The sequence below is a fragment of the Perissodus microlepis genome, chromosome 10 (genome assembly GCF_051167445.1).
Source record: "Perissodus microlepis isolate ML-2025 ecotype Zambia chromosome 10, ASM5116744v1, whole genome shotgun sequence".
NCBI classification, from domain to species: Eukaryota; Metazoa; Chordata; class Actinopteri; order Cichliformes; family Cichlidae; genus Perissodus; species Perissodus microlepis.
The window spans coordinates 4,625,712-4,914,069 of NC_140470.1; the positions used below are offsets into that span (position 1 = coordinate 4,625,712).

The 288,358-nt window shown below is 40.0% G+C and overlaps 5 protein-coding genes and 1 pseudogene across 12 annotated transcripts in view; 3 read left to right on the top strand and 3 right to left on the bottom strand.

Moving 5' to 3' along the window:
* Positions 1 to 29,586: 29,586 nt before the first annotated feature.
* On the top strand, positions 29,587 to 185,854 carry robo3 (roundabout, axon guidance receptor, homolog 3 (Drosophila)). Of its 4 annotated transcripts, none has more exons than XM_084941569.1 (27): positions 29,587 to 30,125; positions 111,523 to 111,849; positions 135,893 to 136,050; positions 136,699 to 136,819; positions 138,291 to 138,429; positions 139,352 to 139,479; positions 150,720 to 150,844; positions 153,257 to 153,428; positions 157,818 to 158,023; positions 164,706 to 164,787; positions 165,669 to 165,837; positions 169,784 to 169,950; positions 171,633 to 171,754; positions 171,904 to 172,120; positions 173,890 to 174,020; positions 174,575 to 174,758; positions 175,137 to 175,388; positions 175,836 to 175,875; positions 176,138 to 176,277; positions 176,355 to 176,636; positions 178,062 to 178,203; positions 178,696 to 178,914; positions 179,320 to 179,519; positions 179,670 to 179,777; positions 180,241 to 180,408; positions 182,495 to 182,637; positions 183,841 to 184,972. In XM_084941569.1, the coding sequence occupies exons 1-27, from the start codon at positions 29,951 to 29,953 to the stop codon at positions 183,922 to 183,924; spliced, it is 4,401 nt and encodes a 1,466-aa protein (XP_084797695.1). In that variant the 5' UTR covers positions 29,587 to 29,950; the 3' UTR covers positions 183,925 to 184,972. The 4 variants fall into 4 exon arrangements, with proteins under 4 accessions (XP_084797695.1, XP_084797692.1, XP_084797693.1 ...); XM_084941566.1 differs by lacking the exon at positions 183,841 to 184,972 and adding an exon at positions 184,979 to 185,854 and having other exon boundaries at positions 29,591 to 30,125; XM_084941567.1 differs by lacking the exon at positions 183,841 to 184,972 and adding an exon at positions 184,979 to 185,854 and having other exon boundaries at positions 29,908 to 30,125; positions 179,323 to 179,519.
* Positions 47,304 to 50,074, bottom strand: LOC146378660 (uncharacterized; annotated as a pseudogene).
* Positions 185,855 to 185,938: 84 nt separating the features above from the next.
* On the top strand, positions 185,939 to 192,548 carry LOC146378661 (uncharacterized). Its single transcript, XM_084941582.1, has 4 exons — positions 185,939 to 188,978; positions 189,172 to 189,327; positions 191,030 to 191,122; positions 191,255 to 192,548. The coding sequence occupies exons 1-4, from the start codon at positions 188,922 to 188,924 to the stop codon at positions 191,567 to 191,569; spliced, it is 621 nt and encodes a 206-aa protein (XP_084797708.1). The 5' UTR covers positions 185,939 to 188,921; the 3' UTR covers positions 191,570 to 192,548.
* A 7,020-nt stretch (positions 192,549 to 199,568) lies between these two features.
* robo4 (roundabout, axon guidance receptor, homolog 4 (Drosophila)) lies at positions 199,569 to 223,783 on the bottom strand. Of its 3 annotated transcripts, none has more exons than XM_084941560.1 (19): positions 222,718 to 223,783; positions 218,136 to 218,462; positions 214,984 to 215,141; positions 213,976 to 214,096; positions 213,655 to 213,793; positions 213,206 to 213,333; positions 211,750 to 211,865; positions 211,431 to 211,662; positions 211,227 to 211,348; positions 210,589 to 210,760; positions 210,278 to 210,475; positions 210,105 to 210,147; positions 208,808 to 208,920; positions 206,754 to 207,080; positions 206,586 to 206,663; positions 206,255 to 206,402; positions 203,701 to 203,931; positions 203,187 to 203,530; positions 199,569 to 200,805 (listed from the first exon to the last, which is right to left on the bottom strand). In XM_084941560.1, the coding sequence occupies exons 1-19, from the start codon at positions 222,920 to 222,922 to the stop codon at positions 200,678 to 200,680; spliced, it is 3,330 nt and encodes a 1,109-aa protein (XP_084797686.1). In that variant the 5' UTR covers positions 222,923 to 223,783; the 3' UTR covers positions 199,569 to 200,677. The 3 variants fall into 3 exon arrangements, with proteins under 3 accessions (XP_084797686.1, XP_084797685.1, XP_084797687.1); XM_084941559.1 differs by having other exon boundaries at positions 199,569 to 200,859; positions 222,718 to 223,781; XM_084941561.1 differs by lacking the exon at positions 222,718 to 223,783 and adding an exon at positions 220,008 to 220,220 and having other exon boundaries at positions 199,569 to 200,859.
* Positions 223,784 to 227,672: 3,889 nt separating this feature from the next.
* On the bottom strand, positions 227,673 to 236,470 carry tmem218 (transmembrane protein 218). The gene is made up of 3 exons (XM_084941562.1): positions 236,041 to 236,470; positions 233,849 to 233,951; positions 227,673 to 228,119 (listed from the first exon to the last, which is right to left on the bottom strand). The coding sequence occupies exons 1-3, from the start codon at positions 236,148 to 236,150 to the stop codon at positions 227,985 to 227,987; spliced, it is 348 nt and encodes a 115-aa protein (XP_084797688.1). The 5' UTR covers positions 236,151 to 236,470; the 3' UTR covers positions 227,673 to 227,984.
* A 3,293-nt stretch (positions 236,471 to 239,763) lies between these two features.
* The window catches only part of pknox2 (pbx/knotted 1 homeobox 2), a 105,575-nt gene continuing 56,980 nt past the window's right edge, over positions 239,764 to 288,358 (top strand). For 2 of the 3 annotated variants that reach the window (XM_084941571.1, XM_084941573.1), the window contains exon 1: positions 239,764 to 239,870. The gene's annotated coding sequence lies outside the window, so the exon portion shown is untranslated. Of the gene's footprint in view, positions 239,871 to 259,110; positions 259,362 to 288,358 lie in introns of those variants that run through there. The other variant, XM_084941572.1, reaches the window with a different exon arrangement.

Genomic DNA, 288,358 nt, shown 5'->3' on the forward strand with positions numbered 1-288,358 from the left:
CGAGTAAACAAATTGGCTGTTGCGGATGACGACTGAAAGTAAGAGAGTAAGAGTAACAAGCCTTCTAGGACTTTGTGTTGGCTGTAGTGTTTAACAAAAAAACTCTGACACATGTCATCAGTGTCTGCTTTTAAATCTTTATTAAAGACTCATTCATATTATCCGCTTTTTGTTTGTTCTTTAAAAAATAATTTTTTTGACATTCTTTGGTTAACTACATTCAGTTCTTTTAGATTATTATGTTAATTTTAAGTTGTTCATCACTATAATAATCACATTGTATCTTATTTTGACATTCCACGTGTCTTTATTAGTCTTTTTTTAACTGATTTGCTGGTTTTGATAAGTACTATACAATAAACCTTATCAGTTTTAGAATTACATTAATATTTTAAGTATCTTGTGAACATGAAGTTAATAAGGTGCAGAGTCCAATTTAATCCAATGCAAAACTATATTTCCCATTCAGGAAGTGTTTGTCCCAGCATAAACTGACAATAAAACACATCACAGAGACTTTTGCTCATTTTCAGTTCAGTTTGTAAATATAGTCACCAAGGTTTGGAAAAGAGTTTAATACAGCAGACTAAAACTGTCTCAGTAGCAAAAAGTGAACACAGAAACACACCAAAATATAGATTTTATGACTCTAATAGTGATTTTTTTTTAAACTGAAATTTAAACTTTAGTTTAGCTGTTATGGTCTGTTTCTTCACATCTCCAAAGCAGGTCACATTTTTACAATATCCTTTGACTGTATTCACACAGACTTTGACACTAAACATTTTTTCCTGGGAAGTGTGTCCTGTGCAAACTGTCTTTCGAGATCTGTGCACATGGTTTGAATAATTTTGAGAAATGAAATCTCCTACAAGACTCATGTGCATGCACATCTATTTTCTGAAGGCTTGAAAGCATTTTAGATCTTGGTATGACAACAGCACACCCTGTGTTAGAGGTTTAAATTCAAACAGTCACTCTTTGAGTAAGGTTTTATATTGGCACCGGAAGTTGGAACCCTCTGATATAATTTTATGGATTTGTTGATTTGCTTAGTTTGTCTCAATGACAATCTCCTTTATATTTTATGTCACTGATGAAAATAATTAAAAAATGGTACAAATTTTATCTACACATTCTTTCTCAGTGGATCAAGTGTTAGCTAAAGTGGTTTTCCTTTATGCCAAAAAATCCCACCAGTTAGTTTCAGTAATTAATGACAGATATGTTACACAGACAGTCTATGTATCCACTGTAACAATGTTATACTTCATTATGGGCAAATGAATGTCAAAGGTAAAACTGAAGTCATTTTTAGATCTTATCCAGTATATCTACTTCAAGATTTTATATTTTATATTTGTGAAAAAACATCACAGCACCAAATAAACAGAGTAACAAACATAGGGACAGAGTGCCTTTTCTACTGTTCCTCACAACTTCACCCAGAGGGCAACGTGTAACATGACACAGCAGTTAGAGGGCAGTGAACAAGAATTTTTATTGGATTTTGAGTATATAATTGGTTATTTCATGGCCCCATTGATTGATTGTGGCATTATTTACTTCATCTTCTCTGTGACAGTGTTTGATTGGCTTTCTTCAGGGACTGCAGGTCATTCAGTCCAGCTCTGCCATCTGTCCAGTGCTTGGCTGTGAGTGTGTGTGTGTGTGTGTGTGTGTGTGTGTGTGTGGTCAACATAGTCCTAACCTGGCCAAAGAGATAGGTCAGGACCCTGTTTAATTTTCTTTGAATGAGGTCTGTGGACTGCTGTCTATTAAAGATCAGAGACAGGAAACAATCGACAGTCTAACTTTCAGTGTGAAAAAGTAGCCGCTAATAACACAACATGTCATGTTTCCTGTCAGGATAAGACGATGCGTGAAGTATTCTGGAACAATGACAGTAGGTTTAGTATTTTTACTGGTTAGACTTTCTGGGAATGTAGCTCATGTTTGAACTGAACTGAAATAATATGAATTTAATATAAAAAAAAATATACAGAATTATTATGAAGCTATTTGATCACTCAAAGCACTTTAACAACTTGCCTCATTCACCCATTTGTATTCCATTTAAATATCTAAGTGCTTTCTATCTAACATTCACACAGATGAATGCATCAGAGAGGAACTTGGGGTTTAGTATTTGTAGATGATGTCCTCTACCTCCAGAGCTACAGAAAGTCCTACCTTATCCCTGTTGTAGATTAACACAGATCCCTACACAGTCTACTTGGGTGCTGTCAGCTGTGGTAGACTCTGTTGCTTACAGTATGTTCTTATGCTGCCACAATCAGAGCCTTTGTGCTGTCCTTTTCTTAACACTGGTAGGATTACTTGATGTTAGTCACTTCTGTCGATTGTACACATCCCATTCAGGGCCTTGGTCGTTGTAACTGTTCCTCATCACCAAATGCTAAAAACAATGAAAAATGTCTATACACCATGCATACTTCTTATACTGTATGTTTTGACCCTTGAAGGCTTTTTTCATGCTTTTACTGATCCTGGTGAACTGTTGCTCCCTTTCCTTTTCTGGCTGGGCTGTCAGCCAATCAGCATTCGATCTATTCACAGTTGAGCTATGTTGGATTTTCAGAGGACTGCATAGAAGCATGTTTGTTCTGTGCAGTCATCTGTAGGCTCTCTGTAGGCAAACAAAATGGACACAAGTGCAGCATCATAAAACAAGCATAAAGCCCTTTGAGTGGTCAGTAAAACTGTCTAAATGGGAATAAATTTAAATTTCTGAAGAGTAGTAGTAGAAGTATTGGCGATGTAGTATTAAAGAGAGCACAAACATTAGTATATTTCACCTCAATATGACTCACTCATCAAGACTGTTGAAAATAGTTGGAAAATGCTGAAAATAGTCCCCAGGATATGCTAGCATTATGTAATAAACAAAAGAAAAAAAGTAACGTTGTGTGTGCTGCTCTTTAGAGGACATCTGTGAACTGCAGCTGCAGAATAAGTGAAGTGCACTTTGGAAAACTGGTTTTCCTTTTGCAACAAATTAATTCAATTCAAATGTTCAGTGACACACTCTATTGGTGTGTCATTACTAACTATTTCTCTTAGCTGAGATCTCAGTGAGAAAGCAATAATAAGAAAAGTGTGTATGCCATTGCCAGGCTGTGAAGCAGGAAGGTCAAGCCCTTTGGGGCCTCATTTGTGTTTTAATATTCCTGAAAGCACATCTGAACAAAATAGCAAGGATCTGTGTTAATTTACCATCAAGAGAGGGCCATTATATTCTGGGGACATGTACAGACATAACTTAAAGTTAATGAGATGGGACTTTATTTGCACATTTCAGGACATTGACTTCACCTTTCAGTATCACCTCCTTTGTGAATGCCTAATGAATTTAAAGTCAAAATAATTTCAAACTGTAATTGATTGCTAATTCACTGGACTTGATAGCAATAAAGGAGACTATTATGAGGAAATTATGTTTTTTCGTGCTATTTATTTTTAGAGTTGAACGAGATGTTTTTGTTTTCTGTCACTGCACATTTAAAACTAAACAATTTCTTGTCAATTCAGACGCACTGACCTGGCAGTTGGCTGTAATAAAAAAACCTGTCATCCATCTGTAATTGTTCTAAACCTGGCAATTATAAAAGGAGGTCAAAAAAATGAACTTTTATATTACTGAAGGTTGCAAGACTGATTCCCCCTTCAGTCAGGTGATGGATTTATTTTTGTCTCCATGCTCATCTTTGATTAGGCCACATCTGTTACCCATGAGCCTCAGTATTAATGACAGTGCCAGGAATGGCCTCCAGTGTTTTGATTTAAGCGTATCTGAGTGCAGCCCTACTTACCGCTCCAAACTCATCATTTTACATGTGCTAGGTGACGTAATGATTATGAAGTTAAAGTGTGACCTGTCAGCTTAAATTTGATGGCGTTTTTACCAATCACACTATCAAATTTGCACGTGCCTGCACATCTTCTTCAGTTTACTTTCATGCCTTTGACTGACACATTCAAATATTTCAGAAAGCACTCAAGCTCAAAATTCTTAATATGGGCTGATTGTGAAACTACAACTGGCCGATGTAGCCCTCTTAGCCTTCTGCAAAAATGTAATATTCATGTATTAGGAATGGCTAAACACCTACGCTCATTATATTCCATTTTCAGGTGCTCTCATCAACCTTTTTGCATTTCAATGAGGCTCTGAAAGGATTAGGTTCAAGCTGCACTTGGCAATAATCTGAAACAACATAAAACACTGAGTACGAATACTGCAATAATAATAATACATAATAACATTTCATGTTTATTAATTAGGTGGCTTGGACTGTCTCTTTTACTGCTTTAAAACTGTGATTCAATTCTGAGTGTTTGGCTTAAATACAAAATGCCGTTGTAATTGTTTCACATAACTTAATCAATTGATGGTAAAGGGGAAACATTGGGCAGTTTGATTAATGATTAAAACTAAACTAGTACCCAGTCACCAGTAAGCTCTTGCAGCACATTATGGTCTTCTATCATCACATTAGAAATTCACCCAACTTCAAAATGGTGCTAAAACTGATTTATGTTCAGTAAAATAACAAAAATGTTCCATCCCTCTTTTTCCTAAAAAGCTCTAAGAGGAAGTCTCAGAGAAGCATTTTCACCATCTTCATCCATTTCAGTGTCATCATCATCTCAGAGCTCCGATTGGATCCTTACCTGATAGGTGTGAAATGACCAGTGCACAGACTGCCTCAGTGACACTGATTGCAGTAGACTCACAGTCTGAAAGACACCAGTGAAAAGAAGTGCAGCAACAGAGGAAATCATGCCTCTGCCATCTGCTTTTCAGCTGACAGCAAAATCACTCTGAGAATCCATAAAAGAGAGAAATCTTTCTGAAATGAAATTTCAAGCCAAATGAAATTTACTTAATTGGTATACACTTTATAATGATTAATTATTCGAATAAACAAAAGTTTTATTTGGTAAAATCCTCCACTGTGATTTAGAACTGAGAGAGCAGAATAACAAAAAACTGGAATAATAGGAGCAGATAAAAATAAATCATATGGACGACTGATATATTGCATGTCATTAAATGTTTTATAGACATATAGTATTGCTACAGTGGTGTGCTGTAAGAGCGAATTCATTGTTAGAATTATTGAAAAAAAGATATAGAAATTACTTACACAAATACTTTATTTTTATTTTTATTTTTTTTTTTAATTGAAATTTTTTTTATTTCAGTCAACAACAACAACAACAACAACAACAGATTATAATTTTACATAAAAGTACTCAAACAGTAACCGAAAAAGGAATAGGCTGAAGCCTTATGGCTTATACTTATCCTATCCCTTACCCCCATAGAAATAATCAAATCCTTAACCAAGAAAATAAATAGCATTGATAAATAAGTTGTATAACAGTTTGAAAAGAAATCAATGATAAATCAAGAAATTAAATCAACACAAAAACATTTTAACAAACCAAATTTCTATAACCTTGTATAATACTAATTTTTAAAATCTTCCTGAAGAATGACAAAGAAAAACACATCTTCAGTTCATCATTAAGTCCATTCCATAATTTCACTCCCAAAACTTACTTTAAGAACACACACACACGCACACACACACACACAGTGAGATTCTGATCTGTTTAAGATGCATTTTTTTCTTTATTTTATTCCAACTCCACTAAAATGTTTGTCCAATCACCGACTTGAGCCGGGCTCTGGCATTTTCTAGATTACAATTATGTTGGATTCTCCCACATGTCCTCTAACAAAAGAACCCTCATGAGCCCCCCGCTGAGTCTCCTGATGCTGAAACTCAAAAGCCTCTCTCATCCAAGCCTCCCCATCAGCATTTAGCTCTTTACTTTCCTCCAGCTGGGTCCAGCTTTGCCCCAACCTTCCCAGTGGATTCCCCTATCCTGAGCTAACCTCCCCCGAGCGACAAGGGGGCCCAGGTGCCCTCACTGAATGAGACGTTGAGGTAATTTGGCTCGATGCACCCAAACACACACAGATCAGGGGCAGGGAGGGACTCTGGACATTAAACAATGTCTCATTAAGTTTGTTTGGATGTGACAGGAGACATAATGAAGGGTGGTGTAATGACCAGAAACATCTGATCTCCACCCGCTCCAAACAAAACATCTAGGTAGGGGCTGGGGTCAGGGCCAAAGTCATGTCATGCTTCCCTGCATCTAAAGGAAGTGTGTCCAGGTGAGGGAATCCAAGTTGAAGCACTTCAGAGGGTAAACGCTTGTTTTCTGGATGCTTCAAAGCTGCTACTGCAGCTATCGTTTTAGCTAAGTCTTTCCAGGTTTCAGTTTAAGGTTTGCACTTTCTTGTTTAACAGCAAACACGTGATTTATGCTCCTTGAGTTAGTGTTAATGGAAAAGCACCAAAAAGTATCTGCATCACCTCTTTGAAAATCAGCCTGTTCAGTCTTGTTAGTGAAGCAAATTTCCACGATGGACCTAAAAAAATATGTTCCAACCAGTGCAGCTGAAAGTTTTATGCAATCCAAAATGGTCGGCAGCTGCGTACCATTACCCAATTAACTCAAAATAGCACAGACAGCTTTTTGAATTAGGGGCATTTTTCAGTTCATTAACATCTCATGAATGGCAAATCAAGATGCAAATAATTGGTTTGTGTCTATATAGTTTGCAATGTCACCACAGAGGATATCTATAAATCACAATGCAGAAGTGACGCTTTTGTTTGACTTGTGAGGTTATTCCAGTGGTACACAGCTGAATTTTATTATAGAACAGACCAGTGGAATATTTTATGTCCAGTTAACAATGCAATTCTATAACGAGCCTTGGTTATGCATCTTTTTAAATGAGACCCCTAATGTATTTCTACAATTGGCAATATGAGAAGTTTGTGTGGGTTTTGGAATCTCCCAAATATCAGGCATGGAAAGTCAAAGGAAAAAAGTTTAAATGAATGAACAAAGGACTGCTAATGGTCAGTGCTGTCTTTTGATCCACAGCCTAATCAGTGACAGTTGTTTGGTTAGAAGTGGGGTTCATAAAAAGGCTGTGGAGATAGATCGTTGAGGTTTGAATGTATCCTTTCATGGTGAAGAGAAGCGCTTCGGTGTGGAGCGCAGGTGTGGAACAGCTGAATCACCAGGGCCTCTTGACCCAGAGCCTGTCCACTGCTCAATACACCATTAACCTCTGCAGCTGACCTGATCAGTGTGGCCACAACTCGTCGTCGGCATTGCGAGAAATGATAACTGGTGATATAGGAGGATGTAGGAGAAAGTGTATCTGTATTTACTGCATCACTGCACTTCATTTCATTATTGTGTTTTGTAATTTTAGACTGCCTTCTTAGTAATCTGCAAAAAACAAAACAAAGCTGAGTAGCAGAAATAATTTTAATTGCATTATGTGAGACTGCTAGTAACAACTAACCATGTTTGTAGATGGCATGTCAGCAGATTTATAAATGTACTTAATTGTGGAACTTAAAACATCAAAACTAAGTAGTAAAAATTAAATGACAGCAGTACCAGTGCATTTTTGTATCCATATTTGACAAGTTAGAAATGAAAGATCTGTCATGAAAATTGCATGAGCTTGTGTGCCATGGCACAAGGACACCTTAGGAATAAATAAGTAACTTTAGTTGACACCCTCAGAATGAAAACAGGCTGCCACTTCTGCAGTCAGGTCCATAAATATTTGGACAGAGGTAACATTTTTCTAGTTTGGGTCTGTACATTACCACGATAGTTTTTAAATTAAACAACTCTAGCAAGGACTAGAACCAGCAATTCAGTGTTTTATGTGAGAGCACTGTAAGCTTCATTTTGCTTTAAAATACTTTATACTTGTTTTAGTTGGCACTGACAGCTGATTATTCTGCTCTTATTTTTTTTAAACCGGCCTGGTTTTGTGAGCTATGTATGTTTTTATTTATGTATTTAAGTGTATCATAACCCACTGTGATGATTTTGTTCTTTTATTGTTTAATTCTAATTGGGTTTTACAGATAAAGGGATGTTTGTATTCATAGTTTATAATATGCTGTTTGCTCTGGGAGTGAAGTGCTCGATTTCATAATATAACAACGTAATACACAATAGTGATATAGTAATGATGTTTCCCAAGCACATACACGGATATCTGAACACACTACATTTATATCAAAGTATCTGTATCATCATACAATGTTTTCCTTCATTTTTTGATACCCTATAAAATGTAAGACATTTACTCAAACTACATTTTAACTTCCCTTCTATTTTTATTGCAGTATTTTTGGCACTATATGATGCTTTTATTTTCATTTGATAGAATGCCAGTAAAATAGCATTATTTTTATTTACTTATTTATTTCAAATTCTCGGTCCCTGGTAGGGTTGCCAACTCCCTGAAAAATAAATAAGGGACACCTCATGACCAGGGCTGGGCGACCCGATTGTCTTCACCCTTCCCAGTGTGGGGAATTTTTTAGCTCTTGTTTTTGTGTGTGAAATAATTTTTTTTAACCATTTGACAAAGTGCATCCCTTTTCAGCTCAATACTTTTGTTTCTAAATACGGAACGATTCCGTTTTTCAAGGGACGGTTGGCAACCCTAGTCCCTGGCAGTGTGCTCTCAACAGAACACAAATTTGTGCACATTATTCTTTTGTTTTGGACCTTGGACCTTCACATTGTGTAGCAGCATTTGACTCTGAAAAACTACGGTCTCATAAACATACTTGCATGAAAATACAACAGGTGCTGGACCTTTGAGGACTGTGGTTAGTAATGATGGCTGGATGTTGGGGTTTATAGCCCACTCTCAATATTGGCTAGTTTGTCTGGAGCTGCACACAAACATGGTGAGAATGCCTGTGAATTCAGGCTGCAAGCACACACACACACACACACACACACACACACACACACACACACACACACACACACACACACACACAGTAACTAAAGGGGGTAACACTGTACACAAAACTGATTCAAATTAATTTGGGGTGGAACAAACTGAGACCAAAAGCATCCCATGTTTATGAATCTACATGAACCAAGACAGAAAAAAGGAGACTGGAGGGAAAAAACTGGAATAATGAGAGACTAGAGAGTTCTGAGAACATTCAGAGTCTGAGCGACTGACAAACACACACAGGCTTTGTATCATTTGACTCGTGGCAAACCAAATGATACAAAGTCTTCATAACCGATGTTTTTCTGTCATATCTGCAAGATCAGATGTACTCAAACACAAGACCCAAATGTTCAATGCAGGTTTAAGTTCTTTATTTACACAACCAAGAATGACATCAGGGTACATGTTACCTTTGCTCTTGTGAACTATTGCAGAAAAAAATCCAAGTAGGGGGACACCAGAGGTTTGAAATGTCTTTGTGAACTTGTGAATTTGTAAGCACTGAAGATAGTTGAAGTTACCAGGTGGTAGTGACAGTGAAGGGTGGACAGGCAAAGGATTCACTTAGCGGAGTGGGGCGATTGAAGGCTAGCTTAGGTCCTTAGGTCTCAGAAAGAAGAACTTTCTTGGTTTGCAAATTTAGTTGAATGAACTTGCAACCAGTGATGGGAATAACAGTGTTACAAGTACTTTTTTCAGTAACAAGTAATCTAACTAATTACTATTCCTATCGTTACAACACCGTTACCATTACTAATAACAAGCGGCGCGGTGGCGTTACTATTTCTCAACAAACAGACGGTTGAAGCTGTGTTCAGGTTACCGCAGTTTATATCAGTTGCACGGAAGTAGCTGTAAGTAATCTGGACGCTACAGCTTTAAGCAGCTGCGCGCTCCTGTGGACGGTAATCACTTTCTTGCAGATAATCACTTTTTGGCACAACACCTGGAGCTAAGGGGCAAAACAATCACATGAGTGCTGCTGTTTGACTGAGGAAGAATAAAGTAGTTGTGGTAAGCCAATCACATGACCACGTTAAGATGACAAAGCAACAAGGAGATATATACCAGTTTTTAAATTGTGTTGATAGGCCACGTAAAACCAGAGTCATGATAAACAATATATACGCGGCGTTTTTTCCTCAATAGTTTCGTCACGTTTACTGTCTAAGGACAACGCAGCGAGCACTCTCTGCTTATGAGCAAACAAAATTCAGCCCTTTCGTGTTGGTGGAAAAATGCACCATGTCGACCAATCAAAAATGATATGGCAACATGACATTTGGTTGTTTAGGAAGAGGGGGAAGTTTCAGGAGTGATGTTCTCCTTTATAGTGGACAGAAATTGTGTTTTTGGAGTGGCACAAATAATTTGTGTGGCATCTTATTGAAGAACAGCTGATTGTTATGTAAATAGTTTGAAATGGTTATTTTTTTTAAAAAAAGGTAAAAGGTAAATGGCTGCAAGTAACTTTGTTGTTTGCAAAACTTGTGCATAGGATTTTTAAAACTGACAATTTATATTTGCATTTAAAGTTATGAAATATGATTCAATAATGTTTGTGGTTGTTACAGTAAAAAATACAACTTTTTCTACTTGGATTTTATGTTTTCTGTCTGATTTTAGATCAATTGTGTTAATACAGTATGTCAAAATGAAAACATAACTGTAAATTCAGACACGTGAGGTTGTGCTGAAAGGAATGATACCAAACAAGGCAAAGTAAATAGTTTTTAAAGGTGAAATGTAGAGGTCAAATCAGAACTGGTTAAAATGGCCAATTATACCCTGAACCCCAGAGGGTTAAACATTTTTTTTAAAGTCAAAGGAGCTTGCAAAGAAAACCGTCTGGGCTTCTTTAAGTTGCTTGAAGACGTTTCACCTCTCATCCGAGAAGCTTCTTCAGTTCTAAGGTCAAATGGTGGGGAGTCCCAGATTTAAACCTAGTGAGAGTTTCCCCCCACAGAGGGACAAAAGGACCCCCTGATGATCCTCTAATCGCCTGAGCCAAGGTGTGAAACTGGGTGTGGGTCCCAATCAGCCAGGGTTTCGGGTGAGCTCATTGTGAAACCTGGCCCCACCTTATCATGCGAATTCCTGAGGTCAGATGGCCCAGGATGTGAGTGGGCGTTAAGGCGTCTGGGGAGGGATCTCAAAACTGGATTATAGATGGCAGACAGTTGGTGTCGTAAACCACCGCCTCTGTTCAAAGATGGTCGCTCACAGTGGACATAGATGGCTTCTTTCACTCCTCTTTCAAACCATCTGTCCTCTCTGTCCAAAATGTGAACATTGGCATCCTCGAAAGAGTGACCTTTGTCCTTTAGATGCAGATGAACTGCTGAGTCTTGTCCTGTGGAGGTGGCTCTTCTGTGTTGTGCCATGCGCTTGTGAAGTGGCTGTTTGGTCTCTCCAATGTAGAGGTCTGTGCATTCCTCGCTGCACTGTACAGCATACACCACATTGTTCACAATGAGCTCACCCAAAACCCTGGCTGATTGGGACCCACACCCAGTTTCACACCTTGGCTCAGGCGATTAGAGGATCATCAGGGGGTCCTTTTGTCCCTCTGTGGGGGGAAACTCCCACTAGGTTTAAATCTGGGACTCCCCACCATTTGACCTTAGAACTGAAGAAGCTTCTCGGATGAGAGGTGAAATGTCTTCAAGCAACTTAAAGAAGTCCCGACGCTTTTCTTTGCAAGCTCCTTTGACTACGATGACCTGGATGACTGAGAACCTTCACAGACATTTTTTTTAAAGTAACGCAATAGTTACTTTTCAAGTAATTAATTACTGTTAGAATCTCGTAATTCAGTTACTAACTCAGTTACTTTTTTGAAGAAGTAAGTAGTAACTATAATTAATTACTTTTTCAAAGTAACTTGCCCAACACTGCTTGCAACACACAAAACAAAACTAGAACATCACAACGGTGACAACAGTCAGAAGAAGAGGTTAAAACAGCTGTTCTGGCTGGCTCAGGAGGTAGGAGCAACCCCATCCAAATGTGGGATAAGACCAGTACCCTGCCCAGCTCCACCTGGAAGAAAAGAGAGAATGAGGGTGAAGAAAGAAAAGAAAAAAAAAGGGCCTGTCAGAACAGTGACAATTTCAGGGGGAACTACTACGGATTGAGAATTTTTAAAATGACTTTCAGTGTGTGCTGTAAGATGTGCACTGCTGACTTTACCTGTAATTAAATCAATAATGGGGCTTGTCAGGGGCTTGAAGGTAATTAGAGAAATTAAATAACTGAAAATAAAATGTTCATTACTCTAGCAGCTTTCAGTGTGAAGGCCTTTGAGTCCAAAGTTTAGTCAACAACTGAAATGAATGCTCAGTTGGTTTAAGATCAGATGACTGAGTTGGCAATTCAAGGATCTTTCACTTCTTTGCGTTAATAAACTCCTGGGTTGCTTTGGCTGTATGTTTTGGGTTATTGTCCATCTATATTATGAAACATTGCTCAATCAGTTTGACTGCATTTAGCTGGATTTGAGACGACAGCATGTCTCAACACCTCTAAATTCATTCGGCTGCTTCTGTCCTGTGTCACATTATCAATAAACACTAGTGTCCCAGTGCCACGGGCAGCTATGTACGCCCAGGCCATCACACTGCCTCTGCTGTGTTTTACAGATGATGTGGTATGCTTTGGATCATGAACTGTTCCAGAGGTTTTAAACTTGGATATAATAAGCCAACTTCCTGGAGGTTGTTCAACTGGTTGGCTGTTGTGAAGAGGTTTCTCTTCACCATGGAAATGATTCTGCGATCATTCATCACTGTTGTCTTCTGTGGACGTCCGGGTCTTTTTGTGTTGCTGAGTTTACCAGTGCTTCCTTTTTTTCATGGTGTAACAAACAGTAGATATTGTAGCAAGAGAGCTCCTTTGACTGCATGTTGTCTGTTCACAGCAAAATCTTCCAAATGCAAGCACCACACCTCAAATGAACTCCATGTCTTTTTTCATCTTAATTGATAATGACATAATAAAGAAACTGCCCACACCTACCCATAAAGTAGTCTTTGAGTCAGTTGTCCAATTACTTTTAGTCCCTTTAAGAAGAGGGTGACACATTTTAAAGAGCTGAAACTCCTAATCCCTTCATCCAGTTTGAATGTGGATACCCTCAAATGAAAGCTGAGTCTAAACATTACGTCCAATATATGACTAAAATTGGAATATGTTTCAGTAAACAGCTAAAAAAAACATGTTTCAGTGTTCCAGTATGTATGAATATAACTGTGAATCATTCCTCTGCAGATGATCAGATAGCTGTTTTACATCTATCTTCTCTTTCAATAATATTTTAGATGAAAGGAGCATTGGAGATTGGCTCATGATTAACTAAGAAAGCTGGTTAAAGTGTTGGCTTTTTAAGTAATGGTTTAATCACTACCAGCTTAAAGGGCTGTTATAAGCAACCCATTAATAGAGATATTAATGGGTTATATTTAACCATTTAAATACACTAAGGAGCCAAACTTGTGTTGGTGGCATAATGTTTCTGTCCTGGATGCAGTTTACTGTTACCATCACACTCTTATCCTTTAATGCAATGAAAATTAATGTATCTGTCATGAACTGAAGGTTTTCCCAAGGAGTGGATGCAAATGCAGACACCAAAACACGTAGTATAACTATGTACAAGAGTGTTTATTTTGTAACAGAGAATGTTTGAAACATGTGATCCTAGTTAGATATGGCAACGGGGAAAAAGATGACTGTAGCAGGGAAGGGTGGCCCTAGGAAATTGGGACACTGAGGAGGTCATGGCAAGAGACAGAGGAACAAGAGGATTCTGTAACAGACGGAGAAGGAGTTATTGTATGGGTAAGGAGCAGGTGACTGAGAAACGTTTGGTGGTGAGTTTATTTTCCTTACTTGCAGCTCTGAGGAGGGGAGGTTCATGCCAGAGTGTCTGAATGTAATGGGCGGCAAGCAAGCAAGTAGGCAAGGAGGAGAAACAGATGTCCAGGTGAGTCCAAACTGTGAGAAACAACAACCTCTAAACACAAGGTTACACAGGGAAAAAGCAGGTAAATTTACCACCATGGAGCACATAATGAACTGGCGAGAAGTAGCAAGTTGCACTGGTTTCAGTAGCCCCCCTGCTGATTGCTTGCTGACGAGGTCCAGGTGAGATGCAGGAAGCTCCACACAAAACACCTACTGATTGATGGTGGTCAGTGCTTTTCCTTGATTTTGGCCTGTATGACTTGTACCTTTTAAATTGAGCTTCATTAACGGAGCTTAGATTAAAACTGACAGAATATGGAGGATGCAGAAGAAAACATCTAAAAAATGTATGTAATATAAATATATAAATAGACTAACCACCTCAGCTCTAACTATCCCAGCTCTGCTTGCAAGTGAAAAGAGGTCCAGTCAGTGACTAATAGACAAACCATGAATAATGCTGATTTCCTTACCATAATTATACAAATGTGCGAATGAGTTTCAGTAGTCTAAAAAAAATCCACATTCCCCATGCAGGGGTTTTTGACAGAACAGGGAAATGAAAGATTCTTAAAATACCAAACTACATCCCTCCATAATTGAACTAAATCTCAAGGATAAGAGTGTATCATTATGACCTTCATGTGTCAAAGACTCCCTTCCTTGCCTCCTGATGGATATGAATTGGTGGATGATAATGTGTGCAGCTTGAATTTAAAATCACACCACTATGCTAACTCCTGGCAATCCCAGTTGGAAACCAACAGAAAAAAAATATCTATCTGCCTGCCTCATATTCATGAGAAGACTTTTCTAGAAGAAGGTCTGGTTGAACTGTCTAGTTGAATTCTCCTGCTGGTTAAGGATTTTACCTTTACTGTTTTAGGAAGCATCAGGATGACTTTTAGTGTCATGACATGTCCCTGCAAGGTTAAGGGTCACTGACCAAACGTCAACAATCAGAAGAGTGCAGGCAGATGGTGAGCTCTGTATCAAAGAATATTGATCATGTCAGTAAATTTAATGAGCAGAAAACTTCATGCTTGAAATTATGAATCTGTAGAGGCAAAGGAAATGAAGGACAATTAAGTAGCACATAGTAGATAACAATGTCCCTTTCATAGCTTTATGCATTACAGGCATAATTTTAACATCCTTTGGTGCATGGTAAACCTTAAAGTGAGTTAATAATCAATCACTTCTCCCATTTGTCCTCTATATTTTCATTAATATGCAGAAATTAGATGCAAAGGATACATCACAAATAATACTTGTTGGACAAAAAGCCCATGCAATGGCAGGATTACCTAAAAGAAAAGGGTCACCGGACTTAAGAACACTCAGTGCTTCTTTGCTTCTCTGATGCCTAGACAGCTGACATCTGAACCCCCAATTTAACAAAAAAATGGAGATGACACATATGCCGGAATAATGAAGCAGAAAGAGGTATGTGACTGTCAGCTTATATGAGGACCATCATGCATCTGTGTGTGAGCGATGAGCAGCGTGTGTGCCGGTGTAGCGTCCCTGCTGTGAGCCTAATTAAAAGGCATCGGGTGCAGAGGGGGCTGTTCTGGCACCCAACCGAGTCTCTTTATATCCCCTCTTCCCTCCCTCTCTATCCAGAGTCTTTGATTACCATGGAGCACTAATGCCTCTCAAACACAGCCACACATGTGACCCCTCTCTGGTTAAGGAAAGAAGAGAGAGTACTCTTTCTCTTTCTTTTATAGAGAAACCTCAGGGGTGGAAAGTCCTGTTTCACTCAAATGTTTGGCAAGTGAAATGACTCATTAAACAAAATGCACAAAGCCAAATTTACTAAGTTTGTGTCCATCAAGAGTATATTTATGTGTCCTCCCTGACTGCCGCATTTCATATTGATTCTTGCTTATTCAAGTGTTCACCTTATATTCCAGTGTGAATACTTGATATGGAGCGTGTCATCGGCACTTGACCCAAGAAAACACTTGAAGGTGATGGAAACTGAATCCAAGCCTTAAAGACAAGAAAAGAACATTCACTGTGCAAAACAGTAAACACTGGGCTATGTGAGGTACATTTAGGTTACTGTAGGAATTGCATGCAAAATGCAAACTGAAATATTGCAGTATGGAGCAAAAAGAACAAGCCTATCATTTTTATTTGGACTGGTCTGGCAAAGCTCCGGCTGAACTTTATCAAATCTTCACTCAGACAGGGATTCTACATAACTTTCTATCTTTAATGTCACATTGACTCTATAGATTGGTTTTACCCAACCTATAGCACCAAGCATGGAATCTTACGGAGCCCCGCAGGGGACATGGGAGAAAAAAAAAACAAGACGGACTTTTGCGAGATCTCGCAAAACAAACTCGGGATCTCGCAAAAGAAGCCGACCGGGAGGTCGAGGCACGATGTGCCGGGAAAGCGGTGTTCCTCCCGGCTGTAGTAGGTCTCGACCTCCCGTTAGCTTCGAGATGGTGGGTGTCAGATCTCCGAAAACGTCGGAGCACTTTTGCAAATATGTGATGTCTTGTAAACCGAGCAGGTACCTGACTTTTACACAACTACATTCACGCCTCAAAATATCTTAAAAGTGTATTTTGTGACCCAGAAAGAGTAGCTGCCGCCGTGTTGGAATTCAACTTTTGCGAGATCCCGAGTTTGTTTTGCGAGATCTCGCAAAACTTTTGCGAGATCCCGAGTTTGTTTTGCGAGATCTCGCAAAAGTCCGTCTTAATTTTTTTTTCTCCCATGTCCCCTGTGGGGCTCCGTAGAATCTAACTTTATTCACAAGAAGTAAATAAAAAAATCCATCCATCCATCCATCCTGGCTGTAGCTCAGGTGGTAGAGCAGGTCACCACTCCAGCCTGCATGCCAAATATCCTTGGGCAAATACTAATCCAATGCGTCCACTTGAGTATGAATGTGTGTAAATGTCACATAGGAAGCACTTAGATTGGGTAACTGTAAAGTGCATTGAGTGCTCAGATAGAGTAGAAAAGCGCTATATAAGAACCAGTCCATTCCATCCATCCAGGCATTTTCTTCAGATTCTTCTTCTGCAGATGATGTGCTTCACTGAGCAATGATCTCCAGCTCACATTGGGGTGAATTGGGGCAAAGCAGCTGGGATGAGAATTATCTTCCCGAATGGTTTAGGAATAGCACGGTGGCACGGTGGTTAGCACTGTTGCCTCACAGCAAGAAGGTCCTGAGTTCTTTCTGTGTGGAGTTTGCATGTTCTCCCCGTGTTTGTGTGGGTTCTCCCCGGGTACTCCGGCTCCCTCACATAGTCCAAAGACATGCGCTTTGTGGGGATAGGTTAATTGAAAAATCTGAATTGCCCATATGTGAATGCGGGAGTGAATGTGAGTGCGAATGGTTGTCTGTCCCTGTGTGTTAGCCCTGCGACAGACTGGCGACCTGTCCAGGGTGTACCCCGCCTCTCGCCCTATGACAGCTGGGATAGGCTCCAGTGCCCACCGCGACCCTGATAAGAATATGGTTTAGGAATAAGTTAAGGAGTTTAAACATCTCAGGGTCTTGTTCACGAGTGAGCATAGAGGGGAGTTGGAGATAGGCACTCGGATTGGCATGGTGTCAGCAGGTGTTGCTGCTATCACATAAGGTCATGACCTTTGGGAAGTCAAAGACTGAGAATGCGATGGTGGATACAAGTGTTCTCCAAAAAGTGGCTGAATTCAGCCTTCAGGATAACGTGAAGAGATGGATGATGGACGAATAGAAAAAGGGTTATAGTTTTTAATAAAATATCTCCTCCTTTCCTGTAAATACTGACAGCACTAATGGATGCATAAAGTGTGTTGTTGTGCAGTGTTGAAGCACTGAAACCCTTATGCTCTGATTGCAAGTCACATCACAGAAATGGCCTGACTGTTATCACTTGGAATACAGCAACAAAGTGCTTTTGACAGCAGCAGATTTTCATAATCTAGAAACAGTGTTATAGTGTACACACTGTTCACCAGGCGGTTCAAGCACAAACAGGATGCCTGAAGCCCTGAGAGGGGATCAGCTGCCAATAACAACCCTTTTTCATTTCCACATGCAAAAAACATACTCTTAAACACACACTGTGGCCAATTTGAATTTGAATAAGGGACATAATCCCCTGCTGTAATTGCATTTGGGAGATTTCTGAGAGGCTGCTGAAGCCACTTTGTGAAAGATGTTTGTGAAAGATGCATGTCAGGTCCTTCCAAGGTTAGTGCTTGACAACATATGTCTCTTCATCCTTAATCTTTCTATTCCTAAACACGATGGCTAAAATACATTCATGGATGCTGGTAATTACTCAGGCCCTGTGATGTGCCTCTTCATTTGACATCATTTGAAATGAGCAGCTGAGTCAGGGAACAATGGGAGGAAAACTGACTTGAAGAGAGAGAAAAAGAAGGTAAGAGAAGTTGCTGAATGAAATATGTTCCTTTTCCACTCAGACTTTTAATTAAAGTAGGTTTCAGAGAAGTGCACTTGGGGTGAAAATGGAAGCGATCAGCTCTGTCCTTGGCAGGAATTAGTTTCTGTGCTTTGATGGATGCTGCTTTCTTTAACTTTGTTACCAGAGAAAAAGGTGACTTTGACAGGAAAGACTTTACTTTTTGAAGAAATTGTCTTCTCTTTGACAGTTTAACCTAATACCATCAGTTGTTTGTAATTTTCAGGGAGGAAAAGCCAGTGAGGAATAACTCTTCCTTAGCTCCCAGACTTTGATTCAAATCCCTGTGCTGTCAGGTATGGGTTTTGCCTAATTGCCCTTGGAAAGCAATGTGAATCTTGCTTGCAACACAGGTGAAGATGAAATCAGGAATTTTTGTGCATATATTCCTTAATATTCACATAATGGACTGGAATGTTTTCCAGTATTTTATCTTTTATCTTGCGGCATATCCACTTTATTAAGTCCTGTGGAACTTACATCCCCTTTTGTTATAGTGTGAGGGTCCCCAGATGATGCCTGACCCAGGTCGTCCATCATCCCTGTCACATGCCGTCCATACCCACGCACCTACTCCAAAACCACATGAATATTCAAGGGAGCTCGTGTCCTGTATGAGGAAACCAAATTGCCCCACCCCGTGTATCTCTTTCTTAGTCAATATTAAAATGGGATAATAAAGAGGGGCAAGATTACCCCATGGTAATGGTACCCCTGGGATCCCTGGCTAATTAAAGGGCTGCCCCTTCCAATGAACGGTAATCACTCACAGCTTTGGTAGACAAAGACATGAGCTTTGAACGGATGAACAAACAGGAGATACCGGCTCTATTGTTAAAACGTAAGAAGAGATAACACAGTTGCTGTAAGGCTGACAAGATACTTCCTCCATTACTCCTTAAATATTAAAAATCACCATGCTACATTGAACTCGGGGAAGGGGTAATTTCACCCCAATTTCACATCGGACACAAAGTTGAGACTGAACTGCATGAAAAAAAATCTATACTACAAGTATTTTTTCATGCATTTAGTGCATGTTTTTAAACAAACTTTAATTATGAATATCAGCACTGAACTTTTACAGCTTTTATTGTCTTGTTTAGAGATCATATCATGCTATCTGCTGCTAAAACATGGACCTGTCAGTATTAAAAAAAAGATTTCTGTCTGCTCAAGCTTATGTGCTACTCTTCATAAGCTTTGAATGAAAAGAACAGAAAAGAGCAGAAATCCTAACAGCATTCAGCTGAAGATCTGATAAAGAAATAGCGCTTGGCCGTGAACAAATTAAACATGTCAAAATTCTTCACAACATTTAGACTTGAGGCTAAATGTATGATTTAAGCAAATCGAGAAAGAGAGATGGACAAGTGATAATACTTTAATGCTAGGATCAAGCCTGAAATCCGATCAAGCATCAGATCTTAGCAAGACTCTCCTAATGATTTCAATGAAATGGTCGGTGCCTTAATTAGATGATATGCTGTGCATTGTCCCAGAGAGTTGGGCCTGGGAGGTTTAGAATTGTGGTGGTGAGGATGGAAGGGTGATTTTCGGATAGGCACTCCATAAGCAGTTCTATCTCTGGATTTCTTTGAATTTAATATGTGTGGCAAATGTTTTCTTTGTGGAAAATTTGAAATATGTTAAAATACTGAAGGTATTATAATTTAGATTTTGTGATGTAAAAACAAATGAGTGAAAACACAGTAATTGATGGATGTTTAATTCATCTCAACCCAAAATCATCAGAATGAACAGTGAGACAGTGCAGTCTCATACACACACATACACACGCCTATGAATTCAGGCTGCACTGAACACACACACACACACACACACACACACACACACACACACACACACACACACACACGTGCATATAAAAGTCATCCTACCTACTTGTTAAAGCAAGGCCATGGTACAACATGAATTTAGTGATGCAAACATCCTTTGATGTGAATGAATTAGAATGAAATTGACTCAGTGAAAGAGCCAAATGTCTAGGCACACCACCAGTCACTCTAAAGTTACTGTCTCTGATCTCTACACGATGGCATCACCATTAGAGCCTCTGTCATTTCCTGAGAGGCCAACAATTAGTCGTTGCCAGTGGACCTTCTGTGCTAGCTGTGCTAATGGTTTCAGTGTGCTGACACAGGCACCCACTGGCAGAGGAAAGCCAGTGGGTGCCTGGAAAGGAGCCACTCTCACTCGACCCTAATTGCCATAAAAATTTTGTCTAGTTTGGTTTCTGGAGTGGCAGGAGGGACTGGTGCCCTTTGAGAGGTTTTGTTAAGCTGGCCTTGGCTGCTCTCACCCCCCGACCACCCCTGAGGCTCAGAAGAGGTGGGCTGTAAAATGGACATCAGATGGAAGAAGCACAACAGAAAGGCAGAGCAGGAGGAAGAGGGGGCTGCATACAGAGTGGGCGACTTGGCTTGCTCCACAATCCTTGTTATTCTAATGTCAAAGTACTGTGTTAGGCATCTGCAGAAAGGACGATGAGTGAATCAAGCCACCAAGATAGTTTTCTAAAGTTTCAGGCAGAAAAAGGTTTTTTGCAACAACATGTTTATTGAGTTTTTAGAGCACACAAAATACAAGTCAAATAAATTGTATACAGAAATATGAAAGAATATTCATCAAGGAAAAAAGAACATAAAACAAAGAACAAGACAGAAATAAACTAACAAAACAAACAAACAAAAAAACCAAACAAAAAAACCAAACAAAAAAACCAAACAAAAAAACCCCAACCCCAAAACAAAAACAAAAACAAAAACAAAAAAAAACCAACGGATGGACTATACAGAGTGTCAATCCACCATATCCCTCACGGTTATGTCACTTATATCATGTTATGTCTCTCCAAATTATGTGACTCCATGTTCCCCGGATTCCACCAACACTTGTGAAAGATAGAAAAAGTTACACTTTTGCAGTAGAGATGGCTAGATTTTCCAAAATATGAAGCTTTCTGTAAAACAGTAATAAAAACAGACCTCTTCAGTTTGACTGCACCTGCTGTGTTATCCTATCCAATTTTCCGGGACCTGACCAGTGATGGCACAGTTAACCAAGCAAAGCTTATGCATTTACATCATTGAGACGGTGTTGGAAATAAATGGATAGGGACTAAATGAAGAGGGAAAGGCTAACAATGGGTCTGTCTTGTTGTTCTGTCTGTTAATCATTTCCAGAGCCCCTCTGGCCTCAATAAAGTACAATAAAAGAATATAAAAGAACAATTTGGACTGCCCCAGCTGTGAATAACCAACCCATCAAAGCACACAATAGCCCAGTCGTGCTTGCGATAATTCAGCTTGTGATTTCAGACACGCCCCCTCTCTCTTGCCACATCTTTGTTAAAGTCGTCTGTCAAGCATATCATTTTCCTCCCTACCCCGCCTGGATGGCCAGATGGCTAAAATCCATAATTCACTGCCACAAAAAAAAGAAAAAAGAAAGAGAAATAAAGGGTGATGGTTACTGGTCAGTAGCAGCCCACCTCCTAGTCAGATTATGCTCATCTTTCAAGCTTGGGAGAAATGGTATAGTGAGCTAGGAGGAGGCCTCAGCACCTGGGGAATATACCTAGATGGAGGCTAGAGAAGGCCCAGCAGGACACGTTTATTTGATAGTTTGTTTCCTATATATATATATTATTTTGTACCATTTGTCTGGCATTTAACAGTTAAAATGAGATTTTCAGGTTCATCAGATAAGAAGGAGAATGTCTGCAAAGACTCACCAGGTGAGTCGTAGTTAAAGCACTTATCAAGCGGGGACTGATACTCGCCATTGATTTTTTTCCCTCGGAATGCATGGCCTCTTTGAAGTTGGCTGTCTGCTGCTGTGGGAAAGCAATCTAGCTCAAAAGTTTACTCCTCCTTCAAATTCTGAGGCTGACAAATAAGTCATCTTTTTTAGCGCCAATCAATATAACGCAGACCTCTGCACACTGGCGCCTCAATATTTTCTCTCCCCAGCCCTGATTGGAATGAACTCCTGTGTTTTGAAGGTCCTCAGGCACTGATTGTGAGAACGCGAACCAATCTCATTGAAAGGCGCGAGGTCTTTTTCCAGGCAAGTCACATCAAAGTCTCACTGCAGCATGGTGCAAAGGGTCAGTCTCTAAGAAGCACTTGAAAAGGCAGTGGCCCATTGCAGGACTGGAGGAATATAACCTGAGGGAGCAGACATGGTTGGGGGCTTACCAAAATTACCACCTTCAGTTTAGGTGGGGCCAGTTCTAATATTAATGCATATTTAAATGAGTACTTTGCATTTATCTGCATTCATCTGAAAATAAAATAGTATGAAGGAAAGAATAGAAAACAAATGTGCAAGGGTGTGGAGGAGAATTCATGAGATGCAAATATGTGATAGGATAAATGACAGGTCCATCTTTTCCTACTTAATATCCATGAGCTTGTGGCTAATTGTGCTTTTGTTGTGCAATTATCCAGAGTTTGCTCAAGGTTTTTGCAGCTGGGGTGTGGGGTGCAGCTAGTGTTTTGTTTAACTTCCTCCATTCACAGCCCTGCATGTAACTTAGGCCCCTGGAGATCAGATAATCCCCCGACTAAAGCATATTGGCTCTGTCTCTCCCACTTATGCTTCCTGCTAACTGTCGGTGGGCAGAAATAGATGAAGAAGACACACAAAGATTTCTCTTGCTTTTAAAGGGGCTTGGTTGTCTAGGTTTCACCAATGATAGCAGGCCATCCAAAGGCTTTGAAGTTGGCTTTGAAGTTATGAGGCAATTGGAGGAAATGAGGTAATGAGCCGCAGGGTTTCCTGGAGAGCCAGTTTGTGAGAGGTGTGATTGGACACAGCACCCCAGAGGGAGACAGCGGCCATTTTGCTCTGTGGGCCTCTCCTTCTGGCCTGCCAGCTAAATGTAAAGGACAGAAGCACCAATTATGGCACTCCAGCATATGGCCAGAAGCGAATACCGAGCTCTAATGATGGACCCTGCCAACTGCATGCCTGCCCAGGTCAGAGGCACATGGTATTTACTGCCAAAAAAAAGAAAGAAAAAAATTACTGCAATTACTGCCACCTCCTTCCCTGATGGCAGTACACCTGCAGCCTGGTTGGGTTGCTGAATCTGGCTGCTTGCCTGGCTTTAGCTCACCACTCTCCAGCCAGGAGAGAGGGGTTGGGGATCCAGCTGTCTTTGCCCCAGCTCAGAGGTTCCCAAGGGGCCAACTACAGCAGCAGACCCCAGAAATGAAGACTACCAGACCTGGGCACAGATGTGACACCCTGGTAGCGTGTGATGTCTAGTGGCAGCCAGAAAGGCATCACCTTTCTGCCCGTCTGCCTAAAGGTGCTGGCAGCAAACCGCGTCTCGGCGCTCAGGACTCTTCAGACATTTACTGCACTTCATCCCAGCTGACACTCGTTTGGGGAAATTAGAATAACGCCTTGTCTTTGCACTGACAGGAAAAGCACTGATATGACTATGAGTTCCTGGAATCAGGACAGATTTTACTTTAAACTTTACATGTTTCTGCGAGGACCATTTACTATCTAGCATTTAAGGTAAATCTCCCCAGGTCAAAGTGCACAAAGCTAAATCTACTTTAAGTCTTAGAGTAAAAAAATTACAGTATTTTGAAAGAATATGTTTTTGATAAAATGTGTTTAAAAAAAAGTAAGATTAATGAAAGATGCATGGGCTGGGAAGCTTGTTGTAATTCAAGTTTAATGACTCTAAAATGGCTAATGCATTAGCGCGACATGATACAACTCCTTCATTAAATATGCAGTTTCAGAAAATTTAAGCAGCACTCTGGAATAATAATAATGTCCCTGTGTGATCATTACTTTTGTGATAAAATTTGTCTCCTGTTAAATGTGGTTATTTTGGGATGTCTCTGAGCAAGGGACTTAAGTTTGAGACATTTTCACTTGTGTCCAAAGTTAGTAGAACCAGACAAGAAAATGAAAATCTTTATGTTTTCATTTTCTAGTCCATGAAAATGAAAACGATGCAAATTTTCTACTTCTTTTTCACCTGGTTATGTATGAATGTCGTCCTAGTTCTAGAGTTTTAGTTACTGCACACTTAGAATATATGCATCTACTGGTGTGTGAGTGTGTACGACTGGTAAAAAGTACTAGGTGTAGATAACAGTGTGTGTGACTGGGGTAATGAAACTTTCAGTAGAAAGTGCTTTGAGTTGAAAGGCAATGTCAATCTCTCATTGTTTCACTGAAACAGTAAAAATGCTTATGTTAACCTGGCTAACACAAAAAGATGCTCTTACGTTTGTCTGGGAGATGTTTAGTACCTGCATGGTACTGTCAGCAGTCTGAGCTCTGTTTCAATAGTGAGTTTCAAGTGAGCAATAAGATTTCAGCTGTAATGATGACCTCAGGATAGTTTTCTCACCTCTTAGAATCACATCACTGTAACTTCCTATGCTAAGCTCAGCTTCTCAGTGAGGGATTTGCTATGTGTTTACTGTTGTTTGTTAACTAACTAACTGTAATAACTTGCCTTGTTGATTTGCCAAATTTATATCTGCTAGTCACAGAAAATAAATGTTTCCACATGTCTAGTAAAGTATCTTTGCACTGATTATATAGCTGGTCATCCAATTCTGCATAGACATGGTCAGAAGGTCATGTGTCCTAATCAGTTTGGTGATCAGAACTTTTATTTAATCAGCGTCACACTATATATAACAAAGTCCCCGTTGTGGTCAGTTTTAAACCTTTGAGATGAGAATGTTGGGTATCACCATCACCAGGAGGGTGGATCTGACTGAGAAATTGTAGGACTGCACACTCATATGATAATTCAAGAGAAAACCATTACATTCATTTTTATTTATTACTTCCAGTTCAGCAGTCATGATTAAGGGTTTGCAGCAGTGACCTGAGATGACAGTCAAAAGGTAATCCTCTTTTTTCACTCTAAATGGTTCCATATTATATTAAATAAGACTGGAGCAGTTTGGTCATTTGAAATATAATGCAGATATAAGACACTTCCACACTAGCTTCACTTTTCAAATCCAGACACTTGTCCATATTTTGCATGTAGCCTATGGCCCAAAATTCCCATTGTTAAATTCTGAATAGTAACCATGATGAAACCACCGTCCCGTGACTCTGACAATGTAACTGTGAGTCTAAAAAGTCTGCATTGTATCGATCAAAGGAATCGCACGGATAACTTCATGTTTTTCTCTTTGTAAAGCAGCGTGTGGATGCTAAAAGGCTTGTAAAGTGTGTCAAAGCGAGACAGAGCGTTCCGTCCAACAGGGCGCTGACATTAATGACCCATCTGTATCCATCTCTGCATTAACATTTGTATGAAAGGCCAAACACCCAGTGTGTCACCACTCATCCCCCTTTTGATGGATTTGCATGAAATTTGGTTTCATGCCTCAAACCGGGATCCTTATAACAAAGCAAAAGGTCACCATTGCAGATACCTGCTATTCAGCACCACGGTCACACTTGGTTAGAAAATGTCCAGCTATTAAATGAAATGGATTAAACTGAAATGAAACCTGTCTAAAAACAGGTGTTATTTTACTAAATGTTACTACAATTGTCGCAAATGCTTTTACTCTGACAGCACTATGGCTATTTAAGCTCCAGTCATGTTAATGACTATGTCTGTGAAGGTTCTCTTCTTTGCAAGCTCCTTTGACATGTTAATGACTAGTTTAACCTCAGCTTTTTTGTTTGTTTTTTTGTTTAAATAAAAGGGCAGAAATTTGCAGGTATGAATGACCAAATTTACATTTTTTTTTTACACAGGTAACCTACAGGTACAATATACTACAGGAATGTCAAATTCTTGATACCATTTTCGATTCAATGGTGGAAAAAAATAAAATAAAAATGAGATCAGAATATCAGCCAGGGCAGGGAGCCTCTCCCACACCTGCATATGTGTTCATTTACAGCCCTGTTACAGACCTGGCACTATATGTTCTGATCACATAGAGTCGGTAAGGTATCTATAATTAAATAATAATGTTTATAGGTAATTGCTATAGTTAAACAGCTACAGTTATGGTAACTGTTTAACACAGTTATCCTGTAACTCTTAAATTAAAACACCATCATCTCATATTTCATGACTTTTCCTGTTTCAGAGTGTTTATCCAAAATTCAATTATGTTGTTCAGATGTGTGATTATGTTAGCCTTTGTGTTATTTTTTGTACCACTAGTTTATTATGTTATTCTAATGTGCATTTTAACTTTATGATCTGTAATTAAATAATCTAAATCACTGATAAAACTAATAATAACAAACTAATAATTCCTGTCTTACTTAAAATTAAAAAAATTACATGCAAATTAAAAACTTAGCTTTTTCAAGAAATAACTGTTGCAGCTGTTGTTGCAGGAGAGGTCAACATGACTTGCTGTTGCTAAAACAGGGGCTTTTCTGATCTCGTGAAATTCCATAGTCATGCTTTAAAATCCTTTATCGAGTCTGTTGTGCTTCTGCTCGTGCAGCTAGTGGAGATAGGGTTATGTACCTGCCTGTCTGCCACACTGAGTGAAATTGTGTGTCAGCCAGATGAGGCAGAGGGCAAATTGTTGCAAATCAGATCTGGATCGGTGAGTGCAGTTATGCATAAATGCAATGTATTTGTAACTTTGTAACTTTTTGAAGAGCAAAAAGAACATTCCAAGCAGTAAAAGGTACTTACTTGTACCATGAGGCAATAATGATACTCTTAGATTTGAATGTTTTATTGTTTATGAAAAACATTGAATACACTCTGACAAGTTTCATTAGGTGTCTCTCTCGTACAGTACAGTGTAAAAGTCCTCATTTTCTCATTGCACTCAAAATTTGGTCATTATGAAATATGTATAAATTTAAATACACTATAAAAGACAAAAACTGAGTTTCTACAATCCTCTCAAGCTTGAATGTCAGTGTTTATAGTTCAACACAGCTTACTCACCCAAGTTGCAGGCTTAACAGCTTAGACAGTCCAGCGTAAAGTAGCAGGAACATCTGTGCCACATATGGATTAGAAGTAACCAACTCCCGATGGGACACACTGCCGAAGGTGGTTGAGAACGACAGAGCTGAGGTCCAGACAGACAAGCAGCTGCTGGCCAACCAATCAGATATAGTGGTGGTTGACATGGAGCAGAAAATTACAGTTTTTCCTGATCACTTTTAACTTTTGCAAATCAGCAGAATCGTGGTGGAGAGGTTAACAGTAATCTTTCACAGCAAGATGTTTCAGGGTTTTCACCGTCCTGTTTGCTGGGGATTCTGTTACCAAGTAGTAGATAGTAGACACAGCTTTGAGTGATCACTGTAGTGGACTTGCTCTATGAAAGAGTACAGTTAGAGGTGCCAGGGGTCAGGGGCCAAGCCACTGAACTCCTAAACATACAAAAAGCTATTTTATTCCATGTATATAATAAGTGAATTATGTGTATGATCTTAAACTCAGGATGTAGTGCATTCTTTGACATCACACAACACCATAAAGTGTGAGAATGTCTCACAATATTAGGTATTTTTACCATGAACAATCAGTAGATTCAAGAAAATAATTATCAGATGACCTGAAAGAGAATATGATGCTACTTTTATTTATTCACACAACAGAATTTTTTAAAAGCACCATCTGTACACTGCAGAAATGATATGATCATGAAAATGGCAGCTTCCATGGCCGAGGAGAGTCATTACTGAGAATTACGAGTGGCTAAGGAGAGCACCCAGGGAGCATGCAATCATAGATGTATATTTGTACTGGCACTTTGCTGCCACTTCATTAGTTTATGTTAGAAATATTAGTTTATGTTAGAAATAAAAAGTGGCAATAAAACTCAGCCTTCTTCCATAGCATGCCCATATTGAATGTCCATTAACACTGTATGTGTGGATTTAGCTGGCACACATGTCCCATGAATAGAAAACAGCCTAAAATAAAGAGGGACTGGAAAAGACACGAAAAAGAGGGCGCGGGATGGGGGTCGTCACGGCATCTTTGTTGGTTTGTTGCCTCCTTTTGTCACAGTGATGGAGCAGGAGGACAGGCCCCGGATGGTGTATGGGCATCATTAATGGGAGTCACACTGAGGCTGTCAGTGGGGTGTCCAGGAGCCACATGTGACCGTGCTGCTATGATCGCATGTGTGTATCCATGATGATATGCAGACTATGCTTTAAGAGCTATAGCATGCTTGAGCATGAAGGCATGTGATTACATTTCGTTCATCCACATAGACACAGGATAGAAACAGGATATATAGTGGTTGGCAAACAAAGCTAAAAGGAACTGTATTGTAGGGGGGCTAAAGTCACGCTATTATGAAGCAGATGCTGCTTTTTTTCAACAAAAAAACCTCAAAAAGTATCTGCATCTTTACCTAATCAATAGTTAATGTAAGCATTGCTTTGATCTGTTATTTTATAGTATATTGTAAACTGATAGTTAAAGTTTGCAATCTTGTGATTTAGACAGTTTAAAATGAAACTAAATTAAATGGCAGTAAAAAGTGCTAATAAAGTTTAATTAGCAATTCAGCATTTATTAAAGATGGCTGCTATAAAGTGTTATTGTTATGTTTGCTATGCATGTTTGAAAATTAGTTAATTGCTGAGTAAGTTTGTTTCTTTGACTTTTTAAAAATTAAATGAATTAAAGTGATTTTCTGCTGCTTAGTTTAAAACAAACACTGATGCTATAGGATAGGATGCTGTAGCCAACTTACACTTTACTGCTGAGAAAGTCATTTTAGAGTCAGAGCCACTCTGGTATTTGTTGATGTGGACAAAGGAAAAAGTCTGCATGCAATGTGCTTTGAAAATGTGGAACAGCAGGAAACAAACACTGCCAGCAGGAGTTTAGTTAGTCCCAGGTTTGTTTGTCCAACACATACCGTATGTGTTCATTTATGCATATGTGATGACCTTTTTTGGACGTATGGTTAAGATGGTGACGATGCGTCTTTTCACCTCCTTTTCTCCACCGCCCTGATTCACAGCCTCCTGGGATGATTATTAATCTAATAATTAAACATTTATTGCCAACAGCACCTGCTCTCTCTCGCTCCTCTGAAACCCTCAGGACCCCACCGCAGAGAGAGAGCGCGAGAGAGGAGGAGAGCTGGAGAGGGAGGGAGGGACACAGGAGGAGCCAGAGGGAGGGGTTGGAGAGAGGAGAGCAATTCGAAAGGGTCATCATCACATTGCTGGATTCTTTTACACCAGCGAGAAGCTGTTGTTTTGTATGGCGGCAGACAGCATGTGAAGTTATTTGATCCCAGAACAAAAGAAACAAGGAGGAAGGAACAATCCGATGCTGGGAGGGATTCACAGCGAGGGGCCCCTGACTCAGTCTGACATCTACAAGCAATTAATCTCCTAATCGTCTGACTTCTTTTCACTCACTTTTATTTTTCATTCAAGATTTCTCTGCTTTTTTTCTTCAAAATGTTTGGAAATGTCTGATTCAACTTGAGATGAAAAGAGCATCTCTTTAGCTCTTCTTAACCCCGAGTAAGGAGGAAAAGCATATTCAGCAGCAGGCAGAGTCACACTTTTAAAATTAACAGAGTGAGAGAGACAGTGAGAAGTACAGAGAGAGGGAGTGCAGGTCCCTCTGTGCACCACGATGCTGCGCTACCTGATCAAGACCTTGTTGCAGATGAATCTGTTCACAGACACCATCCGAAACCCTTCCAATGGAACTGATGTCTACTTCAACGGCTCCCTGCAATCCTTCAACGGCTCCCTGCCGTCCTTCAACAGCTCGCTGTTCGAGTGGGGAAACTTCACCGGCTTCAACGGTAAGTGCATCTTCCCCTCTTTAACCCCCCATCTTCAACCTCCTCAAAACACATATGGCATTCTTGAACAAGACACCTGGGTCTCTTTTGCAACGGGGATCTGAAACTGAAAAGGAAAATGTGACCTCGTGTGAGGTCACTGGAGATAAACAGATGTAATGTCAGGATTCATATCATTCATATACTCCTGGACACAAGAGTGTCCAGGAGTATATGACGATCAGCAAACATAAAGTGTTGTTACTAGACTATAGTAGAAGGTGTTGATCTTTAAGCGTAAACTTTATGGTCTAAACTTTCTAATCACATGTCCATCCTTCAGTTACCACCGAACCAATACTGCATCCCCACTTGCCTCATGCTTTCTTCTCACAGGGAAATTAAAAAGGGGAGTTGGGAGTCAGCAAACTGGCATCACATACTTGTCAGGGTGTTTTTGTGGGCTATGAGTGAAATGTGACAGAGACACAGTATTACCCAATAACACCGCCTATCTTGCAGAACCGTGAGTGACAGCCTGCTCACTCTGCTAAATGAAGCTGTCTGCTGTCAGGCACGATGTACCCAAACTGTCAGATCTTTTTAACTTTCGCCATCAAGCTCCTCTTTACCCAGTGATGAAGCTCAGTGTTAACAGCTGTGTTGGCTTTGTTTTTTTCCTTTTTGCTCTGGGGGGAATTTATTAATGTCTGCCTTTTTATGGTTCTGGTAGGAGTTTTGTTGTTAACATGTGACTACATGTTACATACATACATACATATATATATATATATATATATATATATATATATGTGTGTGTGTGTGTGTAGAGTGAGGCAGAGAGAGTGAGCGTGTTAGTGCAAGTGTACCAGGGTAGAGTTCTGTAGTTATGTCCAGACATTGGCATGATGTCTGATTTAATGAGTACCATAGCTTTGTCTCCATGTAATTGCATACCAATGAAAGCTGCATTCAGACACACACACACACACACACACACACACCATTGTCAGACGCATCAATCACATTCAGCATATGTTATTTACCTAAAAAGAAATGTGATCTTTCTTTTATTGCTCAGTCCCGAGTTGGTAAAACATCCAGCTGCTTCTCAGCTCGAGTCCACTGACTAACGGTAAAGAGGGAAAGCAAAGGTACACACTCTTTGTGATTGCGTGGGTGTATACTGTCACAGAGGGGAGTGATGCTTCCCTTCGATGAGTGGACATGGGTGTGAAAGGTGCATTTGCTCCTGAGCCACCCATTCCCTCCTCCCTCCTGTCCCCATAGCCAGCTTCAAACAGCCTCAATAATGCCGAGTTTATAGCTTCTTTTTCATTGCCATCACACTTCTATTTCTCTCTCTCTTGCCATCTGTAAACTCTAATGGAGTGTAGATTGGGTGTTTGTGGGGTTCACTACTAAAAATCTATAGAGAAAGTAAGCAGGAGAGGCAGCAATGAATCTATTGAGGCTGGAGCAGAGAAACACAGTCTGATAGGCTGATAGACAGACATGCCTGCTGTGCATCTCAGCCTCATATTCTTGGGAATCTTTCTCTGTAGCTCACAGAAATTGAATCCCCCCCTTCAGTCTTTAAGTGATATAGATATATTCAGGCAGCCACTTGAGGACGTGTGGGGTTAGATGTAATAGTTTGACTAATCAATGATCAATGAGGGAAGGTATAAAAGCTTTTTTCTTTTGTGAACATGTCACAGAGATGTGGATTGACTATATGAAAGGAAAGAAAACGATAACCTCCGATATCTAAATTACATTCTGCAAAAGTAATCATTGTCCAGATTTGCACTGCAACCCCACAAAGACACATACATATTTAAAAACCATAATAGAGACGTATTTTCCTGGCCCCCATGTGCTGATTCATCACTGGGGAAGGGATGGGTGGTCAAACTGTGGGTATCCAGGCGAGAAGCTCAATAGCAAGTCAGTGGGCGGACAGCTCGTGTGGGTCAACCTGGAGCTCAGAGGGAGGCTCAATGGGAAAATCAATGCAGCCCGATAACCAATTTGGGAAATAATGGACATCACAGCACTATAGTGGACTGCTGGTACATTTATCAGTTCATTCACTCTCTGCCTCTCACTCTGTCTCTGTTTCTTTCTTTATCACACCTCTTCTGTTGACTGTTTCTTTTACTCCTTTAACTGACAGTCACTAATTGGGGTTCATTCATTCGCAATTGATTGTTGGAAGCTTGTTTGTTATTATATTTACAACTTTGCTTCCTTATGTTGTTGTTCAATTTGGTTTCAGAAGAATTTATTCAAAAGATGTTGTTTGAATGTTTTTAGTCATTTAATAAAGAACGAAAAAGTGACATTTATTTTTGTCATAAATGATGAACTTTAAATAATTCTTCCCTGAATCGAAGGATTAAAACAATTCTTCTCTGCTGCTGCACTCTGGCTCCAGCACCAGACTATGGAGATACATTCATAATCCATAGGAGCCTTCTGAACCTCCACTTGGTTCAATAAGTGAGACAGGTGCTCTTTAGGGAACAGATGCTTGAATCAGAGCTGAGATATTCAGCTTGTGAATCAATATGAAGAGTGTTCAGGAGCTGTGATGCACAAGTACCGTGAACGAAATCACTTAAATTTTTCAAAGATGTAAAAGCATAATGTAATCAAGCCTTTAAAAAGAATCTTTGAATGAAAAATTAATACGATTTTCTCTTTTAAGATTGTCACTGAACGGCCACATTTAAAATCACTGTACTTCTGATATATATTTTATGTAGTTATTGAATTTTATAGACATAAAGACCTCTGAATTTGGGCTCCTGTGGGTGGAGATACCTAATGGTCCAGTTGTATGTGTGTGCTCTAATGGAACCATTTAACCATTTTATGGAGGTCAGCTTAGTCCCTCTTTGCTTTTTTCACTTCAACTCTGGAATAAACATGTGTGTGTGTGTGTGTGTGTGTGTGTGTGTGTGTGTGTGTGTTCAGTGCAGTACAGTTACTTCTAAATATGTATATTTTGCATATTTCAATATGCAAAATCCCCTAAAAAAGTACTCTCCCACACGCAACATCCAAAACTACTTTTATTTGTGCAGAAGCAGGGTCGCCTGCAGAATCTTTATCAAGGGAAATCAGCATTTAATACAATCACTTCTGTTCATTTTACACACTATTTCAACACTCTGAAATCAAAAACAGCCTATTGAAGCTCTAGAAATGTGGTGCCCTGGTGCCCACCGGGAGGAACATTAAACTTGCTCCTGCTGTGCTGGATGTTAAGTATGATGGCTGTTTGCTGTTAATGGGGCTGTCAATCCAGTAGAGAGTACATATGTGCAGAGGGCTTTGGAGCTATAACACAAAATGGATATTGAAAAAATGTTTTACCTTCTACATCCTGCATTCCTCATTTAATGGTTAGATAGTATAGATGTATTATTAATAAATGACTAGGGAGCATTTGGGAAGCCAAACATCTTTATTCATAGTATGCACAAAGGTCTGGAAACCACTAGTTGTTTCACCTCAGCTACTGTCACTGTCCCTGCCTCTTTCTCTGTCTCACATCTCATAGACTCGAGACATGGATGGTCCAATACACTGAGATGCATGCTAATTTAAAGGCACTGAAAACGCAGACACAGATACCGTTTCACCTCTTACTTACTGTCAAAGCTGGTTCCAGCTCCAGCACAACGTCTGCATCATTAGATGTGACCTTTCTCTTTGAGCTTGTGCTGATGCTGGCAGTGCGACCGCAGCTGGGACTTTGTTGCAGGTTAGAAAGAGAATGCCTGATGACCAGTGAGAGCTCAGTAGTGGCTGGCCAGGCACACTATGGTGGAGGGTGGGAGGTGCGGATATTTAGACACCACATACTGATGGCATCAATCCAAAGCGAGCTCACTATCACAATAAACCTTGCAATGCAATGTCAGATAGACCAACTTTTCTTTTAACTCACTCATTATTAAAAAAAAAACAATAGGATTCAATACTGTGTCTCTAAAAAGAATGAGGTACTTCAACAGAGCACACAATCCTTTTAAAAAGGATCTGTTTGTATCACACCTTGTCAAAATGAAGACAGCTACAGCGCACAACTGTAGTAAAAGCTATCAGCATGACATGGTCCACAATACTCAAAAAAATCAACACGTAACTTAAAGTGCTTCTCTTGTCATATAGAGATGCTTTAGTTGGGATGGTGAATGCAGGAGTATGACAAACATCTAAACAAAATGGTATTTTAAGTACAATTAAGCCTCAATCAGATGATGATTTCCGCAACTGTGAAGCTGGCATAATGGTTTTTAAAAGCAGCAATTCATGTCTGAAAACATGAAAAGACTAACAGCATCCACATAGGCAAACTGGCACATGTACACAACTTATAGGAACGGTGATATCAAGGAGTAATTAATGACTACAGAAAGTTAGGTTTCAAGTGGAGGCTATGAAATATATGATATAATCAGAGGACCAACATACTTATACAAGACTAGAGTCTCTGGTAGTTTCTTTGTAGAAATCTGCACAACCTCATTAAGTTGAATAAAACAGTGAAACCTCCAGGATGGTGCAGATGAAGATGCGTGCAAAATTGACGGTGGATGATGTTAATTTCAGTAAAAACAACACTGTCATCATCACTTGAACATTCTGCTCTGGCCATCCATCCCTTTATCTTGCTCACTCCCACGAGCTGCTGTGCCTCACTTCAATTTACGTCAGCTCACCTTGATTTATCGACATGTCTGCTGCATAAACAGTATTACACATTGTGTGAATACATAACTATAGGGAAATTTAAAAAACGCCAGCGGTTGCCTTGTGAATATATCTGTGTGTTTGTTTAGCTACTCAAGTCACTGCATATTCATCTCCTGTTCCTCTCCATCCATTCCGTGCTCCTTCACCTTATCCCTTCATCCATCCCTCCCATATTCCCCATTAAGAAACCTCCTCAGCTTCCTCCCGCAGAGGAGGCTCAACAACAGCTCGGCAGTCCGGCCAGGTAGCCCATTACTGCCAGATCATCTTCACGTATTTTCAGCTGCTGTCAGCTTGAGCCTCCTCATCGCAGTTTCCATTACCTGCTGCATCACTGATAAGCTTATCATCCACAATTTCACTTTAAAGCCCCAATTTGTCGCTACAGTAGGGGGGGCGACTGTTTGAAGAATTGTCACGTAACTGCTCGCATGATTGGTCCCATCGAGCTTTTCTTTCACAGATTTTCACAGATTTGAAAGATTGTAAAAGTTTCTTTGGCTTGGGTATATTTGCATCTGCCATTTGAGAATTGAAACACCTTTATATTTCAAGGTAAATTTTACTGTTAGACATTACGACAAGGATAAATGGCTGATTGAACGGACTGATTGCAAATCTTTCTCTCCTTTCACGCTGAGATTTTACACCAGACAGACCCTTTTGTCATGCTTTTCATGCTTATTTCCCCTGTGTCTGAGATCATATGCAGAATTATGTACATAACTGAGCTGGAATGGAAATTAGGGAGCATCTGTGGCAATGATGAACATGGAGGAGAGAGGACTAAGTAGAGACCGAGAGAGAGAGGGCAAAAGATGCTACTTTGCAAATAGAAGAGAGCTCTGCATATGCACTGTGGAAACCTTCCTCCATCACACCAAGGATTTCTCCAGGTGGTGAACGCAAGCAGATACTGATGAAGACGTACAGTTCTGTGAAAAATATTTAAATAAATATAAAATGATGATTTCATCGATTAAGGGAAAAAACTACCCAAACATACCTGGCCCTAACCTCCTAATAACGTGTTTCATAACCTGTGACTTGGGAAAATGAAGACTGACCACTATTTTAAATATGGTTCATTATGTTTTTAATTTTGTTCATAGTTTGCTTTGGCTTAGATATTAGCTTCAAAACTGAAAAGTTGGACAGAATCAGCATTTTGACCCATGGATGGCTCCTGATAAACAGTAAAGACCCTCAGAGTTATTGTAGTTCAGTTCATCCAAATGTAGTCGAGACATTTTAGTATTTTCAGTATTCTGCAGAATCACCGCTGCCCATCAGTGCCACTAAAATTCTTAAATTATATGCTCCAGTTATACTAAGATCTTAATTTGCTGACAACATCACAGATGCACACTCAATCAAATCCCTCAACACTAGAAGACAAAAAAGAGGTTTAGCTTTCATGAGGACTCCTTATAAATTATCTACACTTCCATTCTCAATGACTCCCACTTCATTGCTTTAAACAGACTGGCTGCATGATTCATTTGGGAGCTCCCAGACAAGGAGGAGGTCAATCAAAATGAGGGGTTAAGTGTGTTGACGACTCAGGGGTCAGCAAGAGAGGTTGTGGCCCTTAACCCAGCGACAAACACCCTCTAACCCTGACAACATAATAACAGAGGGAGCTTCCTGGGGATATTAAGTGTGATGACATAATTCTTTTGTTTAACACATCTGCCTTATGCCATTGTTATTCCAATCAGTGTGATTAGTTATGACAAGGTGTAAGCAATGTCCTGTCCAAACTGATCACTGAATTAAGTGAATGTAGTAAAGTGGAACATAAATGTGTCTTAAATTGAAACCATTCATGTACTTTAAATAAAACACACATCATAACGCAAACATTGCTTTCCCGAAGTCAGATCTTGCATCATCATTATGGACTAATGGAACAACCAGTATGCATGGTATTCTTCTCATCAAAGTCATTTTTTCCCTGTGTTTAACAAATGGAGTTACAACAGAAACCCAGCGTGAGTAGAGTGAAGGCGTGAAGTGCATGTTTTTAAATGCAAATTGATTGCTGGTGCAGTAAAATGACTTACACTGTCTCCTGCACACACAAGTAAATGTCAATATTCTATATTTGCTAACAATATGCAGACAGGTAAAAACACAAAAGCTATTAGCAAAGGCAGAAAACAAATCTCCCTCTCTTCTGCTCTCACAACCATACACACACAATCTAATACATATAGCCGTCTCCAAAATCCATGTCAAATCACAGCCCCATTGCCAATTATCTTCTGAATCCTTTGGAGGGAAGGAAACATGCAATGACAACCCTGTAGTGTCAACACAATTAGTTATGCATGCTTATGAATACTAAGATATAAAAACAAAGTGAAGAGTGCAGATCATGATGGGTTTGTGTAACATACCATAAGTTTTCCTTCTGCTCCTTTCTGTGTTTTCAGTATATGAATTCTAGGTGAATGTGAACAGATGTGATGGATTAAAATGTTAAACAAGGCTATAGAAGGAATTTGTTCTGCCATTGTTTTGTTTTTTTTATCTTCTGAGAGATTTCTTTTTTCAATCATTTCTATTCATTTTAATGTAACTGAGTTAAAGCAGCGGGGGACTATAAAATCATACCTCTGAATTGTAGGATTCCTGCTTCTGTTTGTAAGATTACAACAAATGGTTACACCATGGAATCGACTGCAATCACAGAGCTGCTTTGATTAAAGATTTTGATCTCTCTTTGTTCCTCTTACTTTCTTCTTTTTTGCATCTAACACTTGTAGACTCTTGTCTTAGCTAAATCTCCCTTGGAAATGAGACCTTTGATTTCGCTGGGATTAGGCTGAGTAAAAACGAAGCCTGAATTAATTAAAACCAGAAGAACGGCTGCTCATTTAGGAGTTCTTGCACTGTTAAAAAAAGAATCTTTGAATCTTTAAAGAGAAAACAGGCTGAGATAAATACAAAAATAACAGTCAGTATGCTTGAAAATACCTCATCAATGGTTTGATTTGTTCAATGTTATTTGATGCATGATCAGAATATCTGCATTGTCACATGCCAATAATGATTCATTATCTAGGCCTGAGCTTAAATCATATGAGCTGGTGGTGCAACGATCACTTGGTAATTACTGAGTAAACCCTAATTAATAAGTGCAGTCAGTCTGTGACCTGCTTGGCATCCCTGTACATGCACATATACACAAATGCAGTCACACACACGCAGGACAAACAAAAGGCCTAAACTGAATTGACTTGATCAGAAATGTTCACTTCTCCTCTATGTCCAACTCCAAATGGCTAACACATAAAGACTGAAGTTAACTCTTAATTGCTGTCATATAAATGTAACTAGGTGCTTAACGTAATGTTTGCATATCATATATATCAAATTTATATCAAATTTTGGCATTTATTTTAATTTTTGCTTGTGGCTTATGTGAAAATCAGACTTTGGACGGATTAAAATAAAAAATATGAAGTAAATCCTATTCTGATTACAGTTTATTGGATTTAACTGTGTGAAATAATAAACAGAAAATGACTCATAAACTCATAAAATCCTTTGGCTTCTCCTCCACTAAAGACTATTTGATGTCCTGCTTTGTAAATACAGAAAAAGCTAAAATATAAATAATTTGTATATTTTTGGTTTGGAATCAGATCCTCTTATGCTAATGAACTGTTGTTATTTTTCATTATGTAAGGGGTTAAACATATTTGCACCTGAGCTGCCCAGTATAACCACTCTCCCATGTGTAGGCCAAGCTGGGAGCAGATGGCAGTCTGATTCATCCACTTTCCTTGTTCTGCTGCCCCGAGTCAGGTGACTCAAAACTGCTGCCATCCAGTCACACTCTTAATGCTGATGTAAACTGATATCCTGAACCTTTTCAGTGACATTACCACTGTCGGGTAAACTTCATAAAGTGAAAGGTTGATCTAAGAAACATCGCTCAGTTCAAATCAGTTTTTCTAATGATTTCTATCCTGATGGGTCTCTTCTGGGATGCTAGTGGCTATCAATACAACTGAATGGTTTGGTCTGAGGATAAAAATGATGTGAATGATGTGCTGTGGGCTTCACCATTGCTGAATAACAAGCCCAAATTTTTGACATCCAAATTAGACAGTGCCCTTTCAAACAGTACGGGCCCACAGTAGTGGTGAATTGTGAGACTGTGGGGGCAAACCCACACTTATCCTCAAGTGGATGTGCCCACATAAAACCAACAGCAGTTTTGCCCGTTGGGGCCCTATATGGGCTTTCTTGGAGAAACTTCTCTTCGGGCCATAGAAAACCTATATTACTATATATAGTAATTTTGCCCCTAAGAAGGAATTCAGTGAGTTTTCAGTGCCCACATGTGGCCCATGTAACATGTATAATACAGTGGAGCCAGACAGCAAACTGTGGGTCTCAGTACTGGTGTGAAATGTGGGGCACGTCTGGGTCACCATGGGCGTCCTTCTGGATCCCACCAGAGCAATTAGTGTAATGCTCTGTATTGCCCCCCAGCACGTACACACAGTTTTTCTAAAATGTTGTTCAAGCAGAATGCAGAATACTAGGACACGTTAGTCATATATTAAACATTTCTGAGATGTTACCAGCCCACCCTTTTCAAATCCAACCTGCCAATGGATCCAATCGGGTATTCAAAGCCAAAGCGTACTGACCCAATTCTGAAGTGCCAAATGGAAACAATATATATGGGAAAAAATAGTAAAAAGTGACAGTCAGAAGATGTAATGAGAAAAATGGCTTCAAGTGTCAAAGACAATTTTGGATGATGGATGGGTGGAAGAAATATCTCAGACAGCGAGATTATGTTAAAGGTGAAAGGCCAGACACTTCCAGAAGAAAAGATAAAAGAGCTACGGAAGATGACAAAGCTATTGGAATTTCTTGACCAGTGATGCTGGGTTGTGTTTGACACACAAGGTCAGTAAATGCACACATGCTATGAAAACAAATGTACATGTAAGACTGGAAGGGAAGCAGCTGCTCTCCACAGTTACATTGTGGATTGATATCATGAGGCCAATTCTCTCAAGGAGCAGAAGCCATGATGACTCCAGTTTTAAACAGTGAGACTACACTTCTCTGAGGTAAGAGTGAAACACCATCTGTAGTAACCATAGCATAACATACATCCCATTATGATCACGTAAATACTTCTTAAAGTTAATACTTTTTAAAGGTTACAATCCTTTAAATCTTAGATAAACAATGAGATCATTATTATTATCATAAGTATAAAAACAATTCCTCAGTGATTGGAGAATATCATCAAAAGGCCAAATCTGAATACATTTGCAATGATAATATTATTCAGCTTTATTTTTGGAGCCCTTTTGAAACAAAGTTCTACATGCAAGTTAATTTTTTTTGCAAATGTCATATTTTAATTGCTATGAGATGTGGCTGAAAGGTCCAAACCACAGAGACCTGGGCAACCCTGGTAAGACGAACCACAGAGGAAACCTATGTGAGGACAGTATGTAACCTGACGATTTGAGACGCTGAATGTCCTCTATAAAATTATTATAAAACTAAAAGAAAAAAAATCCATCACACAGTACCACCACAGAGACATCTAGGTGGGTCCCATATTCAAATATTTTGGCATATCTATGACAACCAGCCACAGAAAAAAAGTCTCTCTGGTGTCCATCAGTTACAGATTACATAAGAAACAGAAGACACCGGAACAACATAAATCTACAAGTTCCCTACAAGTTCTGCTAAAGGTGCTCACACAAATATTTGATCTCCACTTTTCCTTGGTGCCTAAAATATTTGCTCATAACTGAATATGTCTATAATGTATATGGTTAAACAGACCAAACTATAAGGACTGTGTTTAAATTGTGTTACACACTGACAAAGCTAAAGAATTATTGCAGAGGACATGGAGTGAGGTGAACAGCAGCATGGCATATTGTGAGGGAAAGGACAGAGAAACAGTGACTCACAGTACAGTTCAAAGTAAATTGTAAAGCGTGAGTGTGCTGAGAGCCACAGGACAACAATGGAAACTGATATTTTCAGGAACTGTAATAAATGTATTAAGATGGGAGCTCTTCTTGCCGTTCACCAGCCTGATTACCATAAAGCTATTTATTAGGCTGATTTCCCGGGCTGAGAGCAACCACGACCAGGGAAAGGCGCGGAGGGGGTCGAGACCACGGGGAAAGGCTGACAGAAGGTTAAGGGCAAGTTGCCATGGAAACACACTGGGAGGATAGCAGGGAGTTATTGGAAATATTAGACATCCAGTTGCAGGTGGAGAGATGCAGAGCATGAGGTGAAGGGTCAGAGATAAGTATCAGGTCTTGTGTGCACACCATGGGGAGTTTCCGTAATGGCAGCCAGTTCAAGGTGGCATGAAAGTTAAATAAGCTGCGACTCTTACAGGTGGCTAAGCAGTTCAGTGTTCGTGCAAAAAAATCATATGCAATTAGCCTTATTATAGAAGCTTACCGTGCACACAACTCTAATCTATGTACACCCCCTCACATGCATGAACACTTCCTGCAGGTCTTCATTAGTGCTAATCAGGCGCTTGCTGCTGGCCACAGCGGGGTACACTGACACCACTTCCACTGCTGTCTCTTACTGTTCACATAATGTTCCATACAATAATATATTGTACAAATTGATGCTCAGCAAAAATTTAGAGCACTGGCTTCGGATTTGTAAAGTTGCTGGAAGTGTGTACATGTATACATTTTTCTATAAAGGTATCTGATAATGAAGGTAAAATTTCACAGCAATCAGTATATAATTTTAAATCACAGGTTTTTTTAATTTTATTTTTTATTATAAATAACAGCCCATTAGACACCATCATTGGAGCAATTTTAAGATTCAAGATTTATTTTATTTTACCCCAGATTTGGGAAAATCTTTAGTTAGCCAATGCACAGGCTTGCATGCTTGTATGGGTGTCATTGTCCACTAAATGTGTATATGCATAGGAACTGGCTGCTTCAGAGTTGGATTATGAGTAGTGCTAGTATCAGTACTCAAGAAAAGTAATGTAATATCCCCATCCTAAAGAGGACATTTTGTACCATCATTCTTCATTTTTTCAGTATGAACACAAAGCTGAGAGCGCAAAGCAAAGATGATAGCGAGCCCAGCGAGACAGACATTACTGCTGTTGTTACTTTTTGAAGATCAGGTTCTGACTGGCATGACCTCAGCCTAAAAACCACTCAGGGTCTTTGGCCAGCTTAGCGTTAGCATTCTGTCTGTGGCTTGAAAAGAAGAGACGTTCTGTTAGCAATATAGTTTTGTTTCTGTTCTGGATGCAGTTTCCACTCTTGTCTTTTTGAACAAAAAAAATAAAAATTATGTCCATGTCTCATCTGCCAGTTTCTCCCACTTGCACACAAATCAGCTGATTGAAGTGCAGGAGCAAACAGACATGTTTGTTTGATGGTTTTTAAGGAAGAGGGAGTAAGGAGGAAAAGGCAAAGTGCATGTTGAGTTGTAGTTTAAAGCAGTTTTTATCCTGCGGGTGTGTAATAAATTGCACTTTTGTTTATACACAACCTTTGAGTGGCCATATTCAGATGATGCATTGCTGGCAATTTGTTTACTTAATGTATTCTGCAAAGTGCATTGTTTTAAGTTGATGGAGTGGTTGTATTTTGTTGGGGTAATGCATTATTTTGATTCTGTAAAACAGAAATGACTGATTGTGTTTGCATTGTTTTTCTCTTTAAGTAATTAAAACTCGGCGCTGGAAGCAAGATGTCTTTTTTAGAAATCATCAAACTCCTAGATGTTTGGGTTCTCTGGAGGTAAATTATACATGTTTCTGCACCTTCAGGCTTAAGATATGAAGGACTGCACATATGATTAATACGTTGAGACAATGTAACTGGATAAAATGTCATCATCTGCCTCCTCACCTCAAGCTTGATATCCTGAACTGAGGTCAGGGCTCTAACAAACCAAAACTTGCATAAAGATGCTTATTTATTCTGGATAGTGTCACCATCACTCACTGTCAACAGATTACACACGTAGACAGCAAACTGGCTAAACAACGAGAGCTGGTTTATAGTTAACATACTAGCTAACATTGAGCACTAAACATTACGCGAGCTAGTGTTACTTTTCTGTTAGAGCCGCTTCAAAGAAAGCGTCACTAACACCGGCTAACAGCAGCCATCATCAGCAAAACCATCAGCGCTTACCAACAGTAAAGTTAAGGACATCTCCAACACCTCATCTCAGCGTCGCTGTCGTTGGACAGACATCAGCTTCACTGACTCACTGACTTGGACTACTTTCACCAGGTTTTACAGCCTCCATTAAAGTAAATAAACATGGACATTAGCTGAGGTAAACAGCAGACTAAGAGCCTGCACTTACTACAGGTGAGCCCAGAGCTGTTTGTACTAAAGTCGCCCCTGTATCTAGGATTACACACTTGAACTGGGAGAGGTAAGAAAATAAACACAATAAACTTACATCTACTGGTAAGATTTTACACTGCAACTATAAACTGTGGTTAGCTAAAAAAAATAACATTTTTTAAGTCATTAATATGCTGATTTTTGGCACAGATCCTGTGTAGAGGGATAGTTAGCTAACCAGAAATTGTCCTAATTATTGTCTTATAACTTTACTTATAACTGATTGATAGGGGCTGACATAATTATTCAACAATCAAAACATTAAAACATTTTTTAGTGATCAGGTTTTGCCTGTGTGTGTGTGTGTGTGTGTGTGTGGCTGTCATAGTAGAAACACAATGCACGTTAATCCAAAATACTGGAAATATCAGTGTCAGTATTAGCCAGATTGCTTATTGTATAGCAGTTTAGGGTTTTTGAATTGAACTGAACTGAGTATCAAGTTGCTCAAAAAGTGCATAAAAATGTAAAAGTTTATAGTAGAGCAGGGTGATATAACCAAAAATATTTAACACGATATACATTTGAAAATTTGCGATAACGATATAACTGACGATACAATTGACACTAGACAAAATACTTTACAACTCCACAACTTTATTAGTGCAAAAAAAAAAAAAAACATCAATGTATTTTCACTTAAACAAGCAGCTGTTTTTTATGTGCATTAAAGTTATATAAAGTTATATAAAATGTAATGTAAATCAAAAGGCATTTCCAGTGGAAACTGGCCGACATATCCTCAGCATAACCATGTATAATATCCACAAAACTTAAAAAGAGATTATACACACACGATACGGTAACATTATGTTGAAGCACAGTCCGTATCACTCCGCGAGGCTCCTGCCTACGATAGCCGTAATGCTCCGACAATCCATCAAGCGGTGCGGGTTCGTAGCTTAGCAAAGTATACTAAAACATTTGACAGATTTTCGAGCGCCGTGCACATAAAATCGTTTCGAGGTCAGTAAACACAACCAGAATTCATACATAAGGCACACGGGATTATAAGGGGCACTGTCGATTTTTAGAGAAATCAAAGGATTGATTTTAAGTGTGCCGTATTTTCCAAAAAACACGGTAATAACGACGGCCCGCTAGCATGCTCTACCAAAAATAGTGCTTTGTTGTGTATCTGACAGATGAAAGCCAAACCAGCTCCACACCACTGAAGTTGCAGCATTTTTACAAACCAATTCTGATTCATGTTTCATTCAACGATCTGCTTTCGCCCTTCTCATTCTCCGCCAAGCTTTTTCCGCCATGTGCGTATGAAAACAAAGGCACTGCGCATGCGTGTTTTACCCATATTCTATCGCGATATTTCATTTTCTTATCGTTGCCCAACATTATACCGGTATTACCGTGAACGGTATGATATGGCCCAGCCCTAGTTTATAGTTTAAAATTGATTAAAAACTAAGTATAAATCATAAATACAAGAACAAGAATCATTTTATGCTTTTAGAGGTCAGTCCTTCAAACATTAAGCTACTAAAGACTTTCTTTAACCTTTGATCTGCTCTTTCTTTTAATAATCTATTAAATTATTCAAGTCTTTTTTTCCCATTTGGATGTTTTAGTAAAAAAATGTCCACAGTTTTACTTGCAGTAAAGGAGGAATTAACACACTTACCTAAAACATAACTTGCAGCACCTCAGAAGGATGAAAGCTTTCACATACACCCACGCACACACCCACACTGTGTAGACAGAGAGTTAATAGGCAGGTCGTTCTGTTTATAACTCTCCTTGCCACCGGTGCTGTTAGGCTCATAAGTTATTTATACAAATCGATGCCACGAGTTCTTCCTGTTACTGTAAGTGAGCTGTGTTGGTTAAGCTGCTGGCCTTTTTGCCTCGGTTTGCATATATCTTACTTTGTAATAGTAGTTGGAATATTTAAAATGTCTATTACCATCCAACGTCACAGTCATTTACAATGGCTGACAGATTCCAGTTCTTGTTTCTGACCTCACAGCACTTACATGCAGGACCTGTCCCAGCTGACTCTGAGTTAGAGGCTTAATAGTATGAGGTGTGTCACTGATTTACCAGTCTGGTCACAGCTGGTCCATCACACTGCTGATATATAAACAGAATTTCAAATGTTTAAAAATACTTTAAAACAAAATATATATGAAGATCAATAAAATAAAACACTAAACTACTGCTAACTGTGAAAATATAAAATGCCAGCGACTAAAACAGTGAAATTCAAAAAGCAGTTTCTTTCTTTCTTTGGAGAGTTAGGAAAAGAGAGTAAAATGCATAAGCAGTAGACGTATGCTTATAAAACTGTTGTCTAAGCTTAAAATATGCAAGCAATGCTAATTCCTGACACGTTGGGCAGCACAGAGCATGACCTTATTATCTTCTCTTGAAATGAACAGGTGAGAAGTGCAGAAATGTCCAGCAGCTGTGCTGGGCTGACCTCATCACTGTGAGGATGTAATATTCTGAAAGCTTGACAGAGGTGCTGCAGTTACGTTCACCTCCACACAAAGAAAACAAACTGCTTTAGGAAGATGATTGTAGTAATATGGGTCATATATGATGCCACCTGACTGACAACCTGGGCCTTTGTTCCAGACGTATATATTTACTGAAAATAAATCCACATCTGCTTTGACTTGTCCACTGCGCTGCATATCAAGCAGTGCTGTTATTATAAGGGTGGGTTTACCTTCAAAAAATTTAAAATGATTCATCCCTCTGAAAATAACTGAAGCTGCAGAAAAGTAGCCAGTTGGGGGGAAGGGTATAAAACCACATCAGTGTGCACAAAATAATGTTCATGTGTGGCTGCCAGCGTGTTTGGATAATGAATTCAACATTTAGATGAAACAGAATAGGAAAATGGGCAAAACACAAAAGAGGAAAACAAGTGTTTTGATCCATGAATGTGGGATGAGTACAGGCTTCGTGTGACATTTTTAAAACTTATTTTAATACATATTTTATTTTCATATTTTTTGATTATTTTGTTGACTGTTTATTATTTTGTCACGTGTGAATTGATGATGTGGTGTAAGGTTCTGTTTCATTATGCTCAGTTTGTGTTGTGTTGATGTTTGTTATGCAGCACTGCTCCACCCAGATCCTGGCTGTGTAAATGTTTATCCGCATGCATTTTCTCAGTCAGTCGGATTTTTCAATTATTATAATAAAATGCACAGATTCCTGATACTTCAGCAAAAAATTATATTTTGACTTTCTCATAAGAAAATCTGATAGTTTCTTTCAGTAACTTTATCACATTGTAGTACAAAGCAGCTTTTTTTGGATAAACTTCTGGCAAATTACTGCTGTCATGAAAAAGATCACATAGAGTCATACTGAGTATAAAGCTCTGTGTGCTGCTCCCTTCCTCCCTCTGTTTTCAGTTCCTTCATGCTTTGCATTTGAAAAAGTTGAGTCAGTAAAATAAATATATAATCCCCTTCATGTCAGGGTCAAAGTCCACCTCTGACAGAACTCGATTAAAGGAAGAGGACCGCTCTGAGTTTGAGTGAAACACTTGTGGTTTAAAGTCAAACTCAGAGCAAAAGGTGGAAATCATTTGCTTTGTTTTTAGTCACTAGCCGCTGCTGGGCGCAGAGAGGAAAGTAGGAAAGGGCTTCTTGTTTCATTCTACATCAATTTATTTGGTCTCAGAACAAAACAAAAGAACAAGTATTAGTTTGTTCTGTGGTGAAAACAGAACATTGCTGGTGTTTAGTCACTTTATATGAGCTGATGCCATGCTGAACTATGTCCTTTAGCTATGGTACAAAAGCACTGGTTATAAGAACAAGTGTGTCCTCCAGTGGCTCACAGGAGCCTCTGACACGCAGTCGGTCACCCGACTCCAGAACTTGATTTTCCAAGTCTCATCTCACAAAGGTCTGTATCCAACCAGTGTCATGGCATAAACTTAAAAAAAGAAGCACAAAAGGAATAATTGTATATAACACTAGCACAGTGACACAGTCATGTCACTGTGAGGTATTCTGTACATCTGTGGTTCCCTCTAGTGGTTTGATAAGTGAAGTTCAGTCTCATCAGACCAGCAGGAAAACATCTGAGACACACTGGATGCAGATCTTTCAATCTGCAGCAGCTGCTGGACTCATCCATGAATGCAGAAGGAGCAGAGAAGGAAAGGGTCCTTTGGGAATTCCCTCGGGAATTTTTAATGTGCCGGGCTACATTATCTCTGTAATACCAGTTTTAAACACCAGATGTCAGCGATAAATCCCTGTGTGTGTATGTGTATTTCCAAATCTGAATGGGTCCAAATCCATGGCTATAGTGTTTTTTGTATACAGCCATGACAAATACCTTTATAAAATGAGCCTTTAAGAAGAATAAAAGTAAAAAGACCGGATCGGATCATTTAGCACAGTGTATCCTGAGTGATTGTGATAACTGGCCTCTACATTTATGGTATCCTCAGTTCTTAGCGCAATGGGAAAGGCACATGGCGTTTATTTTTCACACTTCTTCTCAGCAGATTTCAGTAACTCAGTACATCAGAAAGTAATAAGTAAGAAATAAGCTAACTCACAAATGCCAGGAGAGAAAGATGTAAGGTTATTTTGAAAGTGAGTGGATCAGCAAATGATGTTTGCATCAGATCTCATTTTAGTTTCTTTCTTTTTCTTTTCTGTGATCAGACATTAGATCTGTCCTTCATGTGTGTAAAATTATCTGGTTATTTCATGTTGAAACTGAACAGACTAACCTGGGTTGTTTAGCATTATGGAAGTTTACATCAGTGGACTATGTTGGAATGGTTCAGGGCCTGTTATCTGATGGTCACTGTTAGGTTAGATGGCAGGGATTATTTAGTATTTAAGCTGATGAAAAATAATAGTCCACATAATACTGAAGGGGATCATTTTTCTGAAGAAAATAAGTATTTTTATTTTGATAATTTATGTACAATTTGCTGGCAAAATGGGATGAATATAACTCAGGAGGTAGAGGAGGTCATTTACTAGTTGGAAGGAAGGTTGTTGGTTTGATTCCTGCATGCCTAAGTATCCTCGGGAAAGATAGTGAACCCCAAGTTGCCCTCTGATGTTTTCATTTGAATGTAACCGTGTGTTTGACACTAGATCAATCAATCAATCAAGGCTTTAGTCGCCACATGCAGGTTGCCCTGTAGTGAAATGGGACCCCCCCCCCCGACCATACATACACAACACAGACATCACATGGGGTTACAGGTCGGAGATCGGTAGCGTTACAGAAAAAAACACTGAAATATACACTACAATGGGAAAGTACAACAGGAACAAAAGAGACCTCTACTCATGCTGGGCTCCTGGGAGGACAGCATGAGGACAGGAAACAAAAAAAACTCCTGTGCACAAAAAGAAGCACATGAATGTCCACAGCACAACATTATGGAACACGTGACAAGCCACAGGGTTGGGCAGGGGGTGAGGAATAGTTCGAAGCAACACAGCAGCCATCCTGCCCAGCGCTACAATTCCAGCGTGGGCTCAGACCCGCCGTGTTCCCCAAGAGGGAGCAAGCATCGAAGGCGTTTGGAAAGGGAGGGGGGATGAGTGTCTGCGTATCAGTGTGTGTGTGTGTCTGCGTGTCCAGAGTTCAGCTGAGACAGTGTCCTTCGCCCTGCCAGGCTAAGTAAACAGTCTTCCAGCCAACCCAGGTGGCCTTGCATAGAATGGGAAGGAACAGACTCAACACAGTCGTTATCAGGGAGTTTTTGTTCGGCTCCGGCCTTGAGCCCACAGCTGGCGCCGAAGGGGTAGCCGCATTATGATGGTGATTTTTCTTTTACAAACAACTCATGAGAATTTCAAGCTGTTTTTAACACTCCGACACTGGTCTCTCCATCTCCCGATGGATAGCTGCCAGTTTCTCCATGATGTTATTAACTTTCAATTCCGTGGTCTTGTCAGTCTTTTGCTCACAGAGCAGATTCTGAGACCTCACGACCGCAGCCAACTGATCTGCGATGTAATCCAACTTCCGCCCCGAGGTGTTGTTCCGGGTGGATTCTTCCCTGATGTACTCCAATATACGCTCAGAGGTGTTATTCTGAGTATTTACTGCAGCCGTAAGCGCCTCCAAGCTCTTAACCATGCTGCATTCAGTGAGCCCTTTCTGAGAAGCCGCACCTCGTCCCATCGTTTCAATCCCAGCGGGCAGCCTTGTGGGGATTTGAACAACCGGTTCCGCTTTCTTAATTCTCCAATAAGCCAGGGCCAAGCCAGCTCCGATCAGCAAGAACCCTGTTATCATGGTTCCGAATAGGTAGATATCTTCAGCGTCCTCAATCGACAGTCCCGCCAGGCACACGATCCTCCATTTCTGCCACCCGTCCATCGTGTATCCGGCAGGGAAAGTCCCTCCAGGGCACTCGGGCTCTCCCGAGCCCAGACTTCTCGTTGAGAAAAAGGGTGTCAGTAGCATTCAGAGACCAGTTGATCAAATCCATAATTCTCTTTTAGGTTTTTTAGACACAGACTGTGAGAGGGTGTTCCAGGGAAGTGAAAAAAAAAGCACGAGACAAGACAAGGACATAAGAAGCTAAGCAGGGAAGATAAGGGAGAGGAGAGGAGAAAAGTGCGACCGCCTTCGCTGAGAGCCAAACGAGAAGATGGAAGATGGAAGAGCTTGTGTGAAAGCGTGAATGGAGCAGGTTGCAAAAAATGCTTTGAGTAAGATCCAGTCCAGGGTTACCAGTAATACAGTTGTATGTGTAGTTAATGGCTTCCTTTGTTGAATAAATGCTTCTAAAACAGTTACCCTTATCGTCTGCTCATAGTTCTTCAGCCAGGAATGAGCTACAGTGGACTGTGAGCATATTTAAAAGAGTAAAAGTCAGCACGACAGCATGTTTTATTGTGGCCCAATTTGTCTTTCTAAACAGTGGAAACAACCCACTGTGTGCCCAACTCACGTTTGACCACTAGGTGGTGACAGAGATCTTTTAGTGGTGTTAGAAGCTAGAACTTCAATCGTAGACTATAACCTATCGCTGTATGTTTAATAGAAAAATGAGGGGGGTTTGGTTTCTATTTTAAGAGCACTGTCTGTCATAGTAGCTTGACTATAAACCTCTGCCTTCCTCGCATTTGTTTCTGCATGTTAAAGGATCATCTCTCCTTTAGTTTGTCTGATGTTTGGTGGGTTTTGTTGGATAGCTGTGACAGGTGAGGGGGCGTCACTGATCTGAAATACCCCCTTCTTAACCCGTTCCACTCTCAGATATACCTACATCCATCACTCTCCCTGGCATGCTGACACGCCCCCTCTCCATCTATTGTGGATATGTGCATTTGTGTGGGTGGGCCCACTGTTCTTTCCTTATGGAAATTGGAAAATATACATTCATATGTATGCACTCTCTGCACCAGCACTATTAATGTTTTATGCAACGTTTAAATTAAGTGAAGGACAAGACATAATAGCAGCAGCTTGAATGGAGGAACGAGTCGCTTTTAGCCTTGAGTGACTCTTCCACTTTAGTCACTCTAACAGACTTTTAAAGCTTTTTATTCATTCTGAGAGAGCAGCTGCAATTAAAATGTAGTTAGCCACAGTATCCTGAAAAGGATGCCATGAAGTTTTGAGTTCAGTCTACTTGCCGGTCTTTGTTAAAGTCAAAGAAAATACAGTCTACATTTTGGAAGGTTCTATCTTCTCAACAATAGGATGTAGAGTTGCTGCTGCACCTGAAAGTTAAATCTCAAAGATGGAGGGTAAAAAGATACTATATGTTCACATGCCAGTACAGACTCTTCTATAGCTCAAATTAATTTAGACTTCCAGTGAGTATGCATCTTTTCCAGTAGAGGTAGAGAAACAGAGAAGAAAACAAGTGCTGTGATTCTCCACCTGTAAACACGTCCTGTCTCTGTACAGATGTGCTCATAGTGCGTCTCCCTTCAGCACGTTCTCACTAACAGTTCGGGCAACAGGAAATAGAAGACATGAGAGGAATGGCAGAATATTGCTCTTCACATTTGGCTTGTTTTTCTAATGTGCGAGATGCACATCATAACATAATTTGCTATAGGTGAGCAGCATCTGGTATCAGTGAGCACTTTTGGGAGATTGGATGTGATCCAGGAGTGTCCCTCCCCTCTTCTCGTCCGCTTTCATTTTCTCTCTTTTTGCTCTCCTCTGCAGCCGTCCCACTTGCAGGTCTTTTACCTTTCTAAATATATCTTTGCCCTGAGCATTTTGCCTTCCCACCTCCACTGTGCATTGATTCTCTTCTAGCATTGATCTGAAATCCACTATCTGTGTGTGACTGTGTGGGTTTAAGCATGAGCGCCTCTCCAATTGCGTGGAGGTGTGTGTATGCAGATCCACAAACATTATGAGAATGTGTGCTCCAGATTTAGCGAATTGATTTTTTTCCTTTTCCTTTTTTTGGGCTTTTTTTGACCTAGTGTCCCTTTAGTTCTGCTCTCGAGTTCTAAAATGTAAATGTCTCTGACAGAGTCCTTAGACTTTGACAGCTGTGCTCTTCTTTGAGCAAGACACTGCTTTGAATCAGGGCGTGCATTCTACACATGAACCTCCCAAATCACAATAGCTCCTTTGCTTAGCATATGAAAAGAGCAACTGAAACCAAAATGCCTTTTATCTCTCAGTCAAATCCTGTTTCTCCTCCTGTTTTAATTAAAATATTTGTCATTTGAAGCACAGACCGAATTTATATCCAAGTCAGTTCACCAGGATATGAAACTGTTCCACTCTAGTGTTCTTACAGCGCTAAATAATGACAGTGTGAAGGTAGCTACATCATCCTTTGCAACAACCCTTTCTCCAGGTCAGGCTGAAGTAATGAAACAGTCACAAAGCGCTCACAGTACCTGTGAATCCCACTCCAGCCAGACTTCAGTTTTATCGTGGTGTGGTGCAAAAAAAGAAAAGAAAAGAAAAGAAAAAGAGAGCCTGTCCCTGTGCGTTTGCAAGGAGGCGGCCACTGATGGATTAAAAAAGACATGGGTGGAGAAGGGGAAGGATTTGCCTGCTCACTGCTTGGCTACTTGGGGGTATCGCACCGCCAAAAGCTGAAATTCATTTTTCCCCCTCACACAGTTCCCATCACAGTTTTGTCTGAGAGGCAATCGATGCCCAGGCACTATAGTTCTGATATATGCTGCTGCCAGTGGGGCATGATGTATGCTTGCTGTCCCGTGGATGGGCTGTGTGCAATTTCTGCTACTCCCGAGTGAGTAAAGCCATTAGAGGAATCAAATTAAAATGTTTTCAATTTTAGAGTACATTTGTACTTTATTAAAGTATTTCTGGGTTTCTGTGTATATGTTATACTTTATACTTATATTTTCTAATGCAAATATTGTACTTTGTACTCAGTAGTTCTTATTGTGCTTTAGTAACTTGATGATTTGATGCAGACACTAGTCCCCCTCTTTCTGTGCCAGCCCATTTTAAAAACATCTTCAAACATCTATGTGACACACTCATGGTGGTGTTTAACATTTATCATGCGTCCTTCATCTTCAGTTCACCTGGCGGCTCAGCACAGTGTGCATATCAGCTCTCATTTATTGTGTCTGGGGAAGAAAACTCTTGCTAGCGTTCTGTTTTCTCAATGAACAACAAAGCTTCCATAGAAATACGACGCTGTGGTTATGGTTCCATCATTAGCTCCTGGTGTCTGAGCAGGAGGTAACAGTGTCAGGACATAATGGCGTCTTTGTTAACTCTGACAGCTGTTAATTTCAGGCTGGCTTTGAAACTTCAAGGGATGTATTTAAAATGTCAGATAATCAATAAAGCGTGCATAAATCACAGAACAGCACAGCATGCATCAGAACGTCTGCAGGAAACTGAACTGAAAACATTAAATTAAGCATAAAAGAAACAAGCATTCTCTTCTGAGGGTTGCTGTGCAGCAAGAACAAGGTCTGAGTGAGCAACACAAACCTTTGTGATGTGTGTCTGTGTAAGTGTGACAGAGAAATTTATATAGATATATGTTGGGTTTTCTTCCTCCTTTTTCTATTTTTAACCTTAAAATAGTGCAAAATGGAAAGACCCCTATTCTGTGTAATAACTGTCCTTTTGATAACAAATATTTATTTGCTCATTTGTAATCTGAAATCCTGTTATCTGAATTAGTAAATTCACAATCTGATAACTTCCAGTCAAAGTAAGTGATACAACGAGCAGTGAAATAATCTATTGTGAACTAATTTACAGACTGCAGTTATCATGTCCAAGCATCAACCGTTATTTGAAGGGATTCAACATACAAACTGTGAATCTCATTATCATCTAGCCAGTCATCTCTCTTCCTACACTGATGTATTTGCTGGAACTGGAATTTCCTTTTGGGTGATTGGATTATTCCAGCCGGTCAGGTACTACATCAGGCTGTTACTTGATGAACTGAGACTGCTGTTATTCCTTAGAAGTGATTGTAGAAGTTTTTACTCAGCGACTTATAGTTTCACTAATTTCTTCTGTCATCAGTAGATGCCTTTTCAGAATTAATAGTACAGAACTCAATAGAGTGTCCAAATGAAAGGTGAATGCAAGGTGATGGGCCACAGTGGATCTCCAGCGTCAGAGTGTCAGTATCTTCGGAGCTGCACACTGGAGAGGTCCCCTGATTAGTTGCTTTGGAGCGAGGCGATTAACCTGTTGCTTCAATTTGTGATAATTAAAACATTCATAATGTTTTTAATACTCCCCTAACCAGTAATTCTTTGTGATTCTTTTGCTCCTAAGAAAGCCCATTGTCATTATTAGAGATATTTTACTATTGCTAAAATTACCTTTATCAAAAAAACCTTTAAACTGGCAACATTGAACCTGTTAATTTAAATCAAAGTCTTTTGATTTGTTATTGGTCGTTGTGAGCAAAGGCTCTATAATGCTAGCTTGTGGACACTTGCAGACAGCATAGATGTGTAGCTGTTTTAATCAAAGTAATTTCAAATGTTACTGGGATCCACCAAAAGAATATTTAGTGTGTGCAGTTTGGTGTAGTTTCTGAAAGGACTGATTGAGAAGAGCAAGTGAACATCTGAAATATGGCACTCAGACTGTTTGATTGGGTCTGTACTACTGTACTACTGATACACTATACAACGGGTATAGTAGTATACCTCATATTTACTGAATTATGAACTGTGTTGCAAAATTCCAAAATTCTGCAATGTGCATGTCACTTACCTCAAAGCAACAGTCATTTTCTGCACAGCACATCAATTTGATATCCTGCAGATAAAGGTGACAGGCTGCACACCTTCAGCTTCTCACACATTACCAAGACATTTCAGTGACTCCTGATGACTTAGGCTGTATTTGCAGCCTGCAGAAGAACAACAGTTGGAAAAAAAAAGACTTTTGGTGTCATGCCATAGATACTGTTACTACCAGTAACCTAAGTTGTTTTGAGAATTTTTTTTTTTTTTTTGCTATTTGTGCAAATTTTATTATTTTAAATGTCATTTCAATTATCATCTATTTTTCTTTATTTTTATCTGTAATTTTTTTTAACTTATTCAATGTATCATTTCTGGAATGTCAGGTGTACAGCACTTTGTGTTCAGCTGGGAGTTGTTCTAAAAGTGCTATATAAATAAAAAAAAACAAAAAAAAAAACAAAAAAAAAACCAAACTCAATGTAAAATATATAATGTACCAAATCCCTGACATTTAGGTCTTCAGCCCTGAATCCATCTCTATATTTCACACAGAGAAAAGCCCAGTTATGGGAACATACTGGATTATTCTTATGACCATATTGATGGTTTTCTTTACTGTAGGCACACAATATTTTGAATGTCTTCTAAATATTGCATCCCCATAGCTGTCTCCATCTTAGTTACGATGACTAAGGATGTTATTGCGTGTGACAAGATGAAGAGACAGGAAAGGTGCACTCAACAGAAACACTTCACAGACACCATCCTTTTTTGTCTACAAACTCCCAATGTGTTTGAATTAAGCCGTCCATTCTCTGTCACTCGTGCCTTCTTTACACTGCAGCAGCTATCTGCACACTCAGCTTTAGTGCTCAGCGGCTAGTTTGCTCATATATCTACCAAAATAAAGCCCAATCTGAGCTCATTATGAGATGAGCAGTGAAAATATGCAATAATTCATTTAGGTGATGATGTGGGTGTTAATAGCCTGCCTTAGTGCTGCCCTCATTTTACCATGAAAGCAGCAGGAAAGACAGCTGACTGACAGTAATAGCTTCCTTCCAGACTGACAGGATCAGACTGTGGTTTTAGGTCACCTTTTAGTGTTTCCCCGTTGTAATGTCTGAGTGTTCTCAGAGTTTATGCTGTATCTTTTTTGCTTCTGCTTTGTTACTAAAAGTGAGATTGTGGAAATGTGTTTCTGTATGAATTGTTCTTCTTTTTTTCTCTCTCTCTTTCTGAATCAGTTACATGAAGAATGTTGTTGGTGACTTGGTACATAAAGTGTTAGCTTTGCAATTCAAGTAATCAGTTACTTACTTTTTCAAACTGTCAGCGGTATAATTTTAGCACATTTTCAGTGGCATGCATAGGCAAACGTAAATCGTGATTCTGTCAGGATGTAAGATTTTATATGTTTTATATTAAGTGATCATCGTCTGCTAAGAAGCTCTACTTCACATTTCACCTGTAGCACACCTATGCACCAGCTAGCTTTTAGCTCAAGCTGTCTCTCTGAGAGAGTTTGTTGCTGGTTGTGCAGTGGAGTAAATTCTACTAATATGAACTCACCACACAATGAGTTAAATCTATACACTCAAAGAACATCTATAGTCTATTACATCCTCTGAGTAAAACACCTAACATGCACAAGCTAAGTGCAAAGAGGGGACTATCTATTTGATACAAAGTACTATGAAAGGTACTTTTCTCAGTAGGCAATTCTTTATCATAAAAGATTACTTTGACACAGAGGTCTTTCATAATGGCTTTCAAACACCTTTAGATAGTTAGCAATTAAATCTGATAAACAGATGACTTTCAAATCAGCTTGGTGTTGCTTGGCATTACTTCCAATGACAGCATGGAGATATGAAACTAGAAAATAACAGAAGAAAATAATGGCATCCCATGGGCCCCATCCCATCATTGCATCTTTTTTTTGTATTATATTTGAGGTGATGTTGTTGATTAGATTCACTCACCAGATTCTACCATTTATTCTAACTTTATGCAGTCAAAGCCTTATAAAGTCAGCTATACATCTGCTCATATATTGCTGAATTGAAGATGCAACTCCATAACAAGTGCTTTCCCATAACATGCTCAGTCATTTAAATGTTATTTTACCACCATCACTTTTTCTCCAGAGATTCATGTCTTGCTTTTATTTAGACTTGTCTATGTCATGCTGCAGAGGGAGATATGAGAGTGCTTATTTCACACTATTGGTTTCCTTTAAATTTCCATCCTAAAAAAAAGTGTCCTAAAATCTACTGATGCATGTAGAAACACAGCGGTGCCACATCTGACATGCAGGATGCAGGAAGGATAGCAGCTGTTTGTCCCGAGTTCAGGCCTCCTTCTTCACATCTGTGCATCGTGCATCCTTGTCCAAAGTCCTACTAGTGCAGCCCTAAACTACACATGATAAGAAAAAGGACAGTTCGCCCAAGTAACCTCAGCCTATGAGGCCCATCCTGTTTGTTAGTTAAAATTAGATTTAAAAGGATGAATAAGCGACTTCAACTTCCTCACTACTCTTGTTTAGTTGGAGTGCATACACCCACTACTCCCTACACACATCATTTTCTAGGAAAAGAGAAGAAAAAATAAGAAAATGAGCTCTATGAAAGGTATTAAATTCCATAATAGATCGTCTTCCCACCACAGAGGTGGTATGTAGAGGGAAGTACAAATAAATCAATATAACAAAGTGGGCTGTGCTGGAAAGACAGACAGTGGGCTGAAATATTAACCGAGCACCACAGGAACACAAGCCAAAGCCTATGAAACAGAGTATCCATTATGGACAAGGCTGAAGCTGTCTGAGGAATTGGATTCAGTAACAGGAGGGAGGGGGTGCGATGCCCGTTCACTGGTTTTATTGAGAACTCATTGCATGGCAAAATTGAGAAGCCATTGATATCGATCAGCAACAGTGGAGAGAGGAGAAAGCGGGCTTTGAAAACCGACAATATTCACCAAAGTTTTGTTTTTCTGTTCCCCTCAGAGATTGGATAGAAAACACATTTCCTCATATTCTCCTCATATTTCTCTATTCTCTTGCATCTGTTGCTGTTTACTTTTTTCCGTCCACTTTTTTTTCTCTTCCTGTCTCACTGCATAGTTTCATGGTGTATTATTTTTACGGTGTATTGTATTGGAGGATTTATGAACATAAGTAATTTACAAAACTGTGTCAGAGGTCAGGTTGAGGGGGGGCAGGTCTCACACTCAGTAAAACCACTTTGTAGACTAATTAGTTTAACAAACAACTTCATTATTAGTGTAAAGAAAGAGAAGAACATCCAGAAAACATTGAAGTTTAGTGAACGACCCATTTCTAAAACAGGAGGAAGAACAGGATCTGATGTGATCTGATAGGACCAAATACACCCATTCCCAACATTAAATCAAATGTGTAAGGAAAACATCGACGTTCCAAGGTGAGCACCTGAACAAACATCCATACATGACAAGTCGACAATGCTTTCACTGTGGCCAGTTCATCAAGGCACTGATGCCAAAGGACACCTTGTGTGTATCACTGAGATGCCAGCAGCTTTGACAAAACATCAGTAATTGATGCCCAGGAAATTAGAACAGGCTCATACTGGACCTTTCCACCTTGTATCCATCCTCTATCCCCAGATGTATTATCTTTGCCTCTCTTGTCTCCAATATTTCGTCCCCCTTCCCCCCACCTTGATAGTAGTACCTCTGGAAATCCTCATCCACAGGTAGTGTTGACAGAGCTTTTCTGTGAGCACTCAAATGCAAGACTTGGCCTTGTAAAGTCGTGAAGGAGAGTGAAATGAAAAAAGATGGGATTGGGGTGGCCTCATTCACAGGAGAGTGATTGTAGGGTAGCATTGTTGCTGAGGTCAGGGAGAACACTCATCCCCTGGATTTACACCCAAACTACAATATACAGCAGGATTTGTGACTGCAGAAATCCAATTTCTCCTTCGGAGTCTACTCATGGGCATGGACCTTGGTTTAACATATTACTGTTAATATAGCCCTATGTTGTTACAGCTTTTTCTTGTAGTATGTACCAATGCGATTATGCATTTGTTAGTTTTTGATCCACAGACAGCATTATTGTTACAAAAAAGGGTTAGTGATTTTTCCCCAATCCACACATGGTCAAAATCATACAGGCTCAGATATATACGTTCACCTCCCCTGATATTTGGTTAAATGTCTCATTGCAAGTTGCACCTTGACGACATGTTTTTGGCAGCTGTCAACAAGATTGTGGCATAATTCTGGATGGATATTAAATAGCCATAGACCATTCCAAAACCAGTCCTGATGCATAGTTGGCATCATTTTAATAAATAAATAAATGATAACCTTTAATAAAACCCAACTGTGTGTAAGTTTCAATCATCCAGCCTGAGGTGAAATTGAAGAGTATGGAGGCAGTCCTCCTTCTTCATTATTATTCCAGCCCCGGAGCATAATGATACCACAAACATTCTTGGCAGCTGGCAGAAAGCCTCACTCCAAACACGCATCTGGTCATTGTGGCCTAATTGCCTCATCTGACCATAAAACCTTTCTCCACAAGGTTTGTCCATGTGAGCACATGCAAATTTCAGTTGATCCTGAATTCTTTGATGATGTTTCAACCCCTACTGGTCTTGACAAAAGCATCATCACTCTTCATAAAAGTCTCTTGTCTTGAAAAACTGCAATATTGAGACAGTTTGAGACAGGTCTGTGTAGACCTTGTTTGAACGGATGAGGCCTGTTAAGAAAATGATTTTTATATAATATCTAAAGCTGCTTTGCATATAGCTACAAACTGCTATGTCAACATATGTCAGTTAGATAATGAATGAACAATTAAAGCCCCATTTAGTCTTCATTAACAGTTTCCATGCAGATCCAGGAGGTTCGGTTTTGTCAGACCTTACAGGTGTCATGTCTCATCAGTACATTTCACATCTCATTTTATAAGTCAGTCAGTTTGTGCCTAATGATGTGACATAATTGTTTTCTATTTCGGTTTTGATTAGTGTTTTTAAAACTACAAACGTTTTGGTGTCAGGGGACTCTGTTCAAAAGCACTCAGTCCGTCCTACACAGTATTAATAACCTGAAACATTTGTTCACTTAATATTTGCCATGGGACCTAGAGTTAAAAAGTAAAGTAACAGAGTATACTGTGGGTAGAGGCACTCAGTCAGCGAAAATGAAAAAAACAGAATCCGGTGGATATTGATAAACAGTATACAAAAAACTGAACAGAAGGCCAAGAGCTTGTCCCCAGAAGTAACAAGGGCAAATGCTGAAGTGAGTACTTTGTGCTATTCAACGGTTCCATGACAGTACTTTGGGTACAGGATAAATAGATTAGCTTTCTGTGGTGAAATTACAGCAAAGCACTGTGTTGGATGGGTGCACAGAGGCTGTGCTGTTCACAGTCAATGTGAGGTCACATAAAGGGTAGCAGAGATGAATTAGTATTTAAGCTGATGATGCTCAGAGTCATTCACTGAGTTGCACTTCTATACTAACTTTATACTGTCCAGTATAAAGACAGTATGAGCAATATACTGTCAGCGTAGAGAAAATTGATGTTTTCATGAAAATCTGCATGTGAAATATTGGGTTACATCCTGTTGAATTCAGCTATGTAAATCCACAGAGAGCAGAAAACCTCAGAGCATCAGTAGCAGCATGAGTCAGCTGATCACAACCTGTACACACAGTACATATTCTTTTCCCCATGCTGAGCTAGTACAGCTGATTTTAGGGCTCCCCCACCTGCCAAATGCCATTTTAACCCCTACCTATACTCACTGCATTCCAAAGAAACACAGCTAACCTATTAAACTGCAGGATAATAAGTGAAGGCCAAGTAAACCAATGTTTTCTAATGTCAGTTGTCCATAACTATGAGTCTTTATTTCACAAAGACACTGAAAACACCGAAATCACCAACACAGTTGCACTTCATTTATCCAAAGAGAAGTGTTACAGTGACTAACAAAGCCTATAAAAAAGTCATTTTAACTGACTTTTTTATTTTTATTTGAATTTTATTGAATTTTATTTTATTTTATTTGTATTCTTTCACTTATTGTTGCATGTGTGTTGTTGCTGCCTGTGTTTGAGTAATTTCTGTAACTGTGAGACACCTGCTGCTGCCTATCTTGGCCAGGTCTCCCTTGAAAAAGAGGTTTTTAATCTCAATGGGATCTTCCTGGTTAAATAAAGGTTAATAATAATAATAAATAATAAAGCCTATGCCTCAACTGGATGCACTTGGATCGGGGAAAGGAAAAGTATATTGAAAGTAAACTACATACAGTGGCTTGCAAAAGTATTCGGCCCCCTTGGACTTTCCCACATTTTGTCACATTACAGCCACAAACATGAATCAATTTTATTGGAATTCCACGTGAAAGACCAACACAAAGTGGTGTACACGTGAGAAGTGGAACGAAAATCATACATGATTCCAAACATTTTTTTACAAATAAATAACTGCAAAGTGGGGTGTGCGTAATTATTCAGCCCTCTTTGGTCTGAGTGCAGTCAGTTGCCCATAGACGTTGCCTGATGAGTGCTAATGACTAAATAGAGTGCACCTGTGTGTAATCTAATGTCAGTACAAATACAGCTGCTCTGTGACGCCTCAGAGGTTGTCTAAGAGAATATTGGGAGCAACAACACCATGAAGTTCAAAGAACACACCAGACAGGTCAGGGATAAAGTTATTGAGAAATTTAAAGCAGGCTTAGGCTACAAAAAGATTTCTCAAGCCTTGAACATCCCACGGAGCACTGTTCAAGCCATCATTCAGAAATGGAAGGAGTATCCCATATGGAAAAGAAATAGTAAAAACGTATATGATTTACTCATGAAAGTGGCCACTTTCTCATTTCTTTCATATGTTGTTTTAGTAAGTATCCAAAACATACAAGTTTCATTTATATAATTTTTCAAGGGATCTTATATCTGTTTTCACTCTTGTATGCTTTTCATACAAGTTTCACACAAGAAAGGTACAAACTTTCCATATGGGATGGCACAACTGTAAACCTACCAAGACAAGGCCGTCCACCTAAACTCACAGGCCGAACAAGGAGAGCGCTGATCAGAAATGCAGCCAAGAGGCCCATGGTGACTCTGGACGAGCTGCAGAGATCTACAGCTCAGGTGGGGGAATCTGTCCATAGGACAACTATTAGTCGTGCACTGCACAAAGTTGGCCTTTATGGAAGAGTGGCAAGAAGAAAGCCATTGTTAATAGAAAACCATAAGAAGTCCCGTTTGCGGTTTGCCACAAGCCATGTGGGGGACACAGCAAACATGTGGAAGAAGGTGCTCTGGTCAGATGAGACCAAAATGGAACTTTTTGGCCAAAATGCAAAACGCTATGTGTGGCGGAAAACTGACACTGCACATCACTCTGAACACACCATCCCCACTGTCAAATATGGTGGTGGCAGCATCATGCTCTGGGGGGGCTTCTCTTCAGCAGGGACAGGGAAGCTGGTCAGAGTTGATGGGAAGATGGATGGAGCCAAATACAGGGCAATCTTGGAAGAAAACCTCTTGGAGTCTGCAAAAGACTTGAGACTGGGGCGGAGGTTCACCTTCCAGCAGGACAACGACCCTAAACATAAAGCCAGGGCAACAATGGGATGGTTTAAAACAAAACATATCCATGTGTTAGAATGGCCCAGTCAAAGTCCAGATCTAAATCCAATCGAGAATCTGTGGCAAGAAAACTGCTGTTCACAAACGCTGTCCATCTAATCTGACTGAGCTGGAGCTGTTTTGCAAAGAAGAATGGGCAAAGATTTCAGTCTCTAGATGTGCAAAGCTGGTAGAGACAGACCCTAAAAGACTGGCAGCTGTAATTGCAGCAAAAGGTGGTTCTACAAAGTATTGACTCAGGGGGCTGAATAATTACGCACACCCCACTTTTCAGTTATTTACTTGTAAAAAATGTTTGGAATCATGTATGATTTTCGTTCCACTTGTCACGTGTACACCACTTTGTATTGGTCTTTCACGTGGAATTCCAATAAAATTGATTCATGTTTGTGGCTGTAATGTGACAAAATGTGGGAAAGTCCAAGGGGGCCGAATACTTTTGCAAGCCACTGTATGTAGTTTACTTTCAATATACTTTTCCTTTCCCCGATCCAAGTGCATCCAGTTGAGGCATAGGCTTTATTATTTATTATTATTATTAACCTTTATTTGTGTGCTTTGCCAGTTTTGTTTTACAGTCTACAGTAAACCAAGTTCAGTGGGAGAGCACGATGATAACGGTTCCACCAGCTGCTTGTAGCAAACAGTGTGAGTGTGTGTGTGTGTGTGTGTGTGTGTGTGCGCGCACGCAGCTGTATGCATGCATGCGCATAGAGCTAGTGGGCAATTTAATTCAGGTTCAGTGGAAATGATAGTCAGGCAAATTGCTGTTTTTCGTCATGCTTTCACAGAGCCGTGGTTCCATTCTCAACCAGGAATGGCATAGAAGAATGTGTGCCAACAGCAGCGTGGCTTCCTCTCCTTCATTCACCTACAGTGTGTACTGGGCTTACAGCAGTGTTTGCAACAGAAACAGGGCTTCAGTGGACAGGAAGGATTACATGCTCAAAGTAAAGCCACAAAGAAATATACACAGGTACACAGGAATATGTGTGTTTCAAAATATGTTCATGTTTAAAGAAAACATTGTAAAGGAAAAGATTTTATGCAGATACAGACACATTTCAGTAAAGGTCAAGCCGACCACGATGCACATTTTTAAGCTAATGAATCAAATTAAAAGGGAAAACAATGTGATGTAAGATTTAAATGAATCTAAAAAGATTTAACTATAAATCGGAAGCTCACCTTGGCTTACTGGTCCTGTTGGCTGACTGAGCTGCAGTGGCATAGCAAGTTGTCCTCTAATTGGAGGGTTTGCAGTTCCATCACAGCCATGTGCCAAATTTGAGTTTTTCCCAACTGCAGATCAGCCTGTTGAATGACATCTATGTTGTCATTGTAATGCCCTTTGAAACCACTAGAATTAGTTTTTAAGCTCTACAGTCCATTTAACATTACTTAGCTGTTCAGCTCACATTTTGCTCTTCAGTGTCATTGCACTCGCAACATTGTTTTTGGCAGCAGCTGTTTTCTAAGGGAAAGCTCAAAAACCTCACTGTACACCATCTGCTCAGCAGCAAAGAACACACCTACACACTTAGAAACCAGTTAGACTAACTATATGAAGGAGAAAGCAGCCAAAGGACGAGATATTTGTCTTCTGAGTTTGTTAAGATGAAAAAAAAAATGATATCCCCTGTGTCCCCAACATCCCTCCTCTCTCTTCTCTCACTCTAAAGACAAGAAACTATAACTCTAATCGGCTAATCTGACAATCTGACCAAAGGAGAGAAAAAACACAGTGCCATATGAATCCTGGTGTAAACCAGATCACACATGGGACTTAAAACAAACCCTGTTATTCTCTGGTATCATAGTTCTCTGCTTTCCACAGCTACAATTGACCCAAACACAAAAATACAAGCCCCCCAGTTCTCAAAATATCTAAGGATTACATTTCCCATTTGTACTTTGTAATACAAACTAAGATACAAATACAATTTCCTTGAGGCAGGCTTGTAAATGTATAATGATAAGGGATTTTCTCTATGATAAAAATACTGGACCTGATATAAACTTGAGCAAACACATGTTCAGCTCCCAGATCACACAGTAACAGATGATACTCATTTCCTTAGTGGCCTTTAAAGCGTTTGAATTAATTTATTTGTCCTTTATTAAAAATGAAGCAGCCCACGCCACATCTGAATGACAATGCCTGCACCATGTGTTGGTCCATCTGGCCATGATCCACAGCCATACAGCACCACACTCTGACTTTCTCAAAATGTTTATAAACCATAGGCCTCATCTCACTATATAATATATATATATGCCTATGACTTTGTCTGTATAAGTTTTTCTTATGCAAACCAGTTTGACATATTAATTTAACAAATCAAGTATTGGTTTGTTGAATATGTCTTGGGCACAAATGAAATTATCTTATTACAATTTGACTGAAACGGGGGGTAAACAGCTCTCTAGTGGTTTTGGCAGTGTCACTGAGGATGGGGATTGGGGGTAATTTATTTTGTGGTCCAAGTTCTAAGTGGTCTCATTGATTTATGGCAATGCTAAACAAATCTAGGTAATATGATGGCAAATTAAAAAAAAAAACATAAACCAGACAGCATTTGTGCATGGAGTGGAGCTGTCATCAGGCTCTGTAGATATGGGGAGATTAGATAAGAAGCTAACAGTTGAATGAGCTGCGTCTCACAGCAGTTTAAACAGCAGTGCAACCAAATGTGATTTGCACATTAAATGTGCTCTCATTAATGTGAGTCTATTAGCATGTTGGCCTTTTACAAAGTTATCAGCTTATAAATGGTATGAGTTGCAGATAATAAAAGCTTATCATTGAGAAAGTGACAGTCACCCTATCAGTAGCTGGGGTCAGAGATTCTTCTTTAGTTAAGTATTTCTTTTCTCTGATGCCTTTAATTAAACACAGAAAAGAATTGTATGTCAACCACTGGAGTCTGCTAATACCTAATAAGTAACTTCTCTTATTCTAGAAGTAAATTCAGTTCTGCAACCACTTTTTCACACATGCACTTCAACCATTAACCAGGATGTCAACCAGAGCAAGTGTCTCCCATTCTAAATTAACTGGTTCTACACTTGTGACTGGACTTAAGTCAATATAATATACCACAATTTTGGATGGGTCCAAGTGATGTCAATTTTGTTGTCAGAGGGTGAACACAAGGGTCTAAACAGATGGCTGCCATTTTTTTTGTGACTGTGCAGACTCATCTGCAGCGCACTACATTGCAGTCATTAACTGCATGTACATCCTTCAGGTTGACTCCAAGTGGACTTGAAAAATAGTCTATTTGCATAATAATAGCAATGCCAAGCGGTCTCCGGTGTCCACAGGCTTATGCATCTGTTTCTGCAAGCTAGGCAGTTTTGCTCATCATTTAAGATGTCATTTAAGCTCGGGATGTGCAACACTGTCCAGATTTTTTTAAGAAACTGTTTAAAATGACTGGATGTCTTAAACTGTGACTGCGTTAAGACTGACATGTTGCCTACTTGGCTGTTTCGACTGTGATCACAGGACTTGAGAGTGGTGACTTGCAATATGATGACTTCAGCTCTTACATCTCCATGTTTACTGAAGTAATAAATCAGGTTTAGAACTGACACACAGGGAAAAGTGCACACTCAGATGAGCTTTGACACCCGTTTGTGTTTGCAGAGAGCTGATGGATTATCCAGTAGCTGATCACAGACGTTGCGTCCACTTTAAGAGACTCACAGTCTCCCACTTTCTGTGACTGGCATGCAAGACCATATATAAATGTGACTGACTTTAGACGCTTTGCGAATTTGTACATCTGATACTAACTGGGAGCAAGTCACTGGAAAATGAGAGAACATGCGAATAAGAATGAAGCACAAACAACAGAATCTATCATTTTGTCAGTGTTGAACAGTAATTACATGTATGATCTTATATTGCAATGCATGTGGTGTTTCAAATGCCAGATTCATGCTAAACATCTGGTTAGCATTATAGCATTATAAAAAGCTTTTTTAAATACACAAATGAATAAAAATAACAATAATAATAATAATAATAATAATAATTTGTCAACTACATAAAAACTTTTTTTGGATGGTTTTACAGAAGACAGTCATGCTCCATGTTTTCATATTTGTTCTCAATGATACCTGATATACAGTCATTTTTAGAAATTTTGCCACCTAGCAGTACAGATAAATAAAGTTTATTCAGCACGGTACTAAATACAATTTTAGGAAAAAAAATTATATCTCCATTTGCTTAGGAAATCAGGGAATTTAACCAATACAGAGGTTATTGAGGCACAGGCACTTGTATCCAGTACTCCAACACAAATGTACAGTAGATACTTTACAGTAGTTATGCTATTTGTAGACAGCACAGTTTACCATGGAGAGGAAAGCACAGACTGGACTTAGAACACTGGCTATTGCTTCAGTGAATAGTGTTCGTTTCTTTTAACAGTCAGTTTGTATATTATCACTAGCTCTCTGTGCAGCAGGGGTTAGGCCAAGGGACTAATAATATCACAAAGACAAAAAAGAAAGAGAATGCCACAATACAGGTCGCTTCACTCATTTTATGTATTGCCCTTTGGTGACAGTAGACAGCTACAAGGTGCACAGGATAGTCTGCACAGCTCTGCATATGGCCTACAGGCTACCGAGACTATATAACATTGAGTTGCTTTACAGCCATATTATAAGAATAGGGAGTGTTTGAGTCAAAGAACATGTGCAGAAAGATCAATGGATGAGTGTGGTGGCGTCAAAAGTTGTGAATGAAATTATTTTGAGAGCAAGTGAGAGCAGGAATGAAGGAGAAACAGAACACTAACACATTTTCACAGATAAAAGCATAAAGACAGAACAGAAGCAATCTTCTTTTGAGAATTTAAGTGGGCAAAACTGAAACCAAGAGCCAGTAAGAATAGTTGCACCCTAGGTAGATTTTGCTTGTGTTGAACGCTCCTTCCACTCCAGTATGCTTCAGGTTAAGGCATTTTTTTAAAATCAGAAAATGATAGCATGTCAACAGATTTGAAAGTGGAGGATTAGTTGTTTAATATTGATGTGCTGATATGTGAAACACGATAAAGAAGTTAACTGTGAACGAATTCATTTTAACAGCACAATCATCCAGCACATTGAAGCGATTTTCCTGTAATTATTTTTGTGTGAATCAAGACAGGTAGAGGTCACATTCTGTTATTCTTGTTATCCGCCTGCCTGATTGTCTGCCTGGGGAAAAATGGCAGGAAACGGCTATCACAAGTTGCTTATCAGAGCTGCATTGAATTGAAATAAACCACAGTGCCACAACCATGCAGACAGACACCCTGCTCCCTGCATGCTTTGATTGCGGCTTGTTTGAAGAAACCTGAAGGGTTACTGCCTTTTACACGTGGTGGCCAAAGAGGAGGTGGGAAAGGTCATTTCCTTTTGATGGCTGGCCCCTGCAGTCGTGCACTCATATGTCACACGTACACACAAACATCAGAGAGAAGCAGAATAACATGTGTTCAAACATGGTAACCTTTTGTTCACTGACTGTTAGGCTTTATTGGAGCTGATGATGTATATCAGATATGCTGGATCTGTTGGTTTTTATTGGCTTTTCATATAATTCTAGAACTGTGTTTATCTATTTATTTTTACCCAGGCTGAAACATTTGGGTTAATGCAAAAATTTCACATTTCTCATGGTTCATAGTTTTTGTTTGTTAAACGAGTTGCGAAATTGAAAAAGGAAAAGAGATTGTGCATTTGCACCAATCACAGATTTACAGGTTTTCAGGGCAGCTGCGGGTTAGGAGGCAGACCAGGTCATCTACCAATCAGAAGGCCTTTGCTCCAGTGCATCCACTGCAGTGTGTGTGCGTGTAAGTGTTAGACGCGTTAGCCACAGGAAAAGGCGCATGAATTTGTGTGTGACTGGGTGAATCAAGCATGTAGGAACACTGCTGTATGAGTACCAGTCCACTTTAGCATTAACTATAAATCATAGCTGTGAATATGTGTAGACAATTGGGGATTTTCACTCTTCACCCCTCCCGAACCACCTCCCATGTTAAGATTGGTTTGATAACTATTCTGATTTAAACCGTCAAGCTGTTCACACAACAGGACAGTTGAGATCTGGTGACACAGGATGCCAGCCGACTACACTGACTGGAGCTGTGTTGTGGATTATTATCCTGTTGTTGGAAGAAATTGGCAGCAGTTAAGCAGAAAATGAATTGATGCTGCAGACAGTTGCAGAACGCTGTGGTAACCTTTCGTGTTCAAGTCCTCTTTGATCCCATACAAACTCCCACTTTATCACCAGAAGTCCTGGATTATCTTTTTCCCTCTCCCAAATCCTTAACAAATGAATCCAACATTGTTTCTGTTCTTCCAGGTATCACAATGTTCCTCTGTCCAGTGTCTCTCGTCTTTTGTCCTTCATAATTTTTCCCTTTTATTGGACAGGCTCAGACATGGCCTTTTCTTTACGGCTCTGCTGACACTGAGAAGAGTTTTACCATTTAATGAAACTGGCAGTTGTTCCTCAAACTACACACCCTGACGTTCCTGTTGTGCACTGGGGTCTGCCGCTGTTCTTTTTCTTCTGGTTTGATCCAGTTTCTGCTGTTCTGGGTTGGAACAGTTGATACAGTTGGAAAAATGGTTTTCTAATATTGTAAATGTATGTAAAGGTAGCACAAAGTGAACAAAGAGTGAAAGAGTGAAGCCTTTGTAAGTCTGTGTAGATATTATTAAAATTCTGTCATTTTAAATAAACACAAATGTACTGGAAGTCAATAAAATAATGAAGTGTTTTAGTGACCCCCAAATTATGAACTATTGTGAAACAGAAAGAGAAAAGAACAAAGAGATTCCACTGACCACATGCAGTATCATAAGTGGAATTTCCTGTGTAGCTAAATGGCTAAATCTGTAGTACATAGAGAAAATAAACCCCCAGAAGGACAGAAAACAGAAGTAACGTGTTTAGCCTTTACTTATTTTATCTCTAAAATGTGTAATATAAATGTTATTTGACTACACACGCCTAACTACAACAATATCTACACATTAGAAAAGTTAAGCAGCAAATTTCTATTCAAAGGAAGTTGTTGATAAGTGTTTTTTCCCACTGAAGACAGACCCACTTGTTGGACCTTCAGTCACCAGGTAACGGCTAATTTGTTATTCATGAAAAGCCACTTGTATAAAGCCGCCCTCAGCTGCTGCTGCAGCAGCTAAATTGGCCAATTACATTAATGGAAGACCATCTCTTTGTTCGCAGCAGCCATATCGGCTGTGGTGGAGGTGATGGTGGTGGGACTATGTGGGAGGTATGAAAGTAAAGAAAACAAATGTGACGTCCGCACGCAGAGACACACATAGCAATTTTATTGATGTCTGTGTTGGAAGGAGGCCTCCATTATAGCTTTAGAAGGGTCTAAGATTGGACCAAATTACTGTTCGTGTGTTTGAAGTGTTCTGGTAGCGACGGTAGTTTGGGGGGACGCTGGGGCTTTGGATGAAGTGCAAAATGTCAGTGAAGCAGCTGGAGAGGGCTAATGAGGGTAGGGGTTGCTATCTCCATCAGTGCTTCTCTGGCCTGATTCGGGTAAAACTTGGAGGAAATCATCTGGAATTAAAAACCGCAGCACTCTCTGGGCCCACCCCACATCTCCCTCTGCACGTTTATTTTTCCACCTCCATTATATTTCTCCCATTTTGTTTTCCCTTTTGGTTTGAAGGAGCTATATTTCCCTCTAACCTTGTGTCCTGCTGTCCGACTATTCCCTGTTCCTGCTACCAAAGAGTATTTTGCAGTTATTAACATAGTAATGATTTCTGAGGAGCTGACCACTGAGGTGGCTGACCACTGGTTTTTAGTTATGGTCGAGGGGAAGCGAAAGCTACCTGCTGGGCCTTCGAGTGAAGAATGATGTAGTTCAGGCTCCACAATGAGACCTATAGTTCATGTGTGAGCACATGGAAGAAGAGGCTGATGAAAATGCTAATATTTTTGTTTAGGAGAGCATTTCATGTTAAAAGGTTGTTTCAGATTCTTTATGTCTTTCTACACAAATGCGGAAACAGAAAAAATGCTCAAAGGTGACACGACAGGCACTTTATAAAGCCTATATCACTTTCTCATGTATTTCTCATTTTGTTGAATCTATTTATTAGTATTCCTGAATGTGACCTTTTTGTCTTTTCTGGACAGTGGTTGCCTAATAATAATTTTAAAAAACTGACAGTAAGTTTTTCTCTATATACATGAAACCGATCAGATACTGCAACTGATGCATTTTTTAAATGTTTATAAAAAAAAGAAGCTCATATAGTGCAAAGAACAAAGCTTGTGAAAGGGTGAAAGGGGCTTAAATTATAGTCAGTGAGACTACAAACGCAATGTACTATACCATACCTGCTGTTTAGTCATAGTTGGCAGCATCAGCATGATGTTTTTACAGACTTGGTTTAGAATGAAATCTTATGTCATTTTTCTGTTCTGTGCTTTGTGGAAACAGACTGACTTGCTGATCATGCAGCCATTTAACCTCAACCACAGTACAAAGCACCTGACATTATTTGCCAATCCTCACTGCTTGACCTACAAATGTATTCTGACATTTTGATTGTGACTGCTGTGTCAGAGCTACACCCTTATTGAGCGTGTAATACATGGTACATGTGTCAGATGACAGGAAGATTTTAATTTGCTGTTGCTATCTTCCACCTGTCCTTCATTTCTAAATAAAGAGATTGCAATTCCAGTATTGCTTCCCCACACTTGTCATGATGCTCATATCAATATTCCCAGCTCATATTGTCTTAATATTATCCAAGCGCTATGGAGGTGGTGCATATCCAAGACTCTAGTTTTATAGCTATTACAGCAAAGCAGGTTAAATCCAATTAAAGCAATGAAATCAAATTTAGCTGGCTACATCTGGATATGCTAATTTCTAACTGTTTGCTGCTAAATCGAATTTTTTTCCCAAAGGCCATTTCCTTGACATGCCTGTAGCATGTTACCGTACATTTCCCCAGCAAGTCCTCAAGGATATATTTGCAGCAAGTAATTTGGCAGAGCTATGGGTTTTTATTGGCTAAATTTCAATTAAATACAATTACAACCTGTTTTTTGTAATTGAATGACACAAACAGCAGCTTTGTGAATATCACAGCGTGGACTCACATATGGCAGCAGGGTTTGTGTAATAGCTTTGTTGCATTTTCTTACATACAATACATGAAAAGAGAGTATATATGTGTTTTTTCTTAGCAAGCAGTATCACTGTGACACTTCATTTTCCACATACTTATTTTGTCAACATAGACATGCACTGCATAAACACAATTACAGGAAGCGTATAAATGTCGTTATTCATCTGAACACAACAAATCAGAAAGAAAGATGTAAGCTTGGGAAGATTTCAGCAGCCTGAGGTCTGCTGCAGGCCTCACTCACAATCCACCCGCCTTCAAGAGAGACTGACAGAAGAGGTGAAGAACAGGCCGTATAAGAATGAAATTTTAATGCTTCCTGTCTTGGTCACTGGCTCTACAAGGTCATCTGCTCGCGTTTCATTGTTGGAAACAGCCCATTGACTGGGGGCAATTGAAACTGAAGAGATTTCCACTTTGCCCTCACACAAATTAAACCAAGGAAGCCACGACTCTTTGCTGCGTGATTTTGGTACACATTGTTACCTGCAGGAATGAAAGGGAGAAAGGGATGGACACAGAAAGAGAAGGAAACATTAAAGAGCTTTAATTCTTTTTATTTGCTTCCGTGTGCCTGCAACATGGCCGACATGCACAGGTTGTGATGTGCAGGCATTCTGTGTGTGTTTGGGTGTTTTATGTGAGTGGTCTCCCCCATGTTGAAGGACAGACTGAATCAATACCAATAAGTAATCAATGATGTATGAAGGCTGGACAGAAGACAGTTCTTGAGGTCTCCCTGGTTCCGTCTGCTGTACAATGAAAACAGACACAGCAACAGAGTACACTGTATACTTTCACTAAAGCATGCAAAGCAGCATAGAGAGTGTAGCACTGTTAGACACACTTGGATAAATGCAGCACAACCTTTTCTAACAATATGTTTTATAAAACCCCCTTTTCTGTCTTGCATTTAGTTTGCAGTTACGCAAAACAATTTGTGATAGACAATTCAGTCCAGAATAAACACCAGTGGTCTGAGTTTTTAAACAAAAAAAGAGCCGAGGAGGAAGAGAGAAGTGAGCTGGTTTGGAGGACAAAAACAAAACCTGCTCTAACTCTCAGCTCTTCTTTGAGACAATGTTTTCCCTGTCGTCTAAGCCAAGGAAAGAATTACTTATCATGTAGCCTAATCCTAAAAGAAGTGACAAACATGAGATCCAGAAACAATCCACCGTACAGTGCTGCTTCAAGTCAAGTCAAGTCAAGTCAAGTTGGCTTTATTGTCACTTCAACCATATACAATTTAACAGTACACTTACAACATGTTAGGGGTCTAATGTTAGGGGTCATTGGGACATTAAAAAGAAAAAAACATGACTGTCGGTAGGAAATCCACAGCAGGTCTTTTATCATGTCTCCGGCAGATGGCCCCGCCCCTCCCTGACCCTGGTTCTGCCAGAGGTTCCTTCCTGTTAAAAGGGAGTTTTTCCTTCCCACTGTTGCCAAAGTGCTTGCTCACAGGGGGTCATATGATTTTTGGGTTTGTTGGGTTGGGCTACCTTACAATATAAAGCGCCTTGAAGCAACCGTTGTTGTGATTTGGTGCTGTATAAATAAAACTGAACTGAATAGAATTGGGGCAGTTCAAAAAACTGTTGCCATATTGTTATTCGTGCATCGACCCTGATCTACCCTGTGTCAGCTTTCATGCTCTTTAATGCTACTTGACTTGACCCCGCGAGCTGTCACTTGAATGTTAATGTAATTTTTTTTGTTTGTTTGTTTGTTTTTTGTTACGTTTTTTTTTTTTTTTGGCACTAACATTTTCACCGGTGCAGCAAACCCTCCATCTACACCTGGCTCTGAATCCATACCAAATACTAATCACTTGTTTGTAATGCTTGTTGTTTCATTTTCCACCTAATTTCACTGAAATCTGTTGATTTCTGAGGTATCACGCTGACCATCAAATAGACAGGTACCAAAATCATAATGACGCCAGCAGGGGTGACAACAATAGAGATGTGTGCTGTGCTTCTTTTCCAATAGCACTATGCTCTCCAGTTACAAAATAATAATAATTTAATATTAATTTCTGTTTGTTGTATATTAAAGAGACTGATTAGAGTCCAGCAACAAAAAGCAGCAGCCTCTCATTTTAATATTCTGAATTTGTTTTATTTGACTCTTCAGTGTAAAGCAGCCTTTCAAATGCACATCAGAGCTAGATCTGAGGTGTAGACATGAGGCAATAATAACATCCACCAACACAAAACTGGGCTGTAAACAGCAGGGGTTTGATGTGAGGAGTCAGACGAACATTTCCGATTAGAAAAATGTGTCTTAACACCAGCTTGCCTCTTTAAATGAGGATGCCCTCATCTCAGAGTGATTAAATATTTGGGGAAAAAGCAACAGACCTACAAAAGGAGGCTGAGGGTGAAGGGAGGAGGGGGGGGGGCCTTTTACCCATCATTTTTAATGACTCACAAGCTTAGACTTTGAAAGTTGTTACTGATCAAAAATTTCATTTAGATGAAAAGATGAAAGAGAGGTGCCTAACATGAAAAAAACAATGCTTTTCATTTTCATTTTCTCACTATTTACTGTCCACATTTCTACCTCATCCTCATTAAGTGAAGACTGGCTATATTTTGGTCAGCTCAGCCATTTAAAGACAAACAGTAGGAAAAATTTAGAACGTGACGAGGTAACAAATGTGAGACCTTTTTTTAAGTTTATAATCACATCTGTGCCCTTTGGTGGCTCCAAGCTCTTCAGTTTTCCACATTTCCAGACCAATGACACTCGAAAGCTTGCTTTGACTCCCACGTAATTAACACATTTTTAGCGCACCAGCCTTCAACATTCCAAACCATTTCAGGCAGTATGCCCGTGCAATTTTCGAGAGACATGAGCGGGGGAGAAGAGCTTTGTGAGACAGCTCTCTGATGTTGCTGCAGAGTGTTTTTGTGGAGCTTTATTAGATTTAGTTGGAGTGTACCGACTGTGTGAAAATGGGCTGCTTGATGAGCTTGGCACCGATGCCGCCTTCCTCAACAAGCATGACGTACGCCTCATTTTGGAACTCTGAATCTGTCTCAACTATCACCTTCTCAGACACAAATAGACACAAACGCACTTTACCTGTTTTGTCTTGTTTTGTTTGTCTGACATTTGTTTCATTAGATCTTGTGTAATCTGGATTTTTCCTCTTCTAACATTCTGAACAATTAGCAGAGAGAAAGTGAATTTGATCTGTGGCAGAAAATTGAAATTAGGAAACACAGTCCTCTGCTTTTATAATAGGACAGCCAGAACTGAGTTTCCTGATGTGATCAAAAGACAGAATTTCTTAGGCAGGATTTCACGTGTGTTGGCATGGACACACAGACATCTTGAATAGAAACCATTTTTGTTGGGTGTTTCAGTTTGAGCCCACAAGGCTTTTAAGGAAGGAAGTCCCAAAGACAGATGCACCACTTGCCATATTATGCTTTTGATATTCATTCTAGTGGTGGAGATGCATATGAAACATAACAAAATGTTCAACATAATGAGTTTGTATGAATAAGTAAACCCTCAGGATGCTTTAAAGATTTGGTATACAGTTGTCTCCATGAGCACAGCAGCCTGGCACACCTACTGCTGAAACAAAGTTTCCTCGCTGGATTCAGAGAGAGGATGAACTGAGTGTCAGTTTAAGACGAATAAAGAGTGTTTTTCAGATGTGAATGATGTAAAGCTAACCTATAAGAACAAATTAAGAATCTAAACATGGATCTGGAAATGCAAATCAACAAATCAACATTTATGCCCTACACAGAGTGTAAAAAATAGATTCAGAGTGAAGTGAAAGCATTTAGAGTGGAAAAGATTTGTCATTACAAAATGTTGATTGTTGAGTCTTTGCCTTACCTGATGCTATATACATAAAACTGATTGAATTAAAAGTTAAAATGACTATGTGGAACATTCAGTTGGAGTAAGATGAGATGCAGCAGTGCTGCTCTCTGTGGGTCACCATTGTTTTTCATTGAGGCCTGAAAAGGACTCACGTGCACTTACGGTGAGGTGTTAGCTTACGTTGTGTTCATGTTAGCAGCACGCATCGAAAAACCTGCTAATTTCACTCTTGTAAAATGACTGGTTGCAGAGGCAAAAGAAAAAGGAGCTGGGGGTGTTATGAAAAACCTAAATGCATCTTTTAATTATATCCCGGGAGTACTGAAATGCTCAGAGGGTGAGTGGAGCCTTTGTTTCCTCCCTGTTCCTAAAACTAGAGCAATGAACTCTGGGATGTGGTCATGTCAGAGTCTGTGTAGTAAATTCAGAGCCACACTTCGCAGCCCATCGTATTTCTGTCTCGCTTTGCCCTCTGCGTCGTGCTCTTCCTCTTTTACTCTTGTGTTCTCTGCTGTCATTCTCCCTCCTCCCTCCTCCTGTCGCTTCCATCCCCTGCACGTCCCCTTTGTTGTTTGCTCCTCTGCTCTGTCTCATGTCCCAATCCATTGTAGAACAACAAGTCAAAGTGCCTCTTTGCATTCTCTTCTTCTTTGTTTTTTCTTGTCTTCCTCTTTTCCTCACTGTTTCCCCTTCCCCCTCGCTTTACCCTTTCTCTTTCCTTGCCAGTTCAGGCCTAATTAGGGAGATTCCTCTCTGATCAATAAACTATTCCCATGTGAGCAAAAAAGGCAACAGCCCAGAATGACAGCATGTGTGTGTCTCAGAGGGCAAACATGCACATAGAATGATGTGTTAAAGGTTACACATCTTCTTTCTTGGCAAACAGATATTATATGCATGCACACTCACATATTTAATGACTAAAATCTTGCATTTTTGCCACACCCTCTCAGAAAATTAAGTTCGATATTGTTATATTTGAAGTAAAGTAATTTGCCACTGGGGCAGTACCTTCTGCACTACTACTTTTGTATGTATCCCATTCATTTGAGTACATTAAATACATCGAGTACACCTACACCTAGGTTGTTAATAAATTATTAAGAACACTTTTTTCCATTCAGATTTGGATTCAGATGTGGACCCTGCTAGTGAACTTGTGACTTTGCCTTTCTTATATCTACTAGGCACGGGGTCAGAAAAGGTTGGTATAATCCAGAAATATGAACCTTTTATTGCTTGGGAATATACATGTACCATGCCCTAGAAAATGGATAGTTGTTACAACATCCCATATTTAGAACTATGGGCTACATTTATTTTGATTCTACCTGTATTTTTGTTGCATGCCTAAATCTGGGTATGTAAAATTTTGTCCCGAGGCTTCAACATTTTCTGATCTTAGCCTTTGCTTATTGAACTTTATTAGAGCACCTGAGAGAGGAACAATTACCCAATAATGATGCAGCTGTGAAACTAAAGCATGGTGACATTTAGCCTAATGATCCATCTACTGGAGCAGAACTGAACTTCCTACCTTATCCTGGCTCAGAGGAATTTATGTCCAGAAGCTTGGGAGCTGAATCCTGAAAATCAATTTCACATTTTATTCAGGTATGTCCATATATGGTTCAGTCTTGTGTAGCTTCAGTTTGCGCTGTCCCAAAACAAAGCCTGCCTCTCTCATTATATCAATAATTAGCAATACATTTTTTGCTAATTTCCCCTTTTAAAGCTGACATGGGCAGAATCAGCCTCAAGGTCACCACAGAGGCAGTATATTAAAATTTAATCGCACTCATGCACTGATTTAAAACAAGCAGCGAGGGGAATTAAGCAGCTAAGGAAAATCATAAAAGCTAGGCTGTATCTAATGCATCAGGAGTGAATGATGTGAATGTGTTTACGTGCCACTGATGTGAGAGCAGAGGGCCCAGGGCCACAGAGGGCCATCTGGGACTCGTAATTTGACAGCTACACTCAGCCATGTGGCCACAGGCACGTTGCCTTTGCTGCTTTCAGTGAATGCTTATGTGTGTGTGTGAGTTATGTGCAACTCTTGTCTGTGTTCATAGAAATTCCTCATAATTTTACTGGGAAACAACAGCCAATTAAAATAACTACAATCTGTATGCATAAGCCTCAGCCAATTTATCCAGGGAACCTTGTGAAAGTACAAGGATTCAGTATGCATTGTGTCTGGGTTTGGCTGTGGGTAAGCATTAGCTTTGCATAGCATTTGGGGAGAAAGTCGAACAAAGCTGGGGAAAAAAGTAGCCACTGTACACAGACTCCAGAGATCTGCAGTCCCAAACGACTCATTAACTATTCCGGCAGTAGAATAAATTTAGCCCGTGCAATTAGTGAGCAGGGTGAAATACACATTTAGTTATTTAGCATCACATTTTACAACTAGACTCTTGAATATCATGCTTTTCTGCTTTTTTATAAATTGTATTTGATTGACTCCAGATATGGGTTCACATCACCTTATCCAATATGAGCAAGTTTTGGCTGAGCATGCATTACAGTGATTGTCACAATTATGATAATAGAAAGGATAATTGAGAATGTTTTTGTGCTTTTATCATCATCACCTGAAACACCTGCATATGTTACCTTGGTGTGTGTGTGTGTGTACTGTTACCTCTATGCCCGGGTTTCTTTAGGCTGATTACTACAGTGCCTGAAGGGTGTGAAGTATTGTTTATGTTATTTACGAGCTTCATTTAATTGGGCTGAGAGTAGTGAGGCTCAGTCAGAGGCGTGCTCCTGTTGGTTTAAGCACAGTCTGTTCTGCAGGCTATGAGCAAAGCTGTAATTAATGGAATTTATTTCAGTGTGTGTTGCATGTGGATTAGATAATAATAGTTCACAAGGACTAGATGACTGCCATCTTTCCTCCTTTCTTTGCAGCTCATTTTACACAGACACTGCACACTGCAGGAAGTTATTTACGCGCTCTTGCTTGATGATTCCATGTGTGGATATCTCTATTAAAGACAGACTCGTGCGCAAGGCCTTACCTTGGCTACATATACGTGCCCTGAATCAATAGCAATGAATGAATAAATACAAGTATCTCAGTTAATTTAGACCTTTTATCAGAGCGATGGACTCATTCCACATTCTCACCGTGGCTTGTGGCACAGGGGATATTAGTGTTATACAGCATGGAAAGTCAGAAAGTATGAATTGTTTTCTCAGGGAAATGACTTTCAGTAACCATATGCTTGCAGTGTAAGAAGTGGTCAGTTAATTGTTTAATTGACTACCATACATTAATCGTCGCTGAATCATGTTTTTTTTTTTTTTTTTTGGTAAATGCAGCTTTTCCAGAAACTGTCAGAAATTTATTGCACTATTTTAAGTCATATTAGTGTGGATAATAAGATGAATATACTGACACTAAATGGCCAAGTCCTTTGACAGGTGGTGTAATGAAGGCAATTTCTATCATTTCATCATTTTTATCATTCTGTCTGTCTCTTTAAGGATTCAACTTGGTAAATAATTCACCTCTATAGCATGTACATATAAGAAAAGGCAGGTTGGAGTGAGGTCACATTATGATAACTTTTGTTGCACTTAGTGAGGTAACTAACTGACAAGATGACCTCGTCAACGGATGATAAAACGGATGATATTTGAATTCATTAATAATATCTGAGAACTGGACCAAGAACTTCCACAACATGTCTTTTATCCTGTTTTCCTTCTCTCACCCCAACCGGTCGCAGCAGATAGCCCCGCCCCTCCCTGAGCCTGGTTCTGCTGGAGGTTTCTTCGTGTTAAAAGGGAGTTTTTCCTTCCCACTGTCACCAAAGCGCTTGCTCATAGGAGGTCATATGATTGTTGGGTTCGTCTCTGTATGTATTGTTGTAGGGTCTACCTTACAATATAAAGCACCTTGAGGTGACTGTTGTTGTGATTTGGCGCTGTAAAAAATTGAATTGAATTGAACTATTTGTGTAGGTTGTGCACCCCGACATTTAAAAGCTGCAAATGGATGCAACTCTCATTGGACTCCTTCCTAAAGACAATCACCTGCATAGGTGTTCTTTTGTGTTTGCATTGAGTATAGTGGGGACTCCTGCACCCGATGCACACATAGCAATATAACGGCCAACCAAGTATTAAACTGATTGTTAAAAAAATTTTGTTTTTGGAAAATGTAAATAGTTCTAACAAATAAACAGAATTTCACAGGCCTAGGTAAATCAGGATGTGAAGCATCCTATTATGGATCTGTACTTCAAATTAATGAATGTTAGTAGTAACGACTACTTCAACTAATTAAGTAATCTGTTATGATGCTTAATCACTAAAGCTCATTTACTACTTAATGCTCCTGTAGCTGTGTTTCCACACAAAGTCCAGATCATAACTGATCTCAGAGCGACTGCAAGACGGCAGTAATTTAAAGGATGGATGTAAACAGGCGACATGCTTCATGACAGCGCTGTCTGAGATGAAAGAGAAGCACGATGGCTTTACTTTGGTGTGTTTTAACTTATGGCTTTTTTTTTGCAAGTGCTGCTTGTCTTGTTTGTCCTGATAGAACAACACTGCTCGAAAAGCATATAATCTATATTGTAAAAAACCTTAATTCATGGAAGCTGCAGCTTTCTTGTGCTGGTTCACTCTGCTCTCTGGTGTAAATTGGTGCAGAAGGTATTTTCAGCACCAATTTACACCAATTTAGAGACTATATGTTGAGCTGAGTTCACTTAGGCCTCAGTTAGATACTTTGGTTGGAGCCAAAGAAACAATTATTGTGCTTAAAATGATGTATATGTACTATAGTCGTCCTACAGCATCAAGCTATGAAGGTTTTACATTAGTAGTCATTTTCAGCATCGCTCATCTAGCATTACATTTAATCACATGCTGTTCTTCTGACGTTTTTCTCCACCGTGTCCACAAACTGTGATCAGCTCTGTTATTCTGTAAGTGATATTTGATTAAAAAAAATGTTTGTATTTAGACTCCAGAAATAGTGAAATTGTATATAAGGACAGCATCATACAACTCTGTGAAGAGAAAAAAGCGTAACACCAATAGGTTTTCTGAGAATGTCTTCATTAATGTTGGTAACAACATCTTTGACTGAAAGGGGAGTTTCACTCGTCCAGCCCACTAAAGATCAAAGCTAGCTTCTGTGGTTTAGACCTCATGCCCTAAAACACTGCAGATTTTTGCATTGCATTCTTAGAGGGTGTTTTTATTTATAAATTATTGTTAAGAAAACAACATTTAACATCTCTCTCAAACATACCTTATATTATTTTTATTTATGCAGTGAGCCAAGCAAAGCCACTATCTATACTATATCCATCTGCTAGCAAGCCGCCCTCATCCACTGTCCTCGATTCTTCTTTTGCTTATTCAGACACACAAAGACGAATGTTTTCTGCTTTGTTTTTAAATGATTGACTATATATATAAACATTTTGTGACCTCTCACATTTATCTTGTGGCCCTTTGGTGTGTGCAAACCCCTCACTCCCCAGGTTGGATTCCTCAATCCAAACTAAATCCCATCCATTGTATTGCTGGAGCTTTATCACTTGTAACTTAACAGAGGAATGAAATCATTGTTTGCAATGTGAGATGCCACATGTAACAGACTGGTGTGTTTGCTCACCCAGCCTTGTTTTGGATATCAAAATGGAGAATAGCTCCGGAGATGCAGCCAGTCATTTCCTAATGAGCTGCTGGCAGGCTGGCACTGCTTTGCCCGTCCAAAATGAAAACACTGCCAGATAATTGGCCAATTTCATAACTGGGATGCTTTTTCTGGCTTAAGCTTCTGCGAATTAACGAGCTGACCGTCACAATATCACGGGTCAGTTCAAATGAAAACAAAAAAACTGAAAGTGATGACACTACAGGAAGCTAATGATGCCTGCCATTAGCAGGGAGAACTTTTCATTGTCACAGTGAGCTCCAACATGAGCTACGCAGTCTGCTTTGATTGCATTCCATTGCAGTTAGACTGAATAATATCTGTTAAATATATTTACATTTAAATACATGCAATGCTTTAGATAAGATGGCATTGTACTGCATCTCTCCCAATTCTTCTGTAAGCAACATTTTATTTATCTAGCAACAAACAACAATTTGCTCTGTAAGGATAATATATCTTCCAATCAGACGTTTACTGTTCTGAGCACATCTACCAAAGCATAGGACTGTTGGTACATGGACTTTGGACTTCACCCATTCATGCAAGCACATTTTCTATACGTTATTTTCTACATAGGTGCTTTGATTGTGACATTCACACACATTCATACTCTGTTGGATGCATCGGAGAGAATCCTGGGGTTAGTATCTTGCCCCGGGGTATTTGGCATGCAGACTGGAGCTCAAGGCTAACAACCAGTTATAAGTTTCTCCTATTGACCCTTCTACTGCGCATAATCGACATAAACAAAAATATTAAATCGTTTGAAAAAATTAAAAAAATATGACTTGGAAAATGTTGTTGGGGCGATCGTGGCTCAAGAGTTGGCAGTTCGTCTTGTAATCGGAAGGTTGCCCGTTCGAGCCCCGGCTCAGACAGTCTTGGTAGTTGTGTCCTTGGGCAAGACACATCACCCGTTGCTTACTGGTGGTGGTCAGAGGGCCCGGTGGCGCCAGTGTCTGGCAGCCTCGCCTCTGTCAGTGTGCCCCAGGGCAGCTGTTAAAAGTTACAAATAATATGAATCCAAAGAATGAGATAAACTGTCTAGTGGTTATTTTCATACTCTCACTGTGTCAGTCGAAGCAGGTGACTAATCTTTTTTTCAAATGAGTCGTGGCTCTGACATCAATGAATGAATTGCTGCAATGAAAGAAACTGTTCAGTCTTGAGATGTGACACAATGTTTCACAGTGACACTGATCTGTAATGTTTCTCATTGCTCTGTTTGGTTAAGGAATCCATTTCTGAGTTCAGATTGGGCTTTTTTTCCCCTTCATGAGTGTGATAATCAAAGTTTGTCTGCAACTCTTAATAGGTGAACAACTTTTAGAGTTAGTCTAGGACAGGTATTAACATGTGAACTATTTTTTTACATTTGCTTTACAAGGCTGCTTCTACTATTTGGAATCAGTGCCACTGGTATGAAAAGGTAGTGGGGATATAACATCCAGTTGGTATAAAGAATTAAAGTCACTCCTAATTCAGTTACATTCAATTCAGTTGTATTTAAATTGCACCAAATCACAGCAACAGTCACCTCAAGGTGCATAATATTGTAAGGTGAAGACCCTACAATAATACAGAAAATGACCCCCTTTGAGTAAGCACTTTGGCAACAATGGGAAGGAAAAACTTCCTTTTCATAGGAAGAAATCTCCAGCAGAACCAGTTTCAGGGAGGGGTGGCCATCTGCCACAACTGGTTGGGGGTGAAGGGAGGGAGACAAGACAAAAGGCATGCTGTGGAAGAGAGCCAGAGATTAGTAATAAGTCATAATTAAATGCAGAGTGGTGTATAAACACATGGTGAGTGAACAGGGGTGAGAGAAGGAGAAATGCCCAATGCATTATGGGAATCCCCCGACAGCCTTAAGTCTATTGCAGCATAACTAAGGGTGGATTCAGGGTCACCTGACCCAGCGTTTACTATAAACTTTGTCAAAGAGGGGAAGTTTTAAGCCTAATCTTAAATGTAGAGGGTGTCTGTCTGTCTGTCCAAATCCAAGCTTAGAGCTGGTTCCACAGAAGAAGGGCCTGGAAGCTGAAGGCTCTGCCTGTCATTCTACTAGTCCAGTCTAGAAGTAATAAATGCATGAACTAGTTTTTCAGCGTCACTAGTTTTTCAGATATTGCATGGATAGAAGAACACAGTCCTACATATTTGTTTAATGCGTGCATTGAAGGACATCCTGCTCAAAAATGACTCCATTTGCATAACAGTGAAACTGTATGCTACATCTTTTAATGATACTGGCTAAAGGAAGCATGTATAATGTAAAGAGAACTGGTCCACACACTACCAGCTAACACTGTGTCTTCAAAATGCTAGAAAACTTTTAAGTACAGAAACCAATACTAATACTTTTATCTTACTCTTTTATATACATGTGACATTTCTGTCTGTTTACAAATCCAACTTTTGCCCTGAATCTTTTTGCACTCTCAGGAAGGTCATACCTAAACTAGCGACCAACTATTGTTTTGTTTGTTTGTTTTTAAAAGGAAATCAAAGGAAATTGAAAAACTTTGATCTAGCATAAAATATTCATGAAGCATATGGTGTAAATGTATACAGAGAGTGCGATGAACCCTATCTGCCCTCTTGAACACAGGCTGGATAGGTGCGTACTGTCATGACAGCATTGTCACAGAACTGAGGAAGAGGTAATGGAGTTGAAATAATGTCCAACAGCAGTTGCATGAACAGCTGTAAGGTTGATTCATATCAGCTGTTGCATTTATTGAAGAGGCCGTTCTAAGCAACTTCAAATGTGAACTCCTTCCCACAGACTGCCCACCTTTGCTCTTTGGCCTGTCCAGCTGGTCCAAAGCTCAGGCTAACAGGTGAGCAGGGCACTCACTGCTCCAACGACCCATTACATACAGTCTGTTTAACAACTGCCAATAGCTCATTACCTGCATGGGCTCTTTCACAGGCACACAGTTTTAACATAAGCTGCTGACTCAGTGCTGCTGTGCATGGTGGGCGTGAGGACAGTTGCTCACAAATGTTTAACGTTTTTTTCCTAAATAACCAAATACATTTTAAACAAAGCTGAATAGTTTGTAATCATTTTCCCAGAGGGACTCTATCAGAAGATGAAGGCAACAGTAACTGTTAAAATTAAACCTCCCCCTATTCCCTCTGAAACATTATTCCCCCTCATGGTCCAGCCTTGGATACCATCCCCCAGTGGCCCTCATTCACTCAAACTTCAAACCAACTGTCTCCCTCAGAGTGATGGGCAGGGGGGCTATTGTTTTGTGATCAGCCAGAAAGTCAACACACAAGAGGATAGTCTGCTTTTGCAAGACACAATCACCAGCACATTATGGCTGAATGTTGTTCCTGGGGTCGCTGCATGTCCCTGGTCGTGCAGGAGGTATCATAAATAAAGAGAGATCCAGGAGAGTGAAAGAAAACAATGAGCCCCCAACCCCCTCCACCACCTTCCCTTGCTTCCAGTACTGTCTCTTCTCCCTATCAGCCACAGGCACATTGTATGTCAGAGGGCAGGGTGGGGAGAAACTGAAGCCAAGAGCAAGTAAGTAAGGCTAGGAGAGGAAACCTGGATCTCTGTAAGCCTGGTGAGTCCTGTCCTGGTCATTGTTGTCATCATTAGAGACAAAGAGACAGGAGACAAAGGCAGGATGAGAGAAATGGGGTCTGGCAGTGGTATATATATAAACGTAAATAATGAAAATAAGATTTTGTGTGTAATTCTTCTTGCGCTTTCTGCGTCAATCATGAAATTTATAAATCCAGGTTGGGTTGGTTTAGCTGTGATAGCTCTGCTGCACGGGGACACAGGTAATCCAGCAATAATTTTCAGCGAACAAGGGATTGTGATTTCTCCCCCCGTCAGGGAAAGAGAAAGCCGAAATCATCTGTGAAGGGCTTTCTTCTAGTGCAGCGCTGCCTAGCCTACAGCCAAGAAATGTCCTTGCTTTCACAGGGATAAAGCTGTCTCTGACAATGATGGGAAAAAAGAATTGCTGATGGAGAAGAAAGAGGCTGAAGTGAAGCAGTGATGAAAGGGATAAGGCTGAATTCGTGTGTGTAGGTGTGTGTGTGCGACAGCTGAATAGTTGCACCTTTGTGCGCGTCTTTATATGTTGCTGTATTTCCATTGACACAGTTACATTTTTTAAATGTAATGACCTTAATTAATACTTTATATTTAAGGTTAAATTCTGAATCAGTGGAGGTTTTCTAGCACAGCACTTATGTATGTTTTTGCAGTAACTTCTAATTCATATGTCTTAATCTACCCTCTTACATATATTTCTTTTTTTCCTTTTATGAAATACTGTGAAAAACCTATTAAAAAACTTCACATAGAGACACAGCTTCCGTCCTCACACTCGTCAGCATACTAATGATGACGAATGATGAAGTGGTTCTGAACCTGAACAAACAAAAGACTTTTAAAGCATCCATGTGCTTTGGGCTGCCTCATCCCTCTCAGTCTTTTTTATTATTCCACTATTTGGCCACAGAAGCTGAAGGTCAGAATTCTTCATGGTTTAAAAAAGGTGAAATCTTTTGACTTCCCAAATTGGACTGGGAAATTACGCGTGTGCTGAGGAAGCTGCCAAATTTACAGCAGAACATTAAAGAGAGGTGAAGTCAGTAACACTGATCATCTCATTACGGTCCAGTGACTTGCTTGGAAGTCTTGGGTTCTGACGTTCATGTAAATGTGAGCTTGATATCTACCATCCATCTAAACATCATTGGAGTCCAAATACACACAATCGTTGTCCTGCCACTTCTAATTGCAACAGCCTCCCCCATGAGGACAAGGTGAAGCCACAACCAGAGCGGAGTGAGGGACAACACAATGTGACTGACAGTGAAGCACACATTACTCATTATGTTTTTTAAAGGTAGTAAATTGCATTAGAAAGTAATTTGTTGCACTGCTTAGTACATTACTGCTGCATTACACCTAACATGTACTGTCCCATAATTACCATTTAACAACATAAAGCTATAATACTACACACCATGCTGGTCCTAATGAGGACAGAAGCTTTAGTGTTTTAGTTTTGAGCCAAAGCCTGCAGCAAATGTGAAAATGAGCTCAAAGAGCACTTCAACTGCCACGCTGATTGAAAAGTTACAGGTAGAAGCTACAATGCTGTATTAAAGATCAGAGTCTGACTGTTTGCCTGGAGAGAGCACACATTCAGCTTTAACATCACTCTGGGTTTTTCCCTACTTTGCGTTAGCATGCTGTCTTTGAAGATGCACAAAAGTCAGTGTGGTGTTATCAGCAGCTATCACCAGCCTGGGCTTATTTTACCATCACATTCTTCTCCTTCTATCCAATGAATTTAAACTTAGTGCCAATTTTTCCAGCCCTCTAAAGTGTAGGTCAGCTGACTGTAAGGCAAGTAAAGAAAAAAGGTACTTTGATAATTGTTTTTCCTTATCTGCTGATCTTCAGATATGCACAACCTATGTAGCTCAAGTAGTATCTCTAACTTTATTAAGTGATTAAAAAATGTGTAACATACTCATCCCCATCTCACTGGTTATCTGCAGGAAGGATTTGAGGACTGTAGATGACCTAAGGGATCTGCTGCTAGCATCCAGGTTTCAGATACCACTGATGGGTCAGAATTGTTTTGACAGTAAGGTGGGGATTCAAGAAACACTGATCAGGTGGTTTTAATGCTTTGGTTTATATGTGTATATAAATTCCTTCATGAGATTAAGTTCTCTTGGGGAGCTAATTGGAAATATGTTAGCATAAACCTCTGGTACGTCTTCATTATTGGAGCTTTCATAATCAAGACCATCTGGTACTCACGGAAATGTTCCTGTTCTACACTTGCCAAGTCCAGTCATGTTACTGTGATAGTAAGACAGGACATATATATGTTGAATGGCCACATCTCACATCTTGGGGCTGGTCCTAGCAACAACAACAACCAATAAGATTTTATTTTTCACAAGACAAGGTAAGGACACTTAGAAGATCAGTTATACAAATAGCATAAACATAGCCAGCTACTGTATCTGTGACAAACTTTGATCATATCAGACAGAATGACTGGCCACCACAATGATCACCTTCGCCTCCAACTTGTTGAGTGACACACATCATTTGTATATTATTGCAATATTTGTATAATGCCATTTTTTGGATAGTATTTGAATAAAAAATTTTAAATGACTGACATTCTACTTTCCACCACATGGTAAATGCTAATGCAAAAACAAACTTCTTCAACATGCTAACGCCGTTAGTATTCATACTAACAGTGCTGTCATGATATGAAAATGTAAACCAGTCATTTCCAGCTGTTTTCCCTTTCAAGTGTTTGGACTAGGCTCTCACTCGTTATCTCACGTTTTCCCCCTTGAGACAGTAACGCTTAACCCTGACAGTCTATTTGGGGGTTTGAGGAGGAATGTCGGTGCCATTTTTCCCAGACTTTTTACATTTGTTCATCAGACAAGGAGAGAGGTATGGAATCGAAGAAAGCTTCTAAAGGGACCTTAAAGGCTTATTCAAACTGGAGATGAGAATAATAAGAGATTATTGCAGCATGAGTGCCTCTTAAATTCATGTATTTGTTGGTTATTTGGAGCTCAGGGTTTCATAGATCTGATTTCAGTTCTGGTAATAAAATTATCTCTCTTCATCACAATGTAGACTCCCGCTATAAGTTTCATAGAGTAAGAGAAAAAAGCTATGTAAATAAAGAGAAAAACAAATGGAGACAGAACAAACTATATGTAACTTCTGGCAGCACGTTTAAACCTTACAACAACAAAACAGCAACAAATTGACACATAATACATTTACTTCAACCCCAACATCCTGAGGGAATACTTATTTAACCCAAGTGGGAAACTACATTATGAAATTAAGTTTTACCACCCAGCTACATATATAACATACGTACAACTAGGGATGGGTATCGTTTAGGTTTTATTCGATACCGGTGCCAAACCGGTACTTTTGAAATGGTGCCGGTGCTTAAACGGTGCTCAAACTGGTGCTTAAGGAATGGAGAACACAAAATTGGTCCAAAAACCTCTCATGTTCAGCTGTTTTTTTGTAAAGAGATAACAATGTTAGCCTTTTCTGCAGCTATGGTGCATATATGGTATCACTCTTGGCTGGAAGCAGTGCTTAAAGAATGGAGAACACAAACTTTGTCCAAAAACCTCTTATGTTTTTATTTTTAGCGGTCCCTTTTTTTCTGCAAAATGATAACCAAGTTAGCCTTTTCTGTTGATACAACATGCCTCCTTTGGTTGGAACTGGTGCTTAAACAATGGAAAACACAAACTTTGTCCTAAAACCTCTCATGTTTAGCTGTTTTTTTTTGTAAAAAGATAACAATGTTAGCCTTTTCTGCAGCTATAGGGCATATATGGTATCACTCTATCAAACTAGAAGACAGCCACATGTCACTACGATGGTGTTTATTAGTTCACCTTACATGCATTAATGTAATAACGTGGTTAGCCTACTCAACGTAAATTACATGTGAACAACATTAAGCGACTCACCCAGAGAAGAACGGCTGCTGCTGCCATCATCATCCGTCATCATTTCTGCTACACTGGCAGGGCTAGGGGCCAGGACTCTCCTCTTCGGGTTCTTGGGGGATGTTGCTAACTCCGGGTCCGATAACAGGCACCACACCTGCAGTAGATGTGCTCGGTGTGAGGTCTTGCAGCAAGATATCAAATACGGTGCATTTCTCGGCTTTTAACAAAATGCTATACGTCGCCAGGTGTTTCATCAGATTCGAGGTGTTACCTCCTTTGCACAGTATCACCTTAAAGCACTTGTTGCAGGCTGCTGAGTTGCATCTTTTGCTGTGAAGTACAGCCAGACTTTTGACCACTTCGCCTTGGGCATTTTTAATCTGTAGCTCTGCTCTAAAAGAACGTATGTACCTGGGCCCGCCTACTATCCTTGGAAAGGTAAAATGATTGGCTAGAATCCAAAGTGTATGACATTTCAAGAAAAAAAAGCACCGAAATAAAGCACCGAAATGTGCGCTGCTTTTCGGTCTGGTTACTACCGGTAACTACCGGTATCCGGTGCCATTACCCATCCCTACGTACAACTGAAAGCGCTTGGTTCCACAGTTTTCAGTGCACTATTTCTACAGAACATTGCTCTTTATCTGGTTGACTCATTCCTACTGATGTGTACTAGTGACCTCTTTTTCTAGGAGATGACCTCCCAGCCATCCATGCATCCTGACAAACAGCCTGGACTGTTGTCTGATCAACTGGAAGCTGGAACTCCACCCAATATAGAAGGCAAATAGAAAAAATAGGGCAAGTAACTAGTGGTAGAATGAGGGGTGACATTATAGGTGTATACAAACTCAAGAAAATACTCTGACCCATGTGTCCTTTTTCTGGTGGGACTGTTCTCAGTAAATCCAGAAATGCTTGGTTGTACAGAATTGTCCTGTGGTCTCGAAGGAGTTGTTCCAGTCTTCTTCTAAAACAGTTTGAACAGTTCTGCTCATCTCTGACCGTAGGTAAAGCTCACGTACAGTATCTTTATAGACAGAGTATTAGATTATTTTGGATTAATTACACGTGTATGCCAAATTTTCATGGGAATGTTTCTAAATGAAATATCAGATGATGTATTTACAAAAAAGTAAAGAATCACAAACTCATGGGTCAGTAATCTCAGCAAACCACTGCAGGAGTTACAAAAACAACCAAAATGTATCCAGAGCTTTATTTGTGATGAAGAAACCTGAAGAAATGTAATCAAAGAAAGCATTAAGACCACAATCAACTGTGAGCACTGCAGTCTGAAACCAAAGTGGTCTGAATAGCATTGATCTTCCCTCCTGATTGCACATGTGCTGTCATGCTCTTTCATTTTCATTCACAGTGACCTTTGACACAATGAAGGTATACTTACAAGTCTTATTTGATCTGTCACTGGAGGCTAGGACTGGCATACAGTAAAAGGCTACACTTTTAGTGGACCACTGTGATATTGTATGCACTCAGCATTGTGCTATAGTTTGCCATCTCCCATTAAAATGAGAATGTCTGCTGTGAGTGTTATTTTGCTTTATTAGATCAATTTTCGGTTCTAACAAATGAGCTAGCTGTGTGTATTCATGGTGTAATTACTTTCCCTTTCCAATTTGCCAGACAACACAGCTCTGTCCTGGAAATATAATGGGTTACTTTGCATGAAACATAGCTAAAGTAATAACAGAATATTAGCTTACCTCTCCACAGGAGTCCAGTGAGATGGGGGGTCAAATTCAATGCAGGAGACTGGCAGTCTGTTCGTAATCACTGTGTAAAATCTAGCATTGTCTGATCTGTCTATGTGTGTGATTACTGCTCCCTGGAAGTGGATATGATGAAACAGGAGTATGAAATGGCAAATTATTTCAGGTTATAGTCTCTAATTTCAGTCTCACAGATTTTGTTTTTGGCTTCCTGGTTGCATCCTCAGAAAGATGTGATCTGCAGCTCTCTTTACAGCAAAATTGGTTTCATAAGCTTTTTTTTTTTTTAATCCTTTTTAGACTTTTAAATTAATAATATCCAATTGAAATTACTGAAATTATTACTTTGCTAGTTGGAAATACTATGCATGTTACTGAATCACTGCCTTTTCTTTCCTTCATGTAGTCCTACTGAAAATAAGGCAGCTAGCTGCTAGGCATGAATGGCTTCTGTCACACACCGTAACAGCTGGCTGGGGCTGCCTGTTAACGCCAGGTGAGAGAAGGAATGGAGTCGGAAGAGCTTGTATGTGGAGGAGAGACAATTTTATTCAGGCTCTCTAGGGTATGTGTGTTGTGGGGAGGGCCATAATTGCAGTTGCCACTTCACCAACCCATCTCCCCGCTACCCTGCCACCTCACAGCCCCAGTGCAGAATGGGAGAATTGGAGGAGTCATTTCATCTCACAGGAAAGGATTGGATGGGAGCTCTGTGGGGTGGGGAAGCAGAGGAGGCTAAATTACAGAGCAGCACAGTGCGCTAGCCGGCTGTGGGCTCTGACCCTCTGTCCTGACACCACTTGGTGCCTGAGAAAAAGACTATTTTGAACAAGGTGCGCATCTTCTCCCAGAAACTGCAGAGGTCGGGCACAGTAGCATCCTGCATAACTTCATACAATCCTATACTGCAGTCATGTGAAAATTGCATTGTTCAGTATAGAAACAGAAATGACTTTTTCACGGTTTATTTGCAAATATATTACTAAATGTATTAATAAAAGAACAGCAACAGTTTAAAGTCATGAACAACACTCGTTACTACAAGCTTTGTCTCTAAAATTGACCACATCACAGTAAGTCCAGTCTTGTCAGGTCAGGTAATGCCATTCATTACTTGCCATTATACCAATAAGCTCTCTCAGCTAAACCACAGGTGGGGGCATAGGAGGTCTCTGCTACACAGCCAATAGAGACAACAAACCAGAAATATAGACACCAGACATCTTTGACAAAGTGAGGAGCAGCGAGCTTGTTTTTGTGTAGGAGAGAGCAACAAAATGAATATCATGATGTGTCAAAGATAAGACATCTTTTAGTAACAATAGGCTGAATTTTATTCCAGACAATTTAGAAACCAAGGAAATATGTTTCAATCCTGTCAGTGAGGAAAGTGATGCATCAGAGGCAACATCAATCCTCAAAACACCTCTCCGGTGTTCTCAGGAATCAGTCGCTCAAGAAAAGAAAACCATGGTTTAAACTACAGCCACGGCTGTTCCAAAACCCAGTGGAAGAGATTAAGTAAAGAGGAGAGTGACACCAATGCTGTAATATATTTCAAGGTTTGCTGAAGCTCTTACGGCTTGGTGCCAATACAAACGCATTCAGGATTCCTCCATGTCCTCGTCATCTCACAAATTGAAAGGACAGCCAAGTCATAAAATGCAAAATTGTTGTCCGTCATTCAAAATAACCGCTTTTATTACCCATTTTGGTCCTTCATCATAACCAGTTTCTGCTGTTGGTGACCCATTCAGCTACTGTCTTCAGAGAGACATCCACACAGCTTATAGTACAAGTGCCAAACCTCATCCCCACTCATTACAGAATACAGTCAGTATATGAAACCCACTGGATGGTTAACCCCAGCAGATAAACAAGAGCTTAATGTTTGCTTTGACACCACAATCTGCCCCTCTCATCATAATGTGTGGTGGCAAACAGACGGGACGCCCAGCCCTGTCATATACCCCTATCAGTTCGTATATATGCAGAGAGCGTTGGAGAAAGCAGAAGGTGCGTCTCGCTTCACAGCCCTAAAATTAATGGTTGGGGTGAGGGGTGGGGTGGGGTGTGGGGTGTGGGGTGCTCTCAATATAGAGTGATGGCAAAGAAAGAGGTCTCTGAGAAGAAGTGGAGATAAAGAAATGGATTCTTATAGGAGCAGAGACAGTAGAGAGACAATAGAGCTCTAGTCTAAATGGCAATCCACTGGATCTCTTGCCCATATTTCCTTTTATTCACACTGTGGGACTGAATCCAAGTTGAGAAAAGCCAGCAAGAGAAACAGGAAATTAGTTGCCCACCTAATAGCTGGACTGCTTTACCACCTCCCCCTCGTATTTTTTCCTCTTTTTTCTTTTCATCCCTGAGGGAAGTTGGATAACAGCCATTCCCATTGAAAGGTGGATCAATAAAGAGATATATTGTCATCTTAGAGCGCCACCCTCCTAATCAATTAATCTATACTAGAATTCGTTCATTGGATCCTCTTGAGGGGGTTGTCCTCTTATTACCCACTATGAGTTTAAAAAAAGGTGCAGACATATGGGGGTCTCATTACTAGAAATGGAGAAGAAACCTTGAAAAGGTTCAAATGTCTCGCTATAGATGCAGATGATAAGCATTTAATGGCATTTCAAGGTAACAGTGATTTCACCACGAGTGGGTCTGCCTACCGAGATTATAAGCAATAGTCTTAATGACTTATTCTCCCTGCTCTGCTGCATCATCAGATATAGGGGCATATGCATGTGATTCAGAATGTACAGAGTGCCTCCTAGGCAGTGTGCCACTGATTCCATCTTAATAGTCTGTTATTTTCTGCTTCAAGTTTTGGCTATTTCCAACTTAAAAGTGTTCTCTCAAGGTTAGCCTTTCAGGGATTTTAAAGGTACTTTAAAAGATGAACTTGCATTGTTGAAAAAACATTTTTAGCTTTAAATCAGAGCTCAAGTTTGGGGCAGCTAAATAGCAATTATTTTAAGCATTTGCACATTTGCACTTAGCCAATGAATTCACAGAAGGCTAATCTCTGACATCAGCAGCTGTGGGCGTATATATCTGAGAGACTTTTACTTTCCCTGTAATTGTAGGCATGCAAAACTGCTCCTTGAACACTCCCAGCAATATCAGCACTGCCATCACTGTTTTTATACATTAATGGTGATTTATAGCCAGGAAGGAAGTGGTTCTGGTAAAGGATGTTGGCCATTTCTCTGTGGGAAGAACAATACATCAGTTCATATGGTCTTTTAAGCACGAAAATAAGGAAAATCTTGTTTGTCTTCCAGTAACAAACAGGAGAAAATTATGTTGGCAAATTCGAGAAAAGAAAATACCAAGGTTTGCCATGTGTAGCGCTCCATCTTTACATCAAAAGGTCATGAAATTAGATGAGACGACCCAAGACAGAGAGATGGAGGAAGGCTGTGAAATAATGTGACAAAGAACTAAAAGTACACATGTAGCTAATTTAAAAAGCAGGAAGTAAAACTAGGTTAAAAAAAAACAAAGCAAAGCAAAACTATCCTTCAAAGTTAAACAATAAAACAGTACAACAAAAACTGTAATTGGCAGCACAACTCAAAATATAATAAGAATGCTCAACTCAAAAACACAACCACACCCTGGGAATATCATATCATGTGGACTATCAGTGTCTCAATGTCTACTGTGTCTTTATTTGTTCAACTCTAAAAGTGGAAAACTGGAACACAATGCATATGATGAATATGATGCGTTCATTAAAAACACAACAATAAATCCACCTATTGTACTTCCAATGGTCCTCTACTAGCCATGTACTGGCTCCTTAAAATGACCCCCTATTTTAAAAGACACAAAGAAAGAACAAAATATGTCATTTTCCATTTAATGGACATCTCCAAGGTCACTTATTGTTCTGTCCTCAGAGTCAGTCACATCTATAGACATCCATGGACAGGAAGTAATACATTTCTACATGACACTTCATGAATCATCAGGTTTGACCTACAACAATGCTGCTTAAAGAAGAAGGATGAAGCCAAAAGAAATTGTATATTTTTTAAGAATTAATCTGTCTCCATAACTACTCGATGCCATTGGGACAGCTTCATATACTGAAAGCACTCTTTAGAAAACCCTTCATGGTGATAAGTGCAAGAGATTAATTTTCCTTAAAATGACAAAGCACTGATAGTTTGTTGTTTGCATCACACATGCATGCAAAATGAGCTCTGTCTCATCTTAAATAAACGAATAGACTTTTAAATAACAAGTCTCTTTCCTTTTGATTATTTTGGAGCTTATATGTAAATGATATGTGTGTGGTACGTTGGTCTGAAAGCCTTATTTGGTTTCCATAAATTGATGTTTGGGGGATGCTTGATATTTCTCATTCTTCTGAAAGGCATTTGAAAGCCATTCAGAGTGGAACAGTTAAACAGCCTGCAGAAACAGTGCAGCCTCGGCCAAAAGAGGGGAAAAAAAGATCCTTCATACATCATAGGCTCCTTTCACTTAAAGTCATTAGTTTATTTATAAATGTAGGCTCAGCTGCCCAGTGCATTACTGAATATGACGATACGTTTGTCTTGAAGCGTGCTTGCCATGTGCTGAATTCAACTCTTTCAGTGGATTTGTTCTAAACAACTGTGGAAACACTCTTTTTTATTTGGATTGACATTTATTGTTTGTAGATTCCAGAGACTCTGTTCAAACACTGGCTGGTCTAGAGGTAGGGCAATGAAAAGTCTCCTGCCAACCAAACCATCAATTAGCCTCCATATATTATAGAGGCCGTCTTTTCCTATGCTGCCAGGAATGCCAGGAAATGTTTTAATGCTGGCATTTCACAAAAGTTGACTCTACGTGGCCTTTACAATGCTTTCAAATGAATAGCAAAAATTATGCCCTTTCCACACGCAAATCTTTGTGCGTGGAAAGGGCAAAATTCTGTGGTCTATGGCTCAGCTGCAAATGTGTTGCACAGCACCAATCCACACTGATGGGCTGTCATTGTAATTCAGTTCCTAATGTGGATAATTAGTCTGAATTCATGGAGTGCTTGATTCCACTGACAGCTATGCCAAATGTTTGATGAAAGCACCAAAGTAGCGGCATCAGTCACAGACAAACGGAAATGCGTTTAAGTGGAGGGCCTCATCATGTTTTATTCAATCACAGAGCAATGCTCAATTAATCAGTTTCTGCAATTAAATTAAACATGTACATGCATAAAACATGAAAGAAATATCAGGGGTGTTTAAGTGGCGCTTGCTTCTCATTTTTCCTGTTAACCCAAAAAGAGAGAATTTATTTTCAGCTCTCTGCAGCAGACACTGTGACCTTACTGATGTGGAATTATTTCTGTTTCATGCAATGGTGAGAACACAGCGAGATAGAATGTGTTAAAGCTCAACTTAGTATGCGCAGCTTGATGCAAACCACCATTCAATGCATTTCTATAAATGTCAAGAGCTGTGTGTTTACCAGGTCTTTCTGACCCCTAATATTTATTCAGCTCGACAGCACTCTAGCCAATCATTCCTTATTGCAGAATTGTGGCTCTTAAGTCAAGTTTCATTGGCTGCAGTTTGCCGTATCTCCTGGCACATGTAATATTGCTTTTCGCTTTCCATCAGTTGCAGGCAGAGCCTGTGCTCAGATAAATAGTGACATTTTGCAGCAGTGTGGGGGGCTTGTTTGCATCTTTTAGTGCCTGAGTCATTTCTATCGCCTTATTTGTATACATAGCATCACAGTCAGCACAATCAAAGGTCGTACACATGTAAGAGAAATTTGCATTTGGATTCAAACTATTGCCAAAATCATTTATGCCTGTGTGTTTAGATAACAGCCATGAGATAAAAGCTGACATTTGCGCCTCATTGAGTATAATGAGTTCAGTTTAAGAAAAAAAGGTGGTTTCTGAATGAATGCAAAGATCATGAATCTTTGCAGCACTACGTTAGCATTCATGCTCTTCATAGCGTATTCAAGGATGCAAAAATATTCATATATATAACTATATAGATGTAAGATAAAGTGTCCAAGCTGTCTTTGATTGCATATTATACATCTGGACTTTTTTGAACAGCATGGTGACTTCTTCTCAATGCTGAGGAAAATTCACAGCTTGAGTGGGAAACATCTTACCAGCGCATGGAGGACACAGAAACGGAGTAACAGAGACAAAGTACAAAACTGTTTGGATTACTTGTCGGATTCTTTATTGGTTACTCGTCTCTAATCTTCATCTAAGTTACAATTATAGCCAAACGATCTGACGAAACACTAACCGTATCTACTTTTCATGTCCAGATCAAGCACACTGAGTAATCACTCACAGTAATGGCTGAAAAAAAAAAAACCAAGTAAAATCTATTTCCACTAGTAACTTTTGCTATTTTATTATTAATCCAAGCAGATGTTATGGGAGTTACGAGAAGATTCACAAACGTTTTGCTTCAACTGTAGTTGCCTCTGTTGTGTCTCTAAGACCCTGAAGTTTATTTAAATCTGAATTTAACATAAATGACTAACTGGTCATGGTCCTATCGTGTTTTGTTGGTTAGAAGGTATACGAACATTACATACGTAGCCTGACAAGGTTTCACTGTAATGGTCCCTCGGAGGCTCCCGCAACATACGCATTGAAATTGAGCGCACTGGCCCTTTAAGAGAATGGTACTGGAGTGGTAAAGTTAGTCGGAATTAAACAAGGATGAACCGGAGGCATGCTGAGTCTGCCTTCAGCATACTGTTACAGCAGGCTGGAGCTTTTGTCACAGCTGAAAGAACCGACAGCTTAACTGAGATGTGCTTTTGTTAATAGTGTAGATTCTCTCTCTCTCTCTCTCTCTCTCTCTCTCTGTAGATAGATAGATAGATAGATAGATAGATAGATAGATAGATAGATAGATAGATAGATAGATAGATAGATAGATATTCCGGAGTCAAAACTATTAGATGAGGTGCATAAAAACCCTGACAGGTTGAATGATTTCTGTAACCAATCATTCGCATTTTGTTAGGTCAGTCAAGACCTGCCGGCTCCATTAAAAACACAGCTGTTTTTTAATATTCATTTTCCAGTGATTACCCTCTTAAAGATATGCTCCTCTAACTTATCAATTTATAATATAGCCGTAGGCATTGCATCAGGTTGTTTCATCAGAATTTTATTTTGAAAGCACAAGCGGAAGCCAGTAATGCCATTGTGGCCACTGTTACCGTGGTGCGCTTTGGCTCCGGGAGCGCACTGTTTGCTGCTGAGGCTCAGTGCTGGTGGCGGAGCGACAGAGAGGGACGGAGCAGTGACACACATGGAGCTGAGCTTTTAACAAAGTGGACGTTTCCTCCTGGTACGATGACTCCGGCTACTTTGGGGCTGTTTTTCTACAGGACTAAGCCCTGATGAATGTTTCTCCTCTGTTAAAAACAAACAAAAAGAGGAAAAAACGGGACTCATTGACCGGGCGCTACCTTCCCCTCACTCTCAGCCGCCCCTCCGATCATCACCTGCAGCTTGCTTTGTACGACACTAAGCGCAGATTTTGCAGAAGCGTTGAGGGATTAAAGTTTGAACTTGTGGTTTATTTGTAGAGCGGCTGAGATGCTGCCTGCGGAGTCCGCTGCTAGTTGCTGACATTTCATACCATAGGCTGGCGCTCATTTGTGGGTCTGTGTGGAAATTATAAGTGCTGCTGCTGCTGCTTGACAGCCTAAAGACTGCCACCAACCTTATCTACCTATGTGTACATTTGTATAATGGAGTACCGTCCGGCTCTGGTTCCCTTACTGGTTGTATTTGCACTCGGAAGTTTGGCATATGGTAAGTTTTAAATTGCTTGTTTTGTGGTTATGGTTAACAAATAAACAAACAAAACACTTGTACAATGTCCGTTATAAAGTTTACAAAGTTACTATTTCACATCAGTCAGCTGATCTTGTAGGAAGCCCCCCTTTATGTCAGCATTTGTGCATAAGTGAGTAATCCTCCTAGATGATGTCACTTAAAAGGGCACTTAGGAACAACAGACAGCAGAGTAGCCCATATGCAGCTTTACTGTGTGACCTGCCCAGGGGATACTGGATTATCACCAGCATCTGCTCCCCACAGAAATCTGACTTTGCTGGCTCATTTATCTCCAGCATTGGGCCCATTAGATGAATTATGGACACAATGCAATTGTGAAACAAAAACCCTTCAGTTTCTTCTCCACTACTGTAAGTGAGTGTGGCAGGGTTGAAAGTTTGAGTCCCTCTGTGGACAGCATTGCTAAAAAATGCATGCTTTCTTGCTACTGTACAAGGTTTGGTGGAAAAAGCCTTTACCAGCTGCTGCTGTATGTAAAATGTTAAGCAGCTCCTCTATGTCCCAGTCTGTGTGGTGGAGAGTACCAAACAGTGTAGGTTTAAGTGTCACCAAATCCCTGGATATAAATGTATGATGCACAATATTGGCTTTTGTTGTTTCATGACTCTGCTTTCAGACATATGCATATGGTGCTTTTGATTTCAGCTTTCAGAAGCGAAATCTGCCACATACGCACACTACGAGTCATAGTATGGCTCTTTCTTGTAGACATCAGACACCTCTGGGATGATAGAGATATGTTTAAATGAGACTGCTGGATCCTCAGATCCTCCATCAATCACACGTGTATAACTGAAATTGCTGCCAGTTGGCTACAGGCTCTTTGTCAACATGCATTCATGTCTGTGTTCGGCACAGATGAACCTCCATGTGCGATGTACTAAAGCAATGTTTTTTGACACAAGTGGGATGATATCGTTTGTGACAGTGTGGTGTCTTTGGGCCCAGCCCCTCTGCTGAGGCTCCCTTTTACAAGCCTGTAAACATTGCCTATGAACTCAGCATCTGTGAAAGTGCTCCTTCACTGACTCCAGATGCTCCTCTGGGACTATAAAGGCTGGATTAAAGCTGCTTATTTTCATTTTAGCAAACACATGGTGAGTTAAAAAAAAAAAGAGAACTGTACTGTTTTTAGCAGCAGACTTTTTCCCCCCGTCGGTAAATTTACATTTAAATGTGTGTTCTTGTCACACTCTGATACTGTTATACGAAGTGGCATAGATTAAAAGGAAGAAGAAGCTTCAGATCAGTGCCAGCACAGATATATGTGGAGAAGAAGATGCAATGAAGAAGAGTTTAGGAATGATTCTCCATCCCTCGACTTCGTGTGAAGGGGCCGTTCATGCGGAGCCAGAGTCACAGAGTCTGGTCTCAGACTGTTTTTCCAGTAATATGACACTGGAATCTGCCAATCACCGCTGTCACTATCAGTCACCACGATGACCTCAGGAAACTCTTCTCCAATGACTGTCAGTGACTCATGTGTTTACAATGTACTTTATTGATGTGACTTCAAGGCAGGAGCTGAAAATAGCTGCTTTGTTGCGATGTGGATGTCCTCACCAGACTAGTTGCCAGATGAAATAGCCGACACCAAACCTAGATAACCACTCTGTAATTACAGTCTGAGCACACAGCTCAATTTCCTTTAGGGAGGGAAGTACCGTGGGGTGTAATGTGGCTGAAATAGCACAATTACCGAGATGGCCATTGTTTAAAACCCTTTCTTCTGTTTCTGGCAGTTGTGCATTTTGCGCACAAGGTTTTTCAGACATGCTGTCAGCCTCAATGAGTTACAGTGGAGGAGGTTTGGAGGGGTTTAATGGATTGATCAAGGACAGTTTGACAGGAGTTATAACTGCTGCTGAGATTGTATTGAGACGTCTGAGTAGTCCTCTTTAAAGTTGGGTGCACAACCACTAGATCCTGGTGGCAAAAAGACCAGTTCACTCTAAAACCAAAACCACGTGAATGACTAAAGTAAAAAGATGTGTATTTTTATTTTTCCGAATTTCTAAGATGTGTCCCACAGAGATGAATGTGCTGTTTGAAAAATGCTTTTTGCACAAATCCATGGACGTACTAATGGACACTGATACAAAACAGTTCTTGTGAATTCTGTTGGCAGTCAGTAACCAGTACAGTGTTTCAAAAATGAGATAGCACCGTTCCATTTAGGTGGCTATTCAGATGGAAGCCCAGTGCGAGACTTTTACCAGCTGCACTCCACATTGTAAACCTAGATTTACTTTGTTATTTTTTTATGTTACAGTCATCACCGCTGACTGGAATGGCTCCTAACAGCACTCCAATATGCAGTAGCTCATTTTGTTTTTGCTTTTGGAATATTGACAACATTCTTTTTTCTGCAGAAAGAAAAAAGACATGAAAAGCTTTGTAGTCATTTCCGAGAACAAACACGCACTCGCACAGTGAGTGTACCTTCCTCCTCCCCCCACCTGCCTGCCCATCTGTTCTGCACAGATCAATTAGGCTGTCAATACATTCAAGCATGATGCACTGAAATGAGGCACAGTGTAGCATTCAAGCTACAAGAAGATCCTAACTTGCGCCGGTTGAAAAATAACACTCGAAATCGGGGCAGGGAACTAAACCTCCTCCTCCTGTTACCTCAGAATCAGCAGCGTTAATCATCCATCCACTTTCTGAATCTTATTTGAGTAGTTTCGCTTTTTTTCAAGCTGCTGGTCAACCAGTTCTAGAAATGAATAATAAGTAATGCTAAAAAAAAACATGAGGTGAATTTGCGTATGCTAGTCGTTGATTATGTGTACCCATGATAATAGAATTTCACAGTCACAAATATCCATTACACATCAGATTAACTGCACCTCATGATGCATTAATAACAAGTTATTTGTGTACTGGGCTGTAGTAAATAAATAAAAGCACTTTGTAAACATGTCAGTGGGGTGTTTTTGCTCGTTCATCTGCAAACTAAGGCTTGCGCTCCCTCTCTTAATGGCACTGCTTATTATCTATGCTGCATGTTCCTACCACAGCGAGCCAAAATCAACAAACACTGAGCTCCTTCTTCATCAGGCATCAAGGGAAAGGACTTAAACTCATCTCTATTTAGCAGCGGGTGCTGACAGGCCAAGTTAGCACTCCCTACTCCTTGAAGGTCTCAAGTGCAACTGCCTTTAGGGCCCAACACAGTATACCTAAGCTTCCAGCCTTGGGCTGCAGACAGATGGATTACCCCTAACATTAGATTTCAGACAAAGATATCCCAAGTAAAGTTTTTGAATAATCATTTCACTTAATAAGGGAAATATGTTATCCAAACCTACCTGCCCTCTGTGAAAAAATAATTCTCCCTTAAATATAATAACTGTTTGTGCGAATTGCATTCAGGCTGGCAGTGAGACACGAATCTGAGCGCACAGCCCGTTGTTAGTCAGTGGTGCTGACCTTCAGTTACTTGGATGAGTGACAAAACATTTCTCCCATATGAACACATTCAACTTAATGGGATTTGCTTACCTGGATGATTACCCATATGGAAAAGATATATATAAATCTTATAAAGTTTGTATCTGTCTTGTGTGAAACTTGTATGAAAAGCATACAAGAGTGAAAACAGATATAAGATCCCTAGAAAAATTATATAAATGAAACATGTATGTTTTGGATACTTCCTAAAACAATATATGAAAGTGGCCACTTTCATGAGTAAATCATATAAGCCTTATATGATTCACTATATGAAGTAGGCCACATCTTATGCAAGTCTTTTATAAGTTTTTACTATTTCTTTTCCATATGGGTAAGCAGTGTTTGCATTGTTCTTACAAACACTTACACTCCTCATCCTTTTATCGCTTCAGTGTCTGACTATCTGTCTAATAAAGGGTGAGGTCATCATGAAATCTGACTGGTGAAGCAGCCAGTCAGATTTCATGTTTATCCTGTTTATATTATCTGCCGATGTTTGAAGCAGTGACATAACTCTGACTGCTGGAGAGTCAAAGAAAAAGCCCGTGGGTACTGCCACAGCTGTCAGAGTAGTAACTCAGTGCTGTGGATATATTTGTGAATCTGGCACTCAAAAGCTCTGCATGAGAAAAAGCCACCTGATAATGGATTATTTTCTACACGGATGTGTCAAGGTGATGCCGTAGTAGCCAGAAACTGACAACTACTGTTGATGATTTAATGGCAAGGTAAAAAACTGACAGGGACAGCTTTTTTTTCTGATGACGGTGTCGATACACACATCGAGTTGGGGATAGGAGGACTTTGAGTGCCTCTATGGCTGTTTGTTTGCCCTGGTGGGTGATTGATAGCTATGCCTAATTGACTGACTTCTTTAATAGGCACCTTACCTTCACCTCAAAAATCTTTTGAGTTTGTAGCACTTATAGAAGTGACAGCAGCTGGATGTTAATCCAGCTCTTGCTCTTTACAGCTTTTCACTTCATGACTTAATGATACATCAGGACCAGTGGAAATGTCCTCAACAGTATGTCAAGGCTGCATTTTACCACTTAAATAAAGGGTCTTGGAAATGTGTATCATATATGATTGAGCTAATTGCTATCATGGTCTCATGAGCTGTTTTTTTTTTTAATAATACAGGCACTCTCCATGTAGATTATTTCATGTTTGACTAGCAAGCTAAGAGTCAGTAGAACAAAATAAAACCACGCACCATAGGTTATTTTTGTCATGTTAGTGATGTCGTGGATCCTCTTCAGGAAGTTGTTGTCTCGACCCTTTCCTCCCTCAAAATACGATGTGGTGTGATGTGTGTTTTCAGAGAGATAGCAGCCAGCCTGCACATTTGTGTCTGTTTGTATAAGGGGACACACATCCAATAGGGGCTAATCTTGGAATATGCTGTTGTGGGACAGGAAACCAGTGGCATTTCCTCACTGATGTGTTTGGCCACCCACAACCAGCCTTGTTCCTGTCTTGGAGTCCCCTCGAGGATTTCCTCTTTGACACGACTGCGAGACTGCACCTTCGTCAGCGATCACTAATGGACAGATAATTAGAGATAATGAACAATCGTGCCATCATCATACAGCCTTTCTGGAGCCAAACCATCCACTAACTATCTCCATGCTTATATTTCCCACCCACCTACCCCCGCTCTGCGCTCATCACAAAGAGCACTTACAGTGAAATGGGATGAAGTGTGGGAGTTCAGTCACCAAATACAGTTGCTGTTCTCTTCTTCTTTCAAAGCTTGAAACCGCTTTGGTGGAGTGAGCAGAAAACAAAATCGATGCTTGTTACCATCGGGCTGCTGGAGCTCCAACTGACAAGGTCTGTGATAACTTGAAGGATGCTGGGCTGGAAAGAATAGTTTAGCTGAAACATCCCCCACATTATTATGATTATTCATACCAAAATGTCAGGTGGGGTCTTGTTGAAGTATGTTTCAAAGTAAACAGTAGAAATGTCAATTTTTAAGACATTTCACAGCCCTTCAGTCTTGTTTCTGTAGGTAGAAGTAAATCAAAGATTAATCAACTTTCTAGTCTCTCAGGCATGTTGTACCACCAGGAACATTTTTAGTGGGAAAATGCTTTCTTCCTGTTGGAGCAGAAAATGCACTTTGCTCTCTAGCTTCTGCCTGGTCAGCGTTCACGAACATCCAGCTCATACAGGTTCTTCACCAGAGGAAGAGGCTATACTCACAGGGCCATTCTCACTCATGGCCGAAGCAGCTTCGGCCCCTTTCCCACCAAACTGTTCACGGCCTCAGCAGAGACAGTATAAAAAACACAGAAGTTCCTTTTCCAAAGTTGACCCCACTCATTTAGATGCTTAGCATCAACACGGGCTCAGTTAAAGCCACTTTGTATTGTCATGCAAGTACTTCATTTTATGTTCCCCAGAGGGTTAAAGAGTACAAAGCTGGAGGAAAAAATTGCAGCTTGCCTCGTTCGCTGCTGCCAGTTTAACTTTGAATACACATTTCCAAATCACTTCCTGCAGCTTCAGTAAATAGAAGGTGGAGGAACTGTAAAACAAGAAATCTTTACAAAGAAAAATAGGAGAGGAAAAGGAATTACAGCATCTTCTTCACTCCTCTGTTCCCTCTTTAAAGATTATTACGCTCCCCCTGTTAGCCAGTCAGAGGTACTTTTATTTCAACAGAAAGAGACTTTTTCTAACCAGAAGGAGCAGACTCTGGAGGGAAGGTCGGTTATCTTGAGCGCAGTGTGAGGGTTAGCTCATCTTAGGCTTAATTTGACTTGCTAAGGCAGAGCCTGGGTTAATCTGTCTTCTTTACCACAAATCACCACAGAGCGATAAGGAATGCAGTGTTTGATGTATTGCAGTATTCTGATTTATTTTCAAGTCCTTCACATTGAAATGAAAGGCATTTCTCAGCCTGTCTGGTTTGGAAGACTCGCTGGGCTGGAGTGCCGTCCACGTTTTATGTCCTTTTCCCTCCAAGGCCATCGTCAACCAAACGTTTCTGATACATACACAGTGTTGTTATGTATTTCAATAGAACTTTTATACCTAACTTCCTTGCTGCATTTTCACAGCACTTTATAATATGAAATTTACAGATACAAGTGAGGTGATTACACAGATCGGGCCATTGGTAGAAGTTCAGTTATCACATATTTTGATCCTTTTTTAATTTATTTATTGTGTTATTTATTATACTTTTGCATATAAAAATGTTCTAAATTTCATGATTTCAGCTTGTTGCTCTAGTTTTTATTCATAGTTTAGATTCTTTTAACTTGCAAACCAGAAATAAATAAATTATTAATTGCGAAGATTCTTCTTAGTGAGAATTTTTGTTGACAAACTAAGTAAGGAGGGTTTCAGAGCTCCTTACACGGTTTTCCATAATATAATATTTGTTTTCTGTGTGTCCTATAATTTGACTAGTGGACTGGATTCACGCTCCACCAGTGCGCTGAAACCTTCTGTGAGTCGCTGTGGTTTGCTCAGGGGTGGGCTGCATGCTGGAGACAGCTTGTACTTATGGCTGCAGCACAAGATTTGTGTTGACCTCAAGATTGAGCCTTGTACAAATATCAGACAAAATGAGGACCCTTCTTGGATTTGCTGCATGAGTCTGATCATCACTGTACCATCTGTGTTTGGAAAATGCTGTCAGCAATGGGTGATGTGCCTTCAAATCAAAATCACTTTAGAGCACAATTAGAGGTTCTGAATTAGCTTTGATTCATTTTCAATTAATTGCCCAGGTGTTCTTGAAAGATACAGAATAGATATCCTTCTACTTTATGTCTTGGAAGACGCCAGTGGTGCGGTGATCAAATGCAGATCAATCATCAGCCCCAGTCTTGTACCATTTGGACAGATACCGGGTGTTCTGATTTTTTTTATCATTTAAGAAGAAGTAAATGATGAAAGGTCTCTTGTGTTTGTTGTGCAATAAGGCAGGACTGGGGCTCGGAATCAACTGTAGATATCTGTGATTTTTCTTTTGTACTTGTTTTAAAAGCACAGGACACACCAAGACATTTATTCTTGTACTAGATGAGACAAAGTTCTAGCTCGATACTTTTTCTGGCTCCATTACAGAAAGGACATTGCAGTGGTGGTTGGTGCTCCCCTCGGCTGTTTTCTTCCCAGTTTTTCATTTGTTTTGTGAACTCACTGTCCTCGCTATTTCTCCGTCACCCTCACGGGTTTAATTAACTCTCCCTGTTTGTGAAAATCATTGAAGATGTTTGAAAGTTTCTGCATTTCTACTGATGTTTCAGGATATATATATTTAAATATTCTAAATACAGAGTGCTTTCTGGGCTGAGCTCTTGGATTTTGAGTCTGGCGCTTCAGATTCATCAGGTAAGAAGTGACATTTCATGCTGAATAGGAAGAATTATTTCCTGGAATAAGCAGCTTTGTAGTTACACCAAGTAAGAATCAACTTACTGTATCATCCCACTTTACAGCTGAAGAAAGGCTGTTATGGAATGACATAAATATATACAGACTTAACTGTCTGTAAGTATATAAGCAGGGGTGGGAAGTACTGAAGTACAAATACTTTGTTACTGCACTTAAGTGTTTTATTTTTTGGTACTTGCACTTGAGGATTTATTTAAGCGCCTCGAGGCGACTGAATTCATTTGATTTTTACTTCCTACACTTTGAGAAAGTTATCCTTATTTTCTGCTCACATTTTCAAAACAGACTTGCTACTTTGTGTTTAGCACATTTGAGGAGAGTTAATATTCTACATCATTGTCCACCTTCCAGTCCGATTTGAATCCAATTTTTAAGGAACAATAACACATAAAAGAGAATCCTATAGACGTAAGGTTTAAGAAATCATTTACTGTACATTTACTTGCATATCATTTACTGTACCCACTCATCAACAATCCAGAGATGTTCTGGTTGTGGTGCTTCAGTATAGCTAGTGCTACAGAAGAGAAGCGAACGTAACGGGAGTAACATTTTTAAGTGGCAGGCAAATTCAAATGCAACAGGTTTCCTAAAATTTCAAAATACATAACATATATGTTAACATACTGACATGTAACAAAAATTAGATCTGATTTATTTATTTCCGTTTATTTACTTTTAATTTTTATGGTAAAGATGTCCAACTATCTGCTCTTTGAATTACTGTGATGTAGTAACAATGCAGATAGACAGCACACCTGTAGCACATTTGTAGTTGATTAAACCTGAAAAAGAAAAACTCCACTAGGTTTACCAGAAGCCGCTATTGATCACAGCCCTGCCAGCATTATCACTATAGGCTAATGAGTTTGTAGATGCAGTGAGGGTGGGGTGTTGGTGGGGTGTTGGTTCCCCTCATAGATGAGAGATTACAGTTCATGCATCAGAAACATTTCAATTAAAGACATTTTTCAGACATAGTCTTGAGAGATATTTGCAGAAAGTGAAGTAAAGATAACAATAATTGGAAATATTAGAAAGTCTGGTTGGTCTAGATTAGTGTCAGCTGATACAGATATAGGATCAACACTGACCCGAACATTTGGTGAGTTAAAAACTTGATCTGAATCTTTTAGACACTCAAATCATTTGTCAAGTGTAGTTATTTACAAGTCACAACAAGTGAATGAATAACTTACTGTACTTAGTTACTTTGCCCTCTGGGGAACAGACTGCAATATCAACCCTTCTAACGTGCTTATAAGGTGTTTCTCTTGTCTCTTCTTTATGTGCTGAGGCTAGTATATCAGCAAATAGCTGATATCTTATATATTGCCCCCACTAATGTATTGGTTGGGCTCAATCTGCAATTCTCAGTCTGCCAGAAATGTTACTATTGATGAACTGTTGCCCATACCTGTTTTTGGAGAGGATGACATTAAGGAGCCTGAGATTTTGCACTTAGATTATATCCACATGTTAATTTGTTGACTTTTCCTTGGTTACTCCCAAGAATTTACCCTTTGTCTAAATTTACCCTTCATTCAGCAGTGTAACAAAACAACACTGCACAGCCTTTATCCTTACATTGTACAGCGTTACATAATTCATTATTGCCAATAGTCCTGCCGTGATGAGAATGTCTTGAAGTTTCTCCTGTAGATGGGATGTGGTGACTGCAAAGCTGCAGAAAGTTTCATATTGCATTTCTTGTATTTCTTTGTCCAGTTTTTTAATTAGGAAATAAAAACAATTTTCGCAACAGGATCTAAACAGGAACTCTCACACAGTATCTGTTTTTGATTTGATAATTTAGACAGTATTGCATCTTTTCTTCACTCTCTGTTAACCAGACTGCAGTTCTCACAGGATAGACTCCTAGAGCATCCCTGTGGCTTTATTATCCCAAATGTATCATTGAGAGTTGCTGCCATCCGTATTACACGATGGACGGGAGCTAATAGGTCCTTAGAGGGCCCAGACGTTCCTATTAGAAAGTCTTCTCAAGACAAGCAGTCAGACTGTCAAGACTCCAAACTGTCCATTTAACCTGATTGGAGTTCATCTTTTCCAGCCTTGCCCTTATCCGTTACATACCGTACGTCTACGCTCACTTTGAGCTCAGTAGCTGAGCAGTGCTGCTTGCCTTAGAAATTCAAATATCCTTGTATGCATAGCAGTATAGTCATTTTCTGTTATGTTGATCTGTAACCATTTTGCCTTTCTGTAACATCATATCTACGTCAGAATCAATGTGGGTATTGTATACGCTGAGAAAATGACATTTTCCCATAATACTTGTTGAAGATTTCTCAGGTGCAGTGACAGTTTGCTGTCATCCTTTCAGTGGAGCTGTAGTTTTCTGTGTGACATGCCACATATTCCTACAGTGGGAGAGAGTTCATTTCTCCAAGCTTGCTTTGCTGTGGATAGCAGGCGTATTATCTGTCAAGAGTTGGTCTTCAGTGGTTGCAACTTGGACGTTCTCCTGATAATATTTAGCTCAGTCGCACATGATGGTCTCGTCCTCCTTAAAAGCCTTTGCTTTACATTTCCACATGACTTGTTCCAACCAGCTTTTACTGTAAAATTTATGAGTCAGCTCTTAAAGGCTGTGCCCTGCTGAGTTCTCACAACAGACACCCCCCTTCCTCTCTTCCAGATATCCCCGATCAGACAGGCTCAGCTCAGCCACGATGCTACTACCTTAAAGCTATTAGATGAACAGTCTACAGCTCAGAGGCCTTGAGGGAGGTCAGAGAGCACTTAACCAAATGACAACTGTTTTCTGTTAGCATTCGACAGAAGAGCAACCTTTTAACAATATTACTTTATTTGATTCATTTTTAGAAATCCTTCACATCAAAAGTTTTCTCTGGTAGTGCTGCAGCGTAGAATTCCATTTGGGTTTTCAAAGAAAACGACAGCGCTGATTCTAAATTTGATCAGTGCAAGTTCAGGCTTATATTTTCCATCACAAGGTGCTTTTTTGGGAATAGTTTGTATAAATTAAACTATCATGAATTCTTGAATTAAATTACAACCACTTTCAGCCCCAGTTCAAAGTCATCAAAAAACTAAAACTGTAAAAACATTTTAGTCAACTGAAATGTGAAGAAAGTGGTAATGTTTGATGCAAGATAACAAGTAACAGTGTTTTAAATGTAATTTTAGGTGTATCCTTATCTTGTGTCATGATTTCAGTGCATGCTTTCCAGCTTCTATTTGATTCTAACTAAAAGCAACTTCAAAGCTTTTGCACATTTTCCTCCTATCCTGAGCTTCCTATCTCTTTGAATGTAATTTCATCGAGAGCAAGACTGTCATATGGTACTCTATATCCCATCGGCAAGAAGCACTTAAGTGGAGTTTTTAATACCCCAAAACCTTCTTGAGGATTTGTCGCTTTGAAGGCGAGAATTTTGACTGCTTTTCTTATCAGACGTTATCAGGAAAGTCTTAACCTTTGAACTTCCTTTTATCCATGCACCTGTGGGATGAACTATTGTAGCTGTCTTTCTTTTCTGTCACCCTGCAGCACACTGTCTACAACTTTCCTATGCTGCAGGCACGTTTTAAGCTATCTCTCAATATTAGAGGATAAGCACAGGGAGCTGATCACCTCCTAGGTTATAGATTTTTCCAAATGCAACAGTGTCACTATCTGCTCACTTGTAGCTCTGTCTTCTTTTCGTTTTCAGTCTTCTTTACATGCAAATTTACACAAAAGCTTTCATGATTGAAAGCAATTTAGACAAAACCTATTTAAGTCTTATTTGAACAATCATGGCTTCAGTGGTGTGGAATAAAACTACAGTCTGGAGCTCAGCTGCAACGCTCCTAAAAAATAAACAGCAATTCATGTTTTCTGTTTTCCTGTTAAATGCACAGCGCTCGGGCTAATCTCCTGCTGTGAATGTTCTAAAAAGACAACACTGCTCAACATTAGGATATTGCTAAGCATTGCAGCACTCTTATAATTTACAAAACAGCATGGCTTGGTAGTATAGTGGTGAGGCAAGACAAATCAGAAATACACTCATGAATCCCACAAGCGTCTGAAAAACACAGACGATGATGCACCTCCTCTTCTCTTGCTTTTGTTTGCTCTCCAGGGTGATGTTTCACTTGTGCCTCGTGGTTTTTGAGTTTATGTTATTGCTTTTCTAACGTTACAGCACAACCGTCATGCTATCATTTGCAACTCTGATTCTAAAAAAAAAATAAAATCAGGCATTGTCTAAAATGTAAAAAACAAAAAACACAGAATGTAATGATTTGGATTAAATTCAAACACAAAAACATGTCAAATGTTTAAACAGAGAAAAACAATGTGACTTTGAATTTGATAGGAACAGCATCCACACTTGAACAACAGTCTGTGAAAGTCTGGGAACTGAGAAGACCAGCTGCTGGAATGTTGTCCTGTTCTTGTCTGTTATCAGATCACATCATGATGTGCTAAATGTTTTCAACTGGTGAGAGGTCTGGACTGCAGGCAGGGCAGTTCAGCACGATGCCATGGTGTTGTAATAGACACAGTATGCGGTATAGATGGGTGCATATGTTGATCCTAAACTTCCATAAACCTTTCAGCATTTATTGTGCTTTTAAAGTGTCTCGGTTTACATATTTGACGTGTTTTCTATGTTTCATTGTGAAAAAAAATATGGATTTATGACTAGTTGTCCCAACTGGTTGATTGAGGTTGATTATTGGGCGAAGGAGAGCAACATTTGGAGGTGGTAGAAGAACCTGGGGGAGTTACCCCACTTTAATCTCTCTCTGCTTCTGTCTTTCAATCCAACTTTCAGAAGAGAAAGAGAAAACTCGCAGAGCTCTTAACAAGAATTCAATACATTTGGACAGATTAGCACAAACCTGAACCCCAAACACCTGTCGAGACCATTCAGCAAAGCATTCTTTGAAAGTAAAGTACAGAGCTGATTATACGTGAGCAGTATCTTAGTATGTGCACGGTTCAGTCAGCCTACTTTCTCATCGGCTTGAGATCAGAGTGGTTCCTGAACATTTACTGCCTTCATGCTTCTCATCCACGGCTCAAGGATTTGCTTTTAGTTTTATAGATGCTGAATTTAGAGCATGTAATTTCACACGTCCTCTCGAGTTATACTTGAAATGTAACATTATGTGCTCATTTCACACAGTTGTGTTGTTGGTGATAAAATGAGTTCAGCTGCAGTCCAGCTCAAGAGGTTTGGAAATAGGCGAGCTGAGTGTGTTTTTACAAGTTTTGCTGCCCACTTGCCTTTTGTGTGTAGTGGCCAATATATAAAAAGGAAAAAAAAAGGCTGAGGACTTTTAGGCTCGTTAGGTGCGATTCTTTCCACTGGTATGCTTTTGTAACCATGTTCTTCACATCCGTAGTCTGTGAGCAATGTAGTTTTACGGTATTCCCATCGTACAAACTTTGGCTTATACTCAGTTCAGTGCCTTGAAATGAGGTTTTTGTATAATTTGGCATTAATGACTAAGCAGATGCTGTGTTCCTCATGACGTGATACATCTATCTGAACACGTATAATCAGCTCTGTACTTTACTTTCAAAGATCACAATAAAACATGCACCACAAATGTAGTCTTTAACTCGTCTCTCCTCTGTGGTGTCTTTTTCCCACCAGGATCCCGACCCAGATTAGAGGATGCCGCCCCTCGGATTGTAGAGCATCCCTCTGATTTAATTGTGTCCAAGGGGGAGCCAGCTACCCTCAACTGTAAGGCTGAGGGGCGTCCGACCCCGATGGTGGAATGGTACAAAGACGGAGAGCGGGTCGAGACGGATCGAGAGGACCCTCGGTCCCACAGGATGCTATTACCCAGTGGCTCCCTCTTCTTTCTGCGAATTGTACATGGAAGACGAAGCAAACCTGATGAGGGTGTGTATGTGTGTGTGGCGCGCAACTACTTGGGTGAAGCAGTCAGTCGCAATGCATCGCTGGAAGTGGCAAGTAAGTGTCTTTGATGTTTTTGCTATAAGGCTCAGTTGTGGAGCTTGTGTGAGTGTGTGTAGGTGTGTGTGTGTGTGTTTTAGCGTGGGTTCACAGCAACTGTGATCTCAGTGTTTTGTGCTTGTATTATAAATTAAAAAGCCTATAGCACGAGAGAAAGGATGGTTCCTTATGAGCAGCACTGGGCGATGGTGGGGAGGACAAACTCTGCATTAACAGACAAAACCAGGCTCAGGGAGGGGCAACCATCTGTTGTGATCTGTTGGCTGGGAGGTGAAGGAAGACAGAAAAAAGAGTGCCTCATGAGAAGTCACCCAGCTGCCTGAGCCTATAGCATCACAGGTTCCAGCCCTTTAAAGTCTAACTTAAAAGTAGGGAATGCCCTCTCTCTCTTGAATCCAAACTGGGAGCTGGTTCCACAGCAGAGGGGCTTTGCTGGTTCGGCAAAATACTAAGCAGCAGAGGCAACAAGAAACAAAAGAATATGGTGTATATTGAGAAAAGCAGTCCACATAACAAGTGTCAAATATCATGTAATTTCAGTAAAAATGAACTAAATCACAGATAAAACTCAACAAAAAATAACATTAGCTGCGTTTTAAAAGCAGAGGTGTGCCGAGGAAACTTCAAACACTCTGCTCTCTTATCATCGCTTTCACTTGGCTGAGTTAACTTAAGACACCACCCCTGACCTTGGTGTCAGATCTCCTGGCAGCTTTACCCGGAGCCCACCCCCCCACAAATGGCCCACTCACCCTTCTCTCCAGCCTCCACTGCCCAGGCCTCTGTGACCAGGCCTGTTAATGTAGATAGATGACAGCTAGCTCCGACAACAGAGATAACAGTTGTCGCCACTGGACAGGAAAGCTGAAAAACTGTCTCGCAGGGAGGGGACCAAAGGCCACTGTTAGTTGGCAGCTTCTCACTAGCAGATGTTCGATCCTTAAAATGCAACATTCTCCTGTCAGATGGGTTTCCAACAAACACCTCTTGATTTTTCTCCCCATAACCATGCTTCCTGTTAACAGTGAGATTGGGCAGAGCCAATTAAATCTTTGCTGCTAGAGTCTCTTATTTTCTTTAGTTTTAGAAAATCATTATAAAGTAAAAGTTTATTTTGACAGCGGCAGCAGGTAATTTCAAGAAATCCTGTCAGTTTATAATACAAACATAGTTGGGGACTAGTTAATTGCTCTCTCTGTGTAGACATATAATATGACTTGTCAGATGACATCTATAATGAGCAGAATCATTGTTGTGACAGTGATAGCCAGGCTCTACTCTGATATCTTTCTTAAGCTGCTCATTTAGACAAACCTGCCTCCAGCAGCTGTTGCAGATTCACATTTCCTCTAATCCCCCTCACTCAGGCTTCTCCTAGTATCGACCGCCCTTTAAAACTATAACCATCTCTTGTTGCACTAACGGAAAGCAGCTGAATATGGTCAAACAAACCCTGATCCCCACTAAAAACTAGCAAAGCCCTAGCTTCTTGTGCAACACTTTGCAGCCAGGTGTCATATTTTCTTGAAATGCTCTCCCCACAAAGTTAATAATAAGACTGAATTCCCCCCGTTCGCCTCAACAGAAGAACGGCCCATGAATCATTCTACATCCTCCATAAGCAGCTGGGATCTGCAGAGTGTGTCCGTCACCCCGACTAAAGCGTTCCTCAAGTAGTGTGAAGAATTACCTTTCACTTTGGTCTCGCTCTGTTTCAGTATCAACATCAGCTGCGGGGTGTTTTTTGAAGTGTAAGCTGTATGTGGAAACCTGGACAGGTAGAGTAGGTGGAGGTGTTGTGAATCACTTTTCACTTTTCAAAAAGTGGAAAGGAATGAATCAGCGACAGAGGCCTTACATTTCTCGCTCCACATGAATAATCCCCAGTGTTTTCCTCAACTCTTTCTTCGTGCTGTGCTAGTTTTAAGCTCTTCTTAAGACATGCAAAGATGCTCCTCCTGCTTTTCTTCCTTCATCACATTAGCATAGCGCTTAACCAAAAGTTTTTATGTTTTCCAGCACCCTTACCATATATCTGACAGCTGTTAAAGGTTACCAGAGAGTTTAATCTTCTTTGTAGGCCCACATCAACAAAATCTAACACTCAATCTCTGTGAGGTGGTGGAGGGTCACAAGGGTTTATCTATAACACCAGTGTGATTTCAGCCCACTAGCTGATCAGTCCTGTTTCTGTATATCCAGCTTCCTCCATTAATACTGTGGTGTCATGAGGTGACATTGTGCACAGCTGCCTGCAGACACACACATGTACATGGACATAACTTGGCACACAGAGGTTGCTTTCACAGATAAGCGTCCCTAATCCATGTTGGTAGAGGGAAAACCGATGTATTTTTACTTGTGTCTTCATGCCAGCACACAGACACACTTTTGGAGTATCGCCCCCAGAGAGAGACAGAGACTGAGGTTGTATAGAACAAACAGTTGCCAAAGCCAAAGCCAGGCCAGTGCCAGCTCCTTCCAGGCCCCTCTGCACGGCACCAATGGGGCCTGAGATGAGGCCAGAGGCACATAAGCCTGCCTGGAGCTGCCTGGGGGGCTCAGCATGGCACCAAAAAGGCGCAAGATGGCACTTGGTGGCATGGTGTCACTTTGCTCCCCAGCCGGTGACTTGGAAGCACTGAGGGCAAACTGAGAGAGAGCTGCATTGTGTATTGGTGTGTATATTTGGTACTGAGGTGAAAGCCAACACAGCGGGAAGGGTGGAAGGTTCAGGAGGTTTAACCCCTCACGGACCATCTGCTGTAAGCTGAGAAGCAGGCAGGGTGATGACAGCCAGTGTGCTGCAGTATGGATAAACTGGCTGAATTTCCCAGCGCTGACAAACATGCCTGGAACTGCTTTATTTTGAAAAGATTTATATCACATGTTAGTCCCTTAATGTTCTTTATGTATACACCAAAAGTGACAGAAGCAAAAAGTAGATATGTTTCTACCAGACGTTCTTTCATGTAGAATTGAAGCAACACTCCCTCAGCTTAGCTGTAGCTTGGAAGTTATGGATACTTCACCAGAAATCTTCTTTTGAAGATGAAAGAGCTGTTCAGGCTTAAAAAGATGGCTCTAAAATGTTTATCGGTTCCTCAGTGACAGAGAACATCTGCTGTCGTCAGCTCAGATTCAGTCTGCAATGTTTAACACATATTATTTGCACTAGCTCCCATAATTCCCACACCTCACAGCACATCCTCATGCCTAAACAGCAGAACAGGTCGATCACCAGTGACTCATGAAATATATATGAGCTGTTCCTTGCACTGCTCATAAAGACTGACAACAATGTCATATAGAGACGGAGGCTGAGATTATACCTTATAACGAGCCACAACATTTTTCAAGTAATTCCATTACAATAGCCCCAGAAAGCACCGACACCACAAGCATGCCAGAGAGGTACATACAAGTGACTCAAATTACCTAAAGTTAATCCTTCTAGACAGCTAACGACCAAAGCTCACTTTAAACTTTAAACCTTAGGAGTATCCAAATGTGTTCGTCCACTGTGTAGCTGTTATGAAAGGTGAAGATGTCTGTAGAGAGAAAAAACTTTTTTGTACCAATCCATAAAAATCTTTTTAATGCTGTGGATTTGGGCATTTTTACATGGGGGCCGATTCAGTCTGGAGCCAAGGACTACGGCTTTTGGCATTTCCATGTAGGATTATTTTTTTCCCACAGACTACCTGTTGACTATTTAAAAAAAACTGCTTGGTTAGGTTTAGGGGAAAAAAGCCTTTGGGTTAAAATAAACCCGATTACAATATAAAGTACAAGGCAAAAAAAAAATCACCACATATGTCTTATTAGTGAAGTTGTGTGAATACAAAGAGTAGTATTCCAAATAAAAAGATATCTATGTGTGCCTTAGAAAAAATTTTATGGGTCAGCATCACTCCAAGGTTTTGGAATGGAATTTTACAAATGATGATGAGAGCTAAAATTAGGAAGTTTTAGTTGAATTTATGAACCCTTAATAAACATAGTTATTCAGAAGAAGTTAAATAACTTTCTTTCTTTCTTTTCTTTTCACAAGTTTTTTGCAGGTACGATTGTGTTTAATCATTTTTTCACACCAGTAAACAGACCATTGTTCTTTTGCAAGTATTTATTCCGTGCTAATTACACACTCAATACCTCATTAAGGATGGTTCTACTTAGTTGCCTACTTAGTTTGCATTTATTAATGACACATTTGATGAATGGATGCTGGATCCAAAAACTGTTAGTCTTTTGAAGTGTCAGCAGATGTAGCTAAACCTCACAGGTGATGTTGCTAGCAGCTGAAAGTAATTCTACATTTTAAAAAAAATATTTTGCATTAGATGATGTGTTGCTACATAATACATTTGAGAGCTTTTAAAAAAATGCTGGAACAAAAGGGAGTAGTCATACCAACAGAATTACTGCACAATTTCTTTGACTTTGTGCTGTTTGTGTAGCTGTTATTTAGCAGTAGTCCCAGCCTGTGTGTAGCACTGCCCTGCTTTAAGAGCACATCCTCCATCTCTAGTATATCCGTCCAAATTGTGTTTTTCACCCCAATCCTATCCGATTTTGCAAGCTAAAAAGGATCCTTCGATCCTAAAAATGTGGCATACAAACTTGTATGGCACGTCTGTTGGAAGCTAGTCAGCACAATAGTCCTAACGGGCCAGAGACCCCTGGGTGGAGATTTGACATTCAGAATGACTTGCCCGAGCTCTTGGCGGCTTTTTACTTTGAGTGCTTTACAACTCTGACATTTTTATTATGCCTGCTACTCTGCCTGGCTTTATTGCTCATGAATATTCACACCAACCGGCGAGGGGAAATGGCGCTTTTTCCAACGTGCTTGGGGCGGAGTCAAAGGAACTTCAAATAAAGCTGACTGTGGTAAACTCTGAGACTTTTATTGCCCCCCAAACCAACTCACACCCGTTGTTCTAAGGTCATTTTGAGGTTAACCTTCACAGATTCAGGATAGCAGCTGTCTTGAGAATTTTAGGGAGTGAACAGGTGGAGACATGATAAAATTGTCTTCCTCTTTCTTTTTTGTGAATTTCATGTGTGTGTGTGTGTGTGTGTAAACATGTGTAAGTCTTTGTACCTATAGTCCAGGCCAACTTTCTCACCCTTTGTAATCCTCTACAGCAGTGTCAGTGTGGGAGAAACAGCTGAACTGCACTGTTACCAGCTGGATGCTGCTTTCCTTTTCCAGCTCTCTCTCTCTCTCTCTCTCTCTCTCTCTCACTCACACACACACACACACACACACACACACACACACACACACACACACACACACACACACACACACACACACACACACACAAAAACTGCAGTGTGTGTGTACACACACCTGTCATACTGGCTTTGATCACTGTGACCCCTGTGCAGAAAAATGAATTTCAAGGTTTATGAATCTGGAAATGAGAAAGGGTTTTGGTGGGTTTAGGGAAGTTAGGAGAGCAGGACAGAAAAGTGGTGTGGTGTGGCTTTCTTAAAAGAGCATTCGCTCTCCACGCTGCCTGTGCCGTCCTAGAACTGATCTGTATCTCTGCTGGTAACCCCGGTGGTTTGAAGCCATATGGGACGTGATAGGAGTTCTGTCGAGGCTGTGTCACAAACAGTGTAGTACAGCCGTGCTGATCCGTGGATTTATGCACTCTGTATATGTATGGCTAAGTGGCCATTGACCCGCAGTCATACCGCAGCCAGGCAAGTGTAAACAGAGGCTGAGGTCAGTGCTGTTAACACCAGAATGAAAATGGACATTTAAATAAAGCTGCTGTTGTTGCTGAATCACATGTGATTTGTGTGCTTTCCACTTAAAGAAGGTATAAAAACATAACATGACATAACATAACATAGCATAACATAACAACATAATCTTCAAGTGATTAAGGTTTTGCTGTTCAAGCTAGCATAATTTGGAAACCTACTGACTATCAGCTGATGACTCAGTATCTTTGAGTAACAGCCAATGTTTCAGGCCTTCCAGTATATCAGCAGATGTCTGGGCCAAGATCTCCTGTTCCATTGGACATCTGTTTGCAGTCCAACTATAAATACTGACAAAAAAGTCACTTTCTTGTCACATAATAGTCAATGATTTCTGAAATTGTATCTCATCCCCCATTCAGCTCTCGTCATTTGCTTGCCACATCGACCAAAGAATACTCAAATGCCTGTGTGTGGAGGCTGTATTACTAATAGACTTAAGCTTCTTTTACACTGTTAATAACCTTTCAGATTTTTCAGTTAGCCTTTTAAAGCTGTTACTCTATTTGAATCAGCTGATGTTATCATATCATTATGTCTTAGATGTCTTTCAAAGAGAGGTTATTGACATATGCTGATATCTAAAATTGAGCTGGAAATCTTCAGCACTTAAATAAGTGTGACGCTTGTAACGTCTCCATAACTGGTTGCTCATAGCATTAGTAAGCAGTCCTCTCATTAGCAAAGAATTTGCTTGCTGAGTCTCACATTCAGACCTCCCAGCATTTTTGCTTGCATCCACAGCAGCATGGTAATGTTCTCCACCAGCTGCCTGATATTGACTTCAGGGTCAATATCCTTTACTATACCTACATACTTACCATGGAAAGGTTTGTGTTTGTTTTTATTCACCGCACTAACAGAGTGACACTACCATCACCACTCCTACTAAACTCTGCAGCAGCAGAACTCTCAGTTGCTCAGAGATAACAGACCCATCCTCTTTGTGTTTGCGTGTGTGTGTATTTGTGTGACCTCAGAGGTGTGTCCATGCTTCACTAATGGGATTGTAGGTCTCGGCCTTGCGGAGCACAGAGCTGGTGGTTATTCTGATCTTAGAAAGGGGGGATCAGATGGCCGAAGTGAGGCTGTCAGCTTAACCCCCTCTGTATGATCCCACCGTCTGCTGGTCGTTGAGCCAGACCCACTAGCCAAACACTTCTCCAGAGGATAACCATGAATTAATTAGACCATTGAGTGTGTGTGTGCGCGTGTGTGTTCCGAGAGACAAAAGCCAAAGGGTGAGGGGTTAGACTGGGGGTTGGGGGTGGTTTAGGAGGGTGGGGGGGCATTGACAACAGGTGATGTAGCCTCCTCCCCCTCTTCAACAACAGTGTAACACAGAGGCCATGGGGGATGCAGACAACAATAAAGGTCCCGTGCTCCAACTGTTGTGTCCAATCACGCCCCATTGTGTCTCTGCGCTACTGATCGCAGGCACTGCACTGCCTTATACACGAGGTACTCTGCTAAATCACAGGGCTAGTTGGTAGCATGAATATGTTGCATTTGTTCTTTAAGATATTCAAGATGAACTCAAATTAACCACTTGAGCCATCAGCACAACTGAAGGGTTGTTTTCTCTGTCTGTTTTGCCTGAAAAATGTGAAAAATGTTAGGGCCAATGGACAACAATTTTACTTTGTTGTAGGGCTGCCAAAGTAAATAGGCTTCTAAGAGTTTGGCTAACAGGGCTTATGGAGGAAACCAAACATCACAGTGAACAATTTGGAATGAACACATGTACTTTTGCACCCCTAGTCTGCATATATGTATTAGTCATGTGATTTGGTTAAGAATATAATTCATTGTTGGCAGTCTTACAGGATGCATAATGACCTCCTGTTTGAGCTCATTGAGGCCAACAATAGCCCTCTGGCAGAACTACACAAGGGGTGTGTGGTGTGAATGTATTGCTCCAGGGCACAGAATAGAAAGAAAAGCAAATCTGGAAGTTGGTAGCTTAGTAGACACAAAGATTGAAAGGGTGATAAAGCACCAATCATTTACTCGGTTTCAGGTTACATGCTAAATGTATTCCTGTAATTATTGCTTGTATGTAGTTGACAGGCCATTGTTTTGCATTGCCTGATATTGCTCTGCACAGGGCAAAAGTAGAGCTAGGGTAAACCTACCCAGACTGCTCTGCTCTTTTGAGCCTGAGCCCCCTGCAGCAGCACTCCTACTGCACCAATGGAGAAGCCTCATTGAAATTAATAAAGATTATGTGTTTTTTAATGTGCTGCTAATGTCAGTCTGAGTGTCTGTAGGGGGAATCATGATAAAACACAGCTAGAGAGAAAGCAGAACAACAACTATAATGACAGCAATAATGAGATGCAACCATGGAATAGCCGGCAAGGCAAAAAACAAGACAAATACAAGAATCATGGAAAGTGGCAGTTTGGTAAGAGCTACGGAGGGGATAGCGTAAAATAAATCCATCAATTCATCAGAAACAACATGAAGCAGTGCACATCCTGGAGAGTTCCAGGCATCTTTCATGACATACAGTGAGCACGAGAGGCAAACGCAATCAATGCTTGCTTTGAAAGAAATCAATCAAATGCAATCAGAGTATTATAACAGAGCAGATAAAAAGAGCGTTTGTTAAAGCAACAGAGGCACAAGTATCCAAGTAGACATTAAGCCTCAAAATAGAGCAGTTTGCAGGACTCTTTGCTGTAACTGAACCAAGAGCTATTGGGAATGTCATTATATTATTAAACAACAGATTGTTGTCGTTTATGAGCACATCTTAATTAAAGGAAAGGTCAGTGGAGAGTATTAGCAGAAAACGGCTGTCAGAACTGAAGATTTAGTTTTGGTTGACTTTATTTAGTCGCTGGACAATGCTGTGCAGTCAGTATGTTCCATCCTATCCTGGTGACTGAAAACCCTAAAATCATTAGATCATAGATCCCAGTAGATGGGAATCTCATTTCAATTGGTGTATAGCCCATCTTAAGTAGTCTTAAGAGTCATCCTTGTTATTTGTCAGTCGATTCAGCAATCATTAGTCATCTCGCTCTAATAGTTGGACAGCTTCTCATTACTGCTCCCCTCGAGCTAAATTTAGGTTAAATATGGTAAAGTATATATATGATGATTCTAACGATTTCTCAGCAGAAAATATCTTTCTGTCCCAAATCACTACTGTTAAATGTTAAATTATCATTGCTCCCTGTCTCCATATAAATAAGGAGTTTATGTTCTTCACTTGTATCCTAAGGACTGCTGTGGTCTTATTAAGACCAATCTCTCAATTCTTTCGCAATTCAATCATGTTTTACTGTATAAATTCCTCGAGTTTTAACATCAGCCTTGCTGAATGTCCCACTTGAGTGTATCCGCCAGCATCCTGTTGCTGGTTTTGTGACTGTTTCCTTCTCTGACATCTCTTGACTAGGGATGGGTATCGTTTAGATTTTATCCGATACCAGTACCAAACTGGTACTTTTGAAACGGTGCCGGTGCTTAAACGGTGCTCGAACCGGTGCTTAAAGAATGGAGAACACACACTCCAAAAACCTCTTATGTTTAGCTGTTTTTTTGTAAAAAGATAACAATGTTAGCCTTTTCTGCAGCTATGGGGCATATATGGTATCACTCTTGGCTGGAAGCAGTGCTTAAACAATGGAAAAAACACAAACTTTATCCAAAAACCTCTCATGTTTAGCTGTTTCCCTCTTTTTCTTTGGTCATTTTAGCCTTTTTGGCCAGGGTGAAGGGAGTACCTGCCATCAAACAAGAAGACAGCCGCATGTAACTACGACGGTGTTTGCTAGTTCACCTTACATGCATTAATGTAATAACGTGGTTAGCCTACTCAACGTAAATTACACACGAACAACATTAAGCGACTCACCCAGAGAAGAACGGCTGCTGCTGCCATCATCATCCGTCATCATTTCTGCTACACTGGCAGGGCTATGGGCCAGGACTCTCCTCTTCAGGTTCTTGGGGGATGTTGCGTCCGATAACAGGCACCACACCCGCAGTAGATGTGCTCGGTGTGAGCTCTTGCAGCAAGCTATCAAATACGGTGCATTTCTCAGCTTTAAAAAAAACCCATTGCCAGGTGTTTCATCAGATTCGAGGTGTTACCTCCTTTGCACAGTATCAGCTTAAAGCACTTGTTGCAGGATGCTGAGTTTGCATTTTTTGCTGTGAAGTACAGCCAGACTTTGACCGCTTCGCCTTGGGCATTTTTAATCTGTAGCTCTGCTCTAAAAGAACGTACGTACCTGGGCCCGCCTACTATCCTTGGAAACGTAAAATGATTGGCTAGAATTCAAAGTGTATGACATCTCAGGGAAAAAAAAGCACCGAAAAAAAGCACCGAAATAACATACTCTATGGTGCTGACGAGGAGCACTCAGGTATTTGGCTGTTGTCAAAGTGACTTTGGTCTTTACTCCTACCCATTTGTCACAATTTAGTTCATTTTGGAAAGTTTCCGTAGTTTGATATGTGCCATTTTGAGATATGTGAGGTGTGTTATTCTGATCCTGCATGGTCACAGTCCTTACTGGTTTACATCTTCATTTAGCCACAAAAGTTTCCCTTTTTCTATTATTCAATGCCAGAATAATACAGATCAGCAGTTCTTTGTGGTAAAAGAGGCATTTCAGGGGGACTTAAGCATATTTGACCTATGTGCAAATGGTAGCTATGAGGGCAAACGGCTGTGGAGAATGCTTATTGATTTCTACTGGTGTGTATTTGCACAAGATTCATTTCTCCTTAGGATGCATTTGTGTTAGAAAAGGTCAGTGAACAGGGGCTTTAGTCATTCAAGCAGAGCTAAAGGGATTTCTGGTCCAAGATCCATCTGTTTTTGGAGTTTGTTGACAGGGCGGAAAATTAAAACTGTTGCTCTTCCCTCCCTCAGTCCTACCACAGCCACCCCTTCCCTGTTAGTGCAGGGTTATGATCAGGCATGGCACACAAACAGGCTAAAAAGTGTGCTGGGCACATGGCAGGATGCAAGTTTGGACCATCTGCTCCAGTTATGTGAACACATTTGAGTGTTTTCAATAGGGAGAGCTGCTGCATCAGTTGGGCAACAGCCATAAGTTGTTTAAGTGGACAGAGAGAGCTGACAAGGGGTTAGTTGACACAGACACCGGCTTGTCTCCAACAGAAAGATGCTTATGTTGCATGTGTCAATGACTGGTTTGCACCTCTCTGCTTTCGACTGTGTGGCAGGAAAGGCGACCTAACAGTGAAAGAACATGAACGCATAAAAGAGACGGGGCTGTGTGTGTACCTGTGTGTCCAGTCAACACTGCTGAGACAACTGTTGTGATTCGGCTTCTCTAGATTTTGCTTTGGTTTTTGTCAGTGTATTTCCAAGTAAACATTAAGTGAATAATTTAAAGGGATTTTAAAGCAGATGCCAAAACTTTACAAAAAAAACGAAAAGAGAAAGAGTGGTTTTTCCTTTTCAGTGACTGCAGGGTTTATGCAAGTTTTATGTTAAGGTTAGGTGCTATTGTTGGTCTGACCATAGTCTAAATTCTTCTCATAAAGTTTCACTTGAATTGCCTTATTGTTAGAGCTGAATTCAGCTCTAACAATAAGGCTCATTGCCACCATCCCACGCAATAGTCAATAATTAATAGTGTTGTGTAGGGGCATCCATTGTTCATAGTTGACTGTGCACCCCAATTCACTTAAGGTCGAGTTAAAGAGTGTTTATGGTTTTCCAGATGGATGAACTACAGTAGCCTTGATTGGACCTGAGGGTCAGTTCAGGGCATCTTGGGTTATGGGTTGATGGGGGAGCTTCAGTTGCTTTACAATGGGCGTCTCAATAGCTCTCAGGGACCCTTTTATTCTGCTGCTCTAGGTTCACGTTATGTGCCTAGAGCAGCAGGATGCTAGATTAAAGTAATCCTCTTTTCAAGGCCAGACAATTGTTTTATTAGCTGACCACACACAGGAGGTACAACCACCTCTGTATTGTCATGGGGGACCCTCTGGGAACCGTTTCGGGTGGTATTGGTGGCGGGTGGGCAGATGGAGAGAGGAGGATTGTCATTTCAGTTCTCCTTAGCAATGATATGCATACATTACCAATGCGCCAATTCTCCTTGTTTAAGCTTTTGTATGCTTTCTGAATGTAAGTGTTTGGGTAGAGGAGATTAAACGATTCGGCGATCAATGAACACACATTCCTGTACCATACCTTGGTATGTGGAACATTTTAAACGGAATAATTTCATTCATTAAATCGTAACATGACACATATACGTCTCATAAGTGGTATACAAACATTTACTTACCAAGTCTCATATTTGTCGACATATTCACTGAATTGCACATCATATCATATTAAGTGCATATTTGCATGTCCTCCTCTCCTTTCTCTTGCTTTTTGTAACTTGTGGTCCAAATGTTTTTTCTTTGAATTGTTTTTCCTATCTTGTTTTTGCCAAACAACTCTCATCAAAATGCTGTTTCATCTCCTCTTTTGCTTGCTTGCTAAAGGCATGGCACATTTCCAACTGAAGCAGAAAATGGCCTTTAAACCCTCTCCAAGATGTGTGTGTATGTTTGTGCTGGGAGATTGTTCTTGCAAGCTTTTTTTCCCCCACAACCCTGTCAGATCACGTGTGAGCTACATCGCCTGACCATTTTATTCCACTCAAGCTGAATTCAATATTGACAAATAGTTTGACTATTTCACAAATAGCTGTGGTAATTTGAGGAGACATGATATGTCTCCATATCATCATCATGTCCATGAGAGGAGCATTCTTTTTTGGGGGGGAACAAACCATTGTGTGGCTTCAGGATTCAACTTCATATGCTCCCCAGACGATGTATACCAGTTTCAAATTAACAAAAAGTCCTTTACTATCAATCCAAGATAATCAACTGCCTTCTTTTTTATCATCAAACATACACTTTTGGAAACCATGAACCACTAAATCAGTACACAACTTCATTTAGTTGATAGATCTGATATAGACTGAACATTGAACAGCCATTCACCTTGACCATACCACGTCTAGAGGGCACAATCTAGCACTGTATATCATAAATTCCTGTAAGGACAATATGGCAGTGTAGAAATAAATCTTAACTAAAGCTTTTTGATAATGTGATTGTATTGATCCACACCAGGAAATTGTTTTTTTCTTACTTCTAGCTGCAGATGAAAGGTCAGAAGTCAGGGACAGCTGGCTTCTCTGTTTAAAGAATACCTCTGTTGGTCCGTGCTATGGCTTCCTATTACTTTCATGAGCCAGGGAGCCACCGGTATTAGTTTAATTCCTAAAGCATTAAAGTGTCAGCACATAGTTTGGTCTGCACGTTGCCCAGGTCTGGGTAGTCATGTGCATCCCACCAGGAATTGCTCTGAAACACGAAGATGGAAATAAAAAGGCACAGAGACTCGTGTGCTCTCTTTCACACATACACAGACACACATGGCATGACATGCCAATGGAGTTTTGCAGTGGATTAACCTCAAGGTTGCTGGGTGGGTGAGCACAGCCAGAGATTCAGCATGCTCAGAATTGGGATGAGAACCTTCTGCTGAACCACACATAGGTGAACACGCCCCATTCTCTGATGTTGGAAGGATTTGCACTTAAATGAGAATATGTTTGTGTGTCATAGTTTACAGTAAACTGGCTTCATTTGTGTTTGTTTGCACAAACTTGGGAGATTTTTATTAGTCTTTTGTTAGTGGGAGGGGCCGGGCTAGGGTTGGGCAGGAGAGCTGTAGGGCTTCTTCAGTGTGAGAAGATTTTGCCTGCCAAGTAGTATTTTAATATGGCCCCCCACTTGACTTGAAATATGGCTATTTCAATCAAATGGACCTAGCATTGCCTCAGGCTTGTTCAGCTCTGAGTGGGTTCATGAGTGTGCGTCCAAGTGTAAGGGGGAAGAAAGGGAGGGATAGCAAAGATCCAGCAAGAGACATGCAGGGTTTGCCAAGGCCTTTGATATCATATAAGCATGATTGATATATATTGAGTCTTGGTGCTCCAGAATAACGTGCACCACAGTGTTTGTGGGGTTTTCTTTTAAACGACCATTAATCTGCTTAACATTGGCTTGATCTGACTATCACCTGGCAAATCCAGCCTTTGTTTATACAAATTATATTTACGTCCTACCATCTCCAGGATTATTTATTATTTTATTTTTATTATTTTTATTACAAAGATTATTTTGATTATTTTTTCAGTTGAATTGAATTTGTTGAATTTATAGAGTGCCACTTAATGATATTCATGAAAGAGATTCTTTATATTCTAAAATAAACACCACATTAGAGAAAGAAACCCAAAAATGAGAGAATCCTTTATCAGAATCAGAATATATATATATATATATATATATATATATATATATATATATATATATATATATATATACACACACATATACCGTGCAGGGTATGCACAGTATGTACCACCGGCAGATAGAGGAGGTGGCTGATATCCAGAAATCCTACCAGTGGCTGGACAAAGCTGGACTGAAAGACAGCACAGAGGCACTAATCATGGCAGCACAAGAACAAGCTCTGAGTACAAGATCCATAGAGGCTGGGGTCTATCACACCAGGCAAGACCCCAGGTGCAGGCTGTGTAAAGATGCCCCTGAGACAATCCAGCACATAACAGCAGGGTGTAAGATGCTAGCAGGCAAGGCATACATGGAACGCCATAACCAAGTGGCCGACATAGTGTACAGGAACATCTGTGCCGAGTATAACCTGGAAGTCCCGAGGTCAAAATGGGAGACGCCCCCAAGGGTGGTGGAGAATGACCGAGCTAAGATCCTGTGGGACTTCCAGATACAGACGGACAAAATGGTGGTGGCTAACCAACCGGACATAGTGGTGCTAGACAAACATGAGAAGACGGCCGTAGTGATTGATGTAGCGGTTCCGAATGACAGCAACATCAGAAGGAAGGAACACGAGAAGCTGGAGAAATACCAAGGGCTCAGAGAAGAGCTCGAGAAGATGTGGAGGGTGAAGGTAACGGTGGTCCCCGTGGTAATCGGAGCACTAGGTGCGGTGACTCCCAAGCTAGGCGAGTGGCTCCAGCAGATCCCGGGAACAACATCAGAGATCTCTGTCCAGAAGAGCGCAGTCCTGGGAACAGCTAAGATACTGCGCAGGACCCTCAAGCTCCCAGGCCTCTGGTAGAGGACCCGAGCTTGAAGGATAAACCGCCCACAGGGGCAAGCTGGGTGTTTTATATACATATATATATATATATACCATGACTCAACATATGAACATTACCTGATGCTGCTGAAGTGAAGCAGAGCAAAGGCTTGGCATAATTGTCAGATTGGCATAATTTTAAAAAGTTTACATTTCTTCGGTAGTAAACAACAGAAATGAGGCTTTCTTGTCTGAGGTCATTTTTGAAAAAACAAACATATAAAGCATGAACCACATCAAGTAAGGTACATGTCACGATGCAACTCCGAACTAACGTTGTGCTTCCAAGTTGGTCTGATCTTCCAACTACACACACACACACACTCACACACACTAGCGTCCCTCTAGTCTGTGTGAGATAATGAGCGCCTTTTGTGTCGTCTCGCTGATGCATGTGGGGCGAGACGATGTGGCCTCACAGTCATATTGACTCTAGACTTCACCACTGTCAAGCATTACCTCTTAACCACTACTACCTAGTACTTGCTGCTCCTCATCCATCCTTACACTATCACCTTTTCAACACGTCTGGGTTTGATAAGACACTGAGACCACTGACATTGCTGGGCATTTAGGCTGCAATAAAAGCCATGAAACATCGCACCTTGAAATGTAAAGCGCTTTGGGGTCCATAGGGACTAATTATTAGTCCTTTATTTATCCAGGTAAAAAATCTCATTGAGATTAAAAATCTCATTTTCAAGAGAGACCTGGCATCATGGCAACAAAAGTCAAAATACACATACCACATAAGTATATAACATTTAAAACAAATACAATATCCCATGCCAACACGTGTAAAATATACAATCACACTGAGTAAAAGAGTTATTCTCTCGTTCCTTTAAGACAGACTTAAACTCTCCCAAGGTAACCAATTCTGATAATTTCCCCAAAGTAAAGCGCTATACAAAAGCGCTATACAAATTTACCATTTGACAGATAACTTTATCTGTTTTCCCCCTGCCCCAAAGAGGGGAGGGGCACTCTTAATTTCTCACATTTTAGCACTTATTTCAATTTTGGGTGGTAATTTATATTAAGATAAGATAAGATAAGATAAAACTTTATTAATCCCTCGGGTGGGTTCCTCTGGGAAATTCTGTTTCCAAAAGCACAGCACCGACAGAAGTTACAGTTACAGAATATTATATATATATATATATATATATACACACACACACACACACACACACACACACACACACACACACACACACACATATATAAATACAGAGACATATATAAATAAAATATACGAAGGGGATAAATAGAATAAATAGGAATAAAAATAAAAATACAAGTGAATTGCACATTTCAAGTATTGATATTAAGTGACTGTGATAGTATATATTAAAGCATCGTAAACAGAATCAGAGCATGACATGAATATTGAATCCAATGTAATTTTCTTGGGCTCGCTTCATGATTGTGTTGTAAGAGGAGGTTTATCTATGCTAATAACAGGCTTATAATCTGCTTGTAATGCATCATGGGGACTTGTGGATGTCATTTCAGTGTTGTCTGAGCACAGTGGCTAATAATTGGTTTTCCAGGGGTTTGCTGTGAGACATGCTAGGGCTTTCGTGTGATGTAAATTTGGACTGCAGAGATTTTTCTGTCAGCTTCTGTCCAGGATTGGTAGCCACTTCAGTGCTCTATCAAATTTATTATTTGAGTTGCTTTCTTTTCAATGCACGACCCTTTTAATCACAGTGAGAAAAAAGTGACTTAGTTCTCAGGCTTTAGGACCTAATTTTTTTCATCTAAACAAGGAAATAATTTTTCGTGCTCTTATCAGCATGTCTAGTGAGAGCAGCCATTAGGTTTAGTGGTTGCATGGACAGAGTCTTGTTAAGGTTGGGTGGGTGGGTGGGGGTGGGCCAGCTGCTGTGGCTGTTAAATGGACTCAGCAGTAGCGCTCGTGCTATGGCACATTAAGGAACAAAAGAAGATGGAGGGAATACATTTGTTGGTGGAAGTGGACCTGACATCAGTGAACACGTTATCCAAGTGTGTTCTTGAAGGGGGAGGCATCAAGCAGCACTACTTGGGCTGAGAAGGTGACCCTTGTGGGCTTCTCAAAGGAATAACTGAAATATCCTCTTGATGTGATTCTCATTCATTTAACTTCAGCTCAATTTTACTACTGGCCACATGAGCATTTCCAGGAACCTAAACCACATTATGTCGTTTAGTCAAGGCCATAAAATACACAGGTCAAAAAACTAAATGGCAGCACCAGGACACAAAATGGAATTGCACTTCAAACCAAGTCATGACATTCCACATTTCAGGTCAGAGAATGTAGATAAAGAAATGGTAAGAGCTTCATCACAGTGTGTGTGTGTGTGTGTGTGTGTGCGTGCACTGCGGGGGATTTGTAATCTCCAGTCAGCCTGTAGATTGCTCTGAGCTGGTCATATTGGATGCAGACGGTGCTTTACTGTATTTGCTGCTACAGCTGCTGTGCAGCATATCTGCACAAGTGTGAGTATTTGTATTGGGTGTGGTGAGGAGGAGGATGGTGCTTACAAGGACATCTGTCTCCAACTGTGAGACCCCCACCTCCCCCACGTCCTCTAAAGGCCTTCCATCACCAGGGAAGCAACACGCATACACACCAATATCCTGCGTGGGCCGTTTCATCATGGTGTAATGGCTGATAGGGATCGGAGGGGGTCCACTCGGGGTAATGACAGTGGCTGATAGAAGGTGGCTTCTGATGAGGGCCCCTGATGGGCCTGAGGGCCTAGACTGATATTGCCTTGAGGAACAAGCAGCACCTATAGGGAACAGATAAGATGTATGTATGTGTTTTTTTGTGTGTGTGTGTCTAAGCAGGCCTGATAAAGGGATAAGAAGGATGTTGTACTTGAGCAAAGGAGCAAAAAACATCAGCATGTCTTTGCATGTGTTTACACCAAAGCAGATTGCTTCATGTCAGGAAAGGATGTAAGCTGATGGATTGACAGATGACCAGCTCAATCCCCCACAGCAGAGCTTGAACCTGAGGCTTTTTTTTCAGTTCCCCCTCCTTCCACCGTATGAATATTTATTCTTTTGTGTGTGTGTGTGTGTGTGTGTGTGTGTGTGTGTGTGTGTGTGTTTCACTCCTTGGAACATTAATGACAGTGATAAAGGCATTTAATTAAAAGTGAGCCAGAGCTAACCCCCAGAGGTGTTTTTTATGTCTAATTAAATGCTTAAATGGTGCACTGATATACAGAAGGGTCCTTATACTTTACCCACGTGGTAAATCACACTAGTCTCTTGGTCACAAATAAGTATTACTTCTGTACTTTGTTTTTTATGAAACAGATTAGCTCCTATGATGGCTTCATTTTCAGGATGAGTACTCTATAATTTTCAAATCAATCATTTTGTACACTAGAAGCAGTTGTGGAAAGGCTGACAGTGATCAAACAGATATGGTAGCACGTAAGAGAGGGTGATTCAATTCAATTCAATTCAATTTTATTTATATAGCGCCAAATCACAACAAAAGTCGCCTCAAGGCGCTTCATAGATGGGTGATGATGTGTAATTCTGTTTTCAAGAGATTAAAAGTGTGGATGCAAAAAGAAATCTCTTTAACTATTGTTTAAGTGGGTGATTATTTTCTCGTCTGGGCTTTTTGTTGATAAAATTCTTGTTAAAAATACCCAACCTGGTCTATTTGGGAACTTTGTTTGAGAGCAGTATGGTGAAAAGTTTAGGTTTTAGGGTTCTGAATGAATCCATAGAGACCATTGAGCATTGCTTAAAAATATATGAATTAAGATGTTTAAAGCTCATTCTATTAAGAAATGAACACAAAATATCTGCTGACCACTCTGCTCTTTGACAAGTCTTAAAATGAGATAAAAAGAGCAACAAACCATGACATATTGTACCATTTCAATTTTTATGTTGCAAAAATTAAGCCAAAATGCAGAAACAGTGTGTGAAGTGTGTAGGAATTAAGAGAGAAAGAAGCTGCCAGATGCTTCTTATCAGATTATTAAATGGTCAGTTAATCATCAGCAAGTGTGACTACCTCTTGTTTCTTGACCATAATGCACAGTGCCATGTTTGACAAAAAAACAAACACAGCGTATCAGAATCAACAAAACAAGAATTAAGGTGCCTAATCAAAGTCCAGACATCAACCACATTGAAATGTTGTGGCGGAACCTTAAGAGGGATGTGCATAAAGGAATTTCTGCAAATCTCAAGGAACTAAAGTAACTTTATAAAGAAATCCTTTCACAAAGATGGAAGAGACTAAGAGTTGTATAGAACATAATTACTTGGAGTGCTGAAGGTGGTTTTACAAGCTATTAAATATGGGATCACACAGTGTTTTTGGTGTTTTGGCTTCATTTTTGATAAATAAATCATGCAGTTAAATATTATGTAACAATGTAACAAGTCATGTGTTGTTGTTCATCTAATGTTTGTACTTTAAGGACTAGTAAAGCGCTATACAAATACAGGCCATTTACCATTTAATAATTTGAAATTTGGCAAGGTTCAAGAAGGAAGGAATGTGTTTTTGTAATTATTTTTTGACATATAAAACCTTAAAACTGAGAGTCTTTTTGACCATACATGGATCACACAATAATGCCTAAAACTGTACAAGATCAACAGGACCCTAAGAGTCCTTAGCAAGTGTTCAATGGGATGTGAAGAACAATACTAGGCCAACTTCAAACCAATTGCTTGAGTCAACATCAAGTATGGGAATTATCAAGGAGATGCTCTGTCCAGAACAGACAGAACTGAGGAGATTGCACTACCAGAAAGCAACATTGCAGACACTGAGGATGGTCTACAAGTACCTTGAAACCACACAAAAATAGGAACCGTGAAGAGGCCACTAGGAAAGCTGCAAACACCAAATAGCTGCAGAGAATAAGACAAGTTCTGAGGAGTCAGCTGAATGGGAAGAACAACATATTTCATTTCCTTCAAGATCTTTCTTTCATTCAGAACTTACGCCTTGGTGGTCGTCAGGTACCCTGCTGGGATAATAAGCTGGACAAATATATATCTAAAATAAAATTGAAATGTAAAATTGTTATCAAATATGAAATGATCAGTAATGCTTGGTTTAAATACCACAATGAATGAAATAGCTGACAAATAAAGAAACTTCATGGATTGATCTTATGAATCCCATTTTGCCACAACATTGTCCACAACTGTTTGAATTTGGACAAATGTGTATTGTCATAGTTGTATGTATTTGAATGGGAGAAGCTTTTCACTGTCCATTTGCAGGATTTTCACTTTAATCTTGTGTCTCGTATCTCCTTATTTTCTATGTCTGTGCTTTGATTAAAGTGCAGCATTCAAGCCCAGTGGTGGGGATTACTCTGGCTTTGTTGAAGGGGTTTAAAGAAAGGGTCAAAGTGCACCCTCTTAATTTGGGCCCCCAAGGGCCTCTAGGTAAGTGCCGGTGCCTAATTAACATCTAGAGACCCTCTTTTTGCTCAGGCTTGGTGCTTGTGGAGGGGTAGAATGGGAAGGATCAGGGGCCCCTGGAGCCATGATTTCACTGTGGTGTGTGACAGGTCATCGCTGCAGTCCTTTAACCCCACAGCATGGTAATTCAGACCTGCGGTCCAATCAGCTGTCCTATTTCATTTCTCACTTTGCGTGACAAGATGGGATCCTGAGCAATTTAGTCAGGTTTTTGTAATCTGCTATGAATAGTGGTAAGAGAAATGTTGGCAGCAGGCATAGATAAGGTCAGGGGCGTAGTTTGGCATATCAAACAAGGATTGGAGTGACCAGTGGGATTCAGCAAGCCCCAAATACTCTGTGGCAAAGTAATTGGCCATCAGGATATGGGGCAGAATGCAGTCATAAGCTGTCGTTTCAGCCCCGAAAGAGGCACAGATAAAGACAACGGTAACATAGTAGTTCAAATGAACTGAGTAGACATGTATTTTATCAAGGCAAACATAAGCACCAGCTATGTTAGCTAATGAGGGAATGAAAAATATCCTATTCTCTGCCGAAACACCAATATACCCGTTTCCCATGACCTTGATTACAAACAGAGCTTACTGAGTTATCCCCACTCTCACATTCAAAGAGGACACAACGCTATCTTGACAGGAAGAAGAATGAGCCTTTGTGGTGTACAGGCTGACACTGAGATACCACACAAAGCCAGGTGATTCAGATAAAGAAATGCTCTCATATGAATGGATAGATGGATGGGCCGATAGATATATGGATGGTGATGATAACCATAATATCCTGGGGGCTTTCTTGGCCTGTGGGCGTTGACATGAGGGGAGATGTGTCATTAATCAGATGAGCCAGTGACCCTCCCCTGTTGGCCTGTGACATTACAGCGACATTGCTACTGTTTCACTCCAAAGGTCCATCACATATTCTTGAGTGCATAGACACTCATGTCTTATAAATATATTTAAGCATCTTCGCTCAGTCCTGAAATTTGATATCTTACAATAAGCTATTAGCTTACAGTACTGTGCTGACAATTTAGGATAGATTATTTTGATTAAATCTAAACATTTAGTTTTTAATTTAGTGTCATTAAAGATGTCATTTGACCATTACGCCCACCACCTGTTTCATAAATGTAGAGATTATCTCGTATTTATTGGAGTGCTTTTTCATAAATTCTGCACTGGTGCTGAGTTTAAAATTAAACACTAGGGATTACACCAGCCACCACAACTATGTGTTCCTGATGATCTGATCTGATTGATGGTCTGATATCTTTGAGCATAAGAGTAACACACGTTCAACACCGATTTTTGTAGTTTCCACCACAGCAGGTGGGTATTACAAACTACAGCCAGTCTGTGTCTGGCATAATGGCGCAACTGGTAATTAATAGAAAATGGCCTTTTTAAATAGGAAGCAGCAGGAAACACATTCTTTTCTATATTCAATAGCTGTCTTTAGCATGTAGTGGCACAAGCCATGTGATGTACACTTGGGAGACCAGTAGAAATGTACTGGTACTAATGCAGTAAAACAGTGGTCCCCAACCTCTTTTGCAACACGGACTGGTTTATGTCCGAAAATATTTTCATGGTCTAGCCTTTAAGGGCTCGTGGATAAATACAACAAAATAAAGCCAGTACCAGTAGCAAAAGAAAGGAGATTCATTCATAACACACGGGAAAAGACCCAGGGAAACGATAAAAATTATAAACAATAATGATAAAAACCAATAAAAACCCTGAAAACCATAAATTTCACACCTGAGCCTGGTACCAAACGACTCACGGACTGGTACCGGGGTTGGGGACCGCTGCAGTAAAAAGAGCACTCACACAATAATGCAACTTCTTCTTGCAACTTCTGGCCTAAAATCTCCAACTTATTCATACCTCAAATTTGGGGAAAAAACGTAAAATGTGTTTTGTCTGTTTGAAATCACAAGATGAGAAATTAATATAGAATTGCATTTAATTAGTTGTACATGTTATGCAACAGCAAGACAACCCTTTGAAATTTCCCCCGACGTCACAAACATATCTGTCAGTTTTGTGCGCAGGGCATTTTAAAGAAGTTTTGTGCTTTCACGGGGAGGTGATATACTCGACAGCTTTTCTGAGTAGTCTGTGAAGAACTGCCAGTGTAAATTAGGATGCCAGTTTTTGACATGACTTGCACTTTTAAGATGAAGTAACAGCTTTCTCTCTGTTTGACAGCCATAAGAGCCATGCAGATCTTTGAACACTCAGGAGAGACTTGAGAGACATGATTGGAATGTTATTATATTGATATGACTCACTGATATCAGCGAGACCCCCATAATGTATAAAAATCAGACATACCATCCTCTTACATCAATTAATCATCTATCAGCTCCTTGATGTTCAAATCTCTTGTCTCCTCATGCCTTCAAAGAAAACGTCGTGGAATATTTTAGGGCAGAACTGTAAAACCACTCAAAATTGTACTTTGAAAGAGTTGCCGAATGACTTTGGAAGTTTCTTAATAAATACTTGAGAAAATATGGCTTGATTTACTTTTCAGATCAGTTAGAGAGGCTTTTTGGAGGGTGTCTGGAGCAGATAAGAATGACACAGAAGTCTTTTCGTTGCATGCAAATCCCTAGAGTGGCTTAGGCCAGACTTACAGCCTGCAGGCCGGCATTGGTGTTGGCCTGTTCCTCGTGGACCATTGTTGTCAGTACATCATCCCAGACAACAAAACCATCTTCCACATCTGTAATCTGAGAGGTCACAAAGCTCTAGAGACTGAACTGAGAAAAAAATAGCCCGATGCCTTCAGGTAAAAGCCACAAGATGTTGACTACAGAGGGATGAATTTGAAAGGAGGTACTGTGACCCGAAGAAAAATCTCTCATGTTTTATGAATAGACTCCAGCAAGGCATAAGAAAGGGAGTTATTTCTGAATTCAAAGTGACTTCCTGCAGTCGATGTAGTTGATTTATTTGATGTGTTTGTTTGAATGCTCATGTTTTTCTTGTGTGTATTTATGCATATATATTTGCCAAGGGAATGTGTGTGTTCATCTCAGAATGAGCTATTTACCTACTCGTGCGCACCACCTACAAGAGCCTTTTTTATTGATGTACTATGATGAAGCATGAATGACATCCAGTCAATGGAGACCTCAGGGACACAGTATCAATATTTTCAACAGCAGTGCCTTACTATGTTTCCTATTATTCAACTCGGTGAAAGACGACCCTAAGATTTTCTTTTCACCTTTTTTGTTGATTTTAAAGGCTAAATATCGTTGTTACCACATATGACAATTATAAACCCATTTAAACAGCAAAAAGTTTACACTCATTCTAAGCCAGCTACAGAGAGCAGGATACTTGGCTTCTGCAAGCCAAGTATCTATTGGTTAGAGACTGAACCCCAAGTTGTTCTCCAATGCATTCACTGGAGTGTGAGTGTTATACAGAAAGCACTGGTGACCAAAGTGTTGTGCGAATAGGTGAATGAAATGTTTTGCATAAAGCGCATTGTGTGCTCAAGTAGAGTAGAAAAGCACTGTATGACAGTCCATTTACCATTTGCCTTCGCATCTTCACCTTTTTTTCCCAGTTCTGAGAGATGATTTCCGTCAGACGCCCAGTGATGTGGTGGTGGCAGCAGGGGAGCCGGCTGTCATGGAGTGTATCCCTCCCAGGGGCCATCCAGAGCCCACCATTTCTTGGAAGAGAAACAACATCCGGGTCAATGATCGAGATGAAAGAATTACTGTAAGTTAAAAATAACCTAAACAAGTCTGGTTTAAGGTTAAATTGCATTTTACTTCTGGTGGAAGTTATTACCAACTTGTCAGCTTTTTATACTTTTTTAAAATAAAATTTCAGGTAATTTTCACTCATTAATTTGTATTACTATTAACAGAAGACACTGAGCTGATAGATGTTAAAAGACACATTTAGAATATATTTAAAACCAGACTTCCACACACATTACCCACTATGACCAAATGATGAATTGCGGCTTGTTGAAGTTAGTTACCACAAACAGAGCAGTGAGTGATGCTTGTGTGACGACTGGCTTGGAGCGAGAGCCCTTGTCAAGTAATTTTAAGAACAAGCCAGAGAGCCATCTGTCATAACACACACTGAAAATGACTAAGTGGCTTTCAATTCAATTCAATTCAATTTTATTTATATAGCGCCAAATCACAACAAAAGTCGCCTCAAGGCGCTTCTCTCTCTCTTCACTAACATGCCTCAATATCCTGTTTCCAACATCTTTCCATGTCTTCTCTCTGTCCCCCCCTCCACCATCGTGTTTCCTTTCGTCCTTGTCCACTTATCCACTCATCTGTTCCTTTCTGTTTCGTCTTCCTGCTCTTCCTTCTGTCTTTAACTTACGGTGCCCCTCGATTTCAGATCCGTGGAGGAAAGTTGATGATTTCAAACACCAGGAAAAGTGATGCTGGCATGTATGTGTGCGTTGGAACCAACATGGTTGGAGAAAAAGACAGTGATCCTGCTGAACTAGTGGTATTTGGTGAGTTGTTTTTACTGGGATTGTACTGTAATTAATCAAAGGACACTCAGCTAGCAAATATCGTCTGGGAAACTAAACATGAAGTCATACAGTCAACCTTATTAGTATCAAATATCCTTTTGGGAGCATGCTTGATTGTTGTAGTGGTCACACAAACGCAATGGCAAAAGATAGATTGTTAACAGAATAAATTGGAGCTAATTTGCTTCCAGCTGTTAGCCAATTGGCTCATATATTAAGCCAAATTATCAATATAATTCCTCTGATCCTTTTAGAAATAATTCTTTGAGTTAAGTTGCTTCAACTGTGTTAAAATGTTCACTATAAGATTCCAAAAAACAGTAAAAGTATCTTGTATTTTGTGCCTGTCTGTATTTTTCTGGGGTTGGACATTCTTTCCTTGGCTGATATTGGAGGATTAGATTCATCTTTCCCACCCAGCTGCTCTTTGCTTTGCTCTCTTGACTTTTCTCCTCCTGTCTCTGATTCTCTGCTGTGCTCTCAGTGGAGCAGTACCACAGGCATCAAAGTGTGTATCGATCCCAGGAAACGGATGGAGAATTGATATTTTCTTTTCAGTCCCTTGGATCTCCTGTTCACCACCACCCACACTGCCACAAAATTTAGCTCCTTCTGCACATTGTAGTGCAGTAGTAAACTCAAACCCTGGCATGTAATGCATAATCTATAAATTTATGGTTCCTTAAAATGCATGGCTTGGCGCTTTCCCTAATGTTTAATATTACTGCCATCTGCAAAATTGAAAGATAATAGCCAGTGCACATCTGCACTGTTTTTTCTGCCCATCCATTTTCTGCTCCCGAATCACAGACTGAGCAAAGTTGTCAAGACATTTCTCACCACCGCGACTTTTTATACCTCCAGCTGTGGGGAATGCTTTCACACTGACTATGATCATGGAAATACCTGCAGCTCTGAGTCTATTTAGTCATGTTTCACTGTGATGATTGGACTTTGGTATTTAAAAGCTTTTATTTGCTGGGTATTGAATTTAACCTACTGCAGCAATCTACTTCCAATGCTAGACAGGCTCTGTCAATTTTGAGATACTGCTAACAACAGCTGGTAAATATTTATTACCAGCTTGTGTGTGATTTGGTGTGGGGTCATTTTGTTCCTCGTTTTGTCTTAATAAAAGTTTAATTGTGTTCAGATCAAGTATTAAGAGTCATGGTGAGAGTGTCCCATTTTGAAATTATTTTTAGTGCTAGGTTTAACAATTCCAATCCCTCAGTGGTTTTTTTCCCCCCACATCATTCTGAGTAAACTGCTAGGGTACAGCAAATGGACATCAAATTATTCTCTTTATACGGCCAGCCTATTCCAAATGTGTCCACTCATCCATTACATGGGCAGTCCTATAAAGTGCTAACAAATGTGAAAAGTCAAGCTGTAATTAATAGGTATGAATTCTTATCCTCTTTCTGCACTCATATCTGTCTAATTTCAGAGAGGCCAGTGTTCACCAAACAGCCGGTGAACCAGGTGGTGTTGGCAGACGATACAGTGGACTTCTCCTGCGAGGTACACGGAGACCCGACTCCGACTGTCCGCTGGCGCAGAGAGGAGGGCGAGCTGCCTCGGGGCAGGTCCGACAACAGCAGCGCAGTGCCGTTGCTGCACACTCACAAATCACTGCACTGAAACTCAATCCCCACTGCCTCACTGTTACTTAGATACATCATTTGTTGCTCCAAATAGCACTTGTTACTATCATTTCACTAATAATATAACAGCTTCCAATTAGAGAGCAACTGTTTGTCCATCCGATTTTCTTATAGTTAGGTGTGAAGGAAAGTAATTCAGATGATTTTCTGTGAGTGGAGGAAGTCCAGCTGACTTGAATTTGCCCCAAAAATTACATGTATAAAAAAACATTTAAAGAAAAGAGAAAACACTATCATTCGCTTTTTTGTATGTAACGACCGAGAAACGGAAACAAATCAAAGCTCCTGCTGAGCTCGTAATGATTGCTTTTTAAGTGCTGTGCTGCTTACAATACAAATAGAAAGTTATTACTAGAATCTAAATGCGTGAGTCCTGTGGCACAGCAGCTTGTGTTAGTAACGGATGGACAGCCATCCCTGTCGTAAGCTACTTATTTGTTAATCAGTAGAGTTTAGTACTACGAGACATGCTCAGAAAGGAGTATCATGTGGTGTTTGCACCATGACACCATCACTGTGTTACTGTGAGAGCCCCACTCTCTCACACCTGTCTGCATGATTGGATGAAACTTTAATGACCTGTCAGGGGAAATAAGGTAAAATGTTCCCTTGTCAACAGCACGATTCAGGCCTGTGTCCACAGAGCTGTGCAGTAAACACAAAGCTGTATGTTTAAAAATCTGATTGGAACATTTAAACAGCCATGTTTTTTTAAAAAAAACATGAAAACTAGTAGTGACAACGCTCACACATTTACTGAACCAGACAACGTCATATTCATTCAAACCATCTTTTGAAGATTTCAGAACATGAATGTAACACTTGCGTTGACTTTTTTTCCCAGATTTGAAATCCGCAGTGAGAATAGTCTGCGTCTGACCCAGGTGCGAGCTGAAGATGAGGGTACCTACACCTGCGTGTCAGAGAACAGCGTCGGCAAAGCGGAGGCGTCGGCTGCCCTGCAAGTACACGGTACAGATGTACACAGGCACACTTATATATAAGATATTTTAGTTTTACTGCATTCGTAGTGATTCAAAGTGTAAAAGGCTATATTTAAACATTTCACATATTTATGTAAGATGTTTTTTGAAAATTAGGAAACAATCAACAATTGCACAGACTTATTGAAGAATCTTTCTAGAAATACGGTTTGAACACCCATGATCGCACGAGTAAACTGTTTGCACAGATGGGCAGCTTTGCTATGATGCACCACAATCTGCCCACTTGTCACCTACAGGAATGCTGTCTCATTTCATTCTTGTTCTTTTCATTCTGGTTGTTTATGTCAGATGGCCAGGATTTTAAGAACATTGTTTCTACGTGGAGACACCGCCTATTAAAACATCAGAAAAAGAGGCTGCTAGACATGAGTTGGTTACAACTCCCCCATATCATGCCATTGGTAATCCACTGTTAACTAAAGATTACAGAGAAATGAAGTGAAAAATGGATTTTAAGTTCCTTTCAAGCCTCAGCTCGTCATTCCTCTGGAGAGAGATCCGAGATCAAAAAGAACTGAAATTGCATGGGAATAAAGTCAGTCCCTTGAAGAGAGATGCTCAAATGAGAAAGCTGTCATTTGTGATGATAAAAGGGAATTTTTAGAGTTTTATTCTGTAACACTCGGTGCAGTGAGTGGGCCCTCTGGTACTCCTGAACACTCGCACACACCTTATGCTCGTATATGTATAAAAATTCAGCAGCGAACAGACAGACAGATTCATAAAAAAAATAAATAACATGCAGAAATACACAACATGCACCTACCTGTGCATAATGCAGTTTTGAAATGGTGATTTCATTTATTAAAGAAGAACAGCTATCCAAACCTACCTGGCCCTGTGTGAAAAATGAAGTGCCCCCTAAACATCTCTCAAGGATTGTGCCACCCTTGGCTGTCAATGAGTCTTGCACTGACGAGGCGTTCTAGTCCACTATTCTTTGCAGAATTTTTTAAATTCCTCCACATCGAGTATAAACAGCCAGTTTAAGGTCATGCCAAAGCTTTTAAGGCCAAAAAATGAAGGTGTATTTTGTGTCTTTCTGAGCCATTTAGAGGCTGGTGGTGTCTATCAGGGAGCTTTGGGCCATGAAGAGATGGCCAGACATTTTCCTTCAGGGTTTTCTGGTAAAGAGCAGAATTTATGGCTGGAGCAGCAAAGCAGCCCCAGACCATAACACTGCTGCCACTGTGTTTGACTGTTGGCATGATGTTCTTGTTTTGAAATGCTGTTATTTTTACGTCAGATGTAATTTTTTTACACCACAGAATAATCATAAAGGGATTGTCAGAATATCTTTTGGCAAACTTGAAATCGGCCTTTGTGTTCGTTTTAGTCAGCTGTCTACTGCGTCTGCGACCCAGTGTTTTGTGTATTTTAGTTTTTAGTCTTTGACAGCCCGTTCTCACTCCCGAGGCGTAACATGCCGACGTTTTGTCACGTCCCGCGGCGTTCCTGAGGAACGCGAAAGGAGACCTTCGGCGTTCTTATGGTACGCGGCGGGTTATGGCTGAAATCCAGTGCAATGACAGTCTCGTGGTAATAGACGTTCCAGCCCTGTATTCCAGCCCTAAACCTAACCTTATCCCTAGCCCTAACCATAACCTTTTTCCTGACCTTAACCAGGACTGTAATGATGTTAAATAGCGTGTTTCTAAGCGATTTGAAGAAAAAGAGTGAACATGTGTAGATTGAGTCCATACTGTTGTCATATTTCCTCATTTTTCTGAGGTCGTCATTTAGGAACGTGGTGGGTAGCCGAAAACGTAATATGTTGACGATTTGTCACCTAGCGTAAAATGTTACGCATTGGGAGTGAGAACGTGTTGTCTTTGATCATTGTATTTTCTGTGTTTCCTGATTTATTTTGAGAGAGTCTGGTGTGTCTTTGTCATTGTATTTAGGTTCACTTCCCCTGTGACGTCATTAGGTTCATTTGTGTCATGTGTTTCCTCATGTGTTTCCACTCCCCCCGATCATCCCTTGTGTGTATTTAGTCTGCATGTTTCTGTTCACTCACTGTCAGGGTGTCTGTTATGCCACACCATAGTTATCACAGTTTTCATAGATTGATAGTTTTTATCGCTAGTTTCTTAGTTTAGTTATTGTACCTTTTTCGCCTTAGTTTTCATGTTCTTGCGCTTCTGCCATCAGCACAAGATGGTTCAAGTTGAGTGCAGTGTTTGCTCTCTGTCAAACAAACACATCGGCGTACCTTGCCGTGACATCAGCAGCAGTTTTCACCACAGGACTCTCCCATGGGTGGCACCTTAACTGAGGCAAGCAAGGCCTGCAGTTCATTAGATGTTTTTCTGGGTTCCTTGGAGCCATTTTGGTAGGCCAGTCACTTTTGGGAAAGTTGTTCCAGATTTCCTCCGTTTGTGGATAATGGCTTTCACCATGATTCACTGGAGTCTTGAAGACTTAGAAATGACTTTACTAACTGGTTTCTCATCTGTTCTTGAGTGTCTTTATATCATGGCATGACATGTTGGTTTTTGAGATTTTTAAAGACTACTTCCCTTCGTCAGAGTTCTAAATGGCCTGTATTTGTATAGCGCTTTTCTAGTCCCTAAGGACCCCAAAGCGCTTTACACAACCAGTCATCCACCCATTCACACACACATTCACACACTGGTGATGGCAAGCTACATTGTAGCCACAGCCACCCTGGGGCGCACTGACAGAGGCAACGGGTGAAGTGTCTTGCCCAAGGACACAACGACCGAGACTGTCCAAGCCGGAGCTCGAACCGGCAACCTTCCGATTACAAGGCGAATGCCCAACTCTTGAGCCACGATCGCCCCCTACTAAAGTGATTTCTTGATTCATCTAGTTTGGCAGTAATCAGTCCTGGGTGTGGCTAGGTAAAATAAAAAGTCCAAATTCCCCCAGTGTGGTTGAATTAAAACTATTCTGCAAAGAAGAGTGGGACAAAAAAAGACTCATTGCCAGTTATTGCAGTTTTTTCTGCCAGGGGTGGAACAACCAGTCATTAGGTTTAGGGGGGAAGTCAATTTGTGACATAGCCTCCTGAGAACCAGCCTAGTCGTTTATCTCCTCTGTAATGGACATTTGTTTTTGGTCTGTACCTTTTGAAATATTTGAGCTACCCTACTAAGTCCTGATGTACTAAATAGAGGACATCCTGGGCTTTCCAATGATATCTCATGTGTTTGGGTGGCTTCCTTTGGCTCCAAAGAAGGAAGGAAATACCAAAAAAGTTCAATGGGAAGACTGTTTTTTCCTCAGTTCTCAGGAGGATAGAATCAAATATGTTTGGATAACTTTTTTTCCGTCAATAGATGAAATCATCATTTAAAATTTCTAATTTTGTATTTACTCACATTATCTTTGTTTGATCTGAATCACTGTCATAAGTGTTGCAAATGTGCAAAAGAGCAAAGAGGAGGCAAATTTTGCAGCACTGTAGCTGCAGTGGGGATCATAGGAATGCAACACAAACACATTCAAAGGAAAATATATATTCTATTAAACCACAGCTAGTTACACGGTTAAGTAGGTATGGTGTTCCAAAATTTCAAATGTTTGAACTAGTTTCACCATCCATCGTCATCTCATCATGTTATTCAACTTTCTTTCTCTCTTTTCTTTCTTCCACCCATTTCTGCATCACTCATCACAGTCGGCCCATCCTGTAAGTATTCCATTTCATCCCATCTGTGTATGGTTTTGTGTGTCTGTTTGTGTGTCTGTTTATGAGAGTTAATACAGTCCTACAGGTATAAGCTATTTGCTACATTAGAGACCCAAACCTCTACTCTCTAGCACAGGTGCTTTTTCTGCCAATTAGGACAGCCAAGTATTAAAGCTAAAAACAAAAAACAAAAAAATTGAAGGGTAGAAGGGTTTTGACCTTTCGTTACACTCATAGATGGAGCTTCAGTTACTAGGAAAAAAACCCCCACTGTAAAACGTGGAACTCTGATTTAGAGCACAAACACTCACCTTTTGAAAAATAAATGGTTATTGCTGATTAATCCACACAACAAAAAAAAGTTATAAGGCAAAGCAGCCCCAGACCATCACACTCCGCCGCCGTATTGGACTGTTCGTGTGACAGCCTTTTTATGAAATGCTGTGCTGTTTTTACATCTGATGTAACGAAATTCAATTCTCATCAGTCCAAAGAGTATTTTTCCAGTAGTCATGGGGATCATCAAGACGTTTTTGGCGTACATGAATTGCGTTATTGTGTTCTTTTTCGTGAGCTGTGGTTTCACCTTTGAACTCTGCTACGAATGGCACTGATGATTACTTACCAAAGTAAAAATGCCAGCGTTTGGCATGAACTAAGCAAATGGGGTTTAATGCGTACTCCCATCTCTAAATGTGCCTAATGTTGGGGAATAGAGAAAAAGGGATGAAGAATGAAAAAACCCTAAAAAAGTGTTCAGTGGAAGAAACATTGAACCACAAAATGTTATGAATTATGAGGTTCTCTACATACCTATTATTTTTATGCAATTCCATTTTTGTCCCATTCACTATGTAAGGACTGCCTGCTTATTCTTGGCCTATTTAAAACTTTACCAGCCTTCCAATTTATATATTGATATTGGACAAATGGGATACAATTCTAGGCACAAACTTCACACTGAATATAAGCACAAATGAGATATAGTCCAGCTATAATAAATTATGCCCTGGAAATAATCACCTCCTCAATCATCATTTCAGAATGGAAACAGTCTCAGGAATGAAGTCTGTGTACTTAAGTGGGCGTGTGATGTTTCGTAAAAAGGTGAAGCAGCAGCAGCAACAGCACTGGAGTGTGTTTACTCTAGCAGATGCAGAGCTGCATCACCACGGGACTCTGACAGCTGCATGTCACATCTACGCCCCTAGGGAGCGAGGGGTGTGTGTATGATTGTGTTGATACAAGTGTGGATATCTTCAGCGTGTTGCTGAAAATCATATGTCAAGCATGGGTGGGGTGGAGCAGGGGAGGTGAGATGTTTTCGTTGTAAGCACTTTGTTTAGCTTTGCTACGTGAGTGACAGCAGTGGAACACACAGTGTGAGTGGGAGCGCAGTGTGTGGGGAACAGCTCAGGCTGACGCTGGTTTGCTTCATCTTGTTCATCAGGATATTCCACTGATGATTTTTACTACCTCGACTGAAAAAAGGCTTTTTCCTGCATTAAAATCACACTTGCTACCTGCTCATTCACCACACTGATCTCCACACCCTTTCACCAACTTGCTGTTTCGATTCTGTCTGGCCGGGGGGCGGGGCTGTTGTTTCTAAACATTAGAAAGCTGCATGAAAGACACTGACCATTTTCAAATCTTTCTAATTCAGTGCTGACTGAATGAAGTTCGACAGTTTCCATCACTGATGAATAGATAGAACCCCTTTATCCACAGTGTAGATGATCTTCATTTCCTGCTTTTTAAAAGCATTTTAAGTTGTTGTTTTTTTAAATTGTTTTGGACCCTTTGTTGATGGTACTCTGAAGTTTTTTCTGTGAAGCACTTTGGGATTTTTGACTTGAAAGGTGCTATACAAATAAAATTTTACTTACTTACTTACTCCTTGTTGTGCTGCAGGCTGGGAAGTGAACAAGAACTACCATCACCTGCTTCTGTCCCATACAGTGGAATTGGAGAGTCACCCAAATCTATTGTTTGTCACACAGTACTTGAAATCTGAAATCTTAGCAGTGCAACCAACACCACAAGTAGATTCAAGTTGTGTGGAAAATCCTTGCTGATTGTAGAGTTATTTTATCAGGGATGGCAGAAGGACTAATTCTGTATATTCCCACTAAAGGAATAGATCCAAATACATTATCAGTCCAGTAATATCTGTATATATAGTTCCCCCATATCATGAAATTCAAGGAAGTGACTAAACCTTTTGGAAATTTTTCATTAATATTTTTACTCCGGTCGCGGCAGATGGCCCCGCCCCTCCCTGAGCCTGGTTCTACCGGAGGTTTCTTCCTGTTAAAAGGGAGTTTTTCCTTCCCACTGTCACCAAAGTGCTTGCTCACAGGGGGTCATGTGATTGTTGGGTTTTTCTCTGTATGTATTGTTGTAGGGTCTACCTTACAATATAAAGTGCCTTGAGGCGACTGTTGCTGTGATTTGGAGCTGTACAAATAAAACTGAATTGAATAAAAAGCTACAAATCCGAGCACGTTTGACTATTGGAGGAGCTCTGTGGGTTTGGAGGACATCAGCACATATGCTGATCACTTGCAGGAAACCTTTATAATGTCAGCTTCGTCCAATTACATACCCTTTATCTTATGGCATCATCTTGTTGTTTTGGGGAGATTTGGCAAACTTATATAAATTTGCTAAATTTTCTAGACCTCCAGGGTTCCCATGTGAACGTTAATTAAACTCAACTTAAAGAATAAAGTTAAAACAAGTCAAATACCTCAAAATTAAACATCATTTCTGATCTGTAAGAGAACATTTACAACCATCCACAAACATTCAATGACACCAAGCAATTTACATGTAGACTAGACTTTCCTCCTTGAGTGTTGCATTTCTTTTCATAAAAGCTGTGGAAAGCTAAGCTACAGCCTGATGTCTATTTTTACTTCCCTCTTGGCATATTAGCTTTGTTATCTGTTCTACAGTTCTGGCAGTATACGCAGCATACAAAAGAAGTCTGCAAGATCCTTTGAGTTCCTATCTTAAGTGTTGCATTCTGTATTTAGAAATTTCCCAATGTACCTCCCAGACACCGACAGCAACAGTTAGCAGTATGCGGTGCTTAATGTGTGCTGGCTCTGTGTTTCATAAAATTAGTAAATGAACATACCGTGGTATTTTAGAAGTCGAGTCAGTTTAAGGCACAGCAAAAATTAACTTAAAAAAACCCTGCATCTCTGAAAGTTAAATTATTATAAGAGTGACATGCAGGCATTGTTCCCTCATGTTTTTCATCTATATTTCAGCTGCTCTGTTACAATCCATACTCCCATTTCAATCCCATTTGAGGATGCTAATGTATCTCCCTGCCCTAAATCTAAGGCTCAGTGTCATGCCGGGTGCACCCATTATTGCTAATTATTTATTACAGCTTCAGGCAATGTGCCGGCTTGCCTCCTCAAATCAAACACTGTTAGTCTCTAGACACAGCTGTGTAGTGGGCCAAAAACAGCATTTTAATAGCTCAAATATTCCTAGTTGTCAGTGTATTTGGGTCAAAGTTACGGCGTTGTGTCAGGTGTGAGGAGAAAACGTTCAGGTGTTGACATGTTTTTGTTAAATACCCTGCTGAGAAGTGCACAAGCATATTTTTCTATGTATTTTCATTACGTGTATGTGCACAAGCATGGATATGAATTACATAAGAAGTGAGCATTACACAGTGTTTCTTTAATATTTCAGGCCTTGCATCAGCTGTGACAGGAGGCCTGTCCTTGAGGTAACTGGAGAGTGGAGGCAGATGGTCCCATGTCACTTGCTGACAAAAACCAGGGGTGTATGTTTGGGCATTAACCTTTAGGGTTAGCAAAGGGCTGGAAGTTTGATCCCAGGACATGACCCTGACTAGCTCAGCCAAGACCCCCCGTTAGCTGTAATTTATCCCGCAGTTGACACACGGATGTCCTCCTGCTGTGCGGAGGGGCCCGTGATGGAAGCAGTTTTAAAAGTGCATAAGTTGTATACAAGGCATGAAATTAAGCTTGCACATGCACATCTGAGGCAAGTGATTAGGGGGAGCAGGCGGGTCAGTGGGAGAGATTGGGAATGTTTCAGCTCTTCACACTCTGCTGCTATTTATTTTTGTTTCTGCTGCTTTCTCCTCATCTGAGATAATTAATGTCTGGAAGCATTTCTCAAAGTATATGTTGGGCTGTGTTTGAACACAGCTGACTTAAAAAAGCAACGTTTGTGAGTCCCAGCAATGTAACCAAACAAAGCTTTTTCCTCCCCCAGAACATCAGTCAGTGGAAGAAAATTTGAGGAAAAGACGTTATTTTATGTTTACTTCAGTATTCTAAGGAGGGTATATGTAGTGGATTAGGAGTTTCTTTATTCTGGATTTTTTCCTTTCATGCAGAAACAGTAGAAGGACATTAGTTATTTATTCTGTCTTTCACCGTGACTGTTAAGTGTTTTTTACTGTTACTTTCTTCTCTGTTCCATAGGCTCTCCTCCTCCCCATCTGTCTCCTTCTTTGTGTTTCTCTCAAAGCTAATACAGTCAGAATTAAAGTGAAGCAGGAGATCAGGTGGGAAGATGAGAAATCAATTAGGCCCGGTGCATCATTATGCATTCACACCCCCTTCTGTGGAGGAAGGACTGTCATTTTGCTACAGAATCAATAGAAATCAAAGATGCGTGTGTCTTTGTGGATGAACGCGTGCACACACAGTGGCATGGTGCAGCAATGAGAAAGCGAGACAGCTTACCATTTATTTGCAGTCCCTTATCCCCCTTGCCCTCCATCTGTGTTCAAAGATGTCTGATGCTCAGAATCAGAATGCTGACCCACAAACCTGGATTCAGGCTCCTGTGGGGTGTGGGCTGACCTTTTTGATGGGCTGTTTGCTGTAGTGTGGAATAAACAGTCAAGCCATCTAGATTAGGCAATAACCATCAATTTATCAAACACAAAAAGCCAAACAAATCAAGGTCTGTTATGGTCGCTCGTCGTAGACACAGCTAGGTACTCGACTGAAAACCTGCAGATTCTCTCATTAAAGTCACATTCTGTTTTCCTTTTTGTATCTGATAAATGTATATATTGAAATGGAGAATGAGAGTGGGTGGATAGTTTTCATTTATTGTCTGTTATAAGTGCAGATATTGATATATCAGGAAATGACTAATATTGGCCAATATATCAGCCCTGCAGATGAAGACAGAATGTCATTAAATCGATAAATATATGGGCTTTCACATAAAAATGTATAAAAACAAGACAAATGTTCTCTTTTTCAATTGTTCAGATTAGCATGTGTGGCTAACATGTCTGGTTGAATGAATTTACAAAGTTTAACCAGTGGTTTTGCTAATAGCCACCTTCATTTTTCATGTATATTTTAGATATAACGGTCAAACATTTTTATTAGAGCTCAGATTTGATTTATTATGTATATTTAATAAGTTTTTTAAAATCAGTTTTATTAGTCCTGTTTTTCTGAGTCCAGAAAACATGTGGTCACCACAGGACAGTCACACTATAGGCATGATTTTATAGAATATCATCCACTATTGGAGATTAAACAACAGAAAGTATTTAAAATGGGCTTAGCCCTAAACATCTGCAGCAGTAATATTAATTCATATAACAGTGGTGGGGAACCACCACATATCAGCTTATTGTAACTATATAGTAAAATAGTAAATATTTATTTAACTCCAGAAGTAATAATATTTTATAATTCTTTAATAATAATGATAAAAAGAATACATTTTATTTATATGTGCCTTTAAAGACCCTCGAGGTACAATAAAATAAAAACACAAGGTAAACAAAAAATGAAAACAAGTATGAAAGTATAAAAGCTAAATAAGGTAAAATAGAGTAAGGTGGAGTCATGATGAAGGGTATGCAATTCTAAATAGATGGGTTTTAAGACACAGTTCAAAAGTAGAGAGAGAGTTTGTAGTCCGGAGATCTGGTGGGAGTGCATCCAAAGCCTCGGGGCAGAACAACTAAAGGCTCTGAGTCTTATGGTAGTCAGGCGAGCAGGTGGAGCAGACAAAAGGGAAGCTGGAGAAGAGCGGAGGGTACGAGGGGGTGAGTACATATGGAGAACATCAGATAAATATGGAGGAGCGAGGTTATGAAGCGCTTTGAAAGTAAGAAACAGGATCTTGAAATTGACACGGAGGTGAATTAGAAGCCAATGGTGTTATATGTTCAGTAGATCTCATTCTGGATATAATACGAGCAGCTGTATTTTGAACTAACTGCAGTTTATGGAGAGATTTATGAGGTAAACCATAGAGAAGAGAGTTAATCTAAACGAGATGCGATAAGAGCATTGACAAGTATGGCGGTACTGTTAGCATATATAAAGGAATTAAAAGAGGCAGCACAAAAAGGGCACGTTTCAATCTGGCTAAATTTGTCACCTAATCCCACTGAATAATCCAAGAAAAATACGACATTTTATTCTGTGTTACTATGCATTGCATTTAATCGCCTGTCAATTAAATAAAGTCCTAACTACTAAGGCAGTGCGTATGGTATTCTTATAACGTTGAGTTGATGCTCAACACAAGCATAAAGTTATGAAGTTATGATTTGTTTAATCACACAGAGCAGGGCTGCCTTACCAGTTAACTGTGTTTGCCAGATGATGTTAGCTACAGTAGCTATGTTTAGCTGATGCATCAAAGGTTTAGTTAATATTACGTGAGCTAATGTGGCTAATGTGTCCAGCTGTTTCTTTGGATTAAAATTAATTCATTTGAAAATAAATGTTTTAATGTAACAAAAAACTTTAATGCATTATCTCAGCTAGAACCATGATTTCTGCCTGAGTCACGTCAGGTAGATTTTCAGTGGTGGTAAAGCTTCCCATGAGCCCACCATATTTCATGATGACATCAAACTGCATCTTTTAGTATTGCTTTGATTCTCAGACCCCGAGAGAAATGACATTGTAGGTTTAATGTCATTTCTCTACTGTCTTTGTTTACTGTCACTGTCTCTAAAATATTTTATTCTCTTGTGCCTTGACTGTTTGAAAGCTGTCATGGAATCAGGCGTTAGTGTTTATTGATGATTTGACTGTTGATAGAAATGCATGTAATGAATTTTGAAGTGTATAGTGCTAATTGAGTTTCTCAAAAGAAATGGGATGTTCTTCAACGGCCAAATCAGTCGCCTGATCTCAACCCAACAGAGCATGCTTTTGCACAAACAAGCAACAAGCAGGTGGCTACAGTAAAGGCCACTCAAGGCTCAAGACAGGAAACACAACATTTGGTGAAGTCAGTGGGTTCTAGGCTTCAGGTATAGCCTTCAGGTGTATTTACATTTAAATTGATATTTATGAAAATGGGGGGCTGTGTGTAAAAGTTGTTGTAATTCTTAAGTAGTTCATGCAAAACTTTTGTTAAATGTCTTGAATAACTTTTGTGAATTAATGAATAAATGAATTCATTTTTTCAATGTCTGTACTTCAGTCACATATTGATAAAATAATGGCACATAATGACTGGATTTCAACATTTTTTTTCTGAATTATGTGTTGCAGTGCCTCCTCAGATTGTGGTTCGACCACGGGACCAGATCACAACTCCAGGTCGTACCGTAACCTTCCTCTGTGGCACCAAAGGAAACCCTCCGCCAGCCGTCTTCTGGCAAAAAGAAGGCAGCCAGGTGGGAAACGTTCCATGATTTTGTTTACAGTAGTTATGAAACATACTCTAATGAGTCTTTATTATAAAGATTTAATAGGCTTGTTTATGTACAGTTTATGTAAAGTCAAAACATCAGGTGTTTTCCACATTTCAGTACCAGTACTGGCCCCCAAACATCACAAAGCCTTTAATTACTAAGTACATACAGACCTCTACTTTTACATTTTTAACTCCAAGGGATTTGGTGCTAACAGTATTATGTGCATTTTTTAAACCTTTTTCTTTCAAAAAAGTTGATTTTAAGCTATCTGAAAATGTGCTGCACAATAACATCAGCATAAAATAAAGAAAAACCTACAGGTGAATTGCATCATCACAAGCAGGGCTCTGGTAAAAGGGGGGAAACAGTAAACTCTCATATTGTAATGTGCTATAGATACATTACTTTTTCTTATATTTATTTTACCCAATTTAAAGTAAATCCCAATATAACTTCACGCAACTTTTACATTTTTTTAAATTTAAAAGAACACCTGACGAGATCAAAAAATGTGCTTTAAATGAGCCTTTATAGGATTTTAATTACCGACTTTGTTTGCATGCCACTTTGCTACATGTGCTTTGAAGAGAGCCAACATTTCCCTTCCTTGTCATGGTCTCTGCTTTTATCATCCTTCGCTGTGTGCTGCAGTTTACTGCCAGAGTGACTCTCTCGCTCTCTCCCTCTCTCTCTCTCTTTCTCTCTCACACACACACACACACACACACACACTTTCCCATCATCCACACAGTGTATTATTTACCAAAGACCTGCACGTTTTCAGATGTGTTGAGACGTGTATGTGTTTGTGGGAGAGAGTCACCCTGTGATAAGCATTGCAGCCTGTTGGAATGCACTGAAAGGGCTGATGAGACTGCGTGGGTGCCTGTAGCTTGGCTTCCAGGTACAGATTAGGGAAACAGGAGGTGGCAGGGTAGGCTGGAGAATGTGTGGGAGAGGGAGAACGAGTGTGGAGGAGAGAGATAAAGCGGAGAAAGTATGGAAGACGAGGAGAAGGAAGAGAAGAAGAATGTGGGTAGCTTGTTCGAAATTTTGGCCCCGCATTCAGTGAAATGCTGAGATTTTACTGGGTTAAACAAAGAAAAGTAGAAATGAAGGGAGGTGTTTGTCATTTATTATTGCATAATAACACAGGCTAAGTGTCTAAGGCTCATTGTGAATCAACCTGTTCTCACTCTATATGCTATCACAGCACGGGTTACCTTGTATTGCAATGCGTATATATACTTTTTTTAACTGATCACCTGAGAAAGATACCATGTGATCACAGGAAGATGTCCTTTTTGTAAAAGAATGCATTTGAACTCTACGGATAATCTTTTTCTAAACCTAATGAAGTACTTTTGGCCCCCAAATCTAATCAAACATGACAACAAAATTACTTATTATATTGTATCTCATATTTGATAGTTGATACTTATCAAATTCATTATTTGGTAGTATGGCTTGGTTCTGAGACCTCCGGACCTTTCTTAACGTTTTGTCGCATTTTCATGAGAAATGGGGAGCATGGGAGGTTTTTCCCCTTCCCACCCTGTTTGTCGGCGGCAGCTCAAAATGTGTGCATCCAACCTTACTGCACAAGAAGATGAATTCTGATTTTTTATGCCCTTTATCATATTTTTGAGTCATCGGCTAATGTGCAGAGCTTGACTTTTTCACCTGCCTGAGCAGAAAAAAAGCAGAAATAAAAAAAAGTAGAAAAAACAGAAATAGCAGCATGGTGGTTAGAAACTGTTGTCTCACAGCAAGAAAGTCTTGAGTTCACCAGCAGGCCAGGGTCTTTCTGTGTGGAGTTTGCATATTCTCCCTGTGTTTGCATGGGTTCTCTCCGGGCACTCTGGCTTCCTCCCACAGTCCAAAGACATGCATTTAGTGGGGAAAGGTTAACTGGAAACTCTAAATTGCCTATAGGTGTAAATGAGGGTATGAATGTGAGTGCAAATGGTTGTCTGTTTCTATGTGTTATCCCTGCAACAGACTGTGTTAGACCTGTCCAGGGTAAACCCTGCCTCTCGCCCTGAGGCTCCAGCACAAGGCTCCGAATACCTTTCAAACTTCTCAGCTTGTCCTTCACTCATTTTCAGTCCTTGTACTCGAGTATTTTCAGAGAACTCTTCGTATGTTAAGCCAGTTAACACTGACATACGAATCATAAAAATGGCACATAATGCATGAGATGAAGCAGTTTTGTGTCCATGCAAAACAGGCAACTTGGAAAAGACCCTATTTAAATTGTGTCTTTAAGACACTTCGCATAAAATTGTTGAATGGTTGCTTGATAGTTTCACAACTTGCCATTTTAATGTTGGCCCTGTTTCAGCCCACGTAAAATAATAAAACGACTCCTGTGGTCGTTTTCTTCTCCAGATCTTGCTGTTCCCTGTCCAGGAGCCATCACAGTCAGGACGATTCACAGTGTCACTGAGTGGTGAGCTGACCATCAATGATGTCCAAGTTGAAGACTCTGGCTATTACATCTGCCAGGCCATCAGCGTGGCTGGAAGCATCCTGACCAAAGCCCTGCTCGAGGTAGAAAGTGGTGAGTATAGAAATATGAGATCATAGCTCACAGTATAAACAAATTAAACTTAATGGTGATAACATTAAAACGACAGCTAAATTATATATGGAGAAACACTAGACTATCTCATTCCTTTCATATTGATTCAGTCTCCATTTTCTGTTCAAAATCAGTGTTTTTCTTGGCTTCGGGCATTTATACATGGACTCAAGATCTAAGTTCAGTTAAAATGACATCTTGACATCATAACAATCACTGTCCTACAAAGTAATATAATTAGAAAACCTATATGCTTTCCAAGAAAATGTAGCTGTGAGAGGACACGACTGAACAAAAGAGCAGCAGAAATTGACATATGGTAACTGTGCACATATCACTGACACTTGTGCATCCAGTTTAACCCAATACTTTAAGAACTCTGAGGAAAAAAAAGTGCTGAAGTTAACAATGTGTCATATTTGACGTTGTCTTGTTACATTGTTTTCAGATTCCGATTTGATTAATCATTCTTCACGACCATGCCCCACATGTGCACCAGTAGAAGTACGAAAAAGCTGTCATCCAACTTAAATTAAACATCCTTTTTTCCCAAATAAACAAACAGCAGGAGCCCTATCTGATGTAATCAAAAGGGACATATGATGATAGTTCTATGCAAATAACCTTGCTGCAACATATGCTCTCCTCGCTGCATCCTTTCCAGTGTGGCAGTAAACAGGGATTTTGTTCAGCTCCATCTAGACTAACTCCTATGTTGGGTGTGTTCACATTTTCAGTTTAGCTTCAGTTAGCTGATGATATCAGAGCTTTCGACGGCTCAGAATACAAATGAGGGTATACAACGTGACTGTGGGCCAGTGGTAAATAGTAAGGTTCTATTTTGGGGTATCATGTTGTGGGTTTGTGTTCAACTTGTTCCACTTCTATTTATAAATGTGCAGGAATTTACTTGGCTTATCTAAACTGATCATAACTCAGTTGCTAGTTGGCAACACGTGTGCCATTCTGTTTACATTTGAGCTTGAGCCTACAGCCGTGCAGCTGTGGAGCACACCCATATATGACTATGACTTTCTCTGAGATCACCGTCTATGGCTGCAACACAGATGTAATGAGGCAGTGTGATAATTTGCAGGTGACAGACCCACATGCAAACTCCCAAGGCTGACTGAATATTTTTATATATATATTTTTGTTAAGGTCAGATGCCGAGGACAAAATTCACAAAGGAAACCAAACAAGTCCAGACGCCCCAAGAATAACTGAGAAAGCAAGAGAGAGAGATTATGCAAAATGAGACAGGACTATTTATACGCACACTGAGGCCAGTCAGGGGGAGTGGACGCAGCTGGGGAAAACATACCATGAGTGTAGTCTGGATAACAATAGTAGAAGCACAGGATGAGTCTAATAATCTAATCTAACCTAATCTAATGACTTTTTAGCTTTCATTGCTGGATGAGATGGAGATATAAAGTACATGCTTGTCAGTATTTTGTCTTTAACAAACCAACTCATGAAATATTTAACAGATAAATTATGCAATTAAATATTCTTTAAATAATATCTATACTTTAACTGGTTTAAAGTTATTGAAAATATCTTACGTTGCATGGTTACCTAAAGACATTTAAAATCCAATATAAAAATTCATTCAGCCACTACTCGGTGCAATGCAGCGGTCCATGACTGACAGGAGGTCACTCTAGCCACACATTCCTGCCTGAGACAAATCTGTGCCATTGATTTGCATGTTGAAGTGGAGCAGCAGCAGAGAAAGGTAACCTGAGAGCCTTTGGCAGTAAATGTTCTCTTATAGTGATACTTTACATTCCACATGAGAGAAAATGTGGTTTCATGGGTCAGTATGAACATCTGTAACCCCGAGATTACACACGCTTGACTTTAGTGTGTTTTTCTCTGTGACTTTGGTTTCATTATAACTGCTTTCAGAAACCAAAGTAGACCTCACTTAGAGGGAAATATCACCTACAGCTGGCACTGTAATATAAACAAAGACAAACCCTGTTGATGAGGCATTTTCTTCTGGTCGAAGGTCACCTTTAAATGACAATATTTGATGTTACATTTATTTTGAAAGAATTCATATCAAATAAGAGACAACATGCATTGTCCATTATTGAGAATCATAATTCTGTGTTAGCCTGTGACAATGTCCTGCATATTCACTATTCTAAACTTTTTCTGTTTTCAAAAAGCTTATCAGGTTATCAGATCAGAGAAATCATGTTGGCATAGGGTGTCACAGTTTGCACTGGCAGACTGTGTGGAGAGAGGAGGAGGACCTAAATGCAGACATTTGGAGCAAATCTATAATTTAACAAAGGGCGATCCGTTTATTTGTGGCTGGGAAAAAGGTACAAAACAAAAGGCAGATTAACACTAAGGCAAAACTAATTAGAGCTAAACTGTGAGAAACTAAATGCTAAACACAAGAGACCAAGAACATAAAACCCTGAACATGATGAAAACCTGGAAACATGACATGAACTCAACAGACCAACAGACAAGGAATGAATGAAAACACACAGATTAAATGCACACAGGAGGTGATCAGGGGAAGTGGAAACACATGGGGAAACAGCTGATTAGAATAAATATAATGACTCTACAGGGGAAGTGAAACCAGACACAATGAACTTGGAACACCAGCCCTCTTCAGAATAAAACAGGAAGCATAATGAGATGCAGACATGCCATTACGAGCTTGACAACATAGGACACGCAGACATGAAACACATGAAGGGCGAGGGAGACTTAAACACATGAAGGGCGAGGGAGACTTAAACACAGGGGTGAAGACACAGGGAGAATCTAATAAACAATGAAGTATGGCAGGGCAACATCGAGCAAAATAGAAATGAACTTAGATAAGCTGATGAACATCAAAATAGAATAAAACTCAAAGTGCTGGGTCAAATGACCGGATCGGAACACACAGACTCTGCATAGAAATCCCCCAGCCAGGCTAAAACCAGGAACTCTCATGTTGTCAGGTGATAGTGCAAACAACTGCTTCACCATTCTCACAGTGCCTTAATTGCTTCTTGGGGATAAATAAAGTCTTTCTGATTCTTTCTGATGAAAAACTCCATATAATGTCACATCAGATTACTTGCAAAAATTTTAAGTAAAAGATTTAAGCTATCTAAAGCAAAATTAGATCTAATTTTTATTTTTAATGTAATGGCATCTTTGGAAATTTCAATGGTTGTGTTTGTTTGTCTTGCTGCTTAGAAGATCTATACCAATCTCTTGTGTCAATGGTGATGACGATGAAGCCAATGAAAAGTGTGGATTCACCTTAGTTTACTACTAAACTGCAGTACTGTGTGTGGTTCTGGAAACTTTTTCTTGTTGAATTGCCACAAATCTAACAAAGACTCTAGACCCAAAACTCAACATTTACTAATAATGTCGTCATAGTAACCTCTTGATAAGTAAATAATAATAATACTGTTTGAAATCTCTGTAATATTTGTTGTTTGTTGATTTGGTGTGTTGTTGGACGAGTCTGGCAACGCATCAAAATTATTTGGACATCTGAGAATAGTAATTTTTACTTTTTGAAAGGATCCGTCAAAAGATTGTTCTTTCACAGATCCTCTACACGTAAAAGTATAACGAGCTTGCAACACCAGTAATTATAGTAGTTTTATTGAACACTGAAACAAACTTATATGTCCGTCTCATTGTCTTAGACATGACTCTCTGTAGATTTCTACTTTCTGCAGAACACAGAGACAGACAATGATAGATCACAAAGATCCTTTGAATAATGACAATAAACTTTCTGCTACTTACGTGATGGTAGGCAGTGGGACAGTTTGTGAAGTTTGTTTTCTGAAGTTTCAACTGCTATAATATTGTGTTTTTTGGTGCAAGAAGTGAAGCTAGGTTAATAAATTAATAAACTGGATTGATAGACTATTGGCCTGATGAAATACCCGCTAATTATTGGTTATATTAAGTATCACACAGAAAAACCAGGGGAAATTGTGAAATTGAAGGCACCAATACCACAAACATGGTCAAGAGGTTAAGTTCTAGCTGGCTTTATAAGCTTTCACCTGTCAGTCAAGCAATTGTGTCCGCAATTTGAAATCAAGTGTTTAACTTTTAAAAAATCCCTCTGAAATTATTTTTACAGACCTATAAAAATACTTTTTCTTCTGTTAAATTGAGCATTTTACCCAGGGAGCAAAATCTTAGGTGTCATTACATATAAAATGATTTAGATGTTTGCGTCCTTTCGAATACTTTCTAGGCTTTTGATCATTTGCATTTATGCTCGATAAAGTGTAGTGGTGCATACGCTTCAGTACAGTGAAGTAATCACCTTTGGTTCAAATCCCATCCTCATGTGAATGTTCTATGTTCCTACAGCACCTTCAGACCGGGTCCCTCCCATCATCCGCCAAGGACCAGCCAATCACACATTAGCTCCTGGATCCATGGCTCAGTTACACTGTCACATCATGGGCAACCCCATGCCCAGCATACAATGGGAAAAAGATGGCCAAAGGATCCTGGGAAATGATGGTCGAATCAGCTTGATGGAAAATGGAACTTTTCAGATCACCAACCTCCAGGTACTGGAATAAGACTCATACTCTTACATTCATTTGCTGTTTAATAACAATGCAAATATAGTGCATTTCATTTTTTTCCAATCCCATGTTAACGAAGCCTTTTGCTTTTTAAACTCGCGGCTTTTCTATGATGACATTCAGCAGTGTGTATTTTATAGTCCCTCTAATCCCACCACACTCATTAAAATGTATCCACTGTCTGCATGTATCAGTATTAGCACATCAAACATGATGTAGTTTACAGAAGATAAACCTAATCCAAGAGATAAAACAACAGCTTTAATTCCAGGAAAGTATGAAGCATTTAAACAGAGGACAATTTTACGGTTGACTCAGACGATGAGTTTTTATGAGCGGAGGAGAGGTGGGGAACATTGAGGTGTGATCAACATGACAATGAGCGTGTGAGGCCATTAGCGGTCGTTAGCGCCGTCTTACTCCATGCTAATGAAATCTATTCTGCCCAGAATTCCCTCCTGGGTACGAAGCAGCACCTGAGGTCACCGCAGCCTCGAAGAGACTCGAGAAGGCGTGCGCATTAATTGATTGTGGGTTCTCAATGATTAACGATCGCTGAGACTTGTAATTAAATCCTCAATGCATCAGTACAAGTGAGGACTGGATGAATAAAAGAGAGGGCTAGAAACTGAGAAACAGGGGTGAGGGAGAGGATAGAAGCAGAAATAGCTGAGACTCAGAGGCCTAAAGTACATTTTAAGATGCATTTGTGTCATGGTGGAATAAAAGGCAATGTCTTGACAGCTGAGAGCACCATCTTGGAAGTGCTCAGCCTTTGGAACTCATTTGAAGCTGTCAGACAGCATGTTGAAGTTCTCATCAGACTTCAATTCATTTTGATCTGGAACATCAAAACCAATGGTATTTATGGCCTAAGACTGCGGGAACAAGATCACAGAATTACACATAAAAATTATTCATTTTGAAATGTTGTTCCATACACTTAAGAAGATGCCTTGTCAGTGATGTCATACATTTTTTCGTGGAGTCCATCACTAACACAAGGAATCAAGACCCAGAGTCATGTCGATATCCATCGTCTGTGTTGCTGTACAGGCAAGTGGTTTGAGCTGTAATGATGGTAGAAAAAATCCCAAAATACAGTCATCCAAGCAGCTCTCCTGCTTTGAACTAACATCCTATCATTTAGTACACAGGCTTGTCATCTTATAATATTAATTTGTAGAGAATTTACCTGTAGAGTCGATAAAGTGCATTGAAAAGAAAGTTGTTTCATTTTGATTATGTTAGCATGACAGCATGTGAATATTTAACCTAGCTGTCACTAAACAGGATGTAGATCTGATATATAATATGTTTTATAGGTCTTTGGTAACGAACTAAAGGTCTGGGTAAATGTTTAACCCAGTAATGGTTAAGTAATCCAGGATTTTTGCTTATGAAAGTAGATATCTTGACATTTCGGCAACAAATACAAAGACAAAATAATTATTTTGACATTGAAGTTTGGATTTTAAAAAAGCACGTTTTGTATTGGACACTAAAATTTTAGTAGCAGATCATTCAGATCACATACGTTGGGAGATGGGATTCAGTAGGTGCCCACCCACACCCACACTGGAACCACCGACAAGAGTTTTTGACATGCTTTGAGCCACACTCCCTCTCAGTGTCTCAGAAAAACCCAATAACTTTTCATTCTGTTCTATTTACATGCTGCCTAATAATGTGTTTAAAAGATGCCATTGTGACAGGAAGTAATGCTATTTGTTACATCATAGTTTCAGTGCTACATTGATAATCCATCAGCTATAAAGATATTTCATTCATTGCCACAAATGTCAACACATTTTATCAACATAGTCCAGTTCCATTAAATGTCCCATAAATGAAATGCAGTCGTTTTGAAAGGAACCTGTTACTGATGATGATGATGATGATGATGAAAAACAGAACAGGGGACATATCAGCTCTGGGTGGTGCAGCACCTGCCACTATATATCTCAGGGGACTCAGCTATAAGTCTTCTCATGTAGGCTAAACAAGCGACACACACTGTGGTTAAACATCAACATGGCATAGGACTATAAGAGATTCAATTCAAATAAAGTCTTTTAGATAATCCCCAAAGTTTGATTCTCTTCATCTGGACGTAGCGTTTTCAGTGGGAGAAATGTTCCATCACTCATCCAAGTGACTTCTTCAGTCTCAGCTGACTGCAGGTTTCTCCAACCTTATAAACACTACATTTGCATAATGACTGAAACCAGCCCACTGAAGGAACAATGGGCTGGGAGGTCATTTCCTTCATCATTAATATGCAAATTCTCATGACCATAGAAGTCACCTGGATGAGTGAGAAAACTCTCCCACTTCTCCCACTGAAAACGCTACGTCCAGATGAAGAGAATCAAACTTTGGGGATTTACTTACCTGGATGATTGAGCATACATCAAGATGTTTTAGATAATGGGACTAAACTGCTTTGTTGTTGGTGATATTTTTTATTATACAAGGATTGGCTGTGGACAATGTGTCAAAGCAATGAAAAGAAGTTGCTAAGAAACAGATTTTCTTTTTCTTAATAATATATATTAAAATGAGTAAAGGCAAATGTTTACAATGCTTTTTCAGTGATTGATTTTTTTTTGTTGCCATCTACACTGACAATTGTTAAACCTGGGGTAGTTTAAAAGATTCATAATGCTCATGTTAAGCAAGCTCTTCTATGAATTAGCTCTAAAGTCTAAACATGTTAAAATACCAAAATAAGCATAACCTTTAAAATGGACAAACAATGAAATCAGACATTTAACTCAGTATAAATAAGTCAATTTCATCTGTGCCCCTGGAGTAGGACAGATGGTCTGTTTGTTCCTTGTACCCTGGCAATGAGGAGATGCCATTATCCTGGGATCTCTGCCAGACACACTCTATCGTTGTCCGTCACTTTGGTGCCAAGACTCCCAGGCCAGACGGGACGTGTATATGTGTGTGTGTATGGCGCTGCTAAATTGTAGCAGGCCGTGGGGTACGTTATAGGGGCTACTAATGTTAGGTAAATAAGGAAGCGAAACAGGTGAAGGCCAACAAAGCCTGGGGAGTGTGAGAAGGACTACATGGACACAGCTAAACAGATTTCTGGGAGTAATCAGATTAAAGCAGGAAATCAAATTCCTATGTTGACATTAAATCCCGGCATACACGCGTTATAGTTGATAATCAGATTTTCCTTCTGCACACACCCAAAAATAGGCTCTGACATCATTATCACCCTTCTGGCTGCTGATGTGCAGGATGTTCATGCTGGTGCTTTTGGGATGGGGTGCAGGTGGAGGGTAAATGAAAAAGGCACCAATGTTCACATTGCTCTGTAGGCCTGACAGATTATTTCTGCAAATTGTATTAAAAAATTTCTCAAAGATCAAATATGTGCTATTTAAAGCATAAAAAATAAACATTGACATGTGTCTTCTTTAGGATTGGCGCTCCTCCCTTCTGCTCTCCTCTTGCCTCATACATTTTTTAGAAATGTGTTTTGCGCGCTTGCCCAAAGCTGCCAGCCTTGATTAATAGTCAGGTGTCCCAGCTATTTACCCCACCCACCCTCTGTGCAGAGTCCCTATCCACCGATCAAATGCTACCATCTGGGGGCCCCCTTTTTCCCCTCAGACAGACGCACCAGCCAGCCTACAGGTCAACTCAAGGTCAGGGCCTCTAGAAAGAGGAGAGATGAGTCACCCTGAGCAGGAGGGGAGAGGGACTGAGCGTGTGCACAGTGATCAGCGAGGCATTAGGTGTGAGAGGTTCTGCTGTCCACATCTTCTGCATAATGTGAAAGGTTTTCATTGCAAGTAAAATGGGCTGATGTGGCAGAATAAGTGAGTAAGGGAAGGCTGATTGTGTTTGCAGTGGATTTATCAATTGCCATGTAAATTGATGAACTACTGAAACATCTCACAGCAAGCAGCTGAAAAACTAACTGCAACCACACACACACACACAGAGCTGGAAATAATTATGTATAGAGCCAGGAGGCCTCGTAGGCGTAACTTATATTAACCACAGTCTTTTGTCTTCATCATTTATTGCAAACTGAGCTGTGACACATGGAGTTTTAAATCTGTGTTAATGCAAATAGTTTGTTTGACATATTTTCTCACATAAAAGCACGTATTACCTCTTTCCCATCAATACAGTAACAATCGCCAAGGAGTTCAAGGGAGCAGAGGGTAGTTGCCTTCTGAGGTTGCAGCCCAAGAAGCCCTGACATTATAAGCACTCTTTCTTCACCAATAGGAGCGCTAACATGACCTAATAGCCAGCTGGAATTTGGCACAGTAACAACTACAACAACATCAATAAGACAAAGGTGTCATGTCATTTTTGGAGCTGTGTGTTTGCTCTGTGTCTTAGGTTTTATGATGAAAACAGAGTCGGAGAAACATGCTTTTATGCTTTTTTTTTAATATAGGTTTAATAGTTGCTAGTGCTGCAAAAGTATATTATTACTTACACCAATCACTTCACATCAGTAGTGTGCTACAGACCTATCCTGGTGTCAGAGCTAATAGGAAATTTAATACACCTGGTGATGTAGATTCCTCTGATCTAGAAGGACTTTGTGTTATTTACCAGCATGTATGCTATTTGATTAGCCAAGTGGTGGATGCTCCGTTTACTTAAGTACACATCTCAGTATGTTATGGCTCACACACAGTAAATGTTCCCACCCCTTTCTTGATGTTTTAGCACTGTTTAACACTAACACTGAACATGAGATGATTTTTAACAGAATGAATGAAATGAATAAGTGGTCAACCTGAAGGGATTTTTAGTTTAAGAAGTTTAAGTAATTAAAAAGCATGTTTAGAGGCACTGCTCTTGCAAACTGCTGCTACCTTTAGTGTCACAGTGAAAGACCCCCTAGCAGCTCCTTCTTGTAAGTAATTTCACAGCCCACCTAGCTTTTGGCTTGCTTTTCCAAAAACTTAATAGTATTCAGCTATACACACACTCGTACACACAGGCACATTTATCACACACTTCTTAATTACATCTGCTCACAGCCTGTCCAGAATGCTAAGTAGCTGTTGAGTAGAAAGACTGGTGCCTCAGACATTTCTAGACCTCTAGCTGGTCATTAAAATTCTGTCCTTTGATCCTTTGCTTTAACTCTCCTCCTTAGATGAGAAACATAAAAGCCACCAGCTTGACTTTAGCTTTGACTTCAGATAGGTCCACTGAGATTCTATCATTTATGGAGGAAAATAAAATAACTGCATTTGACAACATCTCTGAAGTAGAAGTTAATTAAAACAGATGTTATGTTGAGGTAGCCTAATCAGAATGGAGATTGTCATGTGTAAGTGATTCCTGGGAGAAACAGATTTTTAATATACTGTGATGACGAATAAAAGCAGAACAAGATAAACACATTGTAAATATTATTTCAAGTGTCTTAGCAGAAATGTGATTTTTTTAAGGTACTGAACTGTAGATGATAAATCTTGTAGGATGTCACTATAGGTCTAAACAATACTAATGAACTCTATCTGAATTACCATGTGGCCCATGTGCCTTTAAACTTCATCTGTGAGTTGTTCCATCAATCAGCACACCAGTGACTCTGTGCTGCTGTCAGAAGTAGATGTCATTAAAAGAATCACAACATTCCGACATGAGCGTTCTTCCAAGAATCTCATGACATATGAATGTGTTGGTGTTATGACTCACTCAGTACTCTTTATTTTGGAAAAGTTGTAACGGCTGTCTCACTTACAGTAACAATCGTGTTGGATTTTCAACACATCACTAGTGTGAATGTTGGTCAAAGGGCAGAAGCTTCCTCTAAAGACTCGAGGCATCAGGAGACTTTTGAGGACGTGCAACACATGGGTAAAGCTAGCCTCCAGGCTGTCTCTGCCAGAATGAGACTGTAGCTGAAAACAGACTTAGATGCTTTTTATAGTTGTTCTTAATAGTGGATGAATCACATTTTAGTATTTCTTAGGTCTTTGATGACAGATTGTTCTGTGGCAACACTAATATAAACTAATGTTGAACTAAACTAGTTTAGCCTTATAGTAATATAAGAGCAGAGAGCCAGGAATTTGAAAACAGTGCCTTCAGATAAGTTTATTTAAGCATATTTCATATCTCCTTTTATGTTGGCACACCACAACTGTTTGTCCAAGCACAATGAGTCAGCAACATGGGGCGAAAGGTTTCCAATGTTCCTCTTGGTACCTGAATAAAAACAAGAGTGGCACTAAGTGGCCCAGGTCTGAATGAGAGAAACCTGTACGGCAGATTGATGAAGGTAGCAATTTTCTATATTCTACTTTCAAAAGGTCTTTAGGGATGTATATACACAAAGCTAAAAGAAGGTGCATCTTTCTTAGACATATAGCCACAAATGGGAGTTGCATGATGCTACAAGTTGACAGTAATAAGCACATTTTTCTGTACTGTGAAAGTGCATTGAAGGTATAGTTACCTGGTTGGCTTTGCATTAATAAAATCTCCCTGCTCCAAAAGCTTTGCATCCACACCAACTTCCAACTGCTCAGCACTCTCTGTGGAAACAATCTGGTTGGAGAGATATGACATTTAGTCTCAATCACTGGTAATGGGTGCATTACCACAGTATCACACACACGCATGCACAATAAACTAATGATACACGTTTTACTGTTGCCAGGAAACAGACTCTGGGGTTTACACCTGCCTGGCTAGCAGCTCCAGCGGAGAGACGAGTTGGAGTGGAGTGCTCACAGTCAAAGGTAAATTGTCTCTGTGTGATTTAAATACATGCAAATGGAAGCTCTATGAAGTGTCTGCATATAACACAGAGATGCTACATGTGACGAGAAAGAAAATGTCCATGTATATGAAGTGCTGTTTAAAAATAGTAATGCTGATTGTCACTTGTTAAATGTCTCCTTATTAAATGTGGGCAACTTAAAATTCATCAGCTGTGACTGAGTGTAGGATGTGTGACTTCACTGTAAAAAGCCAGAGTGTAGGTAGTGTTCCTCATGTCTGTGTAATTGCTTAAATGAAACAAGTAGCTGGGTCTAATTAAAGCACTTAGCCCCTGCTGTTCCTGAGCCAACTGCAAATCTAAATGTCAGTAATTGTATGCATGTGAATCCTGGGGTGATGAGAAAGGACAAGAGAGGTAAAGCAAAGGTGAGAATATGCTGATGACCAAATTTGGGGTGCAAATGTGAGATATCATCTGTCTTAAAACACCCCATTTATTTAAGTGCTTTGTGTGGCTCTGCCCTTTTTTACTTTCTCTGCAGTGGAGCATCATTGGCACATAAAATATTTCAAGCAGTAAAAGATTTGTTTATATGACATGAAATGAAGCCTTTAACGACTTAACAAGCTACTCTGATAACACCTAAGTCTGTTATTTGACTATTAGTGTCAGAACAGTTGGCTCGGGTCTAACAGCAAAATCACAAAGTCTGTTAGAAGTGAGGAGCTCCACCTGCGGCGATGAGGATGCTAATGCTCAGTCAACATTAGTGGGACTACAGAGAGGACATAATGAAACAGTAGCACTAAAGCCAGCTGTTATAATTAAATGTGAATTATTCTCTTCCACCTTTCCTGCTACTCCTCCTTCTTCCTGTTTGCTTCCCTTTCCATTCAGAGAGCGCAGACGTGTCGGTAGCTCAGGCCACTGAACCCTTCCAGCTACCAGGCCCGCCACATAAGCCCATAGTCACGGATGTGTCCAAGAACAGTGTTTCTCTGACCTGGCAACCCAATGCCCATGAGGGAGGAGCCGCTGTCACCTCCTACATCATTGAGGCCTTCAGGTAAGTTGACATTGCTATGTTAATCCAGAGCGCTTCATTTCTCTTATACTTTTTGCACTTCTCACCTGTGGTTGTGTGTCTGGATGTAGAGTGGGTTATCTACCAATCAGAAGGTTGGTGGTTTGATACCTGGCTCTGTATAGCGAAGTATACTTGTGCAAGATACTGAATCTCAAGTAGGCCCCGATGCAGCAATCAGTGAGTGTGTGAATTTCAGTGAGTGTTTGTGTGAATGAAGTTTGAAATTAAAAAATGCTTTGAGTGCTCAGTTACAGTAGAAAAGTGCTATATAAGTACAAGTGCATTTACATTTGTCTTCTTTATTTAACAGTTTTAGGATTTTTTTCTGCAGAAGCCGTGCTCCTTTTGGAACCAAAAAATACTAAATACTAGCCACAGTTTCTTTAATGTGACTCCAACTTAAACTGAGTAATAATCTGGAAATAATAATATTATTAATTTGATGACAAGTTGCTGATAAGTCGCTAAAAAACACCTTGACATCTTAACAACCTAAAATAATATTGTCTTTTCTCTTGTGGCTTATCTAAATCTGAGTGGGTCTCCACAGAACCCTACAGGTATCTTCACCTGAGCAGAGGTCAGCCTTGGATTAATTAGACCCAGAATAGATTTAGCTAAACAGGGCGGGTGGTTCGGAAGGAAGCCTCTAGATGAAGATAGGCAAATGAAATATGTCCTGCCAATTTGATAAAGATGGGGACACTGGCAGCGCTTAATCAGATCCAGACGTCCACTGTGTCCCATGGCAACGCCTGAACATTTCAGAATAAAGCAAACAGATTTTCTCTAAAGCAGCTGGAGGGGACCACTGGGATGTTTACAATAACATTTCCTTGCCTGAGGTCCTAAGGCTTGTTTGTAGGAGCACTAGTATGTCTGCTTATGCCATATGTGGTATGTAATAGGGTTTATTTAATGCACAAAGGCACACTTTCCATTTTCCTGCTGATGCTGTATCGATTTTGTCTTCTGTACACCTGTGTGAACTCTCTTCCACCATAAAGTTGCCTTGAATCCAGTACTCAGGGTGTTGTGCTCACACACACACACAAACACAAACACACACCACACACACACGTGTGTGTATTCATATGCTTGTGGGGACATCTCATTGACATAATGCTTTCCCTAGCTGCTTACCCTTACCCTAACCATAAAAAATGAATTCCTAACCCTAAACCTAACCATAACCAAACTGTAACCCTGAGACTAAAACCACAATGCCTTCAAACTTGTGAGGACTGGGATTTTGGTCTCTGTAAGGGCTGTTGGTCCCCACAAGTATAGTAAACTTCCAATGTTTGGTCCCCACAAAGATATGAATACAGACACACACACACACACAGTATTCTCGAGCCACTTCCCCGTTGGTCTAATTGTTAGAATTCAGCATAAAGGTAGTTCATGGTGGAGGAGGCCTTTGTGACTGCCTCTCTGCCAAGGTGATGGTAAATTCACAGAGGAACAGAGAAAGGCAGCAGGAGGAGGGATTGTGGTTGGCGGTGGTGGAATAATGCATCTGTCTGGGGCAGTGCCACAAGGCCAACAACATGCCCTCATTTTATGTCAGCAGCTGTGCCTTCTTGCAAGCCCAATTACATTATTCATCAGGACAACAAATAGTATCACTGGGAGAAGATCTTTCAAGCACAAAGTTGTGTGAGCTGCAAAACTTCAGCTTACATCTGCTATTGTTTCATAAATAATATCAGCACCTCGAGGCGACTGTTGTTGTGAGTTGGCGCTATATAAATAAAACTGAATTGAATATTAGAGGAAACCAAAAATAGATCATGCTCTTGCCCAGAGAGCTTCCCATGCATTGGTTAATTATGAGGTTACACATCAAGTCGGTATTACAAAGCAGCTTGAAGCTGCTTGTCACTCTGCCTTCTTGTTGATAAGACCTACATATTTGCTGTTTTGGTTTCAAACATATTATGAGGAGATTTACAATATGACTGAATTACTCACGGTAACATTAAAAAGCATGTTATAGAAGATATAGAAATTGTTCATATAGTGAAAATAATATGAAGGTTAAGCTACTGTTAGCCACTGTCTAAGATGGTGGAAAATGCTATGCAATACAATAATTCAATCGAATATTAGTCATCAGTTTACAGCAGTTGTTTATTTTACCTGTTGTTGTAGTTCAGTTCATATTGTAGGAGAAATATGGGAATAATGTGTTTTTCCTGGATTTTAGTTGATATTTTCTCAATTAATGAAAAAAAAAAAACTACTGTAAAAGTTAGAGACTGATCATTTCTTTGTAAGTGAGCAAGTAAGTGGAACAAGTGGGTAAAAAAAATCCCTTTTTAATTGATGATTGATTTTATTAATGATTTACTTTTGTTTTCTTAATCTTTTGGTTAGACTCTGGTGGTTTTTATTCCCTGGATATTTGTCAACAAAGCAGAAAATAATCAGCAGATGAATTAGGTTGCAGAATAATCTTTAGTTGCAGCCTTTTCAAAAAAATTATTGCATGAATAACTGGACGGGCACTAAGAGAGTGTATCATCTGCCAAGGTCACTGACGTATTTCACAAGTTCACAAGAATCTTCACATCAGCGTCGTGAGATTCTTCATTTTCTCTGCTCCACTTTTCAGGTGGAGCTTTCATTCAGTTCACTTTGGAAGTTTTGGAGTAATCATGCTGAGTGACAAAGAGCAGTAGCCACATGCAAGCTAATTATACTATAGGAGGCCTTCAGTTTTCAGGCCCCTCTTCTGTTTGGATTCAGGAGACAGAAACTATCTCTACTTTTAAGATTAAGCTTCAAACTTTCATTTTTGCTAAAGCATATAGTTAGGGCTGGATCAGGTGACCCTGAATCCTCCCTTAGTTATGCTGCAATAGGTGTAGGCTGCTGGGGCATTCGATGCTCATAGGGGGTCATATGATTGTTGGGTTTTTCTCTGTATGTATTATTGTAGGGTCTACCTTACAATATAAAGCACCTTGAGGCGACTGTTGTGATTTGGAGCTGTCTAAATAAAATTGAATTAACCTCTTAAGCCCCAACGCCTCCTGATACAGGGCAAAAGGCAGGAGATCAGGTAGGCTTGGGGGCTTAAGAGGTTAAATTACTAGTTATTAGGGATGTTCCTAGTGACTAATTTTGTCGACTTAAGGAGGAAAAAAATGAGAGTGTAGTCAAAACTAAGAGACAAATATCAAGTTAGATTTGACAAAAGTTTAATGGACAATGTCAAAAAGTGTCTAAATAAGGAAAATATTGAACCATAAATCACATTCCTCAATCATTAATCACACTTTGCTGCTTAACTTTGTGGCATCTTGTGCATTATGAACATTGCATGTTATACACCAAGCAGACAATGAAGAAGAAGAAAAACCATGCATTATGAATGATACACATTGTTCTACAGTTCGTAACAAGTTTTACTCAATAAAAGTCCAAATCTAAAACAATAACAAAACAATAACTCATCCATTCCCCCCAAATGACTCAGCTCCTCATCTTATCGCTAATGGAGAGCCTATCCACCCTTTGGAGAAAGCTTATTTCCGCTGCTTGATCTTATTCCTCTGCTTTCAAAATAACTAACAATAATAGGCTTAACAAAAAGATCAGACCTAGATTAATTGAGTTATGGAGGTTTTCTACAACAATACCAGGGCTGTAGCTCCATGGCAGCTGGTCGCAGATGGCTGCGTAACATTTGGGACGCAACAATTTATCGACATTGGGCATCATTTAAAATGTGAAGAATAAATGACTAGTACATCTGGTACCAACCATCAACAGAAGCAACAGTTAGTCATCTAGTCAACTAGTCGTGCACATCTCTACTAGGTAGTTTGAGTACATTTTCTTGATTATAATAATATACTGCCACTAAATATCGCACTGCTTATCTGACTTTTTTTCGTCTTCTGTACTTTTACAGCCAATCAGCAGGGAGCACATGGCAGACTGTAGCTGACATGGTTAAAATGGAGACACACACCATCACCGGCCTTCTTCCCAACACCGTCTACCTGTTCATCGTCCGTGCTGTCAACACCTACGGCTTGAGTGACCCAAGCCCCATCTCTGAGCCCGTCAGAACACAAGGTCAGCCTGCACCCCCCTTTCACCAAATACAGCAAGACTCACACCTGGAGTTGTTAGAAACAGTGACTGTGTGTTAATGCGCTGACAGCATCACTCTACAGGGAGTGCAGAATTATTAGGCAAGTTGTATTTTTGAGGAATAATGTTATTATTGAACAACAACCATGTTCTCAATGAACCCAAAAAACTCATTAATATCAAAGCTGAATGTTTTTGGAAGTAGTTTGTAGTTTGTTTTTAGTTTGAGCTATTTTAGGGGGATATCTGTGTGTGCAGGTGACTATTACTGTGCATAATTATTAGGCAACTCAACAAAAAACAAATATATACCCATTTCAATTATTTATTTTTACCAGTAAAACCAATATAACATCTCCACATTCACAAATATACATTTCTGACATTCAAAAACAAAACAAAAACAAATCAGCGACCAATATAGCCACCTTTCTTTGCAAGGACACTCAAAAGCCTGCCATCCATGGATTCTGTCAGTGTTTTGATCTGTTCACCATCAACATTGCGTGCAGCAGCAACCACAGCCTCCCAGACACTGTTCAGAGAGGTGTACTGTTTTCCCTCCTTGTAAATCTCACATTTGATGATGGACCACAGGTTCTCAATGGGGTTCAGATCAGGTGAACAAGGTGGCCATGTCATTAGTTTTTCTTCTTTTATACCCTTTCTTGCCAGCCATGCTGTGGAGTACTTGGACGCGTGTGATGGAGCATTGTCCTGCATGAAAATCGTGTTTTTCTTGAAGGATGCAGACTTCTTCCTGTACCACTGCTTGAAGAAGGTGTCTTCCAGAAACTGGCAGTAGGACTGGGAGTTGAGCTTGACTCCATCCTCAACCCGAAAAGGCCCCACAAGCTCATCTTTGATGATACCAGCCCAAACCAGTACTCCACCTCCACCTTGCTGGCGTCTGAGTCGGACTGGAGCTCTCTGCCCTTTACCAATCCAGCCACGGGCCCATCCATCTGGCCCATCAAGACTCACTCTCATTTCATCAGTCCATAAAACCTTAGAAAAATCAGTCTTGAGATATTTCTTGGCCCAGTCTTGACGTTTCAGCTTGTGTGTCTTGTTCAGTGGTGGTCGTCTTTCAGCCTTTCTTACCTTGGCCATGTCTCTGAGTATTGCACACCTTGTGCTTTTGGGCACTCCAGTGATGTTGCAGCTCTGAAATATGGCCAAACTGGTGGCAAGTGGCATGTTGGCAGCTGCACGCTTGACTTTTCTCAGTTCATGGGCAGTTATTTTGCGCCTTGGTTTTTCCACACGCTTCTTGCGACCCTGTTGACTATTTTGAATGAAACGCTTGATTGTTCGATGATCACGCTTCAGAAGCTTTGCAATTTTGAGACTGCTGCATCCCTCTGCAAGATATCTCACTATTTTTGACTTTTCTGAGCCTGTCAAGTCCTTCTTTTGACCCATTTTGCCAAAGGAAAGGATGTTGCCTAATAATTATGCACACCTGATATAGGGTGTTGATGTCATTAGACCACACCCCTTCTCATTACAGTGATGCACATCACCTAATATGCTTAATTGGTAGTAGGCTTTCGAGCCTATACAGCTTGGAGTAAGACAACATGCATGAAGAGGATGATGTGGACAAAATACTCATTTGCCTAATAATTCTGCACTCCCTGTATGTGTGTGTTTTCCCTCAGATGTGAGCCCTACAGGTCAGGGAGTGGACCACAAGCAAGTGCAGAGGGAGCTGGGAGAGGTGGCTGTTCAGCTTCAGGACCCTGTGATGCTAACAGCAGCTTCCATTAGAGTATCCTGGAACGTGAGTGGCACATATTTCCCTGCTTTTTGGGGAACAAGTGTTCATTTGGGGTTAGCAAAGAGAGAAAAATAATCTTCCATTTCCTCTCCATCTCGCCGTTCCGTCATCTTCTCTCATCTTCCCCCAATGCGGACCTCAATTTTTTCCAGGTCGACCGTCAGTCTCAGTACGTCCAGGGCTACCGTCTGTCCTACCGGCCCAGCGGGGGAATGTGGCTCCTCCAGGACATCAATTCCCCCTCGGAGCGCAGCACCGTCCTCACCGGCTTACTCAAAGGAACCGAGTACGAGATAAAGATCCGTCCCTACTTTGATGAATTCCAGGGCAAAGATAGCAGAACGTTGCTAGTCCGGACCCCAGAAGAAGGTAATAAGTCTGGTAAATGAAGAAATGAGTCTGTAATCAAGAAATCTTCAAAGAAAAGTGTTTCTAATAAACTGGGCTTGGTTTTCTTTGACACTGCAGGGCCTGTACGGCATTTTCATTAGCCTGTATGACACCACATCTCCGTTATTTTGAGGTTAATTTTATATCCTCTGGAATTTAAGTTCATCTATACTGATCACTGTTTTCATTAAATTCGTGTGCTGCAGTTTTGGCAGCCAGGGGTTTATATTGGTTGATCCAAACTCCAGAGTAAAACACAAGGAAGGAGGCGTATGTGCCATGAGCACTTATGGATTGACCTGCCTGAATAAGGAACATCTTTAACTTATATACATGTGTCTTCTCTTTTATTACTTTATGTATTTGTTAATAATGACTGAGCTATAAATATGTGAAGGGGTTAGGAGCACACAAGTGTTATTTTTTCCCACTCCTTTTCAAGCGCAGGTTGTATTTCCATCCTGTATATCTGCTCTATTTTGTATACATATACATATGTATTAGGGGTGGGTTTTGATTATCGATTTATCGATTAAAATCGATTCTAGCTTGGATAACATGATATCGATTCATTAAAATCCTGAATCGATTTTTTTAATATAAAGTAGGTTAAGCCTCACAAAATTTCAACAACCACCAAACAACTAAAACAGAAAATGAGAGCAGGTACACAGATTCTGCACAAAGACATAAAAACAAAGCGCGGACCCACCAGCGGATCAGAATCAGTGAGATGTCGCCTTTCTCACCCGACGGCTGAAAGCCGATGGCTGGCTGATTCTGATGTTTCGGCGGGTTCGCGCTTTGTTTTTACGTCCTTTTTGCGCTGATTCTGAAGCTGTAGGTTTTATCTCTCTCCAAACTATTTGACTGAACCAGCAGCAAAAGAAGATCCAAACTACGCTTCACATAAACATCGTCATGAATTCCCTCTGACTTTCACTGTTTTGCTTCTACCATGATAAAATCACACTTCATGTATAGCTCTCGCTCTCTCTCTCTCTCTCTCTCTCTCTCTGTACTTCAAGAACAGTTTCCCGTCTAAAAATCTGTTTTCTGCATTATTCGCTTGCTTATTACGCACAAGTCTACCGTTGTTTACAGCGCAGTTGGCCGCTGTTTTTTTTCCCTTTTACTTCCGAAAAGAAAGCCTCATTTCTACTGTTCAGTAGGCTACTGATCAAATTTAAACTTTTTAAAATTATGCAAAATTGCATAACGCTTAGCTGTGTCTCTAATCAAACCTCTGTAACTTTGCTCTGCTTCACTTCAGCAGCATCAGATAATGTTCATATGTTGATTAATGGTTTTCTTTCGTTTTTGATCTACTGCAGAATATTTTTATAAAATCCCAGGCCAGGAAAGTCGCCTTCATGTTTTTCTGTGTTTTATCCTCAGCTACTTTGACACAAAGGCATCTGCTGTGATGCTCACACCTTTGATAAAGTCCACTTTTTGATAAAGTCTCGCAAGTGTCAGCTTTCTTGTTATAGATATAAAAATATGGAAATGTACTGATGCATGATCTGAATTATAATATTTCTAAATCGAATCGAATTGAATCGAATCGTGGATCGAATCGATTCGGGACCTTGTGAATCGGAATTGAAACTATTCTAGAAATCAGTGACGATACCCAGTCCTAATATGTATATGTATCTATATGGGTGTATGTTCATAATTTATTGCGCTCAACTACTCTGCTCATCTTGATGAAATGAGAGAAATGTTCCTCCCACCTCTCACAGTACCCAGTGCCCCTCCCAGAGCTGTTACAGTGTCAACAGTGAAGCTCGGCAACAGCTCCAGCTCCAGCATCAGTGTCTCCTGGGAGCCGCCACGCAGTGACACGCAAAATGGCATCATCCAGGAGTACAGGGTAAACAACCCTCAGCCTAGTCAAGTCACATGTCTCACACTCAAAGTGCCTTGAAGTGACTGCTGTGATTTAGTGCTATAGAAATAAATAAAATTGAACTGAATTGAATTAAATAAAGCTATAGTGGGGGCAGCACTGTGACTGCCCAGGAGCACCTCTGCAATGTGTAGTAACCACTCTCCATTCATTGCCCAGACACTTCACACAAGAAAACATCATAGCTGACATGTAAGTAGTGCCTTACACATAAAATGTGTACTCACTGACCCAAATGTTAAGACGGTTCTCTTATGAAATCACTGCTAATCCCATAAGATATAGATAAAAAGGAAACACTGGGTAATTGGTGGATTGTGAGTATGATGTTTTCTTCAGTCAGGATAAATGGGAAAAGAAAACTTTACATATAGAAGCTCGAATGTGGTACAGGAAAAATATTTGACTCTGATGTAGTTTTAAGCAAAAAAGGACAGTAGTTAACTAGTTTATCTTTGAATTAAAATGTGAAGTATTTAAAAAAAAAGTTAATGGCAAATTTTTCTGTATGCAAACAGGTTTGGTGCATGAGCACTGGTGGTGACAACCAGACCCGATACTACAGTAACAAGACAGTGGATGGAAACACGTTGTCCACGTTGCTGAAGGGCCTGATGCCCGGAGTGCTTTACCAAGTGGAGGTGGCAGCAGTGACTAGCGCCGGGATTGGCACTCGCAGTCAGCCGGTGCCCGTCCTCATCAGTGAGTCCACAAAAATAATGAGAATAAAAAGTGGGCCAAGGTGCGAAAGTAGATGAATTAGGTAGACACTAATCCCAGAGGACGTAGGAAAATATTGAAGTCCATAGTGCGGCTCCAGCAATCACATGCCTAAAACATCCAAAAACTTGTTATTAGAAGATGCTAATTAATGTTACATCTCAGGTTATGTCATCATCACCTACTTCAGGTTTATTCAGGAAAGAGGTAATTATGTCCACGGTTAATAGTTTAGTTTAGTTTCACTTTATTAAAGACACACACAGTTTACTGATTGCTGTTTTTTGGAGTATGAAAACTAAACAAACCAGCCAAAAATAAAATGGTTCAGTAATCTTTTGTCTTGTTTTTCTCCTGTAGAGCTGCCAGCTGAACAGCCCTCATTAGCAGGTGGAAGCGGAGGCAGTGGTGATAAGACCAATGGTGGTGAGGAGAGCAGCGTGAGTCTAGCTGAACAGATTACAGATGTGGTCAAGCAGCCGGCGTTCATCGCAGGCATCGGAGGAGCCTGCTGGGTCATCCTGATGGGTTTCAGTGTCTGGATCTACTGCCGCCGCAAGAAGAGGAAGGAGCTGAGCCACTACACGGCCTCCTTCGCCTACACACCAGCAGGTAAGGATGAAGGATGATGAAGATGACCTGAAGCTGGGATGATACTTATGAAGGAAGTCGAATCCAGAATGCTGCCATTGACATATTTACAGCCAAATAAAAGGAAAAACTTACAAATAGTTTCAGTGTAATTCCCTCCTAGGCTAAATTTGGGCTTGAATACTTAATAATCTTTATATATACCTACTATTTAGGTTCTGTTCTCTGTACTGCAATAGTACAAGCTTTAATACATGACTAGAAGTTTAAGTATGAACTCACATAATTTTGAGTCTAAACAAAAAATAAAAACATAGATGCACTTTTTTGTGCTTTTGGTGGACATGAGAACAGCTGACTCTACATTATTAGAATAGGATATAGACTGAAGGATACTGTAAGAAGGATAACAGAATAATTTGTTTGTGAATCCCTGTTCCTCTGCTCATCACTCTCTTGCTTTTGCAGTCGGTTTCCCTCATGGAGAAGGACCGGGACTAAATGGAAGGTAACTGGTTTATATCCTACTAGTGCTGTTTCTGTGTGAACTAGTAGGATAGGGTCGCTAAGCAAAGACATACAGACATTTCTAGAATTATATCTCTGAACTTTGTGATATTTTATTATGTGAATCTTTTTAAATTCACACCACATTTCTCACTGCATGCATGCAGCTTTTTCTCTGCCACTCTCTAATTCCATCTGGACAGTTATACTTGATGTTGTACTGCCCCACTACGACTTCAGCTAATGCCAGAGTGTCTCTGTAGGCAAGGAGTGCTTGGGGGCAACATGGGCAACTACCCATGGCTGGCAGACTCTTGGCCCACCACCAACTTGGTTCACAATGGCAAAGAGGCCGTCAACTGCTGCCCGGCCAATCCCGACACAGCTGAGAGATACTACAACGGTAGGAGTGTCTGTTTTTGTGATGCTGTGCTTACAACAACAGGAGCTTTGCTAAATCCTACCTCCATCCCTGTGTAGAAGCTGGCATCTCCAACTACCTGAATCAGACTGAGAAGTACAGCATGGGAGGCTCCACCGAAGGTCCCATCTACAGCACGATTGACGCCACCAGCGAGGACCTGCACAGTTTCACCTACGCCCAGCACAACTCCACCACTCCTTACGCCTCCACCTCCATCATGCCTTTCACCAACCAGACACAAGTTCCACCCCACGGCGGTGAGCAGCAAGATGACGGCCACTGGATTACCCAGCCCGGTCCATCTGGAGCTCAGTACGCCCAGCTGGACCGCTGCAGTGGTGAGGAAGGATTTCAGTTCTGTGAATTTGAAATACACATCTCTGTCTCCTGTCGCTTTGATTACTTAGAGGAAATAAGAAAGAAACAGTGAAATGTAAACCCAAAATATGCCAAAAATATGGCATTAGATTCCAGTGTTTCCTTACTTTCCTTCCTTACCTTCCTTCCTTTTACATGGATATTTTGTCATCATTTATTGATATGAAATCAGCTCCACCTTGGTGTTCCCCCGGATAAGCTGGAGGAGGTGGCTGGGGAGAGGGAGGTCTGGGCTTCTCTGCTTAGGCTGCTGCCCCCACAACCCGGCCACGGATAAAGTGGATGAAGATGGATGGATGGATTATTGATATTAGATTTGAAACAGTCTGCATCTGCCTTCAGAATCGCTTCAGATTTTAGATTGTTCTGCTTTTCTAATGAAAAATACTAATCAGAAAATAGTGTTTTTGTCCTTTGTGGGCTATACAGAGAGGCAGGAGCAAATTGAAAATGAGCATTTAATTCTGAAAGTCCAAAATACACAGAACCAAGGTGAGCAGGGGAATCAAAAGCTAACAGAATCACAAGGAGAAATAGAATAGCTGGGAAACTCGAAGCAGGGAGGCACAGAGCGAGGGTACACACAGCTGTGAAGGATGAGGGACAATGCAACAAAAAACAGAGGAAGACAGAAACAACACACACACTCACAGATTAACAAGGGGAGAGATAACAGGTGGGATGCAACAACAGACATAACGAGATGACGAAGAAAACTTGAGACACGGAGAACGACCATTACCAACGTAAAACAGGAAGACACATCCAAATGGGGATGAAGCTGACTCTGGGCAAGACAGCAGGAGTGGACTTGGGTAACAATGAAAGACAAAGGAACACAAAAACAAGACCGAAAGAGAGCAATCGTTCTATCTGCAAACGTGATAGATCGAAAAGTTTTCAATGAATACTGATAAAAATTTGTAGGGGGGTACAGTGGGCTTGTGCTAACAATCCATGAAAAGTTGCCTTACGTCCACCAATGGTCCATCACGGTCAACTGTATTTATCTGTTTATTTGGATATATTGGTTGAAAATTGACAAAAAGCATGTAGTGATGTCCCTTTTACATTTCACACCTGCCTTTCTTGCAAACTTCATAAGAAAACAAAATGAAAATGTACAAAATACAAAACTACTCCCTTAGAGAGTGAGCTAAGGTTTGTGCTCTCCTTGTTTTTAATATTTATTCGTGGAAGCAGTTTGGCCAACATGCACTCAGTCGTGCTACAAATCCCACTTTGCTGCCTCCGTGTTGCTATTTGTGAGCCACAGGCCTGCTGGGGTATGTGTCAAAATACGGTCATGACGAATCAGCTCATTGTGCCAGAACCTCCCCTTCAATTGAATCGCTGCATTTATTTATTTATGTCATTTTTTTTAGGTAAGCCCAAGCAGAAGGTGATGGGTAAGGCTGTAAAGACCCCATCTCTGACCTGGATGGAGTCCTTGCCCCCGCCTCCACCCATAGAAGAGCTGAAGCAGTGTGAGCAAGATGACGAACTTCCAGAGAACATGGACCTAGGGTGAGTCACAGTCCTGCCTCCTCAGATGCACATCTCTCTGAATTAGTATGACACTGTTGTATCATCACTTAGACTTAGTGTCACCTCTAACAGCTGCATTAAGTATAAAAGCCAGCATTGCTCTTAAGGCCCTGCCCTTAACAACTCAATTATCTCAGCCTTGGTCAACTCCTTGACTGATTTAGCTGTTTTCCCCACCCATGAAACGCAATTACCAATGTTGACCCTTGCCACTTGCACTCTGCAGCCTCATAGCAAAACTCATAGCTGCAGTACCATTCAATGGGAAGCTTAGCCTCCTGCAGTTTTGCCGTTGGCGAAGCCTCCTAACTTGAAAGAACATCATTAATCTTTAAATAGCCTCTTAGCTAGTTGGATTTGAAGGTATCACTGAGTAAACAGGTTGTCCTTCGACAATAATTATGCAACACATCGAGGTGTAGAGCCGCACACGGCCTCGCTGAGCTGTAATCTGCTTCACTGTGTATCTAGATCGGATGAGGAATGGTGTCCACCCCTCCCTGAGAGGACATACCTGATGGAAGGCTGCGAGGACAGACCTTCGCCCCCTCAGAGGAACAACGCTTCCTCTCCAGCCACCTCCTACAGTCACCAGTCAACTGCCACGCTCACTCCGTCACCGCACGAGGAGCCCCAAGCCCACCATGACCTCCCCCGTCAGAACCAATCAAACAGCCAGCAGTTGTCACGGTACGTGCTTACTGTATTTTCTAAAGGTTGTGTCCATTTGACTGCACTGTGTCAATGTGTTTAAGTTCAGCAAATGTGCTGATGGGGTATCATGTCACATTCTGACTGTTTTGATGGAAGGGGATTTCTCTGCTAATCACAGTCATTTTACTGCTTACTGTTTAGTGCTTCATTCACTTCTCAGTAGAAATCACAATTACAGATAAGCAGCCTAGCTAAATTGAGTGCTATTGTCAGATGTGACAGACAGAATAAAATAACAAAACCAATAAAATCACATTATTAATCATGCCAAAAATCATGTGTTTAGCTGTATAGTAAACCTCACTCCTAAACATTACAAGATTTAGCTTCTGCTTCAGTTTATTTTTTGCTCCAGTAACATGCTGCCCTCACTTCCCAAAGCAGAAGGTTACCCTGCGGTCCCATGCCAGTTCCCCAGGCACCGAGCCCGCTGCTCACCCAGTCCAACCCCAGCCTCTCCGGCCAACAGCATCACAGCTCATCAGAGGTTGGCATGCTGCAGTGCCAGAGTCCTGCCCATCGCTGCCTCCAGAGCCAGGGCCCAGCTCTGAATGAAGACAGCATCAGCACGACCACACCAGGTAAAGTGGCTGACGTGCACACGCGTACAGAATACAGAGTAGCAGCCCCCACCCTGGAAGCTGATTTAAAGTTGATTTAGTGTTTGTCATGTGAGTAATCCTTCTGCATCGTCTCCTTGCTATTGATTATTTATCCCTTTTCGCCCACAGTGCACAGTCGCTCCTCCCCCGCTGATACAAGTACTCCACCAAACCAAAAATCAAGAGTGAAAAAAAAAGTGTCTAAGACTTCAGCTTACAGAAGAGACATACAAGGAGGTGGGCAGATTCAAATATGCGAATCACAGATACTGTGACTGTCCACAGCTCTGTTAGAAATGCAAGATGAGAGGCTGGCATTCCTGACTATGGATGGAAATTGTAATCTCAGCTTACAGACTGTAATATGTTTACTGGATAAGCATGATTATTATCACTGGAAACGGAAATAAAAATCTGAAATTGCAGTCCAATGTGAATCCATAGCCTTGGCAGGAACAAGAACAAGACCTTTCATCTTAATAAGTGAATAATCATTTCAATTTCCATCAAGAAATCAAGACTGTAAGTCTCTTCACTTTTCTCAATTAGCAAAGAAAACAAAGAGAGAAATGAGGAAAAAGCTGTCATTTTTTGGAAACTAAGAAAACTGTTTTTTAACAGAAACCTGACAATGAAAATGGAAACAAAAAGTTCTTTCTTAAAGTTTTAATGCTCTTTCCCTGTATCTCATTTTTTTTAGACCTGCCCCCTCCTCCAGAACCACCCCCAGAAGAGGGCAGGTTACAGGACCCCCAGGGTTGCATGGAGGCCAACTGTGTGACAAACGGCACCCTGTCCTCCCTGGAGAGGACTGAATATAGCATTAATAGCCAGCAGCGAAAAGGCTCGGGACAGAGACACACTGACAGTAAGTGTGTTGTATTTCAGCCATAATGCAGTTTAAGGTTAGACAAATCAAATTTAGGACAGAGAGTGTGGGCTCTCTTGGAAATGTTGTGCTTCTTGCAGAAGAAGAAAGCGGAAGAAAAGGCAGCACTTATGCACTCGGCTGATGAAGCCTCTTCCACATAATGATGCACCATGGTCCACTACTGCACTGCAGTATTACACGGGAGAGTGAAACGGGTCTGTTTGCAACATGTCATTCTTTATAAATGACTTTGCAAAATAACCGTGAAGCCAGCTCTCCTGGCCATTGTCAAAAACAAAAGGCATGGCTCAGAGAATCTAAAAATCCTGCAGTGTGTATCCCTCACAGAATATCATGTGAAAACTCAGTGTTGTTTTTCCATACCCAACTCCAAAAAAAAATCTGGGTAAATGTGTGGTTATTGAATTCATTTGGATGGAAATATATTCAATTCAATTTCAGTTTAATTATATAGCGTCAAATCACAACAGCAGTTGCCTCAAGGTGCTTTATATTGTAAGGCAGGGGTGTCCAACTCCAGGCCTCAAAGGCCGGTGTCTTGCAGGTTTTAGATATTACCCTGGGTCAACACACCTGAATCAAATGACTATGTCATTACCAGGCCTCTGGAGAACTTCAAGACCTGCTGAGGAGGTCATTTAGTCATTTAAATCAGCTGTGTTATATCAAGGACACATCTAAAACCTGCAGGACACTGGCCCTAGGCCTGGAGTTGGACACCCCTGTCGTAAGGTAAAGACCCTACAATAGAGGAAACCCCAACAATCAGATGACTCCCTATCAGCAAGCACTTTGGTACCAGTGGGAAGGAAAAACTCCCATTTACAAGAAGCCTCAAGCAGAACGAGACTCAGGGAGAGGCGGCCATTTGCATTGGCCTTTTGGGGTGAGTGGACAGGACAAAGATACGCTGTGGAAGGGAGCTAAAGATTAATGATTAAATGCAGAGTGGTGAATAAACACATACTGAGTTAAATTTGTGAGTGAAGAAGACACGCACTCAGTGCATCATGGGAAACCCCCAGCAGTCTGGACCTATTGCAGCGTACGGGGACTCAGGGTCCTGTGTTCGCCCTTATAGCCTGACCCTGATCCAGCCCTAACTATAAGCTTTATTAAAAATGAAAGTCTTAAGCTTAATCTTAAAAGCAGAGAGGGTGTATGTCTCTCGAATCCAAACTGGGACTTGGTTCCACTGAGGAAGGGCCTGAAAGCTGAAGGCTCTGCCTGTTATTCTAATTCTGAATACTCTAGAAAGCAGCAGTAAACCAGAGGTCTGAGAGTGAAGCGAAGCTGAGAGACAAAACAATAAGATTACGGCCATGTCCACACTAATACGCATTAGTGTGGACGCATCGTTTTCTCTCCGTTTGGCCTTCTGTCCACACTGAGACGGTGTTCATGGTCAAGGAAAACTGAGCTTTTTGAAAACGCTCTCCAAAGCGGATACATTTGAAAACGCCATTTTCGCGTTGCAGTGTGGACAGCGTAACCGCAGGCTTTCGGAAACGATGACGCATTTTAGTCATATGATCCAGTCATGTGACCAATTAAACTAAGACTGCGGAGGGCGTTGTTTTGTTTGCTCTCAATTTTGACAGCCCTATTACATCAGCCTGTACATGCTCCAGATAGCTTTTCTTCAAATTCTTTAATTCTCACTCACTTTTGCAACTGTGTACTTTTGTGTTACTCGCAGCAACACCTCCACCTCATTGTTAGTCCATTTAAAAAACCTTTCCTCGACATTTTGCCACGGCGTTTTAAAGAGCCGGAAAGTAAATAAACAGCAGACAGAAATACCGCAGGTCAAATCATCTTACGTTTCACGCATGCGCAATAGAGGACCATAAGCGTTTCAGTCGTTTCAGTGTGGATGAACAACTGTTTGGAAACGATTAAAAACGATAGTGTGGATGTGGGGCGTTCTTAGACGAAAACGCCGTTTTCAAATTTATCCGGATTAGTGTAGACGTAGCCTATATCTGAAAAAGTGTTGTCCAGATCAGCTGCAAAATGTCCAAATGCACCTTTATTTTCCCATTTGCATCTGTCTCTCCAGATGAGGAGATGATCCTGTACAGCAGTAAGGCCGGTTACCTCTCCAGAGGTCAGATGTCTAGTAACTGTTCAACTACAGGAAGTTCCTCATCGAGAGGCTCCACAGGCTCCCGGGGGCTCAACTCAGCCAGGAAACACAATGAGGTAAAATTCTGCAAAACAAACAGTTATAGAGTTTTGTGCACCTCTAATAGTTTTAATAATTGATTATTTTATATATTCATGAATATGAAAACAAAGCCTCTTCATGGGATTCAGTTTAATCTACATATCATTACTAATATGTGAAGGCACTTCAGAGAGGGCTTCTACACTCCCCCCCCACACACACTCACACCGTCATGCTCTCAGGCTCATTCATACAGATCTGCCACTACCATTTGCTTCAAAACCTTTACAGTAAGAAACAATGTTAAGCCTACACAACCACTGCTCTCTCTGGAGTGCACTTCTGAGGGCACACTTAACTGTGGGAGCACTCTTTTAAATGCACTCCCTGCAGGCTCCCTTGCGACGTGCCAGTGTCTTTTATGGTGGAGCACGCTGTGCCAGCTGAATGGAAGGCTCTGAAGGGAATTTGTGCTTACAAAGTTTGACATTACTGTTGGTAGGCAGCAAGCTGGGTAACCCAACAGGAGCTTAATCCAAAGTGATGGGAGCTCTTTAAAGTTAAATTCAAATTGTATGTAAATTCAGTTTGTAATCTGTGTTTTGGATTGGTTAACTGCACAGAAAAAACTGAAAAGGTTGTGTTAATTAATTTCATGCAGGCACAATGCTGAAAAGGATCAGGGCAAATATTTTCTTCTATGTAATTAAATGGATAAAATAGCTTTCAGCCACAACTTTGACTCTGGTTACTTTCAAAATTCAGTGTTAACCTACATACGCAGTGGTTTATGAGACATGGTTAGTGCAGCAGCTTTGATGCATTCCTTTAATGCTGTAGCTGTTAAGCTTACAGCTGTAACCCGAGGCATCACTATAAAGCTGCATGTGTGAGGAAACAGAGAAAGGATGGCTCTGTCACGGGTCACTTCTCAGTGCACATCAGACATGAGTGTTGCAAAGCAACTTGTAAAAGTGACACACATGCACAATCACTCTTTTCTCTTGCCACACACACAAAGGTTCCTTATATTCCCCTCCACCCCCTCAGTGGAGAACTAAAGAACACCTCACCCCTGCTCCACATGCTCCTAACTGACCCACGCTGACCTTTTTCACACCTTCCCAGGCACATGAAAGCACAATCCTCCTTTGCAATAAAGTTACAGGAAGCCTGGATTAGGTTACCTCTTCCTCATGTGGTGTTATTGCCTGCTTATCATGTGGCCTTTGATGCAGACGGCCAGTCTAGGATGGGCGACGGAAGGGCAGCAGATGTCGTCAAGCCTGTTAAAAAATGCTCCGAGGCTAGGAACTAAATAGGCCACTGTAACAGTGGTATTAGAGAGGTGTGTATGGACGTTTGAGACACTGAAGTTTTTTTCATACTTTTTATATCTCCTTTTAATTTCATAGAGTGTTTTGTGAAATCCATCCATCCTGACCTTTGTATGAAGTTAATTAGATTTTTGTTAAGTAGCATCACTTTTGATTCTTTTGAAACAATCTTTCTGGACTGAATGCAGAATAATGACAATCAAAATGCAGTACATGACACGATCTTCAGAAACTGGAACAACTGGCAGTGCTTTAATATGTGTTTAATATGGGGAACCTAGTCTGCTCAAGCATAGTTCACATGATTGTTTGTACAGCACTTTGGTCAATCTGTGCTGTTTTTAAATGTGCTTATAAATAAATTGATTGACAGTCAGTAAAATGCACTACATACATAAAAGACTGCCTCAGACAAGCTGTTTTACCTCCCTCTGCCCTTTGAGCTAATTTTCTTCTGATTGGCTGCCCCACAGGCTTTTGGTTTACATCCATAACTGTAGCAGTATACTGTATATGTGATTAAAAAAAATAAGAAAATGCATTTTAGATCCACTTGGAGAGGAATTCCTGTTTGTAGTAGCAACTTCACTGTGATCAGCATGGAGCTGAAAGCTTAATTTTCACATTAAAAGATGAGTATTAAACATTGCATCATATTATTTGCAACACTTGCATGTGTTTTGTGTTACTGCAGCGCTTCCAGAAACAGCTTTTAGCTGGAAGCTGTTTTCAGCATCCTCCGGTACATCGTGGAAATGTCAACAAGTCACTTAACTTCCTGTTAAGTGGTGCTGACCCAAAATTTACAAGATAGGTGATTACTGCAGGAATGTGGCTCAGATCGAGAGGAAATTGTCTGAAGTTCTTCACCCTGACAGCTAAACAGTCTTGATAAAAACTGATTCAATCTTCATGGATGGATTAAATTGGCCCTTAATACCAAGTTACTGCTAGAATAAGTTGTGTACTACAGTGTCCTGATAACTTGTTCTGTAAGACTGATTGTTTAAGCTACTGATGTTATATTTCTCTCTTTCAGGAATTAAGATAAAGAAATTCTATCAGTGTACCTTTGATGATTTGATCACCCTCCTGCTCCCCGCCCATCTAACCACTGTGGAGACAATAAGCTGAACAAGACATGGAGCTTAGGGTTTCAGGAACCTAGAGTCAAACCTATGTTATTGCTGTAAACAGACTTTACATTCTGCTTTTGGTATTGCTCCGAATATTTATGAGCCACTCAGATCACTCCTCACCTTTGGTTTGTAAATACCTGTGTCTGTATTTTGTGAGCTCTGGATACAGGGGTAAAAGATGTATATTGTATTTATGAGGATTAAAAAAAAACACAAACGTCTGATATTTAAAAAAACAAACAAACAAAAAAAAAGTCTTCTTGAATGTGCCAACTTTTTTTCTCAAAATGTATACTTTTTGGAAAAGCATTAACTACTGTTGCACTCTTGTTGTGATGGCAAAACAACAGAAAATATGAAGCACAAAGTGTGTTTTCTGGTCAAGAATGAGGGGTTGGGGGGGGTCAGAAAAACCAAAACGAGCTGGGTCTCGCTCCCAGATGGACGTCTCCGCCCCCCAGCGCTTCCCCACCAGGATCCCTGCTGCCATGTTGTCCGCTACGAATGTCATATTTTTCTATGTTTCCTCTGGTTTCTCTGCTGCAAAGTGTTCCACTCTGCAGACAGACTGACAGACAGACAGACTTTATGAAAGTTTGATTGTAATCCCTCTGCTTCCCCTCTTGTCTGTCTGAGAGGCTGTTTGCTGCATTTGTCAGATGAAATGTCAATACACTCCCTCCAAAACAAACAAACAAACAAACAAAAAATGTCTGTGGACTGACTTTTTTGTACTCTTGTTGTTTTGTAAATGTACAGTAAAACACATTTGATGACCTCTGCCTGTACTCATTCTTTTTTCAGAAAGCATAAGACAGTGCATGCATTTGTTTTTTTTAACTGTGCCACAGTTGCCATTAGTTGCCTCAGTTGGTGGCTTTTTTAAAACTCTATATCAAGGGTATTAAGACTTTTTGTCTGCATTTAGCTGTGTGTGTGTGCATGCATGTGTGTTGGATTTTTTGTGTTGTGTTGCAGTGAATGACAAAGTTACCTTAGGTGAAGGTAAGTTCTGTCGCACACCGAGTCAGTTTCTGAAAGGTTTTCACTATTATTTATTTATTTAATGACAGTGCTTCATAACTGATCTACATCGGAATCTAACCTCAAACACTAATCAGTTATTTAGTAGAAAAACTATTTTATGCAAACTGGCATCATAACTTTTCACAGGAATTATAAGAGCTCTATGATATTTTTTAAGTAAATCAAATTAAATTCTCCCCCTCAGTTCAACAACATTCAACTCTGTGGATAAAAACCTTTTAAAAGAACATTTTTAATTATAATGTATTACCACATCACTATATCGCATCATAACCTGTAATCTCAGGTCTGAATGAACGTATAACAATAGCTTGTGATACTCACTGTAACAATAATCCTTGTGCAAATCTTTTTTCTGGCCTTAATATCAGGTTTATACTTTGGGCTTGTTAGTACCAGTTGAGCCTCATTTGAATGCCACAACATACCTGTGTGCTGGTGCTGACGTTGCCTTTCCTTTACGACCACTGTACCAAAGTCACAATTTTCTGGTTTCTTTCTGATGTGATAATGAGTTCACTACTCAAATGGGCTTCACAGTCACTAATTTCCATCCAATTTAGCACTACTGGGATGTTAATGAATGGGAGGTTCACATCAACTCAAATCATGATGAATCTGCAGTATGTGTTCTAATGTTATCATGAACATATTATGATGAAACCTCTGAGGAAGGTTTGAAGAACCTTGTTGAGTCTATGCACTGGATATTGAACGCACTAGGTGGGATACTCCCACTAGGTTTAAATCTGGGACTCCCCACCATTTGACCTTAGAACTGAAGCATCAGTTGAACAGTATTGTACTGCAGAAAGTAGTGTGATGCTGCAAAAATGGTGCGATAAAGGCAAATAAAAATGGAAGAGAGACAGACCATCATAACACTTAAAAATGTAGGTCTTTCCAACAGAGAAATTGCAAAGAAAGTCAAGATGTCAGTGAGTGCAGTTTCCTTCACCATCAAAAGGCACTCAGAAACTGGGCCAAACTTTGACAAAAGGAAGAGGTCTGGCAAGCCACAACTGAATCAGAGGACATTTCTGAGAGTTAACAGCTTGCGTGATAGGCGGCTCACAACAGCTTGAAGCACAGCTTAATAGTGGTCATAGTAAGAAAATCTCAGTTTCAACTGTGAAGAGAAGACTTTGAGCTCCAGGTTTGACACGGCCATTGGACTACTGAAGACGGGAAGAAGGTATTATGGACGGATTAATCAAAATCTGAAATCTTCGGTTCATCATTCAAGATCTTTGTACGCCATCGAGTAGGCGAAACGATGGCTCCTCAGTGGGTGGCATTAACTGTCAAACATGGAAGAGGAAGTGTGATTGTTTAGGGCTGTTTTGCTGGATTCAGGGTTGGTGACTTCTACAGAGTGAGAGGCACGCTGAACCAAAACTGCTACCACAGCATTTTGCAGCGCCACACAATACCCTCATGTAGTTGGTCAGGGGTTCATCCTACAGCAAGATAATGACCCAAGACATAAGTCTAAGCTATGCCAGAACTACATCGGGAAAAAAGAACAAGATGGTAAGCTTGAAAACATGGGGTGCCCAAGACCGTCTCCAGACTTAAACCCCATCAAGCTGGTTTGGGATGAACTGGACAGAAGAGTGAAAGCAAAGTAACCTACAAGCGCCACATTTATGGAAACTTCTGCAACAGATATGGGAAGAACTTTCTGAAGAATATTTGATTTCTATTGTTGAAAGAATGCCACAGGTGTGTTCAGCTGTTATATCTGCCAAAGGTGGCTACTTTGATGAGTCAAAAGTTTAGAAAACATTTTGGTCTAAAACTTGATTCACTAATTTCTGTTTTCACTCCACACTCTAAGAAATGACACACTGATGTTGGTAGCATTATGTAAATGTTTTATGTTAAAACTAATGCCACCAATTGATTTTTAACTTTAAACACAAGTATGTGTTTTTGAATTTAATTAACAACATAATATTTCAATACAACAAAATGCAGTAAATTAAATCCAACGTACAAAGTTCATTTAAAATGAAGAGCACTTTAATTTAAAGAGGATTGTCCTAATAGGCTCTCCGTACTTGAGTTTGCAAATGTGCAGTGTGGAAGTTTGATCATCGCCATTTTCAACTGAGACTTGCATATGCTTAGTATCCTGGATAGAATCCATCGTCATCTGAGGATTATTTGGTAAGTACAACAATTTAAGGATGTCAAATTGGATTAATGTATACTAACTGATAAACATCTGACACTTTTGGGAATACTTTTGCTTTTTTTTTTTTAAACAAATGATGCCTGGTAAATTTTTTAACACTCTAGCTTGTACACCTCTCTCACGTGTTAGAAGTATGAAGACATTTAACAAATATTGTTGAACCTGCTTCGGTGTAATTTTCCAAAATCTTTTGCGATTCCTGTTCAGGTGAGACTTGCCTACTAAGACCTACAGTTTTAAAATTACTCCCAACATCTACCGCACCTGCTCCCTGACATCAGTAATGACCACCGGGAGCGCCAGCGATCCTGTAGTTTGAAGAATGAAATGAATGTATAGTGTATTTTAGAAATGTGCCTCAATTAAGTTGCTACATTGTTTGAAAGAATTCGACTCCATGTTAATTTCTGGTTTAGTGTCAAACGCTGGGGATTTAAGCGATTAACAGTTTGATTTGTAAAGTATAAGACATGCGTTCATCTGTTGTCATTGAAGTGCAGAATAATGTGTAATACTGTTATATATAATGCATTTAACTCCTTGTATCAGGTTCCATTGGCTATCATCGCCACCGAAGACAGGAAATCATCAAAGACATGCCATTCATTGCAGGGGTCAAAAACAGATGGCCTGCCCTGTTTTCAGAGACTGAGGTAATTCTTGCTAACTTTGTTATTGCAAGTCATTTTCATAAGAACTTTTATTTGAAGAAGAACAAAGTACTGTAAATTGTTAATTTTAAAAGATACAAAATGTGTTTGACTGAAAGTTGTAACATTCTTGCATGTGGCCTCTAATAAAATTAATAGAGAATACTCTCTAGTTGTAATTTTTAATATGTTTCAGGTGTTTGCAGAGTTCGCCCGCATCACCATGGTCCCTTTGTTGTCGACTTTCATGGCCAAGCTGGACCACTACGCTGACCACCTTCTTAGAGTGTTCAAAAAGAAGGGGGGAACAGCTAAACGCAATATCAACTTAATCATGGCAGCCATGGATGGGGTATGTATTTTAGTTGACCTTGATTGAGCTCTGAAATTATTTGAATGCTTCTTCAACTTCTGTGTCTGTCATTAATCAGATTTTTTTTTCAACTGAATATGTGTATATTTGAATATTTTGTAGATACATGTGAATCAGTGACATGCAGTCAAGTGAGACACCTTAATGAGAAGTAAAATACTAACAAAAGAGAAATTCAATTTGTACACTAGATTTTAAATTTGGTTTCTGTGTGATTTCAATATTTTTATGGTCAAAATTGCTGTCATTGCGGATTTTCTGTTCAAATACAAGGTAAAACGCTGAGAGGAGGCAATGATGATGCTGTGTCTCACCGCGGACACACACATGCGCAATCCCACTGCTGTTTCTCTAAATCGCCAACGTACATGTTTGATTACACATGTAATACAGATGATGACTTGATGCAGACTACCTAATTTATTTGACGAATGTGTGTTACGTGTTTAATGTTATTGGTAATAAATGTGCTGCAAAAATGCATGCAGTGAGGCTGATGGAGGGCAGTGCTGAACCCTAAAGGCAACATGTATAAAAGGTACACGTATATGGATTCACAGTGTAATCACATTACACTGAGAGCGCCATTGACACAGTGGATAAAGCAGCACACTTGGGGAACATCAGTAAATTTCACAAAGGACAAATTGACACCAAATCAGTCCTAAGCAATGAGACGCACCAATTTTATTTCAATGGATCTCCTATTTATAAATTAATAAATTGATGTAAAATGAATGATTTTTCTATAATTGTTTCCAGGTCATTTGACCAATTTATTTACTACACACAAAAAATGAGACACACCAAACCTAAATAAATTTTAATGCATCTTCTGTAGGGCTGGGCACTTATTGCATCGCTTATCAATATTGTGATAACACACGTCCTATGTGATTAAAATGATAGACTGCTTTCAAACCTCTAAAAAAATATATGATAATTTAGTTGAGACTATTACTTCCATTAATGCCAAACTTATCATCAATTCAACAAGATAAATAACTGCTGGTTTGTCTAAATAGCACATTTGCTAAATTTAATTTGCAGTATTTGTATTCGTGAGGCTGCATTGATAGATTTATAGGCAAAAATACTATTATGATCTTTTATTGTAACTCTTATTGTTAAGAAGCTTGGAAAGAAAAGCGTCTGGACTTCTTTAAGTTGCTTGAAGACGTTTCATCTCTCATCCGAGAAGCTTCTTCACTGAAGAAGCTTCACTTTTCTTTCCAAGCGCCTTAGACTACGATGACCTGGATGACTGAGAACCTTAACAGGCTTATTGTTTTCGCAAAAAATACCACAAAATGTCATGATAGGATTTTAAGTCCATATTGCCCAGTTCTAATCTTCTATTTAATTTTAATATTTTTAGGGGCACAATTATTAAATATATTGTTGAACAATCTAGAATTGATTAAAGCAAAAATGAAAGCTTTCACGTAATGTCAAAATTGAAAAGCTTCGATTTTTGAGTTCATATATTTGTTTATCTGACTCAGAGGAGTCAGTGCCTTACCAATCATGAGCCTCACTGCACGTCACTGATGTGAGTTATGAAACATTGCTTAATCACTTATCTGGATTATGTGTTAATATTTTTGACTTTGTTTTGTAAAGAGGTTGAAAGGAACCAAAATAGGAAACTTCTCTCATATTGAGTTCTTATCTCCACCAGAATCCCAGCGTTGATGTTCGACGGGAATGCGTTCTAAAAACTATCTGTGTCTACTTAAATGAAAAGCCAGATGACTTGTTCAAGGAATTCTTGGTAAGTTAAAAAAGGAAAATGATCAGTTATTTTCCTTTTTTTAATTTGGGATTGGAAATGGAAGGTGGACTTACTTGTCCATATGTATATGTATGCAATTAACTTATCTTTTTCTTTTATTTTTATTTAAAGGACGTGGATCTTGGAGCAAGCAGAGAAACGGAGCAGCTGACTTTGGGAGTCTATGTTGTCAGACATGAAGGAGCAAACTCTGCAGATACACCTGAGGACATTGGTGTCATCATAGAAGGATGCACTGTGCTGCAAGCTCTTAGTGATGTGGCAAAGGGTTGTGCCCTCCTGCTTGGACTAATCTACAGTCTAAATCTGAGCTACCCAAAGCACCTGAAATACACATTTGAATTTCTTCAGAAGGTGCTGATGGAGTTGAATGGGAACAACCTATCCATGAAGGTGCAGGTTCTGAAAAACAAACTGCTTGAGTGAAACAGCCTGCACTGAACTATAGAGGACACTGAACTTTAAGGTTCTCGAACCCTTCTCCTTGCACTTCATAAACTGTTCAGTTTGAATTGCCACAAGAACTTCTGCAAGGCCTTTCACTTTTCTGCGTTCTTTGTTCTTGAACCTTTACCAACATCCAACTACACTTAAGTTTTGAAGCAAAGGTTATTTTTCTAAATATGGACAAAAATGACACAAAAGTAATTTCTACCTGCTGTTTGCAGGGCTGTATTGTGGGCTTTTCATTGTAGCCCAATCAAGTTTAAATTAAGCCATATTAATGTTAAAAATGTTGGAATCACAACACTTTCCAGTTTTAATCATTTGAGTTTAACATGACATTCTGTATCTTGTCTTCCTGCACTTAAATATATGTAAAGATTGTTTAGGAAAAAAGATCTAGAAGCATTTGAATTGCTCAAAGTGTGCTTCAACAAGTTTTACAGAAAGTGTTATTAAAGTTAGGTTAACTGAATAAACTTGTGTTTGATTTTTTTTAATTTACAAACTTAAATAGAGTAAGTTGCAATTCTGTTAAAGTGATTTAATCCTATAGTTTCAGTAGAGCGTGTTTTGGGTGAGTAGATTTATCAGATTTACTTAAAATTTGTTGTTCAAATTAAATATATCGTACATTTTATATTTCACTAACCCAGTTGTGTGGAACCGGTTGACATAACTGGGTGCAGTAAATACAACATTTTATTTCTTAAAGTAAGTAGAGCTTGTTTTGGTTGAGTAGGTTTTATTTAGTCTTCTCAATTTAAATCAACAAGGTTAGTTAGATCAACATTATGATATTCAGCTAATACAACATGATTCTTTTGATTTGCATTTAATTATCCAAATGTTATCAGATGTACTTAAAATTTCTTGTTCAAATTAAATGTATCATACATTTTATATTTCACTAACCCAGTTGTGTGGAACCGGTTGACATAACTGGGTGGAGTAAATACAACATTTTATTTCTTAGAGTGCAGTTGCTTATTTGTAAGTTCAGTTCAGAGCCCAATTGACATTAAACTGCATAATTTTCAATAAAAAATTGGAAAAATTGGAGTGTTCTAAAACTTTTGACCCTAAGTGTATAAGAACCAGTCCATTTACCATAAAAGCAAAAAACTGACCCCTGTTAGGGTGAAGCTCTGTGTCCATGCTGCTCACATGACAAACAATTTGGGACAATGTTTCCTGTTTCCCCACATCTCATTTCTACTCTTGGGGATGTGCACGAAATACAAGTGCCATCCATGGAAGACCACTCTTACACCTTCTGAGACTTCCTGACATCTGCTGCTAATGTTGGTGTCTGATACCATAAGACACGGGTTGGAGCTGATTTTGAGGGGACAACTGCAGCAAAAAAACAAAACAAAAAAAAGAAAATAAGGCCACAATGGACTTCTTTCAGGGGCTGCTAAAAAGTCATACTGCTGGGGCATGTCTGATGGTGTGAATTCTTGAAAAGACCTTTCAAAGATAGGAAAGGTAATTTTCTTAGTTTTCCAGCCATACTCTGGTATTTCACTGCCATTCTTATGGGATTTTCCTGGATGTGCAGCACATTCAAGTAGATTTCTTGACATACAGAAAATAATCAATACAACAAAGGCTGAAAATTATTTACTCTGGTGCAAACTTCTAAAAACATGCATCATCTAAGCATGCAGTCTTTAACTCCCCATCCACCACTTCCAGCTAGAACTACATGAATAAATAAACAAAAGCTCTTGCTTATTGCTGAAGTTCTGTTTGCTTCTTATTCTCCTAATGCCTCATTCTTTCTCCAGCTTCACAGTGCGTTGCACCTGGGTGAGTACTGTACACGCCAAAGAGCATGAAATTGGCCAAATTCACTTCTTGGAGAGTTCAACACACTCTCCCCTCTGTCCACCAGAGACAAGGCATGCATTACCCTCCACTGCTCTACAGATGCTCGCTGTGTCTTGGCATCATGGCTTGCAGGCTCAGGCACACATGAACAGCCAGGGGTATACTTCCTCTTTCAGAGCTCTTACCTGAATGGAGCACGATAAGATGCTGCAGCATAGCTTTGTTGACTTCCACAGATAAAGATGCTGGAGGTGGAAACCAAGTGAATACATTAAGAAATCTTCTGATAGATGCAGGATGAGCTTAAACTTGATGAATGTGTTGGTGTTTGACTGGCAAAAACTACAATAACCCACACACAGTTACAGTGTATTCTTGTGAGCAATGCACACAGCCTTAGGGGAACATATTGTAGGTGCTAAATTGATTTTTCCATGCTTATTAAGATGGGATTCTCAACAGGCTTTATTTCATGATGGTCTCAGTTATATAAAAACAGATTTGATTCACAAAAATATAGATTGCTAAAGCTTCTGTTTTAGATTGTGCTGAAGGACTTGCATAAATCAGATTTAGACCTGATTTTGCAAAGCAGAGCAGCTTTACAGAACGACTACAGATGAAATGCATCAGGTCCGGTGAGACCGGCTGTATGAGAAATTCTAAAAAAAAAAAAAAAAAAAAGAACAAAAAGCGAGCTGCTGTTGAGTTCAACACGAAAAAAATGAATTCCAAAAAGAAGCATAAACGACAAAGTCCAAAAGAGAATCGTAAATGAATCTAAAGCACAGGGAAACACATGGGGAATGAAAACAGACACTGTCAGTAATATTTAAATCCTTCTACTCACAGTAGTCTTCAGTAGTCATGTGTATCAGATCACCAACCACATCTGAGAGCACTTCACTCTCAGACTTGTGCTTCCCAGGGTATGTAAAAGTAGAATGGGAGGCCTTCAGCTTTCAGGCCCCTCTTCTGTGGAACCAGCTCCCAGTTTACATCCAGGAGACGGACACCCTCTCTGCGTTTAAGATTAGGTTTAAAACTTTCCTTTTTGATTATAGGCAATAGGCCGCTGGGGGCTTCCCATGATGCACTTTCTTTTTCAATTATTATGTGTTTATTCACCACTATGCATTTAATCATTATCATGAATTATTATTCATCTCTGGCTCTCCTGCACAGTGTATCCTTTGTCATGCCCCCCATCCACCAGTCATTATGGAAAATCCACTCTGGAGACTAACTGAAACTAAACTGAACTGAAACCAAAAAATCTAAATGAAATAATTTGTTTTTCAAAAATAAGATATAAGACTATAATAGCTCTGGTAGATAAACAGAGATGACAGAATGATACACAATCTTGACACAGAAAGCCACAAGGAGAAGGCTAAGAAAATAACACGAGACTTAGCAGAATACAGCAAATGAAACAGTGAACTAAGATATAAAGGGGCATGATCAACAAGTATAAACGTATATAGCTGAGATCAAATAGAACATCTATATAATAACATAAATTAATCCAAAGTCCACAAACCAAGAACCCAGGACCCCGGCAGAATGGGGCAGTATCAGGTTGGAAGTTGACAGTGAAAAGTATAGACTGAGGAAAGTGAACAAAGGTCATAGACAATATACTTGATAAACCATGAACGGCAGCATGAATAGGATGTATTACTCCAAAAATAATGAATAATGTTTTATTTCTGGATCTTTGGAATATACTTTTTAGTTTAGTTTGAGAATGATGTGCTAGTGAAAGAAAAAAGTAGAGACTTCTAATCAAACACAGCATTTTCATGGCTAGCTGAATACCATCAGCAACATAGATGTGTTCATGCTGGGTCATGCCATGGCAGAGCTAACAAAAGTGGAAACTTGAAACTTTTGATATTTTGTGGTATCATAATGAACTGAGTTTATACATGCAGTCTTGATGAAATCAAAATTCAATTCAATTCAATTTTTATTTATACAGCGCCAAACCACAACAACAGTCGCCTCAAGGTGCTTTATGTTGTAAGGAAGACCCTACAATAATACATACAGAGAAAAACCCAACAATCATATGACCCCCTATGAGCAAGCACTTTGGCAACAGTGGGAAGGAAAAACTCCCTTTTAACAGGAAGAAACCTCTGGGAGAACCAGGCTCAGGGAGGGGCGGGGCCATCTGCCATTGGGGTGATCAACACATAGTGAGTGAGAAAGGTGACTGAAGGAGAAATACTCAATGCATCATGGGAATCCCCCAGCAACCTACACCGATTGCAGCATAACTAAGGGAGGATTCAAGGTCACCTGATCCACCGCTAACTCTATGAGGCAGATTCATGCCCATATAAATGCCTGAATAAATTCCAAAATGAGTAATGAGTATATCAAAGTATCTATATGGTGGTTCCTGCTAAAGTACAGTGTATACACACATACACATACACAGTGAATTTTTTAAATGATTGGAAACTTGCTGCCTCAGTTATAAACTTGGTTGTCTAAATTTGTCCTCCAAACACACAGGATGCTTTTGTTTGCAGTTTGTTAGCTTTCATTAGTTCTTACACAAGCAAGCTTGTTGAAACAACAGAGAGCAAAGGACAGCCGCAGATAAGAAGAAGATTTACGCTACTGACCTTCTAGTATGTACTGACCTTCTACCACTCCCCCAGACTCCCCTCCATCCTCCCATCCTTCCCTTCTTTCTCTCCTCCTCTACTATAAATCACCTCACTCATTCATTAGGTCAGTGTCAGGGCTGTAACGCCCACTGAGCCTGAAGGAAGAGGGGCCGGCTGCCCGAGAGCACAGAACCACCGACCGAAAGAGGAAGGATTAAAAGAAAGGGGATGGCGTCGTTAAAAGCCACATTCCCATCTTCCACAATACAACACACCAATTTCCATGTTAATTTGCTTTGTGACAGCAGAGATGGATGTTAGTGACTGGCTGGTTGATGGGATGCAGCAATAGAAGAGTTCAAATGAAGCTATTAAGGAGGCTGCTAGTTCACTGAAAGTAGGACGTGTGTGTTGTTTGTATATGTGAGGGAATATTCAACATTTAGGGGAAGTTGCAAAATGATCAATATTTCACCCCCATGTATTTTTTAACCATATAACTGTTTAGAAGCCTAATATTCACAGTCCTACTGTACCAGACAAAAGCAAACGACAGACAAAACACCAAGAAATGGGAAATGGCACAAAAGAAAGAAAAAGAATGAAAGCTGTGAGCTATTTTTCACATGACATTATGGAAATATGAGGGTTTTAGAGGACGCAGCAAGTAAATATGAAAACGTGGATGCATGTGTTGTTGTTGTACTGTACAGCAGCTTTGAAAGTGAGGACATGTCCTATATGGAAAAGAAATAGAAAAAACTTGCATCAGATTTGGCCTACTTCATATAGTGAATCATATAAGGCTTATATGATTTACTCATGAAAGTGGCCACTTTCATATATTGTTTTAGTAAGTATCCAAAACATACAAGTTTACTTATACCTGTTTTCACTCTTGTATGCTTTTCATACAAGTTTCACACAAGACAGATACAAACTTTATACGATTTAAATATATCTTTTCCATATGAGGTGTCAGCGAGGGTACTCACAAAGATAGAAACGTGTGTGTGTGTGCACGAGTGTAGCGGTGTGACTGACAGAGCAATCTTGAAACACACCACCCACATGGCTGCCATTGATTTCCAGTTAATTGAATGATTACCACTTTAGCATGCACCACCACAGCCAACCTCTGCTGTCAATCAGCATGAATGCGTCGCTGCCACCTGAGCTGCTGTCTGTGCAACAGCGAGAGCAGGTTTACATCTCACATGTGCAAACGCTGTAGCTGGTGTGTGTTGCCCCAGGCACATGCTGCTTATAAAAGCAACTTATCAAATCAATATGCGGTGAGTGTGCTGTATGATTCGAAAATGTACTTTTGGGTGATTACTGTGCTAGTATTATCGCTATGCCTATTTTCTCCTTACGTTAGGTTCCATTTGTGTTGTGTGTACATTCTCTTTTACTGTGCTGTTTTTTATGACTGTAAATGAATCAATAAAGCTCCACTGTATTGTTTAAGCTCTCGGTCCTGTAACTGGATCCAAATGTGGCTATGGATTCAAACTGAGGATTTAGACATAATCTGGTAATACAAATACGTGTGACACAAATGGTAGTGTCATATCCCACGATGCTTGATAGGCAGCTGAAGTAAAACAATTAGAAATCCAGCAAATAATACTCTACCTGTGTCTACACGTCTGGTCTTAGAATGGTAATTATCCATTTGTTAAAATAAAATAACAGACTACAGGGAAGGGATACTGTAAATCTACATGTGTGTGTTTGTGTGTGTGTGGTTACAGGCCATGTGTAATATGGGTCATTGGTTTGCTGACATGCTATATAAAGCTGGTATTTTGACATGGGCCAAAATCTGTGATGCACAAATCCCAAAGGCAATGTGCCTGTGTGTGTGTGAATGTGAGCTAATAAGACAAGAAAACATACAGTAGGCTTTGTGTCAAGATATTTTTTTAGTTTTGTGATTATGTTTAAGTTGTAGCTTCATTTTAAATGTTTAAGTCTCTCTCTTTTTCTCTCTTACTCTCCTTTTAAGGAAATGTTTAAGTTTCTATACATACCAAGCTACCTCCTGTTTCAGCAGATAAGCGAACAGTTTTTCTCCTATTATGGAAATGTTTTTGTATTCTGAACATGACACTCCAACTTCCTTGTAAGCTTGCTTGGTATAAATAAAGAATACTCTGAAAGCCCTGGGCGGTTTTTCTGTCACATCTGTTGTGCGCACTTTGACAGCAGAGCAGATCGGACCGTGACCGCCCATGCGCATGTAAAAAATTAGATATCTGAGTGTGACTTCATTTACCTTTCTAATAATTTTCTCTTCACACTTTGATTCATTACTATGTAAGTAGTGTGTGGTCTGTTCTACCAGGAAATGTGTGCCTGCGCCGCTCAGTGGAGCTGGGGGCTTCATGTAGAAAACATATGGTCTTTAGAGAGGGAGACAGATGAAGGATAATCCCTTTGGCAGTCTAGCACACACACACACACACACACACACACACACACACACACACACACACACACACACACACACACACACACACACACACACACACATAATCTAGTCCTGCATATGTGTGCTTTGCGAGTTTAACACCGTTTAAAGCTTGGTCCTCGAAAGGCTGCTTTTTGTCTTAATTACTTGTTTTTTCAGCCTGCTTTAGCTTGCTGCTCTGCTGCACTTTATCTGACAGTAAATCAAGCAGGCTGATATGAGAAGAGCTCCAGGTTCTTCCTTTTAGATTTTAGGATGGAACTAAAGAGCCTTCCCCATTCTTTGCATAAAGGAAACACTATAAATGACCCCTGTGCCTCATGCCCCACACTTTTTTCTTCATACTCCACACATTAATTCTGATCCCGACGCACTTGCTACTGTGCAGCTTAGAAATGGAACAGACAACAAAACGGCTCTTAGCTTTCTGCGGTCCCAGTTTGATTTGACCAGGGCAACACAGATACAGGCGTGGGTTACATTTGAAAAAGCAAATAAAAGGAGCACGCTGTGATTTGTGGCTCTATTGACTCATCCAGAACTCAAAGTCGTTGAGGAAATCCGATTCCTCGTCAACTAAGCTGAACTTTGACTGAAACATCAAGTCAAAATGCTGCAACATAATCTCCACAATCTCCAGGGAGACACCACAGGAAGAGTGTGGGAGAGTTAAAAATTACACTCTTCCTGTTCCCGTCTAAACACAGACATATTAAGCTTTAATTATTCTCTCCAGTGGCTTTGTAATTAGAAGCCAATATCAGGTAGAGCAGCATTATTGGTTACTCAAGCCAAACAGATGAGTTCTATACATCACCCTTCCTGCTCTGCACAGCTATGAAGAACAGCAGGAGGTCAATTAAAAATCCAGCCCACAGGCCAAAGAGGGGCAGTCTGAAGTTAGCCAACTCACACTCAGGCTGCTCAAATTTCTGATGACTAAGAACCAATTCACGGAGTCGTCATATGACTGAGAACATGCACACAGCAAGACTTTTAGTGTTTGTAATGTGTCTGTGAACAGGAATCAATGAGGGAAGCCATAAACAGAATCAATAATGGTACTGGTATTAATACAATTTCATCAATATACTATTTAAAGAGCATATGAAGATCATTTTAGCTTGATTTGTTACTACTAGTGTCAAAGGAAAAGCAGCTTCAGTGAAATATTGTTGAGTAGAAAAATGATTTTATTTCACAACTTATTCTTGTGGCTTTCAATCAATAAAATTACTTTATTCCAAACTATAAAACCATCTGCAATGTAACGTGAACAAAATAAAATTCAAAATACAAATACATTTCTGCTAGAATTAGTGGAATACCTGCATATATAAAAGGATAAACTATGCACGCAGCATTTTCATTTCAAATACTTCAAATCTTACTACAGTTCCAGGTATTTGGTGATAAAAGGTTAACTCGATTAATTACTTTAACTTTTTTTCCTAGTTCTGTACCTACAGCTTATTGCAAACAGGGTTTATAAAAACAACAATAAACTCAGGACATGCAGTGTCTTGGATTTCTTTAAATAATATTTGCTTAATATGCTGCATTTATATATATGTGCATATATATATATATACACACATGTTTGATCAGTGAGTGAAATCCTCTGTCTCATACGACTTCAGCACCAAATAAAATGTCCTGCAAAAAATACAGACATGTGCTGAGAGGGAACCTCCAGCACAGGATCTCTGCCTAATGACTGCTTTCTGACCATCTAGCAATCCTGCCTTTGCATTTCTCTGGCCTTTTCAAAACACACTGGGTGAGAATATCCTGAAGAAAGTATCTCATTATTGCTTCTCTAATGAGCGGAAAGGATGTAGAGAAGGAAAAAAGAGAACTTCTTCGACTCTGTGGAAGTCATTTCAAGGATGCTACCCTGAGATAAGTGGGGAGAAGTATTTAAAAAAGAGAGGCATGCATCTGCGAAGGTGTCCCAAACATATACAGTATGAGCTATATGAAACCAGATCAGACAGAAACAAAAATAAAAACCTGAATAAACGCAACCGCGTAACTGTTACCAACACTTCTGAGAACGTGAATGGATCAGTGTCTGTCCCTTGGTCTTGGGAGGTGTATCTGCAGCTCTTAAACTTCAGCTGTGGTAGTTCAGTCACCATTGTAGCAGAGTCCCTAACTGTTGAAGGGTCTGGTGTTTCTGCCAGGATAGTGTTCTGAGTACTGGGCTTCCATTTCCTCCATCCAGGCCATGCTCCAGTCCCACGCAGAAACAGGCTCCAGTTCGCCGATTGAGTCGCCTTCTGCATGGAAAGATGGGTACAAGGCGCTGAGGGGGGAGGCAGGCGGAGAGAAATCTAAACACAGGAGAGGACAACATGTTGACATTTCAATATCAAGCATGTGTCTGTATGTGCGTGCGTGAAACTCTATTTGCCTTCGGAGAAGCAAGAGTAAACATTTCGAGCCCTCTGAGGAGCACCTTTCATGATGATTCTCACGGGTGAAACGAACATTTCGAAGCTTCTTTGAAGCAGCAGTTTGTCCCTGAAAATAAAACTTTTCTAATTTGTTTGAGGCTCTGATGCAAACCGAGCCAATTCACACCAACCACTTTGTGCAGTCCAGTGGTAGCAACAAATTTAAAAGAGCTCCGAGCTCACGTCCAGAAACAAAACACAAAAACGACGCTGAAGCCTTGAAGCTATACAGGCTCTGCCAATTAATGTGAGAGTGTGAAAGTGCACCAATCTGTGACAAGCCTCTTCCTGCTGTTTTCTTAGGATTAATCCACACTGTACCCTTCAAGCTAGGTCTCAGATAAGTACACTGAACCTGCGTGTGCACTTAACTGCACAGACTTTTTTTTTTTTTTATTGGTAACTGTAAAGCAAAATATTTTAAATGTTACTGAAAAAACAACTGATAGGATGTCCTGAACACCCAGAAAATTTCACTTGACATACAATAAAATGAACCCATGACCTGATTCCATCATTGCACAAATGTTAAAAACGGGTACGCTTTGGTGTCAGCTGGCTGCATGTGATCCACAGCTTTGTACTCAAAGTAACTCAGAGTAATTGCGAGGGAACATAATCAGCTGCAGAGAAGCCACTTCAAGAGTTTTCATACTGTGTGATAGTGTGAAAATCAGCCAAGGCAGAACATTGCCAAAAGTGAGTGTAGTGAGTGGAATAAAGCTGCACGGACCCCGAGGGAGGGCAGGGTGACTGATGAGTTGACAAAGAGGGAAGTAGATGACTCATCTGGAGGTTCAATCTGCTGAAAGGTCCCTAAGTAATTCCTGGTACCACTAGATATTAGACTGAATGAGTTTTTGTCTTTGCACAGGGGGCACATGAACCAAAGCAGAAAGTCTGCTCAGACACGTTTCCGCACACAGTGAGACATCAGAAATATACGAAGAAGGCCAGAGAGGCCAAGCTACTTCCACAAAGCATTTTCACAACATTGTAACCCTCCATACCAACTTAGGGCTGCTCTGCCTTACCATTGAGCATCTTTCATAGATGAAAGGCCCCATCTAGTGGGGGAAAGTGGTAAGTACAACAGCGTTAGTGGTTTTGCACTTGTTTGTTTTCAGCCATTCCAATAGTGACTAAAAGCAGCAGCTCATAGCTTTGTTTATGTCACATGAAAAATCAGGGATTCTGCACATGGAACCTGAACTTTTGTACTATGAGACAACAGCACATCAGCTGGCAACTACACTTTATCATTTCAAAGTTCAAAGTGTTTTTTTAGTAACTGAATCATTTGATCTTTGTTTATTTATAATTCATAAATAAATAATAATGCTCCAAAGGATAGAGCAGTTTATGAGGAGTCACTGGTAGGAATGAACTACACCAAACCAACGAAGAGTTACACACTTGCTAACAACACTTGTCAGTGTATTGAGACACTGCTCTGTATAAGTTCTGTGTGCTACAGGGCTCCATTGTGCCTCAGGAGGTACACTTGACCCTCTACTATTTTGAAGGTCTGTAGTTTGATCCCCTTTTTCTTCGAGTCCACATGCTAAAATGAGACACACACTTGTTAGAGTGTGTGCGTCTAATAATTAGCAAAAGCTTAGGGCATAGACTAAAGTGCTAAATGAATGAATGAACTAAAAAGTACGACATAAACATGAGTCTGTTTATCCTTTAGTAAAAACTATGAGCCACAGTTTATGCTGACTTAGGTATTTCTTCTTCTTAGGTATCTTTTGCCCTGATACTATAAAAACTAAAACGAATCCTTCAGAAAGCAGCCTCCAAATTGTTTTCTTAAAATATAAACTTTTTAAAAACAAATGTTTTCGTGAGTAAATGAGTTTAAAACACAGACAAAATATAGATGGGTGACAACACTGAACACACTGATGGTTCAGGACTACAATTTGTTGAAAGTAGCAGATTTAAAAAAAAAACTCCACAGGATCACTTGTGGGAGTTCTGTAGTTTTTTAAATAGTATTTTTACTAGTATTTTATAACTTAACCCCACCCACTAAGTGCCGTGGGGTTAGGTTAACTGGTCATTCAAAAAAGCTCACATAACTGTGCGTAGTTAAATCTCATTCATTTCCACCATCATCTCATGAAAACGGATGTTTTTATAAATTTTTTTGCCACAACTGATTTTCCTATTTCAAAAGTGACATTTCTCCTGTTTACCTGACAAAGAGGCTCCGCTCATGCTCTCCGCTGCCATGGCCAGGAGATGAGCAAAGTTGGCACTGTCATTAGTGTAGCAGCTGTCCACGGAGCTGATGAGGCTGGTTCGGGCACTGGACAGGTTGCTGTCCATGACTGAGCTGATCGTGTTCCACAGAGAGCTGTCCCATTCGCTGTAGCAGGAGGAAGGCGAGCTCTGACGGCAGGCATGACGGAGACTATTTAATGGAGGTTCGGGCTCAGTGAAGGCGTTGTGCAGCTGAGCAGAGCGAGTCGGCCCGCAGATGTAATTCAGCGTCGAGGCAAAATGATGGGACAGGGAAGGACGCTGCTCTGGCAGGGCACTGCTGACACAAAGGAGCAGAATGGTCAGCTACAGTAACTGTGCATGCATCTGTATGTAGGCTGCATACAGGAGAAACTAAGCCGATACGCAGAATAATATCATGGAATAGTCATTATAGTGTTCACCTTTGCTCAGTGGTGACTGTAAATGGATTCATTATGGCTTTACCTCCATCTCTCTGGTTTAGGAGTGAGCTCCAGGTACTCGGCAGCTTCCTGTGCTGTCAGCATGCTGCCCTGTTCATTACTCTGTGACACAGAAGATAATGCAGTGCACAGGTGGCTGTAGGATGGGCAGCTGTTCTTGTTGCTGGGTCCCAGTTGTCCATGGGGGCCTGATGCAGGACACACTGACTGAAGAGAGCCCATGTCCATTGTTAGCTTTGTGGAACGACTAGAGCTGAGGGAGACGCAAACAGACTGTAAGACTTGTGTCTTTTTTTTTCTGTCAAACAACCTTTAGAAATACAGGAAACCACTGTATACATCACACTGTATAAATGGTATCACTGATTTTTATGCTTTCTTCTCACATTTTGTTAAACATAATGTAACACAAGCTTAACAAAATATATCATGTAAGACTTAATGTATGATTTTATTGAGGTTAGAAGTGCTCGTAGCTGCAATTCATAGTCACAGGAAGTTTTTTTTTTTACATAAAATATATTTATGAAAATGTGAAATTAGATAGCTAAGTTAATAAAGTGAACCACCACTTGTTCAGAAAAATTGTTGTTGCTGAGTTCAGTTGTCCTGCTGAGGTCAGACACAAACACAATTCATGCCAATAAGCTTATTCTTAGCTGTCTTTATCTTTGTACCTTTCTATACATAAAAGTCTACCAACTACATAAAGAAAAGAATAACCATTCAAATATGATAAAAGAAAAAAAAACTTCAGAGCTTTGACTTTTCTGCTCTGTATAGTAATTAGGTTCCTACACAGGAATGGTAAATGGTAAATGGCCTGTATTTGTATAGCGCTTTACTTAGTCCCTAAGGACCCCAAAACGCTTTACACTACATTCAGTCATTCACCCATTCACACAGTGACTTGTAGGAAGTGACTTGTAACAGAGTGCTAAACAGAGAGCACAAGAAGTCAGTGACAAGAAAAGACCACCACGTTAAACTATTCCATGTTTCAAAGCGAGTACCTAGTACAAGGGCAAAAAGAACCTGGTATGTCTGTGATATAGTGTAATGCTTTGTAAGCAAGTACAGAGAATATAAAAGATTTCTTTAACATGCAGCTGAACATTGATCTGTGCGTTTGGCTTCTGCAAATTAAAAAAACAAAACAAATATTTGACTCTATTCAACAATTTAGTGAATTTTTTGCTAATTATGAAATATTGAGTTAATCCTTTAATATGTGACACGATGTCAAAGAAGCCTTTAACTAACAAAATAAATCAGTTCATCCTCATTTATGTCCATGCAAACCAATATCTGAAACAACTCCCTGAGGTCCTTCAATACTAGACTAATACAGAATAGACTACTACAAAAATAAACAAGTAGTTGAAATGATCAAAATGTTCTGCATCAGGCAGCTTAATTACTGGAAGTACTGGGATCAGTAACAACCACAATTATAAATATACAAGATGTCATCAATTAATGACAACTTTACTGGTTACCCTTCCAAACCAGCAGTCTTCTTGTGTCCTGTGTTTTAAACTCAGTGTTACACATATCTGCAAATAGGATCCTTATCATTGTTCTCCTTAAGTGTTTCCACTAAAGTGGGCACTTTCTGGGACAGAAACATACTCAAAGGACGGAAGTCTAAGTCATCGCTGGCCATTAATGGAAGGCTAAAAAAATAGAAGATACATGGCAGGAAGCAGGAAAACTTTGCTCGATTTTTTAACATTTCTTCTAGTTATTTGCATAAAACAACTGAAACACTGCATAGAAAGAAATATTAAAATACACACTACTGTAATGCTTTGCAACCAGAGGGGCAGGACATATCCAGGAGGTATGAGAGAAGGTGGGAGGATTTGTACTGTTGTACGATATTTACAATATAAAGTGAATTGAGGAAATTGTTGTTGTCGTCTGGTGCTATGTAAATAAAACTGAACTGAATTTCAGTCTTTCATTCTGGACTAGCTAGCTAACATTTTCAGATGGCTCAAAGTTCCCACTGTGACAAAACTAAAGCATATTACTGTCCAACTGAGTGAACCACAATCACATCTATTTAACAATTTCAGAGTTTGAACAGTGTGTCCCAAACTGACTTGAGGGTCATATTAAGGTTAATCTCACATCGCTTTGTGACAGTGACAGCTAGTGTCTGCTACAGATTAGTAAATACATTCTGTTTTTATCAGTGGAATTGGAGAGGTTACAAAAACAGAGGTTTTACTGTTGAAGAGTTTATTGTTACTCTTCAAAAGTACCTGAACAAACAAACTCACAGCCTGCCTTAGAGTTGAAGGTAGTCTGCATTCTAGCTGCACTATAGGAAGGAAATATCCTGTATTATATAGATAATATACTACCTTTATGCCAACTAAACTATCCAAAAGACTGACGTATACACTGGTTTTTATAGGGTTATCTGAAAACCTGCATTGTCAAGTCTAATTTTTCAGTTGCTGATGAGGAGTCAGAAACAACTAAATCTGTTTTTTTCTTCATTATTCCCCTTCTACACAGCACCTGCATTTTCCAGAACAATATCTCCATTCAAGTGTTTATCTCACCCTCCATCTGAGGTGAGGCTTTGCGTGTCAGTGGCGTCCTCGGTGGGTACTGGGGGAGGGGGCAGCAACATGTCCATAAGATGTAGTGATGCTGAGTAATGCAGCAGACGAGGACAACCCACAGGTTTACCACTGTCTGGATGTCCACCTGGATACACCATAGCAAACCATAGCAAAGTATAATTATCCAATAATTCCTTTTATTCCAGATTCTATAAGCATCATTTTAAATTTCGGGACTACAAAAAAGTTTGATCTGTGTACAAAATGTTTCTTACACATCCACTAGGTTTGTGGACAATAATGATTTAATTACACAGATTTAAAGTACCGTGCTGGAGAGCTGGTATGTGACTATGTCGCTGGGTTCTTGTTGAAAGTATAGGGACACTGCTCACTGCATGCAGCTCTGTGGAGAAAACCAATTGGCCAATTCACGTTACTCAAGAAAGAAAGAAATTAACACTGCATTTCCAGCTATCCACTGCTCCATATCTACCTTGCTTGCTGTGGTTCTTTTCCCATGATTCCCTTAGCACACCCATCTTGGGCTGGGGTCGTATGGCCTGTTTCCATGGCAGAGCCTCCCTGCTGATGATGGGTGAGGGCTTGCTGACAGGGTGAGTAAATATCTGGATAGTTTCGGGTCCTTCTTTGTGGGGCAAACCATGAGACATTTTAGTGACACGTCCTGGACTGTTGAAGGTCTTAAGACCACTGCCCATGAGGTCCACGTAAAAGGTGCCGTAGACACCGCAGCTATCGGTCACAATGGGAACGGTCGACTCCAGGCAGCTGCTGTCCTTCTTGGATGAGACTGGGAGGCCTAAGAAAACAGAGAGATTTATAAGAACACAAGTAGAACAAAAGGCTGCATCCCAAATTGCAAAATACTGTATGGGTTTAAAAGGTTTCTATGTTTCACACATTGGGCCACAAAGTCAAGCTCGGCAGTAATCCCAGGAATGAGTTGAACAAACACAGCTGTCAAATCTTATATAAGACGCGCTATCTGAGCAGCTTTAGCCTGCACACAGATGCCTAAGAATCTTACAGATGTAGCACCTTCAAGCTGTTCTACAACCATCACCACCCGGGCACTTCTTTTCAGGCTTTGTCTTTCTAATCACTGTAGTAGCTGTGGCCATTAAGGCCTGTTCTGTTCTACTCTGGGTCTTGCTGCTGCTTTCCCTTCTTGCAGCTTCATGTGGCACAGCCATAAGGTGGTTAGCAGTGTCACTTCCTGGTTTGAACCCCAGCTGGAGTTTGCAACTCTGTGGAGTTTGCATGGTCTCTCTGTGCCTCTAGGTATTCTGGCTTCCTCCTATAGTGAAAAGGCATGCATACTGGGTTAACTGGATATTCTAAAATGACTGTGGATGTGAGGAAGCTAAAGACGGTCAATAAAAGAAGCTCTACATAAATGTGTCTGTTCATCTCAAACAGTGCTGTCATAAAGCTCCTCCCATGTTTGGATCCAGTCTTTACATTACTGCCATCTTGTGGCTACATTTAGGTATTGTCACTGAAAGCTGTGCTTATGCTCACTGGAAACTGAGCACAAAGTATACCGGCTCAGCTATCACTGCTCTGGAATCAGCTAGGATCTCCACTTTGTATGAAAACACAGTTTGCATTAGCCAGTAAACATGCTTTGGTGATTCAGCATCAGAACAGTTTCAAATTAACATCCAATTAAATGTCTGCCCACCTGCTGTGCCAACACTCCACAGTCATTTTCATTAATATTTGGATTCCCCGCATAGATATTGACAGTTTACCATGTCACACACGACTCAAAGCTTTTAATTCATCTGATCTGTTGTTATTAATACATCTGGTCCTCAAAGGACAGCCATAATACAAACATATGCATTAAAAAAAGGTGATGCTGAACATTAAACAGAATCTAAAGTACTTAAAATGAGCTCAATATTAAACATATCCAGGATTAATAGTAATTCTTTTAACACCGATGGAGTGTTTACAGTGAAAATAGAATATCAATCATATATATTTCATTTTTGTTTGAGCAATTTGTATATATTAAAGCCATTTCTTATATTTTGTAAACTGTGTAATATATATTGTATTATTTAATTAGTTCAGTCTGTTACTGTTATTGTCTTGAAGCAAATGTAGCCAAATAATTTCCTCAGGGATTCATAAAGTATTCTGATTCTAAACTGCCTTTCTGTACCACAGTCACCAAATGCCTCTCGTGTACATACAATGTTACATACAGTGTAATGTCTATGTGAGAATAGCACATGTTGTAGTCCAGTAAATTCAAGCCAGCAGCACAATTTCAGACAATGTCCTAACCTAATTCTCCAGATTGTTTTACATGACGTCTGAAAACAGTTTATGTAGCATCATCAGAATCATTGGTTGATTTTTTTCGTTTCCTCAACAGTAAGCAAAAAATCTTTGGTGGATTTTAAGAGGTCACCACGAACCCAAACAAGTAAATCTAGTCAGGTCTGCTGTAGGACAGCAGTTTGAGGGAGAAAGAAGTCATCATCAGTCTACTGTTTTGCAGTCCATACTCACTGGTGCTTCGGATTCCTGGGTGATGCTGACCTTGGGCCCATAGGTCATGGTACTTTTGACTCAAAGAAGGTCTCCAGCCTCCGGGGATCCACGGTGAATCTGGAGCTGCCATCCTGGAGAGAAACCAAATCAAACCAAAATGAACTCGCTGTAACCAAACGTCAAATATTAGAGACGTTTTTATGCTGTAACATAGACTCATTATCTCCATATAATATTTATAAGAATCTCACTTTGTGTTCTCTACCATGGATACCGCGGAATTCTTGTTAACAAATGGCTTTTTACTTTTGAATAGTACAAAACACTCTGACAGTGGAGGGGAAGATGAAGCATGTTCGATCCCCGTCTGCTCCAGTCTGCATGCAAGCTACTAACCCCGAGCTGCTTCATATGAATACGTGTGAATGTTTGGTAGGAGAAGTGCTTGTGCGAGTTATGTAAAGCGCTGTAAGTGCTCAGAGTAGAAAAGCGTTATATAAGAAGCAGTGGTGCTCTAGTATTTACCTAACCATAGTCATGTCAGAGGCTGGCACATCCCGAGTTTGAATAAGAAGGCAGCAGTACTGCAAACCATGCAATGATGGAAGCAAGAGAAAAAAAATGAAGGTAACTTGGAACAATTTTGAACTTTTTTTTAGAGTGAATGCAGCCATCGAGGGGTTGGTGAGTTTATTTTCTACTAAAAGTTGTAACCCCATTTGGTGGTTTCTGTTCAATATTTTGTGATGCTCATGTTTCGAAGGGTTAGGTCACTCAGTAATTCCTGTGTAAAGTATTGAGTCAGTAAAAGGAGTCTTTCCCTTTAAAGCTCACACAGATAGATTTAGGAAAGTACTGGATTGAGGAAAAGTAAAGAGGACTGGTTCTTACGTAGTGCTTTTCACTAACATTCACAGATGAACACATTACAGAGAGTTCAGTATGCTGTCCAAAAATGCTTAGTCATTAAGTTAAGGATCTGACCATCAACCTTCCGATAGGCAGAAGACCTGCTCTACCTTGTACCTTCACTACCCCCCCCAAAAAAGTAAAGATATTCCCTCCTTTACCCTACCTAAACTTTTTTTTCCAGGTGAATACTTTTGGTGGTGGTGAAAACAGATTTTGCTTCTGTTCAGCCTACTGCTTACTCCCTGTGCTTCTTCAACGCGCCATCAACTAAAAGCAGTTGTTTTTTTGTCTGTAAACAAACATCTAAGAGAATGAATGTGATACATTTAACCAGTGGTTTGAATGTATTCCTGTCACTTTATTGTCGTAACAAAATCAAATATGCATCTTCTTTTCATTTTACCTGTGTTTTATAATGAGATCTTCACCGGCTAGTCTTCGCAAACCTAAAAATAAAGGAAGATATAGTATCAACAAAATATGCATATTATTGTTTATCACAAAGCCTTTGTGGGTATATTGGAGGTTCAGCTTTTTCTTTTTACTATGGTGAACATTAAAGCCTTAAACTCATACCTTTAGCCTTGCCAGGTCTTGGTATCAGCTGACCGGTCCTGCTGTGGCGTCTGAAGAGACAGATCGCTGCACCCATCAGAACACACCACAAGACAGCGCCGATGCTGCCGAGCAACACAGGGTCCTGAAGAAAGGCCAGGACCGGGGACAAACGCCGCCTCTGGCTATCTGACTCGGGTAGTCCACCTAACTGTGAGTCTGAGCAGCAGAATGGAAGCACATTATGAATGAATACAACCCAGTCTGAGAACACACGCTGGTCTTTATCTGTCCTGATACAGAAATAAAAAGTTGACAGCTGTATTGCTCACTGATGACAAATCCATGAGGGTCACTCAGCATTCCTACTCCAGCCCCATTGACTGCTGCTATGGTGACCCAGTACTGCTTCCCTTGTTTGAGGCTAGAGATATGAAGGCTCAGTTGGCTACTATCCACAGTCCAGTTTTGGTACTGCTGCTCTTCGGGCTCCACACACCACACCTGAAGAAAGTTTGCATCTTTAAGAGTGAGATTGAAGCTTGTATCCACCCCATACATGATCAAAATCATTTGTGTGGATAAAGCTTTAATCACTAAACAATTCATCAGCTGCTCCACATGGACATACCAGTAACTGAGACTCCAGTTATAACAGAATAAAACATTCCTACTAAGAACCATGTGCTCTTCTTTATTAAATATTTAATTTGTCTACAATACAACACATTTCTTCCATCACAAAGTTTGCCTCAGAATCTTAGTGCACAGTGATTGGTTAATCTGTTTCTTGTTCCACTTGCTGATTAATTCTTCCATATATTTGTATGCAGGACTGTTTGTATCCCATGTTTCCCTCTTAAAATGACTCCAGCATGATTCATTACAATCTGTAAGGATTTATGTTTCCCTGAGGGTTTCAACAGTCTGCTGAGCAGATAACTGTGTCGTGCTGTCCTACTGTAATTACCTGGTATCCCTGTAAGATCCCATTGTGGGTGACAGGAGGAGGAGGCTCCCAGCTCAGATGGATGGTGTTATTCTGCTCATGATTGACTGTTACTGACACAGCCCGAGGAGAGGCACTGGGCACTGTAAACAGAGCACTTATTATTACCAGCAAAACACAATGAATATTCTCACATCACAAAGATAAAGTAAAAACCTTTGTCACCTGTCTCAGAAACTCTCAGGTGCCGGGTGTTGCTCTCCCTCCCATATAAGCCGCTGCCATAAGGCCGAACTTTGAAATCATACTTGTAGCCTCTCTTTAGGGGGCCCACCTGAGCCTGGAAGCTGGGGAATGTCACCTTCTCTGCTGCCCAGTCTGAGCTGGCAGTGAGCAGAGAGCGATACAGAACCTCAAAGCCATCAAGGTAATGCGGCTGCGCTGGGAGTGACTGGAGCTGGTCAGGGAGAAAATACAATGTGGATCGTGTACGTGTCATACTCCTGCATTCTTTCTGACACGTGGTGCAACAGCTTTCCCTTACCTTCCACTGTACGAAGGACATGTTAGAATCAGGGGCCATGACGGTGACGTTCTCCAGAATCACACGCAGGGATGACAGCTCTTTGTGGAGGTCTTTCTGCTTAGTGTTGGCAGCCTCTGGAAACACAAGTGGTTTATTCAAACCCATTGCATTAACCACAGATGACTGCAGCAGTGTGTGAGGACCTCTCTGTTGCTGGCCAGATTGTGCAGTGAAAATTCACCAGCCAACGTTAGCCTAGAGCATACTTGTTTCATGAATTCATTCACACAGCAAGAATCTACCGCTGACATAGAACTGCAAGGTTTCTTTGAACACAAACATGTTCCTAAAGACTCTAAACTTACATTACAGTCTTTCCACTGATACTTCAAATCCCTCAATTGCTAACCAAAGGATAAACATCATTCTTCACCCTCATTTGGTGCAATGATGATGGTAGGGAGATTACTAAACCCTCACAGCTGTTCAGATGGACTGAGATTTTGCAGTTATGAAGACCATAACATATGATTCACATGGTTCCCTCTCTGTTATTTTTCATTAACTGCTCAAATCTATGAGTAAACATTTTAACATCATGTGCATTGGACAGTGCAAAGATAATGATTTTTTTATGGAGAGGTGTTTAAGAAAGGTGTATGAGATAAATAAATATCCACAACTGTGGCATGCATAAGCACTTTAGTATCTGCAAGTGAGCATATTATAATGTCTGAAGCTGAACTAAGGTATTTTTTGCATCATATTTTTGCATATACAATTGTGGTAAGTTATTTTTCAGTTAGACAACAGGTACTCCATGATAAAAAACAGTTGATTGTCATGGACAACTCCAACACGAGTTTCAAAAACTGCTTCAACTCATTCAAATGCAAATGTATGCAGCAAAGCACGCCCACAGCTTATAAGATCTTACTCCAGAATGAGCAGCTGTGGTTAACGTTTCTGCTATTCTTCAGCTATTTACTGACCAAATCAGCTAATTTATGAAAAACACCTCTGCCTTTGCATCCTGTATATAATGTCACTTTGTTTTAATAAAAAACCTACAGCACTTTCTGGGAAATTACTGTTCTCTCCTTCATGTGCAGACCTTTGAACAAAGACGAACAATAATCTAATCACAAACCTACCTCCCAAGTGTGGACTTACTACAATCACGTCTAAATTACAGAATTCAGAAGACTACAACTAAAGTCGTAGACACCACATGATGAAATGAATTAGTTTCAGCATATCAAATCATAACAATCATTTCTAAACTGTGGCTCTGACTGCTGTAAAAGAGAGATATGTCACTGTGTGAAGGGAGCACTCATTTCCTACACTTAGAGTAATCGTAGGAAAACATTCTGATGGCCCACTCTGAAGCAGAGTGTTTTTAACATTCATCGAGTGATTGTAAAACACATGACACCAGATATATTTTAACAGCATTATCATGTAACCTCACCTTCAACTAGTAGCTGTGCACTGGCAGTGACCACACCCACATCATTGAGAGCAGTGCAGGTGTACTTCCCGGCATCCAGGGCTGTCACATAATGGATCTGGAGAGTCTGGTCTGGGTTTACGATGTACCTGTGCACACATGGATTTGAAATTTCACGTCCCCCTCATCTCGTCTAAAAGAATCAACATTTAGACATAGCATAGATTCAACTGATTTCATTTACAAGCCTCCATATAACTTAACAGCTTGATGTAGACAAAGATTAAGAATAATTTGGACTTTTGAATTTGAAAAACAAAGACTGCTCTGAAGCGCAGTGCTTTTTGGTGTTTTGTGTCTGTTTTACATAAAATGTTAACACTTAAAATCGCCACAGTCTGCAATGTTTCCACACCCATAAAGCATAAATGAATATTAGCCAGTGACCATATGAAAGGGTTCTATATTACCTGCCATTGGGCAGTGGTCCCTGCTCTCTGCTCCAGACCACAGCAGGTGGAGGGTCACCTTTAGCTTGGCAGTAAAACTGGGCAGACTCTCCCGCTCTTACTGATACGTTTTCTGGCTTCAGCACCAGTACGGGCTTGGCTGCAGTACAACAGAAGAGAAACTCAGAACTATGCTTTGCATGTATCAAAGTGTTTTGTTTGCAGAAGGAAAACTTGCACAGGGTAATCTTACAGAGGGTAATATTGCTTTGGAATCCTGACATTGCATTGGAAACTAGCGATGCTAACACAGTGATGAGTTGTTTTCAGTTCCTGTCTCACCCAGCACAGAGAGCCGAGCTGCCCTGCTCTCCCTCTCCCCCACAGTGTTGATGGCCGCACACACGTAAGCACCAGAGTGACTTTTCTCTGCAGGACCGATGATAAGCTTCCCATTCAGCTCCTGCAGCGGAAGCACAATGCAGACAGGATGTGGAAATCGCACAGGATCTATACACATATGTACACTTGAAACTGGTGACTTGAGACCATAAACTCATTAGTAGAGGTCACACAACAAAACGGCCAGAAGATTTTCCATCAGACTTCTTTGTGGAACCAGGAGTAACTCCCTGCTGGAAATGTAAAAGCATGCACTTTTTAGACCTCAAAGCTAAATTGATTTGTACTGACCTGCTTTCACAGGCAAACCTCTGCAAATGCATTTATCGAGAATTTATAATCTGACTTTTTTCCAGTTTTTTTAATACAATGGTGATTTTTAGTGAATGAATTCAATCCAGTACTATGCTCTTATCAATGCAAACAGTGTTACCTTAAGAACCATGCATTTACCTCCTGCTGCTGTTGTTATGTTAATCTGACAGCAATGTCTGCACCTGCATCTACAAGGCTGATTTCAGTGCCAGTATTCCTCATCTGATCCGTTTCTACCCTCTAGAGCGTTACTGTCAAACGAATGTAATATTGTTGTCAATTTGATGAGAATTACTCCAAGAGCTGGCTGCTGTGTTGCTGTTTGTTGGTTTAGCCGACGTGACAAATTTCACACTGATACTGGATTGTTTTGACATTCACCTATTTGGATCCAGCTTTTTCCTGCCATAGAAACTGCCCTGAAAGAGGTCCTGCAGGGTCATTAAAAGGGTTGGAACATGCACAAAGGTGTGGATGCTAAAAGTCAGAGTGCAAGTTCTTAAGAAGAAGCATCATGTGACGGTGCCCTTTGCATTTGTTAATAGTTGTGAAGTTCCATTTCAAACAGTTGTAAGAATCTATTTTACACAGGTTATATAGCTGTAATAGATTTATTAGGGGCAGACAGCTCACAGTGTAATGATGATCAGCACTGCTGATGGGCAGCCCATCCTTCTTCCAGACAACATTAGGTTCCGGATGTCCCACTGGGGGGCTGCAGGTTAAAACAGCCATTTCCCCCTCTGCCACTTCCACATCAGTAGGCTGCATACTGAACTCCTCCTTCAACACTGCAAAATCAGAGAGTTCAGGTTAAGCTTACCTGAGACCTATAACCATAAAGGATCTTTGAATACACTGAGAGATAAACTGTCTGCATGAGATAAAATGTCTATTTCTGCACCTGTCCAACCCTCAGCTGGGCTAAAGTGATATTTCCTCATATTCAACCACAGAACAGCCTTGACTCACTCGCATGTAACAAAGATATGCAACAAGCATGCAGTGTATTTTCTCTCAGTTTGAGCTTGTGAATGTGTCTGAAACCTTTATGAGAGGCATTCCTCTCTGTACTGCAACTTTTCCAGCAAGACAAATTCATGTGTCTCACTGCTCCCATCAACTCCAATTCATATTTTCTGTGGGCTTTACTCATCATTACTGAACCTTTTTTTTTTTCCAAGTAAAATAACCAGACATCTACCATAAATGACCATCCTCTTCAGTGTTATTGCTTTTTACTTTATAATAAAACTTGTTTGATCTCAACATTTTTAACATTTTCTCATTAACACATTTTATTTTTTAATTTATTTTGAATAAATTTTCATTTAAACAGAAATCACATTAGTCTGTTTATTTAATCAGACAGTTGACCCACATGACATTTTGCAATTTTAGACACCAGAATATGAAGGATATTATCTATTATATTAATCATATCATTATATATTATATCTATTCTATGAACATAGTGAAAAGCTATACAAACATAGAATGTTTTATAAAATAAACTCCAAAAAGGAATACATTATTTTAACTACAAATAATGCATTAATGAACATTCATGAACAACCATCAATCTGACTGCGACTCATGATATAAAGGCTGATGAGTCAGATCTAGCATGTGATGCTATATACATGAGACTGGAGTAAGACGAATAGGTAACAGGATGGCTTAGGGAGTGATATTGAGCCAGGTGGTTTTAAATGTTGGGAGTTCTGGTCCTCATACTGTAGGGACTGTTGTTGTGAAGTGGTGCTGTATAAATCCAGCTGAGCTGAATTTACCTGAAGTGAACTGAATTAAATCAACAGCTCACTGGGACACTGTTTGACTCCAGCAAACACTGACACTGTCTCTCTGTGACTGTAACCACGCACGTCTTCATCACCTCTCTGTATGAGTATCTGTGTGATGTCTTTATTGCCCCACCTCTGTTCTCTGATTAGGGTTTCATCTATTGTCTTTTTTAGAGAAAAACAAATTATAAGCGCATCTAGAAACAATTTTTAAGATGCATGCATCCAGCCAAACACTTGTCTGTACTCGGGCGAGACTTGAGAATGGATGCTTAAAAAGCATTCCGATGTTCAAAGACCCAGAATTCTCCTGTGGAAATAAGGCTGACGTGCTTGGAAGGAATTCTACTGTCAATTAAGTGCTTTAGCAACTGAGCATATCAAATATCTCAGCTGCTAAAGCACTTCATTACTGATTACTATTTTTGCTAAAAATGGAGTTGGAAATAAGTCTAGAAACAAACCAGAACAGGAGACAGGAAATGTGTTTTGATTGGTTCAGTAATGAAACTATGTGAAAAATATAGACATAAACCCCCTAGATCAAATTAATTTTACACATACCGCCCAAAAGTGGGCCAGACCTGTGAAAATCCCATTTCTTGGAGTGTGAAGCAGTTTGTCTGCACATTTAGTCCCTGACATATCTCAATATAAGAAGGAAACAAAAGTGCAATTTCAACAGCGTCTCTCACTATGCCGTTTTTCTACGTGATAAAGAAATGATGCTGTAGTAAATGAAAGGACTCTGTCCGCATGACTGTTAGGCTTGAATTGTATGAAATAAATGCATAACATTAGAGAAAAGTTTAGTTAATTTCGTTAATTCAAAGAATATTTCCTATTTTATTCATTTATTTATGTCTTTAACTGGATACATTGTAAAAAACAGACACTGATAAAGTAGAGACTGAAACAAAAGGAACTAATTGCTTATCTGTTACTTCATTACTCTAATGTGAATGACTGTGTGTGAGGTGCTTATCAGTAGTAAAATCCTGATGGAGTCCAAAATGTATGCCCTCCTTCACATTTTCCAACGGTGTCCATTGGCCCAGATAGGAGCCTTTGCTGGCACCTACTGTTTGACCGCCTGCTCCACTCCTGCTAAACAGGTGAAAATAGATTTACGAACGACAGGACTCAGTGCCGAGTCTTTAATTTTATTTATTTTCTGCTGTGTTTTACTTGCATCCATTTGAAAGAGTGAGTGTAAACACAAAACATTATTTTATTTTATATGCTGGACTGTGCAGAAAATAGGTTTAAAGGAATTTCTTCAAGTCAAAGACTGTTGCATATAATTACATTTTTGCTTGATGCAATGTGCATAAAGTTAAAGGATTAAAACTAATAAAACAAGTTTTAAAAAGAGACTTTTTCATTTGATTACATTTTATATGATGGAAATTAAAGGTGTTAATTTTTATTATTACTCTCAGTTTTTTTGCAGTATTTGTATATTTGAACATTCAGTGTCATTTTGGTTTTCATTTAACTTTATGTTGCTTTTAATTCAGTGTTTCTATGCTGTGTGGTGTCTTGTAATGCACTTCATAGGTCTTGTATTTTAAATGTATTATATAAATTATTAAGGTTGTTACTACTCATGTTTAAGGCAAACAACTATTGATACGTTGTAAAAATATAAAATAAATACGAAATATGACTACAGTGTAGTTGCACTACGATATGATTACATAAGGACTACATCTTTGCATGATTCATACATACACGCAGACACCAGATGTTCTTGCAGACCCTCATTTATCTATAAGGCCAACCACCCTTTAAGCCAACTTTCTTCTGATTGGTTACCTCGTGCACATCATGTTTCTGTGGAGCCTTGTATATGAAAAGACTAATCTAATCAAAGTGTTTTAGTTGTCAGTTAGACAGACAGTTCTTTTTATGCCTGTAGGGAAATATTTTCTGTGGTACAGCAGGTCCTATGAGTAGCCACACATGTCCCAGTCTCACCTGCGATAAACAGTGATGCATTACGGCTGGTGTCCTTCCCCGCACTGTTCCTAGCCACACAGGTATAGACACCCTCATGCGACTGCCCCTGTCTTCCCCCTTCCACGCTCAGAAAGAAGAGGCTCCCGTCTGAAAGGATCATCGGCTGCAGCTGGCCATCTCTCTTTGCGGTCTCTAGCGGCTGATTGTTGCGTAGCCACTCAATAGTTGGCTTCGGACTTCCGTCAGCGCGACAGGAGAGGGTGGCGGGATTGCCAACTTTCACCACCACATCAGAGGGGTGGTGGACAATGCGCGGAGGTCTCTCTTCTGCTCGAACCTTGGAACCTAAGGAGGATAAAGAGAGAATCGGTTAAGCAATGCTGCTCACGTTAGCTTTGATTTCCTGATTTTGTTTCTGTGTGTTTCACAACAGGAGATTTGGTGTAAATTACAGCACTTTTCTCTGTAAGAAGCAAACCTCAGCCCTACACATCGCCACCCCTGAGTTCCAGCCACTAGCAAAACCCACAACAAACAAATGTATGCTCTGCTACCAACAAACAATGTGTATTTGCAGCCAGTCGCAATGGAATGCCATTGTTTGAGCTTCCCATGAGACTGGATACCCAAAGACGGTGCACAGATGGTGATCAGCTTCCTGACAGGAGCGGAAGTCAGAGGTTCTCAGGAACATCCAGGCCAACAAAAGCTGATGGGAACTCCCTCCGCAACGGGACATCCGCCACAGAACAAAAGACCATCTTCAAGAGACACTTCCCACTCACTTTTGAAAACTTAAAATGTGGGAAGACACAAAGTCCTACAAGCATGTTAAATTACATCATTAAATCATCTTAGGTTAGCAAGGTTTGGGAAGGCAAGTTACAGCACAGACGCTGCTTCTTATTTAATTTATACTATGAAAAACACATACTTTCAATGTAATTTATACCAGCTGTGTTTAAAGAAAATAATCAGAAAAACAGGAAACTGAATTCACATCTAAACTGAATATTATCTTAATCTGACCCAACATTTTGGGAGTCTGAAATGGGAAAGGACAATCAACAAAACAGCTCTTGTCCCTCTTGAGCTGTTCTTTCATTTACTATAGGCGGAAATGCCTTCCCATTACAGCTAACAATAAGCTGTCCAACCTCATTGTCACTGTGTCCTTTCACATTCAGAGCAAAGGGAGGAAGCAGTCAAAATACCAGCATGTCATGGTCAAAACACTCTCAGGACATTTCTAAAATGCTTTATTCTTAGGAGGTAGGTTGTAATCAGGACGCTCCTGAACGTCACCAACATTTCCATTCAAACAAGCTGCACAAGCGGGGGAACAAATTATGAATTTATAAACTGTTAGAGGTTTACCCAAAGATCAGCTGGCAACAGATTCATTATAATTGTAACTATATTTAAAAAACAAATCCATTCAGCTCATGCGGCAGAAGCACAATGCAGACAGGATGTGGAAATTACACAACATCCATACATATATGTACACTTCAAACTGGTGAGTAACTTGAGACCATAAACTCATTAGGAGAGGTCACACAACAAATCGGCCGAAAGATCATTTTCCATTACACTTCTTTGTGGAACTGGTCTGTGTGGCCTGTTAGTGACTTTGACACATTAATTGTCTTACAGTTTTTTACAGTTTATCTGTGCATTGGTGAAGCTGCTAGAATTAAAGCAAGTGGAACCCTGAACACAGACCCCGCAGCAGTATTACAAACATCCCCCTCAAAACTCTAGGTTAGGTCTTTTTAGTCTTTTCATTTCATGTCAAGGATTCAAAGTAACACATTACAGTTAAAAGGCATGTTCATCTTTTCTAACACAGGTTGTTTAGTTGACAGGAAGAGTTCCAACAGTACTTACCGAGGAGGAGAACTCCAAACACGGGTAGAAATATCTTCTCCAAATAACTTCTGCTCATCATTCTGAGCAGCCAAGTCAACAACCAGGATACTTTCCTCTGATATTTAATTTAAAGCTGACCTGTTACGTAGCATTTACGCCTCATTTTCACAAAATTGGCATTTGAGGGTTTTTTTTTTGTTGTTGTTGTTTGTTTTAAAGTTACCGCAACTATATATATATATATATATATATATATATATATATATATATATATATATATCTTAAACTTAATTACTGCTCTATAACGATTACTCCCTCGCAGTCCCAACTCCACACAGCTGGGAGGTGCAGTGAAATTTAGCTTCCTGATGGAATGGTTTTCAAAATAAAACCACGAAAGGTCTCGAGGCACGAGGCTCAATCGTCCCTGAAAGTTGATTCTGTTCACCGGGACATTCCGTTTTCCTGGGAAGACCACGAAAAAAACCCGCTATGTTAATATAGAAATTATTATTAGTGTAGAAATAACTATTATTATTATTATTGTTATTATTATTATTTGGAAATAAATAATACATTTATTTGCTTCATTCCATAAAACTGCATTCTATTAGTGATTTTAATTGATGTGATTTTAATTTGTAGTCAAAATGGCGAGGTTTGTTTCCGCTTTTCTGACCACAGAAAGTTAAACGCTACATTATATGAAGCAAACTACTATCTAGATTAATGAATCTGTGTCCCCTGTGTTTATGTTATAGTAAGTTCTTTTCTCTCGTTGTATCTATTGCAGATACTTTGCAAGAAATTCAGGGTAAAAAGAAGTCAGGGCCACATGTCATCGTGGAAGAAACGTTTCATTACTACAACCAAATGTAAATCGCATAACACTATCAGAAATACCTGAGACCAGCAACGCTCTTTGGATTTTTACATGCCACAATATTACAGAATATAACCAGCTATTGAACAAAGAAAAGTAATGAATAAATGAAAAGCATGTCGAATTAAAAAATATTTGCCAGTGATTCTCACAGCACTAATTTATATTCTGTGGAGTCAGTTATAAAAGAAATAGAATAAAAGAAAATACATTTCTGATGACCACGGTAAACACTGCTATAAACAAACAAGCAAAACTTCACACTAATATTAATATCAATTTCAACAGTAGAGTTTGGTTTTGCCTTTAAATATTGTATTTTAGGTTTAATCAAAGGAATGGAGGAGGAAGTATTACATTTTCTATTTAATCATGAGCTGTTGTCCATTTTCAGCTTTTGTGCTAGCACTCCTATGAGGCAGGAAGTTCCGAATCTCTCCATGTTTTTATTTAACAATAGAAGGAAACTGTACATCTGCTCCTCATTCATTGTGTCCAGCAATTCAGCTTGAAGGCTTTGTCACAGTAGGTTTTACTATAGCTTTTTGTAGATATCTTAAATTACTGAACTAAAAACAGGTAAGAGATTTTGTACAAATATACAAAAAAATGAGTTTTTGATTATAAAAAAACCCATGCCATATAAGAATAAGTTCTACTACATCTCCTAAAGACAGAAAACAGTCCTGATGCTGAGTTACTTCCAAGTTTCCACAGTGAGGACAACTCCCAAATAAATGGACTACCACTAGTTCATTCTTTCTAATGGCGCACATAAATAAAGCATTGTGTAGTGAACTGTGCATTGTGAAGGTCAGAAAGGCCCGGGGCTAAGTGATGGATGTTTATATTGATCCAACAACTTAGGCTGGATGGCCTCGGCATCGGCAAGCTTTCAGCCTATAACAAAGGCTTTAGAGAGGATGAAGGATGAGTCGCCCCTGCAAAAACACAGCCCATGGGAATGGTGCTGGGACCAAGATGTGCGGAGGGAAGGGACCTCTTTCAGGCTGTAGACCAAAAGGTCAGAAAAGGTGTTGGAAATGAGGAAAAGAGGGTGGGAAGGCATTAGAAAAAATAAAGAATGTGTCAGCTGTAGTGAGGAATGTGACAAAATGTGACTTCAGAGTAAATTCGCTTGTAAAGGAATTAACAATCACTGTCAACACAAAAGGCTGAATTAACTTAATTTAACCCAAAATAGGTTGTCTTTTTTGGCGGCTTAAGATAATAATTAAAGACTGAAGACAACAACGAAATGCCGATCTTAATACACTTAATAAATCTGAGCTGATGTAACTACTATGAAGAAAAAATATAGATGCGACTTTATTACATACAGCCAATGTGTTTTCTCTTTGATGAGACTTACTTTTAAACATAATTGTGAACTGACTTTTTTGCTGTGACATATATAGTACACATCACAAATTTTAAATATGTTTTGTTTAGTAAAACAGTTAGATTTAAGTAAACATTGGATTACATTTACAGTTACATTACTTTATCTGGTCATTAACTTAATGCATTTATAGATCTAGAGTTTAAAATGTAAAAAAAAAAGAGTAAAAAAAGTAAACATTTTGAAGAAAAGTTATGATGACTTTTGATTTTCAATACTTACACTTTATGTAACAAGGATGCAAAAGGCAATGTTAGTAACATAGAAGACATTTATCTGTTTTAAAATCAAAACTTTAGTTGCAGCTCTAAGCCTGTCAGATGCACTACATGCCAGCCTATAAGGTGCTGTCATCTACCTTCTCACTTAAAGGTCTTGCACGAAAAGTTTCAGCTCTTCTGCAGCAGAGTGCTGTCTGTCAGCTCTGTGAGTTTAGCACTCACCTTTTCTCCGGTGTGCCCTGTTCCTGTGAGGTGTGTGCTGGTGTCCCCCACTGTGATGAGCACGCTCCTTGAACAGGGTCTTTGACCTCTTGTCTAAACCTGGCTCTGCTGGCATGATGCCATGGCACTTGCACCACTTGGAGTACTCTGCACAGGTGCAGAACCAGGACACCCAGAGAAGCCACACACAGACACGCATCTTCATGCTACGGGTCCAGGATGCAATTCCCCAACTCCTTACTGTGGTTCGGCTGTATCAACCATCCCCTCAGTCTACTCTCTACCGTGGCACTCCACAGACATTCAACATGTGACCTATCTTACGCCCCACTTCTTATTTGGAGATTTATGTTTCTCCATATTCCTCAGCTCCTCTTCCCTCCCTTCTTACTGTGGTTGCTCTCACTCTCTCCCTCCTCTTTGGTCTCCACCCCAACCCCTCTGAGTAGTAAGAAATTGGGAGATGTGGGGTTGGGTTGGGGGCAAACAATGATAAAAAAAACCAAAACAAGTTTCAGACCTCATGCTGAGCACATAGTGAGGAGAAGGGGACCAGGGGGTACTGTCTTGGGATAAAGAGGGAACAGAAAACAGGGCTCAGTGTAGGGTAGGAAGGAGGGGAGAGAAAGATGAAATAAGTGGGAGGTAACAGAGTGAGGCCTGTGTTCGCTAAGTCAGGTCACTTTCATTAATCAAATGTCTACCTACTGACTGATGAAATGCAGCGTAACAGTGTCTAAATATGGAGATCATCTCATAAACAGAATAACTGGACCTATTTTGATCATTCTGAAGCTGAGGCTTATAACTTTCAGAAAATGCACAAGAACAGACAGAAAGTTATTTCATTTTGTCAGATATTAGAGGAACCTTTATTTGGACTGCTCAAAGGCACATCTGAAATATTATTTTAAGTTCACATGCTCAATTGTGAATTATAACACCAGAGGAATGCTGCGTCGCTTGACAAACAATAGCTTAAAAAAGGACAAAAACGGGCACAAAGGCTCCTTTTTCTCTCACTGCTTTGCTTTAAAGTGACACTCCCCCCCCTCCCAAACACACACACACACACACACACACACACACACACACATTCCATACCACCATCAACACCACCGTACACTCCCTACCCAACCTCCCACCAGCCAAGTAGCCAAGCAAATTTGTAGCTGCCTGTCTGCACAGTATGAGTCTCATACATCATCTTGGCTCGCCCACAAGAGGCAAACAAAAGTACCAAGTCAACCTTGTCAGAATGTTCTGCTTGCAATTCAAACGCAGTCAGTTCGCCTGCTTTGAGTGGCCTCCCAGAGTGCACAAAGAATACACTCCTGATTTGATTTGCATTACATCAACCTATCAACAAAAACAAATGGGCTTCCAAACAGAGAAGCACAGATAGGTAGCAGCTTGGGCCATTTTTTCTGCTCTGTACCAGTTCCTTTCAGTATGTCTGTAATTTGTGACAAACAAATCTCAAATTGTGACCAAACTCAGACATATTCAGTGTATTTATCTAATGCCTGTGATGGGCCTTTCATTGCCTATGCACAAGTCTAAAAATACTGCGTGAATAAAAATAAAGAATTTTGCAAGAAGGTTGGTTATAATTATTTTCAAGTTGACTGGAAACTCTGCTCTCCGTCAGATCCAGACTGCACTGTACAAGTGCACTTGTCACTTGTGTTTCCTACAGAAAAAAGTTATCTTTATACTTTCTGTTACGACCAATCATAAATTGTATAGAAACACCAGAATTACTGCGAATTGCAACATCTTTCTGATGTGCGTTTTGTTGGCCTTCACATCAATCACCACCTCTATCTTGACAAATATGTTCATTTCTGGCTTTAAAAAACATCCCAAAAAGTCAAGTTGAAGGATCAAAGGTTGTTTTGTGACTAAAAATTGTTCCTATATTACAAAAAAAAAAATTTTTTTAAATCCCACAAACCCTGGAATATCGGAATATGTGTGCCACAAGGCAGTTAAAAACTTAAAGCAATCAACTTTTTGGGATAGCTTCTAAAGATCTAGATAAATTCAGACATAGGTGACTTTGGTAAGAGCTAAGCATGTGCTGTGCAATACCAAGGCCACCCATGTGGCCTTTGATTTCTGTAGCCATTGCCTTTCTACACCCAGCTAATATTCAATAAGGTCTTCAGCATTGTCAGAATGGAAAATAGGCCAAGCTTTGGCCCTCAATGAGATGTCATGTCCAAACAGCAGAGGGCTGTTCGTGGGCAACCTGACCCCCAATTTGGGCCACCATCCTCTTACCAAAGGAAAGAGCTATGCATTAATTCATTCCTGAGCAAGAGGTAAAAGGCTAAGTCCACACTAGGATCTCAGTTTGAGGATTTTGCCCCCCTAGTGTGTATTGCAATTATAGCATCCCCTAGCGATATACAAAAGTGCACAATAGGGCACAACCAGGCAGTGCTGAGAAAAAAAAGCCCTCTTCTTGGCCCCAAAACGGCATAGTTTGTTGCTTGGGCGACAAGGCTTTGGTTCATTTTCACATTCTATCACAAACTCTCTCATACCTCAGTGAAAGCCTCAGACAGTGAACTCTAGTGTCTTCAACAGACACTGCCAGACACCCATGTTGGCTAATCAGTCCTTACCTAATTCAAGACTTTATAAGGACTTAAAATGACCCTGCTCGTGTTTCCCTTCGAAAGACTCATCGGGTTTTATTTACCAAACTTGCTGAAAGGATAGCAAACATTGCCATCTGCTTGATTTAACACGAACTGAATGTCATTCTTTTGGGATAAGTGCATCAACTTTGCCTGAAATCTTTAATGGATTGTGAGTGTTGTGGGAGCTAGGTGGGGTGGTGACAGTGTCCATATCACAAACAAAGATGGCTAAGGATGTGAAGGGCAAGCCAGAAGTTCTGCTTGAGTGCATCTAAATGCAGGATCTACCCTAAGGAGAGCAACCAGCCCCTCTGCAGTTTCAAAACCATGCTCACACCTCTTTGCCCTTGCATAGCTTTCTCTTTCTGTATCTCTCCCACCCCCCATCTCTTTATATGTCCAGCTGGCTGCGCCACAAAGACTGCATCTCCCAGCTCCAAATGATCCTTAAACCCCCACATCCTTTGTTCTGCTCATTTTCCCACTCCCCAGAGATGGAGTTTAACAGCAAAAATTAAAATGAGGAAAGGATAGAGGATAGAGAAAGATTAAAAAGGTGAGGTAGAGTGAGAGGGTGTGTGAAAATGAGAGCCAGGGAATACTGGCTTCTTCAAGGCCCAGACTTAAGGGAATGTAAAACCTTGAGCGTGGAGGCTGCAAAGGCAGTGAGGAATTGGTGTAAATACCTTTTGCATTATGACCTTGAAACAGAAACTGCAGCGGAATATTCTCAAAAAGACCATTCTGTTGATAAGTAAAAGGAACAGATCCAAAAAGTTTTCAATCAAGTTAAAGTGAAGGTCTTTGCCAGCTAAGCCTCTTCTTCAATTTCACTGCTTTTAGAGACACTCAGTGGCACTTTCTACCGGGGCTAAGATCATGTTTTGCGGTATTCATGCGGTCAATTACAGCCAACAAGTCCCTCCAGGTTGAAAAGATTTTGGATCCCTTACCCCACCGTGATGAAATCCCCCCAGTTCCCCAGGTTGTGCGAAATCATGCAGTGGATTGTTATGCAGAAAAAGGACCATAGTATGGAGATGTGGGCTGGAACTAATAGGATTGGTTTTGATTCATTAGATTCTCTTTCATCGGCCTGGTTGGAATTCCACTCCACGTCTCCTCAGGCTTCACACTTTTAAAATGGAGGCGGGAGGGGGGTAAGTGTTTATAATTGAGCCTCTGGACTGCAAAAGCTCATTACTCTATGGAATCATCCGCTTATTGCGACCCTGTGGAATTGTGTGAATGCATCCCCCTGTTCTTCAGTGTACTGACAACACTTTACACGATATGATATGATTGACTTATCCAACACTTACATTTAAATGTGTATTTAGAAAATCTTAGTTTAGAAGAGTATCATTGCTATCCTCAACAGCTAATCTCCAAGAGTGTGTCTGGAGTCTTTTTTTCCTAACCCAACTTTCTTTAATGTCTGTTTGACATCAGAGCACTCAGTCCACGTCTGTGGTCACTAGACACTGCTGCAGCAAAATCCTCCAACAACCAGCCTGCATCACGATCAGTTCTTGGTGTTCCCTGATAGCTGGGCAAGCTTATGTTCAGCAACTGGTGCTAGGTTAAAGTAAACCCAAATGGCCTGTTTTACAGCTCCGCCTAATATAGTTACAAGGTTATGTTTTGCATTGCAAAGTCTAATTATAGTTTGCCTTGTCCTATTTAAGCTTTTTCAACTGTCCAATTTACGAACGCTTCTCTGGAAAACACAAGTCATATTACGCCAGTATACATTTGAGCTTTAAAGCAAAAGAACAAAAGGCAAAAATAATCCACACAGTACTTTTTCGATTGCCAAATATATACATGAAACTGTCTTTGTGTTTTCATGACAGTGTCAGACCATTAGACTGAGATAAATTCAGTGGAACTAAATTAACCAAGAAGATGTAGGCTACAAAAATGGTCGATGCATCAAAAATGTATCCAGTCCAGAAATATTACTGACAATACAAAACAAAGGCATACTGAATAATTTCGTGACAAATCCATGACTTCTTTTCTGGTTATCAGTCAAATTATAGACTTTTTTTTACTGGCACCACATGAATCAGATTCTGTAAAAACAAGCTAAATAATGTGGTATATCAACAGTCGGTCTGTTTGAAAAACTTCCAGCTTCAGGCAGCTGTAAATGGCAGATCGTGTAAAATATGTCGAGAAGTTTAATGAGCAATTTTCACTCTGGGCTAAATGTGCATCATGTACCATCACAATTATCAGTTACCGTACTTTGAGAGTACTGCAGAAATTAATCAGAAGCAGAAAACTTGAGAGTCATAATCACATACTTAATTATTTATTTATTGTTGGATGAAAAAGTTGAATGACAAAGAATTACTGGCTTGTTCCATACATGCATCAAAATTTAAAGGATGTGGTCATTACTTGTGCTAAGTGATACAAAATATGAAAACTTGACCCAAATATATCAATTTATATTGTTGTATACAAAATCATGAAGACACAAACAGCAGTGCTAAGACAAAACTGGATCTTCCATTCACATGTGTTCCGCAATCTATTGTGAAGGCAGGCTGGGGTCTTCAGGACTTGTCAGACTGGGTAAATCAGCCTGTAATTCAGGCGCCAACTCTAGTGTGTTTTTAAGGGCTTGGCATACACTGGTTCCAGGAAATGAAAGGGAAGCAGCACAAAGAATGCCACCAGAAAGATGGTGCTCACCACAGCCAGAAGCACGTAGCGGCCGATGAACAAGGTGTCCACTATCTACAGAGCAAAAGAAAGTAAATCCATTAGAAGTTTGTAGTTTCTAGTGTATGGAAAACACAGGGTTATACATAAAGTTCCTCTATTAGCCACTAGATGTCATGACAGGGCTTTCATAAAGGCCCAAGTGCAAATTTCTCAGTGAGAAATCAAATTTAGAAGGTCACTCATTTAACATTTCTTAAATTGTTCTATGGATAGTAAAACGTTATCTGGATTTCTTTTTGTCGAGTTAAGCTTAACCTGGCCTTCTTTACCAACAACCTCACGACTGCTGTCAGCTATGGAGGCAGAGCAAAATTGAGCATTTGACAGGAAACACAGTTTGATTTGGCTTCAGGTGGCCGGAAATCACTGAATTCCCCAAATCGGTGCTGGATTTATTTATTTTTTGCAATTTTCACATTTTTTTCCCCCCAAATTCAGATTGCATTGCATATTCTGGAACAATCTGTGCTTTCACCTACTTCAGACAAGTTTGATGAGTGTTGTAAGCAGTGACACGAAGAACGATGAGCAATAATCAAGAGCACCTGTATCAAAGGAGTGGGATGGACTAGCATTTGTATGGTGGTTTGTATGGTGCTTTTCTAGTCTTACCAAGCACAAACCACTGCTCCATATGCTATACATTTTCCCTTCATATACAGAGCAAATATGGCTCCACAATAGCTTTTAGTCTCTCTTTATGAAGAAGTACTGAAAAAATGACTTGAAGTTTATTAGTATCTGTCAAGCCCTATTTGTTTAAAGCATCCATGGAAACAACAATGAGATCCTTGAACAGTAAAGCCTTTTCTGACAACTACATCACTCCATAACTCAGACAAGCCTGAAACATTTGGTTAACTGTGATGCTATAAATACATATAGTATTCAAAGATCTCTTTCTAGTTAATTTGGTGTTGGTGAACATTCAGTTTAGTTCACTATATGGCAGATGGGAGAAAACCATGATGCAGGCTGTGACTCGCAGGCATAGAGACAGATCTATTTCTTGCTGGCTCTGGCCTACGCTCACTCACAGTGGTGAACACTTTGTGTGTTCACAGTGTTCACCACTGGCTGGCTATTAAAGGCAGCAGGTAGTACAGTATTCAGTATATAGTGTGATATAGTGTGACCTTCTATGGGTTCAGCCACTTTTGGGGTTCAAACAGTAGACAAAAAATCCCTGCTGTACTCTTGTTTCTCTTTGCATTTGGAAACGATCATTTACCAATAGTTCACTATCTGACACTTTTAGTGCAATAATTAATTTGATGTAACGCACGGGTGTCTGTGGTAAACTGACCTTCTTTAACAGACTGCACAACAACCAGCTGCACTTTTTCATATTAAATGCTGTCTCTGAGTCCCTGCTGTCACAAAGCTGTCATTATATAAGCTTAGAGACTCTCATTAAAAGAAGTCCTGTGCACATTTAGAACTTATCCAGCCACACAGCCTGTTATTATCTTACACATAGAAAAATGATCCCAGATAGCATAACAAGAAAATCAGTTCAATAGGTGGAATAGGTTGAACATGCTGGAAGGGTCATGTCACTTTAAACCACTGGCCGAGAATTGGTCATCAAACCTCTGACGCTACGTTTGTTCACGGAATAAGCTGTGACTGAAAACATGTTTGTTGTTTCGCTCTCACACAACTTAATGCTGATTCGGGCTTCTCTTTATTTTGGAATCCTGCTGTTCCCTATCTAGACAGATGATCAGCAGGGACACCAACAACACAGCACTGCAGCTCACCCAAGCAACATGTCAATTAAGAGATGTGAAGCGAGCAAGATGCAGGGCTCAGAAAAACAACACATCTGCCACACTGATGATGCTGTTTTGTGGATAAGGGGAAGTTTGGACTTTTAAAATTTGCCATCAAAAAGATTAATGAGCACGTCATTAATGGCTGCATGTTATAATTTGGATCATGAATACAAGAAGACACGGAGAAAACACCCTTAAGCTAAATAATGGGAGGAGAGCTGCAATTCTACTGCAGTCTTAAGCAGGATTTCACAGAGTCTGCTGTGAAATGAGAGAAGGTGTGTGTGTGTGTGTGTGTGTGTGTGTGTGTGTGTGTGCACGCGTGTAAACCCACTGGTGTGCATGAGGTGGGGTTGATGTATGCTGTTTCTTATAGGTGCATTTAACACATCTCACTTTTTAATTTGCCAATTACGCAGCAAGCAGGAGCCCAAAGTGCGGCCCATGTTTTATTAATGTGCCACAGGACGCACAGTGTGAGCATGCAGGCGGTGGGGGAGGTGGGAGAACTATGGGGTGTGGTACAAACCACCCCCACCCCTGCTCTAAGACTGGCCTAATTGGCACTATGATATTTTACTTTTCTTTAACAGGAGGCTAGACATTCTTTTCTCTCACTTATCTTTCTGCTTGCAGATAGGTTACAAAGTTTTGTGTGTCTTTGTGTGTATTAGCTAAAAATGAGTGTACATCACAACATGATACAAACACAAAAAGTCACTAACTGTGCCCAGTAGATCAATTTATTACCTTAACATGCATATCTGCCTTCATTTAAATACCGTTTTCGATCCTATGGGGGAGGGTAGATGATCTGTTTTCTACAGGTGTTACTACATACTCCAAAGAACGGAGATGAAGACGTTCTTCACACCTCTTTTTCTTCTTTTCTTTTCTTTAAGCAATTTGCGTCTTGCTATTATAATATTTGAATTCTGGTGGCATCTTTCTGTTTTGAGGTTTTCGTAAAAATGATGATGAGAGAACCCTTTTTAGGACTTGATTTTTTAAAAATCTTTATCTCAAATCATGGGAAATAATGTGCGTCTCAATAATGACTTGAGAAGTAAGTAAACCTGTGTGTGATAATTAGTCAGCATAGGTTCATTTTATTTGGAAACCTTGTACAGAAATCCAGGAAGTCTGATTTCGCTGCCTCCCCCTCTCTCTGTTGTTGGTCTGGTATCTGCCTTTGCACAAAGGATATAAAACATGAGCTGGCCAGAATGCTGCTCTGCTCTGCTATTTCTATGGGGTGGCAGCTTGCTTGGCAGATCTAGCCGGCTTATTGGCACGACCCCGAGGCAGCATGGGGGAGTGTTTGTTCTGTGTTGCTGCTGGTCTAAGATAAAGCAGACCAGGCCTTTTACGACAAGCACATGCACAGAAGTGCACACACTGACACTATTTACAGGCATACAGTGTTGTGCAGATACTGCCTTACATTACAGTAAAATTAAGCTTTCATTCTGGATCGGCTGTTTATATACACTCACTGCATCTTAAAGCTAAGTAGAATGTAGATCTTTAATTAGTACAAATGAATGTAGCGAATGCTTTACTTTACAACCCTGCATGATCAGAGCTTTGCCATTTAGAACTAAATATAACTCACCTTTCTACATAATAACATCGTCTATGATAAAATTGTCTTTGAGAATTAGGATTGCAGGCACTATAATTAACATAATGTATTGAACATGAGATAAACATTCAGCTAAAGCTTGCTGTTAATTTGTGGGCTCTAAATCCTCATTTTTCCCTCTGCACGCAAAAATGTTGGCTGGAAATGAATGCCACATGGCCTTACATCAAGACTGATGACATCGCAGACCCCCATCATTTCTAAATGAACTACATTACGTTGTCATTAAGCAGGAAACACAAGTAGGGACACACCAATTGTAAAGTTCTGGGACCTTATTTATTTAAAAAAAAAAAAAAAGTACATCTGATTTCTACAACACATGTACACGTACCTGCATGCATTGTTCTCTTAATAAATCCGACTCCGACTGGACCAGGTGTGGATGAACCTACTGATCAGGGGCTCTTTTAGTCACATTGCCCTCTGTCTGTGACAGTGCAGGCATTATGCAGTATTACGTATGAGTGTCACCTCACTACTTCCATGCTTACAGCAATCAGACTCTCTGAGCCACAACTTTCTATTATGATTAACTAAAACTAAAATAAAACTAAAACTAGATGTTGAAAAAAAGGATTTTAAATAACTAAAATAAAAAAATAGATTCTTAAAAAAATTAAAACAAAAAAATTCTGTGAACTTGGTAAAGGAAGTAAAATAAAATTTAAAATTAAAAAAGGAATTGATGGATGTGTTTATTGCGACTGCTTATGTCTATAAGACTGTGAGTCAACTGCTCGAAAAAAGCCATTATAAAGAGTTTTTTGGAATAACTGCACTGATTTTCTGAACTGAATTGTACTGAACTATTAAAACCAAACCAGAAGCAAAATTTGTAATAACAAAAACTAAACTAAAACAAGCAAACCCTACTCTGGCAGGCTAACTGAAACTGAGCAGCCTCCTAGTAGATCTACCTCTGTTATTAGTTTGAAAATCCTACGTCACTTTGTTCTCAAGTTATCACATTTACAAATTTGCTTGTCCACACTGCCCACCTAGCAGGGTGACAGCAGTATCAGCCTTTTACAGTTGAGGGATACTAAAAAAAAATCAAAATTCAAAAATACAGAACTATTGAATGTCTAGCCTAGCCCACAATATCATAAGCACTCAAAGATATATGGTGTAGTGTAAAGAGTGCTGTCAGTGGCTTTATTGCCAAACTATAAATTTATAGTGCATAAGTGTGGGTTATAACAACATAAGCCGTTCATTTAAACCATTTGTCATAGCCACCAATGACCGGCTCTTTCTTCTTTGCTCTAGGGCAATATGATTCACCTCTTCACCATCTTTGTTACCAGTTTACTTGTCTGCAAAATATTCTTACATGTGTGTCACTCTTTCCATACCATGTGTTTTCAAAAACTGCAATCTCTGTGTGAAAAGACATGAAAGTTTTTATACGACATTACACTGGCCAGCTGAAATACATCAATGTGAAAACATTTGGATACCTCAGTGAACATTCAGCTCTTTATTTAAAAAGGTTTACATATTAATATCGAATCTTGTTTTTATTTATCTCTGGGAAAAAAGTGCTTTAATTGCAGCTAAACACCAAAAATGAACCTTGTTTTATGTTCTAACTGAGGAAAAGGTTACCCCACCACTTAATAGACAGTTTTCCCCCTTTGACTTGGGCTAAAATAACTTCAGAGACGCTTTTTGTAGTCATCCAGCAGTCTCTGACATCAGTCTGCAATATAGCAGAATACCATCAGTGGTGGCAGACTCTCAATAGCCATCTCAACAATTAATAGGTCTTTACGATGCCACCCCAGGACTCTCAATTTCTTAGTTTTCAACCAGTTCTTGGTGGATTTACTGGTATGTTTTAGGTCAGTGTCATGTTGCAGGATTCAATTCTGCTTAAACTCTTTAAAGATGCCCTCAACTCATAGCTTCAAATTCAGCTACTGGTGAAATATTATTGGTGAAAATCAGCAATATTCACCTCACGGGAAGCCACTGAGATGAATATTGTTCAGTATGGTGGATAACTGCAGTACTGATCTGTGACTGATCAATCAATGCATCCCTAGCTAGGTTATATAATAATAGCAAATGTGTTTTTGTTTTAATGAATACATTTTCAATAAATGGTATCATGTTCTGTGTTTTCCTGACATCGATTTTGCAGCAGATTTACAGTAAAAACTAGTGAACAAAATGATGAGTAAAATCATACTAATTATTATTCCAGACGGCACATGAGACTTGAGTTGAGTTACCCAATAAACAAAGATACAGACACTGACACACTCTTTAATATTATGTTAATGTGTCTGTGATTAGTGAATTAAGCTCACCTCTATATCTTTGAAAGGCAGAGGTGTCTCTGGGCTGCGGGGGAAAAACACCAACACCAAAGTGATCGTGAGAGCCAAGAGGAAAACAGGAAGAACTCCTAACCTGAGAAGACACATGGGATTCAAAGACAGAGGATTGAGGATGAGGTCTCCACTACTGAGTTAATGATCTGTAAGACATGCAGGGTTACCTGAGGCTAATGTCATCATAGCCAATAGCAATCTAAACAATGGCAGCCTTTATTGTGGTTTTCAAAAGTTGTTAACTTTCCAATCAAGTAAATAGCACCATGTTTCACACATTTAAACTTTACTGTAATTGCACAGTGTTTGGTGTTACAGGAGTTCAAATTTTACTGACTTCAGTGGTATAATGGTCCAATGTTGAGTAATTGCACAAATGTTAATCAGCAGGGAGTGCAAGGTGTATCGCTGCAGCACTCAACCAGTGAAGCAGCGTGTGTTTTGTTAAAACTTTGATTGAAAAGTTGATTTTTGCTGGTCTCACTGAGTAGCCTATAAAGCAAAACAATGTCTCAGCATGTCTCATGGTGACTGTGCAAAAATCCCTTCCCTTGGTGTTAATTAGATTGTTTTTGAGCACTTAACACCTCCTCTGTCCCTCGCCTCCTCTCAAACACCCAGCTCCAGCCCTTAATGATATTTGAGACATTATAATTTTTGTAATTTTAACCCAGCTGACGGGGGTGGGACGTGGCCGCAAGTCAGTGAACTAATACTGGCATTAACGCATTAAGTCAACATTATCATACGGTGCCTTTCTCCAGGGACCAAAAAGCAGGTATAATAGGGCACTTAGGAGGCAGAAAAAGGAAAGACAGAAATCTGGAAATGACTCTAGGAACTATAAATTTGGGGACAATGACTGGTAAAGTGGCTAACAGAATAGAAAGACATAAGGTAGATATATTGTGTGTGCAAGAGACCAGGTGAAAGGAATGCAAGGCCGAGAGTATATTGAAGTAGGAGTAGTCATGAAGGATGAGCTGCTTCATTGAAGGGGGGGGGGTAAATTTATAGAGACAATCAGAAGGAGTTGCACCGTGTTTTTTTTTTTTTAGTTCTATAGAAACGATATAATAGGGTTCCAAGAGAGGAACTGTGGTACTGCATGAGGACGTCAAGAGTGACAGAGAGGTATGTGAGGGTGGTGCAGGACATGTATTACAGGTATTATAGGTATTACAGATGGGTTCAAAGTCTGAGCCCCTTCTTGTCTGCATTGGTGTAGGACAAGCCGACAGACGAGATCAGGCAGGGGTTTCTATGGACTATGATGTTTACAGAAGACATTGTAATCTGAAGTGAGAGTAGAGAACAGATGGAAAAGAGCCTGGAGGGGTGGAGGGGTGCTCTAGAAATTAGAAGCAAGGTGTAAGGAGTCCAGGTAGTAAAGGCAAATGAGTTTAAATACCGGATGTTTACTATCGAAAGCAAAAGTGAATACACAAAGAGGTGAAGAAACAAGAGCAAGAAGGGTGGACTGAGTGGATACAAGTTTCAGCAGTGATTTGTGACAGAAGGATAGCAGCGAGATTGAAAGAGAAGGTTTCCAAGATGGAAGTGAGACCTGCTATACATCACATACATCTGGCTGTAGACACGCCAGTGCTAACAAAATGACAGGAGGCAGAACAGAAGGTGAAAGAGTTGAAGATGCTGGAGGTTTTTGTTAGGAGTGACCAGAACGGACAAAGTTAGAAAGGCACGCCTGACAATGTTGGGACATGTACAGTGGAGGGACAGTGGATAAACTGGACGAAGGATGTTTCAGATGGAGCTGTCAGGCAGGAGAAAAAAAAAGATCTTTGGCTTCATGCATGTAGTGAAAGAGGACTGAAAGACAGCGGAGGATGCTAGGGAAAGGGTGAAATGGAGCCAGATAACCCGCTGCAGGTCCCTAAAGGGAGCAGCGGAAAGCAGAAGACATTTTTTGGGATTACACTGTGGTTACTGTGTGATGCAAAAGTATGCCGAATTTACAAGGAAGCCTCATTAGTGGTTACAACGTGTTATCTCCTAGGTGCACTTAAGCCCACCTATGAGACAAGTGGCGCAAATTTCAAGGAAATGCGGCGCCCATTGAGATAAATGTTATCCCGGCTTTTCGTTATAAATATTCCTATATTCCATCAGAGTTAAGCCTGTGTGTGTGCTGTTATGCCACTCACGTTGCGGACCCTGACGCCCTCAGCAGCAAAATCCCAAACACAAGAGCAACAATCCAGACCGCCACAATAACGAAAACGCCGGTACCGACTTCAAGGACAGTATTTGCCATTTTAAAGCAACGTTTTTAAGGGAGCTAACTCATCACACCGAACGCCCAATCCTTTGTATTTATGAAAAATGCTAATTGTACACTTAACGACGTTGTGCGGTATCGAACTACCGACAGCTGCAGCAGCTAAAGGTAGTCGAGGCACTGCTTTACAAGTAAGTTCGCTGTCTCTACTAGCGCTGAGACAGACGGCTTTAAAATATCAGGCCGACACAGTTGCGAACTAATGTTGCCAGCTAACTCGCCATTTCTCATATAAAAACGAGCCGAGCATCGGTTAAGCCTTCTCTATGGCTTCATCTGCTTCCTGGTAACAACAAACTGTAATGTAATTGGATAAATGAGCCAGACGACTAACCAATCAAATGCGTCGTTACTTAAGCGTTAAACCCCACCGTGAAGCTGCCACACAACACCAGAGAAGAAGAAGCAGAGCCTTCTTATGCGAATGTCGAACTTTACCCCATTTATTCCGAGGAAGGGTCCCATTTTACAGCCAGGTCCTTGCATTATAGCCAGGCCACGTTTCAGCGCCTTATGTTAGGTTCGGCTCACTGAGGTAGATTTCCTTAAAGTTTATGAACCGGCGGTGTTTGAAACACTCATAAAGTATTGTATGAATACTTATCTGAAGGTATCCCCAGTGTAAGCCCAAAAGAGTATTAGTATTATTCAGTCTTGCACAAAACACATTTAATTCAAGGGATTATCACACGTGTTCATAAAGTATCCCGCCGTATTTTAAACTCCCGTTTTTATTCATAACAATATTCTGCTCCTTGATCTACAAAGTGTATTAATAGTAGTGACTGAATGTCTCACGTGCACTCCGAGCTAAGATTTATTATGGGTAATATTCATGGTGACCAACAGGGGGCTAGCCAGGTCCGCGATTCAAAGGCATGTGCATTCTAGCGCGCGCGTGTGAGAGAAATTATGAATATGTCGCCTTATTAGATATTTACATTTTTTAGAGCAGTTTAAACCGTTCTTTGTGTTTTGCCTGTGCCTGCCTGACTTTCCATCGGGCGTTTTGATCTTTTCTACACTTTCACTGCAATCAAACAGATTAAAGCGCACACAAACGTCTCACTTTCAATGTTGTATCAAAGTGTCCAGGAAGGGGCGATTCTGGGATTAGACCTTGAAGGAGGCTCAGCCCCCTATCATAATGACATGCACAGACTTCCTTGCAATTAATATTAACGGAATATTCTGCTTGTAAACATGCGCTGCTGTCCTTTTCCCCTTTACAACCCTCAGTTCAAAGGAATGCACATTACAATATTACCTTCAAAGCAACCCAATTAGTTGGAATGAATAATCACAGTTTTCCATAGGAAACACCAGTCTTATAGCGGGCAAACTGAAGGCAAAGACTCAATTGTGTTCAATTGTTGACCAGAAATTACCACGGTACATTAAAGAACTATTTGTAACAAAGCAGATATGAGAAGAAACATGCACAGCCTTTTGTCACTCTCTTTTTTCAGTCTCTTAACCACGTACAGGCAGTTCAGTTTACTTCAATTAAATTGCAATTAAAATTAAAACATAAAAAAAAAAAAACATCACTCTGCCACCCCATACACCTGGAGTTGGTAGAGTTTATTTTACACTAAAGTTTCCAAATTCATGCAAACCCTTCATTTATTCTGCAGGACACATGATATCAGGTCCTCTGATCCAAGAGTGGAGAATAGATTTGTAATGGCATCCATCCTGTTCAAGCCATGTTTAGCGATGGGAATCCTATTCATTTTGTATCAATTAATATGTTCTATTTAGAATGTGAAATCATTATTAATGAATGTGAGCAAAGCAGAAGCTACCATGGCTTTGTAACTTTTGTTGGCTTTCACTACATATTCACTCTTAGCTGTGTTCTCTCTGTCTAGAGGTCTGCTTTGCTGTAAACAAACACTGAACCCGGGTTTCACCAGAACAGAAGTAGGAAATTGATAAAGCACATGCATATATACCAGCAGACCTAAGGCTCAGAAAGCTAAAATTAGCTAATAGACTCTAACAATATAGCCTACATTAACATTTTTGATGGTAATGACCCTGTTTTATCAGGACAATTTACACTTTTCCTTGCATGTTTACATATTTAGGTAATGTGTGTTTTCAATCTTCACAAGTGAGTGGTGTCATGGAATGACCTCTTCATCTTCTTTCTGTCAAAATAACACAAATCTTACCTATTAATAAAAATCCACACTGTTGATGTTGAAGCATGTATGAGTGCACTGTAACATCATGACATTAGGAACACTGGATATCTAAATCTGTGCTTGTTATAACCTGCACTGTCTCCAGCAGACCAGGTGGGAATATAAATGCAAAATTAGACAATGATGACAGAACATTTTTTAGGGGTTCTATGTCCAAATTCAGGGGTGCTTGAACATTCCCGATAAAGAAGGTCTAAACTAAGGTCTTTTCTGTTTGAACGAAGAGCTGTAATCAGTGGTAAACCTGAACAAGTGAGGATATAACAAAAAGAACGAGGATAAGTGGTGCTGTGGTGACTACAACTGAGACATTTAACATTGAAGCAGCTACCCACAGCTGTAGCATAGCATAGCATCTTTATTTATAACGCACTTTACATCCAACAATGTTGGCCAAAGTGCTACAAATATAAAACAAAGAGAAAACAGTTTAAATTACATATAGAATATCTTAAAATTAAAAAATAATATAATTAATTAGAAACATATTAAGATACATCAACAAGTCCTGCTGTGCTGAAAGCCGAGGTAAATAGATAAGTTTTAAGACGTGATTTAAAAACAGATAATGAAGGTGCCTGTCTAACATGTAAAGGCAACTCATTCCACAATTTTGGTGCTGCCACAGCAAACGCCCAATCCCCTCTGAGCTTACGATTTGTCCTGGGCACGCTCAGGAGGAGCTGGTCTGCCGACCTGAGGGACCGGGAAGTTATGTATGGATGAAGACGCTCAGACAGATACAGAGGGGCAGCATTTGACAAACACTTAAAGACAAATAAAAGCAGCTTAAAATGGATCCTAAAATGCACGGGCAGCCAATGAAGTGAATATAAAACTGGGGATTCCTGTAGGGAGTAGAACAGCAGGAAATCAACACGCAGTGAATTAGGTTTCTTATACTAAAAAGGTTAAAGCTTGCCTGTAACTGGACACACTTTCCTGACAAAGGCTGTCACATTATGTTTGTATAAAGACCAAAAGCAAAGAGGATGACCGAACAGATGTAGGTCACTTTACTTTTCAGGTTTATAACAGAGTCCGCCCAAGCTCAATGAATGTGTTCATATATTAAATCATTTCAAAATGTCATTTAAATGTTCACATTTATGCGTTTTAAGCTGGTCCAGACTGATTCTCTTGATTCAAAATCAACTAAATTCTTTAGATTTTTTTTTATTGAAATGAACTGTTGTTTGCTGTTGTTGTTACTGTGATTGTTCTAAACGAGTTGCACCACTGTAACTCGACCGCAAATGTCAATGCGCTCTTCTGGGAGGTTTCGTCTGTTTGGAGCCCTACACCTGATTGCGGTATTTCCCATGGACACTGGAAGGCATCAGCAGCCCGGTGTTGGGAAAACGGGGAGCGGAGATGAAGATGGAGGTGGGAGGGGCCTGACATGACTGACGTCAGCGACTGTGTGGAGGAGTATAGGCTGTGCTGTCAGCCCAGTGTCAGTCTGATGAAGATTGGCATGCAGGTAAGCTGTCATTCATTTTCAATGTCAGTGCATGGGAGCAGGGCTTCAGCACTCCAGCGTCCTTTTTCCCCCTTTCCCCCCCTTCATTACAAAAGGCAGGACATTATTCATACAGTCAGACAGCCAGCCAGGCCAGAGTGAGGGAGAGAGAGATAGGAAGGGAAAGAGAGACAGAGAGAGAGTGAGGGAGGGAGAAAGAAAAAAAAAGAGAGAGCGAGAGACTGAGGGAAGGGAGGGGGCCTAGAGGAGGGGGTGAAAAAAGAGAGAGGGAAAGGAGAGGAGAAGCATTTTTGTGCTGGACTCAAAGACCAGTGGATTTTTTTTCCTTTGCTTGATGCGGCATTTGGATTTTTGAAATTGTCGCGGTAATGTTTGTGATGCGGTTATCTCAGATTTTTTTAATGTATAAAGCGGATGTTTTAGTGCAAATGTAATACTTTAAAGAGAATAAAAGCAGTAAAGCGTGCAGGAAGCTGGCGTTCTGTTTGCTTTGATTTCTTTGTCAAAAAGCTTCGGAACGCCTCATCCCAATCTAATTAATCGCAAATTAACACTTCATTTTACGGCGTGTCTGTAACGTGCAAAAGGCGTGTTGTGTTGTAATGTAATGCAATTTTCTTGATGTTGAAGTTTCGTTGTTGCGCTGTTAAAAAGGCTTTTATTTTGACTGACCGAGTTAGGTGAGGTGTAAATGGGGGGTGTCATGTTGCACACTTGTAATTTGATGTAATTCACTGAATTTTATTATTATTTTTCTTAATGCTCCTGAGTTTTGCGTGTGTAATTATTTTGGTTTGCAGGAAAAATAGATGTTTGCATGTTTTTCAATCTCAAACTGAAAAAAGAGAACTGTAGTTACCTTTAAAATTACATTATTTTGCTGATGACTTACAAAAGTACCCAAGCTTTTCAGTGAAATTAGTGTAGCAGCAGTATTTTAAAGTAAAACAAAAAACAAACAATATATAAAGCTAAAATATTACATGTAGTAATTTAAGTTGCCCTCATATGGGGGCATGTTTGACTTTTTATTTTCTCAATCAATGTTTGACTGAAGTGAGCTCTAAAGTTTACACTCAGCCTACCCAGCCCTGCAAAAACCTCCCTAGTCTGAACACTGGCCCTCTTTGTGTGCCGCTCACCACTTTCTATTTCAGATGACTTGTTTATTCCACAATTGCTTGAATGACGGTTTTGCTCACCGTAGATGTTTGACTGGCACAAAACACTGTCTGCGAGACAGCTAGTTTTCAGCACTGCTAGCCTGTATGATTTGACTTAAATCCTTGAGTTAGAGAGGCCCAGATTTGCTGGTCATTTGCTCTGTCTTAGTAGTTTTTTCGAGTCAAATTCAGCCAACTCCTGTGTTCCTTTGGGCAGTATTTCATATAGGTAGGCGCAGATTTGATAAACACATTTGACTTAAAAACAGAAACGCTTTTCTTGATATAAAATTAAAACTGACAACTGACACAGTTGTTGTCTCTCAGTGGTAAAATGCTCTGGCTATACAAAGCTAACTGAGGGCCTAATAACTAAGGCCATAGTGTGAACATCAAGAGTACATTAGCTTAATTAAATATGCCTGAACCATTTGTTTACTAATCATCTGCTTCCCTGAGAAATCACGATGGCAATTTGGACCACTTTAGGTCCCTTTGTCAGACACATTCACCAGGTGCAAAATGCTGAGCATGAAATCCCACGAGGGGCTAAATTTGCACCCACTGTGAAAGTAAACACTTTGTAAGATACTGCTGTTGTTCTGTGAATTGCTGTTGAAAGAGCAAGAGAAGCCCTTTTACCTTGTACACCGTTCAAATCACCCTTTGTCAGTAGATGATTTACCTGCGAATGGATCGAGACGGCGTACACAAATACGCAAGCACACGAGTTGATACGCATCACTACCAGTCACCCTCAGAGATGTTTGTTCTTTGTTGTTATGTACCCCACGCAGCTCTACATATTGTCAAAAGGCGGTAATGCCAATTTAGTTTATCCACCAAACCCTGCTGAGATCTTAATTGATGATTTGTGTCATTGGACAAGCAGCCCAGGGGCACATTTAGGGCTGCACAATACTCTGGCACCATTTGCATATTCCCATTCTTACTATATGGGTAAATTACATGATGAGATGTGATGCTGTGCATTCCTACAGCTTTTTGGGGGATAATCACTAATAAAGTGAGTCAGTCACACTAAATGAAGGAAGTAAACAGAGCGAGGAGAGCATATGTTACAAACCAATTTAAGCATTTATGTATGGCCATAAAGCAATTGAGGAAATTAAACCATGAGCGAATGTCTTGTCATTTTCTTCGCCTTTGCTGCTAATTCCTCCCTGCATGGTGCCAGTGGAATCATTTTTGGAGACAGTCTTTTTCCTTTCTTTCTCTTTTTTTCACAGGGTTTCTTGTAAGACTAATAGGGCTTACTTTGCAGGAGTCTTTTTTTCTAGCAATCAGATTGTGAAATATCTAATTTGTTGTTTTTTTTGAGGGCCCGGATTTTTAAAATCAGGCTGGAAAAACAGCGGATGTTTTGAATTATTCATAGGGTTTTAGTCTGCTGGGTATCCTCAGCGAAGTGAATATAGCTCCTGTTCTGGCCCATGAGCAAAGTGATGTAGTCTAGTTTTCTCATGTTCGATAGCGCGGCAGTTCTTCAGACAATTGTGTTGCGCTGCATGTTTTGGTCCTGTCTGGGCCCTCGTAGGTCATGCCCACTAAGCCTGCTTGATCCCTATTGCTCTCAGGAGGAGGCAGAGACCTTTTTATATCGTCAGATAGCACAGGTTAAGGACAGCCCTTGCATGCTTACCCATGCTCATTCCGCAGCCAGTGCTGTGCTGGCACGGCTCTAAGTAAGCCACCGGGGAGTGGGCTTCGGAGAGAGATGGATTGGCTTGATTTATGCTTCAAGAGGAACAGCAGGCAAATTTAGCGATTCTCCATATACTGTCAACATTACAGACTTTGTTTCTGGAAAGACATAAACAAACTATAATGAATAGGCATGTTGATTAGAACTGTAATTTAATTTAAAAAGGGAATCAGGCAGTAACGGCATACAGTACTGCTGAAATGTATTTTAATATAAACGCTCAACAATGAAAAGAGTGTGAGGCAGAAAAAGCGATTAAAACATTTTACTTTAATAACAATAAATAACTGATGTAGTCTGAATAGTGGTATATAACCCCATGGTAATCAATAACATTTTGACTGGTATTTATATGTAATTTAACATTTTTGCCCCATAATTGCATCTGAGAACAATTATGTTTATTTTCATTTTTATTAAAATACCAAACAACAGTACATTTAGCTGGTTCCTCCCCAGTGCCAGTTGGTGATCGGTATAACAACAGACATCCTCTTAGTGCCTTAGCAATGAGTGTTTCCAGATGTATGTCTTGTAGAATTTACAAATAACTATGCAAAAGCAAACATTAAGGAAGCATTTTTAAGATAAAGTTAGTGAGAAAATATGAATTAATATATATTTGATACCATTTACACTTCATAGTCACTTTTTTAAGACTTTTACTTACGAGTCTTGATGTAAAACAGTATTCCTAATGACTATTTAAATGCATAGATTGTTTTGCTTCGTTTATTTTTTTAAAATATGAACTAAAAGTGATTCCATTGCACATGAGCATGTGGAGGATTACATACTTGTCTACACGACACAGGCTACTCTTTTTTTCTTGTGTTGTTTTACTCCACAAAATGTTATTACAATGTTCTCTCAGTATAGCACTGCTCATCTACAGCTGGAAAAAAGTAAGAAAAATCCATGTCTGCCTCCAGACTGCTATTCACTGAATTATAGTGTGTAGCACATTCAGTTTACCCTGCAGATCGTTCTTAAACTTTTAGAAATACTCTTCTTCACATAACAATCACAGATGTGTGCTTGAACAGTGAACACGACAGCATGGAAGGAGTCAAATAAGGGCTTTAGTCATTAGATAATGATTTTAGCATCAGTTCTCTGATTGCATTCCTTTTTTCAGACAGAGGAAATGAAAGCCCAGCAGGGACACATTCCCTAAAATGAGTCAAAGTTGTGGCTTAGAATGGAAAGTCCAATACAGCTTAGTTTTTCCACCAGCAGCAGGATGCATGTGCATTGTTTACTGGGGGGTGAAAAGTATTTCAAAGATTCTTCAGAAACAGGCTGCGGCCTCTCTCTCATGTCCTCAGTATTCAGTAGTGTTAATATCAGCTGCTTTTGATGTCATTATTTTTGCAGTGAAAACAATTAAAACATAATATTTTTAGACATTGGTGCTTACTATTCAAAGATCAAGCGTGCAATCAAATTAGCTACAGCACATTATATATTCTGCATTTGAAGACCTTTAGCAAGACTCTGAACCTCATTGTGCCTTTGCTTCTTATCTCTGGTGGAATGTAGATAATCCGAATAAATGAGTAGAGCTTCTCACAGAGAAATATGAATCCTGCCAGCAAATCCTGAATTTATTATATTTCAGAGTCCTGGTAACAGCTGAGCTGGGTGAGGTTCAAAATATTTGATTTGAATTCAACAGTAGATCACAGCAGAGTAAATCCGACCAAGTACTATGTGGCTGCATATTGAGAATGAATACATGAATAAATGCATTGGCCAAAATGCTGTTGCCACTTTTGAGAATTTCACACACTGCAATATTCTATAAAACATATTTAAGTTTCCTCAGAACTGTTACTTATTTTGATAAAGCCATCTTCACACCATGCACTGATACAGAGGCAGGAGCTTCAATTAGCTTTATGCAACTATATTGATGTTGCTTCAAAAATTGCTGTTTTTATTGAAACTCCAGCGTCTTTTTACTGCAGGTACAGCTCCAGCTGGTTTTCGGCACTGCAGTGCAGTTGCCATTAAGAAAAGCGTTGTCTCCTCTATGTGATGCAGATCTGCTTTTATTAGTTTTACAACCAGGTACACAAGAATTCAGGCTGTTTCTGTGAGCACTAAGCTATCTCAAATCACTGTTGTTGTTGTTGTTGTTGTTTTTTTTTTTTGTTTTTTTTTTTACAGCTAAATTAATATACAGATGAAATAAACAACAACACATTGAGATACAAGGCAATAGGCAAGAAGATGAGGAAATTAGCCTTTTTGAAATGGTGGTTGATGATCTTTAGATATCAGCTTCCTTTGATTATTGGCACAGCAGCTCATTGAAGTCTGCTGCGCTGTGAATAGAAATACACCAACGCTAAAGCTGTGACCTCCAAATGGCTATTTACTGGAGTACACTTCCATTTTCCACAGTCCTCTCCAAAGATATTATTCAAGTGTGTTGCTCTTTCTGCCACTCATCTGAATGTTTCAGCCTACTGCACTCTAGGACACCATTGATCTGAAGGACAATATTTTTACTCAGTCTATAGCTGTTCCTTTATTCTTGGCATTAGAGTTGAACAAAAGCAGTCGTCTCGTCAAATCCATTTGTATACCTTGCTGTTAATCTCTATGAGGTCTTTGAAGGCACCCGGGGAAATTCTTGTTAATGCACAAGTTGTTAGTTAAAACTGTGACTTATCAGCAGACTAGTAAGACTAGTAAAGACATTATGCAGTGGCAAGGACACAATGATTTGTCCCAGTGCTTTTTAGTAATCGTTCTTATTAGCTGCAAATGACTTCCTTTACATAGTCCAGTACCCTGCTATAAAAGTGCCATGATTTTATGACAGTACAGGCTTGAGTCTAGGCGCATTTCATTTTCCACAGGAAGGCTATATCTGTCACAGTGTTTCATAAGACTTGTCACTCCTAAAATGTGAAAGGAGCACTACACTCTTTGATTCCTGTATTATATTTCACTAAACATCAGCCATCTTGGATGTCGAACTGCTGCTAAATTTCAGCAGCTTTTTCATCCAAAGGGATGCTAATGGTAAAGTATAAATAACATTTTATATATATAACTACACGGTAACCTAACAAAATGGCCAGTCCCCTAGCAACTACATTCATAAAATGCATTATGTTAAATTATTAACTATTAACTATATACATATGAGTGAAATACTGCATTCTGTCATCAACACTATACATGCTAATATTGACTGGTTTTGTAGACAGACATGTCTGATATAGGTGTTCTGTCATTCATATATTTTTTTCTATTCCAAGATTGCAGTGATTCATCCAGTAACTTGAATAATTCGACTATTAAAAAAAATCCTCTATGAAAATTCTTTGCTTCATACTTTGTTTAATCCAAGGCTCTGTAGCATTTAGTTGTCACCACGGAAATTGTTGTTTCTTATTAAAAACTTTACTAGAAACAGTCAGCAGGAGTCCGTTATCAAACCACATCTTTAGCAAGCTCCAAATAAATACGATATTTAAATTAGCTTGCTGAAGGCCGACTACAGGCGTCATGCTTTCTATTGTAGTGATACCAGCAGCAAGCTGGGGTGTACTAAACCATATTTAAGGCTTTTACATCATTTTTTTCATATTTAAAGTAAACAAAAATATCTTAAAATATAAAATTAAAAGTGGTTTTTCACAGGCTGATAAAAATGTACCTGTGCCAGTAATACTCTGAGCCTGTGACCTATTATTGTTAGGGTGGACACAGAATTGTTATTAAGATTAATCATCAGAGCCTCTGTTTTCAGTAAAACACACACACACACACGAACATCAAAAAGATGCAACATAGAACTCTGTTTGCCTCGTACTAATGTAAGAAAGCTCTCCAAGGAGAAAGAGCAAAGGCAGTTTTATTTTATGCCTTAGTTTAGATTTCATGTAGACCTTATTTTCTTTGACATTACCGCACTTAAGATCATTTATTTATTTTTGCATTTAAGAAAATTAACAGCTTACATAAAGACAATGAAAAGCTTTAGTTTTTTGACAGATGTTGTTTGCAGATAAACTATTAAAAACCTTAAAATTTTTAAAATGGAAACCGCTGAGAACATATCCGATTACTCGATTCACCTATGGAATAATCAACAGAATATTCAGTTGCTAAAATAATAATAATAAGATAATAATAAGCTGCAGCCCAACTGTTATCTGTCTTCAACAACCAAAAAACAAACAAACAAAAAAACCCCACAAAACCAAGTTTCCATCTCATCGGTCAATTCACCATTTTTTCCCCACCAGCATCAGACCATATTTCAAATAAAACTTGTTTCCATCCTCTGCTCTTGTGCTTCTTTTTTCCAAGTCTAACAATAGCCGACTGTAACGTCCTGTAATTGGTGAAAGGCTGAAACATCAAAAGAAAAATAATAAATCATGGATCAGTTTGATTTGGGAGCCACCAACATTTGACCATGATCCACTTCTCAGTCCACTGAGGTCTCACACTTCATTTTTGGTTGATATCAACGTGGAAATTCTCAAATTCGGGACTAAACAAGTTGGGTGTGAAAATAATTAACTGAGTCTTATTAGTCAGAGTGTTAGATATGTAGGAAATGTGTAGATGTAAAAACCTGTCTCACTTTAAAAAAAGACCAAGTATTTGTCTTTTAACTTACCCTCACTTAGCCTCAATTCTGATGCATTGGGATAATTCTTTAGCGTTCAGCTTTCAACATGGAAAACAATAAAAACCTACAAAAGTCTGGGTTAGGTGGGGCGGTGGATGACATAAATACACACCCTCTAAAGAGAAGAAAACAGCCAGACAGGAGTTCTCCTGGGAAACTCTTCTGTTCTCCTGGTTTTGCACTTTTGTTTTTAACTCCACATTCTTTCTTTTTCTGTTTGGTTGGGTTTAGGCACCAAAATAGCTTTTTCGGTTATAGAAGGAAAGACCACAGTTTGAATAAAAGTACATAGTTTTACAATGCTAAACACACATTACTGCATTAAGCACTTCCTTGATTACCACTGTCCAGTGACAATGACAAAACATGAGTTTTCAGCTCATAAGTGTAATCTCCTTTCCATGATAAAATATTCATTTTGGTGGTTATGTTTTGGAGAAAAACATGCAGATTAGAAAGATCGGGTTTTTGCGAACTTATCAAAGAGTCCAAGAATAACTTGGAAAGGACAAGTCTATTTATTAATGTGGAAACCTGCATCTTTCCTAATCTTAACCAGCGCTTTTGGGACCTAAACCCCACCACACTTGGGAACCAATATGATAGATCTAGTGTCAAATTGTCCTGTACACACCCCAAGCATTTACAACAGCCTTATTCTAAAATTACATATTGAAAACATGTTGGTGAACTTATTCCTGGCAGTATATTGAAAATGATGTCTAAGAGATGATCAATGATTTAGTGAAGTCAACCAAGAACAGTCTATTCATACTCCTGTTGAACTTTAACTTAAGGCAGCAGTTAAAACTGGCTTTATGGTCCATACGTCTTTCTTGTTTTATTTGGACCAGAGAATGTCCTGTTTTTAGAGAGCTGAAGTAATCTTCTTTTTCACTGCAAGCTTGTAATAACATGGATTAATGCCCCTAAAAAATATCCATCAAAAAATCCATGAAAATGTTTTCCAAACATCAGCTGTTCATATGAAATGCATGATATGCAGTAGCTTCCGTCTTAGCCGTATCCATCGTCCTTGCTTTCTCCTTTCCTCACTTCATTGCATTTAGAACATTATGACTTTGCTGAGTGTGTAAGGAAACATGAGCACCACTGACATTAACCTCCAGTTTAAAGTGACAGAGCACACAGAGAGCCAGTCCCTTTGTTCAGACCTGTGTGTAGTTGAAACAGGGCGGGATCGACACTGATGGAAATGGAAATTGAGCTGATTTGAAAAACCTGTCGAAACTGATGCAGTATTGTTTTTAAAAGCTGTCTTCTGGATGGTTCTGGACTCGTGTTTGGCCTGAAGCTTGGACTCTGCAAATAATTATGAGTCATCTACAGGAGTCCACAGGAGACTTGGTCCGGGACACGGTTGACGGTTGATGAGTGTGACCATGACGTGTGCACTTCTGAGTCACTTTAAGTTGGATTTTAGTTTGAGGTCAGAGACAATAGTCCTCCTTTACGTAGCACAAAATTTGCATTAGCACCTGTTTTTTTCCTCTCTCTCTCTCTCTCTCTCTTTTTTTCTTTCTCTCTTCTCTTTTGCCCCCATTTAATTATCGTTCCCGTATCTCCTTATTTTGGCCTGCAGCAGTGACTCAGTCAAGTTTGCTTCTCATTTAAAGACATTACGAGCAACCGTAAAACATTTCTTTCTCTGTCTGTGTGAGCATGCCGACACATTAATCCACATTCAGCACCGTTTCCAGGCTGCCACATTCCGTTACATAAAAGTTTAATTCATAAGAAGATTTGAGCCAAAACAGTCACAGAGAAACAAAATTACTGCTGAGTCTCTGTTTCCTGTGATTTGTGGTGGCAGGCACATAATTTGTCAAAGAAAGCTGCGCTGTGTTAAGTGTGTTTGTACAGTGGTGCAGGCTAACCGCATGCCAGCTCTGATTTTAGAAGTGGTAATATTTAATGACTCTACAACACCCGTCTGATTTGTGAGTACTTGACTCTGAGCACCACTCCTTCCTTTTGGTGTCCTTTCTGATTTGCTACTGCCGATGAAAACCAAGACATTTAGTTGCTTTGCCTTTCAAGTCGTAATGTAAACATGTCAGATTTATGGAGTTTGCTGGGGGGGGTGAGCGCGTGCAATTATAACAGAAACATCACTGTAAGTGGATATATCAGCAGCTGAAGCAAATTCTGGTCTACTGCAGTTTTACTTTTTCATTTTGGTCAATGAAATGCCTGCTAAAAAATAAGACTTTAAATCACAAAAATATCCCTTAAACATTATCTGGGAGTGTAGACATGATTTCACATGTTAATTGCAGTACTAAGTAAAAAAAAAAAGAAAAAACAGACCGAACCCCCTTTTTCTCTACCGAGACTTCTTTCCACTACAAAGAATAATTACTTTTCCCAACTCCCGTGCCATAATTGGTTACTACTCTTTTATCTTATCTATGTGCGCATAATTATCACAGTCATCATATTAGATTATTTCATGCATAATAAATGAACTCAAACTGTGTGGGTAATTAGCATGTTAGGATATGTGCCACGATAAGAGGTTCGCTCTCTCAAAGAGGCTATTGTTCAAGACATTCCTGAAAAGTGAGAAATGCAGAAAGAACTGAAATATTGGAAGATCACTCTATAAAGTGTCTATTTATTTTCTCTGTGTGTGTTTGCACTCACATTTCGGGTACATTTCTCATAAGAAGTAATGTTATCTTGGACTCCAGGTTTCACACAGAGAGTAGTTAATATGCGTAAGATGCAAAAAGACATGGCAGGAAAATGGAGACTACTGTAAATGCTTGACTTTGGCAGCAGTCTGCTGTATAGATCTTGTTCAGTCCAAAGGACAGATGTGCAGCACTTCAGTCAAGCTTTCAGTAAGTAGGTTATAGTGTGCTGTTAATATAATAGGCATTTAATATTTCTTAAACTTCTTGACATTTTCAGAATATTTGTAGGTTGTCTTCAAACAAGCTTCCATTATAATACAACATTACTTATCCTGCCTTTTACAAATAAATGAAAGTCAGTCAAAGGCTAATTAAAAAATAACGTTGTGATACAGCTGTTAGTCATGAACAACAGCAACTCTTTCAATTGAAATAAGTAAACCTGCTGCTGGATGCATCCTAGTTTAATGCTGCCCGCTTGGAAACAGTTCAGCTATTATTTAATGAGGGGAGCCAATCAGGACGGCAGTTTGAATTGCCTATAAAGACACTGGGATTTGTGAAAATGCAATAGCTACAAATTTTACTACTCAATTAAAGCCCAATTTTCAAAAAGTGTTATTAAAATGCAGTGCCTGTTACGTAAATAAACAGGGGGAAAAAAACATGAACTTAAAATACAGTTGATGTCACTACTCTGCAGAGAAACCATCATCGAGCCTAAATTTAGACTGTTTCGTTTACGGTATTAAAATAGTTTTATGTATTTAAACGCAGGAAATATGCAGCTACATTAATTGAAAAAGTTTAATGTGTCAGTATGTGCTCATAAATCAGTATTTCAAGGATACTTTCAGGTACATACTTTGTCCTGCAATATTTTTGGCACTGACACCTGTCTAAAAGTGCCTAAAAACTGTAATACACTGTAATAAGGAGTTATATTTTGCCATAGCAAAAATAAAAAGCCATATCCATATTGTGCCCAGTGGCTTTATTTGACCCCTCCCCTCCCCCGATAACAAAAATCCCAAAAAGAAGAAGAAAGGCAAACAAAAAAATCCTGAAAGTTTCAGAGTTTGTACAATTAAAATCAGCGTGTCTTCTGCTATCAGATATAATTAACTCTGTAATAAAATGTTGTGTGTGCATGTGTCGGGCTGTGGGTGTGGGTGGTACAACATGCAATGTTTCCAATACCTAGCTGAGAAAAATTTTCCCACCTATTTTCCACGTAGACATTCATAAAACCCACACTATTATACATTATTATATTTCTAAATGAAAACAACATTAGAATCTGACAAACTCCACTGAGATCAATCCAGACAGAGAAGTTTTCAGCCTAAGAGGTGAAAAAGCACCTCAGAGGAGTTCATAGGAAAGAGCACTTTAATTACCAGCGACTAAAAAAAAATTGAGTAAAAGAATGAAAAATGACACATAGTCACGCACCCACACAGCTCTCCCACGCACTATGTGACTTCATAAAGGTTCATCTCCAAAGAGTGATGATGGTTTTGTGCTAAAAGTGAGTTATAAACAGCTGTGGAACTGGCGGGTGGGTAAAGTCTGGAGACGGTACAGAGTCAAGTGTGTTTCTGTATGTCTGGGCTCGAGTCTGGGAGAGGAAAGAAAGCTATCCAGATCCCCCTCCCCCTGGCTGCTCTCATCTGGTCAAGGTCTCCATACCGCTCTGCTGTATCTATGCCTGGATCCCTGCTGGCACTGCCTTGGCATTGCTGTAATGTTAGTGTGGTGTAAATGGGAATTTGAAATCTGATAGTGCTGATTGTGGATGAAATTTGTTTTTTTAGTTTAAAGAGCTTTTCAGAGGGGATAAGTAATTTGGACAGCCTCACTGAAATCATCAGTGTTTCATTAGTACTCTGTGCTCACACCTAAAGATTACTGTATGTGACATTGTTTTTAAATGTGATTAGTACCACACATCTGAACTTTAACACTGGTCTTGTACCCGGACTGTAAGGGGATTCTCCAAATGGTTCAAATGGAGACCGTGTCTCAGTCTTTATCTTTTTAGAACAAGTTCAGCAACAACAGTCTCATAGATTCATAAGGCTCCTGTTAAGTGATTTATCATTTGGATTTGGTGGCACAGAAGTTTTTAAAAATGTCTCTCTGGCCTGGTTGGGGAAGCATTAAGTAGCCAGAGCAAGTCCTGTAGTTTATCCAAGATGTATGAAAACCCAACCATTCTGGTTGGTAGCAATAACTGAGTTAATGCCTCCAATAATGAGCCTTTAGCTCTAAGAACTGAAGCCTACAGTATGCCTCTTTCAACTCGCCTTTATGTCTAAAACAATAATTGCACAGATTCAGACCACACCACTGCTAATCCAATTGGCCTCATTATGGAAGACTTTTTTCTAGATTGCAATCTTTCCTCTGAAATAAAGTTTCTTTGTTAGGAAAAAGCCTTTTAGATATGTTTTTCTGCAATAGGTCAATCATTTCTGTTCCATGTTATTACCTGTTATATAGTAACAACAAAAACAGTCTTACCAAGATGTTCCTTATGTTGTAAGGGACAGACCCTACAGTGATACAGAGAAAACTACCAAAATCTAGACAAGCCCTTATGAGCAAGAACTTAGTGACAGTGGAAAGGAAAAAAAACTTCCCTTTTTTAAACAGGAAGAAACCTTCAGCAGCACCAGGCTCAGAGAGGGGCAGCCATCTGCTGCAACTGGTTGGGAATTAGGACAGGGGACATGACAAAAGACATACTAGAGACAGAGATTACTAATAATGAATGATTAAATAAAGTATAAAAACACAGTGAAAACAAACAAGTGAAGAAGAAACACTCATGGGAAGCCTCTGGCAGCCTAGGGTTACCTGATCCAGCCCTAACTATAAGCTTTTTCAACAAGGAAGGTTTTAAGGCTAATCTTAAAAGTAGCAAGGGTGTCTGTCTCCCAAATCCAAACGGGGAGCTGTTTTGACAGAATAGGGGCCTAAAAACTGAAAGCTCTGCCTCCCATTCTACCTTTGTAAATAAATATCCTAGGAGCCGTAGACAAGCCAGCAGTCTAAGTGTGAAGTGCTTTATTGGAGTGATATGGTACTGTAAGGTCCTTAAGATAAGACGGTGGCTGATTATTCAATACCTTGTATGGGAGGAGTAGGAGCTGAAATTAGATTCTGAAATGAACAGGGAAGAGAACCCAGTATTAGAGAAAAATGCTCCCTCTTAAAGCATTTGGATCAACTGAAGGTTTTCCATCAGAGAACTCATGTTGGAAATGATATATTCACCAAAGGATAGAGTTTGGAATATTTAAAATTCTTTCATGTTGCAAAATTCATCTTCAAGTTTACTCACTCCTCATTCCCATTTGGAAATTGACAGCTAAGGTTGCTTTGCAATATCATCTTGAAGTCTATTTATGCCCACTGTTAAGGCACAGGAAGCCTCTGCAGAACGATAGGTGTCGCCACTTAGACAATACTGCCATATAAGTGATGTTATAGGAAGAGAAAAACTCAAAACTGTAAGCAAAGAGTTTGCCAAGTGTTTTTTTGTTGTTGTTGTTGCAAAGTCTTGTGGCGCAACACGCCAGGTTACAAAACTCAAGAGCTACACAACTGGCCAAGGTGACATGATGTGACATCAAAACTGGCATGTGACACCTGGGACACTGGGCTTGCATACAAACAGAATAAAATCATGTGGGTCTCCTGGATCCTGGATCTCCTGCTGGCTTTTGCTAAGTTTCACTTGTTGTGAGTTGCTTTTTACAAATTTTGCCAAACTAAGTTCAGTGCCTGGCTGCCAGTCTCTTATAGATCTAGTGGTAACCTAGATAAGTCTTCTTATCTGGCTTTTAGAACATTTGTAACACATCCATCCATCCATCCATCCATACCTATATTTGGCACTCCACTTTTTCTGCTGAGAACCTGAAAAAATTGTAAATAGAATCAGTGAGAGAGGGCAGCCCTGGTGAAGTCCGGCATCTACTGGGAATGAATCTGACTTATTGCTGGAAATGTGGACCTGGAACACGTGATTTTAGCTGTGGTTGCTTTTGTTCTTGTTTTTTTCCCCATTTGTTCAGAGCAAAGTTGACCAATGGGCCACTCTCAAAAAGAGACGCGTGGTTAAGCTTCTCAGAAAGGATTGGCTGCAGCGTAGTGTCAGTTGGACTGTGAAGGTGAGACCCACCATGACAGGAGATGAGGGATGACTTACACCTGCCTTCTTGATGCCCTCTTCAAAACAGGCCTGCTTATCTTGCCAGGATATGAGAGTGTGTTTGTACAAGCTAGGGCTGGGAAATTGAGAAAGCGGTTTACTGTTTTGAGGTTTTCTTATAAGTCTTTTGTGTCAATCTCTCAATCTCAGTGAAGCGGCATGCTACTGTTCTTCTTCTCCCCCGTGGTCAGTGGTATTTATAAACCATCACCAGCCGACATTTACAGACAGAGAAGCACCTTCAAGACACTATTTTCTGTACTGGGAAAAGGACAGAAAGTACTTTGTATTTAACTACCTGGATATGGAGCTGGATTGTGGTGGTGGCGAAGGGGGGGTTAAGTGGTGCATCTCTAATGTGTGGAAAAACATTGTGGAGGCTACAGAGAGAACCAGGGTGTCAGTAAATTCTGCAGCCTCAGTCCACAGGAATGTCATGAATTATTATTAGGAGCTGTGCACTCTGAACAAACAACTGAAGCAGACATTCAGTGTGCCAGTGAAAGAGTTAACTTTCTTCCTTTGGACTCTCACCAGGAGGGAAGAGTCAGAAAGAAAAAAAGAAAGGTTAGTTTGCTTCAGACACTGATGGGGAATTCCTCTCTGTCTGTTCTGCCTTTGCCGCCTCTGCCAAGTCCATTGTGCTTCTGCCTTCCCGAGCTGTTTCATGCTCAGACAATGAAAGAGTGTTTAAATTTGCAGCAAAAAAAAGTGTTACCTTTATTCCTACTATGGCCTCATTATTTATATAATGGGCAGACACTGGCTGTTTAAATTCAGAGAGAATGAGTCTGCTTTAACCGAAGCTTTCTTTGTGCTTCCTTCATCCATCTTCTTTAATGTACATATGGGAAGCACTTTTTTCTGTCTGAGAGACATTGAAAGATTATGTGCAAAATTTACTACTGCTATACAGCACCAGGCTGAGGAGATTATCAACATTCTTCACTACATTTATGACTTTGTCATCAGCGTGTACTGTAGTGCATAAATTTCATTCTACCACATGACTCTGACATTTTATACAAGATGGACATTAAAATAACAGATCATGTCTTCATGCTTTATATCATTTATGTGCAAGATGTGAAAATCTGTAATCTGTAAGTCATTTTATGATGCATTTTTGAAATTACACATCATCATTATTAGCAACAAATTTAAAAGCACCTTTTAATATTTTAGTTCTATTTTGTGCCACCAAAACAGCCCTAAGGCATGGGCCTGGGACCTCTGTGCATGCCCTGTAGTGTCTGGAACTGTGATGCTGGCAGGGGATCCTGTGAGCGCTGTGGATTGGGCATGTTCCAGCAAACCTCTTGATCAAATGTGCTTGTTGAGAAGCTGGGTGAAAGTATTGAGCGCTTGTATTGGTCCAATACACCCAATAACATGCATTTTGATGCTGTGTAAGGGCAACTGCCATCGGGCAGTATCCAAGTTGCCCCGGATGCATCCAATGGAGTGTGAATGTTAGAAAGTGCTTACGCGTAAATAAAAGTGTTGTATGAATGTGTGTGTCATTGGTTGAGATTATAGTAAGAAAGTGCTTTGAATGCTCAGCTGACTAGAAAGGTACTACACGAGCACCTTTCTAGTCCCTAACATAGGTTTAAGCAGTAAAACCTACCTTTATATGTTTGGGAAAGGATATGAGTAACAGCAACCAAAGGTTTTCAAGCAGAACACTGATTGTAGTTTCATAAAAAGATAATCAGAAATCAGTGATGTTCGTACTGCAGTTGATCACTTCATCTGACAATGAATGTACCCATATAAAATAATGTAAATTGTGGTCACAGCAGTTCCATTGATTTATCACAGAGGCCACAGCTTAAAGATGTGATTCATTTCACTGACTTACATGTACATCAGTTAGGAGTTTTCAAAATATATATTTTTCAAAATATATCTAAACTTGTGCAGTCACATTATAGAGATACCTCTGCAGGATATTGCATAATATGAGCCAAGACAACTTCTTTTAACTGGCCTGCTGTCTGTCTGGATTGTTTGATTCATTTTTGTGAGAATCAAGGCAGGATTCCACCTGGGAAATGCCTCTTGTGTCTCCTCTCTGTGTGTTAGATCTGACAGTCTGACAGCTGGAATGAAGTGCAAACACATCCTTTATGTTTTCAGTGTGTTTTTACCTGTGTGTTTGCCTCAAAAGAAAATGCATGTAAATCTTGATATACATTTTGCATAACAGATGCACTTTGGTGCCTTGGGATATAAGCTTTTTTGGGCAAGTTTTGAATCGGACATAAATGTATTCTCAAGTAAAAATATTTATCCCAGTACATGGAGGCAAGGCCAAGTAATATCATGGTATTAAAAAAAATAAAAACATTTTTGCCTTCCTTTTGACGTCTCGTACATAAGCAAAGAGTAAAGATATAGTCAGTTTCATTATATTCTCAACTAGACAAGCAGATGTGTGATGTAGGTCGAGAGAACAGTGGTATAAACTTTTGATACCTATAATGACAGTTGATAAGGGGCATTTTACTAGTATCGTTTCTTAAAGGCAAGTTTCTCAAATTAAATACAGAAATTAATATTATGTTTTTCAGGGCAATCACTTTTATCATATTCATCTTGTGATGAAGCAGTTTTATTCTGAAGTTGTCTGGTCTCTTCAGAGATGACTGGCACCAATCCATAGGGCACGACAGCTCAGTGAATAGTTTGGTGATAAGAAGAATTAAAAATGATGCCCCTTTTATAGAAACACCTTTAAATGAAGCACCAGCAGCACACCCTCAGCAACTTTGTCAACTGCGTGCTCCTGTGCAGTTTTTCAAATGTTTAATTACTTCTCAGCTTCCTTTAGCATCAGTGGTACTTTAATAAAACTTGTAGCTTTGGACTCCCAGATAGCTAACCCCAGTTAGCTGTACCCCTGCTACTCCACTAACCTGTTCATGTTTCAAATTGAATTTACCCTCTCATGAGACACCTGCCAAGCTAAAAACTCTAGTCTGTGAAACATAACACTAGAGACTTGAGCAGCCATAGTTGATTCTGTTCCTGGGGTCATAGTAGCCCCCCTTGAAGGAAATATAAAACTGCCAACTAAGAATAAATTAGATTTTGCAAGACTGGAATTCACTTTAGCAGTAAAGCACCTGTTTGCATTAATTTTGAAATTACTTAAGTCACTCAAATTATTACTGATTAATACTGAAACTGACAAAGTGTGTAATTTTGATTTTAAAAAAATACCAGACTTTGCTCCTCTCCATTCAGAACAGTAGTGACATGCTTAGCTGCATGTTTTTCTTAAACCACTGGCTGTGTCATGTTCAAAAAATTGATGTGGTCCTTTTAGGAGAAATGGCATCAATTCCACTTTACATCGAGCAGCTCTCTTTTCTAGTAATCTCGTCAAATTATTGAGCCCCCAAAGTGTGATTATTCAGAGTTGGGCACACAAAGCAGAGTTACACACATATATACTATGAGTCTTCTAAAAAAGAAAGCTCCAGATCAAAGTCCTTGGTATAACTCACAAATGCACACCTTAAAGCAGATAACCTTTAGCTGAAGAGGAGGAGATAATTTAGATAATTTAGAAAACCTTTGTCTGGCTTGGAAAAATAGTTTTGTGCTCTATAAAAAAAGCCCTCTGTAAAGCTGGGACATCTTCCAATTCATCACTGATAGAAGAAAAAAGAATAATCCCAGGTTTCTTTTCAGTACTGTAGCCAGGTTAACAAATATGGAGGACCACAAGAGCCATGCGCATGGAAATAAAGAATTCTGTGCTTAAATAATGAATTGTAGAATAAATTCTGCATTTGTAAATTCATTTTTGAATTCCAATTTAATAAACTGATTTTTAAAATGCTTTTTAAAAACTTCATTTCAAAAACCTTTTTCGAATTGCACTTTAATAAACTTCATTTCAAAACCCTTTTTCGAATTGCACTTTAATAAAGTGATTTTCACAATGCTTTTTAAAATGGCGATTCCACTCCTCATTTCAAAATCCATTTCCCTTTCCTGTTCGCTCAGGGATTAACTTTTGGATTAGCTGTTGGATTAGCTGTTGGATTAACAACTTCTTTTTAAAAATCCTGCGGCTATTCAAATTAGCCACACCGTGGGATGTAATGAGTGAAAATGTGATGTCCACATATGTGGACGCCAGGTCCTAGGAGGTTAAAGCTGGAACTGCACACGCTAGTTTAAAGGCTGTAGGTTGCAGCCATTGCTCTAACACTGTGTAAATGTAACAGGGCTCAGTGCTGGTTCTAATAGTCTGAGCTGCTTCCAGATTTATTTGTGAAGAGCACAGCAGCTTACACAACACGTAGCCAGCTCGTACAGCTGTGACGTAAAATTTTCACAAGCTAAGATGACCTTAAAATAACGGGGCGGCGTGCGGTGATGCTAGCGTTAGCCATGTTAGCACGTTACCTTCAACAGGTGGTCAGACTGAATAAACAGGCACTCAGTCAGAGGTTGCGCTGTCTGTTTCGCTGCAGGGTCTTCACATATCCGTGTCAAGTCGAGTGTAAATCCTGAGGCTGAACGGCCTTTGTACAAGCACACACGCTACTTAGCAGGGCAAAGCTATGAGCTAGAAAAATCCAGGCAGACAGCCTGTGTCTGTCCAACCAATCAGAGAGCTCCTTACAGCCCACGGTGTGGCTAATTTGAATAGTCGCAGGATTTTTAAAATGAAGTTGTTAATCCAACTGCTAATCCAACAGCTAATCCAAAACTTTTAAAACAGCTGATATTTATTTAAACTCTCTCTGATTGTTCTGTTCAGTAATTACTTCCTTCAAACCATCAATGTGTCTATTACACTCAGTTCCTTCTAGACTGCTGAAAGAAGTCATACCATTAGTAGTCAATCTATCTCTGTTAACGGGTGGAATGGAAATTGCGATGGACCCAACCACATAGTTCACTTTACACACTTTTATTTCCCGGTTGTTGGCTCTTTTTCAGCTGCCATCCACACACAACACAACAACAACAACAACCCAGTCGGGACCCAGTTCATCATTCTAAGCCGGTGAGACGTGATCGCTGATGCCTCTCAGGTGTGTCCGCCTCCCCCGCAGCGGTGCCACAGCCCATGCCCTGCCACAACAGGTTACATACCACAGGCTTTTAAGATGGTGGTATTAAACTATTACCGTACTTTCTGGACTATAAGCCGCTACTTTTTTCCTAGGTTTTGAGCCATGAGGCTTATACAAAGGTGCGGCTATTCTGTGGATTTTTCTTCCACCACTAGGGGAACTCTAACCAGAATTAGAATAAAAAACAAGATAGATGAAAAATCAATGCAAAGAAGAATACACTACTTTTTCTTTAGGAGATAGAACACGCACAACAAATTACCAACTGGTAATTATTTTCAAATCCTCGCCCCTTCATCATGGAAACCACACGAAGAAGTTCGTATGATGCAAGTTTTAAGTTGAAGGCCATCGATCTTGGTATCCAGGAGGGAAACCGCGCTGCTGCACGCAAGCTTAGCGTCAATGAGTCTATGGTGAGACGTTGGAGGCGACAGCGGAAAGAGCTCATGCAATGCCAAAAGTCGAGAAAAGCTTTCAGAGGACATAAAAGCAGGTGGCCTGAACTTGAAAATGTCCTGGAGGAATGGGTGAACACACAGAGAGCAGGTGGCCAAGGTGTATCCACTGTACAGATCCGACTGAAAGCCAAAACAATCGCCCGCGAAATGAATATTAAAGATTTCAAAGGTGGGCCGTCATGGTGTTTCAGATTTATGAAACGTAAAAACCTGTCCATCAGGGCACGGACCACTCTCTGTCAGCAACTCCCCCCTGACTATCAGGAAAAAGTTGAAAACTTCCACAAATTCATTGAAAAAAAGATACAAGAAAACTCCATTGGACCAGACGACATAATCAATATGGATGAAGTACCTTTAACATTTGATCTGCCTCTGACCAGGACCGTTAACAAGACAGGTGCATCATCCGTGTTGTTGAAAACAACAGGCCATGAGAGGACGCACTTCACCTGCGTTCTGGCATGCACGGCATCCGGACAAAAACTTCCACCAATGGTGATTTTTAAGCGCATAACTATGCCGAAAGAACAACTCCCAAAAGGCATAGTGGTCAAAGTTAACACCAAAGGGTGGATGATAGAAGGTCTAATGAAGGAATGGTTAACGGAGTGCTATGGGAAGCGCCCGGGAGGATTTTTTCACCAGAAAAAAGCACTGCTTGTTTTGGATAGCATGAGGGCCCACATCACAGATTCTGTGAAAGCAGCGATCAAGAAAACAAACTCCATTCCAGCTGTGATTCCTGGAGGTACAACAAAGTTTTTGCAGCCACTTGACATCAGTGGAAATCGGGCATTTAAAGCTGCACTACGGGTTGAGTGGGAGACTTGGATGACAAGCGGTGAAAAGTCATTCACAAAAACTGGCCGCATGCGAAAAGCATCCTTTTCTGATGTCTGTCAGTGGATCCTAACAGCGTGGAGTGCTGCGAAAGAATCCACCATCACCAATGGGTTCCGAAAGGCTGGACTGCTGCGCGAAGAGAGCGGCGCACCTTCAGAGCCAACTTCACCGGAGGATGACAGTGACACGGAGAGCGAGACTGATGGAGACAGATGTGATGAAGCGCTTCTGAGCCTGTTCAACTCCGACACTGAAGAAGACGACTTCATGGGTTTCAGCGAAGATGATTAAAGTGACTTGTGGTTTCAAATGCAGGAAAAATGGAGGTAAATAAATAGCGGTTATTTTCTCTTGGTTCTGTTCCGTTTTAATCAGCAAAGTTGCTGCCGTGTTAAAAGGCATTGTTCGGAAAGAATCTGTTCAGGTACATACATGTACATTTGCAGTACAAGATTGTTCTGTACATGCAGTAAATATCTATTTTTTCATCATAGATATCTGCGGCTTATAGCCGGGTGCGGCTTGTATATCTTTTTTTTAAAAAATTTTTTAAAAATAGAGCTGATGCGGCTTATATACAGGTGCGCTCTATTGTCCAGAAAGTACGGTACTTAAAAAGCCTTTACTTTACCCTCCTGTGTTAGCGATTTATAGACCAATCTCCAACCTTCCTGTTATTTCAGAAATTATTAAAAGACTAGTTGTAAAAAAGCTAACTGACCATCTGCAGAGGAATAGCTTATTTGAATAATTTCAGTCAAGTTTCAGAGCTCATTATCAAAACAGAAAGCTGCTAATGACAGTCTTATGGTTTCTGACAGTGGATCTCTGTGCATTTCATGTTAAACCTCACCTAAGTGCAGTGATTTGATATTGTTAACCATAATATTTAATTACAAAGCAGAACACCATATTAAAGGAATTATGGTTTGAATCATATCTATGTAAAAGAATAACGGATTTGTTCGTGTAAATGTGAAGACTTCTTCGCACACAGAAGTTCGTCACAGACTTCCACAAGGTTCTGTGCTGGGACCACTGCTATTTACATTATACCTGATCACCTTTCATTGCTATGCAGATGATACCCTGCTTTACAGTGCTTCTGGAAAGTATTCACAGGTCAAATTGTTCCACATTTTTACTATGTTACAGCTTTATTCCAAAAATTAATTAAATTCATTTTCACCTGAAAATTCTAGATACAATACGATAACAAACTGGGTAATTATTTTTAAACTTTGACTTAACAAGAAAAAAAAGAGCAGAGTTTATGAGATTTTCCTTTCCACTGTTGCCAACTGCATGGTCATAGGGGATTATTTCATTGTTGGAGTTTTCTCTCAAATATTTTAAGGTCTTTACCTTACAGTGTAAAGTGCTGTGAGGCAACAGTTGTTGTGATTTGGTGCTCTATAAATCAAATTGCATTGAATTGAACTGAAATTGGACAATCTCTTTTTATCCCACTAGTCTATAGATTATCTTTTCTCTCTTCTCGGTGCTGCTCTCATTAACTAGAAAGGACTCTGGAAGTTTTTTCACTGAAAGGCCAGACTGTAGGAAATTAGACGGGTCTCTTTTTGTTTGCTCAGTCCATCCTGACTCATCACTGTGGGTATTTTTAGCTGTAAATTCCGGTTTGGCTTTCCCCACACCGTTCACAAGGCCTATCATATTCTTTGAGACAGAGAGGAATAATCAATGTCAAATATCAGCCGAATGACGATTAGTGGTGTACATACAAAGTTAAAAAAACCTTGTGTTTCACAGTGTAGCAGCTGGATAACATGCTCACATCAGTGTGCGAATAGGCTGCCTGTGCTGTGTTTTGTCTGGCACAGCTGCCTGTATCTGCTGCATGCTCATTAAATGCTGGGCTTAAACCCGTGGTGACGCCATGCCAGCTCCGGTTACTCCCTCAGGAATACCTACTATTGTCATTCACTGGCCAGATTAAAGCTATAAAACTAAACTCTAACTAACTGTTGAATATATGTAAAGGAACAATGAGTGTATTTAAGTAATAAAGATGTCCTCCATTGGTAAACCTCAAGTAGAACTGGGGCTGGTTCTTGACTCTGCGCAATACTTTAATCTCCCCATACAATCAGATTCCTCACTGTTGAGGAGGCCAAGTGACCTGATATCCTGTTTGTCAGGGGAACAGAAATATTTCTGATTGTTGCACATCCTGCCGGTTAGCGATCTGTGGCAAATACAGCTGCCGGGCATGAAGACATATTTAGCCTCTATTGTATGAGTTTGGACACAGTCATGCTCTGTACTAAGCTTATCTTTAACGCAGAGGAATGTTTTTGAAATGAGATGTTGCTGGCTTGTCAATATGTGTGGGAGATTCTTGTAAGTTTTGTACATATGAGCTGCTAGAATTGTCGTGCAAAATTAATTATTTCCTATTATCCTTTTATGTGCCCCTGAATCTCTGTGCACCAAAAATGCTGTCTGTGTTTTATTGAAATGAAATTATGCCATAATGTCACTTTTGCTATTAGCACCGAGAGTCTGTGCATGCCAATTGAGCCTGCTGTTGTCATAGCAACATGAACCACTAAACCTCTGCGCAGCTGTTGTTATGAAAGCCCTCGAACAGCTGGGGGGCTATAGCTGTGGAGGGATTGTGGGAAACAGGTCTTTTGGTCCTCCCTTCACACCTTGACCCCAGAACCTACTAGCAAACGGAGGGGGATTTAGATATCTTAAAGATGCCCATCTGGAATTTTTTTGCTCCCTGTACAGAGATTCCATATGATTAGAGATAAAGTTTAGTCAAGAAGTTGTGAATATTCACTCATTCCTGTGGCTACCCAAAACCTGCTTTGCCATGAAAGCGAACAGTGAAAAATGAATGAACCAAATGAGGCTACATTCTCTCCCAGGGTTTGCCTGATGCATTGGAGCATATCCCATTATTGATATGAGCAAATGTTGTACACGGTGCAACAATAAAGCAATCATTTTACAAGGAGCACAACTTGTCCAGGGAGTAGCACTCTGTGAGCCCCACTCCTTCAGTCATAATAAACCCTGAAACGTGAACCAACAGCAAAGACTCATCCTCCCACTATTTGATTTAATGCAGAGCTGACTGGGGAGGTGTGAACCTATCACTACACCGAATACTACCTTTTTGTAACTCGTTCAGCATTACAATGCTTTTGCACATATACTCTTTTGAAAGCAAGTCAGAATCTTTACATATTTACAGTAATTGTACTCCATATTTATCTTTTTGGACTCTGCTAGACTAGCTTTGCATGATTCCCAGTTCAAAATAATCCTTATTTCATCTGATTCAATCTGCGAAAAGGGCCCTTTAAGTTCTTTTTGGTTGCCCCTTACAAACAGAAATTGTAAACAGGTGCAATCTAAATTTCATTCTGGCTTTGAGTTGGTTATTGGGAATATCAGTTTTAATGGATAAAGGGGAATGGTGAGAATTCTAGTGCTTTGGATATTTAATACTTTATACGTTCCATTTAAATAGACATTTAAAACACATCCTATTAAAAAATAGGATGTGTTGCTGCACTTTCCTTGCAAAATTGCGACAAGCCTGTTGGAAATTCTTAAAATGAGAGCTATCCCTTCTCACTCATTGAAAAAAACATAAAAAAATTAACATAGCCAACATGATGTAACCAACTGGTTTCTGGACAAAACCTCAGCATTAACAATTTGTCCCCTACTATGTGATTAATGACTAATCCACAGACACACATTATGGAGTAGCTAAGTAGTAGTAGTAGTATTAGTAGCTCTCCTTAATCCTAAAAAAACACCTTGAAACAAATGACCCCCCCCCCCCCAAAAAAAAAAGACAACACCAACAAAAACAAAACAAAACTGCTGATTAGTACTAAAGGTACTAAAAGTGCTCCGAAAAGTATATACAGCACAAACACATTCAGGTGAAATTCAGTAACATGAATTAGCAGAGGTGGGGCCTAGCTATTGGCTGCCGCTGCTCCACATGTCAAACCAACTTTAAGCTTCAGCTGTATGTAATGATTTTTACTGCTGTAAATTTTGGAATTTTAACATAGGAGTCTGTTGGGATTAACTTGCCTTTGGACCCAAGCTTAAATTGCCCTGAGAGGAAGAGGAACAACAATTTTTGGCTGTTCGGTGTTGCTTCGTTTTCACTTTGCTGCTTGGTTTACATGCCTGGACAGCCAAGACTCCAAGACTGAGAGCAAACTTTTCTGTTTTATAATGTCTGGTTGCAAAAATAATTTTCTTGGGAAATATAAATCTATACTGAAGTAAAATGTTATTTTCCATAGAGGAAAATGGAAGTAGAAAAGCGCAAGTACACATCGGGCGATTGTACCTGATACTGGGCAGATTAAGGAATGCTAATGTTTCTCTTGTGGATTTTGTGAGGAACAGGGTGATTAGACCTCCACTCTCCTGGGTGGAGACCCTCGCTGCTCTAGCTTCCACTCTGATTTTTCTTTGACGTCGACAGGAAGGTCAGCTGGGTCTCAGAAGGGCCATGGAGCGAGAGGAGGGGAATGGTGTGCACGGTGGGTTTTGGTATAAAGAGATTCCCCTCTAGGATCACACACAGGGGCCAGAGGGATCACCTAGGGAGGAAGAGCCATTGAGCTTAGGGAGGGCTCTGGGAAGGATTACCATAAGGCTAAAATGTTTTCTTTGTGGCTGAAGGAAACCTAAGAAATGCTCTTACCCAAATCTCTGGTCTGAAGTGGCTGCTTGACAGCGAAACTCAACCTATAGTACTAGGAATAAATATCTGCTCCTCCCTTGAGTTCTTCAAATTTTCAATATTTGTCACATTTATATGTTTCAGCAAACAAATTTTAATATTAGTGAAAAATATCTGCCACCATGTAAATATAAAATGCAGTTTTAATATGGCAGCAATTACTTTTTTACATATTTTTTCCTAATGAATGAGAGCGTCATTGAAAAACTACATTTTGTATTTACACAAATTATTTTTGCAAAATAATATAATTTGTTTGATGATATGACACATTTAAATGTTACAAATATGCAAAAACCAAAGAAATCAGGGGGAGGGGAAATTACTTTTTCTTGGCACTGTACATCCTCAACATATTTGTTTCCCCCCAGATTTAAGTTTTTCTTTACTATCTCTGTTTTCTGATACACCCCCCTTTTCAGAAGCAAAAACCCCCCAAAACTTGATACTCAATTACACACAGTTTTGAAATTTATAAATGATCCAAGTTGACTTTTGTTGAAAATAACATTTGGCGCAGTAACAACAGTAACATTGTCAAAGGTGTAGAAGAAAATGCAGTGAAGCGTCAGGAGTGTTATGTGACAAAAGGACAGCAGGAAGAGCGAAAGCAAAGGTTTATAAGATGGCAGCGAGACCTACAGGAACATTAACCAAAAGAAAGGAGGCGGAGCTGGAAGTGGTAGTGTTGAAGATGTTAAAGCTTTCATTTGGAGTGACAAAACTGGACAAGACTAGAAATGAGTCTAACAGAGGGGCCGCTAAGGTTGAGTGTATATCAGAAAAAATTAGAGATGCAAGGCTAAAATGGTATGGCTGTGTAGAGGAGGGATAGTGACATGGCTGACAAAGGTTTTATGTAGCTTGAGGTGCCAAGCAGAAGGAAAAGAAAACCACCACAGAAAATATTCAAGGATGCAGTGAAGGAGGACAGGGAAAGAAGAGGATAGTAGAGAGATTGTGAGATGGAGGCACATGTTCCCCCAACGGGAGCAGCTGAAAAAAGAAGGCCGCAGCATTATTAAAGTCTTGCTGCTTCATTTTCCTGTATAAAAAGTAAATGTGTTCAACTTATTTTGATGTATTTTATCACTGGAGTGGCCCTATGCCTATATCTATATCACAGCCCATCCCCACATTGTCCTTTTTACATTAACAGGCTTGACATTTTCAAGTTGAGAAAGAGCTAATAGAAATAACAAGTTCTATACAATTGAAAAAAACAACAACAACAACAATAATAATCAGGATTTTCTTCCTTTTTGAATCGTCATAGGTAGCGATAAACTAGATGGATTATTGAAATGAAATGGGTTTTGGATGACATGGCAATTTGCCCAGTAAAATTAAATGTTAAATTAAATTAACCACTTTGTTTGCATCCTCAAAATAAATAAATAAAAAAAAAATCTCTTTCCATTTTCTTATTGAGACTGATAAACTTTAAAGTGAGAAAAGTGTCTGGGCTCAGACATCAGCAGATTTCATACCAGTCCTCCCTACTCATAGGGTGGTACCTGCATACCACACAGAGTACTCCCGACTGAGCTGTGTAGAACTGGATAAATACCATCCCTTAAGAAGCTCTGTGTTCACAGATTGCTGGAGGTAGGTGGCCTGCTGTGAGGCCCAACCACACTCCCACTGTTCTGGGGGAGCTTTAAGTGAAAGATCAGGTGTCCAGGCCTGAATGCCTGATTGAACTTAAATCTTTTACATGTGCACCAAAAATGCTCCGTGTGGATCAGTCACAGCCAGCCAGTCAACTATTCAATGGAATTTTAACCACAGCCATTTACTGATCTCCCTGTTTTCACCTCTTCGATATTATAATCACATTTGTACAGGGTGGGCCATTTATATGGATACACCGTAATAACATGGGAATGGTTGGTGATATTAAAGTCCTGTTTGTGGCACATTAGTATATGTGAGGGGGCAAACTCCTCAAGATGGGTGGTGACCATGGTGGCCATTTAGAAGTCGGCCATCTTGGATACAATATAGTTTCACTAGTTTTAAAAAGGACAACTTGTTTTAGACCAGTTTTCGTAGAAGTCGATCTAGAATCTGGAACAGTCTGGCTTTATTATTTTAATGTGACAGTTTATGATGCAGACTGGTTTTAAGAGGTTAAATCTAGTTTGAATGACAACTTTATATCCTTCTTAAACAAACGATTGACCAGTTGCATTCCTGCTCCTATTATTTAATAGTGTTTCAGTATTAATAATAACTTTTGCTAAATGTTTAATCATTCTATAATGTCTCAATAGGCTGGGAGTGGAGGACAGACAGACAGAAGATAATACAACAAGGTGCTGCGTTGTTGTGGGCAAGCTAATTGTAAGGTGCCATTTTCCTGTTGTGTGATGTTGGATATTATTATAAGTATCAGAAGCAAATCTATGTGCGGTTTTGTTTTGTAGAGAAATGTTGAGAAAGTGGCATCAAGATCAGTTCTTGTAATAATTTAGGAGCACAGAGTCACATGTAATTCATACTTTACACATGGTGGCATATTGTTGTTGGGTACACTGTGAATGATTACCCTGCTGAAGTTCAGTTTAACCAGTTGAATTTCAATCACCTGAGCAAACTTTATCCCTATTTCTTCAACCCCTGAATTGTTATGTTTACTCGCTTCTTGCTGTAGTTTCAGTCTGTGGTTCTGTTTTTTGAAGTTGTTGATTATCATGATTAATCCTTTAGTAAATGAACTGTTTGTGCACATGTTACAAGTAAACAATAGAGTCAGTTACCAATGACAAATCCACACAAAAGAAAACCTGGGTTTTAGGTAACTCACTTATTCCATGTTCTTTCCTTTTTTGTTTATTACTGTTGTCTTTAGCTACTGTTTAGTTAGTGTTAGTCAACAAAACTATTAAGTTTAGGAACAGATAGTTTTACTTAAATTACCCACTTATCAGCCTCCTCTGTCAGGCTTTTGAGACATACCACCCTAGGTGCATGTGCACTAAGAAGACAGCAAGAGGTCACCTGAGTAGTAGCCATTGCTCTTGTTATTTTACTGGTGAGGTCAGGCTTATATTAGCAATCTCATGTAAAAATGTGACTTCCTTTTCTTTAAAGTTGTACTAGTTAAATATAAAGTGTGTTAAAGTGTCCTAGTCATGAATGATAAACTAGAAAAATCAGGTGATGGGAAAAACATATATTTTCTGTATGTTGTTTGTAATGTTGAGCAGAAATTATGTGGCGATGGAAACCACCATCTTTAAAAAGACCATTACTTTCTAATGATACCTGGACCTCCCGGAGACCAAGAATAGGGCACTTCATTGGTTTCTAAGAAACAATTGTCTGGCCTTTGAATGTTACTTTGGTCTGGATAGTGGTTCTATATTACATTTACATGACAAAACAACCCATTAATGCCCTCAAATTGTTTTTTAGATCCTCATGACTGGAACTTCTTCCCACAAAACACTTAGTTTGCTGCCGAGTCATTGAGACAGCAAAGTAAAATTGTAGCGTTCCACTTTTAGTAAATTATAGGCACTCATTAGTGTAGAGTTCATTTATCTAGTTTTTCACTGGGGACATTGATATCAAAGGGGTTGTTGGGAGAAAAAAACAGGTTAGGTTATTTTCTAATTAGCTATTTTAGAATTATTTGAGGAAAATGGAAAAACTCAGTAGCATAACACCAAAGCCAGTATAGTACATTCTGTACTGGACAGCTTTTACTCTAAGGCAGGTAAAGACTATGTTTTGCCTATTTGTGCTGTGAAGGTACTTCCTATAATGAAGAAGTCGAACTTTCATGGTTTTAAAACAGAGCAGACATGTACATCTTGGAAAAAAAAGCCAACAATCAACAATGTTGCCATAGTGGGTAACAACGCTTTGAGCTGTAACATTATTTCTTTGGCTAGTAGGCTACATTTACCAGTGGCTTAAGTTACTTTGCCCTTGGAATAATTTCAGATTCTGTCTCTCTCTTTGATGTAAAAAATACACTAACTGGTGTTTTGGTTTGTCAGTTTCGTACGTTGGAAGAATGGAAATGATCACAAAGCACCACACTTTAGTCTCAGATTTAGCCATTCTTATATTTTGCTTGTTTTACGTTATTGTATTTTTGCACAACTCTGTTGCTTGTGAAGCTCGCACACAAGAATTTCACTCACATGTACTGTACCAGTGTACCTGCACATGTGATGTGACAATAAAAGTGATTTGATTTGATTTGAGCATGCTACAGCATTACATTACAGCTGTACTACTGCTACCCAGTACAGCAGTAGTTTAGTGCTATTTCACGCAGGATCAACTCTAAAATGTTTGTGAAGCAAATGGTGAAAGTCATAGTCCTATATAGTCATAGTCCATATAAGGATAGGATTGTAGTATCTGGGGGTTGCATGTTGTTATGGTGGGTAGAACTATATGCTCAAGTCAAGAAGAGATTGACCCAGGGGCCCTTCTCTATGGAGTCGGCATGTTCTCTGTCACATGTACTGGGAATTGGCTACAGCTGTGAATGTGAATGTGAATGAATGCCTGTCTCTAAGTGTTAGTTGTATGTCAGATTGGCAGGCTGTCCAGATGATATCCTCTCCAGCCACCTGTATTCCACCAAAGGAAGGTTTCAGAGTCACTCTTGATATCGTTCATCAAGCCTCCAGTTTGAAATGTCTGATTCTATATTTTAGCTACTCTATGTATCAATTTCTATAAATGTACCTTCCCTAGGAAGAGCTTAGTTAAGAAGTTAAGAGTTAAGAACTAGAACAATGGAGGAGCTGTACACACATGGCAATCTAGTTTTTTGCCAAGCGGTGTCTGGTTATACTAAGCCATTTGTCTCCTCGTACACACAGGCAAGACTAATCGCACAGCCAGTCTTCATGTCCTCTCAGCCCCTAAGTGTCCCCCACCTCCTACCCTCTACACCCAGAACCTCCACCACGATTCCCCACCAAGGATTGTTTTACGCTTAATTTTGTTAGACTTAATGAGATTTCACTAATTAAATCTCCTCCTGGTTGGAGGAGACCCCCTACCTCCCTTTACATTACCCCCCTTCCACTTACTATCACTGCTGCCCATGGAGATTGTGCTCATTTTAGACAAATAAACTTTTTTTTATGAGGAACAGGACAGTGGGAGTTTTTCAAATTTGATTGGGTTTGTAAGGGCAGGAAAAGATGAGCTGCAATACAATAGAAGTGGCAGTTTTTGTGTATTAACTTCAGTACTGCTGTTCTTCAGCCATATTTTGAAGCACAGTAGCCAAAGCTTTAAAGCAACTCCAAGTGACAGGTCATCACAGCCATGCACACATGTTCCAAATACATGTCCCTAATAATAATCCCTGCTTAGCTGCATTGGAGTGCTAAAAGGGAAGTGCTGAAGGGTGGGACTCTCTCAGTTCAAGCAGTGAGGCCTTGGAGGTCATTGTTGACAGCAGCCGGTTGCCCTGCTATTGTGGATGACCCAATGGGACTCTTGCAATGACTATAGTGGGAGCCAACCTCCTGTTTCCTGTTTGAGTCCCGGACACCTAGTGCCAGCTTCGCCGCTTGGCTCCCTGGCCAAGAAGTCCATTATACCCCTAACACTCCCCCATCTTCTCCCTCTGATGCCTCTGTGTCCATTGTAGCCCTGCTCCCCCATCCTCTGTCTGATTTATGCACATGCACATACACACCAAACAGCCTCACATGTGTGCTGTGGCCCTCGGGTGGGCGAGTGGGCAATGTGCCCGTTTCAGATGTGAGTGCTTCCTTGATGAAGGCCCATGCTGATCGGATTTCTGCCACCTGTCATTCAGTTTAGGAGGCAGGAAAGGGGGCAAGATTGCTAGTGGGTGGTGTGGAGTGAGAGGGTTGGGGATGGACTTGGGGGGTGGCAGCACAGGAGAGATGCCATGGCAATCTGGCTCAGGTCCTGCAGCCCACTGCTGTTTCAGTAGTCTCAGAGCCTCTCAGACTCAAGCGGTCCTTTTTGGTCAGTTTATTTTTTTCTTAAAGTTCCTGCACAATAAGGTACATATCTTCTCTATGATTGAAAGAACACAATCAGTGCAGTTCAGTGGACTCAAAGAAAAATCCATGTTGGTTATTGCCAACGTTGTATTTGCTATGATGGCCAGAGGCTTTTTATTGCAGCCTAGCAAATCTAGATGGGGTTTTTTTGGCCATTCTTTTCCAAAAAAATATTATACTATTAATAATTATCCCTTGGTGTAAGTCATTCTCAGTAGCCCAACATATTTATTATGAATTAGGTGCTTATAGATTGTTGCTGGTTTAGTTAAACTAGCATGGAAATGCTAATAGACAGTGCATATTATACATATCTACTTTATAACTACAGTTACTGTAACTGGGGGAAAAAAGGACAAAAATGTTAATGCTGTATCTATTACAGGTATACCTCGTGTCGTTTAGCTGGTTGCTTTTGACAGATCTGAAGCTGTATATGTGCACTGTAGCTTTCACAACAGACTACAAATAATAATGCTGATATTTTAAGAAGTAATGAAATGATTTTAGGTACTAGTTGGGCAACAAAATACAAAATTCACCTTCAGATAGATATTTTCTTCCAAACTTCTGTGACTTGAATGTGTTTGACACTTAAGTTCTTCATTAATATCCTCACTATGCTTTCCCCTTCATCACATTTGCTACCTCTGTGCTTAACCAACATCCTCCAATCCATCCATATCCATTTCTCCCTCACCCGGGCTCTTTACCCTACCAACCCTAATTGTAATTACGTTGATTTAACTTAGACACATGTGGCTCCCTCCCTGCCATCTGAATGGAAGCTTATTAGTTTGAATATTTTTTTTTTATATTTATTTATTCCAATTTCTCAGGGTCCCTGTCGGCATTTCCAATTACTCTTGTCGTGCGGCTGTAATTGCCTCCATGCTAATGGCCGCCAGACAATCGTGCTAAATGAGGTGAGGCCGAGAGGCTAGGAGCCTGACTTCATTAAGATCTAATGGGATTTTATAAGGGGGACTGAAGACCCAGCTCATCAAAAAGAGGGAGATGGAAGGAAAACAAAACAGATGGAGGGGGAGAACCAAATCACCACCACACTAACTTAGCTTGCTCCTTTCCATGGCACTCCGATGACAAAAAAGAACAGGTTACTCTTCTTGCACACGAATACTACCTAATTATAGAGAAATGCAATGCTACTGAAAACTGCACAGTGCCTTACAATGAAAAAACAGACGCTGCTAAAGAGATAAGTGCGCATAATTTCTCTGGTTGTCCAGTTGATCATAAAAAGCAGCAATTTTATGTATCTCAGGCTGTTGGAAACAGTCTCAAGGCAACTGTTTCTTTATTGGCAAAGTAACATCGTATATATAAATGATATATTTGTGGATAGACTAGAAAGTCGAGGTCAAGTCCTCCCACATTTTTCACACGTTATTCTCACAGAGAAAGATGCGAATACATAGCATGCACACAAAACCATGTTATGAGACCAAAGCAATACTGTAAATCTGCATACAAGTTAAATCACGAAACCAGGAACTAGAGAGGGCACGCATAATATTTCAGAGCTGGTATTGTGATTATCTTATGATGTATTGTTGTAAACATATGTACTTGGGTGCAGGTTTCACTTCATCATTGGGGAATGTACATCAAGTTGGTCTTAGAGGTCCTTTTCCAAGAAACGTTAAAGATCAAACACTATTTCCTACATTCTGAGGATTTTTACTGCAACTCCTTTTTCTGCATCAATGTAGTGGTTAAAATCTCTACATTTGGGAGAAGGAAACAGGTAACAGTTCAACATATAATAAAATGCAGTAAGGCTCTCAGGCATTCTTTATCATTTTCACATATAGAAGTGCATAGATACGCTTTCTAAATATCAGAATAGAGGTGTCTCCTGTATCTTCCTCCTGAAGAATGCACCTATGTATGGAAGAAGATGATACTGGTCATGCTGTTTCTTTCCTTCACATGTTTGCTTTGGTAAAAAGGACCTCAATTACAAATGACTAATCGTAGATATGATCCTTGATATGTTGTCTTGGAAAGTGCAGAAACAAATTCAAATGTGCCTCCACGGCACGTGATCGCCTACAAGTTCTCTTCTCTGCCTTTAACGTAATACATATTTGACCCGTCTCTAGTCACCTACATAGAACCTGATTAGGTAGAATTGCAATATCCATCTGAGTCACTGTATTCAAGATACTCGAGCAACATGGCAGCTTTCAAAAACCAGTGCCCCCCTCCTATGTATTTTTAGTTGATAAATTCCAGGTTTATGAGAATTAACCAATAATTCACCTCTCCTCTGGTTGGAAAAAAGTCCAGTTGTGTGGAAATCCATATAAAAACATCTATTCAGCTAATGTTATCTGTAACCTTGTTAAACATTATCCTGATGAATTTATTGGTTCAATTGATTACTTAGTTTTACACAATAGAAACATTTTTTTTTTAATTTTCTGAGGTTCTTTTGTGTGTGTGTGTGTGTTTGTGTGTGTGTGGGTCAGGCAGGGGTAATTATTATGTTTTTCATAATTTTTCTGAAAAACGACAATTACAAAACAAATCCAACATTATGCAGCATAAACTTTATAGTGGGGTTGTGAGTGCTGCACTGAGACATACAAGCAATTCTTGAAAGATCTGCTGTCAACTGGTCGACTGTTTCTTTTTTAAAATTAATTTTAGTCATCTTGTTTTAGATCAGAGACAATGCAAATGTATCTGTTCTTTCGACAACATGCAAATATGAATCCCAGAACCGCTATCCAGGGAAATTCAGTGATATAAATAGTGGTGAAGAATTGCAAAGTGTATGTGGACACAGTGGAAATAAGGCCAATTATCCAGAAGCTAGATCTGCTGTGGATTCCAGAAAGGTAAAATTGAGTTTTTATTTCATTTTTTTAACAATACAATGTTGACTTTATTTCATTTTAAGAACATAATGTTTAGTTTAAAACTGACATATTAAATAAAGGTTAAAGGTTAAAATATCTGATCTGATTATCTGACAAAACCCTTCTAGATTCTCAAACACTTCATCAAATATGTATCCTCAGCTCGTCACACATATATTCATATGACCCGTTTTCCTCCAAGAGGTTTATAAATCTGCCAATTTTAAGTGCTGGGAAGAATTCCTGTTCTCAACTTGATAAATTTGCTATAACAAAAAGCTTCAGAACTGTCCTTATTTTTAAAATGTTGTTTAAATACATGTTTAATTCCAAAAATGGCATAAAGCCCATAGAGAAAAATGTGATTTACTCCAAAGCCAGACCTTCATTTCTGACATTTCAAGCAAAAAGCACTATTTTCTTACTATTTCATATTTTTGATCTAGGAATCCATCCTGTATTAGTCTGAACAGCCACAATATAAGGAAAATCATGAGTGCCTCATCTGCCTCAGTCAAACTTATTGCCTAAATTATTCTTTTCTCATTCAGTTTTACCTAACAGCTGTCTCAAGGCACTTTACTGTATATTGTAAGGTAAACAGTAATCAACAATAATAATAATACTAAGAAAACAGTTGAGAACAGAACCTGCCAAAGTTGAAAATTATACTACTCTGTTATACTTTTTATTCTTATCTCTTTATTAACCAAGATTCACACAAGCTAATGGACTTACTTTACTTTTACTTTTGCTTTAAAATAAAAAATTCTCATCTTCCAGTAGCAATTAGAAGTTTCTCTCTAGGTCAAAATGGTTCAGGAGTAAGGTAATGTGAAGCACAGATGGTAAACTCTGCTGTGTTCAGACAGCAGTACCTCGTGAATGCCTTGTGTGACTATGATACATTAAATATCCCAATGAAACTCATCTTCTTCTTGCAAAACCATGTGAATTTTGTCTCTACAACAAACACTAATGGAGTTACAGCCAGTTAAATAAAGCTTGTAAAATGGGCCCAGCAAAAGGCCCATGGTAAGGGTTAAAGTACTTACCGGTACCAAATCTAAAGCGACATGTGAACTGATGCCAGTTTAGGATAATGCAGTAATGACAGAAATATAACTATGTCCTAAAGTTTCACAGTCAGCTGAGCTACCAGGTTACATTATTTATATAATAATATAGTGACTAACAATGTAAACAAAAGCTAAAAGGATCATTTTCCAGATAGAAAAAAGTCATACTGAGTCATACTGAAATATAGAATAAATTCAGTGTGAATCTTTTGCACAGACTTATCGTGAAACAAACAGATGTGTGTAATCGTTTGGGCCTTTTCAGTGTTTTTTGTCCCCTGATATGTTGTCCTGGCTGCGCTCATGGTGGGATGGTGGTTGTGGTTTCAGGCTCGATCCTGGTAGGAACAGCTGTCCTACAGCTGCCATCTCTTCTGCTTCAGAGGGGGAGGTGCCAGTGGGGAGGCTGAAAAACAGTCCCAAACCTCCTGGGTCAGAGCCCTGGTATGGCGGTCTCCCTGGCAACCAGAGCTGAGACTGACTGCGGTCTCGTGTGTGTGTCTGTGTGTTTGTGCATGCGGTACATGTGAGTTTTAGGGAGGTAAAGGTGCCGAGCTGTTCCTTACTTTTTTCAGTACCACCTTTAATATAACGATCATCAAATGTTTCCCTAAGATGATATGGAATGAGGTCAACAGAGTTCATGAAGTGTAAAATTTCCTTCCCTTAAAAAAACAACAAACAAGCCCGCTGAAACCACACAGGGATGATTAATATTCGGTCTCTCCCTCTGTTTCTCAACATAAGGGAATGTGAAGCTCTCTAAGACCAAGATACTGAGAACGGGAGGAATAGGGAAAATGGGGGAGGAGAAAAGCAGTGGAAAGAGGAAGATGTGAATTTAGAGAAGAATGAAGAGAGAATATTGGCGAGAATGAGAAAGAAAACAAGGGGATGCAGAGGAGAGGAGAGGAGAGGGCTCTGGAGATGGAAAAGCAGGGGGATGGACAATGATGGTACTTGGCTTTGGCCCCATCAAAATAGCAGTTGTCATGCTAACTCCACCCCCTTTCCTCCCTTTCTGTTTCACATAAACTGAGGTGCTCCTTCATCTCCGGGCCTCAGAGCTCTCAGACATTGTCTAATCACTTACTATACCTTTAAGAATGAATCTTTTACTATAAGTGGAAACAAGTATATTGCCTTAGATTAGTTTGTTGTCAAGAGTTCTTTCTTCTTTTTCTGCTTGCTAAAATGTCATGTTTTGCATTGACTTGAAAATGCACTAACTTTTACACAAATGCTCCAAGAGGTGATTTCAAAGTTTTAGTCACTGCTGTGTGTGTGTGTTTGTGTTTGTGTCTTTTTCCTCTAAGCTTTGATTTATATCCAAGCTGTCTGTGCCCACTCCAGTCAATGTATATTGATACAGTGGTTGCTGAGTCTTGGCAATTATCCTATACAGTGCATCCTGGCACTTTAACTTGAAATTATAGCGCCCACCAACCTTCTGTGCAAACACATTTGTTGAGACAGGTGCGAGTTTGTATTGTGTTCAGTGGAAGATTCTGTACAGTCCGTTACAATAAGCTCACAAGGCAAAAGCACAGTAACAGGTGTTAGCTGTGACACATGAGCAGTATTGTGTATTGGCTGATCAAGGTGTGAGAGGAGTGTGTGTGTGTGTGTGTCTCTGTGAATGTGTGTGTATTTGCGACAGAGAAGTGCTTTTTTTATTGACACTGGCAGCACATACTGTACTTTGGTGCAAAATGAATTTCAATTTACTTCACTTTTTCTTTCTTTGCTTCCTTTTTTTAAGCCAGCAACTTATGAAGAGAAGCACATTTTAGACTGAAATGGCACAATGCTCATGTTTAAATGGAAATTTCTGCAGTGGCTGTGACAAACGTGTTTAAAGCATTTAATGTCACTTGAACAAGACAACACTTAAAGAGAACATATTGTTCAAATCAGCTTTTACATTGTTTTTAACATTGCTACGTGTCCCCAGTGTATACTACACCACAAAACGACCTTCTTTCATCAGCCAGAGTGTGTCTGAATCTGCTGGCAAGCAAACTGAGCCTTAAATTCCAAAAGAGCAGCTGCCACAGCACACTAGCTGTATTTTCTTGATAAAGATGCAAAGTCTAGAATGTCTATAGGATGGACAAAAGATACTTCATGAAATCTAAAAGAGCAAATCTTTTATTATTTGGCAATGCCCAAAGCTGATATGCTCATTAATCTCTTATAATAAACTGCGTTGACATGGAGAGCTGAGGCCTAGCAGACACCAACATTCCAGTGCACAGGCTATAAGGAGAGAAAAACACCCACTGTACTCTTAGCATTTTTTAAGCAATGGCCATTATGGAAAGTGCAGTTTTGCTATTAATTTTTGAAGCCTGCAGGTTGCTATTTAGAGTGTATATTAATGTATCATGGGCTGTGTTAATGTTCTGCCTAACCCTTTGATGTACAGTGTATTAGTTGAAGTACTCAGTGATATGCCAACAATTTTATAATGAATTATATTGTTTTGATTGCGTGTTCAAATCAATCTGCTGGATTGCTTCTTCTTCTAGAGAGCTGAGTGTAAAAGCAGAGCTCTCAATTTACCAGTTGACCTACCTTCACCTATTGTCACAAGCTGTCGGTAGTGACTGAAAGAATGAGATCGTGGATACAAGTGGCGGAAATTAGCTTCCTCCGAAGGGTGGCTGGCCTCTCCCTTATAGATATGGTGAGAAGTTCAGACATCTGGGAGGGGCTCAGAGTAGGGCTGCTGTTCCTCCACATCGAAAGGAGCCAGTTGAGGTGGTTCGGGCATCTGACAAGGATGCTTTCTGGGCACCTCCTGGCTAATGTGTTCCGGGCATGTCCCACCGGGAGGAGGCCCCGGGGCAGACCCAGGACACACTGGAGAGATTATATCCCTCAGCTGGCCTGGGAACGCTTTGGTGTTCCCCTGGACAAGCTGGAGGAGGTGGCTGGGAAGAGGGAGGTCTGGGCTTCTCTGCTTAGGCTGTTGCCCTCGCGACCCGGCCACGGATAAGCGGAAGAAGATGGATGTATGCTTCTTCGTTTTCTTTTGACAAAATGGTAACAGAAGTTGAATTGTTGCCTTCTGACAGTTGAAAAGAGAATAATTAGTCTTTGCAAACCAAAAGAGAAAGATGAGATCCATTTACACAGAGCTATCAAAAATGCTTGTGACTGCACTTCCTAAACAGACACATTAGATTTGTCTACCAATTATCCATGGCACATGTTAATGCTGAGTGTGAACGTGTGTAAAAACGGATTTTAGTTATTAAATGTCATAATAGTTTTAATAATACTGGAATAAGCTAAGTAGTATTTCTGCAGTGCACCTTGTTGGTGATACCTGTATCAGATTTCAAATGGCTTCTTACAATGACGTCTTGTTCTTCTGTATGTTATATCTGTGCTAACAACTGCAAAACGTTGGCTTTATTTTAGATTTACACTGATGAACTGCCACTTCAAATAAATCACATATACAACCCCAGCTGGCTGCAAAAAAAAAGACAAGAAAGGAAAAGTGGGTAACCCACAGTAAGTCTTATTTGACGAAGACGTAGAGTTGAAATAATAAACTGAGGGATCTATTTGTAAAACTGCTAGAGTAACTATGTCACTATATCTTTGTCAACCTGGATATCTTTAGTATCCATTTTTTGGTAATTGTTGTTTTGGAAAATACTTTTATAACAACTCAAAATTTCTGCTGCAGTGTGATGCACAAAAAACCAGAAATGAAATCATCATAAAACATGAAATTTGTATGATTTCACATCCACAGGACTGCAACATTTTAGGCTTCAGACATCACACACGTGTGTTTACCATATATGGTAATTTATGTGTGATGCTCCATGCTGCTTCCCAGGCCTGTGGCTGCACACCAGTGGAAACAACAAACAGGAGACGGATCTTGAAATGTGCCACATTCTTCTTCTTAGTCACAAGTGGGCCAGTTCTGACAGACCGGTGACAGGAAAACACCAAACGTAGATGGGCTGGACGTTGTTTCCATAGAAACAGACCTCATGCGAAAAGGTCACTGTCAGAGGATTTTCTGAGAAAGAAGGCACGAGGATTATAGGTGGTGAGGGTATGGGGCTGTTTCACTATCCATTTTTATACACTCAACCCCCCTCCCGACCAATATTCCAACAATGATAAAAAATGTAGGATTTAAATAGCGCAATTACATGGCTGCAAATGGTGAGAGCCCCTCTCTTTTTATTAGTATTTCTTTATTCACTTTTGAAGTCGAGAATTGAAAAGGGAGAGTGGTCGACAGCCTGCGCGATGCCTGAGCTTTGTGTTTCAGTGCAGATACGTCGCCTGCCTGCCCCCTCAATCACTGGCAGATTCTTCTTCTCTCCCCTCCCTCTCAAGTCATTTTAATTAAGTCAGTCTCACTGGCATGGTAGGCAAAGATAATTGGAGAGGGTTTTTGGATGCCATTTACTCTAAATTACGCCTGTTTCTTCCCATTCTCTCGCCTTTTCCTCCACTCCCACAGTTTCTCTCACTACTCCCCTCCCCTCAGCTCCCCATCTCCTGGCAAAGAGTTACCTATCTTCCCTTTTTCTCTTTTTCCGTCTTATATTCAAACGCGAAATATGGATTAACCTCTTCTGTGTGGCTGAGGGGACGACTTCCAGTGAATTGCAAATTTTGGCCAACGCTGCAATTTATTTGAAATGGCAAATCAGGCAAAGCAATTTACTGGAAATGAGGAGCTTCTTTGAACTTTCCCTCTTTGAGAAAGTTTGTGTTTTCTAATCGTGTGTAGGAAAGACTCTTATAGACTGGTCCATCCTGTACTTTAATGAGAAAGTACAATTCTGGGTTTTGATTTGCTTCATTATGTCTGTGAATGAGGTGTCGAGGATTGCTGTAAAAAGCTTTAGTCACTGCATGTTGTCAGTGAGGATCAGAGTATCCGTGTTCCTATATTACTTCCACATGTCAGGAGCTTCCATTAAACCAAGCTGGTTTGTGTTTAGTGTCGACATGCTTGCTTCAAAGTCACTTCACTAATATATGGCCTAAATCTGCAGGAATGTACAGCACATAAAATGTATCAATGGATGATTGATAGGCCAAATTGCACACACTGAAAGGAGCAAAAACATGTGTTCAAATTAATCCACGTTAGCAGCACTACCGGTGTTTCAGTGGTCTATGGTGTATGTCAGCCATGTAGGATGTGTGTGAGTGTTAAGTGTGCATGTGGGGCTCCCTCTATCAATCAGGAAGGGTTGGGTCCTGCTGCTGAAAAGGGGCTACAGTGGGCCACCCATCCAGTTGAGCGCTCTGGGGAGATCCAATGTCCTCAACGCTTTAATGCACTCCAGATGTCCCTTCAGCTGAAAGAAAGAGAGACAGAGAGAGAGAAGTGAGAGGGGGGCAGAGAGAGAATTGGAGGCTATAATCCTCAAAGCAGACCTCTAGCTGTCTCACAGCCTATAGCTCTGGTTTGGGGGATTCTTGCCGGTGCACCTGGGGCTTTGCGCTGCTGAGTTTCATTTCAAAATAATAGTGATTACATATATCATTTTTTGTCTTTAACTTTGTTTCCTTCCCATGACATCAGCAGACAAACAGCTAAGTATATAGTTGCTAAGGGTTGGGGGGGGGGGGCGTTGTCGAACTGTGACAGTTATTTAACACAGTACTCATATGGTACTCTTGTTTTGGTTGCTGATTTTAATGAGTGCAGTTTTCGGAGAAGTTTCTGAGTTTTCCATCCATCCTTGTATTTGATATCTTATCTGGGGCAGGGTTGTGGGCGACACATTCTAAGCAGACTTTTCCCAACCACCTCCTCGTGCTCTTCTGTGGTGAAACTGAGGCATTGCCTGTCAGCCAAAAATCCCTTCAGAGTGTCCTGGGTCTGCTTTGGAGACTCCAGTCAATGTTGGAAACACCTCACCTAAGAGGTGTCCAGCAGACATCCTAATTAGACGTCTGAACCACCTCAACTGGCTCTTTTCAGTGCAGAGGAGCAGCAGCTATACTCTGGGCCCTCTTGAATGACCAGGTTCCTCAGTCTACTCTATCACACTCTCTGCATCCAAAAGTCCCCCGGGGTCCACTGGTCCACTGGATGGACTGGTCCATGGAAACCTTATTTTGCAACTCACTAACTGTGAGAGTTAATCTGCTCTCATTTTTAAATATCACACCTGGAGAATTCAACTGTAACAAGTCTTTTCCAACATCTATGTATTAGGTTTTCACTTTTACAATACTGTGAAAAAGTATTTTCTGATTTCTTTACATGTTAGTCACAGCTACATGTTTCAGATCCATATATCAATTTTCTTCTGCCTATCCAATAAAGGCCACAGGCACGATACACCATGGACGTGTCAGAAAGTCTGGGACAGGGTTAACACATAGAGACAACCAGTCACATCAACAGTCAGTTTAGAATCCCCATCAAACCTAACCCCATGCGTGCTTTGAGGGGACTATGGAGTACCTGCGATAACTGGCAATGTGAATTTCACATTACTCTGAAGAAATTTTGTCCCACTTTTCTTTGCAGAATTGTTTTAATTTAACTATATTAAAGGGTTTTTTGTTTGTTGTATGAACAAGATGTTTAAGGTCATGCCAAAGCATCCCAATCTGACTTAAGCCTCAGCTTTGGCCTGTCCATCCAAAACCTTCTTTTTTTTCAGCTGTTCAGAGGTGGATTTGCTGATGTGTTCCAATTATTATCCTGCTCCACAACCCTAGTTTTCTTGAGCTCCAGGGAACAAACTGATGGCCAGACATTCTCTCTCAGAATTTTCCAGTATAGAGCAGAATTCATGGTTTCATCAATTACAGCAAGTTGTCCTGGTCCTTAAGTAGCAAAGCAGCTCCAGATTGTCAGACTTCCACACGTATCTTTAACTACTTTAGATGGCGTTTTGGGTTCTTCACCTCCTGGATGTGTTATTGTTATATTGTTTCTCATCTGTTCTTGAGTGTCTTTAGATCGTGACGTGACTTGTTGCTTTTTAGTCTACTTTTATATCTTGATTCAGTGGGTCTGGCAGCAATTAGGACTGGGTGTGGCCGGTAAGACTGAACTAAGGTTTCTAGCAAATGTTGTTAATTGTAGTTAATTCAATTACTTTTTCACATAGGGCCAAGTACATTTGGGCAGCCTTTTCCATTAATAAATGTAATCATCATAACCTCAGATGATCTTTGTGTGATATTAAATCTAACATTTGTTCGATCATCTGAAACATGCACATGTGACAACTATAACCCAGAAACAGGGCAATTGTTTTTTCACAGCACTGCACTTTGCCAAAACTGTGATGTGCGTAGACTTCACACCATCTGTTCTGCATGAATGAGATATTCACTTTTTGCAGCAGTGGCCACAAAAAGCTGTGTGATACTCAACTTCATTTCAGACCTGTGCACAGTAACGTTAAGCATTACAAAAGCAGGGGTATGACTATGACTGGTAAATGCCCAGAGTGCCTCTCTTCTGGTAGGAATCCAGTTTGGGGGCCTACATAGTGACTTTCATTTGTTCGGCGTGTCTTTCTACTATGACCGTTCTTATTCTTTTCTTTTTCACCTTTTTCACAGCTTCTCCTCTACATCCTTTGCGACCTTGCACTCTCCATTTCCCTCTGGACCTTTTCCCTATCCTCCCTTCACAGCCTGCAAACATCTTTCTCAGTCTCTTCTCACCTTCCCATCTCTATATTTTGAGCTCTTTACCTACCTACTTTGCAGTGTACCTTCGCCTCTACACAATGAGCTCCTGCTGTCCTCCTTTCTGTCCGTCCTCCCTGTCATATTCAGCCCTCTCCCTAAAGCATTGCAGAGGAAATTTAATATGGGTTTATTTGGTGTTTCGAAGAATTCCATTCAGCTGCCAGCTCTCTTTGCCCCCCGACACTAAGACAAACAGAGCCTGTCCAGCCAAGAGCAGCAAACACTGCTGGTGTTGGCTTCATTATTTGGTCTTCACATTTCAGATGAATCCAACAGCACTTCATTTTCTGTTTGTTCCCTTCTTATGAGCATAGCTTCAGTTTTAGATCTACTTGCACCTGCATGTCTTATGTGAGCTGGTCTGTGAAAGGAATTAGATGACATCCATATGGTATTTACAGTTTATAAAGTGCATGTAAGACAGTTTTGCTGCACATTAAAAACAGCTTCATATGTTACCTTCTTAGGATGTAAACAGGATGTTCATCCTCTGCTTTCCATTAGTTTTTATCAGAGTTGTTGCGCAGTGAGTAGTAATGCTTCACTGATGATGTGCAGCTGTTATTTTTACTTGAAGCTCTGATACGCTTGTGGTACCCTGATACCCTGTGTTATTCAGTTGGAAATGTACAAACTTAAATACAAAATGACTGCCCCAAAAGTGCAAAACATGAGCGCCTTGCAGTTTTCTTTTAAATGTTCTCCCCCATCTCACTATATTCTTAATCCAGTGTTTAAGAAAAATAAAACTATGAAGTTTTGATCACCCCACTGTTCCCTTCTTCACTTTGCACTTAAAAGCTCCCAACTGGAAGTAATGAAACCTGATGAAAAGTTTGAAATAGAAAATGTATGTTTCTTTCTTTCGCTTTTTACTCACGTCCAATGGAAATACACTTAAATGATCTAAGATAAATGTGTGATGCACTGAAGCTTGCACTCTGGAGAGAGAGAGAAATGTTAAAAAGACAATGAAAAAATTAGATTTGTGAAGTGTTGAGCAAAGTAACCTTCCTCACATCAAAGCATGGAAGTCTGATTGAAATTATTTCAGTGATATTATCTCTAGCTTCTCTTGTTTATTTTGACATTTAACAGTGGGGTGTTGTGGGGCGGCTGTAGCTCAGGAGCTAGAGCAGGTCATCTACTAATTGGAAGGTTGGTGGTTTGATCCCTGTCTGCTCCAGTCTGCATGCCAAATATCCTTGGGCAAGATGCTAACCCCAAGTCGCTCCCCAATGCATCCATCAGAGTATGAATGTATACGAATGTTTGGCTGGACAGACTGTTTGTGCTTGTATGACATTAGACAACTTGCCTCATTCACCCATTCATACATCCACTGTGTGGGAAAGCGCTTTGGGTGCTCAGCTAGAGAAAAACAGTGGTTTATTTACCATTAAGTATTAATGAGCATTTTCTTCTGTGACTTTTGTTGGAAATGAATTAAAATCACTTAAAATTAATTCAGCAGAATTTCTTGGAATCCACATTTGTTTAGAATTTAGCGGATTTAGGTTTAGATTTAAGTATCGAGTTTAAAAATGATTTCCCATAACTAAGCTTTATTCTCACTTCTGCTTCAGTTAAAATATATTCTGTGTCGTCAGACCTTCTCATAGGAGATAATTAACTTTTCCAATTCTTGTTGTATTGTTTTTTTGTACTTAAAAAGTTTTTTTCTCCAATGTTTTCATTTTCAAACAAAAATCCAATCTTAAATACACTGTGTACTTTTTATCACTTCCTTTTTATCTACACGAGTCAAAGTAAATTCACATTGAAATCAAAGCTCTTATCTGCTACAATCTACTACTACATGAAATACAGAACTGGCTTACTGTTGAAAAAAATAAAATAGAAACAGGTTTACCAAACCAAGATCCCAGTTGCCTTCGCTCCACTCTCTGCTTTGCATGCTCAGAGAGTATGACCTGTCATTACTCTGGCCGGGCTTCTCAGTGCAGAGCTGTCATACGTACCAGTCTGCTCACTCATCTCAGTCTCTAGTTCAGTCTGGCCACCAACAGCTCTCTTTAAACCTACTCCTGCCTTTCTGACTGCTTGCTATCCTTGTCCCGCTAAGACAAACTCAAAACAATCCTGTCCCTAACCAGAGCTATGCTGACACTCAAGTGGCTAACACTACAGACACACACACAAATACATAGAGAGAGAGCCACCCACCTTCTAATCCCCTTCTCATTAATCCCCCACTAGTCTCCTCAAATATTCCCTTCTGCTGATCTCATTGTTAGGGCGTTTGTGTGTGTATATTGTGGGGGTGGTGAGGTTGTGCAACAGGGCCTTCTGCAGGTGGCTCCATTCATTAAATTTCACTTTCAAACATTAGCTGAGCCTCTCAGAAGAGTCTGATGTTCAGGACCAGTAATAATCAGCTACCTATTTTATTTTCCATTGTTTTCTGTATGGTTGAGTCCACACATTTCCTTAACAAAATAAAGATATCAGTGCTAGTTCATGGAAACTTGAACTTTTTTTTGAAGGGTTTACAGCAGAGGTGGAAGCTAGAAAAAAATGATTAACCTCAACTAAATTTTTTAAATCTTCAAGTAAAATTGACTTCACAGTTTTCATAGTAAAGTCAGTTTTTGTAGATTACAAACACATTACATTATAATTAGTCAAACGTGCTCATTGCTCATTTGCCCACAGCTGGTATCACAAGTATTAGATTGCAGTACTCAAAATTAAATGATGACATGTGGGAGAAAATAACTAAATAATCTTTGCACCATTGCACAAAAAGGGCGTTGTGCAAAAGCTGTGAGATATCCCTCATTTCCTTATATTTTACTAGGAACAGTGGAATAATTTATTGAAACGTGTAAATATACATGATTTTAAATACTGCTTTTGTCATAAACCATTGTTCTTCAACACCGCCTGAACTGTTGTAAGCTCTGTACACACTGCAAACAGTTTGCAGCAATGTAGTGACCACCAAGCAACCGGAGCCTGGAATGTCTACAAGCAACCAGCTGGCAGCTTCATAGCAATGTGTGACAGCGAATCACGCACAGTGTGTACGCAAATTTAGGCAACCGTTCTTGTAATTTCTTTGAGTAGTCCAGGTTTCTAGAGGGAAAACATTCTTTTTTCAGTGTTGACTGCCTTTTATTTTGGTGTCTGTTAAAATGATCCTACTCTGCACAGTTTTGTATGGCTTGTCTTCAAACTTCACAACAATATACTAGGCCTTGGGGGACATGAGTATTTGATGTTGACCTTCACTGTTAGATCCCAAGTTCAAAATTAACTTTGAAAAAAAAAAAAATAATAAAGTAATGTATCCTAAGGGGAATGAGAGAGCTGTACTTGACATCACAATGACATCACAATGATGTATACACTGCATGAATATATCATTTACAGTTTATAGACGCCAGAGATTTCATCCAGTGCTGCTCCAATCATATGGATAAGGATGATAAAATTCACCATCTTAGTATGTAATGCTTCAAGGTCATACGTCAAAGGTCAGGCTCACATGAATTAGGAAACAATTTAGTTTCCATTGAATCGTACTTTAAACCAATATATCCCTTTAAAATATTCTTTTTTCAATACAAGAAATAATTGACCTCACAATGAAACAAAAACATTAATATACTACCCTGTCTTTTCATATTAAAAATGCTGACATCAACACAAGTGATCTACAAAAACAATGCAGATATCATTATTGAGGTTTCCATATTACCAATGCTGATAAAATAAAGAATAAAAAATACCGAATACAGAATAACATACCATAGTTTTAGTACAGCCCTTGCCCTTTTGCACTCTCTGAGTGCTTTTGTTTCTAATGAGGCTTCGGTAAACACTCAAATGAAGAGCCAGATCCATCTCTCAGGTCCCGTGTCAAGTCTTTGTTCATTTTGTTTTTTATGATTTCTTAGGTCAGATACAGTTTATCTGAGATGTCACTTCCTCTTTGGTCCTCTAGTTGTCCACACACTGCACACCATTCTGACAGGTTTTGAGCTTTTAGCGCTTTAGGAATCACCTTATTGGTGCAAAAATGCTACTTTATACCTAACTACAGAAATAAGAACAAATCATTAGTGTTTTTGTGACCAGCTGTTAGTAACAAAGTGCTAAAAATATATTCATAATTAGTTCTTTGGTAAGTTGTTATTATTTGTGGGCACAACCGTAGCTCATCCGTCGATTAATAGTTCGGTGTTAGGGTGCATAACAAAGGAAAAAACTGTCTCCTGAAAATGGTCAAGTACAGGGACTGAAAATGAGTGAAGAAGCAGCCTGTGTCCCAAAGACAACTTTGAATGGCCTTCATTAAGCCTCGAAAACTGTAATAATAATAATAAAAATTTACATTTGTGTAGTGCCATCCATCCATCTTCTTCCGCTTTATCCGGGGCTGGGTCGCGGGGGCAGCAGCCTAAGCAGAGAAGCCCAGACCTCCCTCTCCCCAGCCACCTCCTCCAGCTTATCCGGGGGAACACCAAGGCGTTCCCAGGCCAGCCAAGAGATATAATCTCTCCAGTGTGTCCTGGGTCTGCCCCGGGGCCTCCTCCTGGTGGGACATGCCCGGAACACCTCACCCAGAAGGCGCCCAGGAGGCATCCTTGTCAGATGCCCGAACCACCTCAGCTGGTCCTTTCGATGTGGAGGAGCAGCGGCTCTACTCTGAGCCCCTCCCGGATGGCTGAACTTCTCACCCTATCTCTAAGGGAGAGGCCAGCCACCCTTCGGAGGAAGCGATGTATCTGCGATCTCATTCTTTCGGTCACTACCCACAGCTTGTGGCCATAGGTGAGGGTAGGGACGTAGATCGACTGGTAAATTGAGAGCTTCACTTTTACACTCAGCTCCCTCTTCACCACAACGGACCGGTGCAGCGTCTGCATCACTGTGGCCGCAGCACCAATCCGTCTGTCGATCTCCGGCTCCCTTCTCCCATCACAAGACCCCGAGATACTTGAACTCCTCCACTTGGGGCAGGAACTCATCCCTGACCCGGAGTGGGCACTCCACCCTTTTCCGGCTGAGAACCATGGCCTCAGATTTGGAGGTGCTGATCCTCATTCTCGCTGCTTCACACTCGGCTGCGAACCGTTCCAGTGCGAGCTCGAGGCCATCACCCGATGAAGCCAACAGAACCACATCATCAAGTATCCTTGAGAGGATAAAGAGCTGGTCCAGTGTTC

Bases quoted from the DNA above. Each gene is read 5' to 3' on its own strand.
- robo3 (XM_084941569.1), top strand. From the start codon at position 29,951: ATGCTGCGCTACCTGATCAAGACCTTGTTGCAGATGAATCTGTTCACA. The intron at 136,051-136,698 runs GTAAGTTAAAAA...CCTCGATTTCAG, and splicing joins ATCGAGATGAAAGAATTACT to ATCCGTGGAGGAAAGTTGAT. The intron at 164,788-165,668 runs GTAAATTGTCTC...CTTTCCATTCAG, and splicing joins TGGAGTGCTCACAGTCAAAG to AGAGCGCAGACGTGTCGGTA.
- robo4 (XM_084941559.1), bottom strand. From the start codon at position 222,922: ATGAAGATGCGTGTCTGTGTGTGGCTTCTCTGGGTGTCCTGGTTCTGC. The intron at 213,794-213,975 runs GTGAGACAGGAA...GTTGTACTGCAG, and splicing joins AGCTCGGCTCTCTGTGCTGG to CCAAGCCCGTACTGGTGCTG. The intron at 200,860-203,186 runs GTAAACAGGAGA...TCCTGTGTTTAG, and splicing joins GAGCGGAGCCTCTTTGTCAG to ATTTCTCTCCGCCTGCCTCC.
- LOC146378661 (XM_084941582.1), top strand. From the start codon at position 188,922: ATGCCATTCATTGCAGGGGTCAAAAACAGATGGCCTGCCCTGTTTTCA. The intron at 188,979-189,171 runs GTAATTCTTGCT...AATATGTTTCAG, and splicing joins CCCTGTTTTCAGAGACTGAG to GTGTTTGCAGAGTTCGCCCG. The intron at 191,123-191,254 runs GTAAGTTAAAAA...TTTTATTTAAAG, and splicing joins ACTTGTTCAAGGAATTCTTG to GACGTGGATCTTGGAGCAAG.
- tmem218 (XM_084941562.1), bottom strand. From the start codon at position 236,150: ATGGCAAATACTGTCCTTGAAGTCGGTACCGGCGTTTTCGTTATTGTG. The intron at 233,952-236,040 runs GTGAGTGGCATA...GTGTCTTCTCAG, and splicing joins AGGGCGTCAGGGTCCGCAAC to GTTAGGAGTTCTTCCTGTTT. The intron at 228,120-233,848 runs GTGAGCTTAATT...TTTGCTCTGTAG, and splicing joins TGCCTTTCAAAGATATAGAG to ATAGTGGACACCTTGTTCAT.